At 39.4% G+C, this 259,924-nt stretch overlaps 1 protein-coding gene across 3 annotated transcripts; it reads left to right on the top strand.

The window, feature by feature from the left end:
- Positions 1-47,925: 47,925 nt before the first annotated feature.
- ANAPC1 (anaphase promoting complex subunit 1) lies at positions 47,926-232,818 on the top strand. 3 transcript variants are annotated; one of them, XM_049857673.1, is made up of 48 exons: positions 47,926-48,178; positions 50,160-50,396; positions 51,430-51,591; positions 63,366-63,417; positions 63,620-63,720; positions 64,390-64,472; positions 65,560-65,633; positions 67,822-67,967; positions 68,188-68,408; positions 69,078-69,287; positions 74,675-74,770; positions 76,031-76,121; positions 76,236-76,301; positions 81,234-81,368; positions 83,780-83,920; positions 84,516-84,576; positions 86,282-86,469; positions 99,033-99,107; positions 104,380-104,648; positions 106,009-106,100; positions 106,923-107,071; positions 115,225-115,303; positions 115,899-115,935; positions 116,031-116,101; positions 119,551-119,729; positions 125,133-125,347; positions 127,313-127,431; positions 130,072-130,343; positions 142,433-142,667; positions 144,899-144,990; positions 146,453-146,587; positions 146,762-146,844; positions 147,736-147,814; positions 164,590-164,664; positions 170,222-170,298; positions 170,853-170,943; positions 171,057-171,110; positions 171,988-172,181; positions 190,536-190,622; positions 199,847-199,964; positions 201,239-201,316; positions 201,683-201,750; positions 202,723-202,861; positions 203,971-204,057; positions 212,622-212,717; positions 213,846-214,044; positions 222,663-222,797; positions 232,233-232,814. In XM_049857673.1, the coding sequence occupies exons 2-48, from the start codon at positions 50,184-50,186 to the stop codon at positions 232,346-232,348; spliced, it is 5,835 nt and encodes a 1,944-aa protein (XP_049713630.1). In that variant the 5' UTR covers positions 47,926-48,178; positions 50,160-50,183; the 3' UTR covers positions 232,349-232,814. The 3 variants fall into 3 exon arrangements, with proteins under 3 accessions (XP_049713630.1, XP_049713631.1, XP_049713632.1); XM_049857674.1 differs by lacking the exons at positions 47,926-48,178; positions 50,160-50,396; positions 63,366-63,417 and having other exon boundaries at positions 51,505-51,591; positions 232,233-232,816; XM_049857675.1 differs by lacking the exons at positions 47,926-48,178; positions 50,160-50,396; positions 51,430-51,591; ... (2 more) ...; positions 64,390-64,472; positions 65,560-65,633 and adding an exon at positions 67,228-67,658 and having other exon boundaries at positions 232,233-232,818.
- The last annotated feature ends 27,106 nt before the right edge of the window (positions 232,819-259,924 follow it).

Below are 259,924 nucleotides of genomic sequence, written 5' to 3'. Positions count from 1 at the left end.
TTTACTTCCCCCTCCTATCTCCAGTCTACTACTTGGTCCCCCAACTCACAGCTGGCCTCCCTTCCACCTTGATATTCCTCAGACTGCCCAATATTCAGACATCTAGCTTGGCTTTGGGATATTCTACAATTGACTATGTGCTGTGAAAAGGCCTCGTCTTAGTTCCAATACTGGAGAGGCATTCATTAACTTACCATCCATTCTACAGATATCTAAAAAAAGAAATTTTTTTTTTTTTTTTACAGATATCTACTGAGCTTTAAATTTTTTTTTTTTTTTTTTTTTACTGAGCTTAATTCCAGTGTATGACCAGATACTCGGAACTTATCACTGAGACAATAGCGCCTCCACCAGGGAACTTCTATCTCATAGACTCTAGTAGCCAGCCAGTCAAGGCTTAGACAACATTGACTCTCACCAGCCTAGCATCCCTTACCTAATTCTCCAGTAACACCATCCTGTTTTTCCTTTGAACTGTGCCTTTCACACTCATATTCCCTCCTGGCCCTAAACCTGGAGGTGGGGTTCTCCTTGCTGCCCTAAGACCATTCCCTCTCACTTCTTCCTAAAGTCTCCAGCTTTGAATCATATATCATCAAACTGTACCACTCCTGCTTGCTGCAGTCATCTACAGACCTCTGAGTCTCTCTCTCTAATTCTGTCTTAGTCATCTAATGCTAGTATATCAGAAATACCACAAGTACGTAGCTTTAACAAAGAGAAATTTATTTTCTCACAGTAAAGTAGGGTACAAGTCCAAATTCAAGGCATCAGCTCCAGGGAAGGCTTTCTGTCTCTGTCAGCTCTGGAGGAAGGTCCTTGTCCTCAATCTTTCCCTGGTCGAGGAGCTTCTCAGGCACAAGGACCCCGGGTGCAAAGGACACGCTTTGCTCCTGGTGCTGCTTTCTTGGTGGTATGAGGTCCCCAACTCTCTGCTAGTTTCCCTCTCCTTTTTGTCTCTTGAGAGATAGATGGTGGTGCAGGCCACGCCCCAGGGAAACTCCATTTACATTGGATCAGGGATGTGACCTGGGTAAGGGTGATGTGACAATCCCACCCTGATCCTTTTGATATAAAATTACAGTCACAAAATAGAAGAACACCACAATGCTAGAAATCATGGCCCAGCCAAATTGATACACGTATTTTGGGGGGGACATAATCTAATCTCTGACATTCCACCCTTTGGCCCCCCAAAAATCACATCCTTTCAACATGCAAAACATATTCATACCATCATATCATAGCAAAAGTCTTAACTCCATGTCCAAAATCCAAAAATTCCTCTTCATCTGTGAAATCTAGAATACAAGTTATCTGCTTCCAAAGGTACAATGGCAGAACGGGCACAAGCTAGACATTTCCATTACAAATGGGAGAAACTGAAGGAAAAGAAGGGATAATAGGCACCAAGCAAGTCAGCAGAACACATTATGTTAGCCCTCAAGGCTTTGAAAATAACGCTTTTTCTCTAAGACAATTTACACAATAACTCTGCCCCCAGCCTCTAGATATCGACCACATTCTCCAGATTCTGAGTGGAGGCCCCTTGTCCCTGGGCTTCAGCTCTGCCTTCCAGGCCCACTGGGACAGCAACTCTGCTACCTCAGCTTTAGGCACACCATTCTCCTAGTCCGTCTGAGTGGTAACTCCACCCTTAGAAACACCAGAGGCTAGGGCTCCAACCTTTGAAACCCCTGAGGTCATGGCTATACCTTTTGAGACTGAGGCAGCTTGGCTACTTGTGTTCTTTGTCTCTTCAGCCACTGTTTCCTGGTCTTTAGGCTCCTTGGGCCTCATGCCTGCATCTGCCCTGCTGGGGCAAGCGTTCCAAAGCTCTGTAGCCCACTGATAAGTGCCCAGAGGCACCCCACTCCACCAGAAAGCCTCCTGCTCACAGGCACTCAGCTCTCTCGCTCTGTGCGTCTGCTCCAGCACCATGTCTTTCTGGTTCTCCTGCCACTGGTTCTCTGCTGTTGCTGCTTCTCTGCCACTGCAAGTTCTCTTCTGCGCTGGTCCTCTGCCGCTGTCTCTCCTCAATCCATTTACAGTTTCAAAACCGCTTCCACATTTTAGGTATCTGTTAGAGCAGCACCCTATTCTTTCAGTACCAAATTCTTAGTCATCTAGTGCTGCTACAACAGAAATACGACAAATAGATGGCTTTAACAAACAGAAATTTATTTCTTCACAGTAAAGTAGGCTAAAAGTCCATATTCAAGGCATCAGCTCCAGGGGAAGGCTTTCTCTCTCTGTTGGCTCTAGAGGAAGGTCACAAAATGGAGGACAACCACAATGCCAGAAATCATGGCTTAGCCAATTTTATACACATATTTTTGGGGGGACATAATTCAATCCATGACACATTCCTTTAAGATTTTAGTAGCTACATCACTGTCATTCTCTTCACACTATTCCCGTCATAATCCTTGGTAGTTGCAATACCATATAAATGACATTCCAATACCACTGATGCTAAAACTTTTGACCTCTTGCCCTCCATTCAATGTGCTGAGCACCATGTAAGAAATATAAGTACCACGTTTTTTAAGTTTACTGAGAAACTGGAATGGTCTCTGTTATGGGTTGAATTGTGTCCCCCAAAACTGTGTCAACTTGGCTAGGCCATGATTCCCAGTATTGTGTGACTATCCACCATTTTGTCATCTGGCTCTTGTAGTTTCTTGGGGATGACTGACTATCTGGTGATCTGCCAGGTGGGAGACAATAGAAAATCTGATTGATAATAATTTTTTATTGTCTGTCTTGGCCACTTTGCTATATCCTGGAATACTCTGTGGTGTTTTTCTTCTTTGGTTGCCACTAGGAGCACAATTCTGTCAAAAAAAAAAAAAAGTGTGTGTGTGTATGTGTGCTGGAGCTGATGAACTGGTAAATTTCTGAGTTCTGTATTTCCTTTTGATCCATGGATGAAATTGTAAAATCCAAGCTTGTAGTTCTTTTTGTATGTGAAAATTTAAAGAGAAGAAGAAGAAAAAAGGCTTTCCCTTCACACAAAGCAAGCACGTAATTAATCTTTTACAATGGTTTGCTTGCTTATCTATAACTCTGTATCTTTCTCTGTCTCTTAGTTCTGGGTGATAGATAGGTCTTAAAAGTTTATCAATGCATATGTCAACTTGGGACAACTAGTGCAGACACAAGATCTTCCTGATTCCTTTGATAAGGGGAAAAAAATGTATGCAATGATTTAAGGAAATATTTTAACTGGTTTTATGTATTATGTTAAACAAAGATACTTTTAAGGGAGTTTTGCTTGTTTTTCTGTGTTTGTTTTTCAGAAAGTTTGGTTTGGTTTGGATAACAACTGATTGAAGGAGCCAGAATATGTGATGGTCAGGGAATGATTGCTCCTGGCTTCTTCACATCTCAAGCCCTTCTGAGAAATCTACAGTTCTGAGAACATGGCTTTCTCTGTCTTTTCTCCCAAAAGAAATTAGGAAGGTCCCAGAAATGTTCAAATGAGTCAGTTCGAGATGTGAGGAAGAGCTCCGTATGCTGAAAATAAAGTGTTATTAAATCTTAAAAGCTATGCCTCTAACCCGAGTCACAATCTGCCTGCACAAGCACTACCGCGAGTAACATGTAACAAAATAGAGAGACTACAGCTATTAACTACTCTTGAGGGCCCTAGCTTGCCTGAGAATAATTGGTCTTTTGGAAGAAACATCAAAAGAGGTGCAGTTAGGTATAGGCTTCCAGTATGAGCTGACGCTAACAACACAGACAGCTGTCAGTCTGTACTGAATGACTGAGTCAGAAGCATCCAGTACTTCCTTTGGTCCAGAAGCAAACTTCATGAAGGTAGACAGTTTAACCCAAGAGCCACGAAATCTGCTTCAGATTTATTCTGGACAATGTTCTGTTGTTAATGAGCATATAACAAGAAGAAGGAAAAAAAAAACCTTTTTACTTCATCTCCAGCCATCTGTTTAACAGTTACAATTGTTCAAAACTGTAATGAAATGTCCTTTAAAAGGTATCTTGTAGTGATTCTCAAAATTCAAAAAGATATTAACAGATTATGAGTGAAAAAAAATCAAGAACGTAAAATAATGATTCTGTTATAATTAATGACATATCTTGATTAGGTTCATCTACAAACCACTCAGAATAGTGTTAACTATGGTTATATGAAGTATACAAAGTGTCTTTACCCAGTTCTAATTTTTAAATGATCCTAAAGTTTTTTAGCATAGTTTCAATAAGAGTCTGTCCTCCTTCCTACTAGGTTATAACTGTATATATCAAATTTATAATCATGACTATGACACAAATCTCATTTAAGTATGATAAGTCTTTTGCTGAGTTTTGAGAATTCTTTATACATTCTGGACAAAAGTCCTTTGTCAATTATGTGATTTGTAAATATTTTCTCACTGTCTCACTGTCTGTGTCAGAGCAAAAAATATTAATTTTGATGAAGCCCAATTCATTAACTTTTTTCTTTTATGGATTGTGCTTTTGGTCTCTTATCTAAGAATTAAAAAGAAAAACAGCTTTTTGAAATACAATTCACATATAATTTGCCATTTTTAAATGTACAATTCAGTGGTTTTTAGTATATTCACAGAGTTCTGAAACCAACCCAAAGCAAAAATCAAACCCCTTGCTGTTGAGCCGATTCTGTCTCATACTGACCTTATAGGACACAGTAGAACTGCCCCATAGGGTATCCAAGGAGTGGCTGGTGGATTTAAACTTCCGACCTTTTGTTTAGCAGCCATAGCTCTTAATCACTGCAGCACCAGGGCTCCAACAGCACTACCTAATTTTAAAACATTTTTTTAAGAGACACAGTTGTCTTAAAGCTGTGGTACCTGCTTTCCCAGAGTGGGATCCTAGGTCCCTACCTCCAGAGCAGACTATATTCACAAATTACTGTTGTGTCTGTTCTAATCTGTCTGGGGACTACCTGAAGGACTGACTCAACGTGTTCATCTCCCTTTCACCTATCTGAGAGCTCACTTACGTTGAGCTATACCTGAACACTAGAACCACCTGGGGCTAGAGAGAGTGATTGAGACATACAATAGATTCCTAAGGACTAGAAAAGAGCCCAGGAAGAGAGTTTCTTTGGGAATCTAAGGCATTCAAAAACAGCTGTGTATATGCGGGAATTTAGAAAGCTACACACATGCCCAGGGCAAGATGCATGCTCGGAAAATACCTGAGAAGACCCTATGCTTCTAACTTGGGCCAACCTCTAGACTCACTACAAGCCTGGATAAGTGTTGAAAGAGTGCCTCAGCACAGAGCCAATCTGCAAAGACTGGGAGATATTTCGTGTTATGTTTTGTTCTCTGTCAAAACATTAACTAAACACAAGCTAAAGAACAGAGGCTTCAGTGACAACATAATCCAGGATGGCAAACATTACAAAAATAGAAAGGAAAAGTCACAAAACAAATAGACTATCTTTCAACAATTTAAAAATAAAAACAAACAAAACCAGAAAATCTTGGGGAACAGGTAGAACGTGACTTCCAGAGTTACTACATTATAATATTCAAATGTCCAGTTTTTGCAAAAGTCAAAAGGCATGCAAAGAAACAGAAAGGATGGTCCACTAAACAAACAAAATAAAATGGCAGAAATCATCGCTGAGGAAGCCCAGACAATGGACTTACTAGATAAAGACTTTTAAAACGCTGTATTAAATATGTTCAAAAAGCTTAAGGAAAAGATGAACAAAGAACTAAAGTAAACTAGAAAAATGATGTATAAATAAAATGAGAATGTCGGTAAAAAGAGAGAAATTTAAAAAGGAACCAAACAAATTCTGGAAATGAAAAGTACAATAACTAAAATGAAAAATTCACTAGAAGGGTTCAACAGCATATCTGAGTAGGCAGAAGAATCAGTGAACATAAATATAGAACAACTGAAATTATAGAATTTTAGTAGCAAAAAGAAAAAAGAATGAAGAAAAGTGAGCAGAGCCTGAAGGACTTCTGGGACATCATAAAGAGGACCAACATATGCATTCTGAAAGTCCCAGAAGGAGAAAAGACAAAGAGAAGAAAAATATTTTTGAAGAAATAATGGCCAAAAAATCTCAAATTTGAAAAATAATGAATCAATGAACTCCAAATAGGATAAATTTAGAGATCCACACCAAGACACATTACAATCAAACTGTTGCAAGACAAAGAGAATTTTGAAAGTAGCAAATTAAAGCAAATCATCACACTCAGGGATTCATAACATAACATCAAATTTCTCAGCAGAAACCATGAAGGCCAGAAGGCAGTAGGATAACATGAAGTACTGAAAGAAAAAAAAAAAACTGTCAACTAAGGATTCTCTATAGCCAGCAACACTTTCTTTCAAAAATGAGGGCAAAATTAAGACATTGCTGATAAAAGCTAAAGGAGCTCATCTCATTACCACTAGACATGCCATAAAAGAAATACGAAAGTAAGTCCTTCAGGTTGAAATGAAAAGACACTGAATAGTAACTCAAAGGAATATGAGGAAATAAAATTCTTTGATAAAGTTAATTACATTGGCAAATATGAAAGTCGTTATTATTGAATTTTTGGTTTGCAACTCTCCATTTTATGTCCAGCATGATTTAAAAGACCCAAAACCAAACCCAGTGCCATGGAGTCGATTCCGACTCATAGCTACCCTATAGGACAGAGTAGAACTGCCCCATAGAGTTTCCAAGGAGCACCTGGCGGACTGAAACTGCTGACCCTTTGGTTAGCAGCCACTACACCACCAGGGTTTCCAATTTAAAAGACAGATGCGTAAAAAATAATTATAAATTTAAGTTACTGGGCACACAATGTCTAAAGACATAATCTGTGAAATAAACAACGTAAAAGGGGGGCAAAGCTATATAGGAACATAGTTTTTGTATGCAATTGAAGTTAAGTTGGAATCAATTCAAACTAGATTATTATAAATTTGTTTTTATAGATGCTTTCAGGATGTTGTTATGGATTGAATTGTGTCCCCCGAAAATATGAGTTGTAAATCCTAACCTCTATGACTGTGGTTATAATCCCATTTGAGAATGGATTGTCTTTGTTATGTTAATTAGGCAGGATTAGTGTAGGGTGTCTCTTGAGTCAATCTCTTTTTTTTTAATATAATTTTTATTGTGCCTTAAGTGAAAGTTTACAAATCAAGTCATTTTCTCACACAAAAACCCATATACACCTTGCTACACTCTCCCAATTACTCTGCCCCTAATGAGACAGCCCGCTCTCTCCCTCCACTCTCTCTTTTCGTGTCCATTTCACCAGCTTCTAACCCCCTCCACGCTCTCATCTCCCCTCCAGGCAGGAGATGCCAACATAGTCTCAAGTGTCCACCTGATCCGAGAAGCTCACTCCTCACAAGCATCCCTCTCCAACCCATTGTCCAGTCCAATCTATGTCTGAAGAGTTGTCTTTGGGTATGGTTCCTGTCCTGGGCCAACAGGAGGTCTGGGGGCCATGACCACTGGGGTCCTTCTAGTCTCAGTCAGACCATAAAGTCTGGTCTTTTTATGAGAATTTGGGGTCTGCATCCCACTGCTCTCCCGCTCCCTCACGGGTTCTCTCTTGTGTTCCCTGTTAGGGCAGTGATCGGTTGTAGCCAGGCACCATCTAGTTCTGGTTTCAGGATGATGTAGACTCTGGTTCATGTGGCCCTTTCTGTCTCTTGGGCTCATAATCGCCTTGTGTCCTTGGTGTTCTTCATTCTCCTTTGATCCAGGTGGGTTGAGACCAATTGATGCATCTTAGATGGCCGCTTGCTAGCGTTTAAGACCCCAGACACCACCCTTCAAAGTGGGATGCAGAATGTTTTCTTAATAGATTTTATTATGCCAATTGACTTAGATGTCCCCTGAAACCATGGTCCCCAGACCCCTGCCCCTGCTATGCTGGCCTTGGAAGCATTCAGTTTATTCAGGAAACTTCTTTGCTTTTGGTTTAGTCCAATTGTGCTCACCTCCCCTGTATTGTGTGTTGTCTTTCCCTTCACCTAAAGTAGTTCAAGAGATTAAATACAAGCTAGCAGCAGAGTTGGGGAAGTGAGATGCCAAGCCACATGAAGATTGCCCAGGAGCAAAAGCTCAGAAGAGACAAGGACCTTCCTTCAGAGCCAACAGAGAGAGAAAGCCTTCCCCTAGACCTGGCAGTCTGAATCCTGATGTCTAGCCTCCCAAACTGGGAGAAAATAAATCTCTGTTTGTTAAAGCCACCCACTTGTGGTATTTCTGTTATAGCTGCTCTAGATAACTAAGACAGATATTAAATGTAATCCATCTGGTAACCACAAAGAAAGTATCTTAAAAATACACATGAAACAAAAAGAGAAGGGAATCAAAATGGTTCACTACAAAAAATTAACTAAACGCAAAAGAAGCTAGTATTTGAATAAATGAGGGACCGAAAGGTATAAGACATACAGAAAACAAATAGCAAAATGGCAGAAGAATGTCCTTCCTTGTCAGTAATTACTTTAAATGTAATTGGATTAAACTCTCTGATTAAAAGGCAAAGATTCATACAATGGACTAAAAAATATGATCCAAGGATATGCTATCTACAAAAGGCTCATTTTAGATCCAAATAGTCTAAAAGTATGAGGATGGAAAAGATATTCCGTGCAAATAGCAACCAAAGGAGAACTGGGGAGACTATACTAACAGCAGGAAAAAATTGTTGCAACAGACAAAAGAAGGACAGTATATAATCAAAAAAGGACAATTCATTAAGAAGATATTATAATTATAAACTTATACTCAACAAACAACAGAGCACCCAAAATATATGAAGCAAAGATTAACACAATTGAAAGGAAATATAGATAATTCAGCAATAGTAGTTGTTGACTTCAATACACCATTTTCAATAACAAATAGAACATCTGAAGAGAAGATCAACAAGGAAACAGAGGATTTGAACAACGCCGTAAAGCCCCTAGACCTAAAACACACACAAACCACTTGTCTGTTGGTTTGTTATACTGTGATGGCTTCTGTGTTGTTGTGATGCTGGAAGCTATACCACCGGTATTTCAAATACCAGCAGGGCACTGTGGTGTAACTAATTACTTTTGTGTGTGGCCTTTCTAGCCATGGTCTTGTAACTCCCACCCAAGTGATTGGGCAGGACTGTGTGATAAGGTAATTGCGGCCCACCAAGGGGATTGGTCAGTTTTGCCTTAAAAGAGAGCCAATTCCAGAGCAGAGAGGACAGCCCACCACCACCAAAGAAGGAGAGACCCACAGCAGAGACCTGCAAGGGATGGCACAGTGGGCTTTCCAACCTATGGAGCGAGAAAGCTTACTGCCTTTGGGTAGAGAATAAGGGCCAGGGAGAAATCTGCACCTGACCCATGAATTTGGGACTCTTCAGCACCCACAACTGCGTGAGTCATTTCCTTTATATAGTTTGTGAGTTCTGTGATACATTGCAGTGAATTAGGGAACCCAAAGACAGGAGGAGAGTATCAAGATGAAAGGGAGTAGTTGATGTTAGAGATGATGGAGTGGTACAGCAGCTTGGAAAAGTTACACATACTGGACATCTTTAACCTTGGCCTCATAAGAACAAGCTTTGTGCTGATCCTTATAAAAGAACTTATTGATTTAGTCACCCATGGTGGACAAGTTTCAGCTAAGCTTCCAAAGCTAGGAAAAAGGAAATTAGCCAGGAGAAAACCTTATGGATAGCAGTGGAACATTGTCTGATATCTAGGAAATAAGTTCCTCAAGTTGGAAGGCACTCAAAATGCTACTGAGAAAGAGCTGCCTCCTCAAAGTAGAGTCAGCCTTAATGATATGAATGAAGTATGGCTTTCGAGACCTTAATTTGCTGCTGTGGCATGACTCAAAATGAGAAGAAACAGCTGCAAACATCCATTAGTAATTGGAACGTGGAATGTACAAATCAAGGAAAATTGGAAATCATCAAAAATGAAATGGAACACTTAGGATCGATATCCTAGGCATTAGTAAGCTGAAATGAACTGGTTCTGGCCATTTTGAATCAAACAATCATATGGTCTACTGTGCTGGGAATGACAAATTGAAGAGAAACAGCATCACACTGAAATGAACATTTTAAGATGTATCCTGAAATACAATGCCATCAGTGATAGGATGATATCCATATGCCTATAAGGAAGACCAGTTAATACAACTATTATGCAACTTTACACACCAAACCTTGATGCCAAGGATGAAGACACTGAAGGTTTTTGCCAACTTCTGCAGCCTGAAATTGATCAAATATGCAGCCAAGATGCATTGATAATTACTGGTGATTGGAATGTGAAAGTTGGAAACAAACACAAAGGATCAGTAGTTGGAAATATGGTCTTGGTGATAGAAACGGCACCAGAAATCGCATGATAAAATTTTGTAAGGCTAACGACTTCTTCACTGCAAATACTTTATTTTTTAACAACGTAAAGAATGACTATATATGTGGACCTCACCAGATGGAATATACAGGAATCAAAGTGACTACATCTGTGGAAAAAGACAGTGAAAAAGCTCAATATCATCAGTCAAAACAAGGCCAGGGGCTGACTGCAGAACAGACCATAAATTGCTCATATGCAAGTTGAACTGAAGAAAAGTAAAACAAGTCCACGAGAGCCAAAGTATGACCTTGAGTATATCCCACCTGAATTTAAAGAGCTTCTCAGGAATAGATTTGGTGCACTGAATACAAATGACCGAAGACAAGATGAGTTGTGGGATGAAATCAAGGACATCATACATGAAGAAAGCAAAAGGTCATTAAAGAGACAGGAAAGGAATAAAACACCAAAACAGATGTCAGAAAAGACTCTGAAAACTTGCTCTTGAATGTAGAGTAAGAAAGGAAGAAATGATGAAATAAAAGAGCTGAACAGAAGATTTCAAAGGGCAACTTCAGAAAACAAAGTATTATTATGAAATGTGTAAAAACCTGGAGTTACAAAACCAAAAGAAAAGAACACACTTGGCATTTGTGAGGATGGTGCAATATTGGGCAGTGTTTTCTTCTGTTGTACATAGGGTCGCTAGGAGTGAGAACTGACTCCAAGACCTAACAAGCTAACCATGTATGTATATATATATGTGTGTGTGTGTATGTGTATGTATATATATAACCCACCAAACCCACTGCTGTCGAGTCAATTCCGACTCATAGCGACCCTATAGGACAGAGTAGAACTGCCCCATAGAGTTTCCGAGGAGCGCCTGGAGGATTCAAACTGCCAACCTCTTACTTAGCAGCTGTAGCACTTAACCACTATGCCACCAGGGTTTCCATGTGTTTGTATAGTATGTATATATCTATATCTTCTCTGACCATAGTGGAATAAAACTAGAAATCAATAATAGAAGGAAAGCTGGAAAGTTCACAACATGTGGAAATTAAACAACACTTTATTAAACAACCAGTGAATCCAAGAAGAAATCATAAGGGAAATCAGAAAATTCTTAGAGACAAATGAGAATGAAAGTGCAACACACAAAGTCAATGCGATGCAGTGAAAGTAACATTCAGGGTAAAATTTATAGCTGTAAATGCCTGATTTTAAGAAGAAGAAAGAAGATGAATCAATATCCTAACTTTACACCTTGAGAAATTAGAAACGTAGAGCAAACCAAATACTTTTTCCCTTTCTTCATTTCTCAGTTTCTCCTCTCTACTTACCTTCTTTTCCTGTCTCCTGAATACCTGGCACTGTGTGCCATCTCTGCCCCTTCTACATGGGCTGTCCTGTGAGGCATGGGAGCTACTTTCCTGGTCTGCACACCTGCACCAATGGGATTCCTGGGGGCTTTTCTTTTTCCTTTTTTTATTTTTTTTCTATTTTCCTCTTTTCTTTCTTCATTTCTTAGTTTCTTGTCTGTCTCTACTTACCTTCTTTTCCTATCTCCTGAATACCTGGCGCCGTATTTCATCTCTGCCCCTTTGAGTCAGGCTGTATCATGCAGCTTGGGAGCCACTTTCCCAGTCTGTGCAGCCATGCCAGTAAGATCTCTGACAGCCTTTTATTTATTTTCTCTTTTCCTTTTTGTTTTTCTTCATTTCTCAGTTTCTCATCTCTCTCTGCTTTCCTTCTTTTCCTGTTAACAGAATACTTCGGAAACCCTGGTGGTGCAGTGGTTAAGAACTATGGCTACTAGCCAAAAGGTTGGCAGTTCGAATCCATCAGGTGCTCCTTAGAAACCCTATGGGGCAGTTCTACTCTGTCCTATAGGGTAGCTATGAGTTGGAATCAACTTGATGGCAAGGGGTTTATGGGTTTTGGTGTTGTATGCCATCTCCCCCCCTTCTAGCTGGGCTGTGCCTGAGGCCTGGGAGCCACTTCCCCAGTCGTTGCAGGGATTCTTGGGGGCCTTTCTTTTTTTTTCAATTTTTACTTACTTTTTTTTTCTTTTTTGTTTTTCTTCATTTCTTGGATTCTCATATCTCCACTCCAACAGCAAGCTCCCTCAGCACTTTTTTGTTTGTTTGTTTGGCTCCCGCTTCTTGCTCCTCTCTCTCTTTTTTCCCATGCCCATCTTGGCTCCACACATCATGACCTCTCCCTTCCTCCTGCCTACCTGCACCATTCACTGAACATCACACCCCCAAGCAGCACACACACGGCCTACCATAACCTGCTCTGGGCTGACCCCTGGCCTACCCTGTTGGCCCAAGTATGTGCCACATACAACTCATCCCAGCCCCTCCTGCTGCACCATAGCTGAGCAACTGGCCATGTCCATTGGACAAGGAGGTGAAGCGTATCGTGCCCAGAGATGAGCAAACAACAAAGAATGCACAACCCAGCTGCTCACACATAACCGAATAAAACAAAAAAGTAGGGTGAAACAAACAAATCTACAGTGGATAACTGAAGAAAATAATTACCGAATGTCCTGAAGACAGTAGACAATAGCAAAACATATAAAGAAAACAGGAAAGGATGGTTCCAGCAGGCATCCAAAATAAAAGACCAGATGACTTTCCAGTAGAAGAAAAGGCACTAGAACTACCTGGGAAGGAATGCAAATATCAAATATTTAGAGCTATCCAAGAGTTGAAACAAAAAGCAGAAAAAAATGAGGAAAAAATAGACATATTCAGGAATAAAGAAAAGGCAAACAAATTAATGGAAAATACAGACAGAAAAATGGAAGCATTCAGAAAAATAATACATGAACAAAATGTCAAAATACACAACTAGAAATCTACAAAAACAACAGTTAGAAATTCAAAAGATACACAATAAGATTTCAGGAATGGACAGTGTCATAGAAGGGCTGAGGAACAGATTTGAAATCATGGAAGATAGGATCAGTGTAATTGAAGACAAACACTTGGATGCAACTTTGTGTGAGGAAAAATCAGAAAAAAGAATGAAGAAAAATGAAGAAACCTGAGAATTATGTGGGATAAATCAAAAGCAAAAATGTTGCGAGTGATCAGAGTTCTAGAACACAAAGAGAAAATGGAAAACAGAGTTCACTGAAGACCTGCTGACAGAAAACTTACCTAATATCCTGAAAGATGAAAAGCTGACCATCTAAGAAGCTTAACAAATCCAATATAGGATAGACCCCAAAAGAAAATCACCAAGGAATATCATAATCACACTCATGGAAACCAAAGACAAAGAAAAAAATCCTGAGAGCAGCTCAAGAAAAACAAAAAAGTCACATACAAAGGGGAAGCAATAAGACTAAGCTCTGATTATTCAGCAGTAACCCTGCAAGCAAGAAGGCAATGGGATAACATATATAATACCTTGAAAGAAAAACATTGACAACAAAGAATAATATATCCTGTGAAACTCTTGTTCAGATATGATGGTGAAATTATATTTCCAGATAAACAGAAATTAAAGGAATATGTAACAACCAAACCAAACTTACAAGAATTATTAAAGGGAGTCCTTTGGTTTGAGAAAAAAACAACATGAAACCATAGCCTGAATCTAGGATGCAAGATCAAACCAGCCAGATATCAACCTAGGAAATGGATTCACAAGGACTTTTTAAAATATTTACAACAGGGAACCAAAGAGGTTATTCTGCAAAAGACAACAATGTAAGAACAATAAAAGAGGGAATAAATGGTGTAGGTATAGAACTTTCTAATGAAGAGGAAGGCAAGGCGATACCAGATAATAATAGATGGGTTCAAACCTAGGAAGATAAGGGTAAATTTCAAAGTAACCACAAAAAGCATTGACAAACCTGCTCATCAAAGTAAAGAACAAAAACATAAAGTCTCAGTAACAACAAAATTGACAAAAACAAAAGAAATAGAAAAAACCACAAACAAACAGAATTCAGCAGAGAAGAATAAGAGAAACAAAGAAAACATCTGAATCACAAAAAAAAGAAGAAAAAAAAAGGACTACAAAATGACAGGAATAAACTCACACCTAGCAATAATTATACTGAATGTAAATAGACTATATGCACCCATAAAGAAACAGAGAGTGACAGAATGGATTAAAAAACAGGATCTATCAATATGCTGTCTACAAGAGACTCAGAAAAAAAGATGTAAAGTTATTAAAAATCAAAGGACGGGAAAAAAAAAATCAAACAAACAGCTACCAAAAAGAGCAGGAGTGGCAATACTAAGACATATGTAGGACACTCCACCCAACAGCTGTAAAGTACACATTCTTTTCCAACATACATGGAACATTCTCCAGAATCAAAACAGAAATTAACAACAGGAAGAGCAAGGGAAAAAAAATCAATGCCATGGCAATTGAATAACACCCTACTTAAAAACCACTGGGTAACAGAAGAAATCAGAGATAGAATCAAAATATTGATAGAATGAAATGAGAATGAAAGCACATCACACCAAAACCTTTGGGACACAGCAAAGGCTGTGCTCAGAGATCGATTTTTAGCAATGGCTGCACACATCAAAAAAGAAGAAAGGGACAAAATCAAAACATTAGCTACACAACTCAATCAAATAGAAAGAGAACAGCAAAAGAAGCCTACACCTACCAGAAAAAAGGAAACAATAAAGATCAGAGCAAAAAGAAATGCAATAGAGAATAGAAAAACAACAGAAACAATCAACAAAACCAAAAGTTGGTTCTTTGAAAGGATCAACAAAATTGACAAACCACTAGCCAAAATGACAAAAGAGAAACAGGAGAAGATGCAATTAACCTAAACAAGAAATGAAATGGGGGACATTGCAATAGACTACACTGAAATAAAAAGGATCATAACAGAGTAGTATACTCCAAAACATTTGAAAACCTAGAGGAAATGGGCAAATTTCTAGAAACACACTACCTACCTAGACTAACACAAAATGATGTTGAAAATCTGAACAGACCCATAATAAGAGAAGAGATTGAAAAGGTAATAAAAAAGCTCCCAACAAAAACAAGCCCTGGTCCAGCTGGCTTCACTGGAGAATGCTACTAAACATTCAGAGGAGAGCTTACACCAGTACTACTCAAACTATTTCAGAACATAAAAAGGAAGGGAGACTTCCAAATCCACTCTATGATGCCAACATAACCCTGATACCAAAAGCAGCCAAAGACACCACTAAAAAAAGAAAATTACAGACAATATCTCTAATGAATATATACGTAAAAATTTTCAACAAAATTCTATCCAATAGAATTCAGCCTCATATCAAAAAAATAATACACTGCAACCAAATAGGATTCATACCAGGTATGCAAGGATGGTTCAACATTAGAAAATCAATCAACATAATCCACCACATAAAGAAAAGAATCACATGATCATCTCAATTGATGCAGAAAAGGCATTTGACAAAGTTCAACAGCTATTCCTGATAAAAACCCTAAATAAAAAGATATAAAAGGGAAATTCCTCAACATAATAAAGGGTATCCATGCAAAATAAAAAACCAACAGCATTCTTATTGGAGGAGAGAGGCTGAAAACATTCTCTTTGAGAAGCAAAGAACACGAGGGTGCCCTTTATCACCACTACTGTTTAACATTGTGCTGGAAGTTCTAGCTAGAGCAGTAAAACAAGAAAAGTAAATAAATAATTTTTTTTTTTTTTTTATAAACAGCATCCAAATGGGTAATGAAGAAGTAAAATTGTCCCTATTTGTGGATGATATAATACTATACATAGAAAATCCAAAAGGCTCCATGAGAAAACTATTGGAACTGATAGAAAGATTCAGCAGAGTAGCAGGATAAAAGGTAAACATACAAAAATCAGTTGGATTCCTATACACCAATAAAGAGAATGATGAAAAGGAAATCAGGAAAACAAAACCACACATAATAGCCCCTGAAAAAATAAAATACTTAGGAATAAATCTAACTAGGGGGTAAAAGACCTGTGCAAAGAAAACTATAAAACACTATTGCAAGAAACCAAAAGAGATCTACATAAATGAAAAAACATACCATGCTCATGGATAGGTAGAGTCAACATTGTGAAAATGACAATTCTACACAAATAATTTGCAAATACAATGCAATCTCAATCCAAATGCCAACAACATTCTTTACAGAGGTACAAGAACTAATCATTAACTTTATATGGAAAGGAAAAAGCCCAGAATAAATAAAGCACTATTGAAGAAGAATAAAGTAGGAGGACTCCCACTACCTCAGCTACAGTAGTCAAAACAGCCTGGTACTGGTACAACAACGGATACACAGACCAATAGAACAGAATTGAGAACCCAGATGTAAATCCATCCACCTATAGCCACCTGATCTTCAAAAGGGGCCCAAAGTGCATCAAATGGAGAAAAGACAGCCTTTTTAACAAATGGTGCTGGCAAAATTTGATGTCCATCTGCAAAAAAAAAAAAAAAAAAATGAAACAGGACCCATAAAATGAAAAAAAAAAACAAACCCACTGCTGTCGAGTCAATTCCGACTCATAGCGACCCTATACCTCACACCATACACAAAAACTAATTCAAAATGGATCAAAGACCTAAATATAAAGCAAAAAACTGTAAATTCATACAAGAAAAAAAATAGGATCAACGCTAGAGGCCCTAATACACAGCATTAACAAGATACAAACCACAACCAACAACACACAAACTCCAGAAGATAAGCTAGATAACTGTGATCCTCTAAAAATTAAACACTTAAACTCATCAAAAGACTTCACCAAGAGAGTAAAAAGAGAACCTACAGACTGGGAAAAAAATTTTGGCTATTAAAAATCAAAGATCTCATCTATAAAATCTACAAGAAAACCCAACACCTCGGCAACAAAGAGACAAATAATCCAATTAAAAAAATGGGCAAAGGAAATGACCAGACGTTTCACCAAAGAAGACATTCAAGTGGCTAACAGATATATAAGGAAATGATCTTGATCACTAGCCATCTAGCCATTAGAGAAATGCAAATCCAAACAGCAATGAGAAACCATGTCACCCTGGCATTACTGACATGAATCAATAAAACAGGAAATAACAAATGTTGGAGAGGCTTCAGGGAGATTGGAAGTCTTATGCACTGCTGGTGGGAATGCAAAATGATACAACCATTTTGGAAAACAATGGTGCTTCCTTAGAAAGCTGGAAATAGAAATACCGTATGATCCAGCAATCCCACTCCTAGGAATATATCCTAACGAAATAAGAGTCATCACATTAATAGACATATGCACACCCATGCTCACTGCAGCATTGTTCATAATAGTAAAAAGTTGAAACAACCCAGATGCCCATCAACAGATGAATGGATAAACAAACTGTGGTTTATACACACAATGGAGTACTCTGCAATGATAAAGAACAATAACGAATCTGTGAAGAGTCTCGTAACATGGATAATCTGGAGGGCATTATGCTGAGTGAAATAAGTCAATCACAAAAGGACAAATATGTATGAGACCACTATTGTAAAAACTCATGAAAAGGTTTGCAGACAAAAAGAAACAATCTTTGATGGTTACAAGGTAGGGTAGGGGTCCAGATCAGATTCAGACCCACTGCCATCGAGTCGATTCTGACTCATAGCGACCCTATAGGACAGAGTAGAACTGCCCTGTAGAGGGTAGGGGTGGGGATGGAAAAACACTAAATAGACAACAGACAAGTGGTAACTTTTGTGAAGGGTAAGACAGTACACAATACTGGGCAAGCCAGCACAACTTGTAAAAGGCAAGGTCATGGATGCTCCATAGATACATCCAAATTCCCTGAGGGACCGAATTGCTGGGCTGAGGGCTGTGGGGACCATGGTCTCAGGGAACATCTAGCTCAATTGGCATAACATTGTTTATAAAGAAAATGTTCTACATTCTACTTTGGTGAGCGTCTGGGGTCTTAAAAGCCTGTTAGTGTCCGTCTAAGATATTCCACTGGTCTCACCCTGTTGGGATCAAGGAAGATTGAAGAAAACTAAAGATATAGCCTTTTTGCATAAATGAAAAAGCCAATCCTCAAATTCATATGGAATTATAAGATGACCCAAATAACCAAAGCCATCTTGAAAAAGAATAAAGTAGGAAGATGCACACTTTCTAATTTCAAAACATTCTACAAAGCTACAGAAATCAAAGCAATGTTGTACTGGCTTAAGTACAGACTTCCAGTCCAATGGAATAGAACTGAGTGTCCAGATATAGTAAACCCATATATATATATATATATTACGATTGATCTTCAGTAAGGGTGCCAAGTCCATTTAATACAGAAAGAATACTCTCTTTTACAACTGATGCTGGGACAATTGCATCTCTACATGCAAAAGAGTAAAGCTGGAACCATACCTCACACCGTATGTGAAAATTAACTCAGAATGGATTAACAACCTAGATATAAGGGCTAAAAGCAGAACACTCTTAGAAGAAAACATAAAGGTAAATATTCATGAACTTGTTTTTGGCAATGTATTCTTAGATATGTCACCAAAAACGTGAGCAAAAAAAAAGATAAATTGGACTTCATCAAAATACAAAACTTTGTGCATCAAAAGACATTACGAAGAAAGTGAAAAGACAACGTACAGAATGGGAGAAAATACTTGGAAACTGTAAATCTGACTAGGGTCTAAGATCCAGAATATACAAAGAACTACAACTCAACAACAAAAACACAAACAACTCAATTTTAAAAGGAGCAAAGGCCTTGAATAGCTATTTCTCCAAAAAAAAGTACAAATTACTAGTAAGCATATGGAAAGATGCTTCACATCGTTAGTCGTAGGAAAATGCCAATCAAAACCACAATCAGATACCACTTCACACCTACTAGGATGGCTGTTATTAGAACAAACAAACAAATGGAAAATAAGTGTTGGTGAGGATGTGAAGAAATTGGAACCTTTCTCCATTGCTAGTGGGGAAGTAAAATGATGCAGATGCTGTGGAAAACAGTTTACCAGTTCCTAAAAAAGTTACACAGAATTACCATATGGCCCAGCAATTTCACTCCTAGGTATACACCCAGCAGAATTCAAAGTATGGACTCCAACTAATAGCTGTACACCAAAGTTCACTGCAGCATTATTCACAATAGCCAAAAGTTGGAAACAACCCATGTGTCCATCAACAGATGAATGGATAAACAAATTTTGGTGCCTACATATAATAGAATACTATTCAGCTATAAAGAGAAATAAAGTTCTGGTACATGCTATAACATGGATGAACCTTGAAAACATTATTCTAAGTGAAATAAGTCAGACACAAAAGGACAAATATTGTATGATCTCACATGAAATATCTAGAGTACACAAATGCATAGAGACAAAAGTAGATTAGCGGTTACCAGAGGCTAGGCATTTCTCAAGCTGAAAGAACTGAAGAAAGACTTCAAGCCTTGAGTTGTAATATTGAAGGATTCTATAGGGAAAATATTAAAGGATGCAGGAAGCATCAAAAGAAGATGGAGGGAATACACAGAGTCACTACACCAAAAAGAATCGGTCAACGTTTAACCATTTCAGGAGGTAGCACATGATCAGGAACCGATGGTACTGAAGGAAGAGGTCCAACCTGTACTCAAGGCACCGGTGAAAAACAAGTCTCCAGCAATTGATGGATTACTAATAGAGGTGTTTCAACAAACGGGTGCAGTGCTGGAAGTGCTCACTCCTCTATGCTAAGAAATTTGGAAGACAGCTACCTGGCCAACCGACCGGAAGAGATTCATAGTTATGCCTGCTCCAAAGAAAGGTGATTCAACCAAATGCAGAAATAATGGAACAATATTATTAATGTCACACAGAAGCAAAATTTTGCTGAAGATCATTCAAAAGTGGTTGCAGCCGTACCTCGACACAGAACTGCCAGAAATTCCATCCGGAGTCAGAAGAGGATGTGGAACCAGGAATATCGTTGCTGATGTCAGGTGGATCCTGGCTAAAAGCAGAGAATACCAGAAAGATGTTTACCTGTGTTTTATTGATTATGCAAAAGCATTCAACTGTGTGGATCATAACCAATTATGGATAACATTGCAAAGAATGGGAATTCCAGAATATTTAATCGTGCTCATGAGGAACCTGTACATAGAACAAGAGGCAGTTGTTTGAAAAGAACAACGGGATATTGTGTGGTTTAAAGTCAGGGAAGGTGTGCATTAGGGTTGTATCCTTTCACCATACTTATTCAATCTGTATGCTGAGCAAACAATCCAAGAAGCTGGACTATATGAAGAAGAACGGGGCATCAGGATTGGAGGAAGACTCATTAACAACTTGCGTAATGCAGATGGCACAACCTTGCTTGCTGAAAGTGAGGAGGACTTGAAGCACTTACTGATGAAGATCAAAGACCACAGCCTTCAGTATGGATTGCACCTCAACATAAAGAAAACAAAAATCCTCACAACTGGACAAACAAGCGACATCATGATAAACAGAGAAAACATCGAAGCTGCTTTCTTGGATCCACAATCAACATGCAGTAGCAGTCAAGAACTCAAACAATGCATCATTGCATTGGGCGAATTTGCTACAAAAGACCTCTTTAAAGTGTTGAAAAGCAAAGATGTCAGCTTGAAGAGGTGTCACCTTGCAGCTGTCTCAAGCCATGGTGTTTTCAATCGCCTCATACTCATGCGAAAGCTGGACAATAAATAAGGGAGACCAAGGAATTGAGGCATTTGAATTACTGTGTTGGTGAAGGATATTGAATATACTGTCTTAGTTATCTAGTGCTGCCATAAAAAAGAAATACAGCAAGTGGATGGTTTTAACAAACAGAAATTTATTTTCTCACAGTCTAGTAGGCTACAAGTCCAAATTCAGGGTGTCGGCTCCAGGGGAAGGCTTTCTCTCTCTGTCAGCTCTGGAGAAAGGTCCTTGTCCTCAATCTTCCCCTGATTGAGGAGCTTCTTAGGCACAGGGACCCCAGGTCCAAAGGACGCGCTCTGGTCCTGGTGCTGCTTTCTTGGTGGTACGAGGTCCCCAACTCTCTGCTTGCTTCCCTTTCCTTTTATCTCTTGAGAGAGAAAAGGTTGTGTGGGCCACACCCCAGGGAAACTCCCTTGACATTGGATCAAGGAAGTGACCTAAGTAAGGGTGGTGTTACAATCCCACCCTAATCCTTTCAACATAAAATTACAATCACAAAATAGAGGACAACCACACAATACAGGGAATCATGGTCTAACCAATTTGATACACATATTCTTTGGGGGACATAATTCAATCCATCATATATACCATAGACTGCCAGAAGAATGAACAAATCTGTTTTGGAAGAAGTGTAGCTAGAATGCTCCTTAGAGTCAAATACAGTGATACTTATTTTGGACATGTTATCAGGAGGGATCAGTTCCTGGAGAAGGACATCATGCTTGATAAAGTAGAACTGAAAAAACCAAAACCAAACCCCCTGCTCTTGAGTCGCCTCATTGTGACCCTATAGGACAGAGTAGAACTGCCTCGTGTGGTTTCCAAGGAGCATCTGGTGGATTCAAACTGCCGGCCATTTGGTTAGCAGCCGTTGCTCTTAACCACTATGACACCAGGACTGGTCAGTGAAAAAGAGGAACACCCTCAATGAGATGGATTGACACAGTGGCTGCAACAACGGGCTCAAGCATAACAGTGACTGTGAGGACTCAACAGTATTTCATTGTGTTGTACATAGGGTTGCTATGAGTCAGAACCAACTCGACGGCACCTAACAACAAGAGGAGCTGGGAGGAAAAGGAATGGGGAGTTACTGCTTAATGGGTACTGAGTTTCTGTTTGGTATGATGAAAACCAATGAACTAAATATTGATGATGGTTATGCCACATTGTTAATGAAATTAATGTCACTAAATTGTACACTTAAAAATGGTTAAAATGGTAAAATTAACGTTATATATACATATCCATAATAAAAATTTATAAAAATAAAATTAAATAATAATAAAAAAAATCTTCAAGCTCTTTTTATTTGTCCTTGAACTGAGATGGCCTATTTAAGAAATTCCAGTCCATGTGCTACAGAATGTACAAATATTGTATCTACCTGTTATAGTTTGTTGGGGAAAAGGGTCATGAATGTAAACTGTACCAGTTTCTCTGAAAATAATACTGCAAGTCCAAAGTCCACCTATTTCAGTGTGGTGCATCTAAGACTCCATTTATTGTGCTATGTAATTATCAAATTTTTAAGGTCGTTGCTACATAAAAATCCCATTCATGAATGCACCGTAATTTTTCCCTTCCTCTCTCTTTTGCTCTTTTCTGGTTTTTTTTTTTTTTTTAATCTTACTGAAATTATATTCGTACCATTTAAAAGAGTTGAATTACTTTACCATGGATTTTGTAAAAACCAGTAGCTCTTGCCAGTTCTTTTCTATTTTCCCCTTCCCAAAGGAAATCGTTTTCATCACTTTGATCATTTTATATCTGTACTTATCTATATTTCTGCAAATATCCCTTCACTGTTACTCACTGATCTTTTAGTTTCAAATCTAATTGACCGATTTCCTCCCAATGGAATATGGAAATTTATTTATCTTTACCTTCCTCATTCTCATCTCCATCGTTCTGATATCCTTGTATGGTAATTTTCATAAGGTTGATATTTTCTATTTACATTGTATGACTACGTATACTCTATTTACATTTGAGCCATATAAGAAACTATGAATACTGTTTCTTTCCTGCACTCCTTTTTGTTTTTCTGGGAGTTGGTAATTGTCTTGGTTTGTTTGTGTACTTAGTTTTCTCAGACTTCTTATTAATTCAACCCTCTACTTCACCAGTTTAAATCTCCACTCAAGACAAACAAATGCTTCAAGAATACTGTCGATTTCATCCCCATAAAAAGTCTTTCCTAAAACCTGATTTACTACTTTTTAGACTGCTTTCCTTGCACATGTGGAGCACAAATATTTTTATTTCTCTCACCATATTTTTAACTACTTACAATTCCTTTTTTGTTCTCTGATTATTCCTTTTTAAAGGTACATTATTTCAATTTGTTGGATTGCATCGTGTCCCCGCAAAATGTGTGTCAACTTGGCTAGGCTATGATTCCCAGTATTGTGTGATTGTCCACCATTTTGTCATCTGTGTGATTTTCCTATGTATTGTAAATCCTATCTCTACAATGTTAATGATATGGGATTAGGAGTAGTTATGTTAATGAGACAAGACTCAATCTACAAGATTAGGTTGTGTTTTAAGCCAATCTCTTTTGAGATATAAAAGAGAGAAGCAAGCAGAGAGACACCGGGACCTCATACAGCCAAGAAAAAACAGCCAGGAGAAGAGCGTATCCTTTGGATGTGGGCTTCCTGCTCTGAGAATCTCCTAGTTCAGGGGAAGATTGATAAGGACCTTCCTCCAGAGCTGACAGAGAGAGAAAGCCTTCCCCTGGAGCTGACACCCTGATTTTGGACTTATAGCCTACTAAACTCTGAGAGAACAAACTTCTCTTTGTTGAAGCCATCCACTTATGGTATTTCTGTTATAGCAGCGGAATTTGGTACTGGGAGGGGGTGCTGCTCTAGCAGATACCTAAAACGTGGAAGTGGTTTTGAAACTGTGAATGAGTAGAGGCTGGAAGAGTTTTAAAGTGCTTATTTTAAAGTAAAAATAGTAAAGGCCTAGGTTGTCTTGAAGAGACTGTTGGTGGAATTATGGACATCAAAGACAATTCTGGTGAGGACTCAGAAGGAAGTGAAGAGAAATGTTAACACTAGAGACAACACAGATGGTGAGAAGCATCAGCGTAGAAACGGCAGCAGCAGAACTAGGAGACTAGTGTGAGACAGCGCTGGAGCTGACCCATGGAGCGAGAGAGCTGAGTGCCTGTGTGCAGGAGGCTTCCTGGTGGAGTGAGGTGCCTCTGGGCACTTCTCAGTGGAATTACAGAGCTTTGGAACACATTCCTGAGCAGGGCAGACTCAGGCAGTGAGTCCCAAAGGGCTGAGAGGCCAAGGAACCAGGAAGCAGAAGCTGAAGAGACAAGGAATACAGGAAACAGAGTTGCCTTGGTCTCAAAGGGTAAAGTTGCCACTCAGATGGACTAGAAGAATGGAGTCACCCAAAGCCAAGAGAGCAGAGGTGCCGTTCCAGTGGGGCTGGAAGGTGTTGCTGAAGCCCAGGGCCCAGGGACCTCCACCCAGAATCTGGAGAATGTGGCCAACACCCAGAGTCTGGAGGGGATGGCCATTGTGTAAATGGTCTCAAAGAACAGAGGATTATTTTCAAGCCTTGAAGGCTAATGTAATGCATTCTGCTGACTTGCTTGGTACCTATTATCTCTTCTTTTCCCCCAATTTATCCCACTTATAATGAAAATGGAAACCCTGGTGGCATAGTGGTTAAGTGCTATGGCTGCTAACCAAAGGGTCGGCAGTTCAAATCCGCCAAGCACTCCTTGGAAACTCTGTGGGGTAGTTCTACTCTGTCCTATAGAGTCACTGTGAGTTGTAATTGACTTGACGGCACTGGGTTTGGTTTTGGTTTTTGGATATAAAAATGTCTAGCTTGTGCCTGTTCCACCATTGTACTTTGGAAGAGATAATTTGTATTCTACATTTCACAGATGAAGAGGACTTTTTTGATTTTGGGCGTGGAGTTGATTTAAGACTTTTGCTATGACATGATGGGGTGAATGTGCTTTGCATGTAGCAATGACATAAATTTTGGGGGCCAAAGGGTGGAATTTTATGAATTGAATTGTGTCCCTCCAAAATGGGTGTCAACTTGGCTAGGCCATGATTCACAGTATTGTGCGATTGTCCACCATTTTGTCATCTGTGTGATTTTCCTATGTGTTGTAAATCGTATCTCTATGATGTTAATGAGATGGGATTAGCAGTAGTTATGTTAATGAGGCAGGGCCCAATCTACAAGATTAGGTTGTGTTTTAAGCCAATCTCTTTTGAGATATAAAACAGAGATGCTAGCAGAGAGTCATGGGGACTTCATACCACCAAGAAACAAGAGCCAAGAGAATAGCGTGTCCTTTGGACCCGGCATCCCTGTGCTGAGAAGCTCCTATCCCAGGGGAAGACTGATGACGAGGATCTTCCTCCAGAGCTGAGAGAGAGAGAGAAAGCCTTCCCCTGGAGGTGATGCCCTGAATTGGGACTTCTAGCCTACTAGACTCTGAGAGAATAAACTTCTGTTTGTGAAAGTCATCCACTTGTGGTATTTCTGTTATAGTAGCACTAGATAACTAAGACATGGTTTCATGTTGCAGTATCAGTTCTTAATTTCTTTTACGTGTTTGAAGATACTAGTTTTTTTTTTTTTAGATTACCTTCTCTGTGCATATTCTCCCTTTACTCCACATTTTTTTTCTTGATTGTTTTGTTTTTCTCATTAGAGGCTTTCCTCAGATGTATGTTAATTCTCAGATGTCTATTCATTCCAGTTATCTCTTGTTGCCTGTCTTAGTTACCCAGTGCTGCTGTTACCAATTGCCAATCTGACACAAAGGGTCCGTATCTTCTCCTGAGTAAGAATACGTACGAAAAACAAACTTTATGTTCAGCAAGCTTTATTTTGCTTGAGTCAAGCAAAAGGAGTCAGCAGGGATCTATGCCTCTCCAAAAGACTGACTCAAAAAGGGAAGCAAGGCTAGGGCTTATATGGGCTCAGTGAAGACAACAGAGTAATGAATATTTAGTGGGCTTCTTTCAAAGGGCAGATACTTCTCAGAATGGCAGTGCATGTTAATTAGGTTGCGCAGGCATCCGGAATCCAAGATGAAACCCGCTGATATTAAAGATGGAGTTCTCTAGGCAGTCCTTGGTGTCACTTATTATGGGATATAGTGTAAGCACACTGATCTTTGGCACTACATCACCATCTTCAGAGGGCTGAGTAAGGTTAAACAGCGGTCAGACTTTGTTCTTCTGCGCATGCGGGAGCCTGTAAAGGGGAAAGGGACTAGAAAAACACTAAGAAGGAGATAGTAATCCACAGGCTGTTTCAGACTTATCTCATGTTGACAGGGTGTGTTTCCTGTTTACCCAACTTCTAGGTGGTAATCTTTTAACAGCTGTTTTATTCCACCAGCACAGTTAACCCCAACTGTCTCAATCCCCCCTTAGAGATTTCATACTCATGATTCTTTATGAGGGTGTCGGGGCAGAGGTCTCTTCTGTAACTTCTTCAAGCTGAAGCTGCGTTGTTGGCCTGCCTAGCAGAGTAGAAATCTCTCCCTATCTGGTATAAAATTTTGTAAGGACTGGCAGTCTCACTTTCAGGAATGGGCTAGAAACCCTGCATCATCTTGGAATTGTTGCAACCTAGAGGACACAAGGAAAGCCTGGTGGCGTAGTGGTTAAGTGCTACAGCTGCTAACCAAAGGGTCGGCAGTTCAAATCTGCCAGGTGTTTCTTGGAAACTCTATGGGGCAGTTCTACTCTGTCCTGTAGGGTCGCTATGAATTGGAATCGACTCGACGGTACTGGGTTTGGTTTTTTTTTTTTTTGGTTTAGAGGACAGACTTTATCAGAAGCTTGAAGAGACAAGGCCCAAAAATCAGAAGTAGAAGTACAGCAACTAAAAAAAAAAAAAAAAGAAGGATAGCAACTAGGGGTCCTAAAAAGGGTAGAAACCAAGTAATAGAGGGGAGTGTCTCCTGCACTGTCCACCAAATATCTCGGCCTCCCCCTCTTTTGTTTCTCAATCTCACGCTGTTCTTTTCTTCACATTCTGTGTCTCTGTCTCTCTTTTCTTATGGGTTCTGTCTTTCTCATACCCTCACTTTCTAGTACTCTCCCCAGTCTCACTTTCTCTCTCCAATCTTTGTCTGTCTCACTCATTCTCTTCTCCTTTATCCTTCTGTATCACCTTCTCACCTAATCTCTTTGTTTACTTTAGTCTCACTTTTTCTTCACTAACCTGTATGGGGCCATACGCTGTGGGCTACATGGGGTATGAATGGGGCACCAATATCCTAGGAGCCCGACAAATGCCTGTGGTTGTTTCACAGTTTCTGGTCAGGGCTAGGCTTGGACCTTATCACAGCTTCAGGCATCACTTCAGTCTTACCCAACTAGATAACACTCAAGTACTTGACCAACAAGCCAGGCTCCTGTATTTTTCCTTGTTTACTGCCTAACCCCATGACTAGAGGTGCTTGACTATCTCACCAGCTGCAGTCTGGTCCTCCATCCAATTTCTGGAGGTTTTTTTTTTTTTTTTTTTTTTTTTTCAGATATCCATAGAGCTTTGTCCTATGAAGATGATGTTAACCATTTGTTGATTTTTGTTAACTTCAGGATCTATGTCAGTGTATCTCTGGAAGACTTGAAAAATTCTTTCAAAAAACTCAGAGGGGCTTTCATTAGGTCCCTGAATTACTTCACAAATTTTTGAGAGGTTTTTCTGGTTTTGTACCCCAGTTTTAAGGCCTTTTAGTAAGCACTTTTTATAATGCCTCAGCCTACTCATGTCGTCTTTTCAATAGTAGTCCCACTCTGGATCAATTCCAGAGACTGTGTTATTGGCTGGCAATTTGTCAGGATTTTGGAGGTCCTTTATTGGTCTAACAAATTTTCTATTTACTAAATGTTAATAGAAAAAAGATAAGAGTGGAAAGCCTTTTGTGTTCTGTTTGATTGGCTTTATGCGAAAAGTTCTCTAAAAGATAATTTTCAGGGTTGTCTCATCTACTGTCTTTATCTCAGGGCTCAGTTGATGGTCTTTGAGAGTCCTTGTGAGCCCAGCTCCAGCTGAGTTACATTCTCTGTACTCAAGGACAGGGAACACATTGATGATCAATAGCTGGATTTAGCTGTGCTCCTAGATGGCAGCCACTGCAGGCTCTTTAAACTCACGGTGCTGGCTTTCCACTGGCTACCATCTAGTTCTTCACTACGATCTTAAGTAAAAGCAAAGTTCTCATCAATTGCAGACTCAATGCACATCAACATTTTAGCCCGAGGCTTTTCTTTTGCCTTTTAAGTGTGTAAGACAATAGAGGATAAATTTTATTATGTCTAATACTATCAGGACTATCCCTCACGGTAGTAACCTAGCTCATGCACTTATTTTTGATAGTAACTTACCCAATCTGGTGTTTGTAAGGGTGTTACAGTGTTTAACCAAGTAGCTCATTGTCAATTTTACATGTTCTACTTCTCTTGTGTTATTTAACAAGAGGTATTTGTTGCAGCACAGACTACACTTTTCCTGGACCAATAAATAAAAATCTAAGGCTATTCTGTTACGTCATGTCACCTTGGCTTAATGAGGCCAGAGATCACTGTTGTGTTTCCATCCCCCTAGCGACTTCATCTGTTATTTGCGCCATAGTGATTGATAAATTTCTTAAAGATTTCTCCAATTCAAATATACTTAAAATTATCCACCATACCCTGAGTGTTGGACCAATGGGCTTTTTTTTTTTTTTTTCTGACTTTTGTTTCTGACTTTTTGTTTTGTAACAAATTTAACATTACCTTTCTAATATTTACTATGGATATCTAAAGATAATCTTAAAGTTCCCAAAGTGTACTGTCTATGGATTTATCAGGAATTTAAACAAGAAATTGTCTACATAAATTTACTGTCAGTTGGAAAGAGATCATCTAAACTAGTATAGGTGAGTATATCACATATCCAGAAGGAACACACAAAGTTTGTCCAGAGAAAACAGAAAACATAGAAAAACTTAAATATGACAACTAAGTTTTCATTAGAGAATTTATTTTTTTTAAGATTATACAGGATGGACTTCTCCTTTGAGGTCTCCAGTTAATCTGTTTAAAACATACTAAGTGTTCTCCCCGAGGGCAAGCTGCCCCTCCTTAGTTTATCTACTAACAGTCATGGGTTGCTTTCCCAGAAGCAGAAGTGGAATCTAAGACGAAATGGAGTCTGACAGATGAGATCCATCTCTTCTGAGAACCTGGTTTTCTTAAGATACATAATTTTCTGTAGAGCAAGAGGGTGAGAGTTTGAGTATAAACATTAGACAAGTATTTTATACAACACTATTTTGAAGACTGATTAAACCAATAACTGATTTGCCCTAAACATAAGTCTACTTACTGATCTTGGGAGTCAGTTTTTCAAAACAGACTGAATTCTTTAAAAAAAAAACACAAGACCCAGAGCAAAAATAGCACTGTTAGTTTATCTGAACAATTGTTTACCTCAAAGTGGCTTCAGGAATCAATTTTTTTTTTTTTTAAACTTAAAGGTTCAAAAGGACACCCAAAGGTGATGACCTGTGTGGGTTGCCCCAACCTCTATGAAATCCAAAATCTGGATTCTGGGAGAATTACATACAGCTCTCTCATGGTTTTTTCTTTTGGATCATGATCTTGTCATAGAATCTTTGATCAAAAATGCTCAATCAGTATCTGTTTTTAAGATCTCAGGCACCATACAGCAAATCAGGAGGTAGGACAGAAACACTAACATTAGGCCAATTGTCTGAAATAACCAATAAAATCATGACCCTAAGGTCTTTGAACCAAAGAAACAAATCTCATGAGGTGTTTGTCTATGCATAAGCAGCATCAGTAAATGCTTTTCATGTGGATCAGCAACAACTACATTCTGCCAAACTTAAGATTGTTAATTCAAGAGTTACAATATCAGAAGTAGATAATTTAGGAGAAAAGAGGAATATAGTTTCTTACCTCCAGAAAGTAGGACCTTAAAGCATTTATTTCCAGAAAGAAAAACCTTAAAACATCAGTAATATTCTCACATAAAACCCATAGTATCATATCGTTTACTCAGCCTTATGTCGTTAACTTCTGTTCCACGTGATACTGGATCAACCCTAGTCTGTGAACTGGATCAACCACAGTCTGTACTTGCATAAGAATTTTGGAAATTTTGATTGAGTCTAGTCACAGTCCCTTTCATAAGTCTAATAAAGTCCATCTTTTTTTTTGTTGAGGTATTCTGGTCAAATGTTTTCAGAAAGTAAAAACTTATTTGTAGATGACAAAACTTAATATGGTCATGATTAATTTATAAACATAATTCTTAATGGTGAAGGACCTGATAGAAATTAATTACAAGCACAATGCAAAGACCAAATAAAATCAGCTAAAAAAAAGTTTTAGAACCATATTTTTAAAGAACTTCAGATGTAACACATAATAACCTTGAGACATAATACCATATAGTCAGGATATATCAAGAATATACCAAGACCATCAAGTCTCCAAAAACCTGAACAGCAAGAAAAATAACTGCACAGGTAAATGATGTAAATTTTCTAATCAAACAATTGAATTTAATGATGCTAGATTCAAAAAAATAAATAAATACATTTGCAACCAAGTTAGCAATTAAGATGACATAATACTATGCATTTATTCTCTAATATTAGGCAAAAACACAAGAGTAAATACTAACATATAAATTTTAACCCAAAGAGAAAGAATCAGGCACTTCTCATGATTTTAACATGTCCTATGTAATGTATAACATGTTAAATAAACTTTTTTAGCACTTTCTCTTTACAAAAATTTTCGTGGCTTTCAAACTTGTCAGGAGTTGATCATAAGTTACCAAAAAACAATACTTTAGTTATTTAACCCAAAGATGTTAAAATAAAAACTTTAGGTTTTTTCTTAAAGCCATGTGGCTAGATTTCCGACTCAGGAATCTTATTCTAATGACAGACTGAACCTTTGTCTTTGAAGCAGATTCTGTTTAACATCAATAAGTTACCCGAAAGATCTTAAAAATTATTTTAAGCCTGTATAGCATAAAACATAACTCATTAAAATAAAGTTTCTTTAAATACTCCAAATTTTCATTTGACTTTTACTATTTCTCATATTTTTCCAATCTAATTTTATCAACTGGCTTTGGAAATCACAACGTTTCTGTTCAACAGACTAATCAAACATTTTTCCTGGCCATTTCATTGTGATTTCTATTTGACCTTGGCAGCTGAGGGCTGGGGGCTAAGGAGGCCTAATTTTGCCCACCCCACCCACCCACCTACCCACCCACCTACCTACCTACCTACCATGTGTCTGTCAGTTTGTCGTACTGTGGGGGCTTGTGTGTTGCTGTGATGCTGGAAGCTATGCCACCGGTATTCAGATACAAGCAGGGTCACCCATGGACAAGAGGTTTCAGCTGAGCTTCCAGACTAAGACAGATTAGGAAGAAGCACCCGCCAATCTACTTCTGAAAAGCATTAGCCAGTGAAAACCTTATGAATAGCAGCAGAACATTGTCTGATATAGTGCTGGAAGATGAGCCCCCAGGTTAGAAGGCACTCAAAAGATGACTGGGGAAGAGCTGCCTCCTCAAAGTAGAGTCGACCTTAATGACGTGGATGGAGTAAAGCTTTCGAGACCTTCATTTGCTGATGTGGCATGACTCAAAATGAGAAGAAACAGCTACAAACGTCCATTAATAATCGGAACCTGGAATGTAAGAAGTATGAATCTAGGAAAATTGGAAATCGTCAAAAATGAAATGGAACACATAAACATCGATATCCTAGGCATTAGTCAGCTGAAATGGACTGGTATTGGCCGTTTTCAATCAGACAATCATTTAGACTACTATGCTGGGAATGACAACTTGAAGAGGAATGGTGTTGCATTCATCATCAAAAAGAACATTTCAAGATCTATCCTGAAGTACAATGCTGTCAGTGATAGGATAATATCCATACGCCTACAAGGAAGACCAGTTAATATGACTATTATTCAAATTTATGCACCAACCACTACAGCCAAAGATGAAGAAAGAGAAGATTTTTATCAGCTGGTGCAGTCTGAAATTGATCGAACATGCAATCAAGATGCATTAATTACTGGCGATTGGAATGTGAAAGTTGGAAACAAAGAAAAAGGAACAGTAGTTGGAAAATATGGCCTTGGTGATAGGAACAATGCCAGAGATCGAATGATAGAATTTTGCAAGACCAATGACTTCTTCATTGCAAATACCTTCTTTCGCCAACATGAACGACGACTATACACATGGACCTCAACAGATGGAACACACAGAAATCAAATTCACTACAACTGTGGAAAGAGACGATGGAAAAGCTCAATATCACCAGTCAGAACAAGGCCAAGGGCCGACTGTGGAACAGACCATCAATTGCTCATATGCAAGTTCAAGCTGAAACTGAAGAAAATCAGAGCAACTCCACAAGAGCCAAAATATGACATTGAGTATATCACATACATAGAGACGATCTGAAGAATAGATTTGACGCATTGAACACTAGTGACCGCAGACCAGACAAGTTGTGGAATGACATCAAGGACATCACACATGAAGAAAGCAAGAGGTCACTGAAAAGACAGGAAAGAAAGAAAAGACCAAGATGGATGTCGGAGGAGACTCTGAAACTTGCTCTCGAACATTGAGCAGCTAAAGCAAAAGGAAGACTTGATGAAGTAAAAGAACTGAACAGAAGATTTTAAAGGGCGGTTAGAGAAGACAAAGTATTATAATGACACGTGTAAAGAGCTGGAGATGTAAAGCCCAAAAGGGAAGAACACGCTTGGCGTTTCTCAAGCTGAAAGTATTGAAGAAAAAATTCAAGCCTCAAGTTGCAATAGTGAAGGATTCTATGGGGAAAATATTAAAAGACGCAGGAAGCATCAAAAGAAGATGGAAGGAACACACAGAGTCATTATACCAAAAAGAATTAGTCGATATTCGATCATTTCAAGAGGTGGCATATGATCCGGAACCGATGGTACTGAAGGAAGAAGCCCAAGCTGCTCTGAAGGCATTGGCGAAAAACAAGGCTCCAGGAATTGATGGAATATCAATTGAGATGTTTCAACAAACAGATGCAGCGCTGGAGGTGCTCACTCGTCTATGCCAAGAAATATGGAAGACAGCTTCCTGGCCAACTGACTGGAAGAGATCCATATTTATGCTTATTCCCAAGAAAGGTGATCCAACCAAATGTAGAAATTATAGAACAACATCGCTTATATCACACGGAAGCAAAATTTTGTTGAAGACCATTGAAAAACGGCTGCAGCATTATATTGACAGGGAACTGCCAGAAATTCAGGCTGGTTTCAGAAGAGGACGTGGAACCAGGGATACCATTGCGGAAAGCAGAGAATACCAGAAGGATGTTTACCTGTGTTTTATTGACTATGCGAAGGCATTTGACTGTGTGGATCATAACAAATTATGAACAACATTGCAAAGAATGGGAATTCCAGAACACTTAATTGTGCTCATGAGGAACTTTTACATAGATCAAGAGGCAGTTACTCGGACAGAAAAAGGGGATACTGATTGGTTTAAAGTCAGGAAAGGTGTGCATCAGGGTTGTATTCTTTCACCATACCTATTCAATCTGTATGCTGAGCAAATAATCCAAGAAGCTGGAATATATGAAGAAGAACGGGGCATCAAGATTGTAGGAAGACTCATTAACAACCTGTGTTATGCAGATGGCACAACCTTGCTTGCTGAAAGTGAAGACGACCTGAAGCACTTACTAATGAAGATCAAAGACCACAGCCTTCAGTATGGATTGCACCTCAACATAAAGAAAACAAAAATCCTCACAACTGGACAAACAAGCGACATCATGATAAACAGAGAAAAGACTGACGTTGTCAAGGATTTCATTTTACTTGGCTCCACAATCAACAGCCATGGAAGCAGCAGTCAATAAATCAAAAGATGCTTTGCATTGGGTAAATCTGCTGCAAAGGACCTCTTTAAAGTGTTGAAGAGCAAAGATGCCACCTTGAAGACTAAGATGCGCCTGACCCAAGCCACAGTATTTTCAGTCACATCATATGTATGTGAAAGCTGGACAATGAATAAGGAAGACCGAAGAAGAATTGATGCCTTTGAATTGTGGCGTTGGTGAAGAATATTGAATATACCAGGGACTGCCTAAAGAACAAACAAATCTGTCTTGGAAGAAGTAGTACCAGAATGCTCCTTAGAAGCAAGGATGGCGAGAATGGGTCTTACATACTTTGGGCATGTCTTCAGGAGGGATCAGTCCCTGGAGAAGAACATCATGCTTGGCAGAGTACAGGGTCAGCAGAAAAGAGGGAGACCCTCAATGAGGTGGATTGACACAGTGGCTGTGACAATGAGCTCAAGCATAACAACGATTGTAAGGATGGCTCAGGACCGGGCAGTGTTTCATTCTGTTGTGTATAGGGTCGCTACGAGTCGGAATCGACTGGATGGCACCTAACAACAGCAATAACCTACCTTTTAACTCAAGGTAGAAGACAAGATTAGCCCATTCTGATTCATTTACATACAGAGGCATTTCGACAGGCTATCTACCCAGTAAATACCAAAGCCCTTTAGCAATTTTGTAAATGAACCCAATTCTTAGCTAGGGAGACTGGAGGCTGGAGGGAGTCATCCCAATTTCAGACATTTTGAAAGACAAAATATAACAATTTCTTTCTCCTTTGCTGTTCTGGAAGTGTTACTTTTCTTTTAAGACAAAATTATCTTTTTTTTTTAACTATCTACAGCAAAACATGACCAATTGTTCAGTAAACAGCCCAATCAATAAATTCTTAGGAGTCTCCACAAGCATATTCCAATTCAACCTGAATTTCTCTTCACCAATTAATTTCTATGTAACACACCCATTACACATGAGACAGAGGTGAGTGAGGTAATCTTGCAATCTCAACCTCCCCAGACAGCCCACATCACACATCAAACAGAGAGTGCTCAGACCGGACAAGTCAGAAAGGGCTTAGTGAGGTCTAACACATTAGGCACAGCTGAATCTCTACTTCCATCTTCTAGATACCTCTTATCTCCAATACCAAACGGAGGGGCTTCAATCTCTCAATCCAAACAGAAACCTCTACATCCATTCCCCAGAAGTAGGGCGTATCAACCAGACAGACAACATCTAGACACACAAAACAATAGCTGTCACACATTCATAAGCCTGCCAAAACTCTAGAGTCACCAAGACCAAAAATAGTTTAAAAATAAAAGAAAAGGTCAAGGAAGTAGACTGTCAGAGTGCTCTCCATGACCTCCTGCTGGGGGTACGTGACCCGCTCCGCAGCGCTCTCGCAGCTCATGACCTGCTGAATTTTCCCAGTGCTCTCCGTGACCCTCTGATGGGGTTCACGACCCACTTGGTAGGCGCTTTCTGCAGCTCTGTCCGAGGTCCGTGACCCGCCCTTGGGATATGGGGTGATCAGCCCCTAACAAGGACTCACTCCTTGTCCCCAAACTCTCTTTCACGAAATCCAAACGACTGGAACACTCTCTGTGAACCCCCTTTTGGGGCCTGCAACCCGTTCGGTGGAAAGAGGAAAGAAGGAGAGAGGGAAAAATTGGAGTACCAGAGACCAATAGAAGGGTCTACTGAGAGAACAGTTTAAAACGAAAGGAAAGAAAAGAAAAAAGTCAAAGAAGTAGACTATCTGAGCACTCTCTGCGACCTCCTACTGGGGGTACCAACCCTCTCCAGAGTGCTCTTGGTGGCCATCTCTTATTGGAGGCTCACAACCTACTCAATTTACGAAGTGTTCTCCATGACCCTCTGATGGCGTTTACGACCCACTCAGCTATCTATCGCTCTCCGCAGCTCTGAGGCACGTGACCTGCCCTTGGGATATGGGGTGATCAGCCCCTGACAAGGACTCACTCCTTGCCTCAAAACTCTCTTTCATGAAATCCAAATGACTGGAACTCTTTTCGCAAACTCCTCTTCGTTGGGGCTTGCACGTTCAGTGGAAAGAGGAAAGAAGAAGAGAGGAAAAAAAGAAATAGAGACAAGGTGGTCAGGGGGAAAAAAAGAAAAGAGGATAATAAAGGCTGCTGAAGGGGGAAGGAGGACTGAGGGGGAGAGTTGCCCAAACTTAGCGTTTCAAAGAAACACCAGACAAAAAGGTCCAGGCGACCACTTGTCTCTGAGTAGGGGTCTGTTCCAGAGGCTCACTCCCTCTTGTCCGTGTATGCTAACGATGGGGTAATTTGAGCCCCTAGTCTTCTGGCTGGCTCCTCAAATTTTGTTACCAATTGCTAATCTGACGCAAAGGGTCCTTGTCTTTTCTGGAGCAAGAATACACGCGAAAGAGAAACTTTATCTTCAGCAAGCTTTATTTTGCTTGAGTCAAGCAAAAGAAGTCAGTGGGGATCTAAGCCTCTCCAAAAGACTGACTGGAAAAGGGAAGCAAGGCTAGGGCTTATATGGGTTCAGTGGAGACAACAGTGTAATGAATATTTAGTGTGCTTCTTTCAAGGGGTGGATACTTCTCAGAATGGCGGTTCATGTTAATCAGGTTGCACACATCTGGAATCCTAGATGAAACCTGCTAATATTCAAGTTGGAGTCCTTTGGGAAGCCCTTGGAATCACTTATTCTGGGATATAGTGCAAGCGTACTGATCTTTGGCACTACATTGCAATCTTGGGAGGGATAAGGAAAGTTAAACATCGGTCCCACTTCGTTTTTCTTCGCATGCGGGAGCCTGTAAAAGGGGGAAGAAAGTAGAAAAACGCTAAGAAGGAGATAGCAATTCACCAGTTGTTTCAGCCTTATCTCACGTTGACAGGGTGTGGTTCCTGTATACCCAACTTCTAGATGGTAATCTTTTAACAGCTCTTTTTTTCCACCAGCATGATTAACCCTATCTGTCTCACTGCTATACCAGAAATACTACAAGTGGATGGCTTTAACAAATAAAAATTTATTTTCTCACAGTTAAGGAGGCTAGAAGTCTGAATGCAGAGTTCCAGCTCTAGAAGAAGTCCTTCTATCTCTGCTGGCTCTGGAGGAGGGTCCTTGTCTCTTCAGCTTCTGCTTTGTGTTTCCTTGGAGTTCTCCAAGTATTTTGGCATCTCTCTTCTCCTATCTCTGCTTCTGCCATTTGTGTTTAATCTCTTTCATATCGCGAAAGAGATTGACTCAAGACACACCCTGTGCTAATCATGTCTCATTAACATAACAAAGATGACTCATGCCCAGATGTGATTATAACCAGAGGCATGGAGGTTAGGATTTACAATACATATTTTAGGGGGACACAATTCAATCCATAACATCGCATTACAAATAACCCCAAATTATTGGTATTAAAAAAACACCTTGTGAAGGGAAAGACAACACACAACACAGGGAAAGTCAGCACAACTGGATTAAACCAAAAGCTTAGAAGTTTCCTGAAAACAACCAAACATTTCGATGGACAGAGTAGCAGGGCGGGGGGGGGGGGGGGGGCGGGGCGGGGTCTGGGGACCATGGTTTCAGGGAATGTCTAGATCAATTGGCATAACCAAGTTCATTAAGAAAACGTTCTGCATCCCACTCTGGTGAGTGGTGTCTGCGGTCTTAAATGCTAACAAGCGGCCATCTAAGATGGATCAATCGGTCCCAATCTGCTTGAAGCAAAGGAGAATGAAGAACACCAAAGATACTTGGAAAATATGAACCCAAGAGACAGAAAGAGCTACATAAACCATGGATTCCATCAGCCTGAGACCAGAAGATCTAGATGATGCCTGGCTGAGACAGATAGGGTTACATGTGCGAGAGAAACAAAAGGGCTGTTAAAAGATTACCATCTAGAAGTTGGGTAAACAGGAACCACACCCTGTCAACATGAGATAAGGTTGAAACAAACAGTGGATTACTATCTCCCTCTTAGTGTTTTTCTAGTTCCTTCCCCCTTTACAGACTCCACATGTGCAGAAGAACAAATTGTGACCACTGTTTAACCTTCCTTAGCCCTCTGAAGATGGCAATATAGTGCCAAAGATCAGTGTGCTTGCTATATCCCAGAATAAGCGATTCCAAGGGCTGCTGAGAGGACTTCATCTTGAATATCAGTGAGTTCCATCTTGGATTCCAGATGCACATGCAACATAATTAGCATGCACAGCCATTCTGAGATGTACCTGCCCCTTGAAAGACACCCACTAAATATTCATTACACTGTTATCTTCACTGAACCCATATAAGCCCTAGCCTTGCTTCTCTTTTCGAGTCAGTCTTTTGGAGAGGATTAGTCCCCCGCTGACACCTTTTGCTTGGCTCAGGGAAAATAAAGCTTGCTGAAGATAGTTTGCCTTTTGTGTGTATTCTTACTCGGGAAAAGACAAGGACTGTTTGTGTCAGATTGGCGACTGGTAACACAGCTACCACAAATGACTGCCCTGACAGGGAGCACAACAGAGAATCCCTGATGGTGAAGGAGAAAAATGGGGTGCAGAACTCAAATTCTAGCAAAAAGCCCAAACTTAATGGTCTGACTGATACTGGAGGGACCCCAGAAGACATGGCCCCTGGACCCTCTGTTAACCCAAAACTGAAATCATTCCCAAAGTCAACTCTTCAGACAAAGATTAGATTGGCCTATAAGACCTAAAATGATACTGGTGAGGACTGTGCTTCTTAGCTCAAGTAGACACGAGACTAAGTAGACAGTTCCTGTCTGGAGGCGAGATGAGAAGGCAGAGGGGGACAGCTGGCTGAATGGACACAGGAAATAGAGTGTGGAGAGGAGGAATGTGCTGTCACATTATAGGGAGAGAAACTAGGGTCACATAACAATGTGTGTTTAAGTTTCTGTCTTAGAAACTGTTGTGAATTTTAAACTTTCACTTAAAGCACAACAAAAACAAACAAAAAAACCACCTTGTTACTATGTTCATGAATTTTGTGGGTCAAGAATCTTCCAGAATACAGCTGGAATGACTTGTCTTTGCTCCATAATGTCTGGAGCCTCAGCTGGGAAGACTCGGATAGCTGGGGGTCAGAATCATCTGGAGACTTCTTCACTAACATATCTGGTGCCTAGATGGGGCTGACTCAGACGGAATTGTCAACCAGAGCATCTCCATGTGGCCTTTTTAAGTGGCCTGAGCTTCATCACGGCATGGTAGTCTTAGAGTTCTCAGTCTCTTACACGATGTCAACAAGAGTGAAGTTTCTGCTAACAAGACAGAAGCTATAAAGCCTTTTGATCTTGCCTCAAAAGTCAGGCAACATCACTTTCACTGCATTCCATTGGTTAAATGTGAAATACTAAAGCCAGCTCAGACTCAAGGGGAAGTGGATCAGACTCACTTCTCAAGAGTAGTGCAAAAGAATTCGCAGCCGTCTTTAAAACTTGTCTGCTAGTTGCCATTGAGTAAGCTCCAACTCACGGCTACTTTATGTATAACAGAATGCAACACTGCCTAGTCCTGGGCCATGTTCACCATGGTTGGCTTGTTCGAGTCCGTTGTAGCTATTGTGTCAATCCATCTCATTGAGGGTTCTCCTCGTTTTTGCTTACCCTCTACTTTAACAAACAGCATGTTCTTTTATAGCGATTGGTTTTTCCTGATTACATGTCCAAAGTGAGTCTTGCCACTCTCGTTTCTAAGGAGCATTCTGCTTGTATTTCTTCTGAGACTGATTTGTTCATTCTTTTGGCAGCCCACAGTATATTCAATATTCTGCACCAACACCACAGTTCGAATGTATCAATTCTTCTGTCTTTTTTCATTATCCAAATTTCACATGTGTACAATTTGATTAAAAAGATCGTGCACCTTAGTCATCAAAGTGACATCTTTGCTTTTCAAAAAACTTTAAAGTGCCTTTTTTAGCAGATTTGCTCAGTGCAGTACATCCTTCAATTTCTTGACTGCTGTTTCGATGGATGTTGATTGCTGATCCAAGTACAATGAAATCATTGACAACTTGTAGTTTTTTCTCCATTTATCATGATGTTGTTTATTAGTCTAGATTTTGCAAAGGATTTTTGCAAACTACTACACTGTTTGTATTTAAGAGTAGAGAGCTGAAAGGCTGACTGGAAACTATAAATTCATGGATAGACTTGTTGACAGTGAGAGTCATTGGTTTCAGAACTCCTGATATCAGTGCCTTAAAATTTTTCTTCTTGGCATAGTCAGATTCTGCACAGAAGACTCCCATTCTCCTGGCTGGGGAGTAGAGACCAGCTGCTGAGTTCTGGATGAGTGTGGGAGAGTTGGAGTAGAGGTTGGCATGGATATGTGCATGTTAACACCCAGTATGTGACATTTCTTTATTTTCACTATGGTATCAACCATTTTCACTGTGTTTAGTGTTCCCAAACCAGAGACTCTTTGTTTCTCCCTCTTCAGGATTTTGCCCTGGTGGGACAGGGGCAGTTGTTTAACCATGTTGGGTGAGCATGGGGGAGATCTAATTCCTTCTCAAATTGACTCTCAAGATAACCTTCTCATCTGGAACCATCTCACCCCTGCATCTACACCCATATATCTAGGGGTACCTAATGCCACCAATTCCTGAAACTTTTGGGGTCTTATGGCCTTTCCTCCATTGATATTCAGTTTTCTTAAGTGACTGTTATGTTAAACCCTGGTTGCGTGGCATGTTGGTTAAGTGCTACAGCTGCTAATCAAAAGGTGGGCAGTTCGAATCCACCAGGTGGTCCTTGGATACTCTATGGGGCAGTTCTACTCTGTCCTATAGGGTCACTATGAGTCAGAATCAACTCGATGGCAACAGGTTTTTATCTGCTTTATAGCTACAAAAATTTACAGCTAAAAAAAGCTGTTGTTTCCTTTCCCATGCACTCATCCTTAAAAAAAGTCCATGGGGAAGGACATCATGCCTGGTAAAGTACAGGGTCAATGAAAAAGAGGAAGACCTTCACCAAGATGATTAACACAGTGGCTGCAACAATGGGCTCAAACATAACAATGATTGTGAGGATGGTGCAGGACCAGGCAGTGTTTTGTTCTGTTGTATGTGGGGTTGCTTTGAGTTGGAACTGACTGGATGGCAACTAACAACAACAACTGTCCTTTCAGTGTCGTTTTTGGAAAGAACAATCTGTTTAATTATTATTTTCTCCTAGAAGTACCCTGTTGTTGAATAAACAGGTCGTTTCCATTTTTTCCCGTGAGGTAAAAATCCTGACCCATGTATCTTTGCATCTAACTGCCACAGCAGTGTGCCAATTATATTCTCACTGACAGTGTCTTAGAGTGTTCAGTATTAGCTTCATCAAAACCTGGTTTTATTACTCAGTCATTCGTTTATTCATTCATTTAAAAAAAAAATTGCTCACCTTTTATACACCAGGCTGTATGGAAGGTGCTGTGGCTACAGTCATGAGAAAGATGGCATTTATTTTCAACAGGGAAGTCAAGAAACAAGTAACCAATAAAGAAATAGAATAAGTACAGTTTGTTAAAAGTGCTGTAAAGGAAGTCAACTGTATCATAGAGTGGAACTTGGGGTTGCCTAGTTTAAATAGTGTGGTCAGGGAAGTCTTCTATGAAAAGATAGCATTTAAATTATGCAATCAAAATATTGTAAGCTTACTTTTTGAGAAGGGAAAATAGAAAATTGGAAGTGTAAAATTCCACCTTAAACTAAAATAAGCTTTGATTAAATGAATAAAAACTCTCAACTTCCTAGATTTCTAGACTTCTTATTTGTTCAATGCAATGCTGTCAATTGTTCCTGATCCTGAAAATGTTTTCACAAATACCTCATGAAACATGAAGCTGGACCAGCCAGGCTAGGCAGAAGTTTGAAACTGAGATGACATTGTGTTTTATATGTGTGGGGTTCATTTCCCTTTAACTGTCCCAAAACCAAAAGCCCCAGGAGGTAAAGGTTTGTTCAGATATATAGAGCCTGCTTTTTTTGCTTCAAATTATAGTGACCAACCCCTGAAACTATTGCCCTAAGGTAATCTTTGTACTTTAAACCAAAAAATATCCCCTGAAGTCTTTTTAAAATCAAACAATAGTTTTGTTTAACTACTAAGAAATGCCTGCCTCGAGTACTGTGCTTTTTTAAGAGCTATCTATAAGGGATCAAACTGACAATAGTATGTCAAAAGGATTAGATGGGAAACTTAGGGGGGCAGTGAGTTTATGCTAACATGGGAGGAACAACTCAGAAAAGCAGGGTTAGAAGGATTGTACAACTTGAAGAATGTGATCAATGTCACTGAATTGTATACGTAGAAACTGTTAAATTGGTGTATGTTTTGCTGTGGATATTCTCAATAACAACAAAATAAAATAAAATAAACCCATGTTATAAACTAAAAAATGAAAACAAACAAAAATTATAGTGGCCAACTGTCCCAGTTTGCCTGGGACTGTGTGGTTTTAAAACTGCAAGTCCTGTATCCTGGAAAACCCCTCACACTTAGGAAAACCAGAATGGTTAGTTACCCTACTCCAAATATAAATCCTAATCCCTATGCTTGAGTTGGGAGACCTTGGATGGTGCAAACTTGCTTGGCTACTAACTGAAAGGTTGCAGGTTTGAGTTCACCCAGAGGCTCCCCGGATTAAAGCCCCAGTGATCTACTTCCATAAAATCTGCCACTGAAAACCCTACGGAGTACAGTTGTACTCTGATACATGTGGGGTTGCCATGAGTTGGAATCGACTCAAGGACAACTGGTTTTTTGGTATGCTTCAGTTGAGATTTCAAGTTTTGTGAATCATGCATTGGAAAATTGAATCTATTCATAAAATATGGTTGTTAACCCACTTACTATATAAATGAACTTGTAGTGACCTCTGTATTTTTTTCCCTTTCCTTTTCCCCCTGACTTTGGGTCCTTTTTCTCCAACCCTATAAAAATAAAATATTTCAGGGGTTTGAGAAGCAACCTCTTTTGCCTGTATCTCTTTGTGGTTTTTTAACTACTGCAGAAGAGAAAAAAAAAATTTTTTTTTTCTCTTCTGCAGTAGTTAAAAAACCACAAAATCTTGCTTTATTAAAAGTCCTTTGGGTAGTTTCCAAGACTATGAGATTGTTAAGATGTAGAGGGTAAGATAAGGTGAGCCATGGGGTGTGTGCTGGTCTCGTGGAGAGACAACTACAGGACCTTGTACAAGGCCTGGAGTGGAAGTCTTACCAATCGCCAATCTGACAAAAAGGGTCCTTGTCTTTTCCCGAGTAAGAATACAAGTGAAAGACAAACTTTATCTACAGCAAGCTTTATTTTGCTTGAGTCAAGCGAAAGGAGTTGGTGAGTATCTAAGCCTTTTCCAAAACACTGACTCGAAAAGGGAAGCAAGACTAGGACTCGTATGGGTTCGGTGGAGACAACAGAGTAATGAATATTTAGTGGGCTTCTTTCAAGAGGCGGGTACTTCTCAGAATGGCAGTGTATATTAATTAGGTTGTGTGCATCTGGAATCTAAGATGGAACCCGCTGATATTCAAGATGGAGTCCTCTCGGCAGCCTTTGGCTCACTTATTATGGGATATAGCACAAGCACACTTGATCTTCGGCACTACATCGCCATCTTTGGAGAGCTAAGGAAGGTCAAAGAGCAGTCACACTCTGCTCCTCTGTGCGTGTGGAGCCTGCAAAGGAGAAGGGGACTAGATAGTACTTCACTACTGCCTCAATCTTATCTCATGTTGACAGGGTGGGTTCCTGTTTACCCAAATTTTGGATGGTAATCTTTTAAAAGCTAGTTTGTTCCACCAGCACAGTTAACCTTATCTGTTTCAGAAGGTCTGAGTGGAGACAGCTGCGAGGGCTCAGAGGCGAGGAAAAGCCCTTGTATAAAGGGGCTCCACACATCCCACGTTTCACTCCCTTGGCTAAAAAGGGTAGTTTAAGGCCTTAAACTTACTTATCAGATAGATATTAGAGACTATACTAGGCAGCTTCTGAGATGGTACCCAATGGTACCTGCTTCCTTGTGTAATCTCCTTCCCTCAAGTGTAACTTGCTTCTAACCCTCCAAGGGGATGGAATGTCACTCCTGTGATTAGATTATATAAGACCGTGACTTACATCTTGCTAGCAGACCCTCAGAAATAAACGGCCATGTTGGGGAGCTCCACATGGCAAGGAACTGTGAGTGGCCTCTAGGAGCTGAGGTGGCCTCTGGCTGACAGCAAAAATTTGAGGCCCTCAGTCTTACAACCACAAGGAACTGAATTCTGAGTAAGCCTCAAAGGACACAAAACCCCAGCCAACTCATTGCGTGCAATCTGTTGAGACTTTAAGCAGAGGACTGAGCTAGGCCATGCTTGGACTCCTGACCCACAGAAATGGTGACATAAAAAATGTGTGTTGTTTTAAGCCATAAAGTTTCTGCTACTATTATTATGCAGCAAATGATAATAATACAGTCTTATATTTTGCAAAAAATTGATTAAAATTTAGAAATAGGGATTTTATTGTTTTTTTTGCATAGCAATTATATATGTGGAGTTTTGCTAATTATCGGGGGTGTTTACACCAACAGAAGAGATCTATTTTATAATACTGGGTATACCTGTGACAACTGTTTTTTAGTATGTGTCATGGATTGAGTTATGTCCCCCCAAAAATGTGTGTATCGATTTGGTTAGGCCATGATTCCCAGTATTGTGTGGTTGTCCTCCATTTTGGGACTGTAATTTTATGTTGAGAGGATTAGGGTGGGATTGTAACACCACCCTTACTCAGGTCACCTCCCTGATCCAAAGTCAAGGGAGTTTCCCTGGGGTGTGGCCTGCACCACCTTTAATCTCTCAAGAGATAAAAAGAAAGGGAAGCAAGCAGAGAGTTGGGGACCTCAAGCCACCAAGACAGCAGTCCCGGGAGCTGACCGCTTCCTTTGGATCTGACATTCCTGTGCTGAGATGCTCCCAGTCCAAGGGAAGACTGATGCATCACAAGGACTTTCCTCCAGGGCCGACAGAGAGAGAAAGCTTTCCCCTGGAGTTGGCATCCTGAATTCAGACTTCTGGCCTACTGGACTGTGAGAGAATAAACTTCTCTTTGTTAAAGCCATCCACTTGTGATATTTCTGTTACAGCAGCACTAGATGACTAAGACAGTATGCTTCAGTTGACTTCAAGTTTTGTGAATCATATACTAGAAAATTGAATATATTCATAAAATATGGTTGTTAACCCACTTACCATATAAATGAACTGGCAGTGAACTCTATTATTTTCCCTTTCCTTTGTACCCTGACTTTTGGGTCCTTTGTATCCAAAATGTAATTTCAGGAACTCTTAAGGTAATTTGAGGAGGCCTGGTAGTGCAGTGGTTAAAGAACTCAGCTGCCAACCAAAAGGTCAGCTGTTTGAACTCACCAGCTGCTCCACTGAAGAAATATGTGGCAATCTGCTTCTGTAAAGGCTGTAGCCTTAGAAACCCTATGAGGCAGTTCCACTCTGTGCATTAGGGTCATTATGAATTGGAATCAACTTGATGGCAATGGATTTTTAAGGTAGTTTATTTGGAAGCCACAGTTAAAGTGCAGTGAGTTGGCTGTCTGGCCTAGGAAACTCCTGGATTTATGGTTCGAGCCCCATGAGCAGAGGGGTTAGTGGCAGAAGCAGAAGGATTTGCTTACTTAAGAAACTGTCAGATCATGAGTCCAAGTAATGCTGTTAGTGACAACGCTGTTAGACCGATGTCTGACCATGAGTGTTGCAAGGAGCAGTGGGGCCAGTTCTGCTGTTCTGCAGGGAACACAGCAATGTTCTAGCCCCAAAGGACTGACTGGTGGTCTCTGGGAGTACTGGAGGGGAGCTATCGGTGTAGACCCTGGTGTCCTCACAGTGGACATCATCAGGTAAGGCCTCAGGGAGGCCCCTTAAGAAAATTTCTTGAGCAGGCAAGATAACTTGAACAGGCAAGGGAAAAAGCTGGGTAAATCCTTTCAGTGACTCTACTTCACAGCTGGATAATTAGCAGTATAAAAACACTCTTTGTGGACTGTACTGCCTGAATTCCTTAGAAAAGGGAGCCAGAGGCAAGAATGATTAGTGCTGATGCTTCATGTGGGTGGTTCAATCTCTAGACCGAAGAGAATGAATGAAATGGGAAAATGAGGCAGGGGAGCTTGAGAAGTAATGCACTGGATTCTGCTTCATGGGACGCCAAAGCCTCAGCAGACTGCCTGGCAGGTGCGCCACTCTGCCGCACAGGACATGTCCTGACAGGTATGCAGAAAAACCAGGCCTTAGAGTAGTTCACAGGAGGGAGGAAGAAAAGGGATTTTATACATCTGGCTCCTTCCTGCTTGTTCCTATTGATGGACATTTGCCTTGATCACAAATTACTCCCTATACTTTAGGTTATGTCTTCTGGCCCTTTCATAAGGCAGCTGCCATTCCCTGTGGGGGAGGCAGGAGAAGCCATAGTTGAGTTTTAGGGAGTGCCACGCATTGTCCTGGCTTCACAGCAGCAGCCAACGGAGAGGGCTTTGTCCTCTGTGGCGAGTGCCTGGTAGTGGGGCTGACAGGACTAGTGCAACCATGGGTGGCCTTTGGGGCAGGCCATGGTGGCAGCTGAGGTGGACAAGAGGCTGAGGATCTGGAGGATGGTGGCAATAAGAGACTCTGAGATGCATCTGAGGTGTGTCCTGGTGCAGGTTCTACCAGAAAGACCTGGTGGAGAAGGAAGGTAGGGACCCTGTGGGGGGAAATACATAAAGGATAAGAGAGGGCATTTGGGATATGATTGTTAACTTGACCTCATTTTATCGTCGAGCCAGGAAAGTCTGGTGGTATTTTGATTTCAGGTAAATGACTGGTGAAAGGCAGTTGTGCCCAAAGTTCTGAGAAACGAAAGGCTCCTTCCTGTTGGTGTGAAGCCTCCTGAGAAGAGACACTTGAGCTGAACCCTGAAGGGTGACATGCTAAGTAAGGCATGGCAATGAATACAGAGAGTAAGGCCATGAAGTGCAAGGTGTGTTTGGGGAATCCCAGTAGATGCTTTTAGCGAAGTCATAAAGTTTTAGCCAACTTTACATTTCTGGGTAAGCATTTGAAGTTTATTCCTAAGCACTAAGAGGCCTGTCAATAGTTTTAACTTGGCAATACGGGATTGTTGTTGTTAGCTGCTGTAAAGTCAGACTGACTCATGGGAACTCTATGCATTACAGAGTAGAACTCCTCCACAGGGTTTTCTTGTCTGTAATCTTTACAGAAGGAGATCCTCAGGCCTTTCTTTCATGGCGCTTCCATGGTTCCAACCACCAACCTTAGGTTAGCAACGCATTGCAAACCGCTCGTGCCACCCTGGCTCCTAATTGGGATTAGAGCTCAAGAAAGTTTCTGGTTTCCATAAATGTGATATTGTACAGTTGAACCCAGACAGGGAGGGGGGGTAAGGCTGGAGTTCTTAACCTGGGTCTCTGAATCACCTGTGAACCTCTGAAATTGCACGTTTTTTGTTAGAGCCTTCATACCTTTCACCAACTTTTCAAGGAGTCTGGATGCCTTGTGGTGCAGATTCACTCACGTAGAACGAAGATGAGCAGGGCCCCAGAGCCTGGAGGCACGTACCTCCATTTGGGGCCAAGGAGGCAGAAGCAAAAGCAGCCAGAAAATCTCATAACTCAGAGTCAGGTGGCAGTTCAAGCTCGTAGTGACATGATCTAGAGAAGATCTGCGTCAGGAGGGTGCCATCACACGTAGATTCTTGGAGTCGCTCCCGCTTCGGGACTCAGTGCTGCCTCTTAAGGCGGTTGGAGGTAAGGTCTTCGTGTTCTTCAGGCAACTGCGCAGGCGCCAAGGCCGCCGGGCGCCGCGCGCCTCCCGCGGTGCCCGAACCGCCCCGGCGCGAGGGAAGACGGGAAAGTCAAGATGGTCGTGTCAATTTAAACAGCTTCCGGAGCTGCTCGCCGGCACGTCAGCCTGCTGTTAGCTGTCGCGCCTGGTACTGCAGCCCCTTTTGCCTCCGGAGTAGGGGAGAGAGAGGGATGAGAATCAACGAAGGCTGAGGAGTCACCGTGACCGACCCCGCCGCTGTCCTCAGGCCCCTCCGGCCCCCGCGCCTCCGGGGAGCAGCCGAGGCTCGCCGCGCCTGACGCGTCCCGAGTCACACAGGTGCGGGTGCGGGGCTGCGGAGCCCAGCGGTCCACCTCCCGCCGCGCGCCCCGGGACCCTCATCCCCGCCCCGATGCCGGCCGGTGCCTGCTGACCAGAGGGCTGGGAGGCGGGTGGTGGGCTCCGACGGCCTTGAGGGCTGTACTTTTTGGGTGCGCCTTCCCGGTCTCCTCCTCGCTAACCAGTCTCTCGATGAAGCCCAATCCCTCTGAGCGGATTCTCTGAGGCCTGGGTTCTTAGCCCGCTGCCTTAGTCGCCTGCCAGAGGGGCCGAGAAGCTTTGTCTTTTTGCTGAGACTCAAGCCAGGGATCGTTGTGTGCACACCGTTCAGTCTTACGTTAGGTTCTGTTAGACTTTTAGGGGGAGAAATTGGTCACAAACTCATTGTTAGGCCAGCCCTCTGCTCCCTTTTCAGGATGATCTTTTAATCTCATGTAGGAAAAATTTTGATTTTTGTCATATTAATTTAACATAGTACGTTTCTGTATAGCTTTTTGTGTTGCCACTAAGTCAAGTAAAAACACATTTATAAAAGTTCGGGGTACTGTGAAAGTATTAAATTTGTGTTCATAATCTCAGAACGAAAGTAATGTACTGGGAAAGTAATTCTAGAGTTTTCCCTGCAGTGAAAAGAGAATAACGTTACAAAATTACACGAACTTGGATAAAGTCACAAGTTCTTTTATATCGGTTATCCTTTGGAACAGGGTATAGGAAGACCAGCTGAATTTTGTTATTGTAAGTTTTATAAAGCGTTATTTTAGTTATGTCCAAAGTTGAAGTGACTTTGTTCTCAGTACTGATTTCTAGCAGTAGAGAAGAAACGAACTTGGGTTGTGTTTTGCACTGTACAGTAATCTCAGGACTACCTTTTAATTCACAGTGGAGTAACTTAACCACTCTAAAGGAACTGCACAGGCTTTGAGGTGTTTGTGCAGCACAGAAAACAAACAACTGATGCCAAAAAGACCTGAGATGAGAAGTCTCAGCCAAATCTAATGAAATCCTCTTACTTGTGAGCACTGTTTTAAAATGTGCTTTCTAAAAGTTGTCTACGGTGCTGACATTGGATGTTTGCCTTGACGTTTGTGTTTGAGGATTGCAGCCTAAATATGATGCCATGAGATCCATTTTTAAGGCAGTCCTGTTGCAGACAGAACCGAAATCCACCTCGTATGCCATGTTATGCAGTGTCAGAATTTTACCAGTTGTCAGTTACTTATGTAGAAATATTTGGGAGGTAGAGGGGCACGTCTTGACCCACAGCTCATTCAAATCTGCCAGTAAATCTAATAAACTGCAATAAATTTTGCTAATTAAAAGCTAGGACTCTTAAATCTGCTGTTAAGTCAGATATAAGCCTTCTGTTTCATGGGTAGAGTTACGTATGCCTTGGTTCCCTGGGTTTGGACCAGTAAGTGGGGTGTAGTTATAGATTTAGGTGGAATTGGGGTGTCAAAACTACTGATGACATTTTGATAGCTTATTAGATCTTTTGTGGATTGGTTAACTGAAAGCAGTAGTTCAACCTCTGATGAATTAGAGTAATATGTTTTATCTCATTCCAAATGCCATCAAGCCTTTAGGTGTGCTTTTTGAATTAGACTCCAGTATCTGAGCAGAAATGACCTTGAATGTTGAGAAGCCATGCAGTCGTGGGACCATAAAGTACAATGTGTTTTCATACCTTCTGTGTGAAGTATAGAAACGTTATGGGGTAGCTGTGGGACATGAGTGCTTGTCTTGACTCAATGGTTTCCTACAGTGGTAGGTTTATTTTTCAGCTAGTGTGTGACTAACGTGACATCTACCTGTGAGAGTCAGATCTGGAATGCCCTTTGATGTCAGGATTACTTATATACCGACAACAAAATGGAATTATTTGATACTCATCAAAAGATTGATGACTGTAAACTCTTATGGTATTTTTAGTCTGATTTTGACTCTAGAAGCTCACCAGAATGTGTTTGAATTCCTACAGAAATAATGTTGATATTTGGAACCCATGTCGAACGTCTATGAAGAAAGGGCAACGATGATTGCAGCCAGGGATTTGCAGGAATTTGTCCCTTTTGGTCGAGACCACTGCAAGCACCATCCCAATGCTTTGAACCTTCAGCTTCGCCAGCTGCAGCCAGCCTCTGAGCTATGGTCCTCTGATGGTGCTGCTGGCTTGGTGGGATCCCTTCAGGAGGTCACAATCCACGAGAAACAGAAGGTTCCATTAATTTTCCCATCATATTTTTGTAGAGTGATGTAATATAATTGTAATTTAAGGCTCCCCTTAAATTGCAACTGAGAAATGAGTATAATGTTACTTCTAGGGTGGTGGTTAAAACTTGGCCATTTCCATCAAGGCTAAGATAATGACTTTATTGTATCAGTGTCATGGCTACTTATTTTGTCATATGTAACTCACTGTGATTTTATGATGAGAATCAAGCTCTTTACTGTGATTGTGCACCATTTAAAATCTCTTTTTACTTAGTTTGTACTGACTGGATCTCATGTTATTTGGGGATGAGTTGGGAGAGGTTTAGAAATAGCCCCTGATGAAAAAGACCTACATGTTTTTAGAGGAGAGAAGAAATATCATGTCAGTAGGTAGAGCAGTAGTTCTTAAGTAGGGAAATGTAAAATAAGTGTGTCAGAAAATCATAACCCCTGTCACCTTACTCCATTTTCATATGTCCCATTGGGGAATACCAAAATCTCAGGGAGGGGAAGTCTGAATATAAAACTCACTCTCTTCCAGTTAGACAAGGCAAGATGTATGTATGTTGCGAAGCAGAGAAATTTGCGTTGTGCATAAACTCCTGGCAATTCACATACGCACCTCACTGCCCCTTTATCACCCTCCTGTATGCTTAGTAAGACTTTTTATTCTCTCAAGCATATTAAAGATCTCATTTTTGAATCTATAGATAAGATATAATTTCGGTTTATTTATGTTTTTGGTAGAGTAGTATAGAGGTATAATATAAAACATTTAATATAGAGAATTAATGAGTAAATCCCTGTTCATGAAATTCTGTAAGATATAATGTGTGCATGTACACGCGCATGCACACAGGCACACACCCCCCATTCAGTTATCAGTGACAACAAACCTTCTAAGAGTCAGGCTTAGATGGAGTCTTATTTTATAGGAAAAGGGAGAGTGGGAGACTTGTAATCTGGATGATTGTTTGAATTAATTAATAAATCTTGGTCCATACTATTGAAAAAGTGTATATGTATTAATTTTTAAGGAAAGCTGGCAGTTAAGGAAGGGCGTAAGTGAAATTGGCGAAGAAGTGGACTATGATGAGGAGCTGTACGTGGCTGGAAATATGGTGATCTGGAGCAAAGGAAGTAAAAGCCAGGCACTAGCTGTATATAAAGCATTTACAGTTGACAGCCCTGTCCAGCAGGTGAGTTGATTTAAATTTTAGGATTTGATTAACTATTTAACATTAAAAAAAAAAAAAAAAAAACTTTTCTATTAGAATTTAATAGAAATGATAAAAACATGGCTTCGTGATCCCAGCAGCTGAGTGTACATTTTAACATGTGAAGACCAGGTTAGGAAAATAAACAATTCATTTTATTTTATGTTCCCTTTTTTTTTTTTTCTAACACTATCCTTTGTCAATTTAATGATGATGTTTAAACAGTCTGTCCTAGAGTAACTGAATTTGTTATTGTCAATAAAAATTTACAAGATATTAAGGGTATAAAAATATTTTAACATATGGTGATTATAATTGATTGCAAAATATTGAATAGATGAAAATCATGCATTTTTACTGATACTCAGAGAAAAGGAAAGAAAAAAATTGCCGTTGCAGTTGACTGTTACACTTAACTCCTTATTCTGAAAATTAATAATTAAAAGGAAAGAATTAAGCATTTACCCTGTGATTCAGGGAGACACGTAGTTCATCTTCAGTTGAAGAGGAGAAACCTTTATGTATAGAAAATACCAGCTAATAATTGTAGAAGCATGGTAGAATTAGAAAATCACCATTTTTTTAACCTCCAATATAATAATTGATTCAGGTAAAAATTATAAATTGGTAATAACAGTTTTGGGTGAAAGGATTACCATGGCATCAAGATATCACCCCATGGATTACTTGCTTGCTGTGAAGGAACGAATGTTTCTTTATGTTAGAGGTATCTGTCATTGTTTACCTCACCTCCTCATGATCAAATTTAACATCATTAATAGTGGGAACAAGAATATTACGTGCTTCTGGATATAATGCAGCATGAAGTACATGGAATCACATACTAAGTTTTCTTTCCAGAGATATTTAACATGAGTATTTAGACCTAAATTCCAGAGTATGGAGCCCTGGACGCGCAGTGGTTAAGAGCTCGGGTGCTAACCAAAAGGTCGGCAGTTTGAATCCACCAGCTGCTCTTTGGAAACCCTATGGGGTAGTTCTACTCTGTCCTATAGGGTTGCTGTGGGTTGGAATCGATTCGACGACAATGGGTTGACTGATGGGAATTCATCATTCTATTCTGTTTACTTTGTATGTATTTGTAATAAAACGTCTAAAGGAGAAGAAAAAAAAACACATCAGGAAGCAGACCAACACCGAATGTGGGATATTGTACATTCTGGTCGCTGATAAAAGTTAGTCATGGAGAAAGAATAAAAAGAGATGGAAGACTGTTCTAGATTTAAAGAGGCTAAAGGAATATAAGTAAACGCAGTAATTTCTGAACCTTGCTGAACGAACTTTGATTGAATCCTGGTTTTAGAACACCAGCTATAAAAAGATAGTTTCGGGAAAGTTGAAAATATCTAGTACATATTGGTGATATTAGGGAGTTGTTAATTTTCTTAGGGGTTATGATGGTTTTGTGGTTATATACATCTTTATTTTTAGGAGACGCATGATGAAGTATTTAGGTTTGAAATGTCATGATGTGTGAATTTATTTTCAAGTAGTTCATGCAAAAAAATAAAATCTGTGCATACACAAATGCATGCACACGTAGATAAAGCAAATAAATGGTAACACTTGTCGAGTCTGGGTGAAACATGTTCATTGTTTCAGCTTTTCTTTTTTTTTTATTAACTTTTATTAAGCTTCAAGTGAACGTTTACAAATCCAATCAGTCTGTCACATATAAGTTTACATACATCTCACTCCCTACTCCCACTTGCTCTCCCCCTCTTGAGTCAGCCCTTTCAGTCTCTCCTTTCGTGACAATTTTGCCGGCTTCCCTCTCTCTCTATCCTCCCATCCCCCCTCCAGACAAGAGTTGCCAACACAATCTCAAGTGTCCACCTGATATAATTAGCTCACTCTTCATCAGCATCTCTCTCCCACCCGCTGACCAGTCCCTTTCATGTCTGATGAGTTGTCTTCGGGGATGGTTCCTGTCCTGTGCCGACAGAAGGTCTGGGGAGCATTGCCTCCGGGATTCCTCTAGTCTCAGTCAGACCATTAAGTTTGGTCCTTTTATGAGAATTTGGGGTCTGTATCCCACTGATCTCCTGCTCCCTCAGGGGTCCTCTGCTGTGCTCCCTGTCAGGGCAGACATCGATTGTGACCGGGCACCAACTAGTTCTTTTGGTCTCAGGATGATGTAGGTCTCTGGTTCATGTGGCCCTTTCTGTCTCTTGGGCTCTTAGTTGTAGTGTGGCCTTGGTGTTCTTCATTTTCCTTTGCTCCAGGTGGGTTAAGACCAATTGATGCATCTTAGATGGCCGCTTGTTAGCATTTAAGACCCCAGACGCCACATTTCAAAGTGGGATGCAGAATGTTTTCATAATAGAATTATTTTGCCAATTGACTTAGAAGTCCCCGCAAACCATGTTCCCCAGACCCCCGCCCTTGCTCCGCTGACCATTGAAGCATTCATTTTATCCCGGAAACTTCTTTGTTTTTGGTCCAGTCCAATTGAGCTGACCTTCCATGTATTGAGTGTTGTCTTTCCCTTCACCTAAAGCAGTTTTTGTCTACTGATTAATCAATAAAAAACCCTCACCCACCCTCCCTCCCTACCCCCCTCGTAACCACAAAAGTATGTGTTCTTCTCAGGTTTACTATTTCTCAAGATGTTATAATAGTGGTCTTATACAATATTTGTCCTTTTGCCTCTGACTAATTTCGCTCAGCATAATGCCTTCCAGGTTCCTCCATGTTATGAAGTGTTTCACAGATTCGTCACTGTTCTTTATCGATGCGTAGTATTCCATTGTGTGAATATACCACAATTTATTTACCCATTCATCCGTTGACGGACATCTTGGTTGCTGCCAGCTTTTTGCTATTGTAAACAGAGCTGCAATAAACATGGGTGTGCATATATCTGTTTGTGTGAAGGCTCTTGTATCTCTAGGGTATATTCCGAGGAGTGGGATTTCTGGGTTGTATGGTAGTTCTATTTCTAACTGTTTAAGATAACGCCAGATAGATTTCCAAAGTGGTTGTACCATTTTACATTCCCACCAGCAGTGTCTTAAGAGTTCCAATCTCTCCGCAGCCTCTCCAACATTTACTATTTTGTGTTTTTTGGATTAATGCCAGCCTTGCTGGTGTGAGATGGAATCTCATCGTCGTTTTAATTTGCATTTCTCTAATGGCTAATGATCGAGAGCATTTTCTCATGTATCTGTTGGCTGCCTGAATATCTTCTTTAGTGAAATGTGTGTTCATATCCTTTGCCCACTTCTTGATTGGGTTGTTTGTCTTTTTGTGGTTGAGTTTTGACAGAATCATGTAGATTTTAGAGATCAGGTGCTGGTCGGAGATGTCATAGCTGAAAATTCTTTCCCAGTCTGTAGGTGGTCTTTTTACTCTTTTGGTGAAGTCTTTAGATGAGCATAGGTGTTTGATTTTTAGGAGCTCGAGTTATCGGGTTTCTCTTCATCATTTTTGGTAATGTTTTGTATTCTGTTTATGCCTTGTATTAGGGCTCCTAGGGTTGTCCCAATTTTTTCTTCCATGATCTTTATCGTTTTAGTCTTTATGTTTAGGTCTTTGATCCACTTGGAGTTAGTTTTTGTGCATGGTGTGAGGTATGGGTCCTGTTTCATTTTTTTGCAAATGGATATCCAGTTATGCCAGCACCATTTGTTAAAAAGGCTATCTTTTCCCCAATTAATTGACACTGGTCCTTTGTCAAATATCAGCTGCTCATACGTGGATGGATCTATGTCTGGGTTCTCAATTCTGTTCCATTGGTCTATGTGCCTGTTGTTGTACCAGTACCAGGCTGTTTTGACTACTGTGGCTGTATAATAGGTTCTGAAATCAGGTAGAGTGAGGCCTCCCACTTTCTTCTTCTTTTTCAGTAGTGCTTTGCTTATCCGGGGGTTCTTTCCCTTCCATATGAAATCGGTGATTTGTTTCTCTATCCCCTTAAAATATGACATTGGAATTTGGATCGGAAGTGCGTTAAATGTATAGATGGCTTTTGGTAGAATAGACGTTTTTACTATGTTAAGTCTTCCTATCCATGAGCAAGGTATGTTTTTCCACTTAAGTATGTCCTTTTGAATTTCTTGTAGTAGAGCTTTGTAGTTTTCTTTGTATAGATCTTTTACATCCTTGGTAAGATTTATTCCTAAGTATCTTATCTTCTTGGGGGCTACTGTGAATGGTATTGATTTGGTTATTTCCTGTTCGGTGTTCTTTTTGTTGATGTAGAGGAATCCAAGTGATTTTTATATGTTTATTTTATAACCTGAGACTCTGCCAAACTTTTCTATTAGTTTCAGTAGTTTTCTGGAGGATTCCTTAGGGTTTTCTGTGTATATAATCATGTCATCTGCAAATAGTGATAACTTTACTTCCTCCTTGCCAATCCGGATACCTTTTATTTCTTTGTCTAGCCTAATTGCTCTGGCTAGGACTTCCAGCACGATGTTGAATAAGAGTGGTGATAAAGGGCATCCTTGTCTGGTTCCCGTTCTCAAGGGAAATGCTTTCAGGTTCTCTCCATTTAGAGTGATATTGGCTGTTGGCTTTGTGCCCTTTATTATGTTGAGGAATTTTCCTTCAATTCCTATTTTGGTAAGAGTTTTTATCATAAATGGGTGTTGGACGTTGTCAAATGCCTTTTCTGCATCAATTGATAAGATCATGTGGTTTTTGTCTTTTGTTTTATTTATGTGATAGATTACATTAATGGTTTTTCTGATATTAAACCAGCCTTGCATACCTGGTATAAATCCCACTTGATCATGGTGAATTATTTTTTTGATGTGTTGTTGGATTCTATTGGCTATAATTTTGTTGAGGATTTTTGCATCTATGTTCATGAGGGATATAGGTCTATAATTTTCTTTTTTTGTAATGTCTTTACCTGGTGTTGGTATCAGGGAGATGGTGGCTTCATAGAATGAGTTGGGTAGTATTCCGTCATTTTCTATGCTTTGAAATACCTTCAGTAGTAGTGGTGTTAACTCTTCTCTGAAAGTTTGGTAGAACTCTGCAGTGAAGCCATCCGGGCCAGGGCTTTTTTTTGTTCGAAGTTTTTTCATTACCGTTTCAATCTCTTTTTTTGTTATGGGTCTATTTAGTTGTTCTACTTCTGAATGTGTTAGTTTAGGTAGGTAGTGTTTTTCCAGGAATTCATCCATTTCTTCTAGGTTTTCAAATTTGTTAGAGTACAATTTTTCGTAGTAATCTGAAATGATTCTTTTAATTTCATTTGGTTCTGTTGTGATGTGGTCCTTCTCGTTTCTTATTCGGGTTATTTGTTTCCTTTCCTGTATTTCTTTAGTCAGTCTAGCCAATGGTTTATCAATTTTGTTAATTTTTTCAAAGAATCAGCGTTTGGCTTTGTTAATTCTTTCAATTGTTTTTCTGTTCTCTAATTCATTTAGTTCAGCTCTAATTTTTATTATTTGTTTTCTTCTGGTGCCTGATGGGTTCTTTTGTTGCTCACTTTCTATTTGTTCAAGTTGTCGGGACAGTTCTCTGATTTTGGCTCTTTCTTCTTTTTGTATGTGTGCATTTATCGATATAAATTGGCCTCTGAGCACTGCTTTTGCTGTGTCCCAGAGGTTTTGATAGGAAGTATTTTCATTCTCGTTGCATTCTATGAATTTCCTTATTCCTTCCTTGATGTCTTCTATAACCCAGTCTTTTTTCAGGAGGGTATTGTTCATTTTCCAAGTATTTGATTTCTTTTCCCTAGTTTTTCTGTTACTGATTTCTAGTTTTATTGCCTTGTGGTCTGAGAAGATGCTTTGTAATATTTTGATGTTTTGGACTCTGCAAAGGTTTGTTTTATGACCTAATATGTGGTCTATTCTAGAGAATGTTTCATGTGCGCTAGAAAAAAAAGTATACTTTGCAGCAGTTGGGTGGAGAGTTCTGTATAAGTCAATGAGGTCAAGTTGGTTGATAGTTGTAATTAGGTCTTCCGTGTCTCTCTTGAGCTTCTTACTGGATGTCCTGTCCTTCTCCGAAAGTGGTGTGTTGAAGTCTCCTACTATAATTGTGGAGGTGTCTATCTCACTTTTCAGTTCTGTTAAAATTTGATTTATGTATTTTGCAGCCCTGTCATTGGGTGCATAAATATTTAATATGGTTATGTCTTCCTGATCAATTGTCCCTTTTATCATTATATAGTGTCCTTCTTTATCCTTTGTGGTGGATTTAAGTCTAAAGTCTATTTTGTCAGAAATTAATATTGCTACTCCTCTTCTTTTTTGCTTATTGTTTGCTTCATATATTTTTTCCATCCTTTGAGTTTTAGTTTATTTGTTTCTCTAAGTCTAAGGTGTGTCTCTTGTAGGCAGCATATAGATGGATCGTGTTTCTTTATCCAGTCCGTGACTCTCTGTCTCTTTATTGGTGCATTTAGTCCATTTACATTCAGCGTAATTATAGATAAATAAGTTTTTAGTGCTGTCATTTTGATGCCTTTTTATGTGTGTTGTTGTCAATTTCATTTTTCCACATACTTTTTTGTGCTGAGGCTGTTTTCTTAGTAAATTGTGAGATCCTCATTTTCATAGTGTTTGACTTTATGTTAGTTGAGTCGTTACGTTTTTCTTGGCTTTTATCTTGAGTTATAGAGTTGTTATACCTTTTTGTGGTTACCTTATTATTTACCCCTATTTTTCTAAGTAAAAACCTAACTTGTATTGTTCTATATCGCCTTGTATCACTCTCCATATGGCAGTTCAATGCCTCCTGTATTTAGTCCCTCTTTTTGATTATTGTGATCTTTCACCTATTGACTTCCATGATTCCCTGTTATGTGTATTTTTTTTTTTCAATTAATCTTAATTTGTTTGTTTTTGTGATTTCCCTATTTGAGTTGATATCAGGACGTTCTGTTTTGTGATCTTGTGTTGTGCTGATATCTGACATTATTGGTTCTCTGACCAAACAATATCCTTTAGTATTTCTTGTAGCTTTAGTTTGGTCTTTGCAAATTCTCTAAACTTGTGTTTATCTGTAAATATCTTAATTTCGCCTTCATATTTCAGAGAGAGTTTTGCTGGATATATGATCCTTGGCTGGCAATTTTTCTCCTTCAGTGTTCTGTATATGTCGTCCCATTCCCTTCTTGCCTGCATGGTTTCTGCTGAGTAGTCTGAACTTATTCTTATTGACTCTCCCTTGAAGGAGACCTTTCTTTTCTCCCTGGCTGCTTTTAAAATTTTCTGTTTATCTTTGGTTTTGGTGAGTTTGATGATAATATGTCTTGGTGTTTTTCTTTTTGGATCAAGCTTAAATGGGGTTCGATGAGCATCTTGGATAGATATTCTTTCGTCTTTCATGATGTCAGGGAAGTTTTCTGTCAGGAGTTCTTCAACTATTTTCTCTGTGTTTTCTGTCCCCCCTCCCTGTTCTGGGACTCCAGTCACCCGCGGGTTATCCTTCTTGATAGAGTCCCACATGATTCTTAGGGTTTCTTCATTTTTTTAAAATTCTTTTATCTGATTTTTTTTCAGCTATGTTGGTGTTGATTCCCTGGTCCTCCAGATGTCCCAGGCTGCATTCTAATTGCTCGAGTCTGCTCCTCTGACTTCCTATTGCGTTGTCTAATTCTGTAATTTTATTGTTAATCTTTTGGATTTCTACATGCTGTCTCTGTATGGATTCTTGCAACTTATTAATTTTTCCACTGTGTTCTTGAATAATCTTTTTGAGTTCTTGAACAGTTTTATCAGTGTGTTCCTTGGCTTTTTCTGCAGTTTGCCTTATTTCATTTGTGGTGTCTTGAAGCATTCTGTAAATTAGTTTTTTTATATTCTGTATCTGATAATTCCAGGATTGTATCTTCATTTGGGAAAGATTTTGTTTCTTTTGTTTGGGGGGTTGGAGAAGCTGTCATGGTCTGCTTCTTTAAGTGGTTTGATATGGATTGTTGTCTCCGAGCCATCACTGGGAAACTAGTTTTTCCAGAAAATCTGTTAAAAAAAAAATGCAGTCAGATCCCTATCAGAGTTCTCCCTCTGGCTCAGGCTATTCGGATGTTAATGAAGCCGCCTGGGGAGGGTGGGGTAGGGAACAGAGAGATAGGAGAGTAGCACCTCAGAATATAGCCAGAGTTGCTTGTCTTGCTTGGAATGACTATTATATCTGTGATTCCCGCGGGGCGCGTCGCTTATGTGTGCTGGCTGTGTGGAGATTACCCCCGGGGGGTCTGGCCCGCTGGAGTCAGGGTCACATCCTCCGCTTCCAGCCCCACACCCAGTGTCAAGGCTCCCCTGCTGGGACGGTGCACTCTCGACTCCAAAATCAGTCGCTGCCTCCTGGGGACTTCTCGTCCCTCCAGCCGTGTTGCCGTGCCGCCTCCGAGAACCAGTTGGGCCCCCTCCCGGGGTTAGTTCAGGTGGGTGGAGCAGCTCCCCGTGCTTGTGCCGTGTCCAAGTGTCCCGGCTGGGACGCTGTTCTCCCCATTCCAATACCAGTTGCTGCCTCCCAGGGACTTCTCCTACTGGCTGCGTCCCACGCCGCCCGCGCGACCCAGCTGGGCCTCCTCCCGGGGTTAGTTCAGGGGGGTGGAGCAGCTCTCCGTGTTTATGCCGTAGCTGCGTCCAGTCCAAATCCCGGCGGGATGGTTCCCCGGCTGGGACGCTGCTCTTCCTGCTCCAAGACCAGTCACTGCCTCCTGGGGACTTCTCCCACCGCCTGCGTCCCACGCCGCCCACGGAACCGGCTGGTCCCCCTCCCGGGGTTAGTCCAGGGGTGTGGAGCAGCTCTCTGTGCTTGTGCCGTGCCTGACTCATATGCTGGCTCCAGGCTCTGGAAACAGTCGCTGCTTCCCCGTATTAGTTCCTTCTCCGTCTCTAAATCTGTGTTTGTTATTCAGGGTTCGTAGATTGTTATGTATGTGATCGATTCACTTGTTTTTCCGTGTCTTTTTTGTAAGAGGGATCTGAGGTAGCGTCTGCCTAGTCCGCCATCTTGGCTCCGCCCTCTGTTTCAGCTTTTCTTATTGAAAAATTTTAAAATAAAAAGTTGAGAGGAAAAAACCAGTACATTTATAATAGTTGAATTGGGTGTTAGGCTGTTGCCATGTTTTGGTGGCTTTGATAACTCTTAAGATACTCATTTTACCTGAATGCTTCTATTTTTTTCCCCCATTAACTGTGTCCTAATGAGCATTGTACTTTTTCTAACTAATAGTTGGAAGGAATAAACTGAATTAATGTGCCAAAATTTGAGGGCACATGTGGAAGCAGTTCAGTCTAGGAGTGTTAAAGCCAGTGATCTTGATGATAAAATTTTTCCTGCATATGACCCACATAGCTAGTATAGATGTGAAAGGTAGATTTGATGATATCTGTATAATTCTTTGGAAACCCGGGTGGCGTAGTGATTAAGTGCTACGGCTGCTAACCAAAAGGTTGGAAGTTCAAATCCACCAGGTGGCTCCTTGGAAACCCTGTAGGGCAGCTCTGCTCTGTCCTGTCCTGTCCTGACTCCTTGACGGCAGTGGGTTTATATAGTTCTTTGCTTCTGTATTTTCCTCTTAATTTCTCTAGTTACGATTCCATGGATTTGTAGTTTTCTAGATTCCATGGTTTTGTGGTTAGATACTTTGTGTCCTTAAGATCTCTTGTTAGTGGAATTGTAAGATTTGGGATTTTAATCCTTCCGATCTGGAAAAATATTATTGTGTTTGCTAATATGGAGGAAGATTATATTTTGGTTAAGGAATGTAACTAGGCATATGTTACTCAGTTTTTAATCTCTTTGTTCTTTTATTCATTCTGCAAGTATTTGAATATCACTCTGTTGTATATACTATAAACAGTTTCTACCATTGAAGGACTCATAGCCTAGAAAGGTAGACAAATAAATGGATAAATGGAAATGCTGTATTCTGAGTGCCATGTGATAGCAACGTGACTGCAGTGCAGTGAGAGCCCAGAGATGAACTGAGCTGTGAAGGAAGGATTTCTCAAAGAAAATGCTTTTTAAATTAGAGATTGGAAAGGAAGGGCATTCTAGGCAGAGGGAATTGCAGTGAAAAGAACTGTGGGAAAACTTGACTTTTTCTGAGTTCCAAATCACTGAACACAGGCTGTGGCTGAGGGGAGGGAGATAAAAATGGGTGCTGGAAGGGAAGGGTGGATCCAGATTGTGAAAGACCTTGTGTATAAACCAAGAAATTTGAATTTTAAATTGTATGCAGAAGGGAGCCTATCTAGGATTTTAAAAGGGAAAGTAACTAAGAATGGTAAGATCTTTTGTTAAGGTTGAATTACAAAATAGCTTGTGGTAACTAGATTTTAATAGCTTACAGAAACTAGATTTTAAGCTTTGTGTAGGATATAGGGTTTAATACAGGTTAAACTACTTACTACAGATAGTCGCCAACTTACAATGCATTCGAGTGACGACGGACCACCCTCACGACCGTCAGTGTATCTGGAACATTGCATCTTCCTGGGAGGAAGTTAAAGGAAAATGCATGCAGGGGATATGGAAAAAGTTGCTGAGTTACGTGAACATGCTCCAAGCAATTGATCAGGATAATGTGATTGCAGACATCGGTGGGCAAATCGTCCATATGGCAAGAACTCTGAGTTTAGAACTTGATGTTGCCGATGTGGAGCAGCTCATAGATCACTAAGAAGGGGAATCCACAGATCAGGACTTGCTGGATTTTGAAGAGGAAAGAAGTGCTGGAGAAGAAAGAAATAACGAATAAGAGGAAGGAGAAGTTGTCAAAAAATTTTACAGTGAAAAGGTTGGAGTTTTTTCTAAACTAAATCACAGGATTCAGTTGCTTGAAAACATGGATGCAAACGCTGATCGCTTTGCCAATTCGATAGGCACATTCGGGAAGCAGTGAGATGTTACTGTGAAATATATGAAGGAAAAAATAAAAGGACCATACAGACAAGTCTCACTAATTTTCTGACTAGAAATACCATCCTGATTCCCAGGGATTATCCAGATGATCCAGAACCTTCCGCAAGAGGAGTTATCACCACAACTGACAAAATGACAAATGTTATCTAACTCTTTGTGGTCACAGTAAATTTTTATGATTTGTCTATTTTTTATGTATGTAGGTACGTATTAAAATATATGTAAGTTTACATGTAATGTTTTTAACCCCCAAAGACAGATAAAGATCGTATTTATAAAGATAATAAAAGGCAATAACAGTGAAAACTAAAAAAAAAATGAGGTATTCAACTTATGTCAGAACTTACACCAGACTTGTTGGAACCGAGCCCTGTTTTAAGTTGAGGGCTATCTGTATTGGAACTCAGTTTTACTGCAAAGTGTCTATCTAGTCGTTTAAAATTTTTTTCTTTTTATAAAATTTAGTTGCAAACACAGTTGATCTTTCATTATAATATTTATTGTTAAGTAGCCTAATTTTACTTATTCCTGTTCTTGGTTCTCATGGCGTATGTGTTAAGCTCAGGAGGAGGGAAAGTTACTATGTAGGTGCATAGGTGCCATTTTATTATTTAGATACCATTAGTGTAGTCCTTGGGTGGTGCAAGCTGTTAATGTGCTCATTTGGTAGCTGAAAGATTGAAGGTCTGAGCCTACCCAGAGGTGCCTCAGAAGAAAGGCCTGGTGATCTATTTTCAAAAAATCATCCATTGAAAACCCCGTGGAACTCAGTTCTACTCTGACACACATGGTGTCACCATGAGTTGGCGACTCATTGGAGCTGGTACTGGTAGTTAGTAGTTGTTATTTAGATATAATTTTCTTAGGTAAGCATTTTGTTTTACTTTTAGGCATTGTGGTGTGACTTCATTATATCACAGGATAAGTCTGAAAAGGCCTACAGTAAGTTTCTTTTTGAAATTTTATTTTGTCTTACGATGATTCCAAATGTTTATCTCCTTGTTTTCTTCATTCAAAATAAATAGCCACTTACTTGTAGTGGTTTAGCTTAAGAATTTTCCTATTGTGCGTTAAAGAGTTTGTGCTTTTTGGATTGAACTCTTTAGAAAAATTTCCAAAATCTTCTTGTACTTGTTTTTTTTAGGTAATGATGAAGTGGAAAAATGCATATGCATATTGCAAAGCTCATGTATTAACATGCATAGCATAGAAGGAAAGGATTACATAGCTTCTTTACCTTTTCAGGTAAACTTGAGTGTTTCCAGGTTTTTATGTTTTGTTAGAAAACATTCTTAAATGAATTAGTTTCAGAAATATTACTACTCTTATATATGTTAGTGTAATAAAGAATGCTATTTTTACTCAAATAAAATAACTACATTTCAGCAGCTTTAGTGATTTACTATTTTTCTATCTTTTACATAAACAAAGAACCTGGTGAAGTGAATTACAGAGTGTCAAAACAGTTAAGATGATCCTATCTTAATTTTTAGCATATTGAGCTAAGTGGAAAGATTAAAAAGCCTTTTCTGGGAGACTTTTGTCAGTTTACATTATATGTAAGAAATATATTTTGGTTATATTAAATAGGGTACATGTGCAATGCTAGTTTTTTTTCCTGTTTCTTGTCATCTTTTTCATACCTGATGCTATTGTTAAGACTTTATTGTATTGTCATTTTGGGTGCTGACTTTAGCCACTGACAGGAATTTCAGATTGAATTTCTCTTCCTCCTTAGAATTGCTTGTTTTTTAATATTAGTTATGGTGGTGTTACTTTGTAAAGGTCTTATTAAATTGAAAAAAAAAAAAAAAGTAAATATTCTGTATGTTGCATAAGAACATTTTATTAAGGGTAGTTCACTTATATCTTTGTTTCCAACCCTCCCTTTCCTTCCCTCCTTTGACCTGATAGGTTGCAAATGTTTGGCCCACCAAGTATGGACTGTTGTTTGAACGGAGCAGTTCTTCCCATGAGGTGCCTCCAGTTCCTCCCAGGTATTCAGTTTACTTAGTGCAGAATATTATTTGGCTTTTTTGTTTTGGTCCTGAGGTAAGACTGTATACCTAAAATTTCAGGATGATGATAATTTCTGTATTGATAGCACTGATATTTGCCATTTTCTTTAATTTCAATATTGTATACTTACAAGCTAGTTCTTCTTTCACTTGCTACTTAATTACCTACAGCTTTTTTTCCCCCCAAGTAGAAAAATTGAATGGAGAAATGGATTAAAAAGAATAAGATTCATTCTTAGCTCTGCCACTTTTTCATTGTGTTACTTTGGGCAAATGATTAGAATTAGCCTTAGTGTCCTTATCTGTTACAGGAATGCTGTTGTTTACCTCTTAGGGTTTATGTGACCATGAAATGAGCTAATGTATAATGCTTTGGCACAGGGCCTAGAACATACTAGGTGCCCAATAAATGGTAGGTTCTCCTTGGTGGTTTGTGTCTTTGCCTTGTCTCTCTTGTAAATTGTGAACTCATTGAAGAGCAGACACATACAGCATCTCTTATTGTGTGGTGCAAGAAGTAGACAGTAGATTTTTAAAAAATTGCTTATGGGTTTCTCTCTGTGCTCAGGTAGAAAATCTGTCTTTGTTTTTCTATCACTCTTTTAAAAAAAAATAATGCAGACTTTGCATTTACTTGGGAGAAAAAAAGTTAAACTGCGTCCCTCTCTAAGCAGGTGTAAGAAACTAAATTTCTTTCTTAGCTGATGTAGACACACTATCACCAAGACAGACCGAGAGAGAGACTGCCTATGCCCATTATTCTCTTGGTCTGGTGTTGTGACGACTGCTGTTTCCAGATATTCCCTGGGCTGTCTTGATTTCCCTCTGTGCATGTGTGTGTATAGAATTACGCTGTAGAAGAGAAGGAGAAGTTTCTAGGAATGAAGTAGAAAATACTCTGAATGACAGTGTATAAAAATTTTAAAGGTCTGCTTTTAAGTCATAGGTTTCTATAGAGTTACTTGTGTAATCTAGAGAAGATAATTTCTTTGCAAGGAAAATGCAGACTTTACACAAATGTAGTCATCTTGTGTTGATCATTGATTTATTATTTGTTTATTGCTAGAAAACCTTTACCCACTCTGTTCAGCATGCTGCACCCACTAGATGAAATAACACCACTTGTTTGTAAATCTGGAAGTAAGTGTATTTTTGTAATTTCTTTTACTAGGCTTTTTTTGTTTATTTGAGGGAAGGGATGAAATAAAAAATGAGCTCACAAAAATTTCACTTGTTTTATGAAAATAATGTTTAAGCGTTTTATAAAAATATTTTATTTTGAAATTAATTTATATTAAATTAAGAACTTGAATACCATGGTGTTAACTGTTTAATAGTTATTCTTTAAGTATAGTAAAAACAGAGCCTTCCCTATAAATCAGTCACGAATACTGATACATTTACTAACCTATAGATGATTCAGGGAACTCTGGTGGTGCAGCGGTTAAGTGCGTAGCTAACCAAAAGGTAAGTGGTTTGCACCCACCAGCCGCTGCACGGGAGAAAGATGTAGCACTCTGCTTCCGTAAAGATTATAGCTGTGGAAACCCTATGGGGCATTTCTTCTCTGTCCTATAGGGTTGCTATGAGTTGAAATTGACTCAATGGCAATGGGGTTGACAATGCGGTGTAGATGACTCTGTTCCTCGATAATTAATAAGTAGCTGAATGATACTCGAATGAGCTAATACTGTTTACTTTTGGAAAAAAACTACACCCACTCCTTACTTAGCAACATGGTTAAGTTCCAAAAAATTGGCATTATATGAAATGGAGGATGGCTGCATCATTACATAACTGCCAAATTTCATCGTCACGTAACTGCCAAATTACATCATTACATAACTGCCAAACCACTGAGAATCATGGCCCAGCCAAATTGACATATAACTTTAATCATTATAGCCAGCATTACTCTTGCCTTGCACCTTGGCGTTCATTACTACCAGATATAAGTCATATAATGCACAAAATATTAGGATAGTAAAACACAAAATATTAGGATAATAGATTTTTTACTAATGTTGCAAATGCAAAATGTCCAATAACAAGGTAGTCGATAAGTGAGGAGTAGGTGTAATGTAGGGCCATAGGGCAGAATTGTGTACATTTTTTATATTTTGTTTTTCCTGCTTATGATAACATAGTTTTCTGGGTCTCTGAATTAATATTCCCTGCAAGTAGTTCTAGATGCTTATCTTTAAATTTTAGATATGGCTAAATACGATGATAGGTTATTATAATAAGGACTTACTGATTAAACAAATGTTTATTTTTTTGACCAGTTTTAGTTTTAAGACTTTATTCCAAGCATGTATTCTGAAATACTGGTAATGGGTCTTTTATATCTGGGCTAGCTAATAGTTCACAGGACAAATCCAGTTCATAGCCTGTGTTTGTAAAGCTTACAAGCTAAGAATGGTTTTTACCTTTTTAAAGAATTATAGATAAAAAGAAATCTATATGATAGTAAATCTGTGGCTTAGGAAGCTTAAAATATTTATTCTTTGGACCTTTACAGAAAAGGTTTGTTGATCTTATTCTATGTTATTTATATTGGTAAAAATTGTAGACAACCTAAATAAACATGTTAGGGCCTCTGATGGAATGGTATGTAGCCATTATTGATCTTATCTTTTGAATAATATTTAATGACCTGGGGAGTTGCTTATTCATAATGTTAGTAGGATGCAAAACTATAAATAAAGTATGTCTTATTTTACAAAGACATAGGAAGTATCTGTATATGTGTAGACAAAAAACTGTAGGCAAAATCTCTAAAATTTTAAAAGTGTAAATTTTGAGGTGATGGAATTGAGTGATTTTTTATTTATAAAATACTTATTTTATAAAATAATCATGTTTTTATTTTCTAATATTTTAACTCAGAGGGTAGCGTTTAGGCAACTGTCAAATAAGCATATGGAAACCTATCCAGAAGAGAAGAACCAGTAGAGAAGTCAAACTTGGCAGAATAGTTGATTGCAAGTTGTAAATAAGTCAATTGTTGAAGGAGTCATGGACCTTCAGAGACAGCTTTGTACCTGTGGCTGATGAATTTAATGGCGAGTCAGCACAAATCTTGAGCATTTAATTGGACGTGTGTGAAATTGAACCTTGTAATGCTCTCATCTTTAATATATCTTAAGGAAGTTGATATCCAAAGTAAGTTTATTAAAAATTCAAGGGCTAATTATGCAATATATTACTGTATTTTGTGCCTTAATTGGCTTGGTTTCTCTTGAAGAATTTTAAGAACTCAGTTCATAAAGAAAAGTCTTGTTAAGTCTGTGGTTTTACACCTGATTATTTCTTTTGTATTTTTAAGGTCTTTTTGGTTCATCACGGGTGCAATATGTTGTAGATCATGCAATGAAAATTGTTTTCCTCAATACTGACCCCTCCATTGTGATGACATATGACACCGTTCAAGGTTTGCATTCTGTGTGGGTTCTCCGGAGAGTCAAACCAGAGGTAAGGATAAAGGCAAGTCATTTCTGAATATGAAAGAGTAGTTAATACGGAAACCTTTACGTGTTTTTGGAAGAATTATTTGTGAAATAGATCAAGGTTTTTAGGAAACAAAAATTTTGTTTGTTAAGTAACTGGCATCTACCCTGCATTCTCATAAGGAAACTACCTTTGTAATTTAATTAGAGTTTTCTTTTTTTCCTTCTCTTTATTTTAACTTAAGGAAGAGAATGTTGTTTTAAAGTTCTCCGAACAGGGGGGAACCCCGCAGAATGTGGCCACCAGCAGCTCCCTCACGGCTCACCTCAGAAGCCTCTCCAAAGGAGATTCTCCCGTGACTTCACCTTTCCAGAATTATTCCTCCATCCACAGTCAGAGCCGCTCAGCCTCATCACCCAGTCTACACTCTCGTTCACCTTCTATTTCCAACATGGCAGCTCTCAGGTGGGAATGAAATGTGCGAGTGTAAAAAATAAGATACCTTATTTTCTGAGTTTCTCTTCAGTTTTGAAGGATTTAAAATTTCTGTTCATAGTCTTGGGTATTTTCTAGGCAAAGTAGCCATCATCCCATTTGTGCTACTTTACTAAGCCTCCCAAGTTTCTTTGCCACTTTTCTTTGATGAATTATATTTAGAAGTTGCTGATGCTTATCTTAAGTTGATTGCCCCATTGCTGTAGCTTAATGGTAGCAGTTGATGAATATTAATTCCAAAAATATTTTGTACTACTTTTTAATCTTCATTTGTATTAGTTTTACTGTTTTTTTCTTTTTGGTATACACACACATGCATGTATAATAGATACATATCTGACTGTACAGGAACATAGTTTAGACCTTTTTGAATAACCAACAGTTTCTTTTTCTGAGGCAGAAAATGAATAAGAACTAAATTTTAGTTTTGAAAGAATGAATTCTAACAAAAAGTTCTACATTTTTAGAATATGGTAAAGCACTTTAACTTGAACCATTTAAGTAGCTACTTTAAAAAATAATGTATTTCTGGTTAAATTATGCCATGAATGCTCTTCCATGCATAGAATACTGAAAAGTATGTTCTGTAGCGTGCGTTTCTGATTGTGATGGACTCTCATCTTCTGTTTTACTTTGCAGTCGTGCCCATTCTCCTGCCTTAGGAGTGCACTCTTTTTCAGGGGTGCAGAGGTTCAACCTTTCAAGTCATAATCAGTCTCCGAAAAGACACAGTATTTCCCATTCTCCAAATAGTACTTCTAATGACTCCTTTTTTGCGCCAGAAACAGAGCCAATTGTTCCTGAACTTTGTATTGACCATTTATGGACAGAAACGATTACTAATACAAGGTTTGGAGTATATATTTTTATATTCAAACAGAAATGTTGCCAAAAATTTTGGAAAATACTGGATATTTTGCTTACAGTGTTCTTTTAGTGATCACTTATTAATGATCAGTTATGATCAGTCATTAATACTTACAAAAATACTTGGAGATATAGTTTAAGGCCACTTCCATAGAGGATATTAATGATCTTAGTTAAATTGGTCATAAAATATTCTTTATCCATTTGATATTTCTTCCATAACTTAGTAGTAGTGATCTATCAGATTTGAGGTATTTGCTGTTTGGTTTAAGGAGAAACAGAACTAATTTCCGTAGACTAGGAAACTTGGGATTTTATATAATTTTTTTAAGTTATACCTTTATGCTAGTTTAGTGTCAGCTGTGCTTTTTGGAAAAACACAGATCAAACCTCCCCTCTATGTGACCTTTCTCCTGTTATGTTCTCTTTAATAATTCACTCATTAATTAGGCCGTATACCAGTGTCTGTGCTAGTGGCTGGGATTTAACAGGTGAGTAAGTCACTCCCTGCCCTCAAAAGAGAGACAGCTATTTGAAGGATGGTGGCACAAGGAGGGACTGCTTATTCTGCTGATAGGGTTTGGTATTTGCCAGGCAGGTAAGTGCGGAAGGGCACAGTAGGCAATGGTATTAGCAGAACAAAAGTTCAGAAGTTTGAATGTGTGGCACATTCAAGGAATTGCAAGTACAAACACTTTGGCTTGCACAGAGGGAAGGGAAAAGACTGAGAGGAGGCTTAAGAGAGAGAGATTATACTCTGAAGATCCCTTTTAGGCCTGTTCTGTTTCAGAAAAGCTGTAAGAAGGCCCTTTATGGAGCTGTAAGCTCAGGGTACAGAGCAGAGCAACAAACATATATATTGTCCAGCTTATAGGTGGACATTGAGGCAAGAGAGGTAGATTAGAGTTTAAGGAGTATGTAGAGGCTAGGTTTATAGAGGTCCTTGGGGGGTGAGGGCGCTCATAAATGACTTTGCGGTTGCAGGAGTTCTGTTAACCCTCTGGAGTTGTAATCAAGTGTGTGTGTAGTTGAGTAGTGATAGGCCTTTTCTTAATTGGAGGGTTTTAACATCCTTTAGAGGGGTCTGTGACCTTCAAATAGTTAAAACTCAGTGACAGGGAATTGGAAGAAGGCTAGGGACTGAAGACTTAGAAACTCAAGATTTTGAGCATGGAATGAAACAAGTAGCTGCCAGAAAGAGACAAAGCAGGAAGACAGGTGGGAGAAGGAGTAGGGAATATTGTGGAACACAAGAAAAGAGAGCCTTCAAGAAGAAAGAGGTGCCAGTATTGTCAGGTGCTACAAAAGTGTGGCACTAGGAGATAGGGTAGGGAAGAGGTAATTGGATTTGCAGGGAGGACATTGGTGACCTCAGCCAGAGCAGTTCAGGCTGGAGGGAGTTAAGTGGGGGAAAAAGTAAGCAGGGAGTAAGGAAATGAACATAGGCACATAAATTATTTTAAAATGAGGGCAAAATATGCAAAACTAGTTAGAGGAAGTTTCAGGGTCAGGGGAGAGTATTGTTTTTGCTGAACTATATTAAAATAAGTCTTCATTACATATTGCCTTTAGATACTTCAGTGTGGACCTGTACCACAATATCGTTTTTATACCTAACCAAGGACTAAATAATAGGTCCTTAACATCGTCTAATATTCAGTTCATCTTCGTATTTCAAGGCTATAAGGAAATAGGGTACAAGAAATATACCCAAAACAGGGAAAACATTGAAAACGTTGTTGTTAGGTGCTGTTGAGTTGGTTCTGATTCATAGCGACCCTATAGAACAGTAGAACTGCGCCATAGGGTTTCCAAGGAGTGGCTGGTGGTTTTGAACTTCCGATCTTTTGGTTAGCAACTGAGCTTTTAATGAGTATAGTGGAGAGAAAATGATTGCTGGAATAAGGAGTCAGAAAGGAGCACAAGTAGATTAGCCTTGGGGAAAGAAAGTGACGGTTGATATGCAAATATGTTGTTGTTGTTAGGTGCCATCAAGTAGGTTCTGACTCATAGCGACCCTGCATACAACAGAATGAAACACTGCCCAGTCCTGTGCCATCCTCACAGTTGTAATGCTTGAGCCCATTGTTGCAGCCACTGTGTCAATCTATCTCGTTGAGGGTCTTCTCTTTTTTGCTGACCCTCTACAAAGCACGATGTCCTTCTCTAGGACCTGGTCCCTCCTGATAATATGTCCGAAGCATGTGAGATGACCTCTCTCCATCCTTGATTCTAAGGAGCATTCTGTCTGTACTTTTTCCAAGACAGATTTGTTCTTCCTTCTGGCAGTCCATCCTATATTCAGGATTCTTCACCAGCACAGTTCTTCGGTTTTCCTTATTCACTGTCCAACTTTCACATGCGTATGAGGTGATTGAAAACACCATGGCTTGGATCAGGCACCCCTTGTCCTTAAAGTGACATCTCTGCTTTTTAACGCTTTAAAGAGGTCTTTTGCAGCAGATCTGCCCAATGAATGCATCCTTTGATTTCTTGACGGCTGCTTCCATGGGTGTTGAATGCCTTTGTGTAGGCAACAAAACACAGGTAAACATCTTTCTGGTATTCTCTGCTTTCAGCCAGGATCCATCTGACACTTGACATCAGTAGTGATATCCCTAGTCCCACATCCTCTTCTGAATCCAGCCTGAACTTCTGGCAGTTCCCGTTCAATGTACTGCTGCAACTGCTTTTGAATGATCTTCAGCAAAATTTTACTGGTGTGTGGTATTAATGATATTGCTCAGTAATTTCTGCATTTGGTTGGATCACCTTTCTTTGGAATAGGCATAAATATGGATCTCTTCCAGTTGATTGGGCAGGTAGCTATCTTCCAAGTTTCTTGGCGTAGACGAATGAGTGCTTCCAGCACTGCATCCATTTGTTGAAACATCTCGATTGGTGTTCAGTCAGTTCCTGGAGCCTTGCTTTTTGCCAGTGCAGCTTGGACTTCTCCCTTCAGTGCCGTTGGTTCTTGATCATATACGACCTCCTGAAATGATTGAACATCGACCATATCTTTTTGGTACAGTGACTCTGTATTTCTTCCATCTTCTTTTGATGCTTCTTCTGCCCTTCAGTATTTTGCCCATAGCATCCTTCAATATTGCAACTCGAGGCTTGAGTTTTTTCTTCAGTAGAAAATGAAGAAACGCTGAGAAATGCTAAGCGTGTTTTTTGGTTTTCTAACTCCAGGTCTTTGCACATGTCATCTGCCCATGTTGCCCTTTGAAATCTGTTCAGCTCTTTTAGTTTGTCATTTCTTCAATTCACTTTAGCTACTCGACATTTAAAAGCAAGTTTAAGAGTCTCTTCTAACACCCATTTTGGTCTTTTTTTTCTTTCCTGTGTTTTTAATGACCTATTGCTTTCTTCGTGTATGATGCTCTTGATGTCATTCCACAACTTATCTGGTCTTCGGTCATTAGTGTGCAATGCGTCAAATCTGTTCTTGAGATGGCCTTTAAATTCAGGTGGCATATACTTAAGGTGGTACTTTGTCCCTCATGGACTTGTTTTAATTTTCTTCAGTTTCAGCTTGAACTTGCATACGAGCAACTGATGGTCTGTTCCACAGTTGGCCCCTGGACTTGTTCTGATTGATGATATTCAACTTTTCCATTAGCTCTTTCCACAGATGTAGTGAATTTGATTCCTGTGTATTCCATCCAGCGAGGTTCATGTATATGGTTGCTGTTTATGTTGTTGCAAAAGGTATTTGCGGTGAAGAAATTGTTGGCCTTAAAAGACTGTTATTCGATCTCAGGCATCATTTCCGTCACCAAGGCCATGTTTTCCAAATGATGCTTCTTTTTTTCCAGCTTTCACATTCCAATGACCAGTGATTATCCATGCATCTTGATTGCATGTTTGATCAATTTCAGACTGCGAAAGTTGGTAAACATCTTCAATTTCCTCATCTTTTGTGTTAGTGGTTGGTGTGTAAATTTGAGTAATAGTTGTATTAACTGGTCTCCCTTGTAGGTGTATAGATATTATCCTATCACTGACAGCATTGTCCTTCAGGATAGATCTTGTAATGTTCTTTTGGTCTGTGAATGTAATGCCATTCCTCTTCAATTTATCATTCTTGACATAGTAGACCATATGATTGTCTGATTCAAAATGGCCAATACCAGTCCATTTCAGCTCAATTGTAATGCCTAGGATATTGATGCTTATGCATTCCATTTCATTTTTGACAGTTTACATCCTAGATTCGTATTTCATACATTCTACGTTCTGATTATTAACAGAGGTTTGTATCTGTTTCTTCTCATTTTGAGTCATGCCAGGTTAGCAGATGAAGGCCCTGAAAACTTGACTCTATCTGTGTCATTAAGGTTGACTCTACTTTGAGAAGGAAGCTCTTTTCCAGTTATATTTTTGAGTGCCTTCCAACCTGAGGGGCTCATCTTCCGGCACTATATCAGACAGTGTTTCGCTGCTATTCATGTTTTCACTGGCTAATTTTTTTCAAAAGTAGAATGCCAGGTCCTTCTTCAAAGTGTGTCTCAGTCTGGGAGCTCGGCTGAGACTTGTCCACCATGGGTGATCCCGCTGGTGGCATAGCTTCCAGCATCACAGCAACATGCAAGCCCCCACAGTACTACACGCTGACAGACCCATGCAGATATAGGTCAGATATATAGGACAAGACGTTGAGCTCAAGCACCTACAGCCTCATTTTCTCTGTGAAATACAAGACAAGTCTATGTTTTTAGAGGGCAGGAATGGGAGGGGGAGAGGTAGTCAGGGGAAAGTAAAGATGTGAATACAGTGTTGAAGTAGGGCCTTTTTTTTTGTTCTTTATATATAAAATAAAAATTTCCTACATTTAAAAATCACTCTTCTTTAAATACTTTATTAGCAAGTTGAAAGATTCTTGTTTTACAGTATTATGGTCCATTATTCCACTCTATAAATAAAGGTTTAGAAATTAGAGGTATGGTTTGTAAACAAGATGGGTGGGAGGAGGTCTAATCTGAGAGGAAGAGAGAATAGATAGGAGAGGTCATTGTATAGAAAGCCTGACCCCTTAAACCCTTGAGGGGTAGGAATTCAAGTTTGCATTGCTTTAGCAGTAGATAACTTGCATAATATGGAATTAAGAAGTCCATTGATAATGATAAAGTTTATTGTAAATTTAAAAAAATAAAGCCGTGTGATGGACTTAGAAACAAAGAGCTGAAAGCAGCCTTAGAGAGTATGAAGTTCAGTTCTAAGATGTGTTTTTGTATTTTCAAGAGTATTGCTTGGCCCATGTAGTTTTTAGATTTCTTGCCGAATATTCTTGAAGACTTTAATAGTTACTGTGGTAGATTTTGGGGCCAGTGCTGACAGTTACTTTATTAATTTAACTATTGCAGAGAGAAAAATTCACAGGCTTCAAAAGTGTTCATTACGTCTGACGTATGTGGGCAAAAGTTCTTGTGCTTTTTAGTAGAGTCCCAGCTCCAGTTACGGTAAGTGCGTGTATTTTCAATTAGTTCTCTGAAAAAAACCATACATTTTCTAAGCAGCTTTATTGAGAAATAATTTGCATACTTTAAGTTGACTTGTTTTAAGTGTACAATTCACTGAATTTTAGTAAATTTTCAGAATTGTGTAGTTACCACCGCAGTCTAGTTTTAGAAAATTTCCGTCACCGTAAAGAAGATACCTTGTGCACATTTGCAGTCATTCTCTGTTCCCATTATTAGCCCCAGGCAGCCAGTCATCTGCATTCTACTTCTGTAGATTAGCATTTCAGGACACATAGTCTTATATCATATGCGTTTTTTTTTGTTTTTTGCATTTAGTTTCTTTCACTTAGCATGAGGTTTTTGAGGATCTATCGTGTTGTAATGTGTGTGAGTGCTTCACTCCTAGCTGTGTAGTATTCCATTGTATAGATACACTACATTTTGTTTATCCATTCATAAGTGGGTGGACATTTGGTTTGTTTGACCATTATGAATGATGGTGCTGTGAACATTTGAGCAAAAATCTCTGTGTCAGTAAATGGTTTCATTTTTCTTTCCTAGGGGTGGAGTGCTTGGGTCAAGTGGTAAATTCATGTTTAACGTTTGAAGAAACTGCCACACTCTGTTCCTAATAGGCTGCATCACTTTATATTACCACCAGCAATGTGCGAGGGCTCCAGTTTCTTTTTATCCTCGTCAGCATTGGATATTGTCAGTCTCTTTGGTTGTAGTCATTCTAGCGGGCATGGAGGGATATTTCATATAGGAAGTTGGAGAATAGTGCAGGGAGGTATGCTGTGTACTGTACACTGTTTTCTCCCAGGGGTGACATCTTACATTACTGTAGCACATTATCAAAACCAGGAAACATCAGTACAGTCCACGGACCTTATTTGTATTTTGTCAGTTTTACATGTACTCATTTATGTGTGTTTGTGTATGGTTCTATCCGATTTTCTCATGTGTGTACATTTGTGTAAACACCACCACAGTCAACATGTTGCACTTTTCCATTACCTCAGAGATCTCCAGCATGCTACCCCCTTTACATCTTACACCCCTCCACCCTGTCCTTAATCCCTGGCAACTACTAATCTGTTCACATTATAATTTGGTCATTTAAGAATGTTATTTAAATGGAATCATATAGTATGTAAAATTTTGAGATTGTCTTTTTACACTTAGCATAATGCCTTTGAGATCCTTCCAGGCTGTTGCATATAGCAATCATTTGGTTCCTTTTTTTATTTTAATATTTAGCTGTGTGAAGTTTCAAGAGAGTAATGATAAAGCCCAGCTCATCTTTGGCTCTGTCACCAACATACAGGCAAAGGATGCAGCACCAGTGGAGGTAAAGGCAGGCGCATTTCTTGAGTAGTTAAAAATTATTGCGCTTCATCAGGTTTCTCAGTAACAAAATCTTTTAATTTTGCTCAGATTCGAAAATGATTTTTTTGTCCTTTAGAAAATAGACACCATGCTGGTCCTGGAAGGCAGTGGAAACCTGGTGCTATACACAGGAATAGTTCGGGTAAGTAATGACTAACATTTAATGCTTTTAATAGCAGTACCTCCTTAATTACTATCGTTTAACGTTATTTTAGTTTGATATTTAAAATCTGTTACCCCGTGCTTACAGGATTTGGCAGAAGTTTTTTTTTGAGAGTGGAAAACAAAGTCTCCAATTCAGGTTGGTCCTAATTCAGAGCGCTAGTGCTTCCTGCCTTTAGATGGATTGGCACTGTGAACTGGACACAAATGGGGAATTGTTAGAGAATATAGGCAGGTTATTAAAAAAAATAGTTATCTGAAGCCTTATAAAGAATAAGGTTTTATAACTGATATATGGGTACCCAGTGCTGTCGAGTTGATTCTGACTCATAGCGACCGAGTAGAACTTTGCCAAAGTTCTTGTAAAGTTTCATTATATTTAATGTGTAATGTGTTGACTGTTAACTTTTTTTTAAACATTTGTGCAATTTACATAGCAAATGTAAAATTTACAAATTTAAATTATCAAATTTAAATACATACACACAATTTGAAGAACAGTAGTGAAGTGAGCATTCATATAACCACTACCTAGATTAAGAAATAGAATATTGCCAGTATCTTTATAGTCTGCTGTGTGTTCTTCCCCTTTCTTGGCCCAGAGATAGACACTGTCCTGACTTTCGTGATACATCAGTCCTTTGTTTTTTTACTAGTTTTTACAATTGTATATATGTCACTAAAGAGCAAATTGTTTAGTTTTTCTTGTTTTTAAATTTTTATATGAAAGAAATCATAACTCTGTATTCTTCTGAGACTTGTGTACTTTGCTCAGCATTATGCTTTTTTTCAGATTTACCAGTTTACAACATCTCCCTCTGCGCCTTGCGTTCAGCAGTGTGTCAAAGTTCTCAGGGCTTCACATTCTTCCTTATCCTTTCTGATGGATTTAACTTTAAAGTCTGTTTTGTCAGAAAGTAATATTGCCACTCCTACTGTTTTTCAATTGTTGTTTGCTTGATATATTTTTTTCCATCCTTTGAGTTTTAGTTTTTGTGTCTCTAAGTCTAAGGTGTGTCTCTTGTGGGCAGCATATAGATGGATCTTGTTTTTTAATCCATTCTGCCACTCTCTGTCTCTTTATTGGTGCATTTAGTCCATTTACATTCAGGGTAATTACAGATAGGTATGAATTTAGTGCTATCATTTTGATGTCTTTTTTTGTGTGTTGACAGTTTCTTTTTCCCACTTGATTTTATGTACTGAGTAGATTTTCTTTATATATTGTCCTTTCCTCATATTTGTTGTTGTTGATTTTGTTTCTGCTGAGTCTGTATTTTTCCCTTGTATTTTATTTTGATGAGTAGGATAGTTTGTCTCCTTTGTGGTTACCTTATTATTTACCCCTGTTTTTCTAAATTTAAAACTAACTTTTGTTTCTCTGTATTGCCTTATCTTCCTCTCCATATGGAAGGTGTATAATCACATTTCTTAGTCCCTCTTTATTATTGTAATGTTGTCTGCTTTTATATAATAACATGGCCGTTACCCTGTGTTGGTTTTTTTTTTTTTTTTTAAAAATCTTGCTTTGTTTTTTTTGGATTTCCCTGTCTGGGTTGACTTCTGGTTGCTCTCCCCAGTGTTCTAGTCTTGGGTTGATATTATTGATTTTCTAAGCAAAGAACTCTCTTTTAGTATTTCTTGTAGTTTTGGTTTGGTTTTTACGAATTCCCTCAACTTGTGTTTATCTGGAAATGTCTTAATTTCACCTTCATATTTAAGAGACAGTTTTGATGAATATATGGTTCTTGGCAGGCAATTTTTTCCTTCAATTTTTTAAATATGTCACCCTATTGTCTTCTTGGCGCATGGTTTCTGCCGAGTTGTCCAAGCTTATTCTTATTGGCTCTTCTTTGTAGGTGACTTTTCTTTTATCCCTTGCTGCTCTTATGAGTGTCTCTTTATTTTTGGTTTTGGCAAGCTTGATTATAATATGTCTTGGTGACTTTCTTTTAAGATCTACCTTGTGTGGAGCTCAATGAGCATCTTGGATAGATATCTTCTCATCTTTCACAATATCAGGGAAGTTTTCTGCCAACAAATCCTCAACAATTTTCTCTGTATTTTCTGTTATCCCTCCCTGTTCTGGTACTCCAATCACTCGTAGGTTATTTCTCTTGATAGGGTCCCACATGATTCTTAAAGGTTTCTTCATTTTTTAAAAATTCTTTTATCTGATTTTTCTTCAAATATATTAGTGCCAAGTGATTTATCTTTGCGTTCAGAAATGCTAGCTTCTACTTGCTCAGTTCTGCTCCTCTTTCTATTGAGTTATCTAATTCTCTAATTTTATTGTTAATCTTCTGAATTTCTGATTGCTGTCTGTGGATTTTTCTAGCTTGTTAAACTTTTCATTATGTTCCTGAATAATCCTTCTAATTTCTTCAGTTGCTTTATCTGTGTGTTCCTTAGCTTGTTCTGTGTATTGCCTCATTTCCTTCCTGATGTCTTGAAGGGTTCTGTATATTAAACTTTGGTGTTCTGCATCTGGTAATTCCAGGAATGCACCTTCATCTAGAAGATCCCTGGATTCTTTGTTTTGAGAGCGTGTTGAGGTGATCATGGTCCGTTTCTTTATGTGACTTGATATTCACTGTTGTCTCCGAAAAAAAAAATAAATTTTTTTTTTCTCCGAGCCATCTATAAATTATTGTATTAATTTATTTTATGTTTGCTTACTGTGTCGTAGCTTCTTGCTGTTGTTTTTTTTTCTGATATGCCCCAATGGTTTGCTTGAGTGAGCTAGCTTGATTATTTTCACCTTTGGAGCTCTGACATCCTGTCCCCAGATGGCTAGAGCTGCTATCAGGTATATCAGTCTAGGAGTCCATTCACTTTTCTTGTATGAGTTCCGCTCAGGTGTCCAGGTAGCTTATCATCAAATGTGTGGTACAGGCTCTGTCCTACAGTCTTAGAGGGGCAGGGGTGATTGGTGTAGGTACCAGCATCTGGTTGCAGCAGGGGGTCACTCTATGAATAAGGCAGGGGGCTGAGAATCTTCCCGTACATATCTCTGAGGAAAGCGTGCCCCTGTTCTCTAGAGCGTACAGGTGGGTGGGTTCTGCATTCAGACCATGGGCACCCAGTGTTTTTGGTTGTAAGGACTAGGAGGTACTGGTTATCCTTTTACCCCTGTAGCGGATGGCTGGGTGATCTGAATGGAGCTACCAGTCTTTATGCCCCTGATGCGGAGAGGTGAGGACCGTGTTTAATACGTAAAGCAATGTCAAACATCAAACACCCAGCTCACCGCCACACAGGTGAAACGGTTTGAGTCTGCTAACAAGGGCCTATTCTCCCAAAATAGGCCTACACAGGTCCACGCAGAAGGAAAAGGTACTCAAAGTCCACGAACCGTTTATGGCTGCATAGGAGCCGTTTCTGTCCTGAGCTCTCCCGGTTAATGGAGCTGGCCAATTATCTTTTCCCCCAGTTACAAATTCATTCGTTCATCAAGGCAGGGAGGATGGCTCTAGGTGGTCAACAGGGCCTATCTCAGGCCCCGGGAAGTCAGCTGCTGAAGCTGGCTTGAGAGGGTTGCATGGGAAAATATACCCAAGTACTTAGCTTTTGCCAAGAGCTCTGTTCTTCTCTGGTTCCGGAGGTGTGAGTAGGCGGTGTGCCTGGCTGCTTCTCCCTGAGGAAACTGCAGCCGAACGCTAGCGCCAGCCTGCTGCCGCTGCTCCCAGGAATGGTGCCTGTGGGCTCCCCACAATTCAGGTCCAGTAACTCTTCTCCGCTTCTGAATGTCCTCTTCTCCCTCACCCCTCAGTTCGTTTTTTAAGCTTGCCTTTGATGCTCAGGGCTTCTAGCTTGTCATAGATATACTCGTTTCACTTGTCTTTGCAGGTCTTACTGGAAGCCTCTGTCTATTCTGCCATCTTGGCTCCTCCTCCCTTTTTTTTGTTTTAATCAAGAATTGGTGTTGTATTTTGTGAAATACTTTTTCTGTATTGTTTGGTATGATCGTTTTTTTTCTTAATATGATAGATAATATTGATAGAGTTGGTTATGATGTATTATCTTTTAATATATTGCAGAATTTCACTTGGTAATATTTTGTTGAGAGTTTTTGATTTGTATTAATAGAGTGTGTTAGTCTAGGTTTCTTTTGTTGTGCCGTCTTTGGTTTTGGCATTAGGGTAACGTTCTCTGATAAACTCGAGATTGTGTAGAAGTCTTTTATTTTTCCTTTAAATGTTTGTTAGAATTCTCCGGTGAAATCATCTATGCAGGCAGATTTTCTTTTTGGAAGGTTTTTAACTTTAAATTCAGTTTCTTTAAAAGTACCTGTTTCATCTTTGGTCAGTTTTGGTAGCCTCTGGTTTTTTTTAAGAAATCATTCTATTTCGTCTAAATTGTCAAATTTTATGGATGTAGACTCGTCGTATTCTCCTGTTATCTTTTTACGTGTCTGTGGTGTCATGCAGTGACATTCTCTCCTTTTTTCTTTTTACTGGTAATTTTTTTTCCTTTTTTTCGTCGTCAGCATTGCTAGTGGTCTACCAATTTAATTGCGCTTTTCAGTAATTCAGCTTTTGGTATCATCGATTTTTCTCTATTGATTTTCTGTTTTCATTTGTATCAGTTTCCAACATTTGTGCCATTTTCCTATTGGCTTCAATGGATTTGTTTTTCTCATTCATTTTCAACTTTTTTTTGTGTCTCATGATATGATGCGTAAATTTGCATTGTATCCTAGATATTTTAAGTATTTTCTCATGAGACAGTATTCTTCTACTGAAATATTCTAGTACAGTGGGTGTTCAATGTGTTCTGATTCACTTGTACATCCTGGCATAAACTTTAAAATATCAAAAGAAATACGTGCTTACATGCGTTAGCACTTTTATTTAAGGATATGATATATTAAAACCAGTATTACTTTTCCACTCTTCTTTATTGCTCAAAGGTGGGAAAGGTTTTTATTCCTGGACTGCCAGCTCCTTCCTTGTCAATGTCCAATACGATGCCTCGGCCCAGTACTCCACTTGACAGTATTAGTACTCCTAAGCCTCTTAGTAAGCTACTGGGATCCATGGAGGAGGTAAGAAATGGATTACATGTTGTTAAAAATTAATATCATTTTAAGTTTTGTCATATATTAGTTCTTTCTGTGATTAACTTTTTTTTTTCTGTTTCAAAAGTGACAAAATTGGAAATCTAGCTAATACTTCTGAGGGGAAATGTCTTCTAACACAAATGATTGAGTAAACATCTATTGAGCTCTCTGGCAATGTGTGAGGCACTTTTTAAAAGGGCTACACAGGATGAAAATGATATATTCTCTTCCATATAGAAATCTCACAATTTCCTTGAGTAGGATAGATGTACCGTCTGCAGAAGAAATTATAATTTAAAGTCAACGGTTAAGACCTCTGAATGAGGAATAAAAAGTACCATAGTAGATTAAATGAGGGCAAGACACATCCTAATGGGATGATGGGGCAGAACTAAAGCGTCATCTTCAGGAGGCATGGCTAACTTGTTTTGGACCTTGAGGGTAAGCAGGATATTTGTAGGTAGAAAGGGAGATGGGGGGCAAAAAGGAGTCACACAGGCATAGACAGGAAGACAGGAGAGTGCAGAATATTTTTTATGCATATCACTCTTTCCACTCCCTAGTGCACTTGTTAAGGACCCAGTGAATCTGTCGACTGAGTAAACACTTAAGAAAGTACCAATAGTCTTTTAGGTGTGCAGAGCAGAGGGAGGGGTAGTAATAATAACAATAACTGTTTTTTGAGCATTTTCTACGTGGTAGGCATTGTTCTAAGTGCTCTTTACATGTTAGGAAAACTTTATTGGGACGATACTGTTATGAAATTCAGGTACATAGAGATTACTTATCTAAGGAGATAGAGTTAATAATAAGAGATAGAATTAAAGTGCTGTTAAAGGAAGAAAAGATGAAAAGGAAGTTTTTATGCTGAATACAATTGCCAGGGCACTACAGAATTTTGAGGGTGCAGTAATGAGTATTAGTATCTATGTTTTAGGAAGATTTATCTTGGGATTGAAGGCAGGGAGATCAGTTAGACTTCAAGTGCAGTTGTTTGTGTCAGTATAAGTGGTTTTAAGAAGGTGTGAGCAAAGGCAGCATATGTGGAAATGAGGGGAGTGATGTGAGAGGCCCTGGAGAGGTGGAGATGGCAGAGTTTGTCACTTGGGCTGGGAAGACATGATGTGGAGTAAGACTCAGAGCTTCCAGAGTGACCTGGTGGACACCCATACTTACCACGTTAGGAAGCCTAGAGAAGGAGCCAGTCTGTCCCTGGGGGACATCTGAGTGCAGATGTTCAGGGGACAGTTCAAAATGAAGGTTAATGCTGACAATTGTATTGGAGAATGTCTGGGCCCTTGTTTTCTTTCTTTCTTTTTTTAGCATGTTCAGTAAGTGGGCTTTTCACTTTCAAGCCAGGACATTTGAAAACTTTCAAAAGGGGTGCTGAAGAAGCATCAGAGAGTTTTGAGTGATTTGAAAGAATGTCTTTTACGATGAAAAATGGTTCCCAAGTTTCTTAGAATTCCAGAAACTCAGGAATGGTTAGTGAGTATCTTTACGCAAGCCTTGAGATTATAGGGAGACTATTCTCTGTCACACTGGCTGATGGCTTTCCCACTTCTCTGAGCTGAATTGTTTCTGGCAGCTCTTGAAGTAGAAGCTGAAACATAGCAAATAAATCTTAGTGTGACTGACTCTTAGTGTAGACAGGATATTCACTTAGAGAAGTCCTGTGAGTGGGACGATATGAATACAAAAGGGTCAGTGATTATTACTGGGGCTTTAAAAGTGGAAGCATCTACGTGTAATTAGTAACAAAAATCATTTAAAATTTTTGTTTGCATATCTACAGTTGAACAAAGAAGTGTTCTTGTATTTTGAGAATAAACACTTGTCTAGAGGGGAAATACCACTAAATGTCATTGTTTTGCTTTCTCATTGCTCTTCTTTCTCTCTGAGGTCTTAGCTCCTCAGTCATGTCTGCATTGGTTGGCTCACATTATAGTTTACGTCTCTAGCCTTGTGAGATTGACAAAAGTGCTGCTGGCTTCTCTTCCTCTTAGCCATGGCCTTCCTTGCACATTGTCAGCCTGTCCGTATACTGCCTCCCATACTAAGACTTACAAATGCCCAGAGTGGGAAAAGCAATATAAGAATAGTGGCCCACTTATCTGTGGTTCCATTCTCTCTTAGATCTTGGCACCTCAAGTTTGAGTTGGCCTCCACAGATTTCTAGTGCCATTGATCAGATGTTTTGGTGGTTTATCCAACTTTCCGAGTTTTCTGTGGGAACCTGGGTCTGCTGCAAGCTGTTTTATTATAGCTGGATCAGAAGTCACCCATACAGAAATTTTAAATCATTACATAGAGTTGTTATACTGTATGCAAAAAAGAAATAGTTTTAAAAATAATTTCTCAAAAAATATTTGTGCTGTATTTATGACTTTCTTCAGGTTGTTCTGTTGTCTCCAGTTCCAGAACTAAGGGATTCCTCAAAGCTTCATGATTCTCTCTATAATGAAGATTGTACTTTCCAGCAGCTTGGAACTTACATTCATTCTGTAAGGGACCCTGTCCATAACAGAGTAACTTTAGTAAGTGTGTGTGTTTTTTTAAAGATCTTAAGTAGCTTTCCAGGAAATATGACTGTCATTTTCAACAGAATTATCTGAAAAATGAAATCAAACATTCCTCATGATTTGTTAAATCTCTTGTGTCGTTGTACTCTTTTACTTTAAATAACCTTAAAGTAACTCTGCTAAAGATTTCTAAAGTTTACTATACTGTTAAGTTGGTCAAAAACAAAAGCTTGTTAAACGAATTAAATTGTATGTTGATGGGATTTTTGTCCCTTCATTAAAGGTAAACCATCTTACAATAATTAAAAAGAAAATTGCCAGCAAAAAAGAAGCTGCCTGTTATTTATGCTGATTACCCTTAGTGTCTGTATAAAATCTGAGCACTTTTCTTTAAACAAAAAATTTGGAAAATATTTTTTAAATAAGCACAATTATAGTTTTTTTAAATTTGGAAATGTTCAGTTCTGTTGGAAGAATACTGTTTTTCATTTATTTTATTTAATTTTGCTAAAGAGTCTTGTAAATCATCAGCGATGGTTAAGATACTTAAAGACTTAGAATGCAGAAATGCTATTTACTTATCCCTGTTTGTTTCCGTTCACTTCATTAGGAACTGAGTAATGGCTCCATGGTTAGGATTGCTATTCCTGAAATTGCCACCTCTGAATTAGGTACGATTGAGATTCAGACTTCACTTCTGTGTGTTCTCAGTTTGATTTAAAAGATTTGGAGTAATTGCTGCTATATATTAGTAGTTGGGGTTTTAAAAATTTGCTGTTTTGAAGACTTAGGATCGAGATTTTCACTATGCAGAGAAGTTGTAAGGAACCAGGGATGCAGTCTGGTATCCCCTCCAAGTTTCCTCCAAGGCTGTGGTGGCAGAAATTATAGTATTATAGTCAGAATACAAACAGAGGTATTTTAATAAAGACTGGAGTCTGCTTGAATTATTACTTAAATACAGTTTATAAAATACTAGGTGGTGAATATTTCTGAACATGGAATTGTAAAAAAGGAACTGCAGAATTAAAAGGGATTTCCAAAAAATATAAGTTAAGAAAAGAATGCCTGTGTAAGAAAAGAAAATTTATGGCATCTATTAGTTTCAAAATTTAACTGCCAAAACAAGGCATTGGCAGATTGTGCGATTTCTGGAATTTTGTAAAGTAGACTAGAATGACTTTTATTTTAAGAACTTTCTTCCATTGGTGTAATGAATGATATTCTCAGTTGGTATAGAGATACCACACTTTTAAAAAAGTTATTTAGCCAGTAATCTCAAGACCAAGTATCTAGGAGTATTATAAGCCTAACAAAATATATTAAAACAAATAACGAATGAAACAAAAGTAATGTAAGGTCTTGTTCTTTACAGCGAAATAGAAGTCACACTGTTTATGTACTTGAGTGTATGTACTTTTCCCATAAAGGGATCCTCAGACCCTCATGAACATCTAACTTATTTTGATTTAACTGTAACAAACTTGGTTATTTGGTTTTATAGCATTTATTTCTGTTTGAGTCTAGCCTTTGCCATGTGTGTGCACACATAGCAATTTGATGAGAAAAGGGATATGCTACTGAGGATGGCCCTGGTCACAGTGACATTGGGGAAAAAAAAAAAACTGAAGAGAACGACAAGAATACGAAACCACTGCCGTTTGTGACCATTTACTACTAACGGCAAACCAAGGCCTCTTGACAGCAGTAGCCCTCCCTACCCTGAGGCTGTCACTGTATGACAGTGCAGTCGTAAGAGTTCATACCGATGGTCCTGAGTCATTCCTATTAGTGGATGAATATGTTAAATATTAAACATTTACTGAAGCATTTAAGCAATATTTCAGATGAATTTATTCATGTAGAAATTGTGTTTTTATTGGAATGACCTTTAATTGTCTAAACTAGGACATTTTCGAGAGTGAAAGGAGGAACTATAAATAATTGCTGGGGCAGTAGGTGTAAATGAGGGTTGTCTCAGGTAAACTGAGCTATTTGATCACCTTATTTCTGATTCAGAATTATTGATTGAAAGTACAGTCACATAGGAAAGCAGCTCTTATAGCCCTGTTGAATTCAGTAGTTGGTTTAAGTTTCGTACGATTGGCTAGGTAATGTTTGTATCCCACTGGTTCTTTAATGACACTTTTCTTTTCCTAGTTGGCATTTATATAGTAAACCCATAAAACCCATTGCTGACTCATAGAGACCATGGAGGACTGAGTAAAACTGCCCCGTAGGGTTTCCAAGGAGCAGCTGGGTAGTTGAGGATTGCCAACCTTTTGGTTAGCAGCCGAACTCTTAACTTTCTTATTGCAAGGGGAAAAGAAATGCATGGACAGGAAGCATACTAAAATTCATTTTTTCTTTTGATAGTACAAACGTGTTTGCAAGCAATTAAGTTTATCCTGCCAAAAGAAATAGCAGTTCAGATGCTTGTCAAGTGGTACAATGTCCACAGCGCTCCAGGAGGACCCAGTTATAACTCAGAGTGGAATTTATTTGTGACTTGTCTAATGAACATGATGGGTTATAACACAGACCGCTTAGCATGGACCCGAAATGTGAGTACCTTCATTTGTTCTTCTTCCTGAGTTATTCTGCTATCAGTATAATCTTTACATAATTGGTATTGTAACATTCAGATCACTTTAATCTCTGGTGGGTTTGAACCAGCGACCTTTCGGTTAGCAGCAGAGTGCTTAACCACTTCTCTACCAGGTTTCCTTAATTTAGTAATAGATATACCTTATTCACAATAATAGAATAATACTAAGGCTTATTATATCTATGTATTATAAATCAAATATTACCTAATATTTAATAATGACAGCTTACTACTAAATTTTAACTATTGAATCTTTATACTGTAGTAAAGCACGTTAGACTTTTTCTCGTTTTATCTTTGTAACATGACTACAGAGTTAGGTTTTATTGGTGAAGAAACTAGGTGACAGATCATAGACTTGTGATTTACCCAGAATCACAGACTGATTACTAATAGAACTGGGCCTAGACTGTGTCTTCTGACACATGGCTTAATGTTCTTTCCCGAAGCCTGTGTTTTTACACACTTATTGTTTGGCATATGAGGAGGTTGATTTAATTTGGGGGGGATTTAAAGTGCTGTAGCCTAAGTATCTACTCTGTTAATGGTATAAGATTGCATCCCTGGTCTCCCACCTTCACAGAACTTCATACTGACCCTTATTAGGTTATTTATAAAATCAAGGCAGTGTCTTCAGTATAGGTGATTTCTTTTTTTTAGCTCTTGCTTGGGTCACTCTGAAGAAATCAGTCTAGCACATACTTAGCACTGTCCAGGTAACACAGCTATACCTATGTATGCATTTTAGCCTTGAGTTAAGAAATTCAATGTTAAAAAAATTTTTTTTGTGTCTTTATTATAAACTATATATGCTTACTGAGGAAAATTTGGAAAACGGAAGAATTAAAAAGAAAAAAATAGTTATACCACTCACAAATGACTACTCTAAACATTTTTGTGTGTTGCCCTTTTTATTTTTATTTTTTGGAATAATTACTTTTATTTTGTCAAACAAGTTTAAATTTTTTTTTTATCGTACTTCAAGTGAAAATTTACAGCGTGAATTAGTTTCTCATTCAAAATTTTATACACAAATTGCCTTGTGACATTAATTGCGATCCCTCCAAGGTGATAGCACTCTCCTCATTTCCACCGGTATTCCTGTCCCTTCCTACCTTTTCATCTTTGCTTTTGGGCAGGTGCTGCCCATTTGTTCTCGTATACTTGATTGAACTAAAAATTACGTTCTTCGTGTGCATTATTGTTTCTTTTATACACCTGTCTAATCTTTGGCTGAAAGATGGACCTTGGGAGTGGCTTCAGTTCTGAGTTAGCAGGGTGTCCAGCAGGCCATATTCTCGGGGGTTCCTCCAGTAAGTGTGGTCTTTTTTTTTTTTTTTAACTTTTATTGAGCTTCAAGTGAACGTTTACAAATCAAGTCAGACTGTCACATATAAGTTTATGTACATCTTAGTCCGTACTCCCACTTGCTCTCCCCGTAATGAGTCAGCCCTTCCAGTCTCTCCTTTCGTGACAATTTTGCCAGCTTCCAACTCTCTCTATCCTCCCATCGCCCCTCCAGACAGGAGATGCCAACACAGTCTCAAGTGTCCATCTGATATAATTAGCTCACTCTTCATCAGCATCTCTCTCCTACCCACTGTCCAGTCCCTTTCATGTCTGATGAGTTGTCTTCAGGGATGGTTCCTGTCCTGTGCCAACAGAAGGTTTGGGGACCATGACCGCCGGGATTCCTCTAGTCTCAGTCAGACCATTAAGTATGGTCTTTTTATGAGAATTTGGGGTCTGCATCCCACTGATCTCCTGCTCCCTCAGGGGTTCTCTGTTGTGCTCCCAGTCATCAGTTGTGGCCGGGCACCAACTAGTTCTTCTGGTCTCAGGATGATGTAGGTCTCTGGTTTATGTGGCCCTTTCTGTCTCTTGGGCTCTTAGTTGTCGTGTGAAAGTGTGGTCTTTTTTTGTGTGTGTGTGAATTTGAATTTTGTTCTACATTTTTCTCCCACTCTATCCAAGACCGTCTGTTGTGATCCCTGTCAGAGTGGTCGGTGGTGGTAGCCAGGCACCATCTAGTTCTGGGCTCAGGCTGGTGGAAGCTGTGGTTCATGTGGTCCATTAGTCCTTTGGACTGATATCATTGTCTTTGGTTTCCTTCATTATCCTTTACTCTGGATGGGATGGAATCTATACATGTATCTTAGCTGGCTACTCAAAAGCTTTTAAGACCCCAGACACTACTCACCAATAGGGTATAGAATGTTTTCTTTATGAACTATGTTATGCCAGTTGAGCTAGATGTTCCCTGAGACCATGGTCCTCAGCCCCTTTGACTTGGTCTCTCAAGGTGTTCAGATTGTGTAGAAAGCTTCTATGACTTTGCCTTGGTCCAGTTGTGCTGCCTTCATCCATATTGTGTGTTGTCTTTCCCTTCACCAAAGTTAACTCTTATCTACTATCTAGTTAGTGATTTCCCCTCCACTTACCTCCCCTACCTAGTAACCATCAAAGATAGTTTTTTTGTGTGTAAACCTTTTCTTGAGTTTTTACGATAATAGTCTCATACAACATTTGTTCTCTTGTGATTGACTTATTTCTCTCAGTATAGTGCTGTCTGAGTTTTTATCAGGAATGTATGTTGTACTTTATTAAATGCCTTTTCCGTGTCAATTGAGATGACCGTGTGATTCTTTTGTTCTGTTTATGTGGTGGATTATGTTGATTGATTTTCTAGTGTTGAACCATCCTTGCATACCTGGTATGAATCCCAGTTGGTTGTCGTGTATTATTTTTTTTGATATGATGCTGAATTCTATTGGTTAGAATTTTGTTGAGTATTTTTGCATCTATATTCATGAGAGATATTGGTCTGTAATTTTCTTTTTTTGTGGTGTCTTTGCCTTTGGTATCAGGGTTATGCTCGGTCCATGGAATGTATTTGGGAGTATTCCTTCCTTTTCTATGCACTGAAATAGTGTGAGTAGTACCAGTGTGAGCTCTTCCCTGAATGTTTGGTAGGAATTCTCCAGTGAAGCCATCTGGGCCAGGGTTTTTTTTTGTTATTAGGAGTTTTTTTTTTTTTTTTTTTTTTAACCTCTTCAGTCTCTTTTTTTATTGGTCTGTTCAGATTTTCTATCTCAGTTTGTGTTAGTTTCAGTAGGTAGTGTGTTTCTAGAAATTTGTCCATTTCCTCTAGGTTCTCAAATTTGTTGGAGTACAGTTTTTCATAGTCTTCTGTTATGATCCCTTTTATTTCAGTTAGGCCTATTGTAATGTTCCCTGTGTCATTTCTTATTTGGGCTATTTGCTTCCTCTCCTGTTTTTCTTTTGTCAATTTGGCCAGTGGTTTGTTGATTTTGTTGATGTTTTCAAAGAGCCAACTTTTGGTCTTGTTCACTGTATTGTTTTTCTGTTCTGTATATCATTTATTTATTTCTGCTCCAATCTTTATTACTTTCTTTCTTGGTGCCTGTGGACCTCTTTTGCTCTTTTTTTGTTTGAGTTATAGGGCTTACATTTTGATTTTTGCCCATTTTTTTTTTTTGATGTGTGCATTTATTGTTATAAATTGATCTCTGAGCACTGTCTTTGCTGCATCCCAAAGGTTTTGGTATGATGTATTTTAATTCTCATTTGATTCTAACAATTTTTGATTTCCTCTTGGAGTTCTTCTATTACCCAGTTGTTTTTAAGCAAAATGTTATTCAGTTTCCATGTATTATTATTTTTTACTTGCTCTTTGTGTTATTGATTTCTACTTTTATGATGTTGTGATCAGAGGGAATGGTTTCTATTATTTTGATGTTTTTTGTTGAGGGTTGCTTCGTGGCCTAAAATGTGGTATCTTCTGGAGAATATTCCCTGTGTGCTGGAAAAGAATGTATACTTTGTTGCTGTTGGGTAGAGTGTTCTTTATATGTGTATGAAGTCAAGCTGGTTGATTTTGACCTTTGTATCTGCTGTATCTTTGTTGAGTTTCTTTCTAGATGTTGAGTCCTTTACTGAGAGTGGTGTGTCGAAGTCTTCTACTATTATGTGGAACTGTCTATTACTCTTTTCAGTGCCGTTAGGGTTGGTTTTATGTATTTTGGAGCCCTGTTGTTGGGTGCCTAGATATTTATTAAGGTTATGTCTTTGTGGCACATTGTTCTTTTAATCATTATATAATATCCTTTAATCATTATCTAATGTCCTTCTTTGACTTTTATGATTGGTTTTGCCTTGAAGTCTGTTCTACCTGAGATTAGTATGGTCATTCCTACTCTCTTTTGGGTACTATTCCCTTGATGTTTTTTTCCATCCTTTGATTTTTAAAATACTTACCTCTTTGTGTCTGAGTGTGTTTCTTGTAGACAGCCTTTTGGTGGGTCGTGTTTTTTTAATCCATTCTGCCACTCTGTCTCTTTATGGGTGCATTTTAACCATTTATATTCAGTGTGATTATTGATAGATACAAGTTTACTGCTGTCATATTCTTTTTTTTTTTTTGTGGTGCTGACGTTTTCTTTGTTTCTCTTACTTTACCGTGCTGAGTTCCTTTTTTTTTATTTTCTTCTCATTATTATAGATTGTATGTTTACTGAGTTTTTATGTTTATTTTGATGAATAGCTTTATTAACTTTCTTTTTGGCTTTATTGAAATTTACCCTTATGTTCGTTAGTTTGAACCAGTTTTTATTACTTGGTACTGCCTTGACTTCCTTTCCATTTGTAAGTTTTATAACTACACTCTTTATTTCCCTTTTATTGTTTTGACATTGGTGTCATTTACAGATTGTTGTATCTGGTTCCTTGTTTTAAGTTTTTTTAGCTTTGTTTTATTATTGAGAGTTCTTTACCTAGGTTGGTATCTGTTTATGCTCTCCTGTGCCCCAGACTCAGGTCGTTGCTTGAGGTTGTTGTTTCTCTAACCAAGGACTCCGTTTAGTATTTCTTGTATGTTTGGTTTGATTTTTACAAATTCCCATAATTTCTGTTTATCTGGCAATATCCTAATTTTTGTCATCGTATTTTACAAAGAATTTTGCAGGACATATTGTTCTTGGTTGGCGGTTTTTTTCTTTCAAGGTTTTATCTCTATCATGGCATTGCCTTCTTGGAGCCGTGGTGGCACAGTGGTTAAGAGTTTGGCTGCTAGCCAAAGGTTGGCAGTTGGGATTCATCAGCCGTTCCTTGGAAACACTATGGGGTAGTTCTGTAGGGTCCTATAGGGTCACTACGAGTTGGAATCTACTCGTCGGCAACAGGTTTGGTGTTTTTTGGTATTGCCTTCTTACCCACATAGTTTCTGCCAAGTAATCAGAGCTTGGTCTTATTGCTTCCCCTTTGTAAATGACTTTTTGTTCTTCTCAAGCTGCTCTTGGGATTCTTTGTCTTTGGTTTTGACATGTCTTGGTGATTTTCTTTTGGGTTCTGCCTTATATGGGGTTTGTTGAGCTTCTTGGTTGGTCAGTATTTTGTCTTTCATTATATTTGGGAAGTTTTCTGCCAGCAGTTCTCCAACAGTCTTCTCTGTGTTTTCCATTTTCTTACCCTGTTCTGGGACTCTGATCATATGCAGATTTTTCTCTTGGTTATGTCCTACATGATTGTTAAGTTTTCTTTGTCTTTCTTCATTCTTTTCTCTGATTTTTCCTCAAAGTGGCGTCTACGTATTTGTCTTCAATTTCGCTGATTCTGCCTTCCATTGTTTCAGATATGCTCCTAAAGTCTTTATTGAGGTCTCCATTTCTGAAGTTTTGTTGTTTTTCTTTTTTATTTCTAGTTGCTGTTTTTGTATGATTTTTTTTTTTTTGACGTTTTGTTCTTGTATTATTTTCCTGAACTCTTCTATTGCTTTGTCTGTGTTTTCCTTGCTTTTAGCTATGTTTTTGTTGGTTTTGTCAGTGTTTTCCGTGATACGGTCTTTTTTCCCCCTTGATTTTGTCAGCGTTTTCTTGATCTCTTTTCTCATCTCTTAAAAATTTTTTTTTGGAGACCCCTAAATATTGGTCTTTTGAATTCCATAATAGGCAGTTCTTTTGCCTCTTTTTCTACTGGAAAGTTATCTGATTGTTTATTTTGGTCACTTGTTGAAACTATCTTGTCCTGCTTTTTAATATGTTTTGACATTGCTGTTTCTGAGACATCCAGGTATTCTTTACTTACTGATTGTATGTTCATTTGTTTTGTCCTGCTTTTTTGTTTTGATATGTCAGGGTGGATGGGCTGGGTGTGCTTTGCTGCTAGATCATCTCTGGGCAAGATAGCTCTCACCGTCTTCTCTGAGTGAGCAGGGAAGCAGCAGGCAGTGTGAACTCTCTTTGCTGTACACTGGTTTGGCATGGTGGCTGAGGGCAGACTGGATCAGTGCTGTCTGCCTCATTATGTTTGTCCAGTGGAGTGGGAGCATTCACAGCCCCTCCCCAGATGGGTTGGGGTGTTGGACAGGGAGTGGACGGGCTTGCTTCCCACCCTTCTGCAGTTGGTCGAGTGTGGGATGGGAGGCCCAGAGTGTGGTGAGCCTGAGCACCAGTGGTGATGCTGGGGCTGGTGGGAAATGGGGGAACGTGGTGTAAGGATCTAGTTGGGAGAGAGAATGAAAAGAAAAGAGAGTAGGAGAAAGAAAAGGTGGAGTGTTGGAAGCCAGCACATGGAATGGGGTAGACCCAGGGGATGGGGTGGAGTGGGGGGAGGGAGGTGATGTACAGGGCTAGGTTGCAGGGAGAAAGCCATGAAAGAAAGAAACAGAAAACGCAAAGAAAAAAATGGCAGTGTAGCGGGGGCTGGCACGTGGGGGCAGGGCAGACCTTGGGCAGTGGCCCAGTAAGTCGGTGGCTCTCTAGCCATAGTGGCACACCGGTGGCCGGCGGGGAGCAGGGAGTTGGCATATGGGCTAGGTGGGAGGGAGAAAGGACAGGAAGAAAAGAAAAAAAGGGTGGCGTGGTGGGGGCTAGTAAGTCAGGCTCAGTGGACCCAGAGGCCGGTGGGAAGGGAAGGGAGGTGGTGTATGGGGCTAGTGGAGGGACAAAGAAGAGGAAGAAAGAGAAAAAAAAATGGCTGCAAGGCGGGAGAAGGTAGGTGGAGGTGAGGCGGACCTGTGGCAGCTAGCCAAGGCGCTTGTGGCTCTCTAACTGCAGTGGTGGCGTGGGAGGGAGAAAACAGAGAGAAAAAAGATAACTGTGCAGCAGGAGTCAGTAGGAAGTGGGGTAGGTGACATATGGGGCTAGGTGGGAGGGAGAAAGAAAAGGACAAAAAGAGAGAAGAAAAGCCATGTGGCCTGAGGAGATGAAGTGGGCCTGGGCTTGGGGTGGCTTTTATTGTGGGCCATGGTGGTTGAGGCTGCCAGGCTCGAGGGGTTGTTGCCGTAAGGGTGAGCAGTGTTGAAGTGTGTTTCTCTTGTTACCTGTATCTCTTTCTCCAGTTGGGAGCTCCATGAAGTTGCCTCCCCGTAATCCCTATCTGGGGTTGTTTCTGGCTATGTTCCAATATGGTGATACTGTATCATTAGCAGACAGGGAACCTCCACTCTGTATTTCTCTTCTTTCTGTCAGTTTTGTCTTCCATTTGGTGTTGGGTCTCATTTTTTATCCTTTCATTTGATGCTCAGGGTTTCAGGATTGATGTTTGTATCTGTTTTACTTAGTTTTTCAAGTGTTTGCTGGAGAGGAATGGCATGATGCGTCTAAGGTGCCATGTTGGCTCTATCTCCTTGGTGTGTTGCCTTTTAGATAAAGATGGTATCAGTGAAAATGTCCCATATCATTAAAAGCTCTTCAAAACACCCCCTATTTTTATTCTTTGTGTGGTAGGCTATCATGTGGTATTATCATAAGTAACCAGTACCTAATATTTAGACATCATTGTGTCAGTCTTTTTTCTTATTATGAATAATTGCTGTCCTGTAGGGTCGCTATGAGTCGAAATCGACTCGACGGCATTGGTTTTTGTGGTTATCCTTTTACACACAGGTCTTTAACCACATCTGTAGTCATTTCCCAAGAATTAAACCTCAGAAGCAACATTACTGGGTCAGATAATGTTCAAAAGGGCTGTTCAATTCATACTACCTCTACCATTGTTTAAAAGTGCCAGTTTCACCACATTGATTATTTCTGGTGTGGGAAACCTTTACCAACCTATTGAGAAATTGTGTCTTATATCTGTATAAGTAAATGGGAATGATTTAAAAAAATTTTTATTGTTAATTTATAGTTCTTTTATTTGACTTCCATTTCATTTCATGTCTTTTGCCCATGTTTTAGTCTCATTTTAGTCCAGCATCCAAAGTAATCCTGTCAGATAAAGTCAGATCATGTCACTCTTCTGCTTAGACTCCTCTAGTGGTTTTCCATCTCTCTCATAGTAAAAGCCAAAGGCCTGCAAGACACCATGTGACCCAGTCCTCTCTTACATCTCTGATCTTATCTCTTACTCATCCCTGCCTTGCCTACATTGTCCCACCCACACTGGCGTCCATGCTGTTCCTTGAGCACACCAGGCATATTCCTGCCTCAGGGTCTTTAGACTTGCTGTTGCCTCTATAGAAGATGCCTTCCCCCAGACGTGACCTGCCCCTGCCTCTCCTCTACTACTCAGGCCATTCTTCATATGCCTTGTTGATTCTCACACCTTGTTCCATATTTTTTATACCCTTTCTGTGTTTTGTTTTTCTCTGTAACACTTAGTAATTAAATATAATATACAATATATTTTACTTATTTATTTTGTGAGTCCCCCCTCATAAAATACATAAACATACGGTGTATTTATATTGGTATGTTGTATTTGTGTTGGTATATTATAAAATATGTGGAATATTATATTTATATGGTATGGTGTAAATATAATATAGCATATATTAAGGTATATGCTATATTATATTTTAAAATATATGGTATATTTATATTGGAATATAAATTCTATCGGGAGAGATTTTTGTTAATTTTGTTCCCTACTTTCTCTCTAGGATCTGTAGCAGTACCTGGTATAGATGGATACTAAGCATTCATTTTTTTTCCATCTGAGTGAGATTATTTTTAAGAGTTTGTTTCTGTCATGGCATATGAAGGAGTTGCCGTCTGTAAAATCCTGGAGAAAAGCCTTACTGGAAAGATGGGGACAATTTTCTTATTCTAAACAATTGTGTGGGAGCCATCTCATCCCAAATTTTCCATTCTTTATTAAATATGAATAGATTGAGCCTTATATAAACTGAGAATTTCTACAACATGAGTAAGCCCACTTGAGCTTTTTATTGTTTTTATGTCTTGCTGTCCTGGGAAACTGGTCGATCATTGTGCCCCAGTCTAGCAGAGAACTGGTGGCCGCCTCTTGTTTCTATGTTGTAGGGATGACTGAGCACCCACCATTTTTTCTTTTGTAAAGAAGGGCATGGCTCTCTAACTTATGTATTACATGATAGCCTTTTTTAAAATTGTACTTTAGATGAAAGTTTACAGAACAAAATAGCTTCTCATTAAACAATTAGTACACATATTGTTTTGTGACATTGGTTACCAACCCCACGACATGTCAACAATTTTCCCTTCCCTATAACCAGCTTTCCTATCCCCTCCTGCCTTCTACTTCTTGCCCCTGGGCTGGTGTGTCCCTTTAGTCTCATTTTGTTTTATGGGTCTGTCTAATCTTTGGCTGAAGGTTGAACCTCGGGAGTGACTTCTAAAAGGGTGTCTGGGGGCCGTATTCTCAGGGTTTTTCTAGTCTCTGTCAGGCCAATAAGTCTGGTCTTTTTTGTGAGTCAGAATTTTGTTCTACATTTTTCTCCAGCTCTGTCCTAGACACTCTACTTTGATCCCATGTCAGAGCAGTTGGTGGTGGTAGGTGGGTACCATCTAGTTGTGCTGGACTAAGTCTGGTGGAGGCTGTGGTAGTTGTGGCCCATTAGTCCTTTGTACTAATCTTTCCCTCGTGTCTTTGGTTTTCCTCATTTGCCCTTGCTTCAGATGTAGTGAGTCCAGCGGGGTATCTTAGATGGCTGCCTACAGCATGATGGTCTTAAAGGACGAAACAAGGAAATCAGTTCTTGAGATCAACGTAGCTTTGGCATTCATAGTTAAACTTTTGCCATATTTTGTCCTCATAGTCAAAGCTCAGGATGAAATTATCTTCATTGGCAAATGGTTTTCATTTTGCTTTTTCTTCATTTATCCATTTTGGTTTCATTTATATAATTGGGTAGAGAGCAGTGTGTAAAAAGCTTCTGCCAGTAACTAGTTACAGTATTTTTGGCATTTCTTTGGCCAAAAGAAATTTGCTGATGTGCTAAGTCAGGGCACAGGATCACACACTTTCTTTCTTTCTGGTTCTCACATTATGTGAATAGTTGTGTTTGGTTAACTTTACATGTCTTTTGGGATATTCATTTTTTTATGAGATATTGAGCCCCTTTTGTGGGCTAGGCATGATGTCAGGCTTTTCAGATACGCTCTAGGCAAGACAGAGTGTTCCTTTCATCATGGAATTTACTATCAAGAAGAAACAGATAAATATTTTTACATACAGGTTATAGATTAAGGGCAGGGATCCACAAAAGTGTATAACGAGTTGCCCAACCTGAGAAATGCTAAAAGAATGAAAATCAGATCCATATATGTCACAAAGAGTTATCCATATCACTTTCTGCTGTTCTCGCCTATAACTCCAGGTCTTTATGAGTCTCAGAACTATGACAGGGACATTCTTTTTGACTGTCAGACTTAGATTTTGTGTGTGTGTGTGTGTGTGTGCGTGAGTGTGTCGTAGTTTAGTTGGAGCTTTAGGTAACATAGCAGTCATTTTATTCTGTTGCTTTGATTTCACTCTCATTACAAGGTTTTGATAGTGTGTGTGAGTTGCTTGTGTTTTACTTGAATACTTCATAAGGAAACTTTTCTCTTGGTAGTATTTATATATGAAAATTGCCGTTTTACCATTTATCTATGTTTGGTTTTATACAGAAATCAGTTTTCTTTCCAACGAATAAGATTGTTATCAGGTGGAAACCCCAGGTTCTCACTCAGCATGGCTTGTATTGGCCAGTAAATGAGAGACCGAGGTGGGAGAACAAAAAGGCACCATTATTTCATTGTACAAGGAAATGGAGTCAGTCGATGCTTACTGCTGCCAAGACTGCTTGCCAAACAGGCCGGTTACTTTTACAGGGGTTTACAAGTAGGGAGTTCATACGAGTTACGTCAGCAGCTTTCTTAATCATACTACGCAGGCGCAGTTGGATTTATGTATAACCTTCAAGCAAAAGCAGGATTCACATGGAAAGCTGAGAGGAGGGGAGCCCAGCAAAGGAAATGATTTTACAATACCATACTGTAGGGGAGGAAGCCAGGTAAAGAATACAGCACTGTGGGGGTTCTGTCTCAAGATTAATTGGTGGTGATAGCATAGGAAAAGACATTGCCATTTATAGAGTTACAGTGGTTAAGTTGGTTTGATCATGTCAGCAGGAAAGACTAATAGCTAGAAAAGGATATCATGTTTAGTAAAGTAGAGGGTCTGCAAAAACGAGAAACTCTCAATGAGATGGATTGACACAGTAGCCACAGCAGTGTACTCAAATGTGCTAATGATCGTGAAGATGGCACAGGACTGGGCAGCTTTTCATTCTCTTACACATAAGGTCACCATTAGTCAAAGTTGCCTCAATGGCAGCTAACAGCAACAATAATAAAGTTGGTAACACAGTGCCCACATGAGGTAGCAGGGCATCAAAGGTTATGTCAGAGGGAGATGAAGAAGAATGAGCCTTCAGAAAATTTCTTTTATGTAATTAAATATTGGTTAGTATAGGTTAGGTATTTTTTTTTTTTTTTTTATAGGTTAGGTATTACAACAAAGACTCCAAAAGATACAGTGGCTCAAACACAGTAGAAATGTCTGTTTTGCTTACATAATAGTGCCTAGCAGATAAACAGATCAGATTGCACGGTTATTCAAGGACTGAGGCTTTGATATTGGATACTTGAGGCTGCAGATATTGCCTTGGGGTTGATTTCATTCCAATTGAGTAGAAGTGGAAAAGAGCCTGGAGGAGCATGTGTGGAAGTTTTCATGCATTGGGCCTAGAAGTGATAACGTATATATTCATTCATAGTCACACTGTCATAGGTCCACACTTAACTCCAAGGAAAGCAAGAGTATGTAGTCTAGTTATTAGGCTCTGTGCTATAGACAGATGCTAAATAAATATCTGTTTGGTTTTAACAGTTGGCTAACGTTGGGTTGAGTCTGTTAGACTTCGCATACTTTGGATATGCCAAAGATGTTTGTCCTGCTAAAGGTGTGATAATCTGTGTCATCACAAAAGTAGGAGAGGAGAAGAAACTACCACTACAGTATCCGTATGCCCAGGCACTGTCCTAGACCCTTTATATGTATTTTTTTTCATTTAATCTTTACAATAATCCTGCAAGAAATGTATTTGTGCAATTGTTTTCCAAATGAAGAAGAATTTGATGGCCTTCCTTTGTTTCCGTAATTGGTGAGACTGATTTCTGAGCCCTTTAAGTTGATCAGTTGAGAGTGATAAATTTATATCATTTTGTCTTCTCTTTTGGTATTATTTTCCAGTTTGACTTTGAAGGATCACTTTCCCCAGTCATTGCACCCAAGAAAGCAAGGCCTTCTGAGACTGGATCTGATGATGTAAGTACTATTATTTCTTGCTACTATAAATTAATTTGTGAATACTTTTACTAGTCTTCTACTTTTGTGGTATTCATGTTGGTTTGTCTTTATATTTCCAATACTTTTTGTTTTATTTACTTTAATATTGAACATCAGTTATTTCCAAGGGTGGAACCTGTTGTTTTCAGTAGTCATATGTTCATTTTTATTTTCAGAGATCGTCTAAAAATTACTATAAACATAATTCTGGATCATTGGAGTGACCAGCCTACAAATAAATATTGCTGCATAATTTCTGTTTTTGTTTATAGATGTTTTATTGCCTGTTGATTACCTAAAGTGACAGCATTTACCTTTTTATGCAATATTTCTTTAATTTAGATTCTCAGATGTATCAGGTTTTGTGGGTATATTCTTAAGAAGCCCCCCACCCCAATTTATTTTTAATTAAGATATAATTTGCTTAAAATGAAATGCTCAGATCTTAAGTTTACAGTTTAATTTTGACAAATACATACTCATGTAACCCACACCTGTGTCAAGTCATAGAACATTTTTATCACCCTATAAAGCTTATCTTTGTGCTCTTTTTTAATTTGTTGTACTTTAAGTTACAGTTTACAAATCACATCAGTCTCTGATGCAGAAAGTTATACACACCTTGCTATATACTCCTAGCTGCTGTCCTCCTAATGAGACAGCATGCTCCTCCTCTCCACCCTGTATTCCCTGTGTCCATTCAGCTAGCTCCTGTCCCCCTCTGCCTTCTGTTCTCGCCTCCAGACAGGAGCAGCCCATGTAGTCTCATGTGTCTACTTAAGCCAAGAAGTTCACTCCTCACCAGTATCATTTTGTCTTATAGTCCAGTCCAACCCCTGTCTGAAGAGATGGTTCCAGTCTTGGGCTAATAGACAGCCCAGGGACCATGACCTCCGGGGTCCCGCTAGTCTCAGTCAGACCGTTAAGTCTGGTCTTTTTACTAGAATTTGAGGTCTGCATCCCACTGTTCTCCTGCTCCATCAGGGATCCTCTGTTGTGTTCCCTGTCAGGTTAGTCATTGGTCGTAGCTGGGCACCATCTAGTTCTTCTAGTCTCAGGCTGATGGAGTCTCTGGTTTATGTGGCTCTTTCTGTCTCTTGGGCTCCTATTTACCTTTCGTCTTTGGTGTTCTTCATTCTCCTTTGCTCTAGGTGGGTTGAGACCAATTGATGCATCTTAGATGGCCACTTGCTAACTTTTAAGACCACAGATGCCAACCACCAAAGTAGGATGCAGAACATTTTCTTAATAAAGTTCGTTATTCCAATTGACCTAGATGTCCCCTGAAACCATGGCCCCCAGACTCCCATCCCTGCTACTCTGGCCTTTGAAGCGTTTGGTTGTATTCAGGAAATTTCATTTCTTTTGGTTTAGTCCAGTTGCGCTGACCTCTCCTGTATTGTGTGTTGTCTTCCCCTTCATCTAAAATAGTCCTTGTCTACCATGTAATTAGTGAATACCCCTCTACCTCCCTCCCCACCCTTGTAACTGTCAAAGAATATTTTCTTCTGTGTTTAATCTTTTTCTTGGGTTGTTATACTAGTGGTTTCATACAATATTTGTCCTTTTGCAGTGGACTGATTTCACTCAGCGTAGTGCCTTCCAGATTCTGCCATGTTATGAGATGTTTCTTGGATTCATCATTGTTCTTAATCATTGCGTAGTATACCATTATGTGAATATATCATAGTTTATCCATTCATCCGATGATGGGTACCTTGGTTGCTTCCATCTTTTTGCTGTTGTAAACAGTGTGGCAGTGAACATGGGTGTGCATATATCTGTTTGTGTGAAGGCTTATATTTCTCTAGGATATATTCCAAAGAGTGGGATTGCTGGATCGTATGGTAGTTCTAGCTTTTTAAGGAAGCGCCAAATCGATTTCCAAAGTGGTTGTACCATTTTACATTCCTACCAGCAGTGTGTAAGTGTTCCAGTCTCTCCACAGCCTCTCCAACATTTATCATTTTGTGCCAGCCTTGTTGGGGTGAGATGGTATCTCATTATAGTTTTGGTTTGCATTTGTCTAATGGCTAATGATCATGAGCATTTCCTCATATTTCTATTAGCCACCTGAATGTCTTCTTTAGTGATGTGTCTGTTCATATCCTTTACCCATTTTTTAATTGGGTTATTTTTCTTTTTGTTGAGTTTTTGCAGTATCATGTAGAGTTTAGAGATCAGATGGTGATCAGATTTGCCGTAGCCAATAGCTTTTTCCCAGTCTGTAGGTTGTCTTTTTACTCTTTTGTTCAAGGTTTTGGATGAACTAAGTGTTTGGTTTTTAGGAGCTCCCAGTTATCTAGTTCCTCTTCTGGTGTTTTTACATTGCTAGTAATGTTTTGTATAATGTTTATGCCATGTATTAGGGCTCCTAGCATTGTCCCTATTTTTTTTCCATGATCTTTATCATTTTAGATTTTATATTTAGGTCTTTGATCCATTTTGAGTTAGTTTTTCTGCATGGTGTGAAGTATGGGTCTTGTTTCATTTTTTCGCAGATGGATATCTGGTTATGCCAGCACCATTTGTTAAAGAGACTCTCTTTTTCCCCATTTAACAGACTTTGGGCCTTTGTCAAATATCAGCTGCCCCTGTGTGGATGGATTTATGTCTGGATTCTCAGCTCTGTTGCATTGGTCTATGTATCTGTTTTTGTACCAGTACTAGGCTGTTTTGACTAGGGTGGCAGTACAATAGGTTCTAAAATCAGGTACAGTGAGGCTTCCCACTTTGTTCTTCTTTTTCAGTAATGCTTTACTTGTCCAGGGTCTTGCTCCCATGTTCAGTCATTTCCCTGAAGCAACCAGATTTCTATCACAATATATTAGTTTTGCCTGTTTTAGAACGTGACTGATATAAATGAAGTAATACAGTATGTAATCTTTGGTGTAAGGTTTCTTTAATTGAGGGTAATGTTTTTGAGATTTATCTCTGTTGCTGGAGGTATCAGTTGCTTATTCTTTTTTATTGCTGAGTAGTATGACCCTACCACAGTTTGTCAGTTCTGCTGATGGATATCTAGGCTGTTTCCGTTTTTGTGGCTATTATGAGTAAAGCTACTACCAACATTCTTTTACAAGTCTTTGGAGACATATATTTTCAATTTTTAGATAAATATCTAGCAGTGAAATTGCTGGGCCATTCGTTGCTGGAATTGCCAGACATGTTCCCAAACTGGTTTTTTTTTTTTTTTTTAACACTCTGACCAGTAATGTATGAGTGTTCCTTTTGTTCTATGTCTTTGCCAACATTTACTGTTGTCCGTCTTTTTCATTATAACCATTTGCGTGTGTACAAAGTAGTTTTCTCTTATTAAAATCGCATTGCCATTGAGTCGATTCCCACTCTTAGTGACCCTATAGGACACAGTAGAGCTGTCCCACAGGGTTTCTAAGGCTTTAATCTTTACGGTGGTACAGTGGTTAAAGTGCTCAGCTGCTAACTGGAAAGTCAGTGGTTCAAACCCACCAGGCACTCTGTGGGAGAAAGATGCGGCAGTCGGCTTCTGTAAAGATATGTAGCCTTGGAAACCCTATGGGGCAGTCCTGTTCAGTCCTGTAGGGTCAGTATGAATTGGAATTGACTCTATGGCAGTGGGTTTTTTGTTTTAAAATCTTTACAGGAGTAGATTCCCACATCTTTCTCCCACAGAGCAGCTGGTGGGTTTGAACTGTCAAACTTTTGGTTAACAGCTGAGTGCTTTAACCACTGTGCCACTGAGGCTCCTTAGTTTTCTTAATTTGCCTTTCTCTGGTAATTAATGATATTAGGAACTTTTTTATGTGCTTATGTGTATTTTTTGAGGTTCAAGTCTTTAGCCTATTTTTTAATTGGATTTAAAGAAACCATTATTGAGCAAATCGAAGTTCTTTACATATTCTGGATATGAGTTCTTTTTACCTGCATTGTGAATATTTTCTTTCAGCATGTGGCTTAACACAGTCTTTTGATGAACATAAAGTTTTTTTTATTTTGCTTGTCTAATCAATCAGTTTTTTGGCTAGTTTTTTTTTTTTTCTTTCTGTATTCAGTCTAAGAGTTCTTATGTTTAGAATAACACACTGTATTAAGCTCTACAAAAAGACCAATAAATTCCAAAATCTAGAAATGGAATAGACCACATTCTCTGAGAACAGTGAAATAAACCAAAAGTAATAACCAAAGCACACTTAATACTCAGAAAAAAACAAAACCAAACCTGTTGCCATCATGTTAATTCCAACTCAGTAGAGACCTTATAGATCAGAGTAGAACTCCCCCTCGGGTGTCCAGGGAGCAGCTGGTAGATTTGAATTGCTGACCTTTTGGTTAGCAGCCGTAGCTCTTAACCTCTGTGCCACCAGGGCTCCCAACACTGGGAAAGTACGGTACAGTCGCTCTCAATATAAAATTTAGTTGATTATTAGGCTATATTAGTAGTTCAACATTTTATAAATATAGAGAGACAAATATACCATCTGAATATAGGCAGACCTATAGACCTACTCTTCTATCAAAACACAAATCAGTGTGGTGGTTATTAAACCTGCCTATTTGCACTTCCCACATTTCATTCATTAATTTTGACTTCATAAAAAATAGCTTTAGGTAGTCTTTCAATTTCTTAGTTCCTATCTAAGTAGTAGGATTTCTCTTTGAAAGTCTCTTTTCTAAGAGGACGTGACTAGATTTTTTTCAAGCACTTCTTAAAGATGGATTGTCTTAATGTTTATCACTGATATCTGGAAATTACTTGACTATTTTATACAGTAAAACCTGTGAAAGCCAGAATCTGTGTAAGGTGGAAACCTGGGAGGAGGAAAATGCAAATATTTTCCCCTAGTACAGAGTTAAGTGCTACGGCTGCTAACCAAAGGGTCGGCAGTTCGAATCTGCCAGGCGCTCCTTGGAAACTCTATGGGGCAGCTCTACTTTGTCCTATAGGGTCGCTGTGAGTCGGAATCGACTTGATGGCACTGGGTTTGGTTTTTGTTTTGGTTAGTACAGAGTGATCGAAAAGTGGTAAGACTGCACCCTTTCAAAGGTGGAAAACTTGTGAGACCTGAAAAAACAAGGCAGTCCCGTCAAGTTCTGGCTCTCACAGGTTTCACTGTTGGTCGTTTTCAGCATGGTGACTTTTTCATATTCTAAGATAAACTTAATGTAAAACTGGAGTTTGGGTTGTTTTAAGTAAGTTCGTTTTCTTTTTTCATGATGACATTGCAAGGAGCATTTTTGAAAAAAATTACATTCTTTTTATCCTTTTCAGGACTGGGAGTATTTACTAAATTCAGACTACCACCAGAATGTTGAGTCTCATCTTTTGACTAGATCTTTATGTTTGAGTTCTTTGGAAGCCTCAGAGATGAAGGATGAGGAATTTTCACAGAACTTAAGCCTGGATTCTTCTACACTTCTCTTTGTTCACATACCTGCAATTTTTTTTGTTCTTCATCTTGTCTATGAGGAGCTTAAGTTGAATACTTTAATGGGAGAAGGGATTCGTTCACTTGTTGACCTTCTTGTTCAGCTGGCAAGGTAAATATTATTTGTAGATTAGAAACTACCAAGCGATCCTTAAATGAATCGATCTTATCCATGAATATTATGTAGGAACCTTGTAAATAAATTTCTGAAATCTACCTTCTCAGAAAGCAGGGCATTTTCTATAAACTACAGAATCATTTAAAGATACCAGCCAAGTAAGGGTCTTGTGGGACATGCTGGGGTTTTGGTCTTTGTCCTAAGATTAGTGGGAAGTCACAACAGTGTGTTAAGCAAGGGGATGACTTGCTCAAATTATATTTTGACGAGATGACTGGCTACACTGTGGTAACCCAGAACCCGCAGAAGTCCTAAAAAATACCTGCTGTTTTGTAATAATATCTACATTCACATAGTGCTTTGTAGTTAATAAAATCAAAGTTTAAATTGTCAAGGTAGGTAATACAGTCCTTTTGTAGCAATGAGGAAACTTGCCCAAGTTTGTTTCCTAGGCAAGTCAGTGAAAGAACAGTGGGAGCGGGAACACCAGTGTAGACTGCTAAATTTGGGCTCGTTTGGCCTTTGCCTCCAGCGTCACAGTATGTGGTGGTTCCTATCTTTCAGGTCCTCATAGTGGATCTGCAACAAGATTGTTGTAATAATATGTTTTATGAGCCTTTTTAGCACCTTTTTGATGTTGAATTCTTCATGGAACTGAATTCTAAGGGTCCTGCTTAGGTGTTGTTTGAAATTTTGTGAACCTTGGTAATAGAGGAAGTTGAATTTGAATTGAAATATCACCCTCTGAGTTAAGATGATAGCACATTTTCTAACTTTGTGATCTTTCCTGAGAAACTGAAATTTTTTCTGAGACGTGGTAGTTTTAGCTATGGTCGATTTCTTTTATGAGAGATTATCACTATCATGAAAATCCTTTTGTAATTAAGTAGTTTCTAAACCTGATTATGGCTCTCTGAAATAAGTAACATTTGCATAATGTTTTACATTTTATGACGTATTTTTCACATATATAATTTAATCTTCAAAGCTTCAGAGTGGATTAACTGATGTTTCCTCATTTTCTAGAAGAAAATACTGAGGTTTATAGAGGTGACTTGCTGAAAATCACAGCTAATAAATGACAGGGCAGAAACTAGACCCCAGTGTTTTTGCTCTAGTTTTACTATCATGAAATTCATCCAGTGAAAAGAGTTCAGGTTGCATGTGTTATATTGGGCGCTTTCAAGTCCAGAAATAGAAAAAAGAAGCTCTAGATTTGATTACCTTCTTTCTCATGAGTAAGTTTTCAAAATTAAAAAGTTTAACTGATGACTTCTAACCCAAGGGGACTGGACGATAATGCTATAACACTTTCCTTGTTATTTCTTTTTTTTATGTGCTCTTACTGTTTTAGGGACTTAAAGTTGGGGCCTTATGTAGATCATTACTATAGAGACTACCCAACGCTTGTCAGAACTACTGGACAAGTGTGCACAATTGATCAAGGTAAGCATCTGTGACATTAAAGATTTTCTGAACAATGGAATGATGTTTACTTGTATCTTTCTCAGTGACAGTTTCTTACCATTTGCCTCTAAGTCAGGAAAAAATGTTTCTCCACCAGGTAGATTTTCATTTCAAATGCTTAATCTTTGTCTTGCATTACTGTAAGCCACAACCTCTTCAGTGTATAGGGAGAGTTCTACCCATCCCTAAGATTCTGACTTGCAAAAGCTTAGAGCTTCCAATGCCAAGGATGCTTTTCCCTAGATCTTTGCTCTCCAATTAGTAGCCTCTACACATACGTGACTGTTTAAATTTAAGTTAATTAAAACTAAAAATTCATTTTCTCAATTGCGCTAGCCACTCGTAAGTGCTCTGTGGCCATGTGGGGCTATTGGTTACCATATGGGACAGTACAGATATACAACATTTCTGTAACCATGGTGTTGTCCTAGACCCTGAGCTAAAGGGATTCAAAGGTATAGGGCCCAATTGTTAGAATATGGTTCAATCCTGAGTGTCTCTTTTTTTTCTTTCATATTTAGGGCTAGGCCAGAAAAATTTGGTTAGATTCTTTATATGCCTTGGTCACAGAATTGGCTTAATTTCCATCCAGTTTGGGATAAAATAGTAGTTATTTAAATTCTACATATAATAATATAGTCAGTTGTTTACTGTGGCAGAAAACCTGGAGCACTCCGGAGAAAATAGAAAAAAATATTATTCTCATTGTTTCAGAATGACCATTGAGTACTGTTGATTGTTTTTCCTTTAACATAAAATAGTATTGTCTTAATATATTCTTGTATATGTCTAATTTTAAAGGTCAGACAGGATTTATGCATCATCCATCATTTTTTACTCCTGAACCGCCAAGTATTTATCAGTGGGTGAGTTCTCGTCTGAAGGGTGAAGCAATACCACCCTATCCTTACCTCCCTGGAATCTGTGAAAGAAGTAAACTTGTAGTCTTGGTATGTATTAAAATGTTGCCTGTCTTGTTTATTTTTTTAAATTACAGCAAAATTGGCTCTTTTGAATGTAAAGTTCTATGAATTTCAACATATGTATTGATTCATGCAGTCACCCCCATAATTAGAATATTAACATCATTTTATCACCCTCCCCCCAAAGAAAATTCCCTCATGCTTTTGAGATTCATTCATGTTGTGTATATCAATAGTTGGTTGGTTGTTATTGCTGAGTAGTAGTCCATAGTGTGAATATGCCACACTTGGTTTATCCATTCAGCTGTTGAAGAACATTTATTTCTAGTTTTTAGCAATTATGAGTAAAGCTGCTGTAAACATTCATGTTTAGGTTTTTTGTGTAAACATTAAGTTTTTATTTCTCTAGAGTAGATACCCAGGAATGAGATACATGGGTTATATAGTAAGTGTATGTTTAGTTTTTAAAGAAGCTGCCAACTGTTTCCCAGGGTGGCCATACCATTTTACATTCACACCAGCAGTGTGAGAGATCCAGTTTCTCTGCATCATTGTTAGTATTTGAAATTGTCACTATTTTTCATTTTAGCCATTTCTGATAGGCTTATAGTGATATCTCATCATGGTCTTAATTTGCATTTCCCTAATGGCTAGTGATGTTGAACATCTTTTCATGTGGTTATTTGCTATCAATATATATCCTCTTCAGTGAAAAGTCTTTTCATATTCTTTGCCCTCTTGCAAATTGTATTGTTTTATTACTGTTGAGTTTTTAGAGTTTTAGATACGAATCTTTTGTCAGATAGGTGGTTTGCAAATATTTTCTTCTAGTTTGTAGCCTGTGTTACCTCACCATCCTCCAGATGTGTCTTTTGTAGACTGAAAGTGTTTAATTTTGATGAAATCCAATTTATCAAGTTTTTAATTTTATGGTAGTGCCTTTGGTGTCATATTTAAGAACTCTGTTTCACTCCAGGTCACGAGGATTTGCTGCTGTGTTTCCTTCTAGAAGTTTTACAGCTTGATGTTTTACATTTAGGTCTATCATCCATTTTGTTAATTTCCTGTAAAGTGTGAGGGTTAGGGCAAAGTTCTTATATTTCCATTTTGATGTCCAGCTCTTTCAACACAATTGTTGAAAAGACATCATTTCTCTATTGAATTGCTGTTGCATTTTTGTAGAAAATCAATTGACCACATTCTTGTGGGTCTACTTCTGGATTTTCTGTTTTAGTCCATTGATGTATATGGCTCCCCACACTGTCTTTATAGTTAGTTATGAAATTGGATAGTGTAATTCTTCTCTCTTTTATTCCTCTTTGTCAGAATTGTTTCAGCCTCTTTGCTTTTTCATATAAATTTTATTTAATCAGCTTTTCTGTAGCTACAAAAGAATCCTGCTGGAATTTTGAAAGGAATTGTGTTAAACCTGTAGAATAATTTGGGGAGAATTGACATCTCTTCCTGTCTATCTATGATCTCCCCTTTGCCTTCTAGGCCTTGGGGGTTCAATGAGAAGCTTGGGGCTGCAGTTATCCCCTTCTTTCGTGTACTTGTGTGCTTGGAATAACAGCACCATTAAATGGAAAGTTTTCCTTTCTCAGAGTTTTTTGTCCTTCTGGCCCTTGTTACAAGCTGTTGTTACCTGTGTTGGATTGTCTGGGGACTGGGGTGTGAGAAAAATGGGAGGGAACAAGAGAAGAAAGAAAAAAAACGAAGGATTTTTTACTCTTCCTGAGCATTAGGAGTTCCCTTTTTGGCTCTTTGAGCCAAATTTGAGGTCTGCTCCTAGAGCTCTCCCTGTCTAAACCATAATGCTCATTTAAGGGTTTTTGATTGAGTTAAGTTCAGATTGAGGAGATAGGAAGTTAAGAAAAAAGGTAAACTCACCTTCATTGTGGTAGTACTTTGAATTCAGAGGAAACCCTGGTGGTGTAGTGGTTAAGAGCTACAGCTGCTAACCAGAAGGTCGGCAGTTCAAATCCACCTGGAGCTCCTTGGAAACTCTATGGGGCAGTCTGCCCTGTCCTATAGGGTCGCTATGAGTCAGAATTGATTTTGACGGCAATGGGTTTTTTTTCTTTTTTGAATTCAGAAACTGCCTGCTGCTGTTTGGTTTTCTTTTTTAATTAAGGTAAAATTCACCTAACATAGAATTAACTACTATATTGACCATAATGAACAATTCAGTGACATTTAGAACATTCACAATATTGTACAATTACCACAGCTGTGTAGTTACTAGGCATTTTTATTGTCTCAAAATAAAACCCAATATCCATTAAGCAGTCACTCCCCATTCCCACTACCTTCAGTAGCTAGCAACCATCTCTTGAGGATTTACCTATTCTAGATGTGCACAGTTCTACTTTGACACACATGTGATTGTGATGAGTTGAAATTACTTGAGGACAGCTGACTAAATGGAACCATAAAATATGTGACCTTTTGTGTCTGGCTTCATCACTTAGCATAGTGTTTTTGAGGTTGATTTATGTTGTAGTGTGTATCAGTATCTTGTTGCTTTTTATTGCTGAATAAGAGTCCGTTTTATGTATGTCCCACTATTTGTTTAGCCAGTCATCTGTTGATGGACATATGAGCTATCACTACCTTTTGGCTATTGTGAATAGTACTACTGTGAACGTGTGTGTACCTGTTTGAGTGCCCGTTTTCAGTTATTTTGGGTATATACCAAGAAGTGAAATTGCTAGGTCATATGGTAACTATATGTTTAACTTTTTGAGGAACTGCCAAATGGTTTTCCACAGTGACTGAACCATTTAACATTGTCACCAGCAATGTGCAAGGGTTCCAATTTCTCCACATCCTCTCCAGCGCTTGTTATTTTTTATTTTTTGATCATAGCCATCCTGGTAGTTATGACGTGGCACCTCATTGTGGTTTTGATTTGTATTTCCCTAGTGACTAATGATGTTGAATATCTCTTCATATGTTTGTAGGCTGTTTGTATATCTTCTTTGGAGAAATGTCTATGTAAGTTCTTCGCCATTTTATAATTGGGTTCTTTTTCTTCTTGTTGTTGAGTTGTAAGAGTTCTTTATATATTTTGCATACAAGTTACTCATTAGATAGATAATGTGCACATATTTTCTGTCATTCTATAGGTTGTTTTTTCGCTTTCTGTATAGTTCCTTTGATGCACAAAATGTTCATAATTTTGATTAAAAAAATTTTTTTTTTTTTTATAGAGTCTGTGTATTTTTTCCTTGGTTGCTTGTACTCAGTGTCATCTAAGAATCCATTGCCAAATCCAGTGTTATGAACATTTACCCCTGTTTTCATCTTTGAGTTTTAAGGTTTTAGCTTTAGGTTATTGATCCATTTGGGGTTAATTTTTATGTACGGTGTGTGGTATGGCCCCAATTTTACTCTTTTGCATGTGGGTAATCCGGCTGTTCTAGTACCATTTGTTAAAGGTACTGTCCTTTCCCCACTGAATGGTTTTGGCATTCTTGTTGAAAATCAGTTGGCTTTAGGTATATGGGGTTTATTTTTGGACTCTCAGTTGTATTAGTGTATATGTCTATCTGTATGCCATTACCACAATGTCATGATTACTGTACCACTCCATGCCTAACATAAACCACTCCCCCTCTCCTGAGTACTCTCCCTTCTGTCTTTGGGTTTCCTAATTTGCTGCAACTTCTCACAGAACTCACCAACTGTGTAAAGGAAGTGGCTCATGCGATTGTGGCGGCTGACAGGTACCAAATTCGTGGGTCAGGCATAGGCTTCCCCTGGTCCAAAGGCACTTAGCTTTCCTGCTCCGTGGGCCAGGAAGCCCACTGCATCATCTCCTGCAGGTCCGTCCTGCCAGTCTCTCCTTCCTTGGTGGTTGTCTTGGTTATCTAGTGCTGCTGTAACACAAATACTACAAGTGGGTGGCTTCAACAAAGAGAAATTTATTCTCTCACAGACCAGTAGGCTGTAAGTCCAAATTCAGGGCGTTAGCTCCAAGGGAAGGCTTTCTCCATCTGTCGGCCCTGCAGGAAGGCCCTTGTTATCAGTCTTCCCGTGGCCTAGGACTTCTCTGTGCGGGAACCTCAGGTCCAAAGAACATGCTCTACTCCCGGAGCTGCTTTCTGGGTGATACGAGGTCCCCATGTCTCTCTGCTTGCATCTCTCTTTTATATCTTAAAAGAGATTGGTTTAAGACACTACTGTCTAATCTTGTAGGTCTCATCAGTATAACTTAATCCATCTCATTACATCATAACGACAGGATATACAACATGTAGGGAAATCACATCAGATGACAAAATGGTCGAGACAATCATACAATATTGGGAATCATGGCCTTGCCAAGTTGACAGATATTTTTGGGGGCCACAGTTCCATTCATGACATTCCAGTCTTTGGCCCCTAAAAATTCTTGTCCTTGCCACATGTAAAACATATTCACCCCATCATATCACAGCAGAAGTCTTAAATTAACTCCAAGTCCAAAATCTAAACTCTTCCTTATCTGTGAAATCTAGAATATAGGTTATCTGCTTCCAAAGTACAGTGGTGCAACAGCCTTGAAGTAGGTATTTCCATTACAAATGGGAGAAATGGGAGGGAAAGAAGGCATAACAGGCACCAAGCAAATCAGCAGAACACACTGCAGTAGCCCTCAAGGCATTGCAAATAATCCTTTGTTTTCTGAGATCATTTACACAATAGCCGTGCCCTCCAGATTCTGGGTGGAGACCCCTCAAACCTGGGCTTCAGCTCTGCCTCCCAGGCCCAGCTCTGCTCCCTTGGCTTTAGGCCTACCATTCTCCTAGTCCATCTGAGTGGCGACTCCACCTTTAGAAACACTAGAGGCCATGGCTCCACCCTTTGAAACGTCAGAGGTCATGGCCATACCTTTTGAAACTGAGGCAGCTCGGCTTCCTGTGTTCCTTGGCCTCTAGCCCGCATCTGCCTACTAGGGCAAGTGTTCCAAAGCTCAGTAGCTTCACTGATAAGTGTCTGGAGGCACCCCACTCCGCCAGTAAACTTTGACTGGAATGCACTCAGCTCTTTTGCTCTGTGGGTTAGCAAGCCTACCTCTACTGTTCAGTGCCCGGAGGTACCCTACTCCACCAGGAAGCCTCCTGCACAGAGGCACTGAGCTCTCTTGCTCTGTGGGTCTGCTTCAGCGCTGCCCGGTGCTGGTCTCCTGGTTCTCCTTCTACCGGTTCTCTGCTGCTGCCAGTCCTCTGTTGCTGCTTTCTCACCATCTGCACCATCTCTGGTGTTCTTCTCACTTTGTTCTGATCCCTCTGTCCATTCACAGTTTCAGAACCAGTCCATATTTTGGGTATCTGTTAAAGCAGCACCCCACTCCTGGCACCACATTCTGTCTTGGTTATTTACTGCTGCTATAGCAGAAATAACACAAGTGGATGGCTTCAACAAAGAGAAATTTATTCCCTCAGAGACCAGTAGGCTACAAGTCCAAATTCAGGGTGTCAGCTCCAAGGGAAGGCTATCTCTCTCTGTTGGCCATGGAGGAAGGTCCTTGTAATCAATCTTCCCATGGTCTGGGAGCTTCTCTGTACAGGAACCTCAGGTCCAAAGGATGTGCTCCGCTCCTGGTGCTGCTTTCTTGGTGGTATGTGGTCCCCATGTCTCTCTGCTCTCTTTTCTATATCTTAAAAGAGATTGGCTTAAGACACTATCTAATCTTGTAAATCTCATCAGTATAACTGCCACATATCCATCTCATGACATCATAGTTATAGGATATACAACACATAGGGAAATCACATCAGATGACAAAATGACAGTCATACAATACTGGAAATCTTGACCTAGCCACGTTGACAGATATTTTGGGGGGACACAATTCAATCCATGACAGTGATGGTGGGCTGTTTTCTTTCCCACCTCTGGGGTGGTTCATTTCAAGCCTAGCAGGATGGCAAAACTGACCAATACCCATAAAAAATACCCATGGTGGGCCACAATTACCTTATCACACAGTCCTGCCCAGTCGCCTGGGTGGGAGTTATAAGACCATAGCTAGAAAGGCCACACAAAAAGCAGTCTATTATGCTGCAATGTACAAAAATATTTTTAAAAAATACTTTATCCAGCTTGTTTAATTGTTTGCAGGAGTGTTGATCAGTAATACTTACTCTGAAAAATTGCTGGAAATAGAGCCATTTTTCATAGATATTTGGCTTTTTATTGGATTTTAATTTTTTTGGAATGTGATGTTTACCTAATAAGACATACCCTTGTAGCTAATTACGACTTTTTACCATTGAATTACTTGTATAAGGAGATGGTATTGTCTGTTTACCATTTGTTGAAATAGGGAAGGGAAAGTACGGAAATGATCCAACAGTTATTGGGGTCTGTTGTCTTCAAAAGGAGCCCTGGTAGTGCAGTGATTAAGTGGTCAGATGCTAACCGAAAGGTTGGCGATTTGAACCCACCAGCTACTCTGTGGGAGAAAGATGTGGCAGTCTGCTTCCATAAAGATTTATAGCCTTGGAAACCCTGTGGGGAAGTTCTACTCCGTCCTTATACAGTTGCTATGAGTTGGAGTTGACTCTCAAGCAGTGGGCTTTGGTTTGGTTTCGTTGTCTTCAGGCAACTTTATGTACGTTTTCTCATTTAGTAGAAAGAGATCTGATTCATCTCTAGTCACTAGTAGTATGGTATTTTTGAGTAATTTATAGGTAAAAAAAACTGAGATAAAAACATACTTTTGTTAGACATTCTAAATATTTTTAAACTCTTTTTAGGTTTAATGTGTTTCTTTTTTTTTTTTTTTTTTTTCGGTCTACGTTTTTATTTTCCCTGCCTAAAGCAAATACCATTATGGTTCTTTGGGGCTTAGGGTAAAAGCAAAGTGATTTAGTAAATGGGGATGTTTTAGCCTGGTAGTTAATCTCACCCTACTTCCAAAACTGATTTGAAGCAATTAAAGTTCTTAAGGTAGGTGTTTGGTAATGTGAATACCTTGACATTCCACTGAGAACCTTTTGTGTGAATGGTGGTCTTTTTTAAATCATTACCTTACTTTAGGGGATGGCCTTCAGTCATGTATAATAGTTTGTAAATGTTTTTATTGTTTGTAAATGAACATAATGTTTTAACAACTAATTAAAGCCACCGAGGTACCTTTTAATCAGTTGCGTTGACTAATAGTGACCCAAAGGACAGAGTGGAACTGCTCCTTCCAAGGAGCGCCTGGTGAATTCGAACTGCTGACCTTTTGGTTAGCAGCTGAACTCTTAATCACAATGCTGCCAGGGTTTCTAGACACCTGTTAGAAAGGCTCAAAACAAAACACATTTTGGTAAGGATGTGGAGCAGCTACAACTCTCATGCATTGCTAGTTCTTCTGCAAATCTGTTTCTTACAAAGTTAAACATATACTTACCGTAAGACTAAGCAATCCCACTCCTAGGTATTTGCCTAAGAGAAATGAAGACATATGTTCACACATAGAAGCTTTGTTCATACTTGCCGCAAACTGAAAACAGCCCATATGTCCATCAGTTTATGAATAGATAGATAAATTTTGGTACATCTGCCTGATGGAGTAATAGTCGACAGTAAAAAGAGATGAACTCCTGATACATGCAGTAACATGACTGAATCTCAAAGACATTATGCTAAATTAAAGAATTGAAACACAAAAGACTACCATATGACTCCATTTACATGATATCATAGAATTGGCAAAACTCTAGGGAAAGAAAACAGATTAGTTGTTTCCACCTTTGGTGTAGGGGAAGGAAATTGATGACAGAGAGGCACAAGGGAACTTTTTCATGTGATACAGGTTTCCGTATCATTATTTTGGTAGTAAGGAGCCCTGGTGGCTCACTGGTTAAGTGCTCAACTGCTAACCAAAAGGTCGGTGGTTCAAACCCACCAGCTGCTCAGTGAGAGAAAGATATGGTAGTTTGCCTCCATAAAGATTTACAGCCTTGGAAACCCTATGAGGCAGGTGTACCCTGTCCTGTAGGGTCACTATGAGTCAGAATCTACTCAGCTGCAGTGGGATTTTGATTTTATTGTGGGCATGGTCACATGATAGCATAACATTTGTCAAAACTTGTAGAGCTGTATACCTAATATAGATGAATTTTCCATATTGACATTATACCTCAGTAATCCTGAGTTAAATAGTACTGATTTTCAAAATTGTTAATTTTCTCTTTATGCAGAGCATGGCACTCTACATACTTGGTGATGAGGGCTCTGTTTCTGATGAAGCCTCACAGTATTTATCCAGAATAACTATAGGTAAGTTGGTGCAGTGTTAGGCTTCCCTAGAAAAATTTTTATACATGTTTATATCAGAGCTAAAATAAAAGATAAAAATTTCCTAAGTACTTGGTTTAGAGGCCACATCTTGCCTCTTAAAAAAAACAAAAACCAAACCCACTACCATCAAGTCAGTTCTGACTTGTAGCAACCCTATAGGACAGAATAGAAACTGCCCCATAGGGTTTCGAAGGTTGCCACATCTTTGTCCCACGAAGTGACTGGTGGGTTTAAACCACCAACCTTTCATTAGCAGCTGAGCAGTTTAACCACTGTTCCACCAGCGTTCCTTAATAAAAGGCTAGCACTATTTTAATCTACAGTCCAGAGCCGATTTTCAGAAACCACAGTTACTTAAAATCTAACAAATCTTATATTTTTGGTATAGTTAAAAAAAGGTCTGTTTTGGCATGAAATTTTTAAGCTTTTCAACCTGCCGGAGTACTGCTTATTTTATTATTTTTTAGGAGATATTTGTTAATGAATTCTTATTTCCAAATGTCTTCTATATATTATGTGTTTTCATCATCATGATGACTATCAAAATATTAAAATTCCATTTTGTTCCTTTTAGCCACCCAAAAGTCACAGGCAGAACAAGAGGAAAACAGGTGACTTTTTTCAGCAAGTGCTTTTATTTTAAAAATATAAAGCAGTACGTGTTTTCCTAATCTGTGTAATAACTTCATGTTTTGTTCTCTTGTAGATGTAGTTTTAGGCATTCTGCATCAGTTTCTAGCCTAGCCGAAAGGCTAGTTGTCTGGATGACTAATGTAGGTAAGAGGTTCTTTGTTACTTTTTATGTCTCTTTGAAATGAAACTGAGAAGCCTCCTTCTTTCACACTGAACACCCCCTTATTAAGCTGTGCTTTTTCCATACTTGATAGAACTGGGAGGCATGAAGAGAGAAGGGAAGGTTCCACAGGATTGAGATTACAGACCATCAAATCCTTTTCAGGCCAGCCTCGCAACTTCTGTATAGTGTCTGGGATACCAGTTTTTCAGCTCTTAGTGATTAAGAAAACTTTCTTTGCCGTTCACCTTAGACCATTCAAGGTTGTGGCTAGTAGACTGGCCTCAGAATGGAGTTCTCTGATCACTACACGTTCAGACTTTGAAGCCATCCTGACACTCAGATATCAAATGATTATTTCTGGCAGAGTCCAGAAGTAATTGTATAAACATTACAGAGTGTGTTTTTGAAGGCTGTAGGCCAAGGATTTTGAACATTTAGCTGGGAAGAAGGAAACGGGAGGATAAGAGGTCTCTATATTCCCAAAACCTGTGCCCCTAGGTTTAAATAGAGTAAAAAAAAAAAAAAAAGCACTGAAGAACTAAAAAAAAAAAAAGTAACTAAAAAGCAAAATTAAAAGTTACTCCTATGAAGATATGATAAAAAATGATGTCAAAGTATAGTATGTTAATGTTTTAGTGAATATTACAAGAAATTTCTGAATTATCTGAAGAATGTTCCAAATGACTTAGTTCTTCACAGTTCATTTTTAATGTCCCCTTCAAAATTACATTTGTCATATAGGTATAGGATACCTGTACTGAAAAACGCCAGCTGAGTTTTATCCATTTGTATATCACATAATCTTTAATAAAAGTGTTATTCTTGTGTAAAGGAATATTTTTGCCTCAGTAATTAATCAGCTTTCTGTAATTGATAAATAATGCACATTACTGTAAAATTTAGAAAATCATTACATGAAAAATAAATTTTATTTAAAATGAGCATTCAAAAGATTTTAATTATGAAATATGGTATACATACAAAAAAAAGTATATGTTTAGAGAATATAAATAAATGAATACTGTTGTACTTGTCACCCATCATTAGAAATAGAACATTACCAATGTAGTAGAAGGCCCCTGTGTGTCTGCTGCTAGTTGATACCCCCTCCCACACACCCTCGCTACTGCAGGTAACCACTACTCTACCTAAAATTTGTATTACCTTTTTGTTTTTTTAAATAGTTTTACTATATTTATATATTGCTTAGTATTATGTGTTTTTGAATTTTATGTAAGTGTGTATGGATATAAATATGTGTTCTGTTTTATTTTCTTCACTCAACATTGTTTTAAAAAGATTCATCCATGTGACTCACGTAGTTATAGGTCATTCATTTTCACTGTTATGTGATATTCCATTGTTTGAATATATCACAACTTACCCGTTCTACTGATAATAGACAATTTTGCCAAAAAGAAACAATGTCGTGAGTGAGTATTTTAATACTTGTGTCTTGGTACACATGTATACACGTTTCTCTGGCCTTTAGGGGCTATGGGGTTGGGCCTGTCTATACGTGTTCAACCTTACTAGGTAATGCCAGCTGCTTTCCAGGGTGGTCGTATCAGTTTACACCACCATCAGCGGTAGATGAGAATTACTGTTGCGTTACATAGCTGCCAACACTTGGTATTGATTGACTTTAATATTTGTCTCCACCGCTCGTCTGTCAGTTTGTCATTCTGTGGTGAATTGCAACTGGAAAAAATCCATACTCGTGCCCATTTCAAAGAGGGGTGACCAGACAGAATGCGGAAATCACCAAACAGTATCACATGCAAGGAAAATTATGCGGAAGATAATTAAAAAATGGTTGCAGCAGTACGTCGACAGAGAACTGCCGGAAATTCAAGCCACATTCAGAGGAGGATGTGAAACAAGGAATATCATTGCTGATATCAGATCTTGGCTGAAAGCAGAGACTACCAGGAAGTTGTTTATCAGTGTTTTATTGACTGCAAAGGCTTTTGATTGTGTGGATCGTAACAAATTATGGATAACGTTGTGAAGAATGAGAATTCCAGAACACTTAATTGTGCTCATGCAGAACCTATACTTAGAACAAGATGTAGTTGTTTGATCAGAACAAGGGGATACTGCATGGTTTAAAATCAGGAATTATGCGTCAGGGTTGTATCCTTTAACCATACTTACTCAATCTGTATGCTGAGCAAATAATGCGAAAAGATGGAGTATATGAAGAACGGGGCATCAGGATTGGAGAAAGACTTATGAACAACCTGCGATATGCGGGTGATACAACCTTGCTTGTGAAAGTAAAGAGGACTTGAAGCACATACTGATGAAGATCAAAGACTGCAGCCTTCAGTATGGGTTACACCTTAAGATAAAACAAGAATTCTCACAGCTGGACCAGTAAGCAATATCATGATAAATGGAGAAAAGATTGAAGTTGTCAAAGATTTCATTTTACTGGGTTTCACAATCAACGCCATTGGAAGCAGCAGTCAAGAAATTAAACGACGTATTGCATTGGGCAAGTCTACTGCAAAAGATCTCTTTAAAATGTTAGAAAGCAAAGATGTCACCTTGAAGACTAAGGTGCCCCTGACCCAAGCCACCGTGTTTTCAGTTGCCTCATATGCATGTGCAAGCCGGTCAATGAATAAGGAAGACTGAAGGAGAATTGATGAATTTTGAATTATGATGTTGGTGAAGAATATTGAATATACCATGGACTGCCAGAAGAACGAACAAATCTGTCTTGGAACAAGTACAGCCAGAGTGCTCCTTAGAAGTGAGGATGGCGAGACTGTCTCATGTACTTTGGACATGTTATCAGGAGGGATCAGTTCCAGGAGAAGGATGTCATGCTTGGTAAAGTAGAGGGTCAGTGAAAAAAAGAGGAAGACCCTCAACAAGATGGTTTGACACAGTGGCTGCAACAGTGGGCTCAAGCATAACAATGATAGGGTGGTGCAGGCCTGGGCAGCATTTTGTTCTGTTGTGCATGGGGTCCCTATGAGTTCGAACAGACTCGACGATATGTAACACCAACAGCAACAAAAACATTTGTCTGTGGAGTGGATGTGAAATTATATTTCCTAGTGGTTTTAATTTGGTTTTCTCTGACCACTCGTTAGGTAGAGCATCTTTTTTGTGTGTTTATTTTCTATCTGTGTCTTTTCTAGGAAATTTTTTTTTGTTCTTTATGTTTTTCCCCCTGGGTTGTCTGTGTTTATCTTAAGGTTTTTAGGAACTCTACATATTTTGGGTACTAATACTTTTGCAATTTTTAAAGAAGCCTTTTATATTAACCCCTGATGCCAAGGCATTAGACTGGTAGTAAGTTGAATGAAATGTATTTCTTATTTGTAAGGATAGATATTTATTAACTTTAGTCTGAAGATAACTGGGACAGTGGTACATTTAAATTAAATTTTTTCTCCTTTCCTTTCACTGTAAGGATTCACCTTAAGAGATTTGGAGACTCTTCCCTTTGGAATTGCACTTCCCATCAGAGATGCAATTTATCACTGCCGTGAGCAGCCTGCTTCTGACTGGCCAGAAGCTGTCTGTCTCTTGATTGGACGTCAGGACCTTTCCAAGCAGGCCTGTGAAGGAAACTTACCCAAAGGGAAATCTGTGAGTACCGACATAGGAAGTTCAAAGTTCAGTTTTAGTCTCAAATAAAATAGAAGTAGAAATGTTTTTCATTTTCCTTTAAGTCTTTGTGCAAGTGTATGTATCAGTTTGTCTTATATAGCATATGCCAGATGGGGTTTGTAATTGGACAAACCTTATTAATTGTAAATGGGAATGGAGATTTTATGAATGCTGTATCTTGGCTGGACTTTTCTTTGCCTCTTGAGTCAGGACAAGCACTGATTCAGTATGAGAAATTTCCCTGTTTGTATCATACTAGTAATTAAACTATTTAAACCAGCTGAAATCAATTGCTATTGAATCTGTTCTGACTCATCATGACCCCATGTATGTTACAGTAGAACTGCTCCAAAGGGTTTTCAGTTGCTGATTTTTCAGAAGTAGATTGCTAGCCCTTAGTTCCAAGGCGCCTCTGGATGGAGTTGAACCTCCAGTCTTTCAGTTAGCAGCCAAGCGTATTAACTGTTTGTACCACCCAGGAATAATTAACTGCTTAGTAATTATTATATAGAAAAAGATAGTGTACATATATCCTGAATTTGAATGGTTATTATAAAACTTTTCTCTTTCATATTTTTCTACATTTAATTTAATTTTATTTTTGTGGAAATACACACAGGATAGGATATACCATTTCAATAAATTCTGCCTGTCCAGTTCAGTGATATTGATTACATTCTTCAAGTTATATAACCATTCATGCCATCCCTTCCTAAATTATTTTACCACCATCAGTTTATAGTCACTGCTTCCTTAGCTTCTCATCTAACCTTTCGAGATGTTGTCAGTTTGTTCCCACATAGATAAATCTTTAAAAGAGCACAATGCTCAAGGCAGACATCTTTTCTAATTAACCTAAACTGTTGTCTTTCATGGAAACCTTGGTGGTGTAGCGGTTAAATGCTACAGCTGCTAACCAAACGGTCGATAGTTGAATCCACCAGGCACTCCTTGGAAACTCTATGGGGCAGTTCTGCTCTGTCCTGTAGGTTCGCTATGGGGTGGAATTGACTCTACAGCAATGGTTTTTTTTGTTGTCTTTCATACTTTTTTGATCTGTTAAATTTATTGAGTGAAACTTTCTTAATAGGTGTAAACATAATCTGTTTAATTACATAAAACTGAAGTCCCAAGAAAAGGATTTTTTTTGGGTACCAGGATTATTTAGAAGATGACTTAAGATACCTCCTCTGAAATACTCTCCTTCATCAATCTTCAAATCCGTTTTCTCAAGGATGAGTTCTAAGAGGCCTACAAATAGAGAGTGAAATATTTTATTACCCCTCCATTATCTCTTTGTAAATCTGCCTCTTTTAAAACAAAAAATTTTAAAAACTTTTAAAACTTCTTTCAGCACTGTAGTTCACCTTCTTAAACTAAATGGGAGCATTGTATTATCCTGAGGATCAAGGAGGATTCAGGGATGGTTATGTTCATGTCCCTGAGAAAACAAGGGAAATTTGGCTACTATTTGTGCTGTTCATCTCTTATTAGCCTTTGAATTAATTTTTTTTTAATCAATGCACAGTGACTGTTTGTAAATCACATTAGGCCTTAGGCTGTTAATGCTTCTTTTGAGTCCGTATAAAACATATTCCTAATACCAGAGCTGCTTAACGGACCTGTGAGATAAACCATCTCCCCAGGGGTCCATGTTCAGCAGGGATGTCCCAGCATATCTCTTGTAATCTGTGTCTAAATAACAACTCTTAGTTTAATTAGGTTTGCTGTTTTTCAGACAGAAAACCATTGTTTTATGCTAATAATATTGTTGTCATTTTCTTGACCAAGAAAAGTCTTTAACATTTGGAGCTTATTTGTTACCATGAGAGAGAGCAGTTTAATATCATTAGCACAAAATACAGTAAAACCTGCGAAAGCTAGAACCTATGTAAGGCAGAAACCTGTCAGAGAAGGAAAACTCAAATATTTCCACTAAAACAAACGATAGAAAAGTGGTAAGACTGCACTCTGTAAGATGAGGAAAATTTGTGGAATCTGCAAAAACAAGGCAGTTGTGTTGAGTTTTGGCTCTTACAAGTTTCAATGATGATTGTTCCTTTGTATTTAAATGTCATTTTAAGTAATTCTGTCTGAATTCAATTTATTTTGTTATTTGAGGCTACAGTTTATAATTAATCCCATCTAAATGCAATCTGTCAGCTATTTGGATCTGTATCTTATATCTAACTCACTCATTAGAACATAACCTCTTTTAAAATTAGCTAGGAACAGTGAGTTTTTATGAACTGAGAGTGGTTATCTGATATCTGCCGTTAATGTTTTTCTCGGGGTAACATTGTTGTTTCTAGGTTAAATGATGCAAAACTTTAGCATTTCATCTGGGAATGAATCTCTGTTAAAGGGGTGTAAAACTCTGAGGGAAAATAAAAAGGTTCCATGCAGTTCACATCTGTGTTGGAGTCTGATTGAATTATCTGGACTGGGAAGCCTCATGTAAAACCACATGCTGAGCCTGGGTGCCCAAAACGGCAGATCAAGGGATTATGTTTCCTTACCCGTTGGGCTGCAGTTCAGTCCTTCTCCTTAAAAAAAAAAAAAATTACTCGGAACATACTTAAAAAAAGTGAAAACCAACCGTGATCAATTCCGTCTAAGATACCATATAAAGTAAGAAAATATTATCCAACTTTACTCAACGTCTTGATGTGTATCCTTCCAGATATTTTTCTTATGCTTATGAAACAGGCTGCTCAGCCATATCTTGAACAGTACCTGAACCAATTTTTTTTTCCTTCTCCTTTCCCTCCCCTAGCCCATCCCTGCCTCCAAGTAAGATCCTGATGTTAGCTCCCCAAATGGTTAAGTGTTAACCAATATTTCCTCTAAGGCTGTGGAAAACAAGTAACATTGATCTAAGCCTGTCAAATAAGACGAAGGATGGTACCTGCTACCTCCTGAGCTGATGGGATAATGGCAGGAAAAGATCAACATGTTTGAGATACAACCACCGAAACCAAACAGAAGAAAGAGAGTGGACATTCCACAAGTCCCTAAAACATACTGGCCCTTTTCCCTTAAAAACCTGAGCTGATCTGTAGTCCAGTGAGACAGACCACTTTAGGAAGAGATCATTCCCCTCTGTCTCCATATACCAGTATATCTAATAAAGCTCTTGCTACCCATCTCACCCCGTCTCAAGAATTGGCTATTTGCAGCAGACGGCTCTAACTCGCGAGATTGTGGTAACACAGTAATCAACAGATTATTTATATTAGTGTGGGTTCTTTCTGATAGCGGGTGGGGTTCATAATCCACTTGCAATGCTTTGTTTCCTTTTCAAAACTATTAGGATGAAGTTAGATTTTTGCATTTTATTTATAGTGTTTCTCTCAAGGGCTTCAGCCTACTGACTATTGTCCTACACTTAAACTTTCCCCATTAACTCAATAAAGAATGCTTCCAAGCGGGGAATAGTGTACTTTTAAAAAAGATTTCCACATTAGGTTCCCAGTATACCTTGGGAACTCAACCCATCTCTGCTTTGGAACATTCGGTGGTTAGTCCTGGCTGACCAGACTGTTTCCTCCTGGAGCTGTAAGAACATGATGCTGGCTATCAGGTTTGCTGGTGAGCCCGAGTCATTCATCTCTCCTCTGCACCCTTTCATTTGTGCAGTGACACAGAATCTACTGCCATGACTAAAAATAAAGAATGGTAATGAGGGATTATAGTATCTTGTATGACTCTTACTCTTTTTGAACTAAGATTTAATTACAAATTATATGCAGACTTTGCTTCTTAATAGCATTCTTAGTGCCTCTTAGTTATGCATGGTTTTAAAATTTAAACTAGTTCCATTTAATTAATTTACAAAGATACTTGACTAAGATGTCCTACATTTTGGGCTTCATTCTCTTTTCAGTTCTTAGATCTGTGATTTAGTGTCTGCCATTAATTTCGGAAAATTCTCAGCTATTATCTCCACAGATATTTTTTCTGACCTATTTTCTCTTTACTTTCTTAGACTCCAATTACGCGTATATCAGACTGTTTGATTTTGCCCCACAGCTCGTGGATTCTGTGTTTTTCTTTTTTTTCTCTATATTTCGGTTTGGATAATTGCTATTGGTCTCGCTTAAAGTTCACTGATTGTTTTCACAGGTGTATTAAATCTGCTCAGTAGTTAAGGGGTCCTTTATCTCTGATTTTATGTTTTCTACTTTTAGCATTTCCATTTTTCTCTTTCTTTATAGTTTCTACCTCTGCTCAATTTTTTTTTTATCTATTCTTGTGTATTGTCTGTCTTTCCCATGAGATCCTTTAACATGGTAATCATAATTATTTTAAAGTGCCTCTTTGAAAGTTCCAACATTTCATTCATCTCTGGGTCTTGTTCTGGTTTTTGTTTGGATGCTGGACATGTATGTAGGACAGCAGAAACTGAAATAAATAGTATTTATATTTTTAGATGGGCATGCCTCGTCTTCTGTCCAACGGAAGCAGGGAAAGAGGCCATTTAGGTAGTAGCTTGGACTAGAGTAGTAATGGAAGAAGTAATGAGAAGTGCTTGGATTAGGGATATTATGAAAGTAGAGTTTGCTCCCTCGTTCTGAGAGAAGGAAGAGGTTTGGCTTTAGCAGTTGAGTGGATGGGAGAGCCAAGTGGAATGATAATTTTAAGTGACTAGCTAACATGTAGACATCAATTTTTTTGCCTTAAATCTTAGTCATAATCTAAGTACTTTTCATAGGACCCCCTTCTTTTTAAGAAATTTTAAGTAATATTTTCCCTCTGAACTGAAGACTAAAAACTCTCATACGTTACTCCTTTCTCTGCCTCATTTGAATGCTTGTATGTACATGCGCGCTTATGTAAATACACGTCTCCGTTTGTGTACAGGTTTAAGTGTATTCCTCTGTGTTGGTTCAGTTTGCTATAAGAGTCTTGATAAATTGGTTGCTTTGAATGTGACGCAAAGGTTACTGTGGAGAGAGTTATTTTACTTCTGGTTGATTTATTTTGCATTGGTTCAGAAGTATAAAAAAAATTAAAAAAAAATTTTTTATAGTTAGGAAAAAAGATTTTGTAGAGAATATTTTTATTTAGACTCCCTTTATATTAAATTAAATTTTTTTTAAATACTTTTGTGTTTGATATCAAGCAAACTTATCTGTCTTTGGCTAATCTCTCTTTAGGGTTCCTTTATTTGTTTACAATTTAGCTTCTACCCGAGTTTTGAGGTACTTTTTGGTGCTTGAGGTTTTAAACTTTAAACCAATAATTATAAATTTTCTTCTAAATATACATCCTTCCTCTGTGCCAGTATAGTCTTGGCACATTATCCTATATATCCTGCTGTTCAATAAGTGTATGTTGACTGGTTTTTAAATTATAACTACAATAAAGTCTGTTACTCAGGTGCTCTCATCAGATGTTCCTTCAGGAACAGAAACTGAGGAAGAAGATGATGGCATGAATGACATGAACCAGGAGGTTATGTCATTAATATGGAGTGAAGATTTAAGGGTGCAGGACGTGCGAAGACTTCTTCAAAGTGCGCATCCTGTCCGCGTCAATGTAGTGCAGTACCCAGAGCTCAGTGACCACGAGTTCATTGAAGAAAAAGAAAACAGGTAAAGGAAAATACTGTTCATTTTCTCAAGTCTTGTCAGAGTTTTTTTTTGTTGTTGTTGCATTTGGGACTTGTTTATATTTCTTTTGTACTAAAATTTTATTAAAAAAAAAAATTTTTTTTATAGCATTTAATAACCCTAAAATGATACTTTAAAATTAAAATGTGTCACGTATTTTTAAGTTTTCATCTAGCCTCAGTAAACCAAACATGTTTTCAAAGTATCTTTGACATTTGGTGACATTATATTTGAAACCCTCCTACTCTTGAAATACAAACCCACCCATTGCCCTAGAGTCGATTCCGACTCATAGAGGATAGAGTAGATCTGACCCTGTGGGGTTTCCAAGGAGTGCCTGGTGTATTTGAACTGCTGACTTCTGGTTAGTAGCCGTAGCACTCAACCAACTACACCACCAGGGTGGTGTGCTATTTAGAAAAGGTGAATCTAAAACCATTTTGCTGGTAGTTAATTACCTCAAGAATTTACAAACAAAACAAAACACTGGACTCGTTCTTCTGAGTCTTAGTCAAGAATAGAGTTTGCTTTTTTTGGGGTATAGTTTAAACTTATACTATTACTTTTTTTTCAAAAGTGTTAGGCAGTACTGTCTGAGCCTTCTCTCCTGCAGCTCTGTTTAACACATAATACATCCCTTGAAAAAGTTTAAGAGTCAGTAGGGTGACTGACATTCCACAGTTATTGCCTTGGATCACTTCAACTTATATTTTAAAATTACTCTCTTGTCCTTTTATCTATCTTGTTACCATCATTTGTCATTCTTCCACCACCATTTTCTAGTTCTCCTTCGTTTTTCTGAGGAGCCCTGGTGGTGTAATTTTAAAGCACTGAGGTGCTAATCAGAAGGTTGGCAGTTTAGACCCACCAGCTGGTTTGAACCCACCAGCTGCACTGCGGGAAGAAGATGTGGCAGTCTGGTTCCATAAAGATGATAGCCTTGGAAACCCTATGGGGCAGTTATGCGCTATCTTACAAGGCTGCTATGAGTTGGAATCGGCTCAACAGTAACGGGTTTTTCCTTATTCTACTGCTTCAAGGGGAAGGACCACCTACACGGAGCGACAGGCTGCTGAAGACCTGTGATAGTCATTATCTCCCTTTTGCTGTTTTCTCTCCACATGTACCCAGATGTTGTTGTTAGTTGCCCATCAAATTGATTCCAACTCATGGCAGTCTCATGTGTGTCAGAGTAGAACTGTGTTCCCTAGGATTTTCAGTGGCTAATTTTTTGAAAGTAGTTTGCCAGCCTTTTTCCGAGGCACCTCTGGGTAGATTTGACCCTCTTAACCTTTTGGTTAGCAGCCAAGGGCATTAACCATGCGTCTTTTAATCAGTGGTATCTGAGACTAAAGGCATACTGTATTATTGTTACCATTATTATAATTTGTGACTTCTACAAGGCTTAACTGGATTATATGTAAGACTTCCACTAACAAATTCTGTGACACACAGCCTCCTGGCCTTTTATTTCCTTCATCCCAAATTAATGTAGGGCAGTGTTCCCAACAGTCTTAGGACAGCAGAGTTTTCCTATATAGTAAGCTAGAAAAGAAGCTATATGTGTGTACAGTTAGGAAAGGAGCACACTTGAAAAAATGTTACCTCTTGTTAGCTGCTGGAGAGATATTTCTGTATTCAGATATATTTTGTGTAACTGTTTCCTAGTTATAAATGCTCCCACTTCCAAAATTTCTGTTTTTTCTTGTTTTGTTTTAAGAGGCTATACAAAGGAACTGTGTCTCTTCACTTAGAGCCTCTAATGGGAGCAAAAGTATTAAAATGAGAACAACTCTGTTTGGATGGGACACCACATCTTTGTGTGGATTTACTTTGAGGCGACTTCATGTTACATAGCATGTCTTTCAAAATATTTGCCTACAGATTGCATTCCAAATATGTTTTGCTTTAAAATTTTTCACATGTTGATTTTTATTTTAATTATAGATTGCTCCAGTTGTGTCAGCGAACTATGGCCCTCCCAGTGGGAAGAGGGATGTTTACCTTGTTTTCATACCATCCGGTTCCAACAGAACCATTGCCTATTCCTAAATTGAATCTTACTGGTATGTTAAATTCTGGGCTCAATGAGAAAGGGAAATGATAAGTACATGTACAGCAGAGTTCTTTTGAATTATTTTATTTAACACCAAAGAAATGCTCTTCTATCCCCAGTGATTTTAAATATTGTTAATAGCTACTTTAGTGGTTATCAAAGTTCAAATAATAAATCAAACTAAACATTGAGTGAAGTTGAATATAACCCATTACTAATTTTTGTTGCTAATGAGACAATTTGAAGATATAAAAAGCCACTTGTAAAAATTCAGAAAGATGATATGGATAAGGAGAAGATGATTTAACTTTAGATAATCATAAAGTATAACATGTAAAAATATTTAGTCTTTAAAATGTCTTGCTTTCTCTTATGATGAATATACGACCATGGCGCAAGCCAAAGGAAATGCACTGAGCAGAAAGAGAAAAAAATGGTTGTTACAGTAGTCCTAGTCTCCAGAGTTCACTGCTGTTAACGTTTTGGCGTAGGTGCTTCCCAGTTGTATTTCTACGGTTATAATTTTATATCTGTTTAATTATCAGAAAATTTAAACATGTTTTATAAACTTGTAGAATTTTACTATAAAGTGAGCATCCTTCCATAACTAGCATATGTATGTATACAAACATATATATGTATGGGTGAACATACGTAGCCCTGGTGGCAAAGTGGTTAAGAGCTCAGGCTGCTAACCGAAAGGTGGGCAGTTCAAATCCACCAGCTGCTCCCTGGAAATCCTGTGGGGGCAGTTCTCCTCTGTCCTGTAGGGTCGCTATGAGTCTGAATTGACTTGATGGCACACAACAACATGCACACATGTATTGTATGTACATATTTTTAATCAACTTCGTTTTTATTGGTTTCAGCTATTTTATTCAATGGATATACCATATTTATATAAGCAACTTGGTATTGCTGGAAATTCTAATTTTTGCTTTGTTGGAGCATATTCATCGTATTTATTTAGGATTTAGGCTTAGACCAGTGAGATGAATGGTTTCAAAGCTTTGATATAACATGTTGCCTATTTGCCTTTGTTGTTGATTATATGAATTTTTACTTCTGCCAGATGTACCCGTTGCCATCGAGTCGATTCTGACTCATAGTGACCATATAGGACAGATTAGAACTGACCCATAGGGTTTCCAAGAAGCGCCTGGTGAATTCGAACTGTCAGCCTTTTGGTTTGTAACTGTAGCTCTTAACCACTAAGTCACCAGCATTTCCTCTGCCAGATATAAGCATGCCCATTTCCCGGTATTCTTGATTACAATAGGTTTTACAATGCATGTCCATCTTAAACTGGTTTAAGTGTAGCATATGTGGTTTTATGTATAAAGACTTGAACAAATGGCATGTATCATGTATACAGTGATCTGTAGTATCTGATACCTAGTGCTGCCTTAACAGAAATACTACAAGTGGATGGCTTTAACAGATTTATTCTCTCAGTCTAGTAGGCTAGAAGTCCAAATTCAGGGCACCAGCTCCGGGGAAGGCCTTCTCTCTATTGGCTCTGGAGGAAGGTCCTTGTCATCAGTCTTCCCCTGGGTGTAGGAGTTCCTCATTGCAGGGAACATGAGTGCAAAGGACACCCTCTTCTCCTGGCTCTTCTTGCTTGGTGGCATGAGGACCCTGCCCTCTCTGGTCTTTTCTCTCTTTTATATCTCAGAGTAGATTGACTCACTATACAGCCTAATCCTGTAGATTGAGTTATAACATAACTGCCTCTAATCCTGCCTCATTAACATCATAAAGGTTAGGATTTACAACACATAGGATAATTACATCACATCACAAAATGATGGACAACCACACAATACTGGGAATCATGGCCTAGCCAAATTGACACACGTTGTGGGGGGACACAGTTCAACCCATAACAATATGTAAGCATAATTCCTCAATATTTTAAGGTGCCTAACTTTAAAAAATCTAGAGTCCTATTCTGTTTTGTAAATGAGTAGCATGCAAGAAATAAACAAGATCAGCTGAGTAAAGAACACATTCCTGTCTCCCATATCACACCTGTGTTGGAGAGTCATAAACTCATTGAGGGACACAGCAAACAGAGTTGCTTTCAACATTAAAATTTTTCTCTCTGTTAAAGATAAAGCTTCTATGGCAAAATATTATCAGTTGTTGAATCTTGGTGGATGGTGTGATATGGTATATAAGTGTTCATAGTCCTAGTCTTTCAACTGTTTAGAATTTTTTTCATGTAAAAAATTTGGGTCAAAAAGGAAAAGAATCTTATGTAAAATTTGAAATAATTAAAAGCTAACTGTGATGTTAGCTTTCATTCTGGTTTCTAATTAAGCTTCTTGCAGTACAGAAGGAAGATAGAAAGTTAGATTTCAAAGCAGTAGGCCTTAATCAGATATATATAAATTTAAATTGGTATCTGTTATCTTATTATAGCTTCATACATTTTACTAAAAAGGATAATCAATGATTTTAAACTATTACGTTTTTTCCACATTGTATCAAGTTTGTTTCATAGGTTTAAAAGTTGATGTGCTCATAGAGATCTAACATCATTCCACGCATTATGGGCTTAAGGGTTTTGTCCTCAAAGTTGTAAATTTAACAATTTGGTTCTGTGGATTTTCATTCTCTCATTATTAAATTTTGTTTAACTGGATAGGACGGGCCCCTCCTCGGAACACAACAGTGGACCTTAACAGTGGAAACATTGATGTACCTCCCAACATGACAAGCTGGGCAAGCTTCCATAATGGTGTGGCTGCTGGCCTGAAGATAGCCCCTGCCTCCCAGATTGACTCGGCTTGGATTGTTTACAATAAGCCCAAGCATGCTGAGTTAGCCAATGAATATGCTGGCTTTCTCATGGCCCTGGGTCTGAATGGGCATCTTACCAAGCTGGCCACTCTCAACATTCATGACTACTTGACCAAGGTGAGTGAACTCATGCTCCCAACTCCTGGTATTATGCCTCACCTGGACTATTTGGACTGTTGCAGTAGCTCCTAACTGCTCTACTTGCTCGTCTTTCTTCATTCTTACACTGATAAATCCATTCTTCTCACAACAGGCAGAGTGATCTTTCCAAAGTGTAAATCAGAATATGTCACTACCATGGTCAAAACCATTTATTGATCTTCATTGCCCTTAATGTACCTTTGTCCCTTGGTGTCTGCTGGGGACTGATTGCAGGACCCTCCACGAATACCAAAATCCACGGATGCTCAAGTCCTTTATATAAATTGGTGTAATATCTGCATATAACCTGTGCATATCCTCCTGTATGCTTTAAATCATCTCAGTATTACTTATAACACCTAATACAATGTAAATGCTATGTAAATAGTTGTTATACTGTATTGTTTAGGGAATAATGACAAGAAGCGAGGCGAATAATGCTCACCGAGTGCTGGAGAGAGACTGAGGATTCTGTGAAATAGTGGGAGGTTATAGCAGGGCGTGCCTACACATCATTTCGTTCACATGGATTCAGTGTGGTGCTTTGCGTGTGGCAAATTCAAGTTTTGCTTTTTAGAATTTTTTTTTTCAAATATTTTTGATCTGTGGTTGATTGACACAGAGAGCTGGTTGTATGTTCTCGGGGTTTACGTGAGTCAAGTTACTTCTACAGTCTTACTTTGTTTTAGTGTTTAACTTGTTCCCCACTGTCCAACCATATAGATTGACTGTATTAGCTCCTTGGCAAATCCAAACTCAGAGCCATTTCAGAGCCTTGTGTGTGTGTTTTTAAGCAGATTTATTGCGATATAATTCAAATCCCATACAGTTCACCCATTTAAAGTGTACAAGTTGGTGGTTTTTAGTATATTCAAGGGTTTTACTTCCATCACCACACTCAATTTTAGAACGTTTTCATCACCCTATAAAGGAATCTCATACCCGTTAGCAGTTACCCCCTGTTCCCTGTTTCCTCCAGCCCCTGGCAACCACTTTCTGTCTCCATGGATTTGCCAATTCTTGACCTTTCATGTAAATGGAATCATACTATATGTGGTCACTTATGATTGGCTTCTTTCACTTAGCATAATGTTTTCAAAGATCATCTGTGTTCTAGCAGGTATCAATATTTCATTCCTTTTATTGTCAAATAATATTCTGTTGTATAAATATACCATAGTTTGTTTATTCATTTGTCAGTTGATGGACATTGGATTATTTCATGTTTTTGGCTATTATGAATAAGGCTGTTAAGAGCATTCTCTCTAAGTCTTTGTGTGTATATTTGTTTTCACTTCTCCTCGGTAGATACCTAGGAGCAGAATTGCTGGGCTATATGCTAATTCTTTGCTTAACTTTTTGAAAAACTCTCAAACTGTTCCCAAGGTGACTGCATCTTTTTGAAATTTTCCAACAGTGCATGAGCATTCCAGTTTCTCCACATCATTGACAACACTTGGTATTGTCAGTCTTTTTAATTATAGTCATCCTGTTGTTGTTGGTTGCCATCAAGTCAGTTCTGACTCATGGCTACTCGGTGTGTGTCAGAGTAGAACTGTGCTTCATAGAATTTAAGTCTGTGACTTTGGAACCAAATCGCCAGGCCTGTCTTCAGTTGCCCTTGGGTGGGTTTGAACCACCAATCTTTCAACTAGTAACCCAACCCTTAACCATTTGTGCCACCCAGGGACTCCATAGTCATCCTAGTGGGTGTGAAGTGATATGTCATTGTGGCTTTGATTTGCATTTCCTTAATGACTAATGATATTGAATGTCTTTTTGCATGTGGAGCCCTGGTGGCACAGTGATTAAATATTTGGCTGCTAAAGAAAAGGTTGGCAGTTTGACTCCACCAGCCTCTCCAGGGAAACCCCATGGGGCAGTTCTCTGTCCTATAGGGTTGCTATGAGTCAGAATTGACTTGATGGCAGGGGGTTTGGTTTGGTTTATAGGCCATTTAATTATCTTCTTAGGAGAAATACATACTATGCCTATTTCAATTGGGTTATCTTTTTATTGTTAGGTTGTAAGGGTTCTTAAAGTATCCTGGATACAGGACCCTTAATATATGTCTGCAAAAATTTTCTGCATGTCTCTGGGTTGTCTTTTCACTTTCAGGCACAAAAGTTTTTAATTCTGATGAAATTCTATTTTACCTTTTTTTTTTTTTAATTGAGTTTTACGTGAAAGTTTACAGTGCAAATTAATTTGTAATTCAAAAATTGATATGCAAAGTCTTTTGTGATGTCAGTTGTAATCCCTGCAATGTGTCAGCACTTTCCTCTTTTCCCTTTACAGCTTGGGTTCTCCATATCTGTTTGGCCAGGTTTCCTGTCCCTCCCTGCCTTCTTGTCCTTGATTTTGGGCAGGTGTTTCCCATTTTGTCTCGTATTCTTGATTTAACTAAGAATCGAGTTCCTCATGTGTGTTATTGTTTGTTTTATAGGCCTGTCTAATCTTTGGCTGAAAGGTGGACTTCGGGAGTGGCTTCAGTTCTGAGTTAGCAAGGTGTCTGGGGCTCATAGTCTTAGGTTTCCTCCAGTTTCTGTCAGACAAGTAAGCCTGGTGTTTTTCTTTTTGTGAATTTGAATTTCATTCTACATTTTTCTCCCACTCTGTCTGGAACCCTATACTGTGACCTTTGTCAGAGTGGTCAGTGGTCAGTGGTCAGTGGTGGTGGCCGGGCACCATCTAGTTCTTCTGGTCTAGTGGAGGCTGGGGTTCATGTGGTCCGCTAGTCCTTTGAACTAATATTTTTCTTGTGTTTTTGGTTTTCTTCACTCTCCTTTATTCCGGATAGGACGGGAACAACAGATGTATTAGATGGCAGATCGCAAGCTTTTAACCCAAGACACTACTCACCAAAGAAGCGTGTAGAACATTTTCTTGATGAACTATGCTATGCCAAATGACCTAGATGTTCTCTGAGACCATGGTTCCCAGCCCTCAGCCACAGTAACTCGGTCCCTCAAGATGTTTGGATGTGTCTGTGAATCTCCTATGACTTTGCCTTGGTTAAGTTGTACTGACTTCCCGTGCATTGTGTGTTGTCTTTTCTTTCCAGAAGTTAAAACCTGTCTACTATCTAGTTAGTGATTTCCTATCCCCACCATTCCCCTCCCTCTTAACCATCAGAGATGTTTTTTTTTCTTTGTGTAAACCTTTTCTTGAATTTTTATAGCAGCAGTCTCATGCAATGTTTGTTCTTTTGTGATTGACTTATTTCACTCAGCATAATGCCCTCCAGATTCATGCATGTTGTGAGATGTTTCACATATTCATCATTGTTCTTTATTGTAATGTAGTATTCCATTGTGTGTGTATACCATAGTTTCTTTATCCATTCATTTGTTGATGGGCACTTAGGTTGTTTCCATCTTTTTGCTATTGTTAATAATGCTGCAGTGAACATGGTGTGCCTGTCTATTCGTGTGAGGGCTCTTATTTCTCTAGGATATATCCCTAGGAGTGGGATTACTAGAGCATGTGATATTTCTAGTTCTGGCTTTTTAAGGAAACATCTTACCATTTTCCATAGAGTTGTACCATTTTATGTTCCCACTTGCAGTGCGTAAGAGTTCCAATCTCCCCACAGCCTCTCCAACATTTATTATTTTCTGATTTGCATCAGTAATGTTGGGGTGGGATGGTATCTCACAGTGGTTTTGATTTGCATTTCTCTAATGGCTAATTATTGGGAGGATTTCATCATGTGTCTCTTAGCTGCCTAAATGTCTTCTTTTGTGAAGTGTCTGTTAGTGTCATTTGCCCATTTTTCATTTGGATTATCTGTCTTTTTATCATTGAGGTGTTGAAGTATTTTTTTAGATTTTAGAGGTTAGACCCTTGTCGGATATGTTGTAACCAAAAAATTTCTTTCAATGTGTAGGTCGTCTTTTTACTCTTTTGGTGAAGTCTTGATGAGTGTTTAATTTTTAGGAGCTCCTAGTTATCTAGTTTATCTTCTGGTGTTTGTGCATTGATGTTTATGGTTTGCGTTCTGTGGCCTCTAGCATTGTCCCTATTTTTTCTTCCATGACCGTTATCATTTTAGATTTTATATTTGGGTCTTTTATCCATTTTGAGTTAGTTTTTGTATATGGTGTGAGGTGTGGGTCCTGTTCCATTTTTTTACAGGTAGACATCCAGTTTTGCCAGCACCAGTTGTTGAAAAGACTGTCATTTCTCCATTTAATGGTCTTTGGTCTTTGCCAGAGATTAGCTGAACATGAGTGGGTGGATTTACGTCTGGATTCTCGATTCTGCTCCTTTGACCTATGTGTCTGTTGTACTGGTACCAGGCTATTTTGACTACTGTGGCTGTATAGTAGGTTCTGAGATCAGGTAGTGTGAGACCTCCTACTTTGTTCTTTTTCTTTAGTCGTGCTTTGCTTATCTGGGGCCTCTTTCCTTTCCATATAAAGTTGGTGATGAGTTTTTCCATCTCGTTAAAGAATGCTGTTGGAATTTGGATCATGGTTGCATTGTGTCTGTAGATTGCTTTTGGTAGGGTTGACATTTTCACAATGTTGAGTCTTCCTATTCATGAGCATGGTAAGTTTTTCCATTTATGTAGGTCTCTTGGTTTCTTGCAGTAGTGTTTTGTATAGGTCTTTCATATTCCTGGTTAGATTTATTATCTTTTTAGGAGCTGTGTCATAAATGGTGGTGTTTTTCTGATTTCTCTTTTTGAAGTTCTCTTTGCTGGTGTGTGGGAATCCAACTCATTTTTGTGTGGATCTTGTATTCTGCTACTCTTCTTAATCTTTCTATTAATTCCGGCAATTTTCTTGTGGAATCTTTGGGATTCTCTATGTATGGGATCATATCATCTGCAAAAAGGGATAGTTTTACTACTTCCTTTCCAATTTTGATGCCCTTTATTTCTTTTTATTGGTTTATTGCTCTAGCTAGGACTTATTAGCACAGTGTTAAGTAGAGGTGGTGTTAAAGGACATCCTTGTCTTTTCCCCGTACTCGGAAATGCTTTCAGTCTTTCTCCATTGAGAATGATATTGGCTCTTGGTTTTATATAGAGGTCTTTTATTATGTTGAGGAATTCCCCTTCTCTTCTTATTTTATTGAGATTTTTTTTTCCAGGAATGGGTATTGGACTTTATCAAATACTTTTCCTGCATCAATTGAGATGATCATGTGGTTCTTTTCTTTGTTCTATTTATGTGGTAGATTATGTTCATTGATTTTCTGACGTTGAACCATCCTTGCGTACCTGGTATGAATCCCACTTGGTTGTGGTGTATTTTTTTGCTATGATGCTGAATTCTATTGGCTAGAATTTTCTTGAGAATTTGTGTATCTTTATTCGTGAGATAAATTTTTTTTTTTTTATGTCTTCAATATCTTCTCTTGTTATGGGTCTGTTCAAATATTCTGTCTCAGTTTGTGTTAGTTTAGGTAAGTAGTGTGTTTCTAGAAATTTGACCATTTCTTCTAGGTTCTCAAATTTGTTGGTGTACAGTTTTTCGTAGTATTCTGTTATGATCCTTTTTATTTCAGTTGGGCCTATTGTAAAGTTCCCATCTAATTTTTTGTTTGAGTTACTTGCCTCCTCTCATGTTTTTCTTTTGTCAGTTTGGCCAGTGGTTTGTTGACTTTGTTGATCTTTTCAAAAGAAACAGCTTTTGGTTTTGTTGATTCTTTCTATTTTTCTGTTCTCTATTTAATTTACTTATGCTTTATTCTTTATTATTTTATGTCTTCTGGTGGCTGTGGGCCTCTTTTGTTGTTCTCCTATTTATTTGAGTGGTACGGCTAACATTTTGATTTTGGCCCATTTTTCTCTTTTTATGTGTGCATCTGTTGCTATAAATTGACCTCTGAGCACTGCCTTTGCTATGTCCCAAAGGTTTTGGTAAGATGTGTTCTCATTCTTATTTGATTCTAGGAATTTTTTCATTCCTACTTTGATTTCTTCTGTTACCCACTTGTTTGTAAACAAGGTGTTATTTAGGTTCCGTGTACTTGATTTTTTTTCTTGCTGTTTCTGTTACTGATTTGTACTTTTCTGATGTTGTGATCAGAGAGAATGGTTAGTATTATTTAGATGTTTTGGATTTTATTGTGGGTTGCTTTGTGGCCTAAGATGTGGTATATATGGAGAATGCTCTATGTGTGTTGAAAAAGAATGTATACTTTGCTGTCTTTAGATGGAGTGTTCAGTATATGTCTGTGAGGTCAAGTTGGTTGATTTTGGCCTTTAGATCTTCTGTATCTTTGTTAAGCTTCTTGTTGTATGTTCTGTCCATGACTGAAGGTGGTGTGTTGAAGTCTGCTACTATTACTGTGGAACTATTCCTTCTTTCAGTGCTGTTAGAATTTGTTTCATGTATTTTGGAATCCTGTCATTGAGTGCAGAGATATTATTAAGGTTATGTTTTCTTGGTGGATTGTCCCATTAATCACTATGTAATGCCCTTCCTTGTCTTTTATGGTGGATTTTGCCTTAACATCTGTTTTAACTGCGATTAGTATTGCCAGTTCTGCTCTTTTTTGGTTACTGTTTGCTGTATATATTTTTTGCAACCTTTGATTTCTAATATATTTATATCTTTGTGTCTAAAGTGTGTTTCTTGTAGACATCATATTGATGGGTCATGTTTTTTTATTCATTCTCCCGTTCTGTCTGTTTAGAGGTGTGCATAATTGATTTACATTCATTGTGATTATCAATAGGCGTGAGTTTATTGCTGTTATATTGTTCTGCCTTTTTTTTTGTAGTGCTCATTTTTTCTTTATTCCGCTTACTTTCCTGTGCTCATTTCCTTATGTTTGTAGATTTTTTTTTTCATTATAGATTTTGTTTAGTGAAACTTTTTTTGTTTTTTAATTCTGATGAGTAGGTTTGTTAGCTGTCTTTGTGGTTACCTTGAAATTTACTCTTATCTTCCTAAGTATGAACTAGTCTTTTATTACTTGATATTTTGATAACTTGATTCCTCTTCATCTGAAAGTTTTATACCCACACCGTTTTTTCCCCTTTTATTGTTTTACATTTTTGTCATTTAGCGATTGACGCCTCTGTTTCCGTTTTAATTCTTTTAGCGTTGTTTTATTATTGAGAGTTTTTTTCCTAGATTCGTATCTGGCTGATTCTATTCCGTGTTCTAGACTCCAGTTGTTGTCTGATGTTGGTTCTGTAACTGAAGCACTCCCCTTAATATTTTTTGTTAGTTTGGTTTTTATGAATACCCGTGATTTCTGTTAATCTGGAAATGTCCTAATTTCACCCTCATATTTGAGAGTTTGGCGGGATATATGATTTTGGTTGGCTGTTTTTTTCTTTCAGAGTTTTATATATGTTATCCCATTGCCTTCTTGCCTGCATAGTTTCTGCCAAGCAATCAGAGTGTAGTTTTATTTTTTTCCTTTGAAAGTGACTTTTCAGTGTTTTCAAGCTGCTGTCAGGATTCTTTGTCTTCCATTTTGCTAAGTGTGATTATGATAAGTCTTGGTGTCTTTCATTTGGGGTTTACCCTATACGGAGTTCGTTGAGCTTCTTGATTGGTCAGCTTTTTGCCTTTCATGATATTTGGGAAGTTTCCTGCCAACAGATCTTCAACAGTCTTCTCTGTGTTTTCCATTTTCTACTCCTATTCTAGAACTCCAGTCACATGAATATTATTGTTCTTGATTGTGTCCCAAATGATTCTTAGGTTTTCTTTATTCTTTTCTCTGATTTTTCCTCAAACATAGTGGCATCCATGGATTTGTCTTCATCTCACTGTCTATCTTGCATTGTTTAAAATTTGTCCCTGAAATCTTCTATTTAGTTATTCATTTCTGAAATTTTGTTGTTTATCTTTTGGATTTCTGGTTACTGTTTTTTTATGATTTCTGATTATTTAATACTTGTTCTTGTATTATTTCCCTGAATTCTTCTGTTGCTTTGTAGGCCTTTTCCTTGATTTTAGCTGTTTTTTTTTTTTAATAATTTTTATTGTGCTTTAAGTGAAAGTTTACAAATCAAGTCAGTCTCTCACACAAAAACCCATATACACCTTGCTACACACTCCCAATTACTCTCCCCCTAATGAGACAGCCCGCTCTCTCCCTCCACTCTCTCTTTTCGTGTCCATTTTGCCAGCTTCTAACCCCTCAACCCTCTTATCTCCCCTCCAGGCAGGAGATGCCAACATAGTCTCAAGTGTCCACCTGATCCAAGAAGCTCACTCCTCACCAGCATCACTCTCCAACCCATTGTTCAGTCTAATCCATGTCTGAAGAGTTGGCTTCAGGAATGCTTCCTGTCCTGGGCCAACAGAAGGTCTGGGGGCCATGACCACTGGGGTCCCTCTAGTCTCAGTCAGACCATTAAGCCTGGTCTTATGGGAATTTGGGGTCTGCATCCCACTGCTCTCCCACTCCATCAGGGGTTCTCAGTTGTGTTCCCTGTCAGGGCAGTCATCAGTTGTAGCCGGGCACCATCTAGTTCTTCTGGTCTCAGGATGATGTAGTCTCTGGTTCACGTGGCCCTTTCTGTCTCTTGGGATCATAATCGCCATGTGTCCTTGGTATTCTTCATTCTCCTTTTGATCCAGGTGGGCTGAGACCAATTGATGCATCTTAGCTGGCTGCTTGCTAGCGTTTAAGACCCCAGATGCCACTCTTCAAAGTGAGATGCAGAATGTTTTCTTAATAGATTTTATTATGCCAATTGACTTAGATGTCCCCTGAAACCATGGTCCCCAGACCCCTGCCCCTGCTACACTGGCCTTCGACGCATTCAGTTTATTCAGGAAACTTATTTGCTTTTGGTTTAGTCCAGTTGTGTTTAGCTGTATTTTTGTTGTTGTTTTTTTCACTGTTTTCCATGGTATTGTTTATTTTCCCTTGGTTTTGTCTGTGTTTTCCTTGATCTTTTTCCTAATCTCTTGGAGAGCCCTTGATATTAGTCTTTCGAATTTCATATCATTTAATTCCACTGCCTTTGCTTCTACTGGAAAGTTATCTGATTCTTTATTTTGGTCAACTGCTGGAGCAATCTTGTCCTGGTTTTTTATATGTTTTGATATAGTCTGGTGTCTCCGAGACAGTAAGGTATTATTTTCTGTATTTATGGATTATGTTTCTTTCATTGTGTGTGTCTGTTTTGTTTTGGTATGTCAGGGCAGGCGGGCCAGGTGTGCTTTCCTCATTTCTGGGCATGATAGCTCTCACTGCCTTGTCCTGGTGGGCAGGGAGGCAGCAGGCAGTGTGAGCCCACTTTGCTGTACACTGCTTTGGTGAGGTGGTTGAGTGTGCACTGGGCGGGCTCTCCCTGCACTCTGATGTTGTTCCAGCAGTTTGGGAGTGTTCACAGTCCCTTGTCAGATAGGCGGGGGTGTCAGATGGGGAGTGGTACTGGCTTACTTCCCTCTGTTCAGCAGCTTGTTGAGTCGTGGGAGGAGAGGGGCAGTGTGGGCCTGGTGCAGCAGCAGGCCTCAGCTGGGGACGCTATAGCCGTGGTGGCACAGTGAGGGCTGGTGGGAAAGGGGGTTGGAGTATGTGGGTCTGGGGAGAACACAGAAAAGGAAAGAGAAAGTTAAAGTGGCTTATAGGTAGGGTGGAATGGATGCATGGTGCCAGTGGGAAGCGGGGGGATAGGTGATGTACGGTGCTAGGTGGGAGGGCTAAAGGGAAGGGAGAAAAAATGGCATGGTGGGAGCTGGTGGATTGGGATGGGGGACCCGAGGTGGTAGTGGGTTGGTGGCCTTCTACCCATGGTGGTGCAGCGTAGCCGATAGGAAGGGATAGAGGTGGCATACAGGGCTAGGTGGGAGGGAGAAAGAAAAGGAAGAAAGGGAAATAAAATGACATGGGCGGAGCTGGCAGGTAGGGAAGGGTAGGACTCAGGTCGGTGGCGGGATGGTAGCTCTCTACCTGTGGCAGTATGGTGAGGCCTTTCAGGAAGGGGTAGAGGTGGCATATAGGGCTAGGTGGGAGGGAGAAAGAAAAGGAAGAAAGGGGAAAAAGAACAAATAAAGAGGAGAAAAAGGCACAGTCAGAGCTGGGGGGGTGGGATGGTGCAGACCTTGGGGAGCAGTGGGCAGGTGGCTGTCTACCAGTGGACATGTGGCATGGCCTGGTGGGAAGGGGTAGAGGTGGTATACAGGGCTAGGTGGGAGGGGGAAAGGAAAGAAAGAAAGGGAAAAAATGGCACAGCAAGAGCTGGTAGGTGAGGTCAGGGCAGACCCAGGGTAATGGCTGACCAGTAGCTCTCTGCCCTGTGGCATGGCGTGACCCATTGGGATGGGGTGTGGGATGCATATGAGGCTAAGTGGGAGGGAGGAAAAGGGAAAAAAAATGGCAGGAGCTGATGGGTGGGGGTGGAGCAGACCCAGGGTGACTGCAGGCCAGTGTCTGTATCTGAACAGCACATGGCATGGCCTCTTGGGGTGGGGGGGTTGGGAGTAGCATATGGGACAGAAGGGTGAGGGGTATAAAAGCGTGTTTGTCTGGTTACTCGGTGCTCTTTCTGTTGGCAAGTTCATGAAGTTGCCCTCCTGTCCTCCTTGTCTGAGGTCATTGCTGACTGTGCTCTAAGATGGCGATGCTGTGCTGTGTTATTTGGTTGGGAACCTGCACTCTGTGTCTCCTTGTTCACTGTTTTCCTTTTCCATTTGATGTTTGATTTAGTTCTTTATCTCCTCATTTGATTCTTAAGGTTTCAGGGTTGACGTTTGTATCTGTTTTACTTAGTTTTTCGGGTCTTTGATGCAGAGAGACAGCATGATGTCTCTGTCTAGGGTACCATGTTGGTTTCACCTCTTCATTTTATCAATTTTTTTATTTTAAGTTGCTTGTGCTTTTGGTGTCGCCTCTAAGAAACCATTGCCTAACCCAAGCTCATGAGAATTTATGCATATGTTTTCTTCTAAGAATGTATAATTTTGGCTCTTACATTTACACCTATGATCCATTTAGAATTAAGTTTTGTGTATGGTGTGAAGTAGGGGTCCAACTTCATTTTTTGCATGTGGATACCCAGTTGTCCCAGCACCATTTGTTGAAAAGACCATCTTTCACCCATCCAGTTGTATTGGCACCCTTGTTGATAATCAATTGGCTGTAAATGTGAGGATTTATTCCTGGATTACCTCAGACCATTTACATGCTGTTCCTGCACCCCAACACATTCTGTCTCACCTCCTAACCTTGACTGCCCCCCATCTCCCCCTCTTTTCTTGGCTAATTTGTGTTTACCCTTTAGATTCTATTGTATATTTTACTTCTCTCAAGATTCCTTTCCTAACCATCAGTCCCTCCTAATCTAAATTATGTTTTTAAATGCTCTTTCATAATACTTTGTACTTTTTTTTATTATGCTGCTTTTTAAGGAAAAAATTATTGTGGCAGAATACGTATAAAAAGACATTTGCTATTTTAACCATTTTTAAGTATACAATTCAGTGACATTAATTACATTTACCACGTTGCACAACCATCCCCACTATCCATTCCCAAATGTTTTTAATCCCCCTAAACAGAAACTCCATACCCCTTAAACAGTAACTGCCAATCTCCCTGCATTCCTCCTATTGTTGGTAACAACTGATAAACTTTTGTCTCTGTGCATTTTCATTTTCTAGATATTTCATATAAGTGGAATCATACGATATTTGCCTTTTTTTTTTTGGTGTGGATTATTTCACTTAGCATAATTCTTTCAAGGTTCATCCATGTTTTAGCGTATATCAGAACTTCATTTCTCTTTATGGGTGAATGAATATTCTATTGCATGGTTACACCACATTTTCTTTATTCATCTGTTGATGGGCCTTTAGGTTGTTTCTACCTTTGGCTATTGTGTGAATACTGCTGCAGTGAACACTGGTGTACAGTGTTAATACCACTCTTTAATAGCAGATTTGTGTGTTTTTAGTTTAACACTCCCTTCCTCCATAGCTCCGTGAGAACAAGGACTGTGCCTGTTTAGTTTACCACTGTATACTCAGTGCCTCTCACTGTGCCTGTCACATAAAAGTACTTATTGAAAGTGGCAGGCAGTATTTTGTTTTAAACTATGTATTTTAGTAGTGACTTTAAGTTTCTATTTTCTGTCTTAGGGCCATGAAATGACAAGCATTGGACTGCTACTTGGTGTTTCTGCTGCTAAACTAGGCACCATGGATATGTCAATAACTCGACTTCTTAGCATTCACATTCCTGCTCTCCTACCCCCAACTTCCACAGAACTTGATGTCCCTCACAATGTCCAGGTGGCTGCAGTCGTTGGCATCGGCCTTGTGTATCAAGGGACAGCTCACAGGCATACTGCAGAAGTCCTGTTGGCTGAAATAGGTATGGCATTAGTACATTCTTCCACTCCACACAGACCGGAGTAAAAATGACTGTAAAGTTATAAAGATTAAGGAAAATATAGTAGCTTTTGTGAGCACAGAGTTATCTGGTACTAATAAGAAAAACTAAAAGTTATGTTTTCTAAGGCTAATATTGCCATGCAGGTTATTAGCCTGGATATTTATTTGGCTAGCCTAATTGAGTGCCAGTGGTCACGTTTAATAAGATAACCAATCCAAAGGAATCCTGATGGCACAATGGTTAAGTGCTTGGCTGCTAACTGAAAGGTCAGCAGTTTAAACTCACCAGCGGATCCACAGGAGAAAAGACCTGGCAGTCTTAGTCCCATAAAGATTACAGCCTAGGAAACCTTACAGGGCAGGTCGCTATGAGTTGGAATTGACTTGACAGCATATAACAACAATGACATGGTCTTAATTACGTTCGATTATGCTGCTTTCCTGCTATGTCTTTACCAAGCAGTCTAGAAATGATCTGCACTTAAAATTCAAAGTTGGCTATGTTGGGAGTGAAGCTGGAAATGAAGCGGCTCACACACTTATTTCATTTAATATATTCTAGGCTTTGAATTGAGCCCAGACTCTATGGAAATCTGTTTTATGTGTTGTCTTCTTTTTTAGATAACTGGAAATGCTATCGACATTACTGTTACAGACAGCAATTCAGATAATATACATTACGTATTCTGTTCTGACTTATTTAGGATCTTTTCTACATGCATTTCAGGATATATTGTTGAAGATAGGTTTTTGTTTAGTACGATTGTACTTTAGTTAGCTATTGCCGCAATAATGCTGTATAATAAACCACAAAATCCCAGTGACATACAACAGTAATCTTGCTCTCATGTCTGTGGGTTGGCTGTGGCACCTTTGCTTCAGGCTGCAAGTTTGTGGGTCTCATTCTTTGGCTCTGCTTCATAGGCCTTATTTTGGGGTCTCAGCTGGAGGGAAGTGTTCCTTTTATGGTGATAATAGAGGTGTAAGAGGGAGAACCAAATAATGGAAGCACGTTTCCAGCCTTTACTTACTTTATGCCGGCTAAGAGCCCAGGCAAGAGCCAGTCACATGGTCTTGTCCACCGTGAGGCTATTATCAAGGGTGCGGATGCATACCGCTACCATAGGACAGTAAGTAATTGGGACTGTTCATTTGTCTACTACAGTAATAAAATAAATTATTTGCAAAACTGAAATGTTGCTGTTACCGAAATGTATAGTAACATAATAATAATAATCTTGAGTATCTTGTGAGAACACTTATTCATAGGATACTCAAGATTGGTTGTTTAAAGCTCATTCATATACAAGGTAATTTAGCATCCTTTGGCTTTATTATAATGCTATCTAATGATATCACAAGATCTCACAGCCATACCACAGCTATTTCGTATTGTGTGTAGAGGATTTTCTCTTTGAATCCTATATTCTCTTATATAATGATGGAATGTACATACTGTTTTTATTCTACCCTTTTTATATATCATTGTCAGATTGATTTTATATTGTGCTGTATCTCACTTAGTTGATGTACTATAAATTGCCTAATTGTTTTATTTTCAGGACTTCTTAGGTTGTTTCAGGACTTTTTAGATTGTGTCCTTGCTATTATGTATACACATTAAACTGATTATCTTTGTGTAATTTCTTTCTTTTATAAAAGTATGAATATTGCTCCGAACAAACCTTTTAGAATCACTATGCAGAAATCACATCATAGTAGGGTCAGTATTAAATAGATTGAGAATTATATTTAACATCCTTAAAAACATAAACGAAGTTTCCTTGGTGTTTCTGCTGCTAGACTAGTATTTGAATGTCTCACTACATTTAATGAATGCATTGAAAAATAAGGAAATGTGAACAAAATGTAAGAGATTAAAAATTAGACATTATTTATTGAGCACCCCTCTCTCTATTTTAAAAATTTTCCTACTTCTTGGTAATATTTTTGGTAAAATCCAGGGTTTCACAGTGTTTTAAAGCCACTGCTTGTGGAGACTCAAATTGGCAAATTAAAAGAACTGTTTTGGGGCTTTATTTTGTAGTAAACTGACCGTTGTGAACACTGTTTATGATACAGTCATAGCTTTCTGAATGGAATTATATTGAATTCGTAGCTCTTACACAACTTACTGGAAAGTTAACTCTTTAAAATTTTTTTGAGTTAGGATTTTAAGAGGATAATTTGAATTGTGTTGCTTTTTTATAGGACGACCCCCTGGTCCTGAAATGGAATACTGCACTGACAGAGAGTCATACTCTTTAGCTGCTGGCTTGGCCCTGGGCATGGTTTGCTTGGGGGTAAGCACAGCTGTGCCTTCAGATGCTTCAGTTACAACTGCTTGTTGAGATGTAACCTTGAAACTTTACTTTGAATAGCACTCTGCTTTGTTTAGACTTAACCTAATCCATACCTCTTCTATTCTGGATATTTTTCAAATTACCAGATTTCCGAATGGAGAGAAATAGTAGTGGAGAGTGGGGGTTTATGGTTTATTTCCCCCTAGCTGAAATATGTTTATAAATGAACTAACGGAATGAAGTTTCTTGGAAAGGACTGAAGACTTAAGGCGAAGAAGTGAATATAAGCATATTAATAAGAAAAATGTAACAATATAAGAAATGAAGTAGGAAACAGAAAGTAGCGCATGGCGGAGAGCATAAAGAGTCTGCAGTAGTTGCTGGAGATAAGCCATAACCCTCTTTTGATGGTGTGGTAGTCACTGTGTATCCCATAACAGCTTTTGCTTTATGCAGAATGCAGTATCATGTTGGATCAACTTTAACCCTATCCAAGAAAAACAGTATAGAATTATCAAGAAATTTCATTAAATGACTGTTTCACTTGGCATATGGGTCCCTTGAAGAACCACCAAAATTGTGTTATGGTGAAGCTACATTACATAAAATTAAAATGCAGTGAGTTTTTTCTTGTGTACATTCTGAAAACCCACCCTGTATTTGACCATCTGTTAGGATTTTTGCTCTTCATATTTGGCAGTTGATACAGTGGAAGCATCATACTGGTAATTGGAACCTGAATTCTACTCCTGACTTGTATTAGTGAGTCAAGTAATTTAATCCCTAAGAACTGGTTCCCCCTTTCTATAAAATAAAGAAATTAGAATTGTCTCATGGTTAAGTGACTATATAGACTTTGGAGCCAAAACTGCCTTGTTTTATATCCATCCCTGCCACTTAACTAAGCTATGTAACCTTCACTAGTATTTGAACATGTTTCACTATATCTGATGAATGAATTTGAAAATAAGAAAATGTAAACAAAATGTGAGGTATTAAAAATTCCTTGTCTGTAAAATGGCGTTCTTCCTAGTAGCTATTTGATAGGGTTGTTGTATTAAGTAACTCAATTCATGTAAAACACACAGAATAATATCTGGCACAAAAAGTTACTATTATTACAGTTATTGTTGCTGGAAAAGTTCATAGGTTCAATACTGCAAGGACTCTGATATTAATAAGTTTCATTTACATAAAAACTTATATTGTTAAATGCAATGAACTCTCTTTTGAAGCTTTTATATATCTTATGAAAGTACTAACTTGAACATATATTTATTATGATTTTTATGAGATTATTGATAGCTTGAGTATTAACTTATAAATAATAGCTATTTAAATTGGAAAAGAAAAAAAAAAAAACAAACCCTGCTTTGAAATTAGTTCATTTAATTTTTGGGTATGTGTAATGGATTTTCTTTCATAAGATTTCCTTTAACAGATATGTTATTTTATTTTCAAGCACGGCAGTAATTTGATAGGTATGTCTGATCTCAATGTGCCTGAGCAGCTTTATCAGTACATGGTTGGAGGTCATAGGCGCTTTCAAGCAGGAATGCACAGGGAGAAACATAAATCTCCAAGCTACCAAATCAAAGTAAGTCTAACTCAAGGTCACAAATCAAAATCCTGGAAGCTGAGAAGTTAATTTGAAAATAGTAGTTTTCTTACTAACATTGGTAAATATGTTAATTTGAGACATAGGCTAGTATTCAGAAGAATTCTATGAGATAATTCAAAACTCTTTTATAATAAACTTTCCTTTTGGTAGGAAGGAGATACCATAAATGTGGATGTGACTTGTCCAGGTGCCACTCTGGCTTTGGCTATGATCTACTTAAAAACCAATAACAGGTATTTGCATTCCCTGCCTTGCCCATGAAATATGAAATATTTTCTGACCTCAGTAGTAAATTACCCAATGTGTTTACTTCTCTTGTATTAGATCAACCTGGTTATCATTCCTTCAGATACTGTAACTTATGTAGATTTTATCTAGAAATAACACATTTTGCTGTTTTAATGATACTGACAATGTAATTGCCAGTTTCTATTCATTTCTGTTTCTTTAGTTGGTATCACCGACATCCAAACAATACCTGAGTTCCATTTCATTAATGTTGTATTAGCATGATGTACTAAGGACTGATTAAACCAGAAATACTTAGCATTATTCGATTCTTGGTTATCATTTATAAGAATGACTTTGGCTTAGTTCAAGAGCTTTCTAACTGACCGTACCTTCTACCTTCTCAACCCCTGTTTGCTGCTCACACTTGAAAGTAGATCTTTGGTGTTTAATCTTTTACATTTTGAATAGGATGACAAATTAGATAGGAGATATTATACCATGTTTTAAGTCTTTTAATTTAAAAAATGTTTCAAAATTGAACAAGTTTCTCAGTGTTCTCATTACTTCCCTCAGAAAAAGTAAATGTATGCAGAATTGGCCTAGTGGTTAAAAATAAATATTTATTCATCCAGTATTTGGATGAATGTGTATCTGGCACTGGGGATAGTTCAGTGAACAAAACGAAACAACCCTGCCTTCATAGAGATTAGATTATAGTAAGACTAGATGGATGGGTGGATGGATGGACAAAATACTAGGGAGTGTAAAGTGCTATGGAAAAAAATAGAGCAGAGGGTGGAGTGGGGAGAAATGTTTTGACATCTGTCTTGAGATACTTGATTACCTTATCCTTTACTTGAGTGATAATGCTTACTGACATCCTATGCCAACAGATCCATTGCAGATTGGCTCCGAGCTCCCGACACCATGTATTTGTTGGACTTTGTGAAACCGGAATTTCTCTTGCTTAGGGTATGATGTTTTATAAGTTTTCATTTCTTTTAACATAAGAAGTCTGTTTGTGGTTCTCAAATTTAGCCTGCAGATATAAATGTCTTTAGAAAGAACCTTTTACTATTACTTTGTTAAGTATATCTAATTGGTAGTGTTTTGTTTTATTGTGATAAAAATATTTATAACAAAACATTTGACAATTCAACATTTTTTACATGTACAATTCATTGACATTGATTATGTTCATCAAGTTGCGCAACTAATCACAACTATTTGTTTCAAAATTATTCTACCACTAATTTTTTTTTTTTTTATTAACCGAAACTCAGTGCCCCTTAAGCAAGGCCTTCTTCCTCCCTACCACCGTTGGTAACCACTAATAAACTTTAGTCTCTATATTTGCCTACTTCCTGTAAGTGAGATCATAAGATATTTGACCTTTTGTAACTGTCTTATCTCCCTCAGCATAATGTTTTCAAGATTCATCCATATCGTGGCATATATCAGAACTTCCCATTGTATGTATAGATCCCCTATTCTTCATTGATTTGTCTATTGATAGATGTTTAGGTTGTTTCCGCTTTTGGTAAAGAATATTGGTGTACAAGTGGTAGTGTTCTTTTAAAGTTATCAGTTTAGAATTTTTCACATTTAACTAGAAATCCCAGCCACACCAATATGTAATACTTAGAGTAACATTTCAGCTTCTCACATTATTAGTCAAAACTTCTTAACAAGCAGTAAGTGACTGGGAGGGACTTCATTACTACTTTATTTTACATTCTTTGGTTACCGTTAAGGATGACTGCTTCTCTTTATTGGTTTAAAACCCCCCAAAACCAAACCTGTTACCGTCGAGTTGATTCCGACTCATAGCAACCCTATAGGACAGAGTAGAACTGTCCCATAGGGTTTTCAAGGAGCAGCTGGTGGATTTGAACTGCTGACCTTTTGGTTAGCAGCCGAGGTCTTAACCACTGCACCACCAGGGCTCCCTCTTTATTGGTTTAGTGGTTATATATCATGTAAATTGTTCATTTATATGTCCCATGTAGTTTTTGAGAACTTTGCTTTCATTTACTTTTGGTCTAATTAATGCCATTAACAGTTTGACATAGTGGGTGTCTTAGGCAGGTTCTCTAGAGAAGCAAGACCAGTGAAGTGTATGTGTATATACATATATTGAGAGAAAGACAGAGAGAGGTTTATCTCAAGGAAATGGCTCATATGGTTGTAGAGGCTGGCAAGTCCCAAGTCCATGGGTCAGGCGTCAGGTTGGAGGCTTTTCCTGACTCATGTCAGTAGGGGCTGAGGAACCCAAGATCGGTGGGTCAGACGGCAGGCAACTGGCTCACACTGTGAAGGCTCACGAATCCAAGATCAGGCAATATGTCAGGCAGTTGTTCAAGTCCCAAGAACTGGAGGTCAGATGATTATAAGCCAGATGCAAGATCCAGAACAAGGAAGCAAGTTTTGCCAGAACATCCATATATGTATTGGATGCAGGCCACACCCCTGAGGAAACTCCCCTTACAGCTGTTTGGCTGATTACATCAGATCACATCATGGAAGATGACTACATGATTACAGAATTGCCGAACTATATCATTACATAACTGCCACACCACTGAGAATCGTGGCCTAGCCAAGTTGACACACAACCTTAACCATCACACTCGACCCCTTGACAACTTGGTACGAGTACATGCTTCTTTAAACCATGCATAGTTTCTAAATAAAGATAATTACAAAGTCAGCCTAACATGATATAACTAACATGCATGCAACCGAAAATGCACTAGCCCTGTTAACATATTTTATAAGTGAAGAAAACAGAAATACTTAATGCACACATATAAGGAAGAAATATAATAATCACAGTCCTTGTTTCTGCACCTGGTCACATGGGCAGAACTGGTATTTAGAACCACCTTTTTTTTTTTTTCTTCAGCCACCCATTCTGTATTCTCTTTGCCCTAAGCAAGCACCTCAGCCGGCCTTGGTGCTGTGCCTGGTGGGGTGACCCAAACCTGCATTGCTGAAGGGTCTGGGCAATTAGTAGTCATGTCAGAATTGTGTTACTGTAGTTTTCCGTTGACATTAATCACAGGGCATGGTAATGCTAAGAGACATCCTAAGGGATTGCCTCTATTCCAGACATATTCTTTTTACCTCCATTATGCAACATCAGGAGCCCTGGTGGCACAGTAGTTATGAGTGTGGCTGCTGACTAAAAGGTCAGCAGTTCACACCCACCAGCCACTCCTTGGAACCCTATGGGACAGTCCTGCTCTGTCCTATGGGGGTCGCTATGAGTAAGAATCAATTCAACAGTAACGAGGGTTTTTTTTTTTTTTTTTTTAAATGCAACATCAGTCTGATTTCACCTCGGTAGTCAGGGTCAATCACACCAGCCAACATGGTAACTCCTCTCTTTGCCTGTTGATCCAGAGGCATGAGAAGCCAATCGTGGCCTGGTGGCATTCTTAACTTCCATTTTAATGGAATCCATGTGTCTCCAGCTGGGAGCATTCCTCCTTTTGGAACTAAGACCTCTAGATCCATAGAGCATAGGGTCGTGGGAAGCAAAAATTTTCCAAGTGGATCACTGGGGTAATAGCAACTAGTACCCCTCCCATCTCCACTTCTTAATTGCTGGAACAGTGAATCCAGCTTAGGGGATAAACAGTACCATATGTTGAACTCTAGTTTAGAGCATATTCAGCCCCACGGAGAACATTACCACAACCCTGCAAAGTGTTGCTACCTAGCTGGTTCTGTTATTGTGTCTTTAGAAGGCCATTCCATCGTTCTGGCAAGCCAGCTGCTTCAGGATGATGGAGAAATTGGTAAGACCAGTGAATTCAGTGAACATGACCTGTTGCTGTACTTCACTTGCTGTGAAGTGAGTCCCTTGATCTGAGGGGTTGCTCTGTGGGTTACCTTGACAGTGGATAAAGCATTCGGTGAGCCTGTGGACTGTAGTTTTGGCAGAAGCATTGCATGCAGGAAAGACAGTTTGTATCCAGATTGTCTATCCCAGTGAGAATGAAATGCTGCCATTTCCATAATTAAGTGGTCTAATGTAATCAGCCTGCTGCTACCAGGCTGCTGGCTGATCGTCACTAGGATTGGTGACATATCAGCAACTCAGCATTGGTCTCTGCTGCTGGCAGATTGGGCACTCAGCAGTGGTTATAACCAGGACAGCCTTGGTGAGTGGAAGTCCATGTTGCTGAGCCCATGCATAACCTCTGTCCCTGCCACTGTGGCCACTTCATTCATGAGTTCATTGGGCAATGATGGGAGTAGGGGGGGAAGAGGATGACTGGTTTACACAAAATATGTAATCCTATCTACTTGATTGTTAGAGTCCCGTTCTGCCGAGGTCACAAATATTTTCATTCCTTTGGCCCATTCAGAGAAGTCTATCCCCATACCTCTTCCCTGTATCTCCTTGTCTCCAATTTTCCAATCCTGTTCCAAGTCCCAGACCATCCAGCCAAACCATTGGCCACAGCCCATGACTCAGTATACAGTCACACATCTGGCCATTTCTCCTTCCAAACAAAGTGAACAGCCAGGTGCACTGCTCCAAGTTCTGCTCTAGGGAGGATTTCCCTTCACGACTGTTCTTCAGGGAGAGTCTGCAGTCCTGCCACTGTCCATGTGAGAATGGACCTGCATATTGCACAGAACCATCTGTAAACCATGCTTGAGTTTTCTCTTTCTCAGTGAGGTAATCATAAGGAACTCCCCATGAGACCATTGGTACAGACTGGGAGAGGACAGGTAATGTGATAGGAGTGGAGACCATGGACATTTGGGCCAGTTCCTCATGCAGCTTAATTGTGCCTTCAGGTCCTGCTCAAGCCTGATCTTCTATGTACCACTTCCATTTTATAATAAAGTGCAGCTGTGTACGTCTGACATTATGACTCTGTGGGTCAGACAACACCCCATTCAGAATGGGCAGCTCAGGCTGCAAGATGACGTGGTGGCCCATAGTTAAGCATTCATTCTCTACTAAGACCCAGTAACAAGCCAAAAGCTATTTCTCAAAAGGAGAGAATTTTTCTGCAGAGGATGGCAGAGCTTTACTCCAAAATCATAAGGGTCTGAGCTATGATTCACAGATAGGGGCCTGCCAAAGACTCCAATAGCATCTGTATGTGCCACTGACACTTCAAGCATCATTGAGTCAGCTGGATCATATGACCCACCTGTTCATGTGGCTTGTACCTGTTGCAGAGCCTTCTCTTGTTCTGGGTGCCATTCAAAACTAGCAACTTTTTGAGTCAGTTGATAAATAGGCCAGAGTAGCACACCCAAATAATGGATATGTTGCCTCCAAATTCCAAAGAAGCCCACGTGGCATTGTGCCTCCTTCTTAGTTGTAGGAGGAGGCCAGATGTGACAGCTTACCCTTCACTTTAGAAGGACTCTCAACATGCATCACACCACCGAACTTCTAGAAATTTCACTGAGGTGGAAGGCATCTGAGTTTTTCTGGGATTATTTTCCCACCCTTTGGCACGCAGATGAACAATATCATGACTATCACACACAAGTAAAATTTTGCTGAAGATCATTCAAAAGTGTCTGCAGCAGTGTATCGGCAGGCAGCTGCCAGAATTCAAGCTGGATTCAGAAGAGGATGTGGAACCAGGGATATCATTGCTGATGTCAGGTGGATTCTATCTGAAAATAAAGAATACCAGAAAATACAGAAAAATGTTTACCTGCGTTTTATCATCATGTAGGGTCTCTATGAGTCAGAATTGACTCGATGGCAGTAGGTTTGGTGTTCTTTCAACTATGCGGAGACATTCGACTTTGTGGATTATAACAAATTATGGATAACATTGCGAAGAATGGGAATTCCAGAACTTACTTGTGCTTATGAGGAACCTAAACATAGATCAAGAGGCAGTCTTTTGAACAGAACAAGGGAATACTGCATGGTTTAAAGTCAGGAAAAGTGTACGTCAGGGTCGTATTCTTTCACCATACCTATTCAGCCTGTATGCTGAGCAGTTAATCCGAGAAACTGGTTTATATGAAGAGGAACAGGGCATCAGGATTGGAGGAAGACTCATTAACAACCTGCAATATGCAGATGACACAGCCTTGCTTGCTGAAAGTGAAGAGGACTTGAAGTACTCCACGATGAAGATCAAAGACCACAGCCTTCAGTATGAATCACACCTCAACATTAAGAAAACAAAGATCCTCACAACTGAACCAATAAGCAGCATCACGATAAGCAAAAAAGATTGAGGTTGTCAAGGATTTCATTTTACTTGGATCTACAATTAACACCCAAGGAAGCAGCAGCCAAGAAATCAAAGGGCGCGTTGCATTCGCCAAATCTGCTGCAAAAGATCTTTTTAAAGTGTGGAAAAGCGAAGTTGTCAACTTGAAGACTTAAGGTGCACTTGACCCAAGCCGTGGTGTTTTCGGTCACCTCGTATGCATGCGAAAGCTGAACAGTAGTGTATAAGGAAGGCCAAAAAAGAAATGACACCTTTGAATTATGATGTTGATGAAGAATATTGAATATACCACGGACTGCCAAAAGAACCAACAAATCTGTCTTGGAAGAGGAGCAGCCAGAATGCTCTTTAGAGGCAAGGATAGTGAGACCATGTCTCATACTTTGAACATGTTATTAGGAGGGATCAGTTCCTGGAGAAGCACATCATGTTTGGTAAAGTAGAGTGTTAGCAAAAAAGAGAAGACCCTTAATGAGATGGAAGGACATCATGCTTGGTAAAGTAGAGGGTCAGCAAAAAAGAGTAAGATCCTCAGTGAGATGGATTGACACAGTGGCTGCAACAGTGGGCTCAAGCATAATGATTGTGAAGATGGTACAGGACGGGGCAGTGTTTTGTTCATAGGGTCGGTAAGAGTCGGAACCGACTTGATAGCACCTAACAAGAACATAACAACAGCATGCAAATATTTTAGCAATTAGTACAGAGTCATTGACTCTTCTACTTTACTGTGTTTTTTATCAGCATAATGTCATCAATGTAATGGACCAGTGTAACATCTTGTGGAAGGGAGAGCCAATCAAGGTCCCTGCGGATGGAATTATAAGACTGGAGAGTAGATATACCTCTGAGAGAGGACAGCTAAGGGCAAACAGTTTCTGGTGTTCCTCAAAAATCAGAATTGAAAAAAAGGCATTGGCCAGTTGAAGAGCTGTGTACAGTATCAGGCCATGTATTAGTTTACTCAAGCAATGAAACCACATCTGGAATAGCATTTGCAATTGGAGTCACCGTCTGGTTAACTTCAGGGAAATCCACTCTAATACTCCAAGACACATCTCTTTTTTTGCAGGGGCCAAATAGACTAGTTGTGTGGGGATGTGGTGGGACTCATCGCCCCTGCATCCTTTGAAGTCCTTGATGGTGGCAGTAATCTCTGCAGTTCCTTCAGGAATGTGATATTGCTTTTGGTTTACTATTTTCCTAGGTAAGGACAGTTCTGATGGCTTCCACTTGGCTTTTTCTACTGTAATAGCCCTGACTCCACGTGTCAGCGATCAAGTGTGGGTGTTCTGCCATTTACTGAGTATACCTCATCCAATCATACATTCTGGAACTGGGGAAATCACTACAGGAATGGTTCGGCACCAGCTAGATACACTATGAGATGAACCTGAGCTAAGACTCCATTGGTAACCTGACTTCCATATGTCCCCACTCTGGTAGGACACAGTGACATTTTTGGTCTCTTGGAATTAGCGTCATTTCAGAGCCAGTATCCACTAGTCCAAGAAAAGTCTGATTGTTTCTTTTTCCCTGATAAACAGTCACTAATAAAAGGCCATAGATCCCTTTAGGGAAGGCTGGGAGATAGATTAGTGGTATAAATTTGTGGGAGTATAGTAGGGTCCTTCCTATAGAGACCTGGCCTCCTTTTTATTCAAGGGGTTGTAGGTCCATAAACTGGCTCACATCTGGCAATTGACTGAGGGGCTGTGACTTTATTCTGGTGATTCGAGTTAGACTGCCATTCACTTGACCTAGAATTCTTCTACTTGTACCAATCAAGTAAGTATTTGGTAGATTTCCTGTCTTTTTCACTCCTAGCGACAGTGTAACTAAGTAGCCAGTGTCATAAGTCCATACGAGTCAGACTAGTCTGAGTACTGCTTTGACTCTGGTGTCTGTGTTGATTGAGTGCAGCCACTTTGCCCCTACCACCGTGGGGTCCAGTCAGCCCCCTTATAGTTGGGTGTCTTAATTAGGTCAGTTCCCATGGTCATATATGACTTACCTAAAATAGCAGTCACATCAGTCTTCAAGGATGCTGGGGCTTTCTTTATAAGTTTGGTCCCCACTGTTGTAAAAGATATGTCCTCTGGGCACTCTGTGGGTGGGTCTGTGGACCTAACATTGTAAATCTACTCTGACATGCCATTTTCCCTAAGCCTTTGGATACTTTCTTCTACAGTATACCAAGGCAGGTCTGGTACTTCAGCTTGATTTAGTGTTGGCCACTGCATAATCCATGCCTCAGTGAATCAGCCAAATAAACTGTGATATCCTTTTCTAACCTCTTGAGCTGAAACACTGAAAGAAAAATCTGTGCTTAGTGTGCCCATATGAATATTCAGACTGATCCAACTTTATGTTCCTTATACCGTTATCCCATGCCCTTAATAGCCATTCTTACACATATTCCTCAGGTTTCTGTTAATACGTATAAGAAAATTCAAGCAGTTCTTTTGGAGCCTAGTGTACCTCCCTCTGGATCATACTTTGTACCTTTTGGGGCTCTCTGGGACTTAAAGTCTAGTGATAGATGTAGAAGCAAAAATGGGTGGTGTGGGTGGGCCCTAGGAACATTCGTCAGTGTCTTGTAAGTTGCTTACTCCATGCCATATCTCAGACAAAGACTCTTAAGGCAGAACTAGGTTAATCTGATTATATGGTGGTAGAAGGGATAATGGTTTTGCTGGGGAGGGCAGCTTAGACAAAGATGGAGCCATCTGTTCAGATGAGAGTAAGCGGGTTCTGTTGGCAGGAGTGATTCAATGAAATTTAGGGGTTTAGTGTCCCCAGCTTGGTGATTATCTGCCTATACGTCCCCATCCCAAGATTTAGGATCCTGTTTTTCCACAATCAGTGCACTCATTTTAACTTCAGACACCATTCATTGTTGGGAATTTATGTTACATTCCAATTCAGCCAGTCTTACAATTAGACTGTGGGTTTGGTTGTTGGCAGTATCAGCTCTGTTACTACAAAAAATGAAGCTTGCTTTCAGGGCATAAGTGGCAACTTTCAGGTCTTTTATTCAATGCTTGAGCTTTAGCTCTGAAGCCCTGAGCTCATCTCTTTCTTTTCATCACTTAGTGTAGTGAAAATAAGACCAGCCAGCTTTCCTATACTTCTCATTCTCAGAAAAGTGTAGAAAAGTATCAAACTTGTGGTCACCCAGAGCTTCACTTCTTACCAACATTTGAGCTGTTGGTGGTGCTATTTTGTTTATTAATAATGCAACCTCACGCTATGGATTAAAGCACCCACTTTACTACTGAAGTTAGAATTGTGTAGATATGGGGCCCTGGTGGCGCAGTGGTTAAGAGCTTAGGCTGCTAACCAAAAGGTCAACAGTTCGAATCCACCAGCTGCTTATTGGAAACCCTTTGGAGCAGTTCTGCTCTTTCCTATAAGGTTGCTGAGTCAGAATCGACTTGACAGCAGTGGGAGGGGGGTATATATATGTGCTATGGGAAATGGCTCATGTGGTTTTAGAGGTTGACAAGTCCCAAGTGCATGGGTTAGAGGTCAGGTTGGAGGCTTTTACTGACTGACGTAGCTGCAGGGGCTGATGAACCCAGGATCATCGTGACACATCTCAGGCTGCTGGCTCATGGGCTGTGGAGGCTGACGAATCCAGGGTTGGCGGATTAGAAAACAGGCTGCTGGCTCACAGGCTGCAGAGGCTGACGAATCCCAAGATTGACAGGCAATATGGCAGTCAGCTGGCTGAAGTTCCAAGAACCAAAGGTCAGATGATGACGAGCCAGATGCAGGAAGTAGAGCAATCAAGCAAGCTTGCCAGAACATGCACGTATATAGTAGATGCAGGCCACACCCTCAAAACTCCCCTACCAACTGATTGGTTGCTCACATCAGATCACATCACAGAAGAAGACTACATCATTATATAAATGGCAAACAACTGAGAAACATGGTACAGCCAACTTGACACTCAACCTTAAACATCACAAACCAAACAAAAACCAAACCCATTGCTGTCGAGTCGATTCCAACTCATAGCGACCCAACAGGACAGGGTAGAACTGCCCCATAGGGTTTCCAAGAAGCGCCTGGTGGGTTCAAACTGCTGACCTTGCGGTTAGCAGCCATAGCACTTAGCCATCAGGATTTCCTTAACCACCACAGTTGCCTAAAAGTTCCACCTCATTTGCTCTTTTTTTCCTTAAGTTTAAACTTTTGTTTTTAGCATATAGAAGTCTTTAAATTTTAAATTATGTAGTCAGATCTGAGTCGTGTCTTTGTGATTTTCCTTTTTATTTTTAATTAATTTTTATTGTGATTTAAGTGAAAGTTTACAAATCAAGTCAGTTTCTCATACAAAAATTTATATATACCTTGCTGTGTACTCCTAATTGCTCTCACCCAATGAGATAGCACACTCCTTCCCTTGACTCTGCGTTTTCAAGCCATTCGGTCAGCTTCTGGCCCCCTCTGCCCTCTCATCTCCCCTCCAGACAGGAGATGCCAACATAGTATTATGTGTCTACTTGATGTGCTTTTTCTTTTAAGAACAAGTTTTAAAAAAGTATTTGTTACAGCCTCTAAACTTTAAAAAATTTATTTATTTTTATTGTCCTTTAAGTGAAAGTTTATAAAATCAACTCAGTCTGTCATACAAAAATTTATATACACCTTGCTGTATACTCCTAGTTGGTCTCCCGCTAATGAAACAGCACACTCCTTCTCTCCACCCTGTATTCCTGTGTCCATTCAGCCAGCTTCTGTCCCCCTCTGCCTTCTCTTCTCCCCTCCAGACAGGAGCTGTCCACATAGTCTCATGTGTCTACTTGAGCCAAGAAGCTCACGCCTCACCAGTGTCGTTTTCTATCTTATAGTCCAGTCCAATCCCTACCTGAAGAGTTGGCTTTGGGAATGGTTCCTGTCTTGGGCTAACAGGAGGTCTGGGGACCATGACCCTCAGGGTCCTTCTAATCTCCGTCAGACCATTAAATCTGCGTTTTTTAAAATGAGAATTCGAGGTCTGCATCCTACTGCTTTCTTGCTCCATCAGGGGTTCTCTGTTGTGTTCCGTGTCAGGGCAGTCATCCGTTGTAGCTAGGCACCATCTAGTTATTCTGGTCTCAGGCTGATGTCATCTCGTTTATGTGGCCCTTTCTGTCTCTTGGGCTCATAATCACCTTGTGTCTTTGGTGTTCTTTGTTCTCCTTTGCTCCAGGTGGATTGAGACCAATTGATGCGTCTTAGATGGTCGCTTCTAAGTGTTTAAGACCCCAGACGCCACTCTCCAAAGTGGGATGCAGAATGTTTTCTTAATAGATTTTATTATGCCACTTGACTTAGATGTCCCCTGAAACCATGGTCCGTGAACCCCCACCCCTGCAACTCTGGCCTTCGAAGCGTTCGGTTTATTTAGGAAATTTCTTTGCTTTTGGATTAGTCCAATTGTGCTGACCTCTCCTGTATTGTGTGTTGTCTTTCCCTTCACCTAAAATAGTTCTTGTCTACTATCTCATTAGTGAATATCCCTCCCTGTCACTCTCTCCCCACTCTCATAACCATCAAAGAATATTTTCTTCTCTGATTGAACTGTTTATTGAGTTTTTCTAATAGTGGTCTTGTACAATATTTGTTCTTTTGCAGCTGACTAATTGCACTCAGCGTAATGCCTTCCAGATCCCTCCATGTCATGAAATGTTCCACGGATTCATCATTGTTCTTTATCAATGCATAGTATACCACTGTATGAATCTACCATAATTTATTTATGCATCATCTGTTGATGGGCACCTTGGTGGCTTCTGTCTTTTTGGTATTGTAAACAGTGCTGCAGTGAACACGGGTGTGCATGTATCTGTTAGTGTGCCGGCTCTTATTTCTCTAGGATATATTCCAGAGAGTGGGATTGCTGGTTCTTATGGTAGTTCTATTTCTAGCTTTTTAAGGAAGTGCCAGATTGATTTCCAAAGTGGTTGTACCATTTTACATCCCCACCAGCAGCATATAAATGTTCCAGTCTCTCCACAACCTCTCCAACATTTATTATTTTGTGTCTTTTGGATTAGTGCTAGCCTTGTTGGAGTGAGATGGAACCTCATTGTGGTTTTGATTTGCATTTTTCTAATGGCCAGTGATCATGAGCATTTCCTCATGTATCTGTTATCTCAATGTCTTCTTTAGCGAAGTGCCTGTTTATATCATTTGCCCATTTTTTAATTGGCTATTTGTCTTTGTTGAGTTTTTGCAATTTCATGTAGCTCTTAGAGATCAGATGCTGATCGGAAATGTCATAGCTAAATATGTCTTTTTACTCTTTGGGTGAAGTCTTTGAATGAGCACAGGTGTTTGATTTTTCAGAGCTCCCAGTTATCTAGTTTCTCTTCTGGTGTTTGTGCGTTGTTACTAATGTTTTGTATACTGTTTATGCCAGGTATCAGGGCTCCTAGCGTTGTCCCTATTTTTTTTTTCCTGATCTTTATCATCTTAGATTTTATATTTAGGTCTTTGATCCATTTTGAGTTCATTTTTGTGCATGGTCTGAGGTATGGCTCTTGTTTCATTTCTTTGCAGATAAATATCCACTTATGCCAGCACCATTCGTTAAAGATACTGTCTTTCCCCCATTTAACTGACTTTGGGCTTTTGTCAAATATTAGCTGCTTCATATGTGGGTGGATTTTTGTCTGGATTCTCAATTCTGTTCCATTGGTCTGTGTATCTGTTGTTGTACCAGTACCAGGCTGTTTTGACTACTGTGGCAGTATAATAGTTTCTAAAACCAGGTGGAGTGAGGCCTTCCACTTTGTTCTTCTTTTTCAGTAATGCTTTACTTATCCGGGCCTCTCTCCCTTCCATATGAAGTTGGTGATTTGTTTCTCCATCTCATTAAAAATTGTCATTGGAATTTGGATTGGAATTGCATTAAATCTATAGATCGCTTTTAGTAGAATACACAGTTTTACACTATTGAATTTTCCTATCCACAAGCAAGATATTTTTTTCTACTTATATTGGTCTCTGGAAACCCTGGTGACGTAGTGGTTAAGTACTACGGCTGCTAACCAAATGGCTGGCAGTTTGAATCCGCCAGACGCTCCTTAGAAACTCTATGGGGCAGTTATACTCTGTCTTATAGGGTCGCTATGAGTCGGAATCTACTCAACGGCACTTGCTTTGGTTTTGGTTTGGATGTAGGTCTCTTGGTTTCTTGCAGTAGTGTCTTGTAGTTTTCTTTGTATAGGTCTTTTACGTCTCTGGTAAGATTTATTCCCAAGTATTTTATCTTCTTGGGGGCTACTGTAAATGGTATTGATTTGGTGATTTCCTCTTCCATGTCCTCTTTGTTTGTGTGGAGAAATCCAGCTGATTTTTGTATGTTTATCTTGTATCCTGATACTCTGCTGACCTCTTCTATTAATTTCAGTAGTTTTCTTGAGGATTCTTTAGGGTTTTCTGTTACAAGATCATGTCATCTGCAAATAGAGATACCCTTACTTTTTCCTTACCAATCTGGATGCCCTTTATTTCTTTATCTAGCCTAATTGCTCTGGCTGGGACCTCCAGCAAAATGTTGAATAAGAGTGGTGATAAAGGACATCCTGTCTAGTTCCCATTCTCAAGGGGAATGCTTTCAGATTCTCTCCATTTAGGATGGTGTTGGCTGTTGGCTTTGTGTAAATGCCCTTTATTATGTTGAGGAATTTTTCCTCTGTTCCTATTTTGCTGAGAGTTTTTATCATGGATGGGTGTTGGACTTTGTCAGATGCCTTTTCTGCATCAATTGATAAGATCATGGGGTTCTTTTGTTTTATTTATATGATGGGTTACATGGTTTTTCTAATTTTGATCCATCCCTACGTACTTGGTATGAATCGCACTTGGTCATGGTGAGTTATTTTTTTGATAAGCTTTTGAATTCTTTTGGCCAGAATTTAGAATTTGTTGAGGATTTTTGCGTCTAAGTTTGTGAGGGACATAGGTCTGTAATTTTCTTTTTTTGTGGTGTGTTTTGGCATCAGGTATATGCTGGCTTCAGAGAATGAGTTTCGGAGTATTCCATCCTTTTCTATGCTATAAAATACCTTTAGTAGTAATGGTGTTAACTCTTCAATGTTTGGTAGAACCCTCTAGTGAAGCCATCCAGGCCAGGGCATTTTTTGTTGGGAACTTTTTAATTACCTTTTCAATCTCTTCTTTTGTTATGGGTTGATTTAGTTGTTGTACCTCTGTTTGTGTTAGTTTAGGTAGGTAGTATGTTTCTGGAAATTCATCCATTTCTTCCAGGTTTTTTAAATTTGTTAGTGTACAGTTTTTTGTGGTAATCTGATATGGTTCTTTTAATTTTATTTGGGTCTGTTGTACTATGGTCCATCTCATTTATTATTTGTGGTATTTGCTTCCTCTCCTGTTTTTCTTTTGTCATTTTGGCCAGTGGGTTGTCAATTTTGGTAATTTTTTCAGAGAACCAGGTTTTGGTCTTCTTGACTCTTTCAATTGTTTTTCTGTTCTCTATTTCATTTAATTCTGCTCTTATTTTAATTATTTGCTTTCTTCTGGTGCCTGAGGGTTTCTTTTGTTGCTGTCTTTTTATTTGTTCAAGTTATAGTGATAATTCTTTGATTTTGGCCCGTTCTTCTTGTATGTGTGCATTTAATGATATAAAAAAAATTTTTTTTCTGAGCACTGCTTTCGCTGTGTCTCAGAGGTTCTGATAGGAAATGTTTTCATTCTCATTGGATTCTCTGAATTTCTTTATTCCATCCTTAATGTCTTCTATAACCCAGTCATTTTTGAGCAGGGTATTGCTCAGTTTCCAAGTGTTTGATATCTTTTCCTTGCTTTTTCGGATACTGATTTCTACTTTTATGGCCTTATGGTCAGAGAAGATGCTTTGTAAGATTTCGATGTTTAGCTACTCTACATTCAAGACCAAGTTTCAGAGTCTCTACTGACATCTATTTTGGTGTTTTTTTTCTCTTTCTGGTGTTCAGTTGATATCTGATATTATTGATTTTCTAACCAGAAGACTCCCTTTAGTATTTCTAGTAGTTTTGGTTTGGTTTTTACAAATTCCTTAAACTTCTGTTTATCTGGAAATGTCCTAATTTCACCTTCATATTTGAGAGATTGTTTTGGTGGATATATGCTTCTTTGCTGGCAATTTTTTTATGTATGTCATCCCATTGCCTTCTTGCCTGCATAGTTTCTGCCGAATAGTCTGATCTTATTTTTATTGACTCTCCTTTGTAGGTGACTTTTCATTTACCCCCAGCTGCTCTTGAAATTCTCTGTTTGTCTTTGGTTTTGGAAAGTTTGATTATAATATGTCTTTGTGACTTTGTTTTGAGATCCACCTTAAGTGGAGTTTGATGGGCATCTTGGATAGATATCCTCTCATCTTTAACAATACCAGGGAAGTTTTCTACCAAGAAATCTTCAACTATTCTGCCTGTATTTTCTGTTACCCCTCCCTGTTCTGGTACTCCAGTCACTTGTTGGTTATTTCTCTTGATAGATTCCCACATGATTCTTAGGGTTTCTTTATTTTCTTTTATCCGATTTTTCTTCAAGTATATTGGTGTCATGTGTTATATCATCTGTCTAATTCTGCCTTTCATTTCCTCAACTCTGCTCCTCTGACTTTCTCTTGAGTTGTCTAATTCTGTAATTTTATTGTTAATCTTCTGAATTTCTGATTGCTGTCTCTTTGTGTATTCTTGGAGCTTATGAAATTGCTTTTTATGTTTTTGAATGGCTTTTTAAATTTCTTTAGCTGCTTTGTGTGTTCCTTGGCTTGTTCTGCATTTTGCCTGATCTCGTTCCTGATGTCTTGAAGAGTCCTGTACATAAATCTTCTGTATTCTACATCTGGTAATTCCAGGAATACACCTTTATCTGAAAGATTCCTTGATTCTTCATTTTGAAAGCTTGTTGAAGCGGTCATAGTCTGCTTGTTTATATGATTTGATATTGACTGTTGTCTCTAAGGCATGTATAAGTTATTGTATTAATTTATTTTATGTTTACTTAGTGTATTGTAGCTTCTTACTTTGTTTTGTTTTGATATGCCCAAATAGGCTGCTTGAGTGAGCTAGCTTGATTATGTTCACCTTTGAAGCTCTAATGTCACCAGATGGCTAGAGCTGTTACCAGGTATATGAGCCCAGGAGTCCATTCACTTTTATTGTATAGATTCAGCTTAGGTGCCCAGGTAGTTGGTCATCAAGTGTGTGGTGCACGCTCTGTCCTACAGTCTTAAGAGGGGCACGGGTGATTGGTGTAGGTACAGGTATCTGGTTGCAGCAGGGGGTCACACTCTGAATAAGGCAGAGGGCTGACAACTGCTCCCTGAGTATCTGTGGGGAGAGCGCGTCCCTGTTCCCTAGAGTGCACAGGTTGGTGGGTTCTGGAGCCTGACCATGGGCACCCAGTGCTTCTGGTTGTAAGGACTGGGAGGTACCAGTTATCCTTGGACCCGTGTTTTGGGTGGCTAGGTGACGTGGGCGGAGGCACCTGTCTTTAGGCCCTTGATATTGTTAGGTGAGGACCCTGTTTAATAGGCAAAGAGGTGTCAAGCATCAAAAACCCTACCTCTCAACTGCATAGCTGAAACAGCTGCAGTCTGCAAACAAGGGCCTATTCTTCTGAAATGGGCCCACACAGGCCCATGCAGGGGTGAAAGATATTCAAAGTCTGCAGACCATTTGTGCCTGGACAGGAGCCGCTTTTTTCCTGAGCTCCCCAGGTTAGTAGAGCGGGCAGATTATGTTTTCCCCCAGTTGTTAATTTATTCCTTCTCCAAGGCCAGGAGAATGGCTCAGGCCTCGCAGTAGAACCTATCTCAGGCCCTCTCAAAGTCCGGGAGAATGGTTCAGGCCTCGCAGTAGGACCTATCTCAGGCCCAGGGAATCCGACAGCCACCAAAGTCTGCTTGGGGGCTGGGGGCGTGGTAAAATAAATGTAGGTACTTAGCTTTTGCCGAGAGCACTGTTCTTCTCTGGTCCCGGAGATATGAGTAGGCTGTATGGCTCAGTGTCTCTCCCTGATGAAACCGCGTCCAGAATGCTACTGCCAGCCCTGCCACAGTTGCTCCACAGGGGCATGTGTCTCAGGGGCACTGGTTTCCACCGAGTCAGGTCCGACAACTCCTCTCCCTCCCCTGCTGCTCAGTCCGTTTTCTGACTTTGCCTTGGATGTTCAGGGCTCCTAGCTTGTTATATATATAATCGTTTTCCTGTGTTTTTTTTTTTTTTTTGGGTCTTTGTTGTAAGAGGGATCACTGGAAATGTCTGGCCACTCTACCATCTTGGCCCTGCCTCCACCTGCCTCTGAACTTTGATGATGATCAACCCAATTTTAGTTTTTAGTGTTAAAGACTAAATTTTTATTTTAGTGAGTACCTGTGGTTGATATTTTTCAAAATTGCAGTCATCAGGAACTGATTCTTAAATAGTTGTATTTAATATTAGTATTGTTATAAAGTCTGTGAACTTTGCTTACTCTCATTAATTTTATCTGTATTGCATTTTTAAGACACTTGCTCGATGCCTGATTTTGTGGGATGATATTTTACCAAATTCCAAATGGGTTGATAGCAACGTTCCTCAGGTAAGTACACATGGTAAAGATCACTAGCAAATCTTTAATAGCATAAAAGTATGATTTATTGTGGGATTTTACAAAACTCTGTAAAATATTTTCTTTTATGTAGGGAATTTTGAAGTGGCCTTGGTGGTGCAGTGATAAAGCAGTCAGGTGCTAAACAAAAGATTGTAGTTCTAACTCACCAGCCGCTTTGTGGGAGAAAGATGTGGCAGTCTGCCTCCATAAAGATTACAGCCTTGGAAACCCTGTGGGGTAGTTCTCCTCTTTCCTATAGCCGTGCTAGAAGTTGGAATCCACTTGACGGCAATATGTTTGTTTTTTCTTTAGGTTTATGAAATATTGATGACCGTGGTATCTCTTGAAGATATGAGAACTTTCATTTTAAGATTATATACTGACTATAGACTACCAAAACCACTGCCATCGAGTTGGTTCTGACTCATAGCGACCGTATAAGACAGAGTAGAGCAGCTCCATAGAGTTTCCAAGGAGCACCTGGTGAATTGGAACTGCTGACCTTTTGGTAAGCAGCCGTAGCACTTATCCACTACGCCTCCAGGGCTTCCCTATAGACTACAGCCTTCCCTTTTGACTCTAGATCCCTAGAAATCATAGATATATTTTAAAAATTTACCAAACCAAACTGCTCTAAAGAAGTATTTTTGACTTTTTAAAAATTTTAATTAAATACGGTTTATCTATGATGTTATTTTACTTTGTGATAATTTTAGGTCTGTATAATAACTTGTTTTAACAACTTTATGGCATATTTATTCAATAAGCCAAGTATATTAGTTAACAATAAGCAGACTCCTTTGTGAAAATTGAACATAAAATATTGTAATTAACTATCTAAATCTGGTGTCCTCAGTTTTCTTTTTATTTGGAAAATAAAGCTATTTTTCCTTGAGAACACTAGTTATTTGTTTACTTCCCTCAATATTTTAATATGAAAAAATTCAAGTTCCCCGACACCAGCCAAGGACCAAACTTGTAAGCAGGCTTTTCTAAGGGATAACCATCTCAGACCTGCTATTTTTAGCTCTTTTCTGCATGAAAGAAGTTTCTTTTTTCTTTTTGAGTATACTAAACATGTTATGCCATTATCTTCTGTATTCCACTGACTTTCTGATGAGAAGTCAGTGATTATTCCAATTTTTTTTTTACCTGTGTGTAACCTGTCATCTGTTTTATAGCTGATTTGAAGATTTCCTCTTTATATGTGCTTTTCAGCAGTTGACTATGATGTGTTTAGTTGTACATTTCTTTGAATTAATTCTCGTGGAGCTTTATGAATTTGTACCCTTTATTAAATTTATTGTATAGACTGGTACTTGCCATTAGGCCAGAATCTGTAAAGAAGGAAACTTACCCAGTGGTGTTTGTCTTCCAAGTGTCAGCTGTCCTCTAAAATCTTGCTTTAGTTCTTGCTCCAAGTGCCTCTAGGCCTGGGGTTAATGAACTATAGCCTGTCTGTTTTTGTAAATAAAATTTTATTGGAACACAGCCACGTGCATTCATTTACTTACTGTGTTTGCTTTTGTTCTACAATGGCAGCAATCAGTAGCTGTAACAGAGAGCATGGCTCACAAGCCTGATACATTTATGATCTGGGCTTTTAAGAAAAAGTTTGCTCATCTCTGCTGTAGGTAGTTGTTTTTATATTTTGTTTATACTTAGTATCTGCAGGAAGGTCAGTCCGATGGTTTTCAGCCTTTATCTGAAGTGTACCTTCTAGGTTTGTTTAATTCTTCTGGTTTGTTAATCACTGATGTGAAACAAATGAGGAAGTGATGGGTTTTAATTGACTGGTTTGTCACTAAAATTTTAACTCCTAGCACATTGAGATGTCAAAGATGTCATTTCTTTTTGAAAGTGCCCTTTATAATGTATATTATAAGGCAAAATTATACTTTTTCTTCCATTTCCTCATTCAGCAAATATTTGTTGATTCTCCAAAATGTAAGTTACTATACTAGATTCAGTGCTACATTAATGATGCACTTGACATGTAGACTGCCCTCAAGAAACTATGGAATTTACCAAGGTTAGTTTAGCAAGTGATATTAGACATGTGTACAGTTGTTTTCTAAAATTCAAAGTGATAGTTCATGTAAGAGAGAGTTCTCTTTTTAACTTATGTGAAAATATGGTCCTTGGACTTTTAATATAAAATTATGTCTGACATTTCTTTTACTTCAGACTTACTAATTTTAAATTTGGTCTTTGTTGCATCAGGGATACCACAAATAGAACATATAACAAGTTCACAGTTCCGCTCGTTGATGTTACCTATTGCCCTTTACTTTTCTACAGTTTTATCCACTCCTTTTAGTGCTTCTGTAGCAGAGCTCTGTGTAGGGAGCAGCCTGAGTCAGGGCTTCAAACTGTTTCAAACCAGTTCAGTCATGGGTGGTCCAAAAGGATAACCGGATGGGAAAAATTACAGGACAAAGCCCTGGAATGGGAGCCTAGGAAAAGGTGTAGTGAGCCCTTTTTGGAGCCTGATGCATGAAATTGGATTATTGGCAGGACTGTGGAGAGTGACACCATCTCTGAGTGGGGTAGCGCTGTTTCTGACTCTGCTCAAAATGCCATGGGCAAGAGATTTGGTTGCTCTGTGACACGTATGCTGCCCTTGTTTTCTAAGAGGGAGATTAGGTTCCTAGCAGGGCTTTGACCCGTAATTTTTCTTGTCTCAGTTCACCCAGTTTTAAAAATTTCAGGTCTGTTCTGGTCGTCACTTCTCAGCCATGACTGAACGGGGGAGAACTGGTTTGAAATAGTGACTTGAGTCGAAAGGAAGATTGAAAAGACCACTTCGTTAGCTGCTTGTTTGTTTGCTTGAAATTGAGGCTTATATAAAATAACACCTACTATCTTCACAGTATTTTTTCCTTCATAAATAATAAAGTCTTATATTACTCTCTTATGTAGTACTATGCTGTAAGTGGTTCAATACTGCCCCTGGTGTATAGGTGGCAACAACTCACTATTTTTGATTATCTGCATATCCGTGTATACATTAGACTGGAAACTTCTCAAGGTCAGCTATTGTGTCTTTTCCATCTTTTATTCCCAGCAACTTGCACATAGCACATAGAGTCTAGTACATTACTATTAAATTGAAAGAAGACAGGCTTATCCAACATCACCCACCTAGTAATAGGTGGGGTAAAACTGACACCTAGCTATTGTTGTTGGGTGCCATTGAGTCGGTTCTGACTCATAACAACCCTATGCAGAACATAATGAAACACTGCCCAAAATCACTGCTGTTTGAGCCCATTGTTGCAGTCACTGTGTCAATGAATCTCATTGAGGGCCTTCCTCTTTTTTGCTGACCCTATACTTTACCAAGCGTAATATCTTTCTCTAGGAACTGATCCATCCTGATAACATGCCCAAAGTACATGAGACAGAGTCTCACCATTGTTACTTCTAAGTAGCATTCTGGTTGTACTTCTTCCAAGACAGATGTATTCATTCTCCTGGTAGCCCATGGTATATTCAGTATTGTTCGTGAGCACCATAATGCAAAGTTATCAGTTCTTCTTTGGTCTTCCTTATTTGTTGTCCAGCTTTCTCATGCATAGAGGTGAGTGAAAATACCATGGCTTTTTTTTTTTTAGAGTCAGGCTAGTGTAGTCCTCAAGGTGATATCTTTGCTTTTTAACATTTTAAAGAGGTCTTTTGCAGCAGATTTGCACAATGTAAATAAAAAAAAAAAAAAAAATTTTTTTTTTTTTTTAATACCTCAGTTGATTTGTTGACTGCTGCTTCTGTGGGCATTGGTTGTGGATCCAAGTAAAATGAAATCCTTGACAACTTCAATCTTTTCTCGATTTATCATGATGTTGCTTTTTGGTCCAGTTTTAAAGATTTTTGTTTCCTTTATGTTGAGGTGTAATCCATACTGCTGAAGGCTGTAGGCCTTGATCTTCATAAGTAAGTGCTTGTAACCTAGCTGTTACAACTTCAAAATCTTGAGATTTTTGCATTGGTCCCTGTTAGAGGAGTTTGGTTTTCTTTCCTTGCTCATTTCCTGCCTGCCTCAACTGCCCCTGAGCGATTACAGTTCTCTCTTTGATTGTGCCTTATGTTTTTGATGATTTTATTGTTTAACTTTAGGAGAGTATAGAAAAGATGACATGTACCAAAGTCAAGAGTGTTTTATTTTTCCCCGTAGATATTTATAACTCAAATTCTTAATGATGTTTTTAAATAGTTTACGATAACTACAAAGGGCTTACTATGTACCTACCAAGCATTAACTTGAAGAGCTTTGAATAGATTGTTATATAATTTTTACAGAAGCCTATAAAGCAGGAAGTTTTATTATCCTCATTTTAAAGATGACGAAACTGAGAAACAAAACAGTCAGGGAATTTGCCTGTGGTCACAGTAAGTGGTCTTATTGAGATTCAGACCTAGGCCTTAAAGTTTCAGGGCTACATGCTTTTCCTAATGCAAAATGGAGCTTATGTATGCCCGCGGTCAAAATAGAAATACTTCATTCTCGTATGTAAACATTGTAGTAGATGTGAATGTTATAATCAGGTTTTCCATGTGTAAACAGATTACTCTGTTTTGAGTTATGAGTTTTTTAGACTCTGTCAATTTTTGATTAACATTCAAAATTAAAAATAAAAACTGGAGATTAAGGAAGAAAGATGGGTGTGGTTATCAGCTTGTACTTCACAGTCAACATAATTGCTTACCTCATTGAGATTATCAAAGAAAAAAGAATTCTAAGTTTTTTGTTTTGTGTTATTTGGCACATAAGAAGACTGTTATAAGCAGCATCATAATATTTATTGGTGTATTAGATTCTGAGAAGTTATTTTCCTGAGGATGCTTCTAAAAAGAATTGGAAGAATAAATCTCTTTCAGTGTTAAACTTCTGTGTACTTGCATTTATAGGATGCTTAGAACATAATATAGCTTTTTTTCTTTTTATGTTTTAAAGAGAAAAGGATCAGATCCATTTTTGGTTGTTAAAGCCAGATAATCTGTGTATGTTTTTTGATAAGTTGTTCGGTGTCTGTACTAAAAGTAAAGAGATGTGTTTCTAAACAGTTGTTGGAGATTTAGCTTAACTTGGAAAATAAACCTAATGACTAACCTCACCTCAGGTAGGCAGGTAGTCTCTCCATGCTAGAAACGTCACATGAATAAGAATTATAAGTCTGTGATTAGTTCTCTTCCGTTGTAATTTTCCCCCTTCCCCACTGCGTCTGTTCACCCCTGCCCTAACTGTGATGTAGCCATTATCTTGCATTTTAATTGACTAGCGTGAAATGTTATTACGTTGTTATTAATCTAGAATATACTTCAGTGCTCCAATTTGTATTTATTCAATCTCGCTCAGTTCTTGGTTATATGTGGCCCATCTTAGATTTGCAAATTGATTGCATATAATGTGATTAAAATAAAGGCCTTTGAAATGGTTTGAGAATGCTTATTTTACGTAAGTATGGACTTGGTAAGCAGTATGTTTCTTTACTTATTTGTAACTTGAACATTAATATCTAAGTATTCTTGCTTGTTTTCTTGGCAGATTATCAGAGAAAATAGTATCTCTCTCAGTGAAATTGAATTACCTTGCTCTGAGGATTTGAATTTGGAAACTTTGTCGTAAGTAATGCAATGTTGAAAAAAAAAAAAAAAAACTAGTCTAGTATCATCAGGTAAATAAATAGAAATATAATATTTAGGAATAATATTGTCCTTGATTTGAATTATTCTGAATTCTCAAATTTTTCTAACCATTATTTATTAAGTGTTTACAAAGTTTTTTTTTTCTTTGTTTTTTTTTAGCTCACTGATGTGTAGAGCTCTTGCCCTAAAGAAACAATATTGAAGATTCATTAACTTGTACATATTATTCCTTTATCCTTTCCAATTTTTTTAACTTGGCAATGCATTTAAAACAAATTACCTTCTCTTGCTACATAGGAAATAGTGCAGGCAAGGGGCAAACTTTTATTAATAAGGGCTACAGGATGTTTCTGCTGAAGAAAACAAGCAGAAACCTGCTGATTTAATACAGGCACAACTGAGCATTCTCCAAAGGATATAAACTAGATTAGGAACAGAAATATTTACTGTTTTTACACCAGGATAATAGGTAATAGTAAGTTTTAAAGTAAAATAATAACAGCATTAAATTTTTTGTAATCTGGTTTCAGGCAAGCACATGTCTACATAATTGCCGGGGCCTGTTTGTCTCTGGGTTTTCGATTTGCTGGCTCAGAAAACTTATCAGCATTTAACTGTTTGGTAAGAAATTTTTTTTTTTTTAAGAAGTATTCTAGTTTACTCTATTCTTTTTTCTTCTTTAAGAAAATCTTAAGCTGCCTCTTTTAACTGAATTTTTTCTTTTGTTTTTCCAGCATAAATTTGCAAAAGATTTTATGACTTATTTGTCTGCACCTAACGCTTCTGTAGTAAGTCATTTCATGATTTTCCTTGGGAATAAAATTAAACTTGAAGAAAATTTACTGATGCTTCCACTAATATGTTGTCGAAAATCTCTGCTACTTGTTTGAATTTAGAATGGGAGATTTGACGTTCTGGTTCTCCTTTTTGTTTTTTGTTCTGGGATATTGATTAGATGAGAAAATGCCTATCATTAAAGGGTGTGCAGGTATCTGATAAGAAAGGGTGTAACCTTCATGGATTGTCATACTTCATGTATTCTTTCTCAGTACTGAATATTGATGATTACCTTTTTGAGAAATCAGTACTTAGTAAAGATAAAATTGCCTTTTTCCTTTTTTTTGGCAATTCTTTTGAGGCATTTCTGCTCTGATGTCAGAAAGACTGCATAATTCTATTTCTAGTAAAAACCACACAGGTTTATGCAACATTATTTATACTATGGAAGATTTGGAAACATTATAAAGTCTAAATGTAGTTAAGTAATTTAGATTATAGTGCAGCTATACATTTTTACACAATGGAGCTATCAAAACCATGTAGAAGAATATTTTTAAAGTATAATAAAAAAGTAAAAATATTTTCTATAGTAATATCTCAATTTCAATTAAAATGCAGTTAGATAGATAAGATTCAGAGACAAAGAAAGCCAGAATATTAACAGCGATTTTTTAAAAATGGGATTCCAAGTTGTTTTATATTTCCTTCTTGATTTTTTCTGAATTTTCTACATGAACTTTGTGCTGTAATCAGAGAAAATAATTTTTTTACGGGTTTTTTTTTCTTAAGTCACAATATTCGTAGTCTTCTAATGATGGCCTAGAGTTTTGATAATAAAGAAAGGTAACACAACATTATAGTAATGTCATATTTTTTCATTTCAAGACAGGTCCTTACAACCTAGAAACATGCTTGAGTGTGGTGCTGCTGTCTCTTGCCATGGTAATGGCTGGCTCAGGGAATCTAAAGGTTTTGCAGCTTTGTCGCTTCTTGCACATGAAAACGGGTGGCGAAATGAACTATGGTTTCCACTTAGCCCACCACATGGCCCTTGGGCTTCTGTTTTTGGGAGGAGGAAGGTAAATGATTATATAATTTTTTTCTCCATGAAAAGATCTCAAGAGTGAGTGCTGTAAGAGTGACTTATTTTGATTTTGAAGATTCATGTAAATTTTCAGATAATTCTGATTGGCTGTTACCAGCTTATCTAGTAGCATTATAACACTTTAGAGAGGCTTCCCTATAGTGTAACTACCAATGCATGTCTTATTCAGTAAAGCTACCATTCTTTCTCACATTCATATTTAGCATCACTTCATTTCTCAGAAGAGTCTGTGCTCAGGACTTCATTACATTGCTGCCTGTTCCCCACCATTTAACAATTAATTTCTTACCCTTCTACTGAACTGCTTTCTCAAAAAGGTCATGAACAACACCAGTCACCAAATCCTAAAACATTTTCTTAGTTTTCAACTTTCTTGCTCTCTTTTCAGCAGATGTCATTGCTGACTACCCCATCCTTTATAAGACTGTCCTGTATTTTAATGATCTGTATTGAAGCAGAACATACAGAAGAAAGTAGAAATCATAGAAGCACAGCTCAATGAACTATCCACAATATGAAAATCTCTTTGTTACCACACGCATGAAAATACAGAATAGTTCTTGCATCTCAGAACACGCTGTCTCTACCTCTGCCATGCTGTGCCCCTCGCAGTCAATATTATCTTTCTTCTTCCCAAAGGTAGCCACTATTTAGTCTCCTAATACCTTAGATTAGTTTTGGCTGTTTTTTTTAATTTAAGCAGAATTATATGCTACGTATCCTTTTGTACCTTTTCTTCTTTTGCTCAACGTTATATTTCTGAGATGCATCCATGTTACATGTATCAATGATTTATTTATATTTCAGTGCCGTATTGTATTCCATCAAATGACTACTTTGTTGGCGTTGTTAGGTTCAGTCAAGTTGGTTCCAACTCCTAATGACCCTGTGTACAACAGAATGAAACATGACCCGCTCCCGTGTCATCCTCACAATTGTTATGCATGAGCCCATTGTTGCAGCTGCTGTGTCAATCCATCTTGTTGAGGGTCTTCCTCTTTTTCCCTGAACCTCTACTTTACCAAGTATGATGCCCTTCTCCAGGGAGTAATCCATCCATGTCCAGAGTATGTGAGACACAGTCTCACCATCCTTGCTTCTAAGGAGCATTCTGGTTGTATTTCTTCCAAAACAGATTTGTTCGTTCTTTTGGCAGTCCGTAATGTATTCAGTATTCTTTGTCAGCACCACAATTCAAAGGTGTCAGTTCTTCGGTCTTACCTTATTCATTGTCCAGCTTTCGCGTGTATACGAGACAGTTGAAAACACCTTGACTTGTATCAGGCACACCTTAGTCCTCAAGTTGACGTTTTTGCTTCTCAACACTATAAGGAGGTCTTTTGCAGCAGATTCATCCAATGCAATGCATCTTTTGATTTCTTCACTGCTGCTTCCATGGTTGTTGATTGTGGATCCAGGTAAAACGAAACCCTTGACAACTTCAGTCTTTTCACCATTTATCATGATGTTGCTTATTGGTCCAGTTGTGAGGATTTGTTTTCTTTATGTTGAGGTGTAACCCATGCTGAAGACTGTGGTCTTTGATCTTCATCAGTAAGTGCTTCGAGTCCTCTTCACTTTCAGCAAGCAGGGTTGTGTTGTCTGTATAACACAGGTTGTTAGTGGGTCTTTGTCCAATCCTGATGCCTCGTTCTTCTTTATATAGTCCAGCTTCTCAGATTATTTGCTCAGCATACAGATTGAATAGGTACGGTAAAAGGATACAGCCCTGACACACACCCTTCCTGACTTTAAACCCTGCAGTATCCCCTTGTTCTGTTGGAATGACTGCATCTTGATCCATGTACAGGTTCTTCATGAGCACAATTAAGTGTTCTGGAATTCCTGTTCTTCGTAATGTTAGCCATAATTTGCTATGATCTACACAGTTGAACTTTCGCATTAAAATCACCAGTAATTATCAATGCATCTTGATTGCATGTTCAATCAATTTCAGACTGCAGCAGCTGATAAAAATCTTCTATTTCTTCATCTTTGGCTCAGTGGTTGGTGTGTATATTTGAATAATAGTCATATTAACTGGTCTTCTTGTAGACTTATGAATATTATCCTATCACTGACAGCATTGTACTTCAGGATAGATCTTGTAATATTCTTTTTGATGATGAATGCAACACCATTCCTCTTCAAGTTGTCATTCCCGGCATAGTAGACTGTATGATTGTCCAATTCAAAATGGCCAATACCAGTCCATTTCAGTTCACTAATGCCTAGGGTATCGATGTTTATGCGTTCCATTTCATTTTTGATGATTTCTAATTTTCCTGGATTCATACTTCGTACATTCCAGATTCCAATTATTAATGGATGTTTGCAGTTGTTTCTTCTCATTTTGAATCGTGCCACATCAGCAAATGAAGGTCCCAAAGCTTTGCTCCATCCACGTCATTAAGGTCGACTCTACTTTGAGGAGGCAGCTCTTCCCCAGTCATCTTTTGAGTGCCTTCCAACCTGTGGGGCTCATCTTCCAGCACTATATCAGACAGTGTTCTGCTGCTGTTCATAAGGTTTTCATTGGCTAATACTTTTCAGAAGTAGACTGCTGGGTCCTTCTTCCTAGTCTGTCTTAGTCTGGAAGGTCAGCTGAAACCTGTCCTCCATGGGTGACCTTTCTGGTGTCTGAATACTGGTGGCATAGTTTCCAGCATCACAGCAACACGCAAGCCGCCACAGTATGATAAACTGACAGACACGTGAGCAAACAATCTGAGAAGCTGGACGATGTAAAGAAGAATGGGGTATCACGATTGGTGGAAGACTCATTAACAACCTGCATTATGCAGATGACACAACCTTGCTTGCTGAAAGTGAAGAGGACTTGAAACACTTATTAATGGAGATCAAAGACCACAGTCCTCAGTATGGATTGCACCTCACCATAAAGAAAACAAAAATACTCACAACTGGACCAATGAGCAACATCATGATAAACGGAGAAAAGGTTGAAGTTGTCAAGGATTTCGTTTTTCTTGGATCCACAATCAGCAGCCATGGAAGCAGCAGTCAAGAAATCAAAAGACGCATTGCATTGGGTAAATCTGCTACAAGGGACCTCTTTAAAGTGTCGAAGAGCAAAGATTTCACCTTGAAGACTTAGGTGTGCCTGACCCAAGCCATGGTATTTTCAATTGCATCATGTGCATGTGAAAGGTGGACAGTGAATAAGGAAGATCGAAGATGAATTGATGCCTTTGAATTGTGGTGTTGGTGAAGAATATTGAATATACCACGGACTGCCAGAAGAATGAATAAATCTGTCTTGGAAAAAGTACAACCAGAATGCTCCTTAGAAGCAAGGATGGCAAGACTCATACTTTGTACATGTTATCAGGAGGGATCAGTCTCTGGAAAAGGACATCATGCTTGGCAAAGTACAGGGTCAGCGGAAAAAAGGAAGATCCTCAATGAGGTAGTGGCTGCAACAATGGACTCAAGCATAACAACGATTGTAAGGATGGCGCAGGACCGGGCAGTGTTTCGTTCTGTTGTGCATAGGGTCGCTGTGAGTTGTGGCCGACTCGACAGCATCTAACAACAACAACAATGCAGTTGAATGCCTTAGCATACTCAGTAAAACACAGGTAAGCATCTTTCTGGTACTCTGTGCTTTCAGCCAGGATCTTTCTGACATCAGCAATGATATCCCTGGTTCCATGTCCTGTTCTAAATCCGACTTGAATGACTACATTCCTTTTTATTGATCTACTCTGTATTGATGGATATATTTGTTGTTTCTGGTTTTTAGCTATTATGAATAATGCTGTTATGAGCATTCTTGTATATGTCGTTGATTTCTTTGTATATAGCTCTGCAAATGGAATTGGGTCATACGGTTATATATATTCAACTTTAATAGATAATGCCATTATTGATCCAAAGGGCTTGTACCATTTTGTACACCCACCAGCAATATGTGAAGTTCCAGTTACTCCACATCCTTGTCATCAGTTGTTAGTCTTTAATGTTAGCCATTCTAGTGGATGTATAGCAGTATCTCATTGTGGTTTTAATTTCCATATCTGTGAACAATGATGTTGAACACTTTTTTATATCTTTATTGACCAATTGGCAGTCCCATTTTCTGCTAAGTTGCTTGTTACCCGCTTTTCATATTGATGTATTTTTGTGTTGATCGGTAGGTTTTCCTTAAATTATGATCCTGATTCATTTGTCAGTTTTGTATGTTTTTGCAGTTATCTTCTCCCAAACTGTGGCTTGCCTTTTTATTATCTCAGTGGTGTCTTTTGATGAACAGAAGTTCTTAGTCCAATTTATTAATAAGTTTTATGGTTTGTACTTCCTTTGTCCTGCTTATGAAATCTTTCCTTACTCCAAAGAAATGAAAATATTCTGTTACATCTTCTAGAATTTTTTTTAGTTTTGGCATTCACCTGTGGATCTGAAATCTGCCTGGAGCTGATTTTTCTGTATTTTTTTTCAATTGATGCCCACTGTTCATGAAAGTTTGTCATTTTGCCACTATTCTATAGAACCACCTTTTCATAGAGTAAGTGTCTATGTACATGTGTGTCTTAGTTATGTAGTGCTGCTATAACAAATACCACAAATGGATGGCTTCAGCGAATAGAAGTTTATTCTCTCACAGGCGAGTAGACTAGAAGTCCAAATTCACGGCGTCAGCTTCAGGGGATGGCTTTCTCTCTTTGTTGGCTCTGGAGGAAGGTCCTTGTCATCAGTCTTCCCCTGGTCTAGGAGCTTTTCAGTGCAGGGACCCTGGGTCCAAAGGATGCGTGCTCCTGGCTCTGTTTTCTTGGTGGTATCAGGTACCCATGTCTCTCTATTCACTTCTCTCTTTTATATTTCAAAAGAGATTGGCTTAAGACACAATCTAATCATGTAGATTGAGTCTCACCTTATCAACGTAACTGCCACTAATCCCATCTCATGAACATCATATAGATAGGATTTACAACACATAGGAATATCAGATCAGAGGACAAAATGATGGACAGTCACATGATACAGGGAATTATGGCCTAGCCAAATTGATACACATAATTTTGGGAGACACAATTCAATGCATGACTTTCCAGCCCTTGGCCCCCAAAATTCATGTCCTTGCGACATGTAAACGAATTCACCATAACATATTATAGCAAAAGTCTTAAATCAACTCCAAGGCCAAGATCCAAAAATTCTTCTTCATCCGTGAAATCTAGAAGTTACCTGCTTCCAAAGTACAATAATGGAACAGGCAGAAGCTAGGTATTTTCCTTACAGATGGAAGAAATTGGAGGGAAAGAAGAGATAACAGGCACCAAGCATGTCAGCAGAACACATTACATTAGCCCTCAAGGCTTGAAATAATCCTTTGTTCTCTGAAACCATTAAGGCAGTGGCCTTGCGCTTAAGACTCTAGGTACACACTCCGGGTTTTGGGTGAAGGGCCCTGGGTTTCAGCTGCACCTTCCAGGCCCACTGGAACGGCAACTTTGTTCCCTTGAATTTGGGCAGCCCCATTCTCCTGGTCCATTTGAGTGGCGACGCCACCCTTTGAGACTGAGGTAGCTCTACTTCCTGTGTTCCTTGTCCCTTCAGCTTCTGCTTCCTGGCTCCTTGACCTCTCGGGCCCTCGAGCCTCACCGCATCTGACCTGCTGTGCCAAGTGTCTGAAAGCTCTTCCCCTCCACTGATAAGTGCCTGAAGGCACCCTACTCCACCGGTAGACTTCTGCCAGAAGGCACTAAATTCTCCTGCTCCATTGGTCAGAAAGTCTAGTTAAACCAGTAAGTGCTTGGAGGCACCCCATTCCACCAGGAAGCCTCCTGTGCAAAGTATTCAGCTCTCACGCTCGATGGGTCAGCTCCAGTGCCGTCTCACACTGGTCTGCTTGTGTTGCGGCCTGTCTGTGCTGCTGCCATTTCTCTGCTGCTGCTTTTTGCTGTCTGCACCGTCTCCAGCATGACATCTCTCCTTATTTCCTTCTGTGTCCTCTATCCATTCGCAGATTCAGAACCGCTTACACATTTTAGGTATCTGTTTGAGCAGTACCCCACTCTTTTGGTACCAAATTCTGTGGTTATCTAGTGCTGCTGTAATGGAGTGGTCAGGGACTTGGAAGGAACATTATGAGAATATTGGAGAATGAGGATTTATGGGGCAGTGGCATGTGGACACACCTCTCTGAATGGGCCAGAGAAATAAAGATATTTTTGTCTCATGTGAATGCTTACCAAAGGGTGACCTCAGCAAAGGACGATTTTAACAGTCAAGTAGGTAGGATGATGTGTTCTGTGGAAACCACTCATCTTCTTTCCCCAGCTACTCCCATCATTGCTCAGTGGGCTCTTGAACAATGTGGCTGTGGTGGCAGGAATGGAGGTTATGCATGGGCTCAGCAACATGGACTTCCACTCACCAAGGCTGACTTGGCTACAGCCACTGCTGAGTGCCCAATCTGTCAGCAGCAGAGACCAGCACTGAGTCCCCAAGATGGTGATCAGTCAGCAACCTGGTGGCAAGTTGATTTACACTGGACCACTTCCATCATGGAAAGGGCAGTGTTTTGGTCTTACTAAAAATAGACACTCTGGATATGGATTTTCTTTCCCTGCACTCAGTGCTTCTGCCAAAACTACCATCCGTGGACTTACAGAACGCCTTATCCACTGTCATGGTATGCTACACAGGATTGCCCCGGATCAAGGGACTCACTTTACAGCAAAATGAAGTGCAGCAATAGGTCCATGCTCATGGAATTCGCTGGTCTTACCATGTTCCCCATCATCCTGACGCAGCAGACTTGATAGAACTATGGAGTGGCCTTCTAAAGACACAATTAGGGTGCCAGCTAGGTGGCAGTACCTTGCAGGGTTGGGGTAATGTTCTCCTGGAGGCTGTATATGCTCTAAACCAGCATCCATCCAATTTATGGCGCTGTTTCTCCCATAGCCAGGATTCGTGGGTCCAGGAATCAAGGGGTGGAGATGGGAGTGGCACCACTCACTATTACCCCTAGTGACCCAGTTGCAAGATTTTTGCTTCCTGTCCCCTGTGACCTCATGCTCTGCAGGTCTAGATGTCTTAATTCTAAAGGGAAGAATACTCCCACCTGGAGACACATCACTGATTCCATTGAACTGAAAGCTAGGATTGCCACCTGGCCACTTTGGGCTCCTAATGCCTCTGGATCAACCAGCAAAGAAATGAGGTGCCGTACTGAGTGGCGTGATTAATACTGATTACCAAGAGGAAATTGAATTGATATTGCCTAATGGAGGTAAAAACAAGTATGTCTGGAATGCAGGAGATCCCTTCAGGCATCTCTTCGTACTACCATGCCTTGTGATTAAAGCCAATGGAAAACTACAGCACCCGAATTCTGACATGACTACTAATGGCCCAGACCCTTCAGGAATGAAGGTTTGGGTCACCCCACTAGGCAAAGAACCACAACCAGCTGAGGTACTTGTTGAGGGCAAAGGGAGTATGGAATGGGTGGTGGAAGAAGGTAGTTCTAAATACTACTTACGGCCACGTGGTCAGTTGCAGAAACTCAGGCTGTAATTGTTATTTTTGCTTTGTACGTGTGCATCAAAAATTTTTGTTTTCTTCACTTATAAAATATAAATTGTAAGCAGGACTAGTGCATTTGCAGTTGTATGTTTGTTGTAGGCATAATTATGGCTTTATAATTGTCTTTATTCAGAGATTATGTATGGTTTAAGGAGATGTGTATATGTGCCAGGTTGACAAGGAGTGGACTGTGATGGATAAGATTGCGTATCATCTTGGCTGGACCCTGATTCTCAGTGTTTTAGCAGTTGTGTAATGTTGTGATCACCTCCCTGTTGAGATTTGATATGTGATCACTGCCATGATGGGCTCTGCTCTGAGTAGCAAATCATTTGAAAGGGAGTTTCTCTGGGTGTGTGGCCTGCATCAAATGTAAGTGGACATTCTGGCAAGGCCTTTTGCTTGTGCTTCATCCTGCAGCTGGCTCCTGTTTGTCAGACCTCTCTGGTCCTTTGGATTTGAGCTAACAGCCTATCTGTGGTCTTACCTGACAATCTTGGATTAATTGATCTTTGCAGCCTATAAGCAAGAGCCCTGCTTCCTGATCTGCCAGTCTTGGGTTTGCCAGCCCCTGTGGCTACGTGAATCAGGAGAAGCCTCTATCCTGACTTGCGGACTTGGGACGTTCCAGCCTGTACAACCTAGTGAACCAATTTCTTGATACAAATCTCTATATATATTTATGTGCTTTTCTGATTTGGCTTCTTTAGAGAACCCAGCCTAAGACATTGTGTCTGTATTGGGGCTCTCTGTTATGTTCCATTGGTCTATTTGTCTATACTTGTACCAATACCACATTTTCTTAATTATTATACTTTTATAATAAGTGTTGATATCTGGTATAGTAAGCCTTAGTGTGTTTTTCTGTTCTGGGCTCTTTGTAGAATTTATTTGCCATTTTCCACCCTAAATAACCTGCTAGAATATTGATTGTAATTGCATTGATTCTATAGATCTGTTTCGGAGGAATATTGAGTATTAGGATATTGAATCTTCTAATCTGTGAACATGGTGTAGCTATTTATTTCTTTAGCTCTAGTTTGTGTAACATCAGCCAAATGTTACAATTTCTACAAAGTTTGTTTTCCTTTCTTCTTTGAGAATGAACTAAACATTGGAACTCACCTTTGCAGAAGTACAGAAAGTAAAGATCATCAGAAAGATGGGAATTTCCTCTTAACACGTTTTGTGAAACTGTCTTCCTTTAGGTATTTAGATTTAAGAATGGTTAAGGAAATAATACTATGAAAATTCCTCTCTTTCATGATTTATGAAAATTTATTTTCATTTAAAAATAATCTGTATTTTAGTTCCCTAGCACTGCCGTAACAGAAATACAAGTTCGGTGGCTTTAAAGAACACTTATTTTCTCACAGTTTTAGAAGCGAAGTCCAAATCAGGGCCTTGGCTGTGTTGATTTCTTGCTTGTACATTGTACTGGGATTTCCTTAGTTCCTTGGCTTGTGGACAATCCTTACGTGGCATCTGCATTTCATCCCTCTGTATGTGTCTGTGTGTGTCTCTGTCTGTTTGTGTCTGTGCTGCTTTTTATATAAGACAGAAGTGATTAAGTTTGAGATCCATTCCAAACTGGTATGACCTCAACCAGTTGATTACATTATATGACATCACATGACAATAACATAAAACCTCAGTAAGAACATATAACCATCACACGAAGACCACACGATCACTGCACAACATCACATGACAAACATGAAATTGTGTGACCACTCTGTGACTGTCACATGATGTCCACATGATATCACATGATGGTTGTGATTGCATAACCATCATGTGACATCATATGACCATCACGTGGTGGCCACATGGTCATCACATGGCATTGCATGGAAATCATGTTACCATTGCATGACCATGATATTTGTGTGACTCACATAATGGCCACATGAAAATTGCATGACCATCACATGATGGTCACATAACATCACATGATGGTCACATGTCAGGTGTGTGATGATTGCATGGGTATCACATGGCATTGCACATGCCATGACACAATGATCACATCACATGACCATCAAATGGCATGTAAGACAGTGACATTACACAACTTCATATGACATGTAAGATAATGCCAATCACGTGACATGTAAGATAATGACATTGCATGACATAGAAGATAATTACATTATATTGCATTACACCCACAGATATAGGGGTGAGGATTCCAACAAATATTTCAGGGGGACAAAATTCAGTCCATCACAATCTCCTGTGTTTATTTCATGCTCTTAATCAGTCCCGCCTGTCATGGGTTGAATTGTATCCCCTCAAAATATCTGTCAACTTGGCTAGGCCATGATTCCCAGTATTGTGTTATTGACCACCATTTTGTCATCTGTTGTGCTTTTCCTATGTGTTGTAAATCCTGTCTCTGCGGTGTTAATGAGGTGGGATTAGAGGCAGTTATGTTAATGAGGCAGGACTCAATCTGCAAAATTAAATTGTGTTTTAAGCCAATCTCTTCTGAGATATAAAAGAGAGAAGTGAGCAGAGAGACATGGGGACCTCGTACCACCAAGAGAGTGCCCGGGAGCAGAGCGTGGACCTGAGGTTCCTGTGCAGAGAAGCTCCTAGACTGGGGAAGATTGGTGACAAGGACCTTTTTCCAGAGCTGACAGAGAGGAAGCCTTCCCTTAGAGCCGGCACTCTGAGTTTGGGTTTTCGGCTTCCCATACTGTGTGAGAATGGGTTTCTCTTGGTTAATGCCATCCATTTATGCTAATTCTGTTACAGCAGCACTAGATATTTAAGATACCACCTCTCATTGTTCCACACTGTATGCCCCTGCTTGCTGTTCTTTCATATTGGGTAGATTTTCTCCCACTCTTGTACTGTTTTACTAGTGACTTTTGGTTTTAAAATGGTTATGTGTAGTTTGTAACGTTTAATCTTCCCATGGCATACCTACACCATTGCATTGAATCCTCAGATTTCTAACATTACTAACTTAATGTTTGTCTTTGAATTTTGGTTCTATGTGTACTTTCTCTGGCAGCCCTGAGCTGATGAGTCCTACATCTCCATCTTTTGCTTCATTCCTGAGTCCAGTGCCTATTAACATCCAAAAATTGGATGATCTACTAGCACCTCATGACTTCACAAACCTAACTCATTATCTTTTCCCTAAACTTCTGCTTTTTCTAATTCCCTGTCTTAGAGGGTGGCATCAACCAGTCAGCAAATCCCCTTAGCCCGAAACTTTTTTTTTTAATTGTGCTTTAGGTGAAAGCTTATACTCAAGTTAATTTCTCATTGAAGAATTTATACATGTATTGTGACATTGGTTGCAGTCCCCACAATGTGACAGCATGCTCCCCTTTTCCATACTGAATTCGCTGGGTCCATCGGTCCAGTTCCTGTCCCTTCCTGTCTTTTCATCTTGCTTTTGGGCAGAAGTTGCCCTTTTGGTCTCTTACATTTGATTGAACTAGGAAGCAGTTCCTCAAATGTGTTATTTTTTGTTTTATAGGCCTGTCTAATCTTTGTCTTCTAGGAAAATTGGAAACTCAAAAATGAAATGGAACACGTAAACATTGATATCCTAGGCATTAGTGAGCTGAAATGGGCTGGTATTGGCCATTTTGAATTGAACAATCATATGGTCTACTATGCAGGGAATGATGACTTCAAGAGGAATAGCATTGCATTCATCGTTAAAAAGAACATTTTAACATCTGTTCTGAAGTACAACACTGTCAGTGATAGGATAATATCCATACACCTACAAGGAAGACCGGTTGATACAACTGTTATTCAAAGGCCAAAGGTGAAGAAATTGAAGATTTTAACCAACTTCTGCAGTCTGAAATTGAATTAACATGCCATCAGAATGAATTAATGATTACTGGTGACTGGAACATGAAAGTTGGAAACAAAGAAGAAGAATTGGTAGTTAGAAAATGTGGCCTTGATAACAGAAATGATGCTGGAGATTGCATGGTAGACTTATGGAAAACCAATTGCAAGTACCTTTTTTCACCAACATAAATGGCAACTATACACGTGGACCTCACCAGATGGAATTCACAGGAATCAAATAGACTACATCTGTGGAAAGAGATGATGGAAAAGCTCAGTATCAGTCAGAACAAGGCCAGAGGCTGACTGGAACAGACCATTAATTGCTAATATGCAAGTTCAAGTTGAAACTGAAGAAAATTAGAACAAGTCCACGAGAGCCAGAGTATGACCTTGAAGATATCTCACCTGAGTTTAGAGACCATCTCAGGAATAGATTTGATGCATTGAACACTAATGACCAAAGACCGGACGAGTTGTGGAGTGACATCAAGGACATCATATGTTAAGAAAGCAAAAGATCATTAAGAAAACAGGAAAGAAAGAAAAGACCAAAATGGATGTCAGAAGAGATTCTGAAACTTGCTCTTGAACATTGAGTAGCTAAAGCAAAAGGAAGAAGCGATGAAGTAAAAGGTCTGAACAGAAGATTTCAAAGGGCAGCTCAAGAAGACAAAGTAAAGTGTTACAATGACATGTTCAGAGACTTGGAGATAGAAAACCAAAAGAGAAGCACATGCTCAGCGTTCCTCAAGCAGAAACAACTGAAGAAAAATTCAAGCCTCGAGTTGCAATATTGAAGGATTCTATGGGGAAAATATTAAATGATGCGGGAAGCATCAAAAGAAGATGGAAGGAATACACAGAGCCACTATATGAAAAAGAATTGGTTGACGTTCACCCATTGTAGGAGGTAGCATATGATCAGGAACCAATGGTATTGCAGGAAGAAGACCAAGCTGCACTGAAGGCATTGGTGAAAAACAAGGCTGCAGGAATGACGGAATACCAATGAGATGTTTCAACAAACAGGTGCAGCACTAGAGGTGCTCACTTGTCTGTGCCAAGAAAATTGGAAGACAGCTGCCTGGCCAACTGACTGGAAGAGATCCATTTTGGACCCATTCCAAAGAAAGGTGATTTAAGAGAATGAAGAAATTATCAGACAGTATCGTTAATATCACACTCAGGTAAAATTTTGCTGAAGATCATTCAAAAGCAGTTGTAGCAGTACATTGACGGGAACTGCCAGAAATTCAAGCCAGATTCAGAAGCGGATGTGGAACCAGGGATATCATTGCTGATGTCAGATAGATTCTGGCTGAAAGCACAGAATACTAGAAAGATGTTTACCTGAGTTTTATTGCCTATGCAAAGGCATTCAACTGTGGATTCTAACAAATTATGGATAACACTGCGAAGAATGGGAATTTCAGAACACTTAATTGTGCTCATGAGGAGCCTGTACAGGGATCAGGAGGCTGTCATTCCAACAGAACAAGGGGATATAGTGTGATTTAAAGTCAGGAAAGGTGTGCGTCAGGGTTTTATCCTTTCACCATGCCTATTCAGTCTGTATGCTGAGCAAATAATCACAGAAGCTGTACTACATGAAGAAGAATGGGGCATCAGGATTGGAGGAAGACTCAGTAACAAGCTGTGATATGCAGATAACTCAACCTTGCTTGCTGACAGTGAAGAGGACTTGAAGCACTTACTGATGAAGATCAAAGACCACAGCCTTCAGTGTGGATTACACCTCAACCTGAAGAAAAATCCTCACAACTGGACCAGTAAGCAATATCATGATAAAGGGAGAAAAGGTTGAAGTTATGAAGGATTTTATTTTACTTGGATCCACGATCAACACCCATAGAAGCAGCAGTCAAGAAATCAAAGGATACATTGCATTGGGCAAATCTGCTGCAAAAGACCTGTTTAGAGTGTTGAAAAGCAAAGATGTCACCTTGAAGACTAAGGTGCGCCAGACCCAAGCCATGGTGTTTTCACTTTCCTCATATGCATACAGAAACCCTGGTGGTGTAGTGGTTAAGTGCTACAGCTGCTAACCAAAGTTTTGGCATTTCGAATCCGCTAGGTGCTCCTTGGAAACTCTATGGGGCAGTTCTGCTCCGTCCTGTAGGGTCGCTACGAGTCGCAATCGACTCGACGGCACTGGGTTTGGTTTGGCATATACATATGAAAGCTGGATGGTGAATAAGGAGGGCCAAAGAAGAATTGACACCTTTGAATTACGGTGTTGGTGAAGAATAATGAACATACCATGGACTGCCGAAAGATCGAACAAATCTGTCTCGGAGGGAATACAACCATAATGCTCCCTAGAGGCAAGGATAGTGAGACTACATTTCACATACTTTGAACATGTTATCAGGAGGGATCACTCCCTGGAGGACACCATGCTTGGTAAAGTAGAAAGTAAGTGTAAAAGAGCAGGACCCTCAATGAGGTGGATTGACACAGTGGCTGCAACAGTGGGCTCAAGCATAAGAGCGATTGTGAGGATGGTGTTTGATGGGCAGTGTTTCATTCTGTTGTACGTAGGGTCGCTATGAATCGGAACTGACTTGACGGCATCTAACAAGAGCACCAGTCTGCTTGAAAAGTGGGTTTTGGGAATGGTTTCGGTTCTGTGTTAGTAGAGTGTCTGGGGGCCATAGTCTTGGGGGTTCTACCAGTTTCTTTCATGAATTTGAATTCTTTTCTACATTTTTCTCTTGTTCTGTCTGGGACTCTCTGTTGTGATCTCTGTCAGAGCGGTCATTGGTGGTAGCCAGGCACCATCTAGTTCCTCTGGTCTCAGGCTGGTGGAGTCTCTGGTTCATGTGGTCCTTCAGCCCTTTGGGTTATTATTTTCTTTGTGTGTTTTGTTTTCTTCATCCTCCTTTGCTCCAAATGGGATGGAACTAATAGATGTATCTTGGATGGCCGATCACAAGCTTTTAAGACCCCAGATGTTACTCACCAATGTGGGATGTAGAACATTTTCTTTATGTTATGCCAGTTGACCTAGATGTCCCCCAAAACTAGGGTTCTCACCCTCCTACACTAGCTAGTCCATCCCTCAAAGTGTTTGGATGTGTCTGGGAAACTTACATACTTTTTCTTTGGTCCAGTTGTGCTGACTTCCCCTATATTGTGTGTTGTCTTTCCCTTCACCAAAGTTGACACTTGTCTGCTATCTAGTTAGTGACTTCCCTCCCCTTCCCAGCCTTCTCCACCCTTGTAACCTTCAAAGAATATTTTTTTCTGTGTGTAAACCTTTTCCTGAGTTTTTATAATAGTGGTCTCGTATAATATTTATCTTTTTTTGTGACTGACTTATTTCACTCAGCATAATGCCCTCCAGATTTATTCATGCTGTGAGATGTTTCACGGATTCATCCTTGTTCTTTATTGTTGCATAGTATTCCATTGTGTCTATAAGCCATAATTTATCCATTCATGTGTTGATGGGCATTTTGCTATTGTGAATAGTGTTACAGTGAACATAGGAGTGCATAAGTCTATTCATGTGATGGCTCTTATTTCTCTAGGGTATATTCAGAGTGGGATCACTGAATCATATGGTATTTCTATTTCTAGCTTTTTAAGGAAGCACCAAATTGATTTCCAAAGTGGTTGTACCATTTAACATTCCCACCAGCAGTGCATAAGAGTTCCAATCTCCCCGCAACTTCTCCAACATTGGTTATTTTATGTGCTTTGGGTTAGTGCTGGTATTGTTGGGGTGAGATGGGATCTCATTGTAGTTTTGATTTGCATTTCTCTAATGGCTAAGGATCGTGAGCATTTCCTCGTGTGTCTGTTGGCCCCTTGAATGTGTTTTGTGAAGTGCCTGCTCATATCCTTTGCCCATTTTTTAATTCTGTTATCTGTATCTTTGTTGTAGAGGTGTTGAAGTATTTTGTAGACTTTAGGGATTAGACCCTTGTCGGATATGTTGTAGCCAAAAATTGTTTCCCGGCCTGTACGTTCTCTTTTTACTCTTTTGATGAACTTAAGTGTTTAATTTTGGGGAGCTCTCAGTTGTCTGTCTTCTGGTGTATGCGGATTTTTAGTTATGACTTGTATCCTGTTTATGCCATGTATTTTGACCCCTAGCATTGTCCCTGTTTTTTCTTCCATTATCTTTATCACTTTAGATTTTGTATTTAAGTCTGTAGGCAGAAGCTTTGTAAGTGACTTTATATGCCCTCCGTTCCCTTACTCTCTTTCTGTGCCTCCAAATGTCTTAAGAGTCACCAACCTGAATTACCCTCTGATTTTCACCTTTTCTCTATTCCCTCTGCCACTGCCTTTATTTGAGCCTTTATCATGACCTTCTTGGTGTATCAAAATGGTCTTACCTTTTGTTTCCATCTTTCTTCTTGGCTTTGTGTACTCTCCCACCACCCTCCATCAGTTGCCTCCTCTCTACACTGGTTAATTCACTGATCTAAGCAGCCGCTATTTGTTACCACAAATGATGCTACACCAATTCTTTACTTCCTTGACTTTGCAAATGCCATTACTACTGCCTTCCTGTAGCTGCTGCCCTTTGGTCTGATTTAGATAACTTGGTTCACTTTTCGAGACCCAGTTGGAGTGGTCTTTCCTACGGGAGACCTTCCCTATTAATCCCCAAAACAGAACTGATCGCTTCCTCCCTAGTTTTTCACTGTGCCATGTACGTACTCTTGTCAATAGTGCCTTTCATTTTGTGCACTCTTGTCAATAGTGCCTTTCATTTTGTGCTTGGTGGAGCCTTCACTTCTCCATGCCCTCTACCTTTGATTTATAGCATCTTCGTTTTTACCTGCTTTAAAGATTGGGCTTTTTCTTCTTTTTTTATTTGAATAAAAGAATCCATGACTTTAAAGAAAGAAGTCTAAAAACTCTTGTTTTAAATCTTGTACAGAATTGTAATTTATTTGTTTATAAATCTGTCTCCCACACTGCTCTGAGCTAGATGAAGGCAAAATCTGTATCTTTTTCATCTCTAGACACTTACTTCTTAAGATTGTGCCAGGTCCATAGTAGTTGATAAGTAAATATCTTGAGAGTGAGTGAGTGAGTGAGTAAAAGATTAAATGAATGATGGTGTAAGTAAGAATAAGCATTAAGATGTGGAAAACTTACACTGTAAGAAAAGTTTATTTTTTATGTTAAGGATAGCTGAAGAAACTTTGTCAAAATAGTGGGCATAGGAAATTATTTAACAGTGGTATTCAGAAATATTTGGAATGGGAAGAGCCTGAAGACCAAGAAGTCAATGGAAGGAGGCCATGTCAAGCTTACTGGCAAGAACGAGGAGGCACAGAGCAACCCCAGATACGTTTTAGAGCAGGAATGGCAAGGCTTGACAACTTACCACATATGGTGATACATACCTATATGCCAGTTGGTATAAAAAGATTAATAGATGAAAGAAGTTACTGCCAATGCAGAAAGACATGTTTGTGTTTACTCCATGCAAATACGTACTGAGTCATATGGGTCCAGTTTTATGCACACCTAGGATCACTGTTTGTAGGCAGAAAGCATGCCTGGTTCCTTCGCCACACCTACTGTAAAAAAGAATGCTTCTAATTAAACTTGAAATGTTATTTTAAGATGCATTCCAGTTTTTGGAGATGTTTACATATGCAAAAATGTATAATTTAAAATCAGTAAAATATAATATTAGCTACTTCTGCCGTATCTAGCTTTTGTGAAGAGACGGGGCCAGTAAGTATGCAGCTTAGTATGATACCCAAACTTGCCTTTTCAGTATATGTCCCTAATCTAAAAGTACCATAGGGTGACAGTAAAATGGGTGATAATGAAAAGCCTAGTTTCAGTTGTTTATGATGCTTTTTGCTGCCCTGAAAGCATGGAAGATAAAGTTGAATAGTTCTAAATCTAAAAATATATTCACAGGCATTTTATCAAGCTAGTAGGAAATGTGCCTTAGATGTATAATTTTGTTGAAAGTGCAGAAAATTATGTATTAGAATGGAATGTGAAATCAAGTATGCTCCGTATCTTTCCAGACTTTTTTATGCATATACCAAAATATATGTATTTCCATGTTTTAGTTTTGAACTCTCTTCTTCCTAATTCATCAAATATGTGTGTAGTATGAGAAATGCCAAGTTCTTACTGGATAGTCAAATTATTTAAAAAGATGTATATATCCCCAAATCTCTTTAGCTTTGTATTTTTTTAGCAAGAACTTAGCAAACATACACACATACGTATATGTATTACAAAAGTGGTTTTATGTGATGTGCTATGACGTCTTTATTTCAAAGTGTCTGTAAGAAAAACTCTAGTACTTTAGAGCAATTTGCCTGTTTCCTTTGCATTTGAGCAGCAGTAAAATAAACTAAGGAAAATTTCAAAAGATTATTTACTAAGAGGATGTAGCCTTTATGAAAAAAGTTTATCACATTGATAAGAAAAAGCTTTATTTCAAGGAATAGTAACTTTTTATAACTTTTGCATAATTCGAAAGGAATGTTCATGCTTCACAGAAGTGGAAAAATACATTTAAGATAGCCAGCAGAAAAAAAATGTATTTTTAAAAATAGGGTTCATAATTCTGCAAATAGCCATATATAAAACGAGAGAAGAAGGTAGCATACTTTATACATGACTCTCAATATTTATAATCTTCAGGATTGCATTCATGGCCCCACTACTATGTTATTTTAGGTTAAGACCTTGCTTATTAATTCACCTGTTGAAATTTAACATTTGTGGAATGTTCTGCCTTAAATACTAAATGGTCTTGAGATGGCTTGAAGACTAACCAAAAAATGAAATGTTTACAGTATTGGCATTTTTATTGTATTTAACAGTATGCCTTGCCACAATACTCCATTTCCTGATTCTCAAGAATGCTTTGAAAGTATGCACAATATAATTAATAACATCCATCCCTACTGAATTTGTTTTGCAGGTACTCTTTGAGCACATCAAACTCCTCCATTGCTGCCCTGCTCTGTGCTCTTTACCCACACTTTCCAGCTCATAGCACTGACAACCGGTAAGTCTAGTGATACTTCACTAGATATTGACTATATACAGATTTCAATGGGATGTATCTTAAATTCTCTTAACAGCATGATTTGTGTTTTGGTTTCATGTTAGAAAAGCTGGTTATTGAAGCTGAAATGATTTTTCTCTTAAATAGTGAAAAGAAGAAATAAAGCTAGTGGCCATATTATCTATCTTGGAAGAAGTATAACCCAGAACCAGTTTTATTTGGTGTTAATACCAAATCCAGGACTCTTTTCCAAATTAGCATTGTTCTGTTCTTGAACCTATTTGTCTTCCTGGCTAGATCTTTTTAGAAGTTTCTCTCAAAAAGTTCTAGATCTGAAGAGAACTTTGGACATCTGATGACTGCCGACTCTTCCACAATTCTCAAATCTATAGAGCTTCCCTAAACTCAGAAGGAGGCCAAAAAAATTTATCTTTAGGGGGGAAATTATCCGGCAAAGGATGGTAGCCAAGGGAAGCTAAACACTATACGTTTTGTGCTATAATTGTTTAGTTTTAAGAAGAATTCTCTGTTTTAGTGAGAATGCCTCTCTATTTTTTCTCTCTCTTACATGTGAGAAGTTTTCTATAAATGACTTAGAAAAGACAAGAAAAACAAAGTTCAGCAGAAGACCAGAGACAGTTGAGCTGTGGCAGTGAGCAGTAGCCTCTCCAACCATGCAGGAGCATTCAGATAATGCCAACACTCTGCCTTTTAAAGTGTAAAGAGCCTCCAACGCTTCAGTTTTTCTAGAACCTTTTAGTATAGCAGATCTCTGCTGCACATGGGAGACTACTATACAAAACTAGCCCTTTATATCCAATGACGTGTAAACTGACCAGTGGATGCAACTGAAGGTAGCCCCAGCAGTCTGCCCAGAGAACTGTCATTTTAAGGAACTGTATAATGTATTAAAAAAAAATTAGTAATAAAGAAGAGATAGCTGTTTTAAAAAAATACCCTGATTTAAAGTCCAAACTCTGATGATAGCTGAGTACTGTTGCAAAGCTAATACAGCTCTGGCACATGGTCTCTTGCTTGTCCGTTTAGGAAAGACTGTTTAAAATTGGCAGCCGCTTACTGATTAGAGTACAGTGGAAAGCCACACTCCTGTATTGATGGTCCTAGTTTATCAGGTGGTCTAGCTGTTGTAAACAAAGCAATTTGATGACAAGCACCAAGAACCTTTATGTAATTCATAAATACCAGTTTTTTCTGACCTTGAGTTTATTTTTAATAGATTATAAAAATGGGTAGATTTTGGGTGGACAGAAGGAGACTATTGTCTGTAAGTGTAATTTAAAACGAAAACTCTTTATCTCTCTTAAGAGTTCTTAAAAAAAAGAACTTTTTTGTGATTAAATTCTGAGATGTAAATATTAAAGTCATAGATAACCACTGCTGTTATAAAAATAATTTTAATTAGAAAAACAATTCATCCTCATTATAGATTATTTGAAAACTGAAAAGCATGCACAAATGGAAAAATATTGTTAACATCTCACCCATTAATTTTTGGTGAACTATCTTCCAAGAGTTTGTGTATGTATGTTTGTGTACAAGTATGTACTATAGAAGAACTTTGCTCTCTGAGGAAAACTGATTCCCTTTCTCCCCACTATTCCCTACCAGTTTTTTTTTTTTAATTGTGCTTTAAGTAAAAGTTTACAAGTCAAGCCAGTCTCTCATATAAAAATTTATATACACCTTGCTGCATACTCCTAATTACTCTACCCCTAATGAGACAGCCCACTCCTTCCCTCCACTCTCTCTTTTCGTGTCCATTCCGCCAGCTTCTAACCCCCTCTGCACTCTCATGTCTTCTCCAGATAGGAGATACCAACATAGTCTGAAGTGTCTTCACCAGCATCTTTTTCTGTCCCACTGTCCAGTCCAGTCCCTGTCTCAAGAGTTGGCTTTGGGAATGGTTCCTGTCCTGGGCTAACAGAAGGTCTGGGGGTCTCAGTCAGACCATTAAGTCTGGCCTTTTTACAAGAATTCGGGGTCTGCATCCCACTGCTCTCCTGCTCCCTCAGGGGTTCTCTGTTGTGTTCCCTGTCAGGGCTGTCATCGGTTGTAGCTGGACACCATCTAGCTCTTCTGGTCTCAGGATGATGAAGTCTTTGGTTTATGTGGCCCTTTCTGTCTCTTGGGCTCATAATTATCTTGTGTCCTTGGTGTTCTTCATTCTCCTTTGCGCCAGGTGGGTTCAGACCAATTTATGCATCTTAGATGGCCACTTACTAGCATTTAAGACCCCAGACGCCACTCTCCAATGTGGGATGCAGAATGTTTTCTTAATAGATTTTATTATGCCCGTTGACTTAGATGTCCCCTGAAACCATGGTCTCCAAAGCCCTGTCCCTGCTACATTGGCCTTCGAAGCATTCAGTTTATTCAGGAAACTTACTTGCTTTTGGTTTAGTCCAGTTGTGCTGACCTCTCCTGTATTGTATGTTGACTTCCATTTACCTAAAGTAGTTCTTATCTTCTATCTAATTAGTGAATACCCTCTCCCTCCCCCATCTTGTAACCATCAAAGAATATTTTCTTCTCTGTTTAAACTGTTTCTCAAGTTTTTATGATAGTGGTCTTATACAATATTTGTCCTTTTGTAACGGACTAATTTCGCTCAGCATAATGCCTTTCAGATTCCTCCATGTTATAAAATGTTTCACAGATTCCTCGCTGTTCTTTATTAATGTGTAGTATTCCATTTTGTGAATATACCATAATTTATTTATCCATTCATCTGTTGACGGGCACCTTGGTTGCTTCCATCTTTTTGCTGTTGTAAACAGTGCTGCAATGAACATGGGTGTGCATATATCTGTTTGAGTAAAGGCTCTTATTTCTCTAGGATATATTTCAAGGAGTGGGATTGCTGGATTGTGTGGTAGTTCTATTTCTAGCTTTTTAAGGGAGCACCAAATCGATTTTCAAAATGGTTGTACCATTTTACATTCGCACCAGTAGTGTGTAAGTGTTCAAGTCTCTCCACAACCTCTCCACCATTTATTATTTTTGGTTTTTGGGTTAATGCCAGCCTTGTTGGAGTGAGATGGAATCTCATTGTAGTTTTGATTTGTGTTTCTCTAATGTCTAATGATCCTGAGCAGTTCCTCATGTATCCGTTAGCTACCTGAATGTCTTCTTTAGTGAAGTGTCTATTCATACCTTTTGCCCATTTTTTCATTGGGTTATTTGTCTTTTGGTAGTTGAGTTTGTGCAGTAACACGTAGATTTTAGAGATCAGGCACTGATCGGAAATGTCATAGCTAAAAACTTTTTCCCAGTCTATAGGTAATCTTTTTACTCTTTTGGTGAAGTCTTTGGATGAGCATAGGTGTTTGATTTTTAGGAGCTCCCAGTTATCTAGTTTTTCTTCTGCATTGTTAGTGCTGTTTTGTATACTGTTCCTAACATTGTCCCTATTTTTTCTTCCATGATCTTTTTCGTTTTAGATTTTATATTTAGGTCTTTGATCTATTTTGAGTTCGTTTCTGTGCATGGTGTGAGGTATGGGCCTTGTTCCATTTTTTTGCAGATAGATATCCACTTATGCCAACACCATTTGTTAAAAAGACTGTCTTCTCCCCATTTAACTGATTTGAGGCCTTTGTCAAATATCAACTGCTCATATGTGGATAGATTTATGTCTGGATTCTCAATTCTGTTCCATTGGTCTATGTATCTGTTGTTGTACCAGTACCGGGCTGTTGTGACTGCTGTGGTGGTATAATAGGTTCTAAAATCAGGTAGAGTGAGGCCTCCCACTTCGTTCTTATTTTACGGTAATGCTTTACTTATCTGGGCCTCTTTCCCTTCCATATGAAGTTGGTGATTTGTTTCTCCATCTCATTAAAAAATGTCATTGGAATTTGGATCAGAATTGAGTCAAATCTATAAATCGCTTTTGGTAGGATACACATTTTTACAATGTTAAGTCTTCCTATCAATGAGCAAGGTATGTTTTTCCACTTATGTAAGTCTCTTTTGGTTTCTTGCAGGAGCGTTTTGTAGTTTTCTTTGTATAGGTCTTTTACATCTCCGGTAAGATTTATTCCTAAGTATTTCATCTTATTGGGGGCTACTGTAAATGATATTGATTTGGTGATTTCCCCTTCGATGTTCTTTTGTTGGTGTAGAGGAATCCAGCTGATTTTTTCCTTGTATGCTGATGCTCTGCTGAACTCTTCTATTAGTTTCAGTAGTTTTCTTGAGGATTCCTTAAGGTTTTCTGTGTATAAGATCATGTCATCTGCAAGTAGAGATACTTTTACTTCTTCCTTGCCAATCTGGATGCCCTATATTTCTTTATCTAGTCTAATTGCTCTGGCTGGGACCTCCAGCCCAAAGTTGAATAAGAGTGGGAATAAAAGGCATCCTTGTCTAGTTCCCGATCTCAAGGGGAATGCTTTCAGGCTCTCTCCATTTAGGATGATGTTGGCTATTGGCTTTTTATAAATACCCTTTATTATATTGAGGAATTTTCATTCTATTCCTATTTTGCTGAGGGTTTTAATGATGAATGGGTATTGAACTTTGTCAAATGCCTTTTCTACATCAATTGATAAAATCATGTGATTCTTGTCTTTTACTTATATCATGGATTACGTTAATTGTTTTTCTAGTGTTGAACCATCCCTGCATACCTGGTATGCATTCCACTTGGTCATGGTAAATTGTTTTTTTGCTATGTTGTTGAATTCTGTTGGCTAGAATTTTGTTGAGGATTTTTACATCTAAGTTCATGAGGGATATAAGTCTGTAATTTTCCTTTTACCTGGTTTTGGCATCAGGGATATGCTGGCTTCATAGAATGAGTTTGGGAGTATTCCGTCCTTTCCTATGCTTTGAAATACCTTTAGTAGTAGCGGTGCTAACTCTTTGAAAGTTTGGTAGAACTCTGCAGTGAAGCTGTCGGGGCCAGGGCATTTTTTTTTGTTGGGAGGTTTTTAATTACCTTGTCAATCTCTTCTTTTGTTATGGGACTATGTAGTTGTTCTACCTCTCTTTGTGTTAGTTTAGTTAGGTAATGTGCTTCTAGGAATTCATCCATTTCTTCTAGGTTTTCAAATTTGTTAAGAGTACAATTTTTCATAGTAATCTAATACAATTCTTTCAATTTCAGTTGGGTCTGTTGTAATATCACCCATCTCATTTCTTATTCAGGTTATTTGCTTCCTCTCCTGTTTTTCTTTTGTCAGTTTGGCCGGTCGTTTATCAATTTTGTTGATTTTTTTCAAAGAACCAGCTTTTGGTCTTGTTAATTCTTTCGTTTTTTTTTTTTTTTTCCTCCATTTCATTTAATTCTCTAATTTTTTGCTTTCTTCTGGTACCTGAGGGTTTCTTTTGTTGCTCTCTTTCTATTTGTTCAAGTTGAAGGGGTAATTCTTTGATTTTGGCCCTTTATTCTTTTTGTATCTGTGCATTTATTGATATAAATTGACCTCTGAGCGTTGCTTTTGCTGTGTCCCAAAGGTTCTGATAGGAAGTGTTTTCATTCTCATTGGATTCTATGAATTCCTTTATTCCATCCTTTATGTCTTCTATAACCTAGTTGTTTTTGAGCAGGGTATTGTTTAGTTTAAAAGTGTTTGATTTATTTTCCCTCCTTTTTCTGGTACTGATTTCTACTTTTATGGCCTTATGGTCAGAGAAGATGCTTTGTAATATTTCAATGCTTTGGATTCTGCTAAGGCTTGTTATATGACCTAATATGTGGTCTATTCTAGAGAATGTTCCATGTGCACTAGAAAAGAAAGTATACTTGGCTACTGTTGGGTAAAGTGTTCTGTGTATGTCTATGAGGTCAAGTTGGTTTATTGCGGCATTTAGATCTTCTGTGTCTTTTTTGAGCTTCTTTCTGGATATCCTGTCCTTAACTGAAAGTGGTGTGTTGAAATCTCCTACTATTATTGTGGAGCTGTCTATTGCACTTTTCAGGACTGATAGAGTTTGTTTTATGTATCTTGCAGCCCTGTCATTGAGTGCATAAGTATTTGATATGGTTATATCCTCCTGGTATATTGTCTGTTTAATCATTATCTAGTGTCCTTCCTTACTTATCCTTTATGATGGATGTAACTTTAAAATGTATTATGTCAGAAATTTATATTGCCACTCGTGCTCTTTCTTGATTGTTTGCTTGATATATTTTTTTCCATCCTTTGAGTTTTAGTTTGTTTGTCTCTGAGTCTAAGGTGTGTCTCTTGCAGGCAACATATAGATGGATTGTGTTTTTTAATCCATTGTGCCACTCTCTGTCTCTTTTTTTGGTACATTTATTCCATTTACATTCAGTGTAATCATGGATCGGTATGAATTTAGTGCTATCATTTTGATACCTTTTTTTGTGTGTTGTTGACAGTTTCTTGTTACCACTTAATTTTTTGTGCTGTGTAGATTATATATTGTCTTTTCCTCATATTTGTTGCTGATATTGTCTCTTCTGAGTCTCTATTTTTTCTTGTGTTTTATTTTGATGTGTAGGATAGTTTGTCTCCTTTGTGGTTACCTAAGTATTTACCCCTATTTTTCTAAATTTAAACCTAACTTTTATTTCTTTGTATCGCCTTGTCTTCCTCTCCATATGAAAGATCTATGACTACATTTGTTAGTCCCTCTTTATTGTTCTAATGTTGTCTTCTTTTACATAATAGCATTGCTCTTTCCCTGTTTGGGGCATTTGCTATCTTGATTTATTCTTGTGATTTCCCTGTCTAATTTGACACCTGATTGCTTTGCTCAGTGTTCTAGTCTTGGGTTGATACCTGATATTATTGATTTTCTAACAAAAGAACTCCCTTTCATGTTTGTTGTAGTTTTGGTTTGGTTTTTACAAATTCCCTAAGCTTCTGTTTTTCTGGAAAGGTCCTAATTTCACCTTCATATTTGAGAGACAGTTTTGCTGGTTATATGATTCTTGGCTGGCAATTTTTTTCCTTCAATATTTTATATAAGTCATCCCATTGCCTTCTTGCATGCATAGTTTCTGTCAGTTAGTATGAGCTTATTCTTATTGACTCTCATTTGTAGGTGACTTTCCGTTTACCGCCAGCTGCTTTTAAAATTCTCTCTTTATCTTTGGTTTTGGCAAGTTTGAATATAATATGTCTTGGTGACTTTCTTTTAAAATTTACCTTATGTGGAGTTAGATGAGCATTTGGATAGATATCTTCTAATCTTTCACAATATCAGGGAAGTTTTCTGTCAACAAATCTTCCAACAGTTCTTTCTATTTTCTGTTATTCCTCCCTGTTCTGGTATTCCAGTCACTCATAGGTTATTTCTCTTGATGGAGTCCCACAGGATTCTTAAAAGTTTCTTCATTTTTTTCAATTCTTTCATCTGATTTTTCTTCAAATATACTGGTGCCAAGTGCTTTACCTTAAAGTTCACAAATTTTGCCTCCCACTTGTTCAGTTCTACCCCTCTGACTTTCTCTTGAGTTGTCTAATTCTGTAATTTTATTGTTAGTCTTCTGAATTTCTGATTGCTGTCTGTCTGTGGATTTTTCCAGCTTATTAAGTTTTTCATTATGCCCCTGCATAATCTTTTTAATTTCTTTAGTTGCTTTATCTGTGTGTTCCTTGGCTTGTTCTGTGTATTGCCTGATTTCCTTCCTGATGTATTGAAGGGTCCTGTGTATTAATTTTTTGTATTCTGCCTCCAGTAATTCTAGGAAGGCACTTTCATCTAGAAGATCCCTTGATTTTTTGTTTTGAGAGCTTGTTGAGGTGATCATGGCCTGTTTCTTTATGTGACTTGATATTGACTGTTGTCTCCAAGCCATCCATTAATTATTGTATTAGTTTTTTTGTTTGCTTACTGTGTCGTAGCTTCTTGCTTTGTTTTGTTTTGATATGCCCAGATGGGTTGCTTGAGTGAGCTAGCTTGATTATTTTCACCTTTGGAGCTCTGTTGTCCTGTCCCTAGAGGGCTAGAACTGTTATCAGTTATATCAGTCTAGGGGTCCATTCACTTTTCTTTTGTGAATTCAGCTCAGGTGTCCAGGTAGCTGATCATCAAGTGTGTGGTACAGGCTCTGTCTTGTAGTCTTAGATTGGGAGGGGTGATTGGTGTAGGTATCAGTATCTGGTTGCAGCAGGGGGTTACGATCTGAACAAGGCAGGGAGCTGAGAATCGTCCCCCAAGTGTCTCTGAGGAAAGCATGTCCCTGTTTCCTAGAGCATACAGGTGGGTGGGTTCTGCAGACAGACCATGGGCATCCAGTGTTTTTGATTGTAAGGACTGAGAGGTATCAGTCATCCTTGGGCCCCTGTTGCGGGTGGCTGGGTGACGTGAGTGGAGCCACCAGTCCTTAGGTCACTGATGTTGGTAGGTGAGGACCCTGTTTAATAGGCAAAGCAGTGTTAGATATCAAACACCCTCCTCTCCACTGCACAGCTGAAACAGATGTAGTCTGCCAGCAAGGGCCTATTCTTCTGAAAGAAACCCACACAGGTCCATGCAGGGGGGAAAGGTGCTCAAAGTCCCTGGACTGTACCTGGACAGGATCTGCTTCTGTCACGAGCTCCCATGGTTAGTGGAGCTGGGAAATTATCTTTTCCCCCAGTAGCGAATTTATTCCTTCTCTAGGGTCTTAGGACGGCTCTAGGCACTCAACAGGGCTTATCTCAGGCCCAGGGAAATCAACAGCCACTGAATCCGGCTTGGGGGCAGGGAGCGTGGTAAAATATACGCAAGCACTTAGCTTTTGTCAAGAATGCAGGTCTTGTCTGGTTCTGGAGGTGTGAGTAGGGTGTGTGGCTGGCTGTTTCCCTCTAAGGAAATTGCGGCCAAATGCGGGCCAAATGCCGCAGCTCCCAGGAATGGTGCCTGAGGGCTCCCGGGAATTCAGGTCTCTTAACTCCTCTCTGATTCTGAACCGCCTCTTCCTCCCCCTGCCCCTCAGTTCGTTTCCTAAGGTTACCTTTGATGTTCAGGGCTCCTAGCTTGTCATAAATGTACTCATTTCACTTGTTTTTTCAGGTCTTTGTTGTAAGAGGGCTCGCCGGAAGTGTCTATTCCTGCCGTCTTTGCCCCTCCTCCTCCTCCATTACTTTTTAATTGCATTTCATCTTCTTCCTTTAAGATTGATACTCATTGGAAGATAACTACTCTAGCTTCTGTCCCCTTTCAGCTCGTAGGCAGCAGCAGATTGTAGAATTCATGCTGTAGTCACCTATTTCTTAGTTCCTATCTGTGTTTTATGTGGACAGGTATCATCTCCAGGCTCTCCGGCACCTGTATGTCCTGGCTGCAGAACCAAGGCTTCTAGTGCCTGTGGATGTGGATACAGACACTCCCTGCTATGCCCTCTTAGAAGTTACCTACAAGGTACCTTCCCACCTGTGATTTCCTTGTAATTCTGTTACTATTCATTCACCTTTTCTTGAAGCAGGTAAAAATATTTCAGAAGTGTTGTCCATTAAGAGGTGACAGTAGTGAGTTAGACTCATAAGAATTTAAGCCTATGTATTAATATTATTACTATACACACTTACGCTGTGTGTAGTGGGAGAAAGAAAAGGAAGATTCACGTCGGTTTGGTACATCATGGTTTATATCACACTTGTCCTTTACGTTAGTACCCCATAGCTTTTGGGTCTGGTTTCGAATTATTACCATGAACTGGGTACTACAACTCCGTTTACAGAAGAAGGGAGGTGAGACTCAGCTTAAGTGACTTATTTTCTCAAAGTTACATTGCCAGTGAGTGGTAGAGCGGGGAATCAAACCATTCTTTGGATCCCAAAATTCTTGTATGTCCTACATACTGGGCCATTCTTGCTTATTTGTAGTTGATTGACATATAATTTCTTAGGGATTATTGGCTGCTCTTTTGTCCTTATAGATTGTAGTTTGAAAAAGTCCCTCTTAACTTTATATACCTGAGAGATGTGTTCTAAAAGCTAATTGAGTTAGAACTATTCATAGATTTGTCAGCAGAGAACTTTAAAGCCCAAGATCATGTGTTTAACAAGAGATCTTTAGTAAGAGGTACACAAATAGGTTACAAGTCATGTATTCTTCCTCGATTCAGCAAATTATTAAGTACCTTCTGTGTATCAAAACTGTGCTGGGTTCCATGAGTACAAAAATGAGATGCCATTGTCATATTCCTTAAGGAACTTCTATCCATTGGGAAGACAAGCATACTTACACTAAGAATAGAGTGTGATAATTGAAGGTGTATGTGGAATGCAGGGGGAACAGCGGAGAAGTGCCCCCACCAGCTGTGGGGATGGGTAGCCATCATGGTGGACACAGTGTTGGAGCAGAGACTTGCCAAATGAATGAGTGCATGATTCCCAGCAGAGAAGATAGCATGTACAAAAACACAGAGGCCTCAGAGTGCAGTCCTTCAGTTCTGCTGGCATGTGAGGTGCAGGGATCGAAGTGATGGGAGGTAATGCAGACCATGCCAGGGATTTTAGACTTTAGTCCTTTAAGACTTGAGCATCAGACAGGATTTTATGCAATTTAATAATTTACCAGTTGGTCAGTGTACTAACTACCAGAGACCGGGGTGCATAGAGTTGAGATATTTCTTCTTTATAGTTTCCCCCAACTACATTATGAACGGTGGCTGTTTTTTTACATTTGTAAAGGGTACTCAGTGGTATGAACAAACCAAAGAAGAATTGATGGCTCCTACCCTTCTTCCAGAACTCCACCTTTTAAAGCAGGTAAGTTGGATGTGACTCAGGGAGATTTATTCGAGGGATGAATTCAAACAATAGCATAGGATTAAAGAAAGCTAACTAAAAGCATATGCTTTCTTAGTTTTTTGTGGAAAATAGGAAAGCAGCAGCTGGAGGAATGAATAGTCATGAAGAATAGAGACAATCTTTAGTTCGGGATCTTTACTGATAGATTAGATGACCCCAGAACGTGAGTCACATACATTTTTGTCTGGAAATGGAGAGTCTTAACTTCTTGATGTTTCTTTCTAGCTCAGCTATTCTCATTTCCTTCAAGCAGCATGGGTTTCATTTTGTCAAATCAGCACCTCTTCAGCTTTGTATTGACTTTATTTACATTTATCTCGGCAGATTAAAGTAAAAGGCCCAAGATACTGGGAACTGCTCATAGATTTAAGCAAGGGAACACAGCACTTGAAGTGAGTATATTAATTTTCTCAGATGTATGTTTCAGGAAATGAATAGAAGTGTTAAAAATATGGAAGGTGAAAATTTTAGATCATTATCTAGGATGTCCTTGTCCCCCTTGGATATCAGCCAATAGGGTATGCACTGAATAGTCTATATCTTTGAAACAGGGTTTGTATTAGAAAATGAAATTAATTTAGAGTCTACACTTTAAATATTTATATTTATATTTATTCATTGAGAAACTAGACCTAATTTAAGTTGGGACGATGATTTAAGACTTAGTTTAAGAAAATAAGACTGATGTGTATGTCCACAAAGAGAGCTTTGTAACAATTGATGTTTGTTAGACCACATCTGTTGAATCTGTTTACCACTGTCTTTTTAGAATGTCTCCATAAATTTAAGAAAATAATAGACAGCTTTGGGTGGAAATAGTTGTATGTACAGAGAGTGTTAATAATTTTATGCCTTACATAGTATATAAATTAAGTCTTCAAATTTAGAGAAAGATTAAGAAGCCTGTAAATATTTTTATGGTTTTGTCCCAACTTATATTTTCCCCAAACTCTGTATAATAGCTGTTTTCTATATTTTTCTGTCTTTAGATTTGAAGCACTGTTTTCTTTCTACTGCAAACCAATAATTCAATACCTCTTAAGTTCTGTGTATAGTGCTAGATGATGGGATAGAAAGAAGTATAAGATAAAATACTGTCTTTGAAGCTCGTACTTTAGCAGACAACCAAAATGACTCCTCCTTTAACCAGTTCCATAAATACAGACAACAGAGAAAGGCTTAACTTTATTTTAGACTTCTCTCAGGGACACATTTCATTTTAGACACTAGGTAAATCATCAAACACTCTAGTGAGAAACGGTGAAGGCTTCACCTCATGTGAATGTAGCATTGGAAAATGCTATGTTTTCAGTCAAGAACTCCAAACAGTTCCTCATATTAAATTCATTTTTGTTTTCTTTCAGATCAATCCTTTCCAAGGATGGGGTTTTATATGTTAAGCTCAGGGCTGGTCAGCTCTCCTACAAGGAAGATCCAATGGGGTGGCAAAGTTTGTTTGCCCAGACTGTTGCTAACAGGAACTCTGAAGCTCGGGCTTTCAAGGTAGCACTGATTGGTAAAAACTGAAGGATGAGAGGAATAGTTCCAGATCCCGCAAGACAGCAAAAGCACATACTTCTGTGGTTTCGTTTATGATATCCTTAAGGGATCTGCTTCCCTGTCTCATGGCTACAGGTTGTGAAGACTACTTGACCTTGGATTTGCTTGCAGTTGTCTGTGGCTGCCATAATAAAATACAGATGGTCACAGTCAGTATGATTTACATTTTAGTTTCATGATTTCATTTACTAATCTTCAAATAAGTTGAGGCTTATGTAATTCATATCAAAAATAGGAAAAGATTTTTGCAAGGTAGTATTTATTAATAAGTTCTGTTTTTTGAACCACTATTTTCTTAAATCTTGGTGAGGTAAAGAGACAGCAGTTTATTTTAATTCATCTCACGTTTCATTTTAGGTCAGTAATTTATGGCTGAGCCTTTATAATAGTCCCCAGGGTTTAAATATATATGATTGACATCAGTGATTTTTATTTGGCAGTATTCAATAGGTGATCTGTGAAATACTTTGAAGGATTTTGGAACCAAGATTCATTTAAACTGGCACCGTTGCTGCTTACACGGATTAGATTCCATCTCAAGACGAATCCAGTGTGTAAAGAAAATAGCTGTTAGGACTTGAGTTTTAGATAGGGAACGTGTATAAATATTGAAGACATCTTGATTTCCTGCTTTCTGGGAGTTCAGAAGTAAGATGTAAACTTTCATGGAAAGTGGTAATACCTTAATATTCTATTTTCATTCTTGAATTTGAATGATATTCTTTTTTCTTTACCTTTTTAGTAATGTTTCTGGTTTGCTTTTTAGTTAGTCAGCAAAGGAGAGGAAAAGCCTTTTATGGGTGAGCTGTGTAAGAAAGAAGACTTGTTGATGTAAATTAGTAGCTCACATTAGCTTTTACAAACCGTCTTGTATCTTCTTAGCAGTTACAGGTTGATGAAGCTCTAGCAAGTTGGCACAACCTTATTTGTGGCAACATTGTATGAAAAAAAGAGAGGTAGCCTTAGAACCAGGTGAATTGCAATTTGAGCAGTAAGGAACATAATCTTTCATAATATCACTTATATTTGTAATTTGCTTGTTTGTTTTTTAGCCAGAAACTATTTCAGCATTCACTTCTGACCCAGCACTACTGTCATTTGCTGAATATTTCTGCAAACCAACTGTGAACATGGGCCAGGTATGTATTACATGGTTTGCTGACAGTCCAGAACTGAAATTTTATTATTTCTATCTGTGGACCACCAAAAAATATCGATAATATTTATATCTATCTTTGAGGATTGATGACATGCCTCTGGCACACTGTTAATAAGAAGAATGATTTTCACTTGGTAAATACAGCTCTTCCGTAGTTTAAAACTATTAAATTCAATAACTTCTGCTTTGGTGGAAGAAACACCTTAAATATTCTAAGACATTAGCTTTGATAGGTGATTCCTTCTTATGTCCATTCTTAAACTTATCTATGTTCTCAATGTTTCCTACCATCTTTCTCATGTTATTACATAATTTTATTGTTTCCTCTTTATATTACAACCCTTCTTTCTGTTGGTCATAAAACTATTCAGGATTCATAGGGTGCCTGTCAGATCTTTGATTTAATCCACCATTGCACAGACAGGCAAAGATTGGATTTAGGAGTTAAGCTATCTGAGATTGAAGGCCTTTTGCCTACACACGTGTGTGGCCTTAGGAAAAACTTATCAACCTCTCTTCGTTTCTAAAAGTGAGATTATAATAGAGCCTACCTTACAGTTTTGTTTTTAGGATAAAGTGAAATAACCTTACCCCCTCCTTTTTGTTGAGTCCTTATTACTGCATATCTCAGGAGCCCTGTTTTCCTAGTGGTTAAAGCACTCGGCTTCTAACCAAAAGGTCAGTGTTTCGAATACACCAGCCTGTCCACAGGAGAAAGATGTGGCGGTCTGCTTCTGTTAAGGTTTACAGCCTTGGAAACCCTGTGAGGCAGCTCTACTCTGTCCTATAAGGTTGCAATGAGTCGAAATCAAACAGACTGCAGATGGTTTATAGTTTTTTCTTTTTTTTTTGTATATCTGACACTGTGCTAAGTACTTTATGTAATATGTCATTTAATTCTTAGCTTGAGGGTGGATGCTTTATCGTTCTGGGTTTATATATGAGGAAACTACTCCTCAGAGATGTCACATGTCGAGTTGCACAACTAGTAAGTGCTGGGGTGTGGCCTGAAGGTCATGGGTCTCCAACCCAGAAGTTCATGGCTGACCTTAATCCCAGCTAGACTTGACTGTGCTTCCTCCCCCAAACCAGTTCTCCTCAGTTTTTTTACTGTATCTTTGTTGGTGCTGGGTTCCCTTTATGGATTCTACTCTTCCCATGCAAACCAGGGCAGATGCTCTGTCCACTCATTTCGCTCTAACTTAATCCATTTCTTCTTCCTCACAGCACTTGTTATCTTTAACGGTACCTTAATTTCATATTTTATTACTTTTTTGTTGTTGAGAATATACACAGCAAAACGTATACCAGTTCAACAGTTTCTATGTGTACCATTTATTGACATTCTTTGTGTTGTGCAACTATACTCACCCTCTTTTTCTGAGTTGTACCTCCCCCATTAACAAATTCACTGCCCCCTAAGGTTCCTTTCTAATCTTTTGATACGCTGTTATCACTTTGATCCCATATAGGTAGTTCTTAAAAGAACATAATGCTCAAGGTAAATGTTTTCAACTAGTTAAGCTATTGTTTGGTTTTAAGAAGACTTCAGGGGATATTTGTGATTAAAGGTTTAAAAATTATCTCAGGGAAATAGTTTCAGGTGTTCATACAACCCTCATGGCTCAAGGAAGTCCAGAGTCCATGAGAATTTGAAATTCTGTTCTCTGTTTTCCCCCTTTTGATCAGGATTCTTCTGTAGGATCTTTCATCAAAATGTTCAGTAGTGGTAGCTGGGTACCACCCAGTTCTTCTGGTCTCATAGCAGAGGAGGCAGTTTTTCAAGGAGCCAATTAGCCATACATTCCATATCCTCCTCCTATTCCTGACTCTCCTTTTTCCTCTGTTGCTCCAGGCAAATACATACCAATTGTTGTGCCTTGAATGGCTGTGTGCAAGCATTTAAGACTCCAGGCACTACACAACAAGCTAGGAGATAGAACAGAAGCACCGAATGCGTATTAGGCCAATTAACTGGAATATTCCATGAAACCATGACCCTAAACCTCCAAACCAAGGAACCAAATCCCATGAGGTGTTTGGTTATACATAAGCAGCCTCAGCAGCTACTCTGTTTTTTGTTTTTTGTCATTGTCGTAAATGTATCTGTCACACAGCTTTTGCCAGTTCACCTTTTTATAGGTGTACAGTTTATTGACAGTTTGTTGACAGCAGTTATAATAATCAGCTGTGCAACCCTAACCTTAATCAATGTGACATTTCCATCACTGTTAACCCTCCTTTCCCCATCCTTCCCACCCTTGATAACCACTAATAAACTTTGTTCTCTGTACATAAGTGTGCTTATATAATATTTGTCCTTTTGTGATTGGCTTGTTTCATTCAGCATAATGTCTTCAAGCTCAATCCATACTGTAGCATGTATCAAAATTTCATTTCTCCTACCGGCTAAGTAGTATTTCATTGTATGTATGTACCACATTTTGTTTATCCATTCATCTGTTGATGGGCACTTAGGCTGTTTTCACCTTTTGGCTATCGTGAATAATGCTGCAGTGAACGTTGGTGTACAAACAAGTCTGTTTGAGTCTCTACTCTCAAGTCTTTTGGGTATATATCCAGGAGTGGAACTGCTGGGTCACGTGGTTATATTTTTAGTTTTTTGAGGAAACACCACACTGTTTTCCACAACGGAATTACCATTTTGCATTCCAGCCAGCAGTGGATAAGGGTTCCAATTTCCCCACATCATTGCCAACATTCGTCGTTTTCTGTTTTTTTAATCTTAGTCTTCCTAGTGGGAGTGAAATGTTAGCATCCTTCTGATGGCTAGTGACACTGAGCATCTTTTCATGTGTTTCGTGACCATTTAAATATCCTCTTTGGTGAAATACCTGTTCAAGTCCTCTGCCCATTTTAATTTGTATTTTTGTTGTTAAGTGGTCAGAGTTTTATATATATTTTTGTTATTAGATTCTTGTCAGATATATGGTTTCTGAAGATATTCTCCCAGTCAGTAGCTTGTTTTTTCACTGTTTTGGTAAAGTCTTTTGATGGACAAAAGCTTTTATTTTTTCTGAGGTCCCATTTATTTATTATATTAGACAATCCCTTGTTGAAACGTAGGCCTGACATGATTGCCCCTGAGTTTTCTTCTAAGAATTTTATGGTTTTTGTCTGCACATTTAGGTCCTTAATCCATTTTGAATTTGTTTTTGTATATGGTGTGAGGCATGGATCCTGTTTCATTTTTCTGCATGTGGAAATCCAATTCTTCCAGCACCATTTATTGAAGACGCTGTTCTTTCCCCCATCAGAAGGACATAGCATCCTTGTCAAGTATCAGCTGACCACGGATGTGTGGGCTTATTTCTGTACTCGCAATTCTGTTTCGATGGTCTACGTGTCTACTGTTATACCAGTACCAGTCTGTTTTGATTATTGTAGCTGTATAATATGTCTTAAAATTAGGAAGTATAAGTCCTCCTACCTTGTTCTTCTCTTTCAGTATCGCTTTAGCTATTTAGGGTGGCACAGTGGTCAAGAGTTCAGCTGCTAACCAAAAGGAAGGCAGTTTGAATCTACCAGCCACTCCTTAGAAACCCTGTGGGGCAGTTCTACTCTTTCCTGTAAGGTTGCTAGGAGTCAAAATCAACTTGATGGCAGCAGGTTTGGTTTTTTGGTTTTGGTTTTCCATGTAAAGTTGAGGATTGTTTTTTCCCTTTCTGTAAAGAATGCTGTTGGAATTTTGATTAGAATTGTGTTGCATCTATAGATCTTTTGGGTAATATTGACATCTTAACAATATTAAGTTTTCCAATCCATGAATATGGGGATCTTTCCATTTATTTAAGTCTGCATTAGTTTCTTTTAGCTGTGCTTTATGGTTTTCATTGTATAAGTCCTTCACGTCCCTGGTGAGATTTATATCTAGATGTTTATTATCTTAGATGCCATTGTAAATGGAATCATTTCCTTAATTTCCCCTTCCGATTTTTCATTGCTGGTGAATAGAAACCCAATTGATTTTTGTTTTTTGACCTTGTACTCTGCAACTTTGCTAAATTCTTCTACTCTAAAAGTTTTCTTATGTACTTTTTGGGATTTTCTATACATAGGATCATTATCATCTGCAAATTAGAGATAATTTTACTTCTCCTTTTCTAATCTGGATACCTTTTATTTCTTTTTCTTGTCTAGTTGTTCTGGCTAGGACTTCTAATACAATATTGAATAGAAGTGGTGATAGTGGGTGCCATTGTATTGTTCCCAATTTCAAGGCGAAAGCTTTCAGTCTTTCTCCATTGAGTATAATGTTGGCTCTTGGCTTTTGGTATATGCCCTGAATCATATTGAGGAATTTCCCTTCTATTCTATTTAGGGTTTTCATCAAGAAAGTGTGTTGAGGGAGAGGGTGGGAGAGGATTATTTACTGATTAGTTAGTAGATAAGAACTACTTTAGGTGAAGGGAAGGACAATACTCAATACACGGAAGATCAGCCCAAATGGACTGGACCAAAAGCAAAGAAGTTTCCAGGATAAACTGAATGCTTCAAAGGTCAGTGGAGCAAGGGCGGGGGTTTGGGGACTATGGCTTAAGGGGACTTCTAAGTCAATTGGCAAAATAATACTATTATGAAAACATTCTGCATCCCACTTTGAAATGTGGTGTCTGGGGTCTTAAATGCTAACGAGCAGCCATCTAAGATGCATCAATTCGTCTCAACCCACCTGGATCAAAGGAGAATGAAGAACACCAAGGTCACACAATAACTATGAGCCCAAGAGACAGAAAGGGCCACATGAACCAGAGACTTGACATCATCCTGAGACAAGAGGAACTAGATGGTGCCCGGCCACAACCAATGACTGCCCTGACAGGGAGCACAACAGAGAACCCCTGAGGGAGCAGGAGATCAGTGGAATGCAGACCCCAAATTCTCATAAAAAGACCAGACTTAATGGTCTGACTGAGACTAGAGGAATCCCAGCGGTCATGGTCCCCAAACCTTCTGTTGGCCCAGGACAGGAACCATTCCCGAAGACAACTCATCAGACATGGAAGGGACTGGACAATGGGTTAGAGACAGATGGTGATGAAGAGTGAGCTACTTGTATCAGGTGGACACTTGAGACTGTGTTGGCATCTCCTGTCTGGAGGGGAGATAGGAGGGTAGAGAGGGTTAGAAACTGGCAAAATTTTCACGAAAGGAGAGACTGGAAGGGCTGACTCATTAGGGGGAGAGTAAGTGGGAGTATGGAGTAAGGTGTATACAAGCTTATATGTGACAGACTGACTTGATTTGTAAACGTTCACTTAAAGCTCAATAAAAATTATTATAAAAAAATGTGTGTTGAATTTTATCAAATGCTTTTTCTGCATCAGTAGAGATGATCATGTGGTTCTTTGTTCTGTTGATGTGGTGTATTACATTGATTGATTTTCTAATGTTGAACCATGCCTGTATTCCTGGAATAAATCCACTTGGTCATGGTATATGATTCTTTTAAAATACTGTTGGATTCTATTTGCTAGTGTTTTGTTGAGGATTTTTGCATCTATATTCATAAGAGATATTGGCTGTAGTTTTCTTGTAGTCTTTGTCTGGTTTGGGTATCAGGGTTACATTTGCTTCATAGAATGAATTAGGGAATATTCCTTCCTTCTCTACCTTTTGGTAGAGTTTAAACAGAATTGGTGTGTCAGTTCTTCTCTAAATGTTTGGTAGAATTCCCCAATGAAGCCATCTGGCCTAATACTTTTTTCATTGTTGGGAGGTTTCTTATCCCTGGTTACATCTCTTCACCTTTTACGGGTCTGTTGAGACTTTCTATTTCCTCTTGAGTCAGCTTGGGTATGTTGTGTGCTTCTAAGAATTTGTTCATTTCATCTAGTTTGTCTAGTTTGTTGCCATACGGTTGTTGATAATATTCTGTCATAATTTTCTTAATTTCTGTAGTCAGTTGTAATGTGTCCCCTCTTTGAGTTTTTATTTTGGTTATTGGCATCTTTTTCCTTTCTTTTTTTGTCAGCCTAGCTAAAGGTTTATAAATTTTATTGATCTTTTCAAAGAATCCACTTCTGGTTTTATTGATTCTATGTTTTTCTGTTTTTGATTTTATTTCTCTACCTTTGTTATTCCTTTCTAGCAGGTTCAGGCTTAGTTTGCTCTTTTCTTTCTGGTTCCTGGTGTTGTGGAGTTAGGCTATTAATTTGAGATCTTCTTGTTCTCATGTAGGCATTTATTGCTTTAAGTTTTCCTCTAAGTACTGCCCTCACTGCCTTCTGTAAGTTTTGGTATGTTGTGCTTTCATTTTCATTTGACTAAGAAATTTGAGATTTCTCTTTAGATTTCTTCCTTGACTCATTGTTAATTTAATAGTGTGTTGTTTAATTTCCATGTCTTTGTGTATTATCCACATTTTTTTTCCTGTTATTGATTTTTAGCTTCACTTCTTTGTGATCAGAGAAAATACTTTGTGTAATTTCAGTCTTTTTGAATATATCAAGACTTCTTTGTGACCTAACAGGTCATCTGTCCTAGAGAATGATCCATGTGCACTGAGAGTAGAACGTATATTGTGCTGTTCTTAGACGGAGTATTCTATGCATGTCTATTAAGTCTGGCTGGATTATACTGTCATTCAGGTCTTCTCTTTTCTTGTTGATCTGTTCAGTACTGAAAGTGGTGTATTAAAGTCTTCAACTATAATTGTAGTACTGTCTTTTTCTCTTTTCAGTTCTATCAGTGTTTGGTTTATATATTTAGGTACCTGATGTTGGGTGCATATATATTCATGACTGTTAAATCTTCTTGATTAATCGACTTTTATCACTGTATAATGCCCATCTTTATCTCTTCTAAAGAGCCCTGGTGACACAGTGGTTAAAGTGCTTGACTGCTAACCGAAAGGTCCGCTGTTAGAACCCACCACCTGGTTCCCAGGAGAAAGATGTGGCAGTCTGCTTCTGTAAAGATTTACAGCCTTGAAACCCTGTGGAGCAGTTCTGCTCTATCCTACAGGGTCACTATTAGTCAGAATCGACTGAATGGCAGTGGGTTTGGTTTGGTTATCTCTCCTAATGGATGTTGTCTTAATGTCTACTTCTGATACTAAGATTGCATCCCCCACTCTCATTTGGTTATTATTTGCATGGAATATTTTTTTCCATCCTTTCACTTTCAACCTATTTGTGTTCCTGGGTTGAAGGGTGTCTCTCTTTTAAAGAGCGTGTTGTTAGGTCATGTTTTTTTAAATCTGTTCTGCCACTCCCTGCCTTTTGATTGGTGCATTTAGTTCATGTACATTCACCGTAATTACATATAAGAAGTGACTTAGTTCTGCAATTTTGTTTTTCATATGTCTTAAGCCTTTGTTGTCTTTGTTTATACTGCTTGCTTTTGTGTTTTGTTGGTTTATTGTAGTGACCCTTTTTGGTTCCCTTCTCCTTTCCTTTCGTGTATGTTTTTTGTATATTTTCTTAAGTAGTTACCATGCATATTACATTTAACAGCTTACATTTATAACACTCTGAAGTAAGTTGATACCAACTTAATATCTGTAACATACAGGAAATTCTATATTTATATCATTCCTCTCCCTCCACTTTTGTTGTTATCACTAATTACATCTTTATGTTTCATGTACCCTGTGACATAATTTTATCTTTACCTTTTATATATTTGTTATTAAAAAACATGAAGAATAAAACATTTAGAATTATCAAGCATAACTACCCTTTTAAAGCCCTGTACTTGTTCATGCCTTTCCCTTTATTAGGAACTTCTCTTCTTATGCATACCTTTGAATTACTTTCCAATGTCTTTTCCCTTCCATATGCAGAACTCCCATTAGTATTTTTTGTAGAAGCCAGTGGTGGGTGTGAACTCTCTCAGCTTCTGTTTGTCTGAAATGTTTTAATTTCATCGTCATTCTTGAAAGATGATTTCACTGGGGATAGTTTTCTTGGTTGACAGTTTTTGTCTTTCAGTACTTTAAATGTATCATTCCATTGTCTTCTGGCCTTTAATGTTTCTGAGGAAAAATTGATAATCTTATTGGGAAGAGTTTTTATGTGGCTGTTTGCTTTTCTCTCACTGCTTTCTGGGTTCTTCCCTTATTTAAAATTTTTGAGAGCCTAACTGTGATGTGTTTTGGTGTAGGTCTCTTTGGGTTTATCCTGCTTGGGGCTCCTTGAGCTTGCATTTGTAGATTTACGTCCTTCGTGAGATTGGGGAAATTGTCTGTAATTATTTCTTCAAATATTCATTCTGTCCCTTCTGTCTCTCATCTCCTGGAATTCTCGTGATGTGTACATTGTATCTCTTGTTGTCCTTTAATTCCGTTAAACTGCTCAGCCTTCTTGAGCTTCTGTTCTTGTTGCTTTTCAGCATCTGTAATTTTAACTCTTATCCTCCAACTCTTTTTAATGTGCCATGCTTTTGTAAAGAGATAGCTGTTTTACTTTTTTAGGTCATCTACTTTAGAGCTTAAGAATCAGCCATAGTAGTTGCTATACAATTAATTGTTGAATTTGGAATATATATTGATGTGCTTTAAAAAGCTCTGATTTTCCACAGAAACAGGAAATTCTGGATCTCTTTTCTTCAGTACTCTATGAGTGTGTTACTCAGGAGACCCCGGAGATGTTGCCTGCATACATAGCTATGGATCAGGTATAGTTTGAAAAACCTATTCCAATTCTGATGAGATTTATCCTGTATTTAAGTATCATATTGAACAGTATAGTAAGGTTCCCTGCATGTTGATCTTTTCACTTTCTCATTTGCTTTTAGAAGTTAAAAGAAACCCTTTCAAAGTTGAAAGCTCTATACATACCAAAAAAGCTTCAAATTTATGATGACTGGCATGTCCTCTGGGGGGTTGTCTTAATCTGAGGTTCCCATTCTCCCTTTCTGTCCTGTTCCCCAGAGTGGAAGAGGGAGAAATAAAATTTCTCTCTTTTCTCTGCTAGCATCCTTGTGTGATCCCTTGCTTCCTTCCTGACAAGGCCTCTTCATGAAAAAGACTATGCAGATGAGTAGTAAATAAACAGTGCCCAAATGTTAGCAGTGTTGTGTAATTATACCTATGTGTTTAAGCTGGAAAGAGGTTACAAAATCAGTAGGTAGTGATTTTTTAAGTTTTTTTGTGGGTTAAAGCTAAAAGAGTAATGCAGAAAATAATTCTTAACAGCTTTCCTAAAGCATCCCTTCTGTTTTCAACTGTGGTGACTTTACAGGGGTCCCAAGCGATGGGCTTTTAGGATCAGTCACTAACAACACAAGCTGCAGTCATTCAGTCAGAAAATACGATGCCTTTAATTATCATACAGTGTAGATGTTCGGTGTATACGTCTTCTAAATTAGATTATAATTTCGTTATTAAAGTAGGTCATGAACTTATCAGTAGTGTTGTTTTTGTCTTCTACCCCATCCTTGGGGTCACTGGCCTGTCTTTGTACCCTCACCTTGGTTTTCCAGAGGTGATTGGCTCTAGGCCTATTAAATCTTGAGTATTCAGAGCTGTTGAGGCAAGAATGAGCTCAGTTGCCTCTGCGGCTTTTACCTGAAAGCTGTTCATGTGGTGGCCATATTAAAGAAAGTGGGCCATGTACCTGTACGTGGTAAAGAGCTTTTCTGTGGGACAGAATACATCAAAACACAGAATGAATCTCCCCACTGCCCTTGACTGATTTTATGAACCACATTTTTAAAAGGCAGCATATTCTAGTATACAGTTCTGAGGAAGCGGCAGAGCAACTTCACCCTTTCATTAAATGGATTGTTTTTTCTCTTTTCAAGGCTATAAGAAGACTAGGAAGAAAAGAAATGTCTGAGACATCTGAACTTTGGCAGATAAGGTTGGTGCTAGAGTTTTTCAGCTCCAGAAGCCATCAGGAACGACTGCAGAACCACCTCAACCGAGGGCTCTTCATGAACTCTGAATTTCTCCCCGTTGTGAAGTGCACTATTGATAATGCTCTGGACCGGTGGCTGCAAGGTAATCATAGTATTATATCCTTTGTTCTTTTAAGATATATTAGAATCAGGTTTCCTTTTTTTAAAACTTTAGATGAAGGTTTACAGAATAAACTAGCTTCTCATTAAACAGTTAGTGCACATATTATTTTATGACATTGGTTAACAATCCCATGACATGTCAACACTCTACCTTCTCGACCTTGGGTTCCCTATTACCTGTTTTCCTGTCCCATCCTGCCTGCTGGTCGTGCCCCTGGCTGTCCCATAATGTTCCCATACAATCTTTCAAGTTGCTGGTGTCACTTTGATCCCATATAGATAGTTCTTAAAAGAGCATAATGCTCAAGGCAGACCGTTTTTACTAGTTAAGCTAAACTATTTTTCTGTTTTAAGAAGACTTCAGGGGATAATTTTGGTTCGGGGTTCAAAGAATATCTCAGGACAAGAGTTTTAGAGGTTCATCCAGCCACCGTGGCTCCAGAAAGTCTGGAGTCCATGAGAATTTGAAATTCTGTTTTACATTTCCCCCCACCCGCCCTTCCTCCATTTGATCAAGATTTGTCTGTGGACTCTTTGATAAAATATTCAGTAGTAGTAGCTGGGCACCACCTAATTCTTCTGGTCTCATGGCAGAGGAGGCAGTTTTTCATGGAGGCAGTTAGCTACACATTCCTTGTCCTCCTCCTATTCCTGACTCCCCTTCTTCCTCTGTCTTTCCAGGTGAATAGAGACCAATTGTTGTGCCTTGAGTGGCCAAGTGCAAGCTTTTAAGACCCTAAGCATTACCTAACAAACTAGGAGGTAGAACAGAAGCACTAAATGGATATTAGGCCAAGTAACTGGGATATCCCATGAAACCATGACTGTAAATGTCTAAGCCAAACAACCAAATCCCATGACGTGTTTGATTGTACATAAGCAGCCTCAGCAGCTACTCTGTTGTTTTGTTGTTGTTGTTGTAGTAAATGTATTTGTCACACAACTCTCGAAACTTCAGCCTTTTACAGATGTACAGCGTACTGACAGCAGTTAATGGTAGTCAGCTGTGCAGTCATACTTGTAATCAATACGATTTTTCCATTACCATTAACCCTCCTTTTCCCCTTCCTTCCTGCCCCTGGTAACCACTAATAAACTTTATTCTCTATACATTTGCCTTTTCTTGTCTTTTTATATAAGTGATGCCATACAATATTTGTTCTTTTTTGATTGGTTAATTTCACTCAGCATAATGTCTTCAAGCTTCATCCATACTGTAGCATATATAAAGACTTCATTTCTCCTACTGACTGAGTAGTATTTCATTGTATGTATCACATTTCGTTTATCCATTCATCTGTTGATGGGCATTTTAATTGTTTCCACCTTTTTGGCTATTGTGAATAGTGCTGCAGTGAACATTGGTGTACAAGTCTCTGTTTGAGTCTCTGCTTTCAAGTCTTTTGGGTATATACCTAGGAGTGGAATTGCTAGGTCATATAGTGGTTCTATTTTTAGTTTTTTGAAGAACCACCACACTGTTTTCCACAGTGACAGCACCATTTTGCATTCCAACCAGCAATGGATAAGGATTCCAATTTCCCCACATCATTGCCAGCATTGCTTATTTTCTGTTTGCTTTTGTTTTTTAATCTTAGCCCTCCTAGTGGGAGTGAAATGCTATCTTATTGTGGTTTTGATTTACATCTCTCTGATGGCTAGTAACACTGAGCATCTTTTCATGTGTTTGGTGACCATTTGAATATCCTCTTTGGGGAAATGTCTATTTAAGTCCTTTGCCCATTTTAATCTTTGTTGTTGTTGAAGTTTTGTATATATTTTTGATATTAGATTTTTGTTGCTTATGTGGTTTCTGAAGATATTCTCCCAGTCGGTAGCTTGTTTTTTCACTTTTTTGGTAAAGTCTTTTGATGAACAGAAGTTTTCAATTTCTCTGAGGTCCTGTTTATTATTTTGTCCTCTGTTGTTTGTGCTTTTGTTATTAGACAGTCTATTGTTGAAATCTAGGCCTGACATGATTGCCCCTGTGTTTTTTTTCTAAGAATTTGTGGTTTTCATTTGCACATTTAGGTCTTTAATCCATTCGTGTGAGGCATGGATCCTGCTTCATTTTTCTGCCTGTAGAAATCCAGTTGTCCCAGCACTGTTTATTGAGGAGACTCGTCTTTCCCCATCGAATGGACATAGCACCCTTGTCAAAAATCAGTTGACCATGGATATTTGTGCTTATTTCTGGACTCTAAATTCTGTTTCATTGGTCTATGTGTCTGTTGTTTTACCCATGTTGTTGTTGTTGTTGTTAGGTGCCTTCGAGTCGGTTCCGACTCATAGTGACCCTATGCACAACAGAACAAAACACTGCCCAGTCCTGCGTCATCCTTACAATCGTTGTTATGCTTGAGCTCATTGTTGCAGCCACTGTGTCAGTCTACCTCGTTGAGGGTCTTCCTCTTTTCTGCTGACCCTGTACTCTGCCAAGCATGATGTCCTTCTCCAGGGACTGATCCCTCCTGACAACATGTCCAAAGTATGTAAGATGCAGTCTCACCATCCTTGCCTCTAAGGAGCATTCTGGCCACACTTCTTCCAAGAGAGATTTGTTCATTCTTTAGGCAGTCCATGGTATATTCAATATTCTTCACCAACACCACAATGCAAAGGCATCAATTCGTCTTCGATCTTCCTTATTCACTGTCCAGCTTTCACATGCATATGATGTGATTGAAAATACCATGGCTTGGATCAGGCGCACCTTAGTCTTCAGGGTGACATCTTTACTCTTCAACACTTTGAAGAGGTCCTTTGCAGCAGATTTGCCCAATGCAATGTGTCTTTTGATTTCTTGACTGCTGCTTCCATGGCTATTGATTGTGGATCCAAGTAAAATGAAATCCTTGACAACTTCAGCCTTTTCTCTGTTTATCATGATGTTGCTCATTGGTCCAGTTGTGAGGATTTTTGTTTTCTTTATGTTAAGGTGCAATCCATACTGAAGGCTGTGGTCTTTGATCTTCATTAGTAAGTGCTTCAAGTCCTCTTGACTTTCAGCAAGCAAGGTTGTGTCATCTGCATAACGCAGGTTGTTAATGAGTCTTCCTCCAATCCTGATGCCCCATTCTTCTTCATATAGTCCAGCTTCTCGGATTATTTGCTCAGCATACAGATTAAATAGGTATGGTGAAAGAACACAACCCTGACACACACCTTTCCTGACTAAACCAATCAGTATCCCCTTGTTCTGTCAGAACAATTGCCTCTTGATCTATGTAAAGGTTCCTTATGAGCACAATTAACTGTTCCGGAATTCCCATTCTTCGCAGTGTTATCCATAGTTTGTTATGATCCACACAGTCAAATGCCTTTGCATAGTCAATAAAACACAGGTAAACATCCTTGTGGTATTCTCTGCTTTCAGCCAGGATCCATCTGACATCAGCAATGATATCCCTGGCTCCACGTCCTCTTCTGAAACCAGCCTGAATTTCTGGCAGTTCCCTGTTGATATACTGCTGCAGCCGTTTTTGAATGATCTTCAGCAAAATTATGCTTGTGTGTGATATTAATGATATTCTATAATTTTGGATCACCTTTCTTGGGAATAAGCATAAATATGGATCTCTTCCAGTCAGCTGGCCAGGAAGCTGTCTTCCATATTTCTTGGCATAGACAAGTGAGCACCTCCAGCGCTGCATCTGATTGTTGAAGCATCTCAATTGATATTCCATCAATTCCTGGAGCCTTGTTTTTCGCCAATGCCTTCAGAGCAGCTTGGACTTCTTCCTTCAGTACCATTGGTTCCTGTTCATGTGCCACCTCTTGAAATGGTTGAATATCGACTAATTCTTTTTGGTATAATGGCTCTGTGTATTCCCTCCATCATCTTTTGATGCTTCCTGCATCGTTCAATATTTTTCCCATGGAATCCTTCACTACTGCAACTTGAGGCTTGAATTTTTTCTTCAGTTCTTTCAGCTTGAGAAACACCGAGCGTGTTCTTCCCTTTTGGTTTTCCATCTCCAGCTCTTTGCACATGTCGTTATAATACTTCAGTTTGTCTTCTCGAGAGGCCCTTTGAAATCTTCTGTTCAGTCCTTTTACTTCATCAATTCTTCCTTTTGCTTTAGCTGCTTGACATTCAAGAGCAAGTTTCAGAGTCTCCTCTGACATCCATCTTGGTCTTTTCTTTCTTTCCTGTCTTTTCAGTGACCTCTCGCTTCCTTCATGGATGATGTCCTTGATGTCATTCCATAACTTGTCTGGTCTTCGGTCACTAGTGTTCAATGCGTCAAATCTGTTCTTGAGATGGTCTCTAAATTCAGGTGGGATATACTCAAGGTCATATTTTGGCTCTTGTGGACTTTTCTCTGATTTTCTTCAGTTTCAGTTTGAACTTGCATATGAGCAATTGACGGTCTGTTCCACAGTCGGCCCCTGGCCTTGTTCTGACTGATGATATTGAGCTTTTCCATCATCTCTTTCCACAGATGTAGTCAATTTGATTTCTTTGTGTTGCATCTGGCAAGGTCCATGTGTATAGTTGCCGTTTATGTTGGAGAAAGAAGGTATTTGCAATGAACAAGTCGTTGGTCTTGCAAAATTCTATCATTCTATCTCCAGCATTGTTTCTATCACCAAGGCCATATTTTCCAACTACTGATCCTTCTTTTTTTCCAACTTTCGCATTCCAATCGCCAGTAATTATCAATGCATCCTGACTGCATGTTCGATCAGTTTCAGACTGCAGCGGCTGATAAAAATCTTCTTTTTCTTCATCTTTGGCCCTAGCAGTTGGTGCGTAATTTGAATAGTAGTCGTATTAACTGGTCTTCCTTGTAGGTGTATGGATATTATCCTATCACTGACAGCGTTGTACTTCAGGATAGATCTTGAAACGTTCTTTTTGACGATGAATGCAACACCATTCCTCTTTGAGTTGTCATTCCCAGCATAGTAGACTATATGATTGTCCGATTCAGAATGGCCAATACCAGTCCATTTCAGCTCACTAATGCCTAGGATATTGATGTTTATGCATTCCATTTCATTTTTGACGATTTCTAATTTTCCTAGACTTATACTTCATACATTCCAGGTTCCGATTATTGATCGATGTTTGCAGCTGTTTCTTCTCATTTTGAGAACCCATCCCAGGTGGTTTTGATTACTGTAGCTGTATAATGTTTTTTAAAATCAGGAAGTGTAAGTGCTCCTACCTTGTTTTTCTCTTTCAACATTGTTTTAGCTGTTCGGGGCCTCTTGCCTTTCCGTACAAAGTTGAGGATTGTTTTTTCCATTTCAGTAAAGGAGACTGTTGGAATTTTGATCAGGATTCCACTGGATCTATAAATAGCTTTGGGTCATTTTGACATCTTAACCCTTTGGTGACCCAATTATTTTCCCCTTTGAAGTATTTGTTGAGACCATATGTTTTCATTAACAGAATCATTCTGAATCATTGAGTAGGTAGTATCAATTTTTTTTTCTTGCTACCTCCACAAGCCTACCCTAAGAATTTAGTGGTGTATATGAAGTACCAGTAATTATACCCCAGAGCCCCTACTGGGGTCTATTGGTACATATGTGAAAATTTTTCTTTTTCCTACCAAAAATTCAAACACTTCATGCAATACCCTGTAAAGACAGTAATTTGCAGCACACATCCATTTCTTTAGTTCGGTTTCAAACAGCCATAAAGGTCCTCCTTGCCTTGCGGCAGCACGTGCTATCAATGGTACAGCAGCTTCCCAATAAACCCCAGAGGTGAAAGAAGTCCATGGTCATTATATTTACCACCAAGCACAAAACAGTTAATGAGATTAAGTCTTCTAGTCCATGAACATGAAACATCTTTCCATTTATTTAAGTCTTTTTTAATCTCTTTCAGTAGTGTTTTGTAGTTTTCATTGTATAAGTCCTGCTCATATCTGTTAGGTTTATTCCTAGGTATTTCAGTCATTTGTAAAGGGTCACCAAAAAAGAGGGAGACCCTCAGCAAGATGGACTGACATAATGGCTGCAGCAGTTGGCTCAAGCATAACAATGATTATGAGGATGGCACAGGACCGGGCAGTGTTTCATTCTGTTGTACAGAACCTGCTCGACAGCACCTAACAACATTTCACTCTCTTAGATGTTATTGTAAATGAAATTGTTTCCCTAATTTCCCTTTCAAGTTTCTCATTGCTAATGTATAGAAAGTCACCTGAGTTTGTTTGTTGACCTTGTACCCTGCAACTTTGCTAAATTCTTCTATTAGCTCTAGAAGTTTTCTTGTGGACTTTATGGGATTTTCTATATATAGGATCATATCATCTGCAAATAGAGACAATTTTACTTCTTTTGTGGATACCTTTTATTTCTTTTTCTTGTCTAGTTGTTCTGGCTAGGACTTCTAATACAATATTGAATAGAAGTGGTGATTGTGAGCACCTTTGTATTCCCGTTTTCAAGGGGAAAGCTTTCAGTCTTTCTTCTTTAAGTATAATGTTGGCTGTGGGCTTTTCGTATATGCCCTGAATCATATTTAGGACTTTCCCTTCTATTCTAACCTTCTTTAGTGTTTTCATCAAGAATATGTGTTGGATTTTATCAAATGTTTTTTCTGCATCAGTGGAGATGATCATGTGGTTCTTTGCCTTTGTTCTATTGATGTGGTGTATTGCATTGATTGATTTTCTAATGTTGAACTATACCTGCATTCCTGGAATAAATCCCACTTGGTCGTGATATATGATCTTTTCATATGCCATTAGATTTTTTTTGCTAGTGTCTTGTTGAGAATTTTTGCATTATATCCACAAGAGATATTGGCCTGTAGTTTTCTTTTCTTGCGGTGTCTTTGGTATCAGGGTTATGTTTGCTTCATAGAATGAATTGGGGCATAGTCCTTCCTTTTCTACCTTTTGGTGGAGTTTAAACAGAATTGGCATCAGTTCTTCTCTAAATATTTGGTTGAGTTCCCCAGTGAAGCCATCTGGTCCAGGACTTTTTTATTGTTGGGAGATTTTTTATCACTGGTTCAGTCTCTTCACCTGTTACAGGCCTGTTGAGACTTTCTATTTCCTCTTGAGTCAGTTTGGGTAGGTCGTGTGCTTCTAAGACTTTGTCCATTTCATCTAGGTTATCCACTTTAGTGCCATACAGTTGTTGATAATACTCTGTTATTTTCTGTAGGGTCAGTTGTAATGTCCCCTCTTTCAGTTTTTATTTTGGTTATTTGCATCTTTTCCCTTTCTTTGCCAGTCTAGCTAAAGTTTTTTGAATTTTATTGATCTTTTGAAAGAATCAACTTCTGGTTTTATTGATTCTCTCTCTGTTTTTCTCTTTTCTATTTATTTCTGCTCTGATCTTTGTTATATCCTGTATTCTGCTAGGTTTAAGCTTAGTTTACTCTTCTCTTTCTAGTTCCTGGTATTGTTGAGTTGGGCTGTTAATTTGAGATTTTTCTTTTTTTCATTTAGACATTTATTACTTATTACTGTAAATTTTTCTCTGAGGACTACCTTTCCTGTATCCTAAGTTTTGGTTGTTTCACTGAGTTCTTGATGAAAAAAATAATTTTATTAAATTCTTTGGGTTTACAAGGAATTTCAGTGAGTCAAGTGATGGCTATTTGATTGGATGGCATAAGATACTGGTTCCCTAAACTGGCTGATACTCAGAATTAGTTGTGGAATCCATGTTGTGCCCTCTGAATTAGAATTCTGTATGGTATATGTGATGACACATGGAAGGATTCAGGATTGGAAGCTCAAGCAAGTAGCAGATTTTGTGGTATAGTAGGTATTTTAACAGGTAGGGAAAGGAATTTGTTTTAAAGACTGTGTTAGGCTGGGTTCCCTAGAGAAGCAAAACCAGTGAAGTGTGTGTGTGTGTAGAGAGAGAGATTTATCTCAAGGAAGTGGCTCGTGGTTGTAGAAGCTGGCAAACCCCAAGTCCATGGGTCAGTGTCAGGCTGGAGGCTTCTGGCTCATGTAGCTGCAGGGGCTGACAAACCCAAGATCGACAGGTGAGATGACAGGCTGCTGGCCCATGGACTATGGAGGCTAAGGAATCTAAGATCAGCAGGCAGTATGGCAGGCCACTGGCTCATGTCCCAAGAACCAGATGTCAGATGATGATGAGCCAGATGCAGGATCCAGAGCAAGCAAAAACCAAGGAGCTTTGCCATAATGGTCATATGTATTGGATGCAGGCCACACCCCTGAGAAAACTCCCCTTACAACTGATTGATCAAATCAGATCACATCATGGAGGTGATTACATTATATTGCAAAATGGAGCATAACTACATCATTACATATTTGCCAAATTACATCATTATATAACTGCCAAACAGCTGAGAATCATGGCCCAGCCAAGCTGACACACAACCTTAACCATCACAGAGACCAAAATGTTTTTATAATGCTCTAAAAATATATCACGAAGCTATAGAGAAGTAAAAAGAGCATAAGGCTGCGAACAGTGTAATATTGTTCTCACTGTGGATTCAGTACAACTGATCCAAATGACCTCTTCAAATAGGAATATTTGAACTTGGTAGAAAGCCTGTAGGAATGGCTAGGAGAGCAAGTATTCTTGTGACTCTCAGTTCTGTAATCACTTGACTCACTTCTGTTTGTATTTCTCTCACAGCTGAGGGTGATACGTGTGTACAAGCCTATCTCAGTGGACAGCCCTTTGAAGAATCTCAGCTGAGCATGCTGGCTTGTTTCCTCGTCTACCACTCAGTGCCAGCTCCACGGCACCTGCCATCTATTGGACTAGAAGGTAATTGTACATCTAAATCCTCTTTTCAGTACCTCTATTACTGATTCACTTATGTTTTTAGTTTGTTGGTAGGAGAGATTTCTAGTGAGTTATTTTCTCTAGAAAATAGAAGAAATATTTACCAGATCTTAACCTGCACATGCACAGAGAAATGTAGCAGAAGCCAAAAGGTTAAAATTGTTAGACCTTCATCTTTAATCACGTTAGGGTGTCATTGTTGAGAACTTTTTTCCAGAAAAACTATTTGAACTTTACACATGCGTAAACTTTCATTATATTTAGAAAGGATGGATTCTTCCTCACAGAGCCACAAACAGCAGCCTATACTTAATAAACTAAATGTTCATATTATTCTTCTCTGTTAATTGGTTTTAATTAAAGTCATTTTTCTTTATTTTCTGAATTTTCAAGGTTTATTTTAATCACATAATCTGAATTTCTATTATGAAACTTTAAAATTATCAGGTACTTTGTATGTGTTTGACTTTTTTCATAATAGTTTTAAAAATTAATAGTGTTAGCACCTTGCTTTATTTTTCAGAATGTAGAATCAGATACAAAGTTTGCCTATTAGGCTGGATAATAAAATGTAATTAATTATAAATGCTGTTAATTATTTATTTACATCACTTTCAAGTTGCTGCCCCTTAACTGAGGATGAAAAAATAAAAGATTTTTGAGAAGGGTGAAAATTGCTTCATTTATTCATTTAAACTTAAATTTTTATGACATTACTAATTTCCTGCTTTTTTGAAAACGTCACACAAAAATGCACTATCTAGAGATTTCTACTTCTAGGATGGAATTGTTTGTACTGGACTGACTCTCCCACAAAAACAAATACAAAAGCTAGACAAAATTCATAAAATAGCTGTTTAAAGGAATTAGTAGCAACCATGGACTTGATTCAGGGGCAGGATCCCTGAGAGAAGGAAAGCACGATGAAGTGAATTCTGTATCTGCCCTGACTTTCTCCCCAAAGGCATTTGCCAAGCCAGAGCAAAAGAGGTAGAGTCCAAGCAAACAGCATCAGTGCTTTTGGGTTGAGGAGCCAGAGGTCAGTGTTAATGATTGCCCAAAAGCCTAGAACTTGAGGAGCAAAATTTGAGGAGGGAATAGTAGGAAAAAGAACCTGGATGCTTTCTTCCCCTGAAGCATTTACTAAATCTTAACCTGCACATATACAGGGTGAGCCTTCAAGAAATGTAGTAGAAGCCATAAGGCTAAAATTTTGAGCCAAGATTTCAGCAGCAGAGTGCTAAGGAGTTAATGGGTGGAGTTCATGTCCTGCCAAAGTGAAGTAGTAGTGCATCCCAAGCATTCGGGTGAGAAACAGTAGCAAGACCAAGCCTTCGGAAAAAAGGTAAAACTGAAAACAGACCAGTCCTGAAGTTAGCCTAGAGCAGAATTGAGGATCTGCTTCTATCCTGTTTGCCTGACAGAAGAAAACTTAACCTTTGAGAAGGAAGAAAACATATTCAGAGCCTATATAATTTTTAATACATTGTATTCAGCATTCAACCAAAAATTACCAGACAGAACAAAAAATAGGACTAAATAGCTGGAAAAAGGCGTGGGGGCAACGTCTGACCTCCTCTAACTTGATAAGGGGAAAGGAGAATCAAGATCAGTAGCCCAAGGCTGATTCCTGTGAGATGGGTTTCAGACATGTCTTCTCTCTCCATCATCTTTACCAATTCTGAGTCCAACCGTCCCTCCCACGGCACTCTCTACTTCTCTGATGGTTTCAGTAGTTTATTGCAGCCCAGTTACAGGGTTTATTAGAGACGTAACAGTTACGATTCAGGCCCAGGAACGCTCAGGATAGAGGATGGCCTCTTCCCAGCTATGCTCACAAGTACGCCTCTCCCTAGCCCTCAGCCTCTGCCCAAAGACACTCAGCTTTCTCCCTCTGTAGGCCGGGAAGCCCATTGCACCATCTTCTGCTGCTGCGTCTCTGCTGATTCCTGGCTTTTCTTCCTTGGTAATGGTGGAATTCTCTCTTTCCTGCCTCTTGGGTGGCTCATTTAAAGCCTAGGGGGATGGCAAAACTGACAAATCACCTTGGCAGACCATAATTACCCTATCACTAGGGTTGGAGTTACAAGATGGTGGCTAGAAAGACCACACACAAAAGTGATCTATCACACTGCAATAATGAAAACCTAAGAGGAAAGAAAACAGATAATAGAAACAGACCCATACATGATCCAGATACTAGTTATCAGACTGGGGACTGGGACTTTAAATAGTTATGGTTAATATTTCCAAGAAAATAGAGGAAAAGATAGAATTTCACCAGAAACCTGGAATCAAGAAAAAAGAAAGGGAAATTCCAGAGCTGGAAAATGTAACACCTGAAATGAAGAACTAATTATATGGGTATGGTACATGTGGCATTTCTTGCCGTGGTCTTGTAACTCCCAATAAGGTAATTGTGGTCCACCAAGGGGAGTGGATAGCTTGCTGATAAAGCTCAGGGCACCGTGTGAGGGTGGAGCCATGTAAATAAAGTTTGTGGAACCCTAATGAAGGAATTGGTCAGTTTTGCATCCCCCTAGGCTTAAAATCAGCCATCTCAGGTGGGAGGATAGGATTTCACCACCACCAAGGAAGAAGGGGCAAGAGCAGAGTGCATCCTTTGGACCCAGGATTCATGTGCTGAGAAACTCTTGGAACCAAGAGACCAAGAGAGAGAACTGTAACACTGAAGATAGTGAAAAGCGGTGGCAGAGAAACAGTGGCAGGAGAGACGGTGCAGTGGGCTTCCAGGCCCACAGGGCAGGTAGGCTGAGTGCCTTTAGACAGGAGGCTAGTTGACAGAGTAGGGTGCCTCCAGACACTTGGTAGAGCTAGGTTTGCCAACCCCCAGAGCTAGAGCAGAGCACTTTCAGGGCACAGCTAATTGGCAGAGAGTGGTGCCTCTCAGCACTTAGCGGCCAAGCTAAAAGAGCCTTGTAACACTTGTTCGAGTGGTGCAGAGGCCAGGCCCAGGGGCCAAGAGCCAGGGAGAGACCTGCCTGTGGGCATGGCTGATAAGAGGCTGTCCTGATGGAAAAACTGTATCCTGAGCATTCCTGAACCTGAATTGTAACCTCTGACTTCCCCAGTAGACCCCATAGTTGTGAATATGGTCCCTGAGTTCTGGGTGGCTAGTGCAATGAATTATTGAACCCAGCAGAGAAGTAGAGAGTGCAGAGGGAGGGATGGATGGTGTCAAAACTGGTAAAGATGGTGGAGAAAGCAAGCATGTCTGACCTCCGCCTCATAGGAATCAGCCTTGAGCTGTTGATCTTGATTCTCCTTCCCCTTTGTGAAGTTAGAGGTTAGATGTTGCCCCCAGGCCATTCTTACAATGAGTTAATTAGCATTTAGCTGCAGCAGAAAAGTAGGTAAGTGAAGTATGACAGGTGAGCAGAAAGTCAACAGATGGAAGCACAGAGAGAAAAATGAATGCGCAACACAGAAAAGAGCATAAGATGTGTGGTTCACAGCTAAGAAGTAAACCTGTATGTTGTTGGAATCCAGGAATAATAGGAGAGAGAAAAGCAATATTTGAAGAGGTAGAGGCCAAGAATTTTGAAAAATGGATGATGGACTTCAAACTACAGTGAACCCTTAGCACAGACTTCCTCCTCAGGCCAGGATGAACTAACAGGGACCTGATTTACTCTTCTGCCTGAAATACCTCCCCCACCCCACTCCACCCCCCAAAAAACTCTGTACAATGCGTATGAAGTGATGGTTTTTGAGACACAGAAGATAGAAAAAGACTTAAATATAGAAATGGAAAGTACAATGTGTGAAACGAAAAATACACTGGTTGGGATTAATGGCATATTAAACATGACCAAATAAAAAATTAGTGAACTTAAAGACATAATAGAAGCTATCCAAAGTGAAACACAGAAAGAAAAAAGAATAAAAAAAGGAGTAGAGCATTAAAAATGAATTTAAAAATGCCTAGTTTACATGTAATTGGAATCCCTGAGAAAGAGGAAAGAAACAGGGTGATAAAAATATTTGAAGAAATACTGGAAATTTTCCAAATCTGATGAAAACTGTAAATCTACAGATCCAAGCTCAGTGAATCCAAAGTATGAGAAACATGAAGAAAACTACACCAAGACACTTCGTAACCAAATTGCTCAAGACCAATTATAAAGAGAAAATCTTAAAAGCAACCAGAGAAAAAGGCATGTTACATGCCAAACTCAATTTACATGCCAAGAAACCAAAATAATGGTGGCAGTTTATTTTTTTATGAAACAATGCAAGTGAAAAGATGTGGAATAACATCTATAAAGGAATGAAAGGAAAAAAACCTGCCTAGTTAGAATTTCATAACCCAATGAAATATCCTTCAAAAACTAACGTAAAACCTTATTTATACACAAAAAAGCTGAAAGAACTCATCACCAGCAGACCCTCCTACTGGAAATATTACAGTAAGTCCTTCAGTGAGAAGGAAAGTAACAATACCTGGAAATACGGATCTCTGTAAAGGAATGAAAAGAGCTGGAAATGTTAACTACATGAGTAAATCTCTTTAAAAAAACAATTGACCATAAAAAATAATTACAATGTACTGTGGGGTTTATAACATGTAAAAGTAAAATGCATGACAATAATAGCTTAAAGGCTATTGTTTTAAGGCTCTTATACATGAAAAAAAAAAAAAAATACATGAAATAGAAACCCTGGTGGCGTAGCTGTTAAGAGTTATAGCTGCTAAGCAAAAGGCTGGCAGTTTGAATCCAGCAGGCGCTCCTTGGAAACTCTATGGGGCAGTTCTACTCTGTCCTGTAGGATCGCTATGAGTTGGAATCTACTGATGGCAACAGGTTTGGGTTTTTTCTTGGTTTTATACATGAAGTGGTATAACCTTACTTGAAAGTAAACTGTGATAAATTAAGGATAAGTATTATAAACCCTAAAACCCTAAAGCAGTCATTAAAATAAGAAAACAGTTATAGCTAATATGCCAACAAAGGAGCTAAAATGGAATCATAAAAAATACTCAGCCCAGAAGAGTCAGAAAAAGATGAAAGGGAGAACAGAGAACAGATGAGACAAATAGAAAACCAATAGCAAGATGATAGATTTAAACCTAACCACATAGTGTTACCCAAAGCAGGTTCTGCTTGGTGTGGCTTCTCGTCAATAAAGACGCACCAAGGCGAGGAGGGAGGAGGAGCGTTTATTTTGAGCTTGCAGGCAAGGAGCAAGGAGGTGTATACCTCAAATCAATCTCCCAAACAAAGGGAGGCAGAACTTTGTATACCATCCCTCACAAGGAAGCACATACAAACATAATGACATAAGTTATCATGATGTGCAAGAGCAGTAAGATAAACTGTTTTCCTTTGGCATGTAGGCTAATAAGCTGGGTTTGACTGGCTGGAGCCAAGGCATGTAGGCTAATAAACTGGGTTTGACTGGCTGGAGCCATGGCATGTAGGCTAATAAACTGGGTTTGACTGGCTGGAGCCATGGCATGTAGGCTAATAAACTGGGTTTGACTGGCTGGAGCCACATGCCATGCTTTGAGGATAATGAACAGGAGGGGGCAGGCTCCGGGTGTGAGCAGCTGCTAATTGAGCCACACACAGTGCTGCCACTTAAGGTTTTGCTTATAATGAACAGGAGAAGCAGGTCTTGCTTGGTAATGACTAAGCAGCTCCTGGCTGTGTTGGCTATCAGTCCCTTCTTCTCTTTGGTGACATGGTAATAAGCCATGTGCCCATCTTCTAAGTTGGGCAGTGGCTCCTTGATGTAGGAGATTGTATCTATGCTTTTTTTTTTTTTTTACTTTGCACCCAGATAGAAAAAAGGAAAGTACTGTATAGAACAGCAGACAAAAGTTCCTGTTACAGTTAAAGGAAATAAAAATACTAAATAAATACTTCAGCTAAAAAAGTTTTTTTTTTTTTTAACCAGGAGGTGAGACATTCAAAGACATTTGACTTATCTTGGTTAGGAACATGAAGCCAGGTAGCTTTCTGATGTACTGACAAATCCAACATTTAGTCATGTTGGTCGCACTTGCCACTGATTGTGCTAATTTGACAAAAGCATTACTATGCCAAGACCATGTGAGAGACAGAGTTAGGAGAAGAATGAAGGTGAGGCATCACAGCTTCATATTTGCATGAAACAGGGTCTAGCTGAAGAGACTTATTGTCTTAAACAGGTAAAATATGAACAGGAAGGAGAAAACCACAGTTAACAAACTCTGTGGTTTAAAAACTCAGTCTTTTAACCAGATACTTCAGGTCTTTTAATGGCTCACAGTTCCAGTTGTCCTGAAGAGTTTTCATCGTAGGGTCAGGGTCTGGGGCAGGTGCCACTTTCGGCCAGGTGTGGTGAATCCAAGGTTTGACTCCTTTTAGTTTCACCACCATGTAGTTGATGAGAAGCACCTCGAAGGGTCCTTTCCACTGGTGCTGGAGAGGCTTATCTTTCCAGGGATGCAGCAGGTTGAAATGGGTGAACCGTCACCTCAGGAGGGTGTTCTTGTCTGGCAAGAGCGTTATCTGTGGAGAGAATAAAGGACAGCAGTCAAAGAACACAAATAATCTTTAGTATTTGAATAGCAACGGAACATTGTCTGATGCAGTACCGGAAGATGAGCCCCTCAGGTTGGAAAGCATTCGGAATAGGACACAGTGGCTGCAGCAAGGGGCTCAAGCATAACAATGTTAGGATGGTACAGGACCAGGCAGTGTTTTGTTCTGTTGTATATAGGGTTGCTGTGAGTCAGAACCAACTCAACAGACCTAACAACAATAACCCATTCACACATACTTTCATGTCCATAATGGGAGGATGCATGGGATTTTTTCAAAATGATGTACAGCATCTATTCGGGAACTAGAACTTTTCCTTGCAGAGTATGTTTCTAGATTCCTACATCTTGAGTAGCTCCTCACTTTTTTTCTGACTACTCTGGGTTATCTTCTTTTGAGATCTCTATCTAAGGTATCAAGGGGGCCACAGTTTCAGATTGTGATTGAGTTTTGGCCACTGCTTTTGCAGCTTCATCAGCTCTCCGGTTTCCTTTGATAACATCTGTATCTCCTTTCTGGTGTCCTCGGCAATGGATGACTGCTACCTTTCCTTGGTAACCAGAGAACTTCTAGTACCTGGAGGATTTCTGTTGCATATTTAATTTCCTGTCCTGCAGTACTGAGGGAGGCCCCTTCCTTTCCAAAGGGCTCCATGAGCATGCAAAATTCCAGAAACATTCTTTGAGTCCATGTGAACATTCACTGTTTTACCTTTTGATAGTTGGAGAGCCCTTACCATGGCGATGAGCTCAGCCTTTAAAGCTAAAGCTCTTAGTGCAAGTGGTTTAACTTCAGGGGTTTCCCAGAGTATCACAACAGCATATCCAGCATGTCTTTTTTCCATTCTCCATGAAGCAACTTCTGTCTGTAAAGATCTCAAGGTCAGGGTTTTGGAGAGGTTCATCACTCAGATCAGGTCTGCTGGAAATCTATTATTTGTATGCATGTCCCAAACCAGGGGTGGTGTGTGAAGGCAGCGATGTAGCTGAGTTTAAGGTGGTTGTTTCTTTTAAAATTACAACTGGGTTGTCTTAATAAGGCAGCTTGGTACTCAGCCACCTGCCGTGCTGTCATCCAGTGGGGTCCTTTTTGTTCTAATATTGTCAGAACCAAGTGAGGAAGAAACAGTGATTGGGTGCCCCAAACTTAGCTTTTCTGCCTCTTTTAAAATTAGTACTGTGGCTGCCACAGCTGGTAGATAGGCAGTTTACCCCATAGTGGTCATGTCTAGAACCTTGGAAAAATAAGCAATAGGTTGTTGCCATTCACCCAACTTTTGGGTTAGGACACCTGCAGCTATTCCCTGACTCTCATGCACAGACACTTCAAAGGGTTTTTGCTAGATTGGGGAATCCCAACGCTGGGGCTGATATGAGTTTTTCTTTAATTGCCTGTAAGGCTTTTGTTCATCAGTCCAAATAAAAGGATCTGAATCTTTCCCTTCAGTTGCTGTATATAAAGGCTTGGCTATTAGTCCAAAGTTGCAAATCCAGATTCTGCAAAAACCTGGTATTCCCAAGACTCCTTGGAGTTGCCTCCGGGACCTGGAAGGCGAGATTGCACAAATAGTCCCTTTTCTCCCTGGGAGCAGTTCTCTTTTTCCCTGAAAGATCCAGAACCCTAGAAATGTAACCTTGGCTTGAGAAATCTGGGCCTTATGTCTGAATACTTTGTACCCAGCCTGGCTCAGAAAGTTAAGAGTGGTGATAGTGTTCAAATCTGATTCTTCTGTAGTCTTGCTTGCTATGAGTAAGTCATTGACATATTGAAGCAGAACTCCTTTTTGGAGGGTTTGCTGTCTTTAAGTCTTTAGCCAGGACTGTATCAAACAATGTGAGGCTATTTTTGAACCCCTGTGGGAGTACAGTCCAGCAGAACTGTTGTGTACCGCCCCTTTCAGGGTCCTCCCAGTCAAAGGCAAACAGTTCTTGACTTTCAGACTCTAATGGTATACAAAAGAAGGCATCTTTTAAGTGTAGAAGAGTAAACCAGGCAAAATGTCCTGGAAGAGTGGCTAGCAAAGCATACTGATTTGGCACTGCAGGATGGACTGTAAATACTATTTGGTTAATTGCTTTGAGGTCTTGAACAAACCTACGCTCATTGTAATGAGGTTTCTTTACAGGTAAAATTGGTATATTATAAGCAGATTGGCATGGTCTTATGAGTCCAGATTCTAGATATTGGTGGGTAAGTGGGCAGAGGCTCATTTTGCCTCTAGGCTTAGAGAGTTTTGCTTTACCCGTGGTGGGCTGAATCCTGGTAACACTTCAGCTTTAACTGGAACGACATTTTTAGTTCACCCTGGTCGCCCTTGTGCCCATACCCAAGGGACTGCTGCATCCTCCATCTGTTTAGGCACAGTCTTCATGGGGGCTGCAATGGGTGTCGTGAGAGCCAACAGGTGGGCCTGCATTCTCCACCGCTGCTCCTTAGAAACTCCTTAGGTACTGTTAAATTTAGTTCACCTTCTTGGAAATGGATTTGAGCTTGTAATTTACAAAGCATGTCTCGCCCTAGTAAAGGAAACGGGCACTCTGGCATGTAGAGAAAATGTATGTAGATAGGTATGTTTATTGGTTATATTTAAACTGTATATAATTACAATATTCATAATTTCAAATATAGCTGTTGGGTACTTTCTGAAGTATGGATTAGATAAATTTTTTTATATCAAACATTTTAACTGTGCACTGGGGAAATTCATAATTTAAATACTGTTGTTGAGGAATCGTTTACAAAGGGAGGAATGCCTGTTTTAAATGTGATTTTGTCTCTGCAGCTTCCTTGAAGTGGGATGGGGGGGGGTATGTATGGCTGAGTTTATTCTGAGATGTGTCCTTTTCCTCCATTTCTTTTTCTTTAGGGAGCACAAGCTTTGCTGATTTACTCTTCAAATTTAAACAGCTGAAAATGCCAGTGCGAACTTTGCTAAGACTGGCTCCTTTGCTTCTTGGAAGCCCACAGCCGATGGTTATGTGATCATGCCTGGTGGTACATCAGCCCTGAAACATGACTTCTGCACAAAATGTGACCAAACATCAAAGCTAAGAAAAGTTACAAGTTTTATAATATAACTGAGGGAAATGAGCTGCACGAACCTCAATGTATTTTAAAATCTAAGTGTCTTAAATGCTCCAGAGAAGATGTTGCTGTCAGCATTGACATTATATGCTATATAAAAGTCAGTTGAAATTTACTTTCATAAATAAAAATTTTTGGTTTGTTTTCAAAACTTTTGGTGATTGCATTAGTTTTGGGATTTAGAGGATAATAGAGTGGGCGGGGCTAGAGTGAATATTGGTTTTTAAAGTCTTTAAGCTGTGATGATTCAGGTGAAATGAATTTATACTCAGAAATCCGAAGTTGATTAAGCAGCTAGGTCATAAATTTTACTTTCTGCAGCAACAAACGAGCTTTTGTAATTTCCTAAAATGTCACAGTTGTTCTCTCTGAAATAAGTTTCTAGTGATATGGTTGCTTTAAACAAGAGATTTTTATGCAAATGAAGAATCGCCCAAAATAAAGCCTAAATTAAATAGAGAAATCATGAAACTTACACTATAGAGGGGTCTTCAGAAATTGTATATAAAAATAAAGTAAAAGACCATTTCCACCCCAGATTTAGAGAATGTTTCTCTGTACCAGGGATTTCTGGACTAGATGATGATGAAAAATATTCATATGAAGGTGTCTCCAGCTTCAGGTTTCCAGCACAAGAGGAAGAAACTTCCCTGCTGTCCAAATTCTGCCATGTGTCCTGTGCTTCCTGAGCAGCCAGTGGGACTATAAGCCAGTAAAAGCTGCAAGACTCATCCACTGATTTAATATTTCTTCCATGCCGTGAAATCTGGTGTTGAGTTTTAAAAGTAAAAATGACAGCAAATGGAAATGTGTCCATTGAGATTTTGACAAAACCCGTGTCAAAATGCAGAGGGGACTTGTATTTGGAAGGGGTACACCTAGAGGTGACCACTTTTCTCTAGACACCGTACCATCTGCGTGCCTGCTCCAAGAACTTACTCTTAGATATGAAGCGTAGGCAAAATGTGGCTGGCTGAATGGTTGAAATATGCTTCCTTTCACACGTAGTTTTTCTTCTAATTAAAAAGAAAATGGTGGATTATGGAAATTCCATTTGGATCGAGGTTATAAGAACTCAATATCCAGGCAGCTGTTGCTATCTGTGCTCTCAGTTGTTTATGATTTGTGTACTGTTTTCTGATTAAAGAATGACTTGAGGCATTTAATTAGCTATTTGCACACATATTAACTGTCATATGTGAGAAAGAACAATCATTAAAATGTTGTCAACAAACAAAAGTGAAAACCAAGGTTTATAAGAGAGAAGACAAAGTGCCCAGATTGTCTGGGAACACTGATTGTTGTCTGTATATTTTGGGCAGGGAGCAAAGAGGATGTTCTGGGAAGTCTGCTCTTGAGCAGGAATGCTAGGATCATCAAAGAAATTGGTGTTTCTTTTATTTGTCCTGTGTTTATTTTTGTGTATAACTTTCACTTATCAAGAATATTTTAAATATTGCTTATTATTTCAGAATTTATGGTAGTTTCATAGATTATCAACAGGAAATGTTGTGGGTAAATGTGTACAGCCATGGAATTGAAGGAAGAATCACTGAAATTAACATTCCTAGCTGCAGTCTCCCTGTTCGTTGAGACATAGATGAGACTAGCTCAAACCCTCACTCTGCGTGCCGTGCATATTTCTGCAGATCCCCAGAACAGAGGAGGGGTGCTGTCTTCAGCGGCAGCTCACTCCTAACCCCTCCTCCCCTGGACCAGTTCATACATGAATCATCTCACTGCAACATATGTGTAGGCTGGATGTCACCTTGGCATCTTCACCACCTTCTCTTCTATCTCCTCAGCCAGGAACTTTGTTTCCCATTTGGTGCAAGGTAAGTGTCTACCAGTGAGAGATGTCCGTGTGAGGCCTAGAGAGTAGAAGAGGAGGTAAAACCGTAACCTGTTGCTGTCAAGTCGATTCCTACTCATAGCGACCCTATAGGACAGAGTAGAACTGTTTCACAGGGTTTCCAAGGAATGGCTGGTAGACTTAAACTGCTGAGCTTTTGGTTAGGAGCCGTAGCGCTTAACCAGTGTACCACTAGGGCTCTGGAAGAAGAGAAGATGCCATTATTCTCCAGCACTAGTTGCAGGCAGACATGTGAGCAGATGGCATACTCATAGCTGTAGGAAGTTCATACCACAGCAACAGTGCCCCACCTCTGAGGTTTTTAGGGGGCTTCCCTGTCCTCTGCTCCAAAAAGCTCCTTCATCAGTGTGTAAGTCTCTGATTCCCTATACCAACACCCTTTCTGCTTGGAACATCTACAGAGACCTCTGGGTTTCTGAGCAAACCCAGTGATGCCTTGTGTCATCCACTGGCGTAATCCCTGCATTCCACAGAAACCACCCACAGCCACTCAGAATTTTTAGCCCCTGGTTACTTTCCCTGAATTCCTAGTGCTCTTCAGTTTCCTTTTCTATTCTCAAACCCTCAAGTTGCTGTCTAAAAATCCAAAGTTTCTTTGCAATCCTATCACCCTGCCCCACCAACTCACCTGGACAGCACCAACCTCACAGTCACAGGCCTAATTATGTGTCCACTACTGCATAAATAAGTGTTCCAAGGAAGAAATAGTTAGCTCAGACTGAGAAAAATCAGCCCCGTGGTTCATCAGACTAGAATAACAGATACAGATAAAATCAGCTGCAAAGGTAACAGGTAATAGTGTTTGCCCCAAGAGCAGCCCCTTCTTTGAACAGCTTGTGCTCTGTTACTAAGAAAGCTTGTTCTCTAAATTCATAGACCCTTAAAACTTTGCTGTTTGGCTTATACACTGTTGGTGGGAATGTAAAATGGTACATCTGCTTTGGAAATCGATTTGGTGCTCCCTTAGAAAGCTAGAAATAGAACTACCATACGATCTAGCAATCCTACTCCTTGAAATATATCCTAGAGAAATAAGAGCTCTCACACAAATAGATAGATACACACCCATGTTCACTGCAGCACTGTTTGCAATAGCAAAAAAGATGGAAACAACCAAGGTGCCCATCAATGGATGAATGGATAAATTATGGTATATTCACACAATGGAATACCGTGCAACGATAAAGAATAACGATGAATCCATGAAACATCTCATAACATGGATGAGTCTGGAAAGCACTGTGCTGAGTGAAATTAGTTGCAAAAGGACAAGTATTTTGTGAGACCACTATTACAAGAACTCAAGAAAAGGTTTAAGCACAGAAGAAGAAAACGTTCTTTGACGGTTATGAGGGTGGGGAGGGAGGGAAAAGGGTATTCACTAACTACATAGTAGGCAAGAATTATTTTTGGTAAAGGGAAGGACAACACAGTACAGGGAAGTCAGGACAACTGTACTAAACCAAAAGCTAAGAAGTTTCCTGAATACAACCAAATACTTCGAAAGACAGAGTCAGGGGCAGGGGTCTGGGGACCTTGTTTTCAGGGGACATCGAGGTCAGAAAAGGCCACATAAACTAGAGACTCCATCAGCCTGAGACTGGAAGAACTAGATGGTGACCATCTAACACCGATGACTGCCCTGACAGGGAACACAACAGAGAATCCCTGATGGAGCAGGAGAAAAGTGGGGTGTAGAACCCAAATTCTAGTAAAAAGACCAGACTTAATGGTCTGACTGAGACTGGAGGGACCCCCAGAGGACATGGGCCCTGGACTCTCTGTTAGCCCAAAACTAAAACCATTCCTGAAACCCAACTCTTCAGACAAAGATTAGACCGAGCTATGGGACATAAAATGATACTGGCAAGGAGCGTGCTTCTTAGCTCAAGTAGACACATGAGACTATGTGGTCAGCTCCTGTCCCAAGGTGAGATGAGAAGGCAGAGGGGGACAGGAGCGGGTTGAATGCACATGGGAAATCTAGGGTAGAAAGGAGGGGGTGTGCTGTCACATTGTTGGAAGAGAAACTAGGGTCATATAACAACGTGTGTATAAGTTTTTGTATGAGAAACTGACTTGAATTGTAAACTTTCACCTAAAGCACAATAAAAAAAAAAAAAAAAAAAGGAAAAAATTTTTGCTGTTTGGAATCATCAGTAAGAATGAAGCATTCCGCTCTGACCTGAAGGATCCAAGTCACTTTGATAGAGAAACAGACTCGATTTCCAGTATACATGCAGAGCTTCATATAAAGGCCATCAGCACAGGACATTCTACTTCTCTATTTTAACTTTATGGTTTCCAAGGAACAGGACCTAGGTCCCTTGGAGGTCACTGATGCCCTGGGGGTTTGGTGGGGCATTCACTTCCACGGCTGGGGCAATGGGAGCAGCAGAGAGGACTCAGCTGACATGTGGGTGATTCCATTTTGACAGCCTATATCAGTGGAGGAAGAGAAGGTCAACTGCCTGGCCTCTAGGCAGCTGGTGCTTTTCTCTGTGATTGGTGAAAGACTTCCTAAGCTTTCATTTGGGAGTAACAGCAAGCTGTGTTTTGAGGAGATAATTGGCTGGTGGAATGGGTGAGAAAACCTGGGGACAGGGGACCTCAGTCTCAAGCAGGGTGCAGAGAGCAGCAAGGAGAGTGGGCAAGGGGTGGGCACTGGGGTTGGCAGTAGGAATGGAAAAGGGGGCAAGGGAGAGACATTTCCAACTTCAGTGGAGTTACAATTTCCCTGGCTTGTGTGTTTGAACCATTCTCAATGTGAGGCCAAGAAGATTTTAAACAATATATCCACAAAGTTTATCTAGCCCAGTGTATGAAGGCAGGACAGTTGGTAGACATGGACATCAAATCCTACCCAGCAGGGGTGATCTTTCCAGAACCAAAACTATGAGTTCAGAGTCTTTACATCATGACGTCTTGGAACTTGAAGGGACTTTGTAGATGTTTGCCTCAGTCTCCACTAAGGAACTTTGATTACAAGTGCCAGAAATTGGACTCTAGAGATCTTAGCAGAAAAAGGGCATTTATAATGGCTCACGTGAACTGAAAAGGGCCAGAAATGAGTGCTTCTGGCCCAGCTAGATCTCGGGGTTCAAACAGTGTTGTCGGGACTAGGCCCATCTCAATCTGGCTCAATTCTGCTCTCCTATATGCTGGCCTCCTCACTCACCAGCATGTTCTTCTGAGAAATGGCCATTAGCAGCTCAGGGTCATGTTCCACTCCTATAGCAAACCCATGGAGATGGAGCAAAAGTGAGGGAATCGAGCCCTTGGCCAATATGATGTATGGGCCCATCCCTGGACCAATTCCAAGGAGAGCAATAGCCAGATTGGCTCCTTTTATATTCATTGTCTTCTCTACTAAAATGTCAGCTGCACACGAGCAGGAAATGGAACATCTGCTCCTTGCTATATCCGCCTAGGACAGGGTCTGACATGCTGCCAACTAAGATTAGGTACATGAATGAGTAAACAAATGAATGAAGTGTCTGCTGCAGAGCAGGAGCAGTCAGCCCATGTGAGCCACATGGCTGAGTGTGGTGGAAGGGAGGTGCTCCAAAAAGGAATTAAGATGCAGGCCTGGAGGAAGAAGAGGATGATAGGCAGGGGACACCTACAGACACTGCCCTGTCCTAGCATGTGGGACAGAGCCAGAGCCAGAACCCCAGGCTCCTCCCAGTAAGACAGGGAGCAAAGGCCCTGAGATTAGAGGGTTCCTGTTTGAGAAATAGCGAAGAGACTGGTTTGGTTAGAGGAGAAGCAAGTAAAAGAGAAATAGACTCTATTATAAGGGAGGTAATAGGGGGTTGAGTGTGGAACCTACAGACTTAGTAAGACAAGGAACAGAGGGACCCCCAAATCTGTGAACAAAATAACAAGAAATGGACCAGGGCGCAGAAACAAAGCCTTTCCCCAGAACAATGGGGCAGGGTATCTAAAAATAGCCTGCAAACTTCTTTAAAGTTGCCTTGCAGAAGCAGCTGGAGAAAACCAGGCCCAGGGACATGCGCAGAACATCCAACTGTGACCGCTGTGTGACCTTCCACCAGGGGCAGTGAGGGGCTACAGCCCCAGCCGAAGAATCAAACCCGGAGAGCTGGAGACTGTGCAGGTGTGACACCTCATAATAAGTCCTGCTACAAATCCCAGAGGCCTCCAGGACAGGAGCCATCTTGGAAAGCTGCCGCGCTCGCACCTGTGCTATGAATAAACATGATCCCCCCTCCCCCGCACCAAGAACTTTCTTTTTTTTTAGTTTTTTTTTCTTTATTAACTTTTATTGAGCTTCAAGTGAACATTTACAAATCAAGTCAAACTGTCACATATGTTTTTATACACATTACTCCGTATTCCCACTTGTTCTCCCCCTAATGAGTCAGCCCTTCCAGTCTCTCCTTTCGTGAAAATTTTGCCAGCTTCCCACTCTCTCTATCCTCCCATCCCCCCTCCAGACAGGAGATGCCAACACAGTCTCAAGTGTCCACCTGATAGAAATAGCTCACTCTTCATCAGCATCTCTCTCCTACCCACTGTCCAGTCCCTTTCATGTCTGATGAGTTGTCTTCGGGAATGGTTCCTGTCCTGGGCCAACAGAAGGTTTGGGGACCATGACCGCCAGGATTCCTCTAGTCTCAGTCAGACCATTAAGTATGGTCTTTTTGTGAGAATTTGGGGTCTGCATCCCACTGATCTCCTGCTCCCTCAGGGGTTCTCTGTTGTGCTCCCTGTCAGGGTAGCCATCGGTTGTGGCTGGGCACCAACTAGTTCTTCTGGTCTCAGGATGATGTAGGTCTCTGGTTCATGTGGCCCTTTCTGTCTCTTGGGCTCTTACTTATCGTGTGACCTTGGTGTTCATCATTCTCCTTTGATCCAGGTGCGTTGAGACCAATTGATGCATCTTAGATGGCTGCTTCTTGGCATTTAAGACCCCAGACGCCGCATTTCAAAGTGGGATGCAGAATGTTTTCATAGTAGAATATTTTGCCAATTGACTTAGAAGTCCCCTTAAACCATGGTCCCCAAACCCCCGCCCTTGCTCTGCTGACCATTGAAGCATTCAGTTTATCCCGGAAACTTCTTTGCTTTTGGTCCAGTCCAGTTGAGCTGACCTTCCATGTATTGAGTATTGTCCTTCCCTTCACCTAAAGCAGTTCTTATCTACTAACTAATCAGTAAAAAACCCTCTCCCACCCTCTCTCCCTCCCCCCCTCATAACCACAAAAGTATGTGCTCTTCTCAGTTTATATTATTTCTCAAGATCTTATAATAGTGCTCTTATACAATATTTGTCCTTTTGCCTCTGACTAATTTCGCTCAGCATAATGCCTTCCAGGTTCCTCCATGTTATGAAATGTTTCACAGATTTGTCACTGTTCTTTATCGATGCGTAGTATTCCATTGTGTGAATATACCACAATTTATTTAACCATTCATCCGTTGAGGGACACCTTGGTTGCTTCCAGCTTTTTGCTATTGTAAACAGAGCTGCAATAAACATGGGTGTGCATATATCTGTTCATGTGAAGGCTCTTATTTCTCTAGGGTATATTCCAAGGAGTGGGATTTCTGGGTTGTATGGTAGTTCTATTTCTAACTTTTTAAGAAAATGCCAGATAGATTTCCAAAGTGGTTGTACCATTTTACATTCCCACCAGCAGTGTCTAAGAGTTCCAATCTCTCCGCAGCCTCTCTAACATTTATTATTTTGTGTTTTTTGGATTAATGCCAGCCTTGTTGGAGTGAGATGGAATCTCATCGTACTTTTAATTTGCATTTCCCTAATGGCTAATGATTGAGAGCATTTTCTCATGTATCTGTTAGCTGCCTGAATATCTTCTTTAGTGAAATGTGTGTTCACATCCTTTGCCCACTTCTTGATTGGGTTGTTTGTCTTTTTGTGGTTGAGTTTTGACAGAATCATATAGATTTTAGAGATCAGGCGCTGGTCGGAGATGTCATAGCTGAAAATTCTTTCCCAGTCTGTAGGTGGTTTTTAGTCTTTTGGTGAAGTCTTTAGATGAGCATAGGTGTTTGATTTTTAGGAGCTCCCAGTTATCGGGTTTCTCTTCGTCATTTTTGGTAATGTTTTGTATTCTGTTTATGCCTTGTATTAGGGCTCCTAAGGTTGTCCCTATTTTTTCTTGCATGATCTTTATCGTTTTAGTCTTTATGTTTAGGTCTTTGATCCACTTGGAGTTAGTTTTTGTGCATGGTGTGAGGTATGGGTCCTGTTTCATTTTTTTGCAAATGGATATCCAGTTATGCCAGCACCATTTGTTAAAAAGACTATCTTTTCCCCAATTAACTGACACTGGGCCTTTGTCAAATATCAGCTGCTCATATGTGGATGGATTTATATCTGGGTTCTCAATTCTGTTCCATTGGTCTATGTGTCTGTTGTACCAGTATCAGGCTGTTTTGACTACTGTGGCCGTATAATAGGTTCTGAAATCAGGTAGAGTGAGGCCTCCCACTTTCTTCTTTTTCAGTAATGCTTTGCTTATCCGAGGCTTCTTTCCCTTCTATATGAAGTTGGTCATTTGTTTCTCCATCACATTAAAAAATGATATTGAAATTTGGATCGGAAGTGCATTGTATGTATAGATGGCTTTTGGTAGAATAGACATTTTTACTATGTTAAGTCTTCCTATCCATGAGCAAGGTATGTTTTTCCACTTATGTAGGTCCTTTTTAATTTCTTGTAGTAGTACTTTGTAGTTTTCTTTGTATAGGTCTTTTACATCTTTGGTAAGATTTATTCCTAAGTATTTTATCTTCTTGGGGGCTACTGTGAATGGTATTGATTTGGTGATTTCCTCTTCGATGTTCTTTTTGTTTATGTAGAGGAATCCAAGTGATTTTTGTATGTTTATCTTATAACCTGAGACTCTGCCAAACTCTTCTATTAGTTTCAGTAGTTTTCTGGAGGATTCCTTAGGGTTTTCTGTGTATAAGATCCTGTCATCTGCAAATAGAGGTAATTTTACTTCCTCCTTGCCAATCCTGATGCCCTTTATTTCTTTGTCTAGCCTAATTGCTCTGGCTAGGACCTCTAGCACAATGTTGAATAAGAGCGGTGATAAAGGGCATCCTTGTCTGGTTCCCGTTCTCAAGGGAAATGCTTTCAGGCTCTCTCCATTTAGAGTGATGTTGACTGTTGGCTTTTGTGTTAAAAAAAAAACCCAGAGATGCCCTTTATTATGTTGAGGAATTTTCCTTCAACTCCTATTTTGGTGAGAGTTTTTATCATAAATGGGTGTTGGACTTTGTCAAATGCCTTTTCGGCATCAATTGATAAGATCATGTGGTTTTTGTCTTTTGTTTTATTTATACGGTGGATTACATTAATGGTTTTTCTAATATTAAACCAGCCTTGCATACCTGGTATAAATCCCACTTGGTCATGGTGGATTAATTTTTTGATATGTTGTTGAATTCTATTGGCTAGAATTTTGTTGAGGATTTTTGCATCTATGTTCATGAGGGATATAGGTCTGTAATTTTCTTTTTTTGTGATGTCTTTACCTGGTTTTGGTATCAGGGAGATGGTGGCTTCATAGAATGAGTTAGGTAGTATTCCGTCATTTTCTGTGCTTTGAAATACCTTTAGTAGTGGTGGTGTTAACTCTTCTCTGAAAGTTTGGTAGAACTCTGCAGTAAAGCCATCCAGGCCAGGGCTTTTTTTTGTTGGGAGTTTTTTGATTACCGTTTCAATCTCTTTTTTTGTTATGGGTCTATTTAGTTGTTCTACTTCTAATTGTGTTAGTTTAGGTAGGTAGTGTTTTTCCAGGAATTCATCCATTTCTTCTAGGTTTGCAAATTTGTTAGAGTACAATTTTTCTTAATAATCTGATATGATTCTTTTAATTTCAGTTGGGTCTGTTGTGATGTGGCCCATCTCGTTTCTTATTCGGGTTATTTGTTTCTCGGGCCTGTCTTTTGTTCTGTGAGATGAGGGTAAGCGTGGCTGTAGGCCCTCCTCGTCTCCACTTGCAAGCCTCTTCAATAAAGCTTTGCTCGTGTGGAAAGCTACGTGCCTTACCTGCTCATTCTTGACCAGTGAGAGCCAAGAACGTTATTCTGGTAACACCAACACCTCCTGAGAAAGCAGGGTGTCCACAAACCAAGTCTCCAGCCTCTGGTCTCCAGAGCAGACTCAGTCATAGGCGAGGTGTAAAGGCAGGAACCCTATATTCACCTTGACAAAACCAAGATACATTTTGAAAACCAAAAATAAATCATTTTGTAAAGTAGGGTCACATTTCTAATATAGTAGTTGCTGAAATGAGAAGTTCAGATCAGACACCTGTCCATAAAACACTCCTCAGTGCAGGATCAGGGTCTGTAAATGACACGTGGGATGCGCACAGGGAGAAAGAAGCGAGGTGTGGCACAGGGAGACCTGGCAGCCACACAAAACTGCCTTCCCTACCTTCATCGTGGAGTCTGCAACATCCTCAGATCTACTCGAAACCAAAGGAGCCTTAGGCCCACCCTCTTTGATAAGAAATTATCCTATCGCCAGCATTCTTGCTGATAGGCCGAGTTCTCCAGTTCAAAGATCGAGAGTCGGGGAGGAGAGTTAGCTTTCTTAAATTAATTCTGGTCTCTGAAGTGAATGCAGTAATTTCACTTAGTGGCTCTTCCATTACAATAATTACAGACACTAAAAAAGGAGGGCAGGACCAAAAAAGATACCTGAGCAGTAGTTGGTCAGAAAGAGCAAAATGGGACTTTACTAGAGTCCTGGCACTGATCACAGCAAACTGTGGGACAGAGCAGAAGCAGTGACCACCTAAGCCGAGGGGACACATTGACTAAAGAAAGGGTTTGCTTTCGTTTACAAACCCAAAGACTTTTTAGCTGAGTAACCTGAATAATTTGGGGTTGGCCACATTTTTTATCAAACTTCCCAGGGAATAAGCCACAAATGCCTGAATGGAACATTGTGTATCCAATCATGTTGGTTCTGGGTTTGCCACTTTCAGCCACTCTGTGGAAAGAAACTCAACCCCTTAGCCCAACTGTTTTAACCCCAAGTTCCCTGGGCAGCACGGACTAGGTGACACAGATCGTGAGGACTGTGATCGTATGCAACTAGAATGTCCCAGAAAAGTCAAGAAGAAAATGCTAAACGCTGTGGGGATAGAGAAGGTTCAGCAGCAACTGTATTGCTTGCCAGAACGAGTCAGCTTTTTATGGGACTGGCTATTCTGTGTACCACTTACCCATGAGGTCCCTGGGAAACCTTACAGTTATTAAAAACTCTGTGACAAAATCAAAATGAGAAGAAAGAGGTAAAGAGCTAGACAGTTTTGGTCTGGCAGTTGCAATTATTTTTCCTGTAAAAATTTCAGTAATAAAGTTTCCTATCTAAAATGATTCATTCGACTGTATGGATCATAACAAATTATGGATAACATTGTGAAGAATAGGAATTCCAGAACACTTAATTATGCTCATGAGGAACCTGTACATAGATCAAGAGGCAGTTGTTCGAACAGAGCAAGGGGATACTGCCTTTAAAGTCAGGAAAGGTGTGTGTCAGGGTTGTGTACTTTCACCATACCTGTTCAATCTGTATGCTGAGCAAATAATCCGAGACGCTGGACTATTTGAAGAACAGGGCATCAGGATTGGAGGAAGACTCATTAACAACCTGTGATATGCAGATGACACGACCTTGCTTGCTGAAAGTGAAGAGGACTTGAAGCACTTACTGATGAAGATCAAGGACCACAGCCTTCAACATGGATTACACCTCCAGAGAAAGAACAAAAATTCTCACAACTGGACCGATAACCAATATCATGATAAACAGAGAAAAGATTGGAATTGTCGAGGATTTCCTTTTACTTGAATCCACAGTCAACACCCATGGAAGCAGCAGTCAAGAAATCAAATCTGCTGGAAAAGACCTCTTTAAAGTGTTGAAAAGTAAAGATGTCACCTTGAAGACTAAGGTATGCCTGACCTAAGCCATGGTATTTTCAGTCACCTCATATGCATGTGAAAGCTGGATGATGAATAAGGAAGACTGAAGAATTGATGCCTTTGAATTGTGGTGTTGGTGAAGAATATTGACTATACCACAGACTGCCAAAAGAACAAACAAATCTGTCTTGGAAGAAGTATGACCAGAATGCTACTTAGAAGCAAGGATGGTGAGAGTATGTCTCACGTACTTTAGACGTGTTATCAGGGTGGATCAGTCCCTGGAGAAGGACATCATGCTTGGTAAAGTAGAGGGTCAGTGAAAAAGAGGAAGGCCTTCAACGGGATGAATTGACGCAGTGGCTGCAACAATGGGCTTAAGCATAACAACGACTGTGAGATGGTGCAGGACCGGGCAGTATTTTGTTCTGTTGTACATAGGGTCACTGCGAGTCGGAACTGACTCAATGGCACCTAAAAACAACAACAAGCTAAAATAGCTATACCTATGAGGGCAGTGGAAACCCTGGTGGCACGTAATGGTTAAGTGCTATGGCCGCTAACCAAAAGGTCGGCAGTTCGAATCCACCAGGCATTCCATGGAAGCTCTACGGGGCAGTTCTACTCTGTCCTATAGGGTCGCTATGAGTCGGAATCGACTCGATGGCAGCGGGTTTTTATGAGGGCAGTGGTGGTTCAGTGGTAGAATTTTCTCCTTCTGTGTGGGAGACCTATGTTTGATTCCCGGCCAATGCACCTCATGTGCAGCCAACTGCCCTCTGTCAGTGGAGGCTTGTGTGTAGTTATGATGTCGAGCACGTCACAGTGGAGCTTCCAGACTGAGATGGACTAGGAAGAAAGGCCTGGTGATTTACTTCCAAAACCAGCCATTGAAAACCCTGTGGATCACAACAGTCCAATCCCCAACTGATCATGGGATGGCCCAGGACTGGGCAGAGTTTCATTCTGTTGTGCGTGGGGTCACCATGAGTTGGGGCCAACTCGTCAGCAGCCAGCAACACCAACAAGAACATATAGCTGTAAAACCTGAAGATCACATGGCAAATCAAGCAGCAGTGGATGTGCCCAGGTCCCTGGGGTCACTTTTACCAGTCTGTATACCTATCCCCCCAAAGTATGTGTCTTACATACTTTGGACATGTTGTCAGGAGGGATCAGTTATACCTATCCCCCCAAAGTATGCATCTTACATACTTTGGATGTGTTGTCAGGAAGGATCAGTCCCTGGAGAAGGACATCATGCTTGGCAGAGTACAGGGTCAGTGGAAAAGAGGAAGACCCTCAACAAGGTGGATTGACACAGTGGCTGCAACAATGAGCTCAAGCATAACAACAATTGTAAGGATGGCGCAGGACCGGGCAGTGTTTCGTTCTGTTGTGCATAGGGTCGCTATGAGTCGGAATCGACTCGAGGGCACCTAACAACAACAACAACAACATACCTATCCCCAGCTCCATGGGCTTTGATGCTGAGTCCTGAACCTTCTCCTCCCACTTTCTTCCCCAACCCTGTGTCCTTTGTAGTCTCTTTTAGGGATTTTGACCCTGAGTTTTGCCTCCCTTGATACCAAGATCATAATTTCTACTCTTATATTGAGCGCATTTGCATGGTGCGCCTCCCTCTCTCTTCTTTTTAGCACGTCTGAATCACTTAAGGATAATCTATAAACACCGTAGAGCTGGTTTTTGCTTTGTGAGCCAATCTGAAAATCATTTTCTTTCATTAGTGCATTCATATTTATTAACACAAACAATATGACTGATCCCAGTTATATCTCCTTTTTTATATTTACTGTATCTCATATTTGCTTTGTGTCTTTAACTTATTTGGTTTTCTTTGCTCTTTTAAAATGTGTTGTATTCATTACTTTTGGCATATAAGATGGCTCATGTTTCTGTTCTAGTGAGTACATTTAACAGTAATACCTTCATAAATGCCTTGAGTCCCTCTTTTCCTTACCTTGGTGTCCACTGTTCTGTTACCAGCTTTGATGGTACCCTGGGGCCTTCCCCACCTCTCATCCATGCTTCTTTTCCCATCTTTATCAAGTTCTCTATTTTCAGACCATACAACTGCATACGACATTCTCCCTTATTCCCAACTTTGTTTTAACCTTGGATATACACACAGATATGCTTAATGCCTCCCAGTAGTCCTTGAGCTGAAGTTTCCCTGTCATTTCTTCATTAGATGAAGTATTAGTAGATTGTTCAGGAAGGTCTAAAAGCACAATTTTCCTTGAGATCCTGTTTGTGTAAAACAGGCTCATCTCCTCCTTTCTTATTTGTTTCTCTGCTTCTTAGCTCCAGCTCTTTTACTGGTCATTTTGCAGTTGTTTCTTTGGCCTCTTCCTTCAACTTCCTTCTCTTGGGTCTCTGGGTTACCCTGGGTGCCCCTCCAGGTTACTGATAGATGCTTCCCCAGGATATCAGGGGCCAGGGGCTGACATCCAGTTGAAGATTGGAATCATCATTCCATTTGGCTGGATTTGTCACTCCGTGTTCAGGCTGCTGTGGTCCAGGCTCTCCCTGAGCCCTCTGTCTGTCTCTAGAGGCCTGAGGAAAGCTGGAAGCTGCTGCTGCTGCTGCCGCTGCCACCTGGGGCTTGGGACGGAGACAGCTTCTTCTTGTTGGGGTAGGGGGAAGGCAGGAGTGGATGACAGCTACAAGGAAAGAGAGTGAGATTACAGCAGAGTGGAAGGCAAATACCTGAGCCTGGAAGTTCTCAAATTCCCACCTGGTGCATGTTAGAAAGGAGCTCAGGGAAAATCAGCTCACCTTCACTGTTCACATAAGTGGTGAGGCCCAAAAAGGAAAATGACAGCTAAAGCCCCCATATACCTGATTGCTGTCGAGTCTATTCTGACTCATAGCAACCCTATAGGACAGAACAGAACTGCCAAGGTTGTAATCTTTATGAAAGCAGACTGCCGCATATTTCTCCCGCAGAGTGCCTGGTGGGTTTGAGCAGCTGACCTTTCTTTTAGCAGGTGAGCGCTTAAGCACTGTGTCCCAGGGCTCCTTATAGGGTGGACAAATATGGTGGTTCTGAATCCTCAAATAAAGAAGCTTGTGGATAAATTAAACTTTATTTCAGACTTGGTTTATCTGAGACTACACCTTACTGGCTTTCCTCTCTCCGCTTTCCTTTTTCCCGAGGACTTAATAGGCTCCTTCGGTCAGTGCAGTGTGGCAGGGGTGGCTCAGTTCACAGGATTATTACACAATGACTGTCTGCCCCAGGCAAAGTGTTCCTTACACATTCCACAAGAGGTATCCCCCTACTTCAAGAACATCCAAATATAAAAATTAAATTGAAACCACAGAGAGCACTTTCTAAACAGTGTGATGCCAAACAAGTGATGGTTTTCTATAAATGCATCAGTTATGGGCTTCCTCATGGTTCTGCATCTGTGCTTATTCCCTTTTATTTCTAGTGATCTTATTTTATCAGAGACCAGAGAACCCCAGAGCTCCTCCTGCCCATGGGGAGATGAGGCTCTGAGACAGCCTTCAAGGGCCCAGCAAGGTGCACCTTGCTTCATGTGGGAACAAAACACACAAAACATGTGATAAAATGTTGACTATGTCTTTCTCTTTCCTCCCAAGAGCCACCATGATAACAGTCCCTTTTCTGGAAAGGATGACCTCAGCATTTTTTGTGCCCTTATATTTAAAATTTTTAACTCAGATCAAAATCCTGCAGAGGTTATTATCTAGAGCAGCATTTTCAAGTTTTCCTAAAAGAACACATTGATATGCAAATCGAGCCCTGGTGGTGCATAAATTCGCTCAGGAAATGTTGAGTTAAACACAGATGATTACTTTATCACAGGAGTTGTCAGCGCATTTACTATGCTAATATGCGTTAAGAAAGGAGATACAGTAGAAGTTCTTGTTTTATAGCACTCCAGTCCAGGAGGTGATTGGTGACTACAGGGGCCCAGAGGTTGGGGCTGGTCCCACCCTGCAGAGAACCGGGACCTGCCCATACTCACCTGCACCTTCTGCAGTGCCTGATCCACACCCCACCCAGGCTGGTTCCTACTCCCCAAGAACCTAGGGGGCACACTGGCATGCCCAACTCCGGACCCAGTGATGTGGATTCTGGGCCTGGATCTGAGAGGGAAACACAAAGGGGTAAGCATCTGGAGGGAAGGGCCCAGCCCCCACCGATCTACGAGGTGTACCCTTGTCCCCCAGCCCACATGGCTGTCATCCCCAACAGACCTCCTCATACAACTCTGGGGTGACCCAGGCTTGGTGCCCCATGGGGTGGAAGAATTCCACCTTCAGCTTCAGGAACTCTTTACAGAGGTCTGCCCAGTGCTCCTTCCCCAGCAGAAACTGGAAGATACTCCACTTGGACGTGGGGTTGTCCTCCTCCATGTCAGTGGCGATGTAGCTGCCACAGAAAAAAAAAAGGGAAGCTGGCCACGCCCCAACCTCAGCCCCAGCCTCAGGCTTGACAAGGTGGAGAGAGGTCTGCTCAGAGGTCACACTGAAGAAGCATGTGCCCTGGGAATTGAGGCCAGGAGTAGAGAAGGGGGAGGGGAGGTCCCTCTCTGCTGTTGACCTGGGTCTCAAGGGTGGCAAGACTATCCTCAACACTGAGTCTGTGGATCTGTTCTGTGCCCCACCTGGGCCAAGGTTCTGGCCTCTTTCATTCCGATGGGCTTTCCCCCTCAGACAACCCTGCCCCTGGGAACAAGTGGTGTTTCATGGCTACTTCCCTTATCCCAGGACCTTAGTCCTTTCCTTCCTCTCCCCCAGAACCATGTGCCCTGAAGATCTTGTCTGCTTCAAAGAAGCCAGAGCTCCTGGGGCTGGGGCCAATGGGAATGACCCCTTCGTGGAACTTCGGGCACCAAGGCATGGCCCAGCTTCCTGAAGGGTGCAAAGGAGGACCGTGGGACTCAGGGATTCAGACAGACTGAGAGGGCTCACAGGGCCAGGAAGAAGTGGATTCTGTTGTAGAGGTGCCCAGGCAGCCCCACTTAGCTGAAGTACCATGGAGAGCAGGCACTGAGCAGAGACGGAGCTGGAGTTAGTGACCAGGGGATGAGATTGATGAGGGTTTGACTAGAAGAGAGAGTTCTAAATTGGCCATTGGACCTTCCGCCAACCGCAGGCCATGGCGGCAAAACCACTCAGGGTGGGATTTGCCGAAAGTTTCACAGCTCTTCCAGATGAGGAGGTAAGCAAATGGAAAGAGTTGCAAAGAGTGAGCCAGTAGGACAGGGCAGGGAAGGGGCAGTGCACTCTGTCTTCATTTCAAACAGTGAGAGCAAGGACTCTCCAGGGCTTCTGCCCAGACAGAATCTGTGTTCTCTCTACTGCTCTCCACTCTGCAGACCCCTCAGTCCTCATCACTTTGGTGCTGGAAGTACCTTGTCAGACACTTTGAGGAAGATGTCAGCCTCCAAGAAGCTCTGAATGACAGGGTCCTCTGCAAAGGAAGGGAGAAGTGGTGGTGGGGCTCAGGGAGCCTTTTCAGAGGGAAGGAGGAAAATCTGAACCTTCGGGAGTTCCTCTGTCTGGTGGAAGTGGAAGTGAAACTCCATTCTTTTGGGAGGGTGATTAGCCTTGGTATCAATAATAGGTCTGATTTCTTCCACTGAAAAACATATATTGAGTTTCAACAGTGGGGCCAGAATTTTGCTATTATTATGTATTCCTCCACACAGTCACAATGGAAAGTGATAAGTTTGTTCACTGCAGAGATGTGATGCAGGTCTCAGAGTTTAACACATTTGCCCCAAATTAAAAAGTTTGGGTGCTCTTGGGTCTCTCTGACACCACAATCTTGGCCCTTTATCATTTTGTGACTATTGCAAAGCTTTCCTGTCCCATCTGTTAACTGAGCACCGTGGACCCAGGGGTGGGAGAGTTCATAGCCCCAAGGGCACACTGTGCACCAGTGCCCTCCATGGTCTCCTCAGTCCCTGCAGATAATGACCTTGCCTCCCCTCCTCCCCAGAAGTATCATCTGTGGTTAGATGTGTCCCACGGAGGGAGCATTTTCTAGTGAAGACCTGAGAAATGTTGAGTCCTAGGTGTCCTTCATTCTTTGCCCCGAACAAGGGCACTTGCACAGCAGGAAAGGTGGAGGGGTCATGGGTCATTTTCTCTCCCTGACTCTTCTCTAGTCAACCTGACCCTCAGAAGAACGCTGTCCAAAGGAACTTTTTGCGATGATGAAAATGTTCTATATCTGGACTGTCCAATATGGTATTAAATTAATTTAAAATTAAATTTAAATAGTTACATGTGGCTAGTAGATACTTGATTGGACAGTGTAACCCCAGAGTAGTCTCCACACCTGCCACACTTAGCCCTACCTCTGACCTTTGTCCTGTACCCTCCATCTCTTGACACACTCATACCCCAGCCCCAGGCATGCCACTTCCTTCTCACCCTTCAGGGCTTGGCTCTGATGTCACCTTCTTAGAGAGACCTTCCTGAGATTTCCATCTCAAAAAGCTCCTCTGCCCTTGCTCATACCCTGTCTCTAGATGTTACTGCCTTTTAAATTTTTCTTCCCTACATTTAACACTGGCTGAGAGCAACGTGTTTCGTTGTTGTTGTTTAGGATAAAGAGAGCAAGGGCTTGTTTATCCTTCCATCATTAATCTCTAAAATTTTGACTGGTGGGAATAAATGAATGAGTCTGTGTGAGCACAGGATTCATCGCTTTGTCTTGATAATTGAAATGACTTGAAAATTGAACATTTAACTGTGGACCTCTTTTTTCTCGCTCCAAGTAATTGCGTCAGAGAGCTCCAAGTTAATTGTCTCAGAGAAGAAAAGCCCCTCAGCAGCATAGTAGAACCTCTGTCTCCCTGTTTCAGTGCCACCTGGACAACTTACAGCTTAAAGCCCCAAGGAGAGGTTTGAGTACGTTCCAAGAGCCATTGCCCTCCATACTACTCTCAGTTTAGAAGGGCCCTGGGCACTTCACCCACTCACAGCACACACCCAGAAGTCAGTAGAATGCTTCTTGGTCCTCTGGGTGGTAGCTGGGTCTTCTCCTCTTGTTCATCCTGAGTTTTGTTTCCTCAACATCGTTGACAGTCCACATGTTCCTCTTATCCCCCTTCTTCTTCCAGGACTTCAACTGGAGGATAGCTTCTGCAGAGGGCAAATTGGAAGTCAGAAGGCTGCTTTCACATGTAGCTGCTGGAACAAAAGGCCCATGTGAATATGGACATGACCCACCTGGGAAACCCTGGGCTCTTCTCTTGCAGCTCTCCCTGAAGACTTAGACCCTGCACTGGGAAGGACAAGATGGGCAAGCAGTTACTAAGCAGTAACTGACCTTTCATATAGCGACAATGTTGTCGAGGGCTTAATCAATGACACATACCTGCCTTGATATCCATCAATCTCTTCCACTTCTGGCCCCTCTTCCTCCTGGTCTTCTGCTCAGGGACAGTCTCTGAAGAGGTAGAACTGGATGCCAGAAGGCTCTTGTTCAGAGGAGCTGCAGGAAGAGAGGACCTCATGTGAGCATGGCTAGGATTCACCTGGGAAATGCTGGGCTTATCTTCTTGCTCACCTTGAGGATCGTATGTGACATCTGAGGGAATAAGACAGCAATGCCCATTGTCCCCTTTGCATTTTTCTACAAAAGAGGGTAGGAATTGAATGACTTATTTACCATTATTTGTCAGGCGAAAGCTGCTCTCCTGATCTAAAGAAAGATCTTCCCATGGATCTTTCCGCCTAGAGGATACCTCTATGGAGACAAATGTGGAATTCTCAGGTCTTCTATCTTGCAGAGTTACAAAAGTGAACAAAAAATTGGCTTCCCTGGCTTCCTCTGGACACTCTTTCCCCTGCCCCCTGCAGAACCTGACTCAGGAAAGCTGAGGAAATGAAGAGACGGTTCTGGAGCCATGATGCTCCATCCCCTTTATTCACTCAGAGACCCTGGATAGAGGGGCAAATGGCTACACATCTGTCTTCCCCTCCATGGACACCCTCTTCTTACGACCCCCCTTTTCTGGGTCCTTTTGGCTTGGAGGAGTTTCTGAGGAGGCTGGTATGGAGATCAAAGGAATCCTTTCTTCTCTGGGTACCAAAAAGTGGAAAGGACCCAATCTGATTCAGACTGGGACCTTTCTGCTTAACCTGCTTCTTGTGAAACATAATAACAGTTAAGATTGCAATAATAGTAGCTAACAGTTAGACTAGATCAGATCAGACCTGTCACCGTGGAGTCTATTCCAACCCATAGCGACCCTAGAGGACAGAGTAGAACTGCCCCATAGGGTTTCCAAGGAGCAGCTGGTGGATTTGAACTGCCGACCTTTTGGTTAGCAGCTGTATCACTTAACCACTGTGCCAACAGGGCTCCAACAGTTATTGATTCCTTATTAAATTTCAGATATAGACCTGTGCACTAAAGATCATTCCATTTAATCCCTACAATAATGTATGAGGTAGGATTTATAGATGAGGAAATGACACTGAGGGATGACTTAACTTGTCTAGGGATTGCCCTTTGTCCATGGGCAGAGCACTTAGGATTTGGGATGTGGCAGTGACAGTTGGACCACATGTCCCACTTCCATTAGGGACAAGTTGAATGACCCTACATACTTATTTTGTTATCCACTCTACTTAAATAACCCTGTGAGAAAAAAAAAAATAAATAACCCTGTGAGCCACTATAAATTCATGGAGAATCAAAACCAAAATCATCAAACCAGTTGCCATCGAGTCGATTCCAATTCATGGCAACCCCATGTGTGTCAAAGTTAAACTGTGCTTCACATGGTTTTCAATAGCTGTGAACTTTTGGAAGCATATCACCAGGATTTTCTTTCAAGGTACCTCTAGGTGGACTCAAAGCACCAACCTTTCAGGTAGTAGCCGAGTACAGGCTGTCCCAAGATTATAAATGAGCTTCATTCCTATCTGTGTCTTAAATAAGTTGAATTTTTAGGTGAGTTGGAACAGGTGCATACAGTTCTTATCTATAGGGTCGCTATGAGTCGGAATCAACTTCACGGCAATGGGTGTGGTTTTTTTTTTTGTTTTAGTGCAAGAAAAGGCTCAAAGCCTTTTCAATGATTTAAAAACTGCACCTGCAACAAGTGAAGGTGATTGTGATGAAGAATTTGTTGCAAGTAGGGGTTGATTCAGTCATTTCAAAGTGAGGACAAATTTACATAACATCAAAGGACAAGTACAAGTTATTAGTAAGTCAGGCTTTCATAACCCAGGGATTTCCTTCGTTAACTGTTTGTGCCACCCTGGGACTATGGGGAATCAAGCCTGGCATAAAATAGGACCGGAGTGGTCCATGTCTATTGGAAAGGGCCGCTGAACCTGATTAAGGCCAGTGACAGTTACCCCCACCTGGGGACAAGAATTCCTTGTGACTGGTACAGGGTTCTCCCTTCTTGCTCTGTTTCCCTGCAGGCTCTCAAGGCAGCCCTTTGTAGATGGCTAAATTCTCTGTGAGAGCCAGCTTTTCTCTCTCCAGACCTCTTCTCCATTTTCACTTCATTCTCCCTTTTGCCCACATCCCTCCCTAGTCTCTATTCCCCCAGCCACTTGTCAGGAGACTCTTCCCCATCTCCTGGGGAAACGTAGTTCAGAATTCAAGACTCAGTCTAGTATAGGAATGAGTGGCACTCCCCTGAGAGAGCACCTCATGCCTGTCTCAAGACCTATGCATTCAGAAACTGGGTTTCACACTTACCCAGAATGCAGTTTGACAACTGTATGTGCAAAGAGCGCTGACTATAGCCAAGGGTTCAGGATCTAATGGCTTCCAAGATTCCGGGGCACTTGTCCCTCAGCCATTAATAACATCACACCACTCCACTAGGAATTGCGTTTTGGTTTATGAAAGGCACCCAAGGAAAAGGTCATGGGCCCCAAGTATGAGTCCTAGCCTGAACACTGGGGTCACCTCCCCTCAGCCCAACATTACCTCTGCTTTGAACCTCATCTTGTGTTTAATCATATGGGTTATTGATTCCATATATGAGAAAATTTAGAAAATAAAAAGTGAAAAATTGGTTAATCCATCACCCATGAAAAAGTTAATGTAGTTTACTTTTATTGCCTTTCTTCTTAAGGTATTTAGTTATGATCATGTTAAAATTCTTAATTATTAACTTTACAGTTTGAGATACTTGTAGATTCACATGCAATTATAAGAAATAATACAGACAGATTCCATATACTCTTTGCCTGGTTACCCCCAGTGATAAAATTTTGTATAACTATATTATAATATCACTACAGGAAACTGACATTGATAAGTCCATCTACTTTATTCAGATTTCATCAGTTTAATATATCTATACTTTGCTTGTGTGTGTGTGTGTGTGTATTTCCCCATTGCCATCAAATCGACTCCCACTCTTAGTGTCCCTATAGGACAGAGTAGAACTGCTCTATAGGGTTTCCAAGGCTTTTATCTTTACAGAAGCAGACTGCCACATCTTTCTCCTGTACAGTGGCTGGTGGGTTCAAACTGCCAACCTTTAGGTTAGCAGCTGAGAGTTTAACCACTGTGTCACCAGGGCTCCTGTGTGTGTACTTAGTTCTGTGTAAATTTTATTGCATGTGTAGATTTGTGTGACCACCACGGTCAGGATACAGAAGAGTTCTATTACAGGGATCCCTCACGCTAGTCTTTTATAACCACAGCCACCTCCATGTCTCCTCTACTCGCTAACCCCTGGCAACCACTAGACTCATCTCCATCTCTATGGTTTTGTTATTTCCTTAAGATTATATGACAGGAGTCAGGCAGTATATAATCTTCTCAGATTTGCTTCTTTTCCACCTAGCATAATTCCCTTGAGATCTAGTCAAGTTGTAGTTCGAATCAGTAGTTATTCATTTTTATTACTTAGTAGTCCTCCATGAGAGTCCCTGAGTAGTGTAAATGGTTAACATACTTGGCTATTAACCGGAAGTTGGAGATTTGAGTCCACCCAAAGGCATCTCAGAAGAAAAGCCTGGAAATCTTCTTCCAGAAAATTAGCCTTTGAAAACCCTGTGGAGCACAGTTTTACTCTGACATGCACAGGGTCACACTGAATTGGATAGACTCAACAGCAACTTATTATTTTTTTAATAACTCCATGGGCTATTCCATGGGTACTGCAAATGATTAGCATGCTGCTTTTTACCAAAAGATTGGAGGTTGGAGTCCACCCAGAGGTGCCTGGGAAGGAAAACCTGGTGATCTACTTCCGAAAAATCAGCTACTGAAAACTCTATGGAGCACAGTTCTATTCTGACATACCTGGGGTTGCAATGAGTCAGAATTGACTTGACGGTAACTGGTTAGTACATCAAGGGGTGGACGTACCAGTTTGTTTTTAACCTTGCATCCGTTAAAGGGCATCTAGTTTGCTTTCAGTTATTGGCTATTAGGAATAAAACTGCTGTGAACATTCATTTACAGGTTTTTGTGAGATAATATGCCCAAGAGTGCAGTGACTGGTAAGCATATGTTTAGTTTTGTAAGAATCTGCCATACTGTGTCCTAGAATGGCTATACCATTTTACCTTCCCACCAGCAATGCATGAGTAATTCAGTTTCTCCACATCCTCCCCGCATTTGGTGTTATTGCTCTTTTTTATTTTAGTCATATTTCATTGTAGCTTTAATTTCCATTTCCCTGATGGCTAATGATGTTGAACATCTTTTCATGTGCTTATTTGGAATCTGTATATAAATTAGTAAATGTCTGTCAACGTCTTTTCTAATTTGACGGTTTCCATTTTTACTGTCGTGTTTTCAAAGCTCTTTATATTTTCTAGATAGAAGTCCTTTGCTGGATATGTGGTTTGCAAATATTTTCTTCTAGATAGCAGCTTATCTTTTAATCCTCTTACCAAGATTTTCACAGAGCAAGTTTTAAATTTTGGTACGGTTCAGTTTTATCATTTTTTTCCTTTTCAGATCATGCTTTTGGTATCTACAGCTAGGAACTCTTCACCTAGCAGTAGATCCCGAAGAATTCCCTTATTTTCTAAAAGTTTTATAGCTTTTCATTTAAATTCATGATCCATTTTGAGCTAATCTTTGTTTAAGAGGTGAAATTAGGTTGAGGGTCTTGTGTGTGTGGGTGTGTGTGTGCTTTAGATGAAAGTTGACAGTGCAAATTAATTTTTCATTCAAAAAAATTTTACACAAATAGTTTTGTGACATTGGTTGCAATGTGTCAACACTCTCCCCCTTTCTATCCCAGGTTCCCAGAATCCATTTGTCCAGTTTTCCTATCCCTTCCTGCCTTCTCATCCTTGATTTTGGGAAGGTGTTACCCATTTGGACTCATATATTTGAATGAACTAAGAAGCACTTCCCTCATGTATGTTATCGTTTGTTTTATAGGCCTTTTCAATCTTTAGCTGAATTGTGGACTTCAGGAGTGGCTTGAGTCCTGAGTTAGCAGGGTGTCCAGGGGCCATAGCCTTGAGGATTTTTCCAGTCTTTGTTAGACCAGTAAGTCTAGTCATTTTTGTGAATTTGAATTTTGTTCTACATTTTCCTCTTGCTCTGTAGGGGGCCCTCTATTGTGATCCCTGTCAGAGCGGTCCGTGGTGGTAGCTGGGCACCATCTAGTTCTTCTGGACTCAGGCTTGTGGAAGCTGTGGTTTATGTGGTCTATTAGTCCTTTGGACTAATATATTCCTTGTGTCTTTGGTTTTCTTCATTATCCTTTGCTGTGGATGGGATGACACCAATAGATGCACCTTAGATGGGCGATCACAAGCTTTTAAGACCCCAGATGCTACCAACCAAAGTGGGACGTAGAACATTTTCTTTTTGAACTATGTTATGCCAATTAACCTAGATGTCCCTCGAGACCATGGTCGCTAGCTCTCAGCCCCAGTAACTCGGGCCCTCAAGGTATTTGGATGTGTCTAGGAAGCATCTATGACTTTGCTTTGGTCAAGTTTACTGACTTCCCCAATATTGTGTGTTGTCTTTCCTCCACCAAAGTTAACACTTGTCTACTATTTAGTGATTTCCTTTCCCACCTCTCCCCCCCCATAACCATCAAAGATTATTTTCTTTTCCTGTGCGTAAACCTTTTCTTGAGTTTTTATAATAGTGGTCTCATACAATATTTGTCCTTTCGTGATTGACGTATTTCACTCAGCATAATGCCCTCCATATTTACCCATATTGTGAGATGTTTTGCAGATTCATCATTGTTCTTTATAGTTGTGTAATACTCTGTTGTGTGTATATATCCATTCGTCTCTTGATGGGCACTTAGGCTGTTTCCATCTTTTTGCTATTGTGGGTAATGCTAAAATGAACATGAGTGTGCATATGTCTATTTATGTGACGGCTCTTATTTCTCTAGGATATATTCCTAGGAGCAGGAGTGCTTGATCATACGGTATTTCTATTTCTAGCTTTTTAAGGAAGCTCCATATAGTTTTCCATAATGGTTGTACCATTTTACATTCCCATTAGCAGTGCATGAGAGTCCTAATCTCCTCACAACCTCTCCAACATTTGTTATTTTCTTGGATTAGTACCAGTAATGTCAGTGTGAGATGGTATCTCATTATAGTTTTTATTTGATTGGGAGCATTTCCTCATGCGTCTATTAGTTGCCTTAATGTCTTCTTTGGTGAAATGTCTGTTCATATTCATTGTCCATTTTTTAATTGGATTGTCTTTTTGTTGTTGAAGTGTTGAAGTATTTTATAAATTTTAGAGATTAGAGCCTTGTTGGATATGTCATAGCCAATTTTTTCCCCTAGCCTGTAAGTTCTCTGTTTATTCTTTTGCTGAGCATTCGTGTTTAATTTTTAGGAGCTCCTAGTTATTTATTTATTTATTTTTTAGTTATCTAGTTTGACTTCTGGTGTTTGTGCATTGTTAGTTATGGTTTCTATTCTTTTTGTGCCATATATGAGGGCCGCTAGCATTGTTCCTATTTTTTCTTTCATGATCTTTACCATTTTAGGTTTTATATTTAGGTCTTTGATCCATTTTGGATTAGTTTTTGTGTATGGTGTCAGATCCTGTTTCATTTTTTTACAAGATGGACATCTAGTTTTTCCAGTTTGTTAAAAGACTGTCATTTAATTTCCCCATTTAGTGGACTTTGGCCCTTTGTAAAGATCAACTGACCATAGGTGGAAGAATTTATATTTGGATTCTCCATTCTGTTCCATTGGTCTATTTGTCCTTGTACTAGTACCAGTTTCTTTTGATTACCATGGCTGTATAGTAGGTTCTGAGGTCAGGTAGTTTGAGGCCTCCTCCTTTATTCTTTATCTTCAGTCATGCTTTGCTTACCCAGAGCCTCTTTCCTTTCCACATAAAGTTGGTGATTAGTTTTTCCGTCTCTTTAGAGAATGCTATTGGTATTTCCATCAGAATTGCATTATATCTGTATATCGCTTTGGGAAGAATTGAGATTTTCACAATGTTGAGTCTTCCTATCCATGAGCTTGGTTGTTTTACCATTTATATAAGCCTCTTTTGGTTTCTTGTAGTAGTGTTTTGTAGTTTTCTTTGTTGTAGTGGTTATTAAATATAGTCCTAAGTTTTTTTTTTTTTTTTTTTTTTAAGCTTTTTAGGGGCTGTTGTAACTGGCTGTCTTAGTTATCTAGTGCTGCTATAACAGAAATACCACAAGTGGATGGACTTTAACAAAGAGAAATTTATTTCTCACAGTAGGCTAGAAGTCCAAATTCAGGGCATCAGCTCCAGGGGAAGGCTTTGTCTGCCAGCTCTGGAGGAAGTTCCTTCTCAACAATCTTCCCTTAGACCAAGAGCTTCTCTGTGCCTGAACTGCAGGTCCAAAGGATGTGCTCTGTTCCCAGCACTGCTTTCTTGGTGGTATGAGGTCCCCCATTCTCTGCTCACTTCCCTTTCTTCTTATCTCTTGTAAGAGGAAAGGTGGTACAGACCACACCCCAGAGAAACTCCCTTTACATAGGATCAGGGATGTGACCTTAGTAAGGATGTTACAATCCCATCATAATCCTCTTTAACATAATCTAGTCTTGCCTTGTTAACCATAGGCAGACATTAGAATTTACAACACAAAGGAAAATTACAATCACAAAATGGAGGACAAAACCACACAATGCTGGAAATCATGGCCTAAACAAGTTGAACATATTTTGGGGGGCCCCAATTCAATCCATGATACTGATATTGTTTTCTTGATTTCCTTTTCAAAGTTCTCTTTGTTGGTATTTAGGAATCCAACTGATTTTTGTATGTTGATCTTGTGTCCTGTAACTCTGCTTAAACTTTCTATTTGTTCCAGTAGTTTTCTTGTGGAATCTTTGGGTTTTTCTATGTATAGTATCTTTTACTGGGAGTATCACATCATCTGTGAAAAGGAATAGTTATATTTCTTCCTTTCCAACTTGGATGCCCTTTATTTCTTTTCCTTGCCTTATTGCTCTAGCTAGGACTTCCAGCAAAATGTTAAATAGGAGTGGTGGTAACAGGCATCTTTATCTTGTTCCTGTTCTCAGTGGGAATGCTTTCAGCCTCTCCATTGAGAGCAACGTTGGCTGTTGGTTTTGTATAGATGTCCTTTATCTTGTTGAGGAATTTCTCTTCTATTACTATTTTATTGAGAGTTTTTATCAGGAATGAGTGTTGGACTTTCTGAAAT

Source organism: Elephas maximus, chromosome 17 (genome assembly GCF_024166365.1).
Source record: "Elephas maximus indicus isolate mEleMax1 chromosome 17, mEleMax1 primary haplotype, whole genome shotgun sequence".
NCBI classification, from domain to species: Eukaryota; Metazoa; Chordata; class Mammalia; order Proboscidea; family Elephantidae; genus Elephas; species Elephas maximus.
The sequence above is the reverse complement of the archived record's forward strand: the minus strand, read 5'-3'. Positions and strand labels throughout refer to the sequence as shown.

Coding starts and splice junctions, on each gene's coding strand:
- ANAPC1 (XM_049857673.1), top strand. CDS start 50,184: ATGTCGAACGTCTATGAAGAAAGGGCAACGATGATTGCAGCCAGGGAT. Junction 64,473..65,559: donor GTGCCTCCAGTTCCTCCCAG/GTATTCAGTTTA, acceptor GTTTATTGCTAG/AAAACCTTTACCCACTCTGT. Junction 170,944..171,056: donor TATCAGCATTTAACTGTTTG/GTAAGAAATTTT, acceptor TTGTTTTTCCAG/CATAAATTTGCAAAAGATTT.